The sequence below is a fragment of the Myotis yumanensis genome, unplaced genomic scaffold (assembly GCF_028538775.1).
Source record: "Myotis yumanensis isolate MYYU_CA2020_CCGP unplaced genomic scaffold, mMyoYum1.0.hap1 SCAF_16, whole genome shotgun sequence".
NCBI lineage: Eukaryota > Metazoa > Chordata > Mammalia > Chiroptera > Vespertilionidae > Myotis > Myotis yumanensis.
Genome location: NW_027223767.1, coordinates 8,772,452 through 9,016,244, shown reverse-complemented (window position 1 = coordinate 9,016,244; position 243,793 = coordinate 8,772,452). Strand labels below are relative to the sequence as shown.

The 243,793-nt window shown below is 42.9% G+C and overlaps 1 protein-coding gene across 7 annotated transcripts; it reads left to right on the top strand.

The window, feature by feature from the left end:
• Positions 1-1,234: 1,234 nt before the first annotated feature.
• MAP2K4 (mitogen-activated protein kinase kinase 4) lies at positions 1,235-120,989 on the top strand. Of its 7 annotated transcripts, XM_070395105.1 has the most exons (13): positions 1,235-1,369; positions 13,629-13,661; positions 36,302-36,404; positions 61,464-61,638; positions 75,721-75,840; positions 81,040-81,081; positions 93,962-94,081; positions 97,980-98,031; positions 100,453-100,580; positions 113,024-113,101; positions 115,493-115,641; positions 116,605-116,650; positions 118,357-120,989. In XM_070395105.1, the coding sequence occupies exons 1-13, from the start codon at positions 1,258-1,260 to the stop codon at positions 118,468-118,470; spliced, it is 1,272 nt and encodes a 423-aa protein (XP_070251206.1). In that variant the 5' UTR covers positions 1,235-1,257; the 3' UTR covers positions 118,471-120,989. The 7 variants fall into 7 exon arrangements, with proteins under 7 accessions (XP_070251206.1, XP_070251207.1, XP_070251208.1 ...); XM_070395106.1 differs by lacking the exon at positions 13,629-13,661; XM_070395107.1 differs by lacking the exon at positions 81,040-81,081.
• Positions 120,990-243,793: the final 122,804 nt, after the last annotated feature.

The following is a 243,793-nucleotide window of genomic DNA, read 5'->3' as shown; positions in this document are numbered from 1 at the left end:
ATTGATGGTAGCTCCTCCAGGCACTAAAAAGTAAATCCCACAGAAAAGAAAGCCATCTACCAATCTTTACTTTAAGAGGGGAGACTAGTAGGGAGCCAGGGTGCCTCCTTTTCTTTTGTCATGTGTTAAGTCTCTTCTATCAGCACTAGGCAGATGATGTAGATAGCAAATTTAGTCTGTACTCTGTGCTGCCAGTCTGAATGGGAAACATCCCTTTCTGGTTCTAGTAAAATTTCCCCTTGAAGGAGCCCACATTTAGGATTTCCCAGGACCAATAAGAGAAAGGTGGGCTACTGACTCCATAGATGGGGATTTGGCCATTTTTATAATAACTTGGATTTGGACATATTGTTCAGTCAGCCAAACCCTCTGAGGGGAGTGACAGATGGGAAGGTAAAGGCTCTCCACTTAAGGACACCTACCTGCTCTCACCTTCAATTTGTCTTTATTGCTCCTATCTGTAGCCACTGCCAGCATCTGAGCAATGAAGTTGATGGCTGAGGTTGGGTTTGGAAAAAGAAAGCGGACTCTTTTGATTGAGGACACATTTCCAACATGCTATGAGGAAGTCCGAGCACAGGTAATGTCTGGGTGGAAGGAGGTTGGAGAAGGAGATCATGGTATATATGTATATTACTTGGGGATATTATTAAATTGTAGATTCTGATTCAGTAGTTTTGGGATGCAGGAGTTTGGGACCGCCCAACTCCCACCAAAAAAGGCAAAGAGAGGATGGGGTGCTAGGTGGGGCTTCACAGGAGTTTCAGATGGAACCAGAGCTAGAGGCAACTACCCCCTGAAAGGTCCCTGTAATCGCTTAGACAAGCAGCATGACCCCGGGGGTACCCCTTGGGGTCCCTTTCAGCTTCACCATTCTGATTTTGGGTTCTGAAATCTAACAAGTGGGTTCTTACACTTCTAGGGTCACAGACCTCTGTGGGAACGATGCAAGCTAGGTACCCTCTTGTTCCCCCAAATGCACACACACTCTCCTAATTCTGCAAACCGCTTTAGGCCCCGCGGGCGGCCCCGCAGCCCGGGTGCAGAACTTCTGCCCGCCCCCCTTTCGGGTTGCACCCGCGACCTGGGCGGGTCCAGGGCTCAGCATCTGGCGCGGCTCCGCGTCAGCCCGGGCGTGGGCGTGGCCACAGCGGGCGGGGGCGGGGCCACGGGCGGAGGCCGCGCCCCTCGCCGAGGAAAGGCCGAGCTTGCTGCATTGCAGCCGCCGCGGCGCCGCTCGGCTCCTCACTCCCAACAATGGCGGCTCCGAGCCCGAGCGGCGGCGGCTCCGGGGGTGGCAGCGGCAGCGGCTCCCCGGGCCCCGTGGGGTCCCCGTCGCCGGGCCACCCGGCCGTCAGCAGCATGCAGGGTAAGGAGCGCGGCAGCGCCGAGACCCCGGCTCCCCGTCGCGGCCGTCGGCGGCGTCGCGGCCTGTCGCCCCGCGCGGACGCCCCCCGACCCGCCGGGGCAGCCCCCGGAGCCGCCGCGCCGGCCCCCGCCCACCCCCGCGGCTTCCCGCGCCGGGCCTGCCGCGGCGGCTCGGCCCGGATCCGGCTGGGGCTCGCGCAGGCCCCGGCCGCGGCCTCCGCCCGCGCTCGGCCCTGGGCCTGCCCGACGCCCCCGCGGTCCCCGGCCCACCTGGCGGGAGCGCCCCGCCGCGGCGGCTTACCTGGCGCGCCCCGCCCGCCGGCCCCGGACGCGGGCTCGGGCTGCGGCGGCGGGGGCGGCGGGGGCGGCGGGGCCTGGCTCTGCTCCCGGGGCGCCCAGGTAGGCGGCGGCGGCGGCGGCGGCGTCCCTGCCCGCGCCCTCGGCCCTCGGCCCTCGGCCCGCTCCCTCGCTTGGGTCCCGCCGCCGCCCGGCCTCGCGCAGGGCCATCTTGGTTCCCTTCGGCCACCGCTGCAGCCGGACCCGGGTTGACCTCCGGGCTCCGCGGTCCTGTGGGACCTGCGTTTCCAAACTTGTGCGGGGTCTCCGCGAGCGGGGAGGGGTAAGGGTTGCTCGGGCCTGTGCCACCTGGAAGGTAGTGAGACAGCCACTGGCCTGGTAGCAGCCATTTATTCCGGCCCGGGGATCCCAGTGTGAGCATTGCATGCAGAAAGGAATAGATGAGGAGTGGATTCGGGTGTTGGAGAGACGCAGGAAAGAGGAAGGCAGGGGTCAAGGTGCTCTGTGCAGTGTCTGGACCTCGGAGGCAGCCTCCTAATGGATGGCCTTCCCCCCCTGGAAATGCTTATTAGCCGCGTGTGGCCCTTGACAGCGGTCCTGTGAAAACACCAGGCCCCAGCCCATCAGGGACCGTTTCCTTGACTTTACTGGGGAATTTCGAGGAGCAATGCTATTTTTAAAAAAGGGAATCTCAGAAATGTCTTGACAGCTTTAGCAAACTGCTTAGCTCAGTTATTAGCAGAATCAGGTGGAGTGCTCCTGGTCGTGTGGCCACAGTTATTCTTTGATTAAAATCTTCCTGAAGGGCTCCTCCTGGGTCCCTCTGAACTGGGTGTCCAGTTAAGTTCAGCATTTACTGATTGTTTCATGAGTGAGAACGTGTGTGATTCAGGAAGCAGAGACAGGGTTATATTCATTTTTATAATCCTGTCACCCTCCCCAGGAGGTGATTTTAATATACATAAAGAACAGCGATAGATACAGAGAGAGGATGATGTCAGAGCTGAGGACACTTTCTGTGCAGGCCCTCAGGTAATTAATTCAGATTGAATCAGTTATTGGATGCCACTGTGTTGCAAATCACAGCATACAGTCGAAGTGCAATTTGGGTTTCCTGATCTTACAGCTTTACAGTCTAGTTGTTGGTGGGAGATGAAACAGCAAAACGACAATTTAGGATTGTATTGCTTATCCAAAATGGATGACATAAAAATAATGTGATTTTGGGGGGGGGGGGTGTGTGGTTTTTTTTGGGGCGGGGCGAGAGAAGGAGTTGACCTGTCTCTTGTGTTGGAGAAGAGACTTCCAATTCTCAGCAGAAAGAACCATTTGTGTGAAGTTTCCAAAGTGGGAAAGAGCTTGGAATAGTCTAGGAATTCAAAGGAAGTCATTGCATTGAGGAATTATTCTGATGCTCTCCATTCTTCCTTCCCCAACCCTGTGTTTGTATCCTAGTAAGCTAAACTTTTTAATAAGCTGAACTCACTTTAAAAGGGAGGAGGCTTCAAACTTTTCCTTTAATTATCGATGAATTTTCTTTCATCAGTACTGTGTGTAGGCTTGATTGATTCAGGAACCTGTTATGTCAGTTCTTAACCTCTTGATTATTCAGAATGAAGAGAAGTGTTTGAAATTCTCAGGATGTTGTCTAGCTGAGTTCAGGTTATAAAACATGAGCTTAAGCAGCAATTTAGGATCTCTCTTTTTTGTTTGTTTTGTAATATTAAAGCCTACCCTCCAATACTTCATCTACCAAAGACCTTTAGCTTTAGATCAGACTTCACAGAGATGGTCCCTAAAAGATGTTTGTTGTATTTACACCCCCTTCCCACCGTTTCCTTCTATTTGCCACCCAAACATTGCTTTTCGGGGAGTTGTTAATGACCATGCTCTTTCAAACAGCAGGACTCAGTTTTGGGACGTAATGGAAAGCATTTCATATAATAGATAGTGGAGGTCCTTTTGTGTGATAAGCACTGCATGGGGCACTGGGTAACCCTGCACACCTTTTCCCAACTTGGACCATTCTTGATGTTTGTGACTCAGGAGTGGTCCAAGTTAGGAAGCATTGTTTGCTTTTTTAATATATATTTTTTAAATTGATTTCAGAGAGAGAAAAGATGAGGGAGAAATAGAAATATCAATGATGAGAGAAAATCACCAACTGGCGGCTGCCTCTTACGTGCCCCTGCTGGGGATTGAGCCCCCAACCCAAGCATATGCCCTAACTGGGAATCATGAGCTCCTAGTTTATGGTCAACGCTCAACCACTTGAGCACACCAGCCAGGCTGGGAAGTATTGTTTTCTTAATATCATAATGCTTAAGAGCCAGAGCTCCGGAGTCCTGGATTTGAATCCCATATCAGGACTTAAGATATTTGTGACCATGGACAAGATATTTAACCTCTTCAAGCCACAGTTTCTCAATTGGAAAGTAGGATTAATGCTTACCTCACTGGTACTCTGAGAATACATATAAATATAAGCATGGGACTGGCATATACTAAGGGTGCTATACATGTTAGCCATCATCATTGGTAAAAACAACAATACTTTTATTTATAATGGTCTCATTAATGGTCTCTTTCATTATTAATAGACGAGTCCCTAACCGCTCATGATCCACTCAGTTTCTTCAGCTTCATTATTAATGGGTCCTATCTTTCTCTCTAACCTGTTGATTTCCATTTTTTCATTATTGAGCATTCCCCCTCAGAATATGCTTGGTGAATCTTTATTCTACCTGGGTTCAGGTAACTGTTCTGCCCTATACAAGCTCTGTGACCTTGGGGAAATTGCCCACCTTTTCTGAACTGAGTATTTCATCTGTTAAAATAGGGATAATACCTACCTTATAGGGCTATCATGAGAATCACATTAGAGTAATGAATGTGGAAGTGCTTTGAAAATAATAAGTATATAAGAATTGTTATCAGAGATGATAACCTGCTTTAGTTACTAGTCACTTAAAATGTAATAGATGTAAAAGATCTCATAAACACAAGAAGTTAAATTTATTATAGAAGAAAAAGCAGGGAAATATAAAACTAAGAAATGTCAGTTTTTTAAAACTTAAAAAATTGCTTAGAATCAATAATTGATTCTGAAAAACATGGAAGCATTTGTAAAGTACTTGTTATAGGAAATACAGAATATGTTGTAGGTGCCTCTGATTCTCTTGATATGCTGGTTTAAACAGTTATTCTTTTTTTCTTGGTAGGTTTCAAATATAGATGTATAACAAAACTTAGGGACATTTTATAAATATCAATTGAAGTAACTATGATAGTGAGATTCTACTTTTAAAAAACATTCAAAACTTTCAAGTATAATGAAGCATATCTGTTAAGAAAAAGTGAATATTTAAAATCAATATGCTTTTTCTTTTTTTTTAAAATATATTTTATTGATTTCTTACAGAGAGGAAGGAAGAGAGACAGAGAGCTAGAAACATTGATGAGAGAGAAACATCGATCAGCTGCCTCCCGCACATCCCCCACTGGGGATGCGCCCGCAACCCAGGTATATGCCCCTGACCGGAATCGAACCTGGGACCCCTCAGTCCGAAGGCCGATGCTCTATCCACTGAGCCAAACCGGTTTCGGCTCAATATGCTTTTTCTTACAATAATATTGGAATATATACGATATGTATGAGATGCCCTATGTGTGATTCTATTGGACTATCTATTCACCATTTAGTCTGTGGTTTTCAAGAACCACAGGAGGGTGCCTTTATCTTAATTTTAAAGAATTGAATTGTGTGGACATTGGTTATACATAGTTCTAAATCCTAGAATTGCTTGCCTTTCTCTGTATTGCATACTATTTCTTTTACCATTTATTTGCTATAACCTGATACCATTCCAGCTCAGAAAATTAGTTCCTTCTGAAAGCACATATTGCATTACTCTATGTTCCCTTAAAAATGAGAGCAACCCTAGTGTTTAGTTTTTTTTTCTCACTTGAGGATGTTTATTGATTTTTAGAGAGAGAAGAGTGGGTGGGAGGGAGAGAGAAAGAGAGGGAAAAACATTAATGTGAGAGTGAAACATTGATCAGTTGCTTCTTGTACTTGCTCCAAGTAGGGATTGAACCAGAAACCTAGGTATGTGCCCTAACAGGGAATTGAATTCACCATCGTTTGGTGTATGCGACAGCACTCCAACCAACTGAGCCACCTGGCCAGGGTCCTAATGTTAAAAATTAAAATGTAGAAAAACATTGCTTTTAGTATACTTCTTTTATAACACTTCCTTTTAATGTATCTTACCACAGTGAATGTATACTGAAAGTTGTTGAAGGTGGGATATTAGTTAATCCTGTATTTTGAGTCATGTGTTCTTTTTTTGTGAATTTCTTTCTTTTTTAAAAATATTTTTATTGATTTCAGAGAGGAAGGAAGAGGGAGAGATAGAAAAATCAATGATGAGAGAGAATCATTGATCGGCTGCCGCCTGCACGGATCAAGCCCGCAATTTGGTCATGTGCCCTTGACCGGAATTGAACCCTGGACCCTTAAGTACGCAGGCTGACGCTCTATCCACTGAGCCAAACCGCTGGGCATCATGAAGTTCTTTTTAAAATTATGTTTCTTACCTAATTTGAGAAGCTGGATTGATTTGGGCCCATAGAATTTTCCTTATTTTTCGGGGTCTGGAGATCATATTTAACTTCATCATGCATAATCCAGGTCAATCTCTTTTGCAGTCTCCCTCTCTGGAAGATAGAGCTGGCCCAAATGATAGAACCTGTGAAATTTTAATTCAGACTTATAATGGGAAACTAATAGTTAAGAAAGCTCTTTTTCTCTATCCTTACCTAATTTGATGCTCATATGCACCTGTTAAAGGGTAGGTGGGCATAGCCTTTCATAGATCAGGGAACTGACTTTTAAGTAATTTGCTCTAGTAGAGGTGGGTTTAGCCCACCTGTATGACTGATAGCTATTGTTCTTTTTTCTGCTCTACTACACAGGTTCACGTGGTTCTCTGAGCTCTTTTTAAGTCATTTTATTTTTTTAAAATATATTTTTATTGATTTCAGAGAGGAAGGGAGAGGGAGAGAGAGAGATGGAAACATCAATGATGAGAGAGAATCATTGGTTGGCTGCCTCTTGCACACTCCCCACTGGGGATCAAGTCTGCAACCTGGGCATGTGCCCTTGACTGAAATCGAACCCAGGACCCTTCAATCTGCAGGCCGACGCTCCGTCCACTGAGCCGAACCAGCTAGGGCTCATTTTAACTGTTCAGAGCTGAGAGAAGAATCTTTGCGAGAAGTGAGGCAGATTCCGGAATAGAAGGGAAAGATCACTTTAGGTTTCAGTTAGGGGTGGAACGCTAAGCATTCAACCACACTTGGGTTGATTTTGGAGCTGTGGTGCTTATTGATGCGCCTGTATGAAATAGACGTGAACTTGTTGGAAGGTTTCCAGTTGCATTTTGAATTATGAGGCATTTTGACTGGGAATTTACAAGTAAGTAGAAAACTTTAATTAGGCCTTGAGGCCCAAGAGGTCAGTGTAAAAATGAAAGGTAATAGAACTCTTTGAGCACTATATATAATATATAAAAGAAATTCATTTAGCATAAAGTTAATACCATGCGTTGCCATCCTGGATAAGTCTGCCATCTGCTTATGGGCATGGGTTAACTTCTAGCCCTTCACCCAGAACTCCAGAAAGTCTTCATGTATCTCTTCATACTTTTAGGTTTGGGACCTAATGGATACTTATAGACAGGATTCAAGGGCAAGGAGTGATAAGATTGGCCTAACTTTGCTATACAGTGAAAAGGAGCATTGGCCAGTAGTTAAACAGAACTCAAGTTGGACCTTTTGAAAGAAGATGGCAGTCACAGCTTGATTCTTGAGGATCAATACATCATTCTCACCACAGGGAAAGATGATTGATGTGGATACCACAGTAGTTTTCCACACCATATTTTATCTTACCAAAAATCACTCCAAATTTTAAAAAGGGAAAACAAGGTAAGTGTTGCCAGAGATAGCTCTGCTATGTATTTGACATGCCTGTGTCTGTTCATTGCCTGGCTTTTCAGACAAAGATATTAAGTAGTTCCCCTAATATGTTTTGTTTGCCAGTATCCCTGATATCTGGTTTAGGTTCCTGTCCGGGAACCTGGGGAAGTATCTCCTTATTGGAGTTGTTAGAGTCCTCAGGACACCAGACAGTGTCTAGGAAGGGCCGTAGCAGGAATGTAGAGAGCCCTGGCTGAATGGTTCAGTTGGTTGGAATGTTGTTAAACCAAAAGGTTGGGGTTTGATTCTAGGTTATGGCACATAACCAGGTTTCATCCTGGTTGTGGCTCGTACAGGAGGCAACTAATGATGTTTCACTCTCACATAGATGTCCCCCCCCTCAAAAAAAATCCTCGAGTGAGGATAAAAAAAAGATTATTAAAAAAAAGAAAAAGAAGTGTAGAGAGTGGTTCGGGGATCCCCATGCTCTCCAGAGTTCTTCCTTTTTAACTGTCTTAAGTTGACTGGGAATGTAAGGAAAGGGAGGGACTGGCTTTGTGTAGGTTAAGCTGGTCTGGTAGGGAAGGTGCCACAATCATTGCTCACCTGAGGGAGAGGCCAGGAATTATAATGATGGTGATAATACTAACCTGCTTTATTCCAGGCTCTGTGTTGGGCATTTTAGATATATTGCCTTACTTAATCATCACAAAACACATTTGTGTAGTACTATTCTATTTTACAGACGAGAGAATTGAGGCTTAAAGAGGTTAGATACTCTCCCTGGGTGTCCTAGGCTTCATTGAAAAGGCTTGAGGTCCTCACTGGGTAGCTCATTTGGTTAGAGCATTGTCCTGAGACGCTAAGGTTCCGGGTTCGATCCAAGGTCAGGAGGGCACATACAAGAATCAGCCAGTAAGTGCATAAAAAAGTGAAACAACAAATTGATGTTTCTCTTTCCCTCCTTCTCTCTAAAAAAATCAATTAAAAAGAAAAGAAAAGAAAAGGCTTGAGATGATAATATAGCATTAAAGTTACATAACCAGAGTCAGTCTTTGGCTACAGGGAGGAAAAAGAACTGGCATATTTGACTAATATTTATAAAGTCATGAATGGTTCTGGATGATGCAGACAATCTGGAGTTACTAAATTAAGGTGACTCGCTTTTAAGTTTGAGAGAGGTGCAAGGAAAGTTAAAGAAATAACACAGCAGGAAATCGTGTGGGGCTCATTCTAAGTACAACGGAAGTAGACATTTTGGATAAGCTTAGATAAATTCTTAGCTGAATGATATACTGTGAGTGATTTTGCCAGCATTTTGAGGTTGAAGCTTTAAGGCAGCAAACAACTGGACTTTTCATGTTTGTGTCAGAAGGAAGACTTGGTGGATTGGTCTCTGAGCATGACCCAATAAGGCAGCTCTGAATTTCTAACATTAGTGTGGCTTATTCTGTGTTCACAATCCATTTTCAGTAGTGCCAAAATCCAGGATGTCCAGGGAACCATAAGGAACTACTGAGAAGGTGGGAAACCACTTATGCCCGTGCTTTGCACCTTCCTGGATTATGCCATCAACCCAGAAGAAGGGGAATGGGCAACTGCAACACCCCATGAGGGCAATTACTCAAGCAAAATTAGGTGTTCGCACACTGTTTTCAAATTCTGAGATAAGATGATGATTTAAGTTCACACTGTAACTAGAACCCTGGTCTCCTGGAATTTATTTCATTTTCTGCTTTATCAAACACTGTTTACCTTTATTTTTGTATATGCTTACACCCACCCTAAACAGCCTTGTAAGCCAGTATGGGCATGCTCACTTTACTTGGTAAATACAGTCGATGGTAGGTTTCAAGGTATGGCCAAGTTAAGCGCTCTCAAGATAGGTAAGAGGGTGAGAATGAGGGGAAAACGTGGCAAAGAGGCTGGGAGAGGCCTAATGACAAAAAAAGGGGGGAAAAGCCCCACATAGCTTTATTTCTTTTATAGGCATTCTAGCTAGCACTCTGCCCAATGCGTCATTGTTTTTAAAATCCTCACCTGAGGATTTTTTTTTTTTTTGGCGTGTGTGTGGTTTTTCTTTGATTCTAGAAAGAGAAAAAGGGAGCGGGGGTCGGGGGGTGGGGGCGGTGGGGGAGAGAAAGAAACATTAATTGGTTGTCTCCTGCGCACACCCGGACCAGGGATCAAACCTACAACCTGGATATAGAGCCCTGACTGGGAATCAAACCTGAGACTCTTCAGTGCATGGGATGATGCTCTAACCAACTGAGCCCACCGGGTTACCCAATACATCTTGATTTAATGAAAATAAACTTGCCTGGAGCCAGATAAAATGAGACTCAAATTTGAAGGAGAAGATTGTGTGAAGTCCCAGGGTACTGGTAACAACAGAATAAAAAAGAGTAAGGCATCTAAGATTTCAGGAAATAACTGCTTATTAGCAACAGATGCAGCTGATATTTAGTACTTCCAGAGATGTGGGACTTGAAGGATGTGAATGGAAAGACGTCATTTAGACAGAATTTTTGATACAAGGAGACCTAAAAAATCGAACATCTGTGAATGAGTGTTAATGGACTAATTGTAGCATAGCCACAAAGTTGATTTTTATAAAATTGAGGCTAGTGGAAGGCTTCCTCAGCATTACTTTCCCACCCCATCTTTCTCTTTATAAGAGGGCTGTCCCCTACAACCCTCCCTGTCCTTTGGGTGTGATGAGGTAGGAGAGCTGTTTGGTACTTTCCAAATCTGTACTACAAGCACCAACTTTGTGATCTCTGCAGGTGCTTTTTCATATGTACATAAAATTTCTTTATGCATATAGTCATATAGAGAGTCTATTATACATAGTCTTTTAGAGGTCTAGAAAGATTTAGCTAAATAGCTTTTTATTTGATTTAATTGATAAAATTAAACGGAATTCCAAGGAAAAGGTGAGCTATTATGTTCCATTTAGTTTAGCCCTTGCTAGCCTGGTGGACTCTGGGTCAGTTAGCAGTTTAGGAAGTTTTTTCTGAGTGAGAAATAATGCAGACATGGATGTTGGGATGAGGCTTAGAGTCCATTTACCTGGTTACTTCATCCATAATTAAGTAAAAAGAGCAAGTCTGTAGTTATGCTTTGAGAATTTCACCCCCTTCCTTTTTAGCTACTTGCATTGTTTCTGTACTGGCAGGACTTAAAGTTTTGAGAATTTTTAAGACTTAAAAAAGTGGGCTTAGTGAGTCAGTGGTTGAGCATTGACCCATGAACCAGGAGCTCAGTTTGATTCTCAGTCAGGGCACATGCCCAGGTTGTGGGTTCAGTCCCCAGTAGGGGGGTTGTAGGGGATAGCCGATTGATAGTTCTGTCTTATCATTGATGTTTCTAGCTCTCTCTCTTCCTTCCCCTCTCTCTAAAATCAATAAAAGCATATTTATAAAAAAAGAAAATGAGCATGGATTTCTCTTATTCCCAATTCATAATAAAAAAAAAGTGGGCTTAACTTCTAAGTGTTAGAGCAGTAATTGGTGACATTTTAACATCCTCAGTTACATACACCTTTAAAATTTGTTTCTATTTATTTTGCTTTATTCTGTCACTTACTTTTATACAACCATATGTATAGATTCAATTTATTCTTTTTGTTATTGTTGTTAATCCTCATCCGAGGATATTTTTCCATTGATTTTTAGAGAGAGTGGAAGGGAGGGGGAGAGACAGAGAGAGAGAAACATTGATGTGAGAGAGACACATTGATTGGTTGCCTCCTGCAGGTGCCCCCGATCAGGGCTGGGATCGAGCCTGTAGCCAAGGTATGTGCCCCTGACTGGAATGGAATCAAACCTGGGACCCTTCAGTATGTGGGCCAATGCTCTGTCCACTGAGCCAAACCGGCTAGGGTCCAACTCAATCTTTTTCATACTTTTCAAATTCTTGTTCCTTTCCCTATTCATATTGCTGTTTTATTTACCTTTTTTTCCTCACCTTTTGTTTTTGCTACCTAGCAGCAACTATTGACTCTGTTTAGAGCTAAAAAGAGAAGAGGGCAAAGGTTTGCCCCCTATTGTCTTAAAATTGTTTGTGTTTCATCAGTTGCCTCTCCAGGAAAACAGGTGCAGTGTCTCTTCCTTCTATTTGGAGAAGGTGGGCAATCCGCTTCTGCACTGTGGCTCAGGCTCCTCTGCGCTTGATCCCACTGCTGCTTCCAGAAAGCCAGCTCCCTTTCCTCCTGCCTTGTTTGTGCTCTGCTCGTTTATTCAGGAGGCTGGCTGACTTTTAGCTTCTTAGGTTTATAAGACCCATGCATGGGTCTTTGATTTTTTTCCTTTCTGAAGTCTTGCTGCTGCTCATCTGGTAAGGTGTCAGTACCAAGCTTCAGTGGTAGTGTCTGTGCCCTGCCTCCACGTTTGCCCCCAGTACTTCTGTCCCATGAAGTCTGCATTCCCACTTCCTCCTATGTTGCCATTTGTGCCGTTAGGCAGTAAGCAGTGGGTTACTTTTGTCAAAGTAGCTGCACTAGCATCTTTCAGGTTTTCTACATTATCTTTTTGGAATCCCAAGCACTTTCATAACTAGATGGGAAAGACTACTTATACATATTCCTTTAGTCCTGGTTCTTTTTCCTACAAGTTTTGGCTGAGTTCGTATAAATACAAGCTTGAGTGATACTCATTCTAAATTTACTTTCCCTGTTTTGTTCCCCAAAGCAGTAATAAACACATGCATAGGTAGACTACTGAAACGAGCTGTTCACCCAATGAACTAGGCAGGTGAAAGAATATTTTGAAATGGCTATTTTTTAACTTTTAATTTTAAAAAAAAATATATTTTATTGATTTTTTACAGAGAGGAAAGGAGAGAGATAGAAACATCGATGAGAGAGAAACATCGATCCGCCGCCTCCTGCACATCTACTGGGGATGTGCCCGCAGCCCAGGTACATGCCCTTGACCGGAATCGAACCTGGGACCTTTCAGTCCACAGGCTGAAGCTCTATCCACTGAGCCAAACCGGTTTTGGCAACTTTTAATTTTTAAAAAGTGTTTTAATATTGATTTTTAGAGAGGGACGCAGGGAGAGGGGGAGAAAGACAGAAACACCAATGAGAGAGAAACATCAATTGGCCGCCTCCCGCAAGCCCCCAGTGGGATTGAGCCCACAACCTGGGCATGTGCCCTGACCAGGAATTGAACCAGCAACCTTTTGGTGCATGGACGCTGCTCACCCAACTGAGCCACACCGCTAGGCAGAGAGGCATTTATTTTAAACAGCTTATTTTAACTGGGTGTAGTTTACAAAACAATTTTATCTGTATATACTGTATGCATAAGGTACAACTAGATTCAATTGGTTTTTGAAAATGTGTTCATGTTTCTAAGGAGAAGTTACAGGGTTTTTTTCTTATAACTAACTTTCTACTCTGTCTTATTATTCCTAGGGACGTGGTCTCTTTTTAAATCAGGCCTATTCTAGAGAATTTCAGCACCTCTGAAATAGTTCATTGTCTTGTCATTTAAAGGTAGCTAATTGGCTAGAAAATGTTTAGGTTTCACAATTTATGAACCACAAAAGTTTTTGAATCATAGGTAGTTAATCATGAGCAGTTCTAAGTCAATAATTTGAATTAATAAAATTGTAATATTTTGAATTTACAGAATGAAAGAATTGACAGATATATCTTAAAAAATACTCTTAGCTTCCAAGGGTTAATAGCTATTCTTTTTATTGAATAGATCTGAAAAATAAAGGTAAAGACAATGTAACTCTTATAATTTAAATTTGATTTCAGTTCTATAATAAAGTACACCTACATCAGAAAAAGCTGAATTATTAAAGAATCGTGTTATACTTGTATCTGTGATGGTGGGGGTTATGTGATTTGAACTGTTCTTAAATTACTTTAATTCAAAATGTAATATAAAAATGCAATGTCATATTCTAATTTTGGTTTGTTTGATTTACAGTAAATGAACTGGAACTTATCTCTTTTACTTTAGGCTTTCAGATAAACTTCTGTGAAAAGGCACAAAGTAAGCTATACATTTTATGATACTATGCTACTTATTTCTTTCATATCCATCTTGGTATTGGGAATGTGTCTACTATTGTTTTAACTAACCAACCATGGCAATTTTACATTAAAAGAGCTTCCATTTTTCATTCTTTTTCCAAATGTAAAAAAAATTTGTTCTTATTTTCATTTGAAATTGAAATAGAAGACATACATATTAGGAATTCAAATGTATATGGGTATAGAAAGATTTTTAAATATACTGTGTGTGTGTGTATATATATATATATATGTGTGTGTGTGTGTATATATATATATATATATATATAGTCCCGAAAATGTATACACACACTTTGAATAATTATAAAGGCAGTGTTTATTAACACACATTTCATTTTCAAAATTGAGCTATCAGTTGTTAAAAGTGTGTATACATTTTTTGGGGACACCCTGTATATTCAGATGTATATAGGTATAGAAAGATATGCTAACTTTAGAAACATGTGTGTGGGTATAGAAAGGTATATATATAGGTGTTCATGTGTAGATAGTTTTAGAAGGATGTACACAGGTATTTGGACTTAACTATAATTTATGTTATATTAATTAGGTCACAAGTTGAGAAAAGTTCACTTTTAAATTTGCATTGCAAAAAGTATATAACTGTATCAAAGGTCTCATGCTTTAAAATTAATTTATTTAAACCATACATTTAATGCATTTTATTTTTTCTTTAAAACAAAGCTGTTCTTCCTCCTGCCTCTCCCATCCTCCCAAATAGGCTAGTGTTTTATATTCTTACACTAGTTTTCATAGAATACAGAATATGGTTTCTATTAAAAAGCAGCATTTATAAATCTAAAGCAAATGCATTTTAAGCTTAAATATCACTGTATAAAATGCAGTTTAAAAAATCCCAACTCAAGGAGACTATTCTCCAGTTAACATAAAAATATCAAAATAAATGTAACTAGTTTCATCTGCTTATTTATTCATAGATTGGGGAAGACTGACTACTTTTTTTTAAAGTGTCGTTCCTTTACTCCCCCCCAACCCCCTCCCCCCAATATATTTTTATTGATTTCAGAGAGGGTGGGAGAGGGAGAGGGAGAGGGAGGGAGGGAGGGAGAGAGAGATAGAGAAACATCAATGATGAGAGAGAATCATTGATCGGCTGCCTTCTGCATGCCTCCACTGGGGATCGAGCACGCGACCCGGGCATGTGCCCTGACTGGGAATTGAACCCGTGACCTCCTGGTTCATACATAGGTCGATGCTCAACCACTGAGTCACGCTGGCCGGGCGACCATTTTTCTATATGTATTATTCCTTTCCCCTCCTAGCCTATCTATACTAATAAAAGGGTAATATGCTAATTAGACCAGGTCAACCAGACATCTTCCGGTCATCCTGCCTTCTTTCCAGACAAAGCCACGGTGGCAGGGGCTGAGGTAGAGGCGGTTAGGGGCGATGAGGCCCGCAGGGGAGGGCAGTTAGGGATGATGTGGCTGGCAGGGGAGGGCAGTTAGGGGCGATCAGGCCAGCAGGGGGGGCAGTTAGGGGCGATCAGACAGGCAGGCAAGTGGTTAGGAGCCAGCAGTCCCAGATTGTGAGAGGGTGCAGGCTGGGACGAGGGGACACCCCTCCTCCCCCTGCCCATGCATGAATTTCGTGCACCTGGCCTCTAGTTGAAATATAATTGACAGTTAACATTGTGTAAGCTTAATGTGTACAGTGTGTTGATTTGACACACATATATTATGAAATGATCATAACAGTAGGGTTAGTCAACACTTTCATCACCTCACATAATTAAGTTTTGTATGAACATTTAAGATTATTCTTTTAAGTAGAATATATATATATACATATATATACATATATATACACATATATGTGTGTGTGTGTGTGTGTGTATATATATATATATATATATATATATATATATAAATGTTTTTATTGCTTTCAGAGAGGAAAGGGAGAGGGAGAGAGAGAGATAGAAACATCAATGATGAGAGTCATTGATTGGCTTCCTCCTGCAAGTCCCCCACCAGGGACCTAGCCTGCAACCCAGGCATGTGCCCTTGACCGGAATTGAACCTGGGACTCCTCAGTCCACTGGCTGATGCTCTGTCCACTGAACCAAACTGGCCAGGGCTGTTTTATGCTATCTTTTAATTTTAACATGATAATTTTTAGCTTTTATTTACCTTTTAATATAAAATATTTCTGTTTAATATTTAATACAATTTTTAGTTTTTATATATTGACATAAAATCTATACAAATGTGCCAACAATTTTAAAATTTAAAACTGCATTCACATTGTTGCTCTTTTTTTCTTAGTTCCTATTGTGGGAATAAAACAAGAGAAACATATTGATTTTATTAAGTTTAAAGTATGTACACATTGTGTATAAATAGCTTTGTAGGTAGATTAAAAATGCCATTAGGTTGTTTAAATGGTCCTGTCTCTTTCCCATTGTTATAGGAATGATACGTTTGTGTCATTGCCTACTTTAATACACAGGAAGAATCTAACACAGGAGCATGTATATTTCCACTTTGGATTGCCTTCACTACCATGTCATACTGTCACTACTTTCTCACATGTCTCTCTTTATTTCTACCTCTCTGGGAGGTCCTCTTCTTTATTTTTCAGCTTTTGGGATTCAACACAGTTTTATACATTCATTCACAAAGCACATATTGGACACCTTGGTACCATAAAGTGAGGAAGATTATTGGCACAGAAATGAATAGAATTGGTGCCTGCCCTTAGTGGGCTCACTTGAGTTGATCCTGGTTGGTTGTTCAGTGCTTCACTACTGATGCTGCATTGATAGTACCTAGGCCCTGAGTGAGGCGGTGCAGGAGCAGCTATGTACTGGGCACCTTGGCTGCTGCTCTTCTCTCATGAGAGAGGACAAGTCTGAGGGCGATTGGAGACCATGGCTCAGGGCATTGGGCCTGCCCTGCTGTGGAGTTAGCAGAGCTGCCTGCGCTGGCTGGGACTTGAGAGGAAGACTCTAGAAAAGGGAGCACACATATGAGGAAGGTTTGGAGCTGTTTTATTGGTGGGGATAGCTAGCTCTAAGTTGACAGCATTTGTGTTTGCACTGTTGGTACCTATATTTTAGGATAAGTTTTCAGTTGTTTACATATATTAACACTTGCCCCCCAAAACTGGTCTTGTGATTGATATGACTTAAAAGTTAAAAACTGCGATTTTGTAATGTTTGCAGACATTCAGTCTTCCAGTTTGCTCTGGAATATAGACATTAACTTTACCTTAAAAGTAGTCACTCATTTCTATAAAAATAGAGGGCTTGAAATGACCAAAGCAGTGTTTTCTCACCTGTTAGGGCATACTGTAGTGTCAGAATCTCCAGTTTTATTTTCAGGGTGTTTTAAAATTATCAGAAAAACTTATATTTACTTAATTAAAAATAATTACACAGGGTGGGCAAAAGTAGGTTTACAGTTGTTCATATGGAAGATAATAAACTGTTTTGCGTACTCACAACTATAAACCTACTGTTGCCCCTACCCTTATATCATACAGCAGTTGTAGGAGGGAATGGGGCAAAAGAGTTCAAAATTAGATATTGTTAAAAGTCCAGTAAGTTTGACTACTACTGCTTCAAATGCTCAGTTCTCCATCACAAATCAAAGAGACTTGTAAGATAATTCTGATGACTAATGGAAGCTCTGAAGGTTTAATTTTTTCCATTGTTTGACTTTCACATAGTTATTGTTTTTTATATTGCTACATCACTATTGCCTGTTATAAGTTAGTGGAGTTTTATTGGAGATGTGTGTGTAGGTATTTACACACACAAGCAAATAGTGTGAGATTACATATTTAATTTTGGAACCAGATTTTTATAGAAATTCAATAAAAATCCACTTTGTACCTCATGTTCTTCTTTATCAATTATAGTTTGCATTTACTTGCTTTATATATATATTTAAGAATATATTTAAGATAATAAGTAATAGAGTTATAATTATTATTATTTTAAAATCTTCATTGTAGAAAGTATTACATATGTCCCCTTTACCCCCATTGACCCCTTCTAGCCCTCCCCCACCCTTCACCCCAGGCCTTCACCACCCTATTGCCTGTGCCCATGGGTTATGCGCCTATGCTAAGTTCTTTTGTTGCTCTCTCATCCACCCACCCACCCCCTCTTTTCCTCTGTGGTTCAATAGTCTGATCCATGCTTCTATTACTCTGGATCTATTTTGTTCATCAGTTAAAGTTATAATTATTTAAAAAACATTATATTTCTTTTAACAACTTAAAACAACCTAAGGGAAAACATTCTTTATGATAAGAGCTACATTTAGAAGGTTGATTAAGTAATCATTTATCATTTAAAGTTGATGATTTTGTATTTTTAAAGATGTTTATGTGATTTATGGCCAAGTTTGAATGATTATATCTCAGTGGCTTTAATGAGCTAACTTGTAAATATTGTTGTTTTGAATATGATTTAATTTGCTTTATAAAACCAATTTTTTGAAGGGGGTTATAGATTTGCCTAGAAACAAAGTTTTTGAGGAATAATTTTATAAATGTCAAATTTACCTGAGTTGTATCAGCATTCTGATTTTTTTATTCAGGCGGAAATTGTGACCCATTAATCTTCCAGGGGCATAGGGCTTCTCCTCAGAAAATGCCTGACAGTCCTGTGCTGATGCAAGTGAGTGCAGGTAGCAGTTTGGCAGCCTCTGTTGATAGTTCAGTTTTCACACAAGCGCTCTCGTAGCCCTTTCCCTTCTGTACTGCAGTATTTTTAGCTCTCAGCTGAAGAGTTCTTGAGTGCTAAAGACAAGTTTGGATAGTGTTGACTTTCTGTAGCTTTGCCTTTTACACTTTTGGTAGCTTTAAAAACTTTTAGTGGCTTTAAACAATTGTTTTACTTGGAGATGTTTGCATAGCAGTGGGGTCTTTATTTAGAAAGTTATATGCTCTAGAGCAGTGGTCCTCAACCTTCTGGCCCTTTAAGTACAGTTCCTCATGTTGTGACCCAACCATAAAATTATTTTCATTGCTACTTCATAACTGTAATGTTGCTACTGTTATGAATCATAATGTAAATATCTGATATGCAGGATGGTCTTAGGTGACCCTTGTGAAAGGGTCGTTCGACCGCCAAAGGGGTCGCGACCCACAGGTTGAGAACCGCTGCTCTAGAGGAAATTTGATTGCAGATAGTGACTGCTTTTGCACACTGCACATCAGAATATTTGGAGAAAAAATGGAGGTATCCTAATGACAGGTTCTCATTTCATTGTGAAACTGTTCTTTCAGGTTGAGTATCCCTAATTGTTTTTAAATTGGTAATAATAAAAAAGAAACAATAAAGAGGAGGAAGGATGTTTCTTGGATCTTTATAGAAATTCGAGTATGTCACTAATAAGTTTACTGACTTGATAAGAAATGTCTATAACAGATAATATTGGGGGTTGGGGGAGAAAGGGATCCTCATGTAAGGTGACAGTAAGGTGGTGGGCACACAGTGCAATATACAGATCTTGTAACATAGAAACCCGCACCTGAAATCTATGTATATGTCCATGTTGACCAGTTGTCACCCCAATCAATTTAATAAATAAATATTAAAAAGCAAAACATACTAGACATGCATTAAAACAAAGATAATATTTTGCTCAAGGAAGTATTTGCCTTTTTTGGAGGTGGCATGTAAAAAACTAGGGAAGGTAAGGAGTAGAGGACAGGGACAAACCACCCTGCATTTAAAATGAAGAGCTTAGCCCTAACTGGTTTGGCTTAGTGGATAGAGCGTCGGCCTGCGGACTCAAGGGTCCCAGGTTTGATTCCGGTCAAGGGCATGTACCTGGGTTGCGGGCATATCCCCAGTGGGGAGTGTGCAGGAGGCAGCTGATCGATGTTTCTCTCTCATCGATGTTTCTAACTCTCTATCCTTCTCCCTTCCTCTCTGTAAAAAATCAATAAAATATATTTTAAAAAATAAGAGAAAATAAAAAAAATAAAATGAAGAGCTTAGCCCTAGCCGGTTTTGCTCAGGGGGTAGAGCATCGGCCTGCAGACTGAAGGGTCCCAGGTTCGATTCCAGTCAAGGGTAGATACCTTGGTTGCAGGCTCCCAGCCCTGTCAGGGGCATGCAGGAGGCAACTAATTGATATGTCTCTCTCACATCGGTGTTTCTCTCTGTCTTTCCCTCTCCCTCCCACTCTCTCTAAAAATCAATGGAAAAATATCCTTGGGTGAGGATTAAAAAAAAAACAAACAATAAAGAGCTTAGAAAATTCAGCTGGTTAAATCTCCAATTTCCCAGAAAAAGAATGACCACATTTGCTACTGCTGGAGTGTTAACAAGGCTTATCTAAATTAATACAGATGCTGAAGTAAGTTGAAAATGAGACTTTTGTGGGACTTGCCATAAGCCCAGCTAGCATCCAGCGTAGTCATCACTGTCTTTGTGGACCATGATGAACTGCCAGAGGAAGGTCCATCTGCTTGGAAACAGCTTTTATAACAATTAAAACCCAAGGATGGTAGTATCGGAATAGGCAGAGCAGAGATTTACTAGTCCCTTTGTACATTATGCCATTCCAAGGGGAATGTTGCCTAATTATCTCTTATCTTGAGGTGGTAGAAAAATGGGTTTGGTGCTAGAAGAAGGAAAGTTTCATTTCAAACAGCTATTGAACCTTTAAAATAATTTGGAGAAGCTTAATGTGTGATGTATTGAGCGATAAAAAAATTAGTAATGCACCCACATTGCAGAAAGTTTCCTTTCAGCTGCCAGTTGAACTTGACTCTTAACAATGAAGGGATATATGACAGAACTTTCTAGGTTGAACAGATATAGGGCAGAAATGGTGTGGAAAGTTTCTAGAGAGTTTCCCAATTAATCAAAGTGGATTTTAATTTAGCTTATAAATTTAGGGTGATAGTTTTCAAATAAGGTGTAGTAAATGCTTGAATTCTCACTAAATGATTTTGAGTGCTTTCAAAATCCTGTCACAAGTGTCTAGATGAAAAGATTAATACTAGCCATGTTGGTGTTTATCTTCTCATTAGGTAGAATTAAGTGCACATTAATCAGAAATGAAAATCAGGTGTGTTCAAGCATATTCACTCCTTTTTAGAGAACCTTTTGTAACATTAAATAGAGGCATAAATGTAACACTTAACAAATATCTGTGCATCACTAATGGTCAGAGGTACTGGGTTTTTTATGATGAGTTAAATCTAGAGCCTGCTCTGAAGCAGCTTATGTTTGAGAGATTGAACATGAGACAGACTATTTGGTGGTGGTAATAAATAACTTATTAACTGCATGCCAAATCCTATTCTAAACACTTTATATTAACTCCTTTAATTCTCATAACAACCTTAGGAAGTGAGTATAATAATTATTTAAATTGAAACACAAAAAGATTAAGTAAATTTTCCAAAGTCATACAGTTAATGAATGACAGAATTGTGTGACCTTAGTCTAGTCCAGTGATGGCGAACCTATGACACGTGTGTCAGAGGTGACACGCGAAGCCATTTTTTTGGTTGATTTTTCTTTGTTAAATGGCATTTAAATATATAAAATAAATATCAAAAATATAAATCTTTGTTTTACTATGGTTGCAAATATCAAAAAATTTCTATATGTGACACGGCACAAGAGTTAAGTTAGGGTTTTTCAAAATGCTGACACGCCGAGCTCAAAAGGTTCGCCATCACTGGTCTAGTCACAGGTTACATGCTATAAACCATAGTGTTTTATGGATTCTTGAAAGAAAGCACTGGGCTCTCATCGGAATGGTTTTTGAGGGGTGTTCACTCGCAAAGGCTTATGGGAACAGGACTTATGATTGATAATAATTTTTTTATTTTCTGGCTCTGGAGAGTGACATTGCTATCTAATAAGCCTGACAGGACATTAAATGGAAAGATTTCTTCTTGTTGCTCTAAAGCTAAGGGACATAGGGGATCTATCAATAGGGAAAAAAGTTTAATCAAAAACTCCAGATTATTCTGGCCTAGACAGATGTAGAAAATGAATTGCTTTGGGATCCTCCGATAACTTAGGTGTGTCTAGAAAACAGCTGATCAAGATAAGTGATCAGGAGACTTGGTAGTGAACAAGATGGCCTAGCCATGCATTGCATGGGGATGGACTTATATATATATATATAGAGAGAGAGAGAGACCCTCTTAACAATGAGTTGATGCTTTTAGCAAAAATATTTGTCCCTCCTACTTTCTTTTACTTAGAGGTGGAAGAGAGCATTATTTAATTTTTAAAAACTTTTAATTATGGAAGTTTTCAAACATATAAAAATAGAATAGTATAATGAACCCCTATGTGCCCATTACATAGCAACAGTTATCAATATATGGCCAATCTTATTTCATTTGTTCCTTCTCCTGCCATCTATCTCTCCTGAAATATCTTTTTTTAAAAAAGTAAATAAATATATTTTTATTGATTTCAGAGAGAGGAAGGGAGAGGGAGAAAGAGATAGAAACATCAATGATGAGAGAGAATCATTGACCGACTGCCTCCTGCATGCTCCCCACTGGGGATCAAGCCCGCAACCCAGGCATGTGTCCTGACCGGGAATTGAACTGTGATCTTCTGGTTCATAGGTTGATACTCAACCACTGAGCCATGCCAGCTGAGCTCTCCTAAAATATCTTAAAGCTGATTCTGTTTATCATTATTTCATCCACATATCTGTCAGTCACAAAACTTCTAAATGATAGAAACTCTTAAATACAAAACCTAAATACCATTATTCCATCATTAGAAAACCCCAAAATATTTCAGATAGCCACTCATGTTCCGATTTCCTTCGGTGCCTTACAAATGCTGTTTATAGTTGATTTGTTCAAGTCGAGATCACTTACTGCACTTGGTTGATATATCTATCTCTTAAGTTTCTTTAGATCTAGAGCAGTTTCCTCTTTTCTTTTTTCTTGCCATTTATCCATTGAAAAAATTGGGTCATGTGTTTTGTAGCATTTTGCACATTTTAGATTTGGCTGATTATATCCTTTTAGAAATTAGTGTTTCACATGTTCCTCTTTGTCCTGTATTCCCTGTTAATTGGTAGCTAGATTGAGACTTGATCACATAGAAGTTAAAATAGATAGAGCTGGGTGTTTTTGTTGTGTAATATCAAGAAGCAAATGATTTCTAGTTGTCGGTCATGTTAAGATTGGTCAGTGGGTTTAAGAGCTGTCAGTGTGATTCATATAGGCTAACTTTCCCCATTACCTTCAACCTGGTTGTTTGGCCACCATCAGGGATTTTTGTCTAAATTAAAAATGGTTAATTTGTGTTTCCAAACATTTGTGGACTCTGCAAATAGTAGCTGTAGTCAGCCAAAAAAAAAAAAAAGTTTGTGTTTGGGACATACCATCGAATGCAAATTTTAGAGGTAAGCATTGACCATCTGAGACTTAAATGTGAAATTATGTGTATATATGCACACAAATATAAAAACATTTATCGTGATTTTCTGTACTTTGAGATGTGGACAAAAGGGGCCACATGCTAACCTGACAAGCTCAGGGAAGGCCTGCATGCATTCTTGCAAACTCAAAGACCTAAAGTAACCACAAAGGATGCTGAAATTAAACTTTAACTAAAAGCAGTTATGATGGATAGTCAAGTCCTAGGCCAGTATCTTTCCTGACAAGGCCAATCTTTACCTTGAGACTATTTTTTTTTGCATCTATGATAACATATTCTTGAAATGTCAGGGTAACTTGTAACTTCCCTTTTTGCTGGACCCCTCAGGGCACAACCAAATGCCCTGGGCGCCAGGACACAACCATATATTCCTTCATTGTTATTGTTACCATGTTAATTGTTGACTGTTAACTATTCTGTACCCACCTAAGTAAAAGAAGTGTCTATCATTTTATCTTTTATCCAATCCCAGAGGTCCCCCCCCCACTTTGCTTTCTCCTGCCTCCCTAATCTATCACCAATGGATTTCATGTAACCCACTTAGTCTCCTCCTTTGATGCAATGTATAAAAATAGGTGAAAAACCACCATTCTTCAGAGCATTATCCCAGAGCATTATCCCAATCCATTGAGATTCTACTTCCTGGCAATTGTCGACAGTTTGGCTCAAATAAACTCAAAAATTCTTTACAGGTTTGAATGTTTTTATGTTAATAGAGAGAATTAAAACTGCACATTTATCCTTCATACCCTGGAATACGAGTTGACATGTTCATTAATCAGGGTTCTTTTTAACTTATAAAAATCTTCTAATCTCTGAAGATAATGAAAAAACATGTCAAATAATAATTCTTGATATTTTTGATGAAGTTGTAGAACCAGTGGGTATGTTAGACCAGATCTATTAAATTAAGATCAATCTTAAACTGGTATAAGCTTTGTTTACTAATTTATATTCAGTGCTCAGAATGCTCAGGTCCTTCAGGCATTACCTTCCCCAGTACTTGGGATCCAGAATTAGTCACCGAAGAGCAGGCACTTTGGTTATAGTAGAAGTAAGAGTTCTCATTCATGAGCAATCACCTTTTCAGTGACTGGTATATTCTTGTCCAACAGGTGTAATTATTCACCCTTCCGTAGTAACAATTTCTTAACCAGTTCTCCTTGTTCACTATTCTGTTTAGTCACCCATCTTGTAACTAAATTATTGAAGTCTCTCTTTCATAGTATTCTAAAACGGACTTGCTCTTGCACAATTTGTAAATAACAAATTAGAGAAATTTCAGTCTCATGTACTTATACATTCAGGAAGTAGATAGAATACAACAGACCCTCCTTGAGTGCAATTTACTCTTGATTAATATAAGTTTAGCCTAACTTTTAAAAAGCTTCAAATTATAGAATATATTTATGGGCAACAAATAGTACTTGTGTTCACTAAGAAAAGAAAGTGTTATTCACATCTTAATGATTTTTAAATTGGGAGGTGGTATTCATTGGAATCCAAAGAAGCTATTCAGATGCTGGTGAGAGGAGTATAATAGTGCTGTAGTTATTGCTTGTATATATACAATATGAGCTTTGTGTAGAAGATGCTTATTCGTTTTCCACCTCTGTTATTTGCTTTGGTAGTGACACAGTGGATCTGAATTTAAATTGTAAATCATGAAATTTCTTAAAAAGATATATAGTATAATGTAGCAGCGAAATGGAAAAAGTTGAGTGTACAAAAGATTGTCACATGCCGTGCAATTTGAGACAGTTAAAAATGGCAAATTATCTTTTTAAAGGCCAGAAGATGGCTGACTAACACATGTGTCATGAGGTTCTATCAGTAAGTAGCATTTTTTCAGTCAAAGCTTCTGGCTAACTTTTTCAAAGAACCTACATAACTTCTATTTGTGCATATTCTGATTGAGAAAAAAATGAAGCAACAAATTAGATATACCAAGAAAAACAGATAAAACCCCCAATTGAGATATCTGTGTGAAAACTATTTGTTCTGAAGTTGTTAAGTCAAAAACTTAAGCTTGGATTATTAATTAATTCTAGAATGTTTGAGTTGCTGTGATACTCCAGGTGCTGTTATGTAAAGTACTGAGTCACTGGGCTGCTGTATCTAATTTCCAGTGGACAGAGGCATGCAGTGAATGTCAGGTTCTGCATGTGAAGAACGCATATGCTCTAATTCTGACTGTGTGCCTGAAAAAGAAAGGGCTTATTATATAGATACTAGGGTCCCTCGGCCTGGCCTGCACCCTCTCACAATCCAGACCCCTCGGGGGATGTTGGATAGCCAGTTTTGGCCTGATCCCTGAAGGCCCGATCCAAGACAGGAGGGAGCCCGATCCTGTGCGTTGAGCATCTTTCCCCTGGTGGTTAGTGTGTGTCATAGCGACCGGTCATTCTGGTTGTTCCAGTCATTCCACTGTAAAGGTCACTTCAGCTTTTATAAATATAGATAGTTAAAAATTACAGGGTGTGATTTTCTGCGTGCCCCTCCTCCGCAGTTGTTAAATTATTGCTAAACTATTGATGTGCTTTAGAATTGGGAAGTCATCTTTGAAATAAAGCTTTACTTCTGCTTTAGGTGGGACAAGCTACCGGAACAAAGCTTATGTCTTATTGCTTCACAGCAGTGACTAGCTCTCCTGTTTGAGTGCAGATTGTCTCCAGCCACAAATGGTCGGGAAAATTGAGCCTTATTGTCATTTAAAGGTGCCATTTAGTGGTAAAAGTTTACAGGAAGGCTTTCCAGTTTACCATAATTGTATTAAAATATATGCAAATTGTTGTGTATGAACAAAATTGATTCCTTTTGTCTTTCTGAATTCCTAAGGACATATGCTATAAAGCAGGGTTATTATAGGAAAAGTTTTATATGGTGATGGTATTTGCTTTGGGGATACAGTAATTGGGTAGTAGGATGAGGGAGTCAAATGTTCCCTGGATAGTAGAGAGAGGTCAAAGTTAACTGTGAACCATTATAGAGCCAAGTAGAAAGGAAAAAAAGTAAATAAGGCCCTCTTTGATTTTCCTGAGTCAGCATTATGTGGTCATGTATGTTCATGCTTTGCTTTAAAAAGACCTTTATGAAATCAGGAGTTTGAAGGATTTTTGACTTGATAATTCTTGATAATGTGTTATATTTGTTTATAAATCCACTATTGATATATGAGAGAGAAAAACATATTTATGAATAATACCTTTCCACTTTATCTCTAATTGGCTTGGAATATTTTTTACTTGTTTTTAGGCTTACTTATAGATTTTGATAGTATAAAATGTCAAATACAAATATTAATGGAAATAAAAAGATTTCTTGAAACTGACTTCTGTTGCTTTTAGAAAATCTTAATATTCTTTACTTCTCAGTATTCCAGATGTTAGCACTCAGGTGTTTTCTGACACCAACTGAGTGTCCAATAGTTCACTTCAGTTCTGACACTATCTACCTGGAGTTAGCATAACATCTCACCAGTTAAAGGGTTTTGCCTCACAAAACTGCCCCTGCTTCAGATCCATCTGTTACTTGCTTTGCTAGCAAATGTGGTGCTCCAGTTACCCACATTTCTGCTTGGTTCTCTACAAATCAGAGGGTTCCCTTGATACCCCTCATCTGCCTCTTGCACCCACATTCAGTTATTTTCTAGACCAGCTCACAGAACTCATGTTTACTCTTTATTAGAAAAGATACAACCAAATGGAAGAGATACATAGATCAAGGTGTGGAGGGAGAGATGGTGCAGCGCTTCTTTGCCTGCTTTGGGTGCAGCATTCCCCTAGCACTTTGATGTGTTCACCAACCAGAAAGCTCCCCAAACCCATTGCTTAGGGGTTTCAATGGAAGCTTCATTACCTACTCAGGATTGATTAAATCATTGGTCATTGGTGATTGAACTCCATCGCCAGCCCTTTTCCCCTCTGTGGAGTTTAGGAGGCGGGGCTAAAAATTATAACTCTCTAATCACTTAATTGATTTCTCTGCAGATCTGCCCCTTCCGGAAGTTTTGTAGGGTCTCTTCTAAACCTCATCTCTTATTAGCATAAAGTCTGGTTTGGTTGAAAGGGGCTTGTTATGAATAACAGAAGACATTCCTTCACTTAGGAAATTCCTTGGGTTGCTGCAACCTGGGACTCATACCAAATATGGGGTTCCCTGTGAACATATATGCTTTTACTAAAATGATAATTTATTAGATACATTTCTTATTGTCTGATTTAAAAAGACCCTTACTATTTATTAACATTTTCTGGTGTCAATAGGGATCTACCTGTATTTTTTTTGTGTGTGTAGTATTCCAGTTTCTTTTGTGTGTGTAGTATTCCATAATTTGTATAACTAATCTAGTGTAAATACATATAACTAATATCATAGTAGTTATTTTTTCATAACTACTCTTTTTTTAAAAAATATATATTTTATTGATTTTTTTACAGAGAGGAAGGGAGAGGGATAGAGAGTTAGAAACATCGATGAGAGAGAAACATTGATTAGCTGCCTCCTGCATACTCCCTACTGAGTATGTGCTCATAACTAAGGTGCATGCCCTTGACCAGAATCGAACCTGGGACCCTTGAGTCCGCAGGCCGATGCTCTATCCATTGAGCCAAACCAGTTAGGGCTCATAACTACTCTTTACTAGCCATTGTATTTTTAAGGTATAGTGATCCTCACCACAGCAGTACTGCCAAGTAAGGAATTGTTTTTATCTTGGGTTTACAGATGTGTAAATGACTATACTGTAGAAATATCCCTGTTTTTATCCTTACCAGTATTTCAGTGGTGATCATTTAGCATCTAGCAGAAATAAAATTTCCCTCTATTCCTATCCTTTAGCCTCCTCCTACCACATTTCTTTATAATTTTGGCAGGATGCCAAGTAAAAACTGTGGATAGGTCATTTTGTTTCCACTGCCTGGCACACTACGATTGTGTATAATTGTGATATTTCTGCATGTATGGCTATGTAAATTATTATATTGCACTTCTCCAAAACCCATCTTATACTAAAGTGTTAAAATGTGTTAAAAGGGTAGCTGTTGGCATATTTACTTGGTTTCTTAAACTCAGAACAGTTCAGTTTTCAAAATGCATAGCTGCATGGATCATTAACAGTGTTTTATTTTATTGATGGATTTCAGAGTTCCAAGGGAGAGTTATGAATTTTTGCTCACTGTTAGGTATCAAAGATGGAAGAGGAGCGGGGTAATATAATATTAGCTGATAGTTGCTCATTTAATATTTGGAATGCCTGAGATTGCAAGTCTAAGATAGAACTGACAGTTTTCCATTTCTTATATTCCAAGCCCAACCTACTTCCTCTCTTATTCTCTGGAACTTATGAAATAAATTAGGGCACTCATTACTGTAGTAATTTAGGCAGAAGAGGAAATGAAATTAAGTTCTTGTCTACTGTTCTATTTCCTCATTTCTGAAATTGTTTGAATATACCTGGTAATGTAGTGAGACTTGTGTATTCCTCATTTCATAACCAGTGATTACAAATAATTATTTACATAAAGTTATTCTGGATTCTTGTTCTGTTTTGAAAATAAGGTACTAAGAATGAAAGCCAAGGGAGAAATGAGAATTTGAGAATTTAAGGTCCCCCCCCCCCCCCCCACATACACACACACACACACACACACACACACACATACACACCTTAGCTGGGATGCTCTGAATACTTGCAGGTCAGTCACCAGTATTCTTGAAGGTATTATATGAGTGACTCATTCATTGTACTGCAAGTTCTCAGTTTCTGCTGTGCTGGGTTCCATGGAATTCCCGTGGGGGTAGTGGGGGTACTTAAGAGGGACTGACTATTCCTACCTAGTTCCTTTGGCCTGTGAGTAGTGGTGTAAAAGAGCAACTATTTAATTTTTAGGATTCTGTTAGCTGAGTGGCAGTTCTGCTGGTCTCCCTTGAGCTCACTCACATGTCTGCATTCAGGTAGTAGGTCTGTTGGGGCTGACGAAGCTCAGCTGGGATGGCTGGTATTTCTGGACCTCTTGCTCCCTGTGGTCTTTCATTACCAAGGAAGCCGGACTGAACTGCTTTGTGTTTAGATTCTGTCACTTTCCAAGAAACTAAAAGTGGAAGCCACAGGCCTCAAAGGCTTAGTTTTGGAAGTCATTAAACGTTCCTTCTGCTTGCTATATTTTTCTGATCAAAGCAAATCCCAAGGCCAACCCAGATACAAGAGGTAGGAAAATAGACTTTACCTCTTAATGGAAGGAACAGTAAAGTCACATTACAAAGAAGTATGGACACAGGGAGCTTTGAATCATTGATGACTAGTTTTATAACAATCTACCACATAACCCCCAGTTATATAAAAAAAAACACATTCCTTTAGAGGCAGCTATTACACAGTACAGGTCCTTCAGTGATCTTTATTGCCATCCTATATAATAAAAGCCCGGCAACTGAATGGCAGAACGGCCATAATGACTGGTCAACCAGTCACTATGACGCACACTGACCACCAGGGGGCAGATGCTCAATGCAGGAGCTGCCCCCTGGTGGTCAGTGCACTTGCACAGATCAGCCTGCAGCAGGAGCAGCCACTCAGAGGGCGGGTCCACAGCCGCTCGGCTGACCAGGATGAGCAACGCTCCCACAGCGGGCTGATTCCTGCAGGCCACGCCCCCCCAATAGTGCACAAATCCCGTGTACTGGGCCTCTAGTCAATAATAAGAACTTTGCTATTTACTATTTCAAATTTGGTGAGATCATCGGTGTTGAAAATATGTAGATTGACTAAAATATTTTACAGATGGTCTCCATTCTTACGGGTTGGGTGGGAGCATTCTGATCATAATGGTAACAGAATCTTGCTTCACTATCTATATACATAAAAGCCTAAGTGACCAGCCGACCATTCGACTGGCCAACCGGTACCTATGAAGCACACTGATCACCAGGGGGCAGATGCTCAACGCAGGAGTGGTAACCACAGGCATGGAAACATGGAACAGACTGATGAATCTCAGAGTGAAGGGGGGAGGGTGGAGGGTGGAAAGAGATTAACCAAAGATCTTATATGCATACTAGAGGCCCGGTGAATGGATTTGTGCACCGGTGGGGTTCCTTGGCCTGGCCTGCTCCCTCTCCCAATCCAGGACCCCTTGGGGGATGTCAGAGAGCCAGTTTTGGCCCGATCCCTGCGGGCCAGGCCGAGGGACCCCACTGGTGCACAAAGCTGTGTACCGGTCCTCTAATGGTACAATAAAAGAAAAGAAGCCCACTAGCTTGTATGAGAGGGTAGTGCAATGTTTATTAAAAAAACAACCTAATAATTCTAATTCAATAAATACCGGGTGTCCACAAAAAATGTATACACACTTTAACAGCTGACAGCTCAATTTTGAAAATGAAATTTACTTTAATGAACACTGCCTTTATAATTATTCAGTGTTTGTATATTTTTATGGGACACCCTATATTTGTTGAACTGCTGTTTTGTTCTAGTTACCTATTACAGATGATTTTCAGAGCTTAAAGATAAATCAAAATAGTTAAACATTTAGAACAGAAAATAGTTCACAATTTGATGATGGGAACAGCTTTGAGGAGGATGGGAGAGGTTTACTGCTGGGGTCCAATCCCAGCGGGTCCAGGGGTCCCCAAAGGTGTGGACGGAGTCGGCGAAGAAGGAATGACACGAAGACAGCCTTCAGTTGATCAGCAGCCTAGTCAGGACCTATAGCCAGGATTTCCAGCCAAAGTTCTGGTCGGAGCTCTGGTTAGGAACTGATGAGGTTCTGATGTTTATTGTCTTGTTACATCCATATTTATACCAGCCGATTTTAATCCTGTCAATTTCTATTACAAAGGTTAGGGCGTTTCTTATCTCCATTCCAGGGAGTAAAGATTATGTAGCTTAACTACCCGCCTGGCACTTAATTAAGGGGTTGTATCCCCTCCCTAACCTCAGGGAAAGATCCCCACCTGGGGAAACAACCTTTCTCGGAGAGGTGACCTTGGTTAAAACACATGGCGCTAAAGGGAGCAAACATATAAGAACAATATGCTATATATGCCAGGTCCCTTGAAACATATGCTGTGCAGATGTTTCTTTCCTGCAGCGACTGTGTCAAGCAGCAAGGATGGACCGGCTCCCGGCAGTTTACAAGCTGGACCCAGTGTAAACATAGTATCTCTCTGAGGATGGACTGGTTTTGGTGGTTTTGGAAACTATACATAATGCTGCTGCTTAATAAATAACAGGGAAATGACACCTTTTTCTTATCTATGGAAGGTGGGGGAGAGATGCTTTTGGAAATCTAGATTGCAGAGAATGGTCATCTTCCATTTTTGAGTGGTAGACTCTCTACTGCCCTTCATGATATCTTTGACCAAGGTTGAACTCAGCTGTTGGCTCAGCTTAGAATATTATGAAAGTGATGTTAAAGGCTTGTATTACTTGAGAAGATAAATGGAGGGATAATATTCAGGGCTCTTTATCTTGCTTAAGGCCAAATACAGCTGAAAGATACCTTCCTTCTAACTTTAATATTGTGTGACCCTGTGAGATGCTCTGTAGTCAAAATTACAGAAAAAAGATATTCTTAGGCTTTAGTGAATATAGATATGCTTGGACAAATTCTTGTTCTTCAATCATAGTTCTGAATATTCTTAAAGATCCCATGCTTGGGAATGCTTCTCTCATGAGAACTGTTGAAGAAGAAATTGTCTTAGATGATGATGTGAGCAAGGTTGTTTAAATTGTACTGGGTGTTCTCTTAAGGGAGAGCTTTGAAACCAGAATTTCAAGGGTGGTGCAGAGATTGGTACCCTCAGATCTTGGAATGGCTGAGTGGGGCTTGAGGCTGCTGATCTATTAGGCCAGCCTCTGGACTAGCTATGATTCTAATTTTCCCAGTGTGTTGAACAAACGTCCTCATTTTCTCTATAAGCCAGAACATGAGACAGTTGGGCAGTGCTGCCCTAAAGGATATAGCCATGCTTTGGAAACATTTTGGGTTGAGGACAGATACTGTTTTTCTTATCAGTCGGGGTTCTCGGTTGCAAACAATAGAAACTTATTCTAGCTAATTTAACCCACACTGAGTTGTCTGGGGCTGTCCATGTCAAATTTACTTTCAGATCAATAAACATTTGAGAGCATTTTCTACATAAGGCACAGAAATTAGGCTTTAAATATATAAAGACAATCTTTTCTTATAGGAGAGAAGATATTTTCTCCTGCCACATAAATAATTTAAGATGTTTGATCATACCTGGTTTCTAGCCTGTTGCAGATAAAGGGGAGGATCTGTTTATCTCTGCTGACTGGTTAGGAATTGATTATTTGGTGACAATCTCACCAAAGGGGTAATTATAATCACAAGTTTATAATCTTTCTTAATCAAGTACTTTAAACCCTGTTGTACAAATATTTTAATTCCTCTTAGTTTCTAACAATCTCCACAGCCCAGTTATAGTATTGCTTCTTTCCCTGTACCCTTTTCTTCCTATGGAAGTTGTTGCAGGCTTTTAGAAAAAATTCATTGTAGTCTAATGTCTTATTTATAGTTTTGCCATTAAAAATATCTGAATACATGGTGACAGGTTGCAATACATTGATACCTTCCTCCTTCCCAAAGAAATTGCTCCTAATTATTTGGCATACCTTTATTATTAATTTGAAGTTGACCCTACCTTGATATTTTTTAGCTCATTGTGCTAAAGATGAGAAAGACCAGTACTTAAGAGGTTCTTAGAGAAAGTTAATGAGAGGAAAGATGTTTTAAACAAACAAACATAAAAGGCTCTTGCCTACAGATCTACAGATAGCCAGGAAATTCCTCTCCAGAGTATTGTAAAGTTGTCTCTTACTGTCCTTCCCTGAAGCTCACCTTTGATTGACTTTCTGGGCTGTTGTTCCTTTTCCTCCTTAACACTGCCTTGTGAGTTCATCTTAACTGATCATTTAGAGCAGGGATCCTCAAACTACAGCCTGCGGGCCACATGTGGCCTGCCGAAAACATTTGTTTTTTTACTTCAAAATAAGGTATGTGCAGTGTGCATAGGAATTTGTTCATAGTTTTTTTTTTAAACTATAGTCCGGCCCTCCAACGGTCTGAGGGACAGTGAACTGGCCCCCTGTTTAAAAAGTTTGAGGACCCCTGATTTAGAGAGTTGGGGGCACTATGGAGAACAGGTTATGTAACTTGATCTTATCCTAAACGCCCTGGCACCAGCTTTAGGCTCTCAGTCACCTCTGCTTAAAGGAGCTTTAAAGTTTATAGAATTATTTAATGTATTTTGCTAGTGAAAGATCAGAATATATACTGGGTAATTTTCAAGATAGCTGCAGATGTTTCTGAAGTATAGAGTGTGTTTACATCTAATTTATGCAAGTTAAGTCATATTCCATTACACATGTGCTTATTCATTTTTGCAATAAATGTCCTTTGAAGACCCCAATTAATTTTTGCTTAAATGTGATTGCAATGCTGAAAAAGAATCTCTGTGTTGTGCATCATATATAAATATTTATTTTCAATAAAACAGTTTGAGTAAGTTTTAATTGTAGTAATATATTTTGTTTGCCTGCAGAGGTGAGCCACTGTCCTCTAAAATTGGGTGTTTGAAGGAAGGACCAATTTTGGTTTTTTTCTTTGGGTAGTTTTCACAATGATTCTTTGTTGTGTCATTGTCCTACATTTGATCTTAGTGTTTTATCAGTTTTCACCATATAGAGGTGATGGACCATGTACCGGGTGGTTTCAGATGTACTTCACATGATACGTGGTGTTCAGCTTTGATTTGGGGTGTTTGTGGACTTTGAGCTTATTCAAATTTATGATTGCAAAAGCCCTTATATTAATTTTATCTTCAGAAACTTTACTATATAAAGTAACATTCATAGGTTCCAAAGATTAGGACCTGTTATCTTTGGGGTCCACCATTCAGTTTGCTACAGTCTGCCTTCTGGCTCCCAAATATTCACATCTGCCCCAAGTGCAAAGTACATTCACCCTACAGGTCCAATCCAGATCTCACCTGGACGTTATCAGCTCCAGCATTTAAATCTGACCACCAGAATCCTCTACATCAGGTATGGGTGAGACTGAATGCGACCCATTTTTATATATAAACAAGAAGGCCAGTTATCTGCTTCCAAGATACAGTGGTGGGTCAGGCATTGGATAAAATTGAAGGGAGAACAGGAGACAATTGAAGGAAGAGAGGAGGCAGCAGTCCCAAGCAATTTCAAAATCCAGCAGGACAAATTCCGCCAGGTTTCAGGGCCTGAGAATAATCTGCCTTTAAATATTTCCTAAAGACAGATTTCCAAGAAGTAGAAGAGCACATTTATTTAAAAATCTTTCTTGTATATTGCTGAACCTCTCAACAGAAAAGTTATATCAATTTACTTTTCCACCAGCAATGCATTATACTAGTGATTATTTGACCTAGTCACTTTGATTATATGTTATCATTAAAAATATATATGCATATGTGTAAAATAAAACCTCTAAACTTGGCCAATTTCACATGAATAAAATTTTTAACTGTTTTTGGTGTTAGTGAGTGCCTTTAATAATTCTTTTATAATTTTTCTTTATTGTTTATACCCTTGCCAATTTTTAAATTTTTATTGATTTGTGTGATGTTTTTGTATATTTAGAGTTTCTGATTTTGTATTGCAAGGATTTTCCCAAGATTTTATTTTCATTTTTAAAAAAATATATTTTTATTGATTTCACAGAGGTAGGGAGAGGGAGAGAGAGAGATAGAAACATCAATGATGAGAGAGAATCATTGATCAGCTGCCTCCTGCACACCCCCCACTGGGGCCTGAGCCCACAACCCGGGCATGTACCCTTGACCAGAATCGAACTCAGGACCCTTCAGTCCACAGGCTGACGCTCTATCCACTGAGCCAAACCAGCTATTTGGTAGATATTTGGTAACTGAAAGGCAAATTATGTGGAAAATTCATGTCGTACTGTGCTTATCTCTGAAATGATGTGTCTGGTCTTCGGAATTCACGTCCTGTAGAAGGCCCAGCCCTGAGAGCTGATTGGAACTCTGCCAAGAGCTCTGTGCATTCTGCGGTCTTGTCCAGCTAGTGTGCACACTCAAACTTCCAAATCCCATCCAAGTACCGGGATACACAGGTTGAGCTCTCTAATTCATCTTTTGAATCCACAGAGGTGGGAAAGTGTTTGGATTGCAGAGATGTTTGGGTAGGGACATATATGTATAATAAAGTGTGAAGAGTGAATGCCCGAACAAGTATCCTTAAAATGTAATGAAACCAAGATGGGCTTAAAAATGCTTAAAATCCCAACTTAGTTACAGTTTCCATATACTAGAATCCTAAAGAAATGGTTTATAAGATTTATTGAAATAGAAAGAAACATAGTCAGTGGGTGAAACATGCTACAAAACGGTATTACGGTCTGATTTTAATTGTAGAGAAAGAAATATGTCTATGTATAGGAAATAGTCAGAAACAGACAATGATTAGTTTGGGGTAATTGGACTTTTAAGTGTATATAAATATTTCAAATCTGTATTTTATAGATGTATATATTATATTTTATATATTTTTTGTTTTATCTTTTCTGATATTTCTGGCTTTTTATAATAGACATGTTTTGTTAGTTTGATATAAAACATTGATACCTTCCTCCTTCCCAAAGAAATTGCTCCAAATAAATTATTATTTGGCATACCTTTATTATTAATTTGAAGTTGACCCTACCATGATATTTTTTAGCCCATTGTGCTTGCGAATGCTTCAGATTCTACTCTAAGTTGTTTATAGCGTATTTGAGGGAAAATGATTTTTATTAAACTAAGGCGTTAAAGTATAACACTGGAAAGGTTTAGCATTTTTCAGTGTTACTGCTGAGGTAAATGATTTTCATTTTGGTATTTTTATTTGCAAAAGTGTTAGCATCTCTGAACAATATAAAGGATGCACTGAGCATTGTTTTCCGTTTTACTGGAGCATATTGAGTGATTTATGGATAGTAACAACTTTAGATCATTTTGATTTACTTTTCCTTAATTCTGAAAATTCTTGGTTGCATTTTAGAACATTATGTTAACTATATGTTAAAGCAAATTTTTCTGCCTTTTGATATGAATTTCTTTTGCCCTCAGAATAGTACCTGTTTTATAGTACTTGAAACTTTTACTTTTTATTTGTTATTTCTTAGGTAAACGCAAAGCACTGAAGTTGAATTTTGCAAATCCACCTTTCAAATCTACAGCAAGGTTTACTCTGAATCCCAATCCTACAGGAGTTCAAAACCCACACATGTGAGTATTTCTGTAATAAATAAAAGACTCAACTCAAGCAAAGGTTTTAAAAGTTACTGCATTTTATGGATTATTTCAAGTTGAGGGATTGGTATTTCCATTATTTTTATGGGCCATTAGAAATATTACTATTTGAACTTCAATAGAAAGCTATTGGTGCTGTAGTTTGAAGTAGGTAAACACAATTTTTCTTTTTTAAAGTTTACTTGAAAGGAAAAAATAACTAAAGATTTTGATATATTTATATTTTTTAATTTCTTTCTTACTGAACTGAGAATATTGTTTATACCTTTCTTTCTGGATTTCCATTTAAATTGTAAGTGATTTTTAGAAAATGTTATTTTTTCCTGTATATCTGCATTAGTCATCCCCACTGACTAGGTGACAAAATAGATTCCTACTCCTAATAAACTGACTTTCTGTGAGATTTCTATGTCACAGTAAATCGAAACGGTGTGTACAGGTGTCAGTGATTATTTTTAAAATTTGTTCCTTAAATATTTTTTATTTAAGAATAGATAGGATGTTGTAACATGTCACTGAAATTATTAGAAACATCTGTTAATTTAAAATAATACCTTCAGAATAATACTTCACAGAAACCTTTGATTGAGTCGAAGTGATGTATTAATAGATAATGTCTTTATCTAACAAAAGTAGTGGCTTTGCATTTATATTTATGTCCATAAAAATAATTTTCATCCAGTTCTGGTATTGAGAACTCTAAGGCAAGTGGTGAAAGATATGGTTAAAAAAACCTGTCAGAATAAATTATTTTATAGTTTTTAATAATTTCTTAATAATTTGTATTCATACCTTATTAGACTACAAGTATATTTATTTTTCCTAAAGAGGCACATTTATTGCTATTTTCTTGTCTTTTGATGTTAGGTATGCATTGTATTTACAAACACTAACAAATTGGTAGAAGGAAGAGTATATTGCAGTAGAAATGCTGAAAATATTTTATTTTTAAAACAGCAGTCTAGAAGGGAATAATGTGTGCCTGTATATCTGCTCTTATGCTTTCACCTATAAGTTTAAAGGGAGTGAAAAATATTTTAAATGAAAACTGGAGTAACAGTTTATTTGACTGGGAATAGTGTCTGTCAATTTAATTAGACTGATGTTCATAATGGAATTTCTTGTTAGAGCTCAGCCTGAAAAGTGGGGGCTATAGCATTGAGGAAGGAAACTCTTACTACTGCTTGATTAGTCAGAGCTCAGCGCAAGGAAACACTCAGAAGAACCTCCTTCCTCCTTTCCTAGAAATTTTAGTGAAAGCTGGTTCTTGAACATAGTCTATTAACTTTGGTTGCTAGATGAACCATATGTTTGAAGTCTAAGAAAGAAAGGCTATGCAGTAATTGCCAAACTTAAGAGATAGTCTTCGTCCTTTTTTTTTTAAACCACTTTGGACAAAGACAACCTGATTTGTATTAGAACTGGAAAACATTCACATATATTGGAACTTTCTTCCTTCAAGAGTTTCTTCATGTATAGGGATTCATAGACAAAAGTCTTTTTTTTTTTTTAAGTTAACAGTAAACAATAAAGAGGGTTAAAAAAAAACCTTTCTTGCAAAATTTGAGTCCATCAGGTGTTTTCTGTTGTTGTTGTTAAATCTACTTCATCATAATCCTGTAACCAGTAGGTTTCTTATCCTTTGTTGCTTCCCAGCAGGTATTAAAAGTTTGAGAGGGCAAGGTTATAGGCATTTTTACTGTTTGATAGAAGCTCTAGAATTTGATTTTGGTGTATAAAATTTTAGACCCAGACTTTGTTTGAATTTTCTTACTGCACTGGCTTATTATCTGGGTTGGAATAGCAACTGCCTCTTAGATATTGGTCCAAGACAGTTGTTTCACTACTCAGGGCAGCATATCTCCTCTATGCTCCCACCCCTTCCATAGAGGAATCCTTCTTTGTTCTTCCTCTGAATTTTGTGCTGTCAGCACTGAAACTACTGTTGGTCCCTATTTAGGGTAAGTAGTTGCAATTAGGAAATATAACTTAAAGTTTGTGGGGGTTTCAAAAAAGATTACCTCTGTGCTATTTATATGTGTTTCCTCCTAAAAGTTCCTTCAACTTTACCTACATATATATACTAGAGGCCTGGTGCACAAAATTCGTGCACTGGTGTGGGAGGGTTGTCCCTCAGCCTGGCCTTCGCTCTCTCGCAGTTTGGGACCCTTCGCTCCTTACCGCCTGCCTACTCACTGCTCCTTACCGCTTGGCTCGCTGCTCCTAGCACTGCCGCAGAGGCAGGAAAGGCTCCCACCACCACTAATGCGCTCACGAGCCGTGAGCTCGGCTTCTGTCTGAGCGGTGCTCCCCATGTGGGAGCACACTGACCACCAGGGGCAGCTCCTGCATTGTCTGCTCGCTGGTGGTCAGTGTGCATCATAGCAACTAGTTGTTCTGGTTGTTCTGCTGTAATGGTCGCGTGGGCTTTTATTATATAGGTAATACTTTTTTATGAATTTAGGAAAAGATAAGATGAACTATAAGCCATTGATGAAGTTAAGATTATGTCCCGAGAAGAAGTTTCAGGTCTCCTGGCTGCAGGATTCTGTAAAAGATTTTAAAAAGAAATTAAGACTGTTCTTACTTCCTGTGAACCAATAGTTTAAATAAATTCCAAGAAGTGATAGCTGGCTACAGCAATTCAGAAGTAAGTAGTAATACAGATTGAATTTCAAATGAATGAGTGGTGCAGCAAGGTTAAGATCACAGTAGATAAACAACTTGATGAAAAGTTTAACAAAGGGAACAGGATTTGAATGGGATTTTGAAAGACAAATAGAGAATAGATAGAAGGGAGAATGGCTTTCTGGTGAATGTAAGTACAAGTTAAGTTTGGATACGTATCATGTATAGGTTTATGTAATTGTAGCAGCGATGTTATTTATATATTACCAATTTCTATCATTGGAAACTTTTAGCATTTTTTCTTTATTTTTGGTATTCTATAATTATATGAGGATATGCTTAGGTTTGGATCATCTTACTCTGTGTACTGGAAGAACTGTTTCAGTTTTAAGATTCATGTATCTGTTTCTGAAAAAATTTCTGCTTTTTTTTTTTTTTAAAAAAATAGATTCCTTCATGTTTTTCCTATTCTTTCTTCCTGAAATGTGTGTTTTTTGGATGTCGGACCTCTTGAATTCCCTGGTTCTCTGACTTTTCTTTCATATTTCCCATCTCTGTATTTTTTACTGTATAACCTAGGAGATTTCCTTTATATTCTGACTCTAATATAGAAAATTTTATTTTAATTTCTATGAGTGATTGTGGCTTTTTCTTAATATCTTATTCATGGTTTATGGGTGTCAAATCTGGAATGTTAAAGTCTTTTCTATATCATTTCCTAAAGGGTCAGTTTTTCTTTTATCTTTGTCTTTCTCCTTTGTGTTAGTTTTTTTGCCACCACTGCCTTAAAATTCTCTATTGTCCATAGATGGTTGAGGATGAGGAAATTAGAAGGCTGATTGGAAGTTTTGGTTATTGAAGGTCAACTGGTGAGCTTGACTTTATTTAGTTTTCTGCAAATGGTTTGAGAACTGCCTGTCAGGCCGTGAGTATTCTAGATGCCAGAGTAATAAGTAGGACCAACAGTCACCCTAGGAGGCCTAGTTCTTTCCATATAGTATGTTTATTTTCTTTAGAGACATGCTTTTTTTTTATTATTATTTTGAGGTGAGGTTAGAGAGGAAAGGAGGAACTGACTAGACCTTTCTTCTAGAAAGACTTTTAATGAACTCATCTGTTTCTAGGCCTCCATACCTTCCTACTGTGGATGCCCTCTGAGGTTCTGCTGGGACCATTGCTTATCTCTCATCTCTGCCGTATGCTCCCTTCCACCTTGTGTTATGGGCAGTAGTTTTCTTTATTACTATTTTTTTTTTAAAAAAAACCTTTTATTATGAAAAGTTGCAAGTCATACATACAAAACTAGAGAGTGGTAGGCGAATCTGTCTGTATTTATCAATCAGTGTTAGCAGTGTCCGCAGCTAATGTGGCCAATATTGTTTTTATCTATTCCTCAATTCCCCTCTCCCCACCCATCCAGCCCCTTAGTTTTAATCAAATTTCAGACATACTTTTCAGCTACATTTCAGGATGTATTTCTATAAGACAAGGACTCCTTTAAAAAAACATAGTAACAATACCATTGTTATATCTGGTAAAATAAATAAATCTTGAATGTCATCAAATAAGTATATTTGATGTATTTTTGATACAAATAAGTATATTTTTCAGCTTTATTTTTGAGTAGTTTGAAGCAGGATCAGAACAAGGTCCTGCCTGCAGCTGGCTGATAAGTCTGAAACCATTGAGTCCCTTTCTCATGGAATTAATCAGTTTTGCTTTGTTTAGACATTTTGTCTGCTTTCAGGCATTCAGAAAATTTGTTTAAATCTCTTAGTTTTTCCATTACTTTCTTTAAAAAAAAATATTATTTTTATGCAAGTCCTTAGAGAGTGAGGAGAGAACCTGAACAGGAAATCTTTGTTTTTAATTATCATTGGTTAAAATTATTATAAATGTTTCCAACATGTAAAGCATGAGTTTATTATAGAGACTCTTGTACCTACTACCTAGATCAAGCATGTCAAACTCGTGGCTGGCAGGTGGCATGTCTTGTTTAAATAAACGAGTTTGACATGCTTGACTCAGATGTAACAAATGTTAACATGCTCCTGGGCTCTTTAAGTGAAAGATTAAGCTGTAAAACTAAAGAGTGAAAGGAAAAACTAAAGGAAAATGTGTGGCTACCTTTTAAATTTCCATCAGGATTGGATTATCTAGGCACTATAAGTCTTTAAAATAGCCCAGGGGTATTTTTGTAAATGTGTCAGGCTTGTTCTAAAATCATGTTCTGTATATAAACTTGACATGAACAGTAGCAGGTATTCTGTTATGGTCTGTGTTTTCGTCATGCTGAGTAGGGAGTGAATGCTCTCAGTGTACTGCATCATTTAGAATGCACCAAATACAATTGTGACTCTGAACGAACAGTCCCTTTATCTTCACAGCATATCGGAATGGTACAAGAAGAAACACTAGCTTAAAAGCTAACATTGGAAATGAATAATGATGCATACAAATACATTTTGGGCCTTAAGCTAAACATTTTGGAACCATATGTTCTAAGTTTGTTGAGACCAAGAGAATCTCTACTAGCTCATTTATCTTTATTAATTTGAGCAGAAAATGGCTTAATTGTGCCACAGAACATCTAGGAACTTTTAAAGTCCCCCAGTTAATCATTACTATTCTTCATCCTGTGATGTGCCTACTCAGGAGAGCTTCATCTTAAAACTAGAACACTAATTATAAATTATCTAGGCACTTATTGCTGGTTAAACTGTGGAAGCTTTATCTTTTATACTTTACTAGAGGCCCAGTGCATGAAATTTGTGCATGGTGGCCGGGGGGGGGGGGGGGGGGGGGGGGGGGGATGGAGGGAGATTGTTCCTCATCCCAGCATCCCAGCATGCACTCTCTCCAATCTGGGACCCCTCAGGGAATGTCCGACTGTCCATGGGGATCGGGCCTATACCGGCAGTTGGGACATCCCTCTCATGATCCAGGTTTGCTGGCTCCCAACCGCTCACCTGCCTGCCTGCCTGATTGCCCCTAACCGCTTCTGCCTATCAGCCTGATCACTCCCTAACTGCTCCCCTGCCGCCCGATTGCCCCCAACTGTCCTCCCCTGCCGGCCCCCTTGCTGGCCTGGTCACCCCTAACTGCCCTCCCTTGCTGGCCTGATCGCCCACAACTGCCCTCCTCTGCTGGCCATCTTGTGGCTGAGGCACCGCCATCTTTGAGGGCGGGGCAGCAATTAGCATATTCCCTCTTAATTAGCTAGGACTAGAGGCCCGGTGCACAAAAATTTGTGCACTCGTGGGGGGGGGTCCCTTAGCTTGGCCTATGCCCTCTTGCAGTCTGGGACCCCTTGGGGGATGTCCACCTGCGGGCTTAGGCCCGCTCCTTGGGGGATCGGGCCCAAGCTGGCAGTCAGACATCCCTCTGGCAGCCCGGGAGCCCTCAGGGGATGTCCACTTGCCAGTGGGGAGCAGGCCTAAGCTGCAGTCGGACATCCTTAGCGCTGCTGAGGAGGCGGGAGAGGCTCCCGCCACCACCGCTGTACTGGCAGCCATAGCCTGGCTTGTGGCTGAGCAGAGCTCCCCCTGTGGGAGCGCACTGACCACCAGGGGGCAGCTCCTGCATTGAGCGTCTGCCCCCTGGTGGTCAGTGTGTGTCATAGTGACCAGTCATTCCCAGTCGTTCTGTTAGGGTCAATTTGCATATTACCCTTTTATTATATAGGATAGAGGCCTGGTGCATGGGTGGGGGCCGGCTGGTTTGCCCTGAAGGGTGTCCTGGATCAGGGTGGGGGTCCCGCTGGGGTGCCTGGCCAGCCTGGGTGAGGGGCTGATGGGTGTTTGCAGCTGGTCACACCCCCTTCAGGGTGGGGGTCCCCACTGGGGTGCCTGGCCAGCCTGGGTGAGGGGCTGATGGTTGTTTGCAGGCTGGTCAAGCCCCCCCCCCCCCCCCCCCCCCCCACAGTGGGGACCCTCACCCCATGGAGTTTTGGCCAGCCTGGGTGAGGGGCTGATGGCTGTTTTCAGGCTGGCCACACCCTCTTTAGGGTTGGGGGTCCCCACTGGGATGCCTGGCCAGTCTGGGTGAGGGGCTGAGGGCCGTTTTCAGGCTGGCCAAGCCCCTCCCCCTGGCAACAGAAGCTTTCAGCCTCTCCTTTTTTTCTTTTTTTTTTTTTATTCTGGGATTTATTTACTTTCTATAATTGAAACTTTGTAGCCTTGAGAGGAGCTCAGAGCCGGCCAGGGTGGCCGGGAGGGAAGCCTCCTGGTCGCTCCAGCTCCGTGGCCACGGCTGGCTGAAAGCAGGTATCTGGGGTTTATTTACCTTCTATAATTGAAATTTTGTTGCTTTGAGTGGAGCTCAGAGGCCGCCGCGGCAAGCGGGAAGCTTGGCTTCCTCCATCATTGGGGCAACCAAGCCTCCTGCTTGCTCCAGCTCTGTGGCTGTCGGCCGCCATCTTGGTTGGGTTAATTTGCATATAGTAGCTCTGATTGGCTGATGGGCGTGGCTTAAGGCATAGCGAAGGTACAGTCAATTTGCATGTTTGTCTTTTATCAGTGTAGATTATCATGGATTAATCATTGTAGTTAATTTTGGAGTTCTGGCTTCTATTCCAGCCACTTAACTCTTATTTTATTTAAAAAAAAATAATATATATATATTTTTATTGATTTCAGAGAGGAAGTGAAAGGGAGAGACAGAAACATCAATGATGAGAGAGAACCGCTGATTGGCTGCCTCCTGCACACCCCCCACTGGGGATTGAGCCCCCAACCTGGGCATGTGCCCCGACCTGGAATTGAACTGCGACCTCCTGGTTCATAGGTTGACATTCAAGTACTGAGCCACACTGGCTGGTCATGACTTTCATTATTTTATACGATGAGTTAGAAGAGAGGGATTTGGTGTGTGTGTGTGTGTGTGTGTGTGTGTGTGTGAGAGAGAGAGAGAGAGAGAGGGAGAAGAGAGAAGAGAGGAAGGGAAGGGAGGGGGGTATTGATCGGCTGCCTCCAGCATACCCCATACTGGGGATCATGTAAAATCTCATACTTAAGCTTCATAGGCTAAGTGTTTGTAAGGAGGGAGAGGGCTCTGTAGTCTTGTGTGTTCTCATTCCCAGAGATGTGCCTAGGACATCTCTGGTTAATTCCTAAGTGAGAAAGCCACCAGTATACATCACTTTAAAAGGTGCTGTTTTTTGTTTTTTATTTTCCATCTCTGAAAATTGTTGACACAATCTCAGTAATTTGGAATTTCTATAGTGGAGCACTTTCAAAAAATGATAGTAATGGAAGAAATATTTATAGGTATAGCCCTAGATGGTTTGGATCAGTGGATAGAGTGTTGGCCTGTGGACTGAAGGGTCCCAGGTTCGATTCTAGCCAGGAACACATGCCTGGATTGCGGGCTCTATCCCCAGTGGGGGGCATACAGGAGGCGGCTGATCAATGATTCTCTCTCATCATTAATGTTTCTGTCTCTCTCTCCCTCTCCCTTCCTCTCTGAAATCAATAAAGAAATATTATTTTTTAATTTAAAACACCAATTTAAATACTATTAGATTTTCCCTTCACCCCCCTCCCCCCAAGCTGGTTTAGATTTACTGCTGCATACCTTTTCTTTTTCTTTCTTTTTTAAAAAATAAAATATGTTTTTATTGATTTCAGAGAGAGGAAGGGAGAGGGAGAGAGAGATGATGAGAGAATCATCGATCGGCTGCCTCCAGCATACCCCATACTGGGGATCAAGGCCACAACCAGGGCATATGCCTTGACCTGGAATTGAACCGTGAATTCCTGGTTCATGGGTCAATGCTCAACCACTGAGCAACACTGGCCAGCCCAAACTTTTTCTTATTGTGGCAAAGCATACATAATATAAACCTAACCATTTCTCAGTGTACTGCTCAGTGGTATTAAACACGTTCACATTGTTGTGCATCTGTCACTACCATCTATCTTTAGAACTCTGTCATTTCTCAAACTGAAACTCTGTAGCCATTAAGCACTAACTCCTCATTCCTTCTCCCTACCCCTGCCAGCCCCTGTTCTCTTTCTGTTCTATGAATATGATTACTTTAGGTATCTCTTGTAAGTGGAATTACACAATATTTTGTTTTTGACTTACTTTACTTAACATGATGTTTTTATACTCCATGTATGTTGTAATACATGTCAGAATTTTCTTTATAAGCCTGAATAATATTTTATTGCATGTGTATATGACCTTTGTTTATCATTCGTCTGTGGTGGATATTTGGGTGTGTCTACCTTTTGAGTATAGTGAGTAATGCTGCTGTGTGAGATAATGTTTTAAAGCTTTCATATGGTACTTCTTCAAGTTAAGAGCTATTTAATATTTCCTTCAGCCCCACATTCTGCCTCCGTGTACCTGCCAGCTTGGCACATTCCCTGAGTGAGAGATTCATGGAGAAGTGATTCCTAGCAGAAGGTGTGGATGACCTAACTGTCTGTGTGGCCCCTCACCCCTGGAGATTCATGGTATCATCTCTTTAACCTGGATGTTTCTAGGCGAGGGATCGAGCGTTAATTCTGGAACGTTTATTGAAAAATTAATGATAAATAATGTTGAGTTGCTTGTCTGCTAAAAATGAATTTACTTTTGGTATTTTAAATCAGTGGTTGCCAGCTGGTGGTTCGCGGACCACTGATGGTCAGTGAGGTCTGAAAGGTTGGTGACTGCTGTTTTAATTCATCTATGTTCTTGAATCAGAGACTTAGGCAGACATTTAAAAGATTTCCCTGTTCTTTAACCTATAGTCCAGCAAAGTTCTGCTTTTTAAAGGAATGTCTGCTTTCCTTGCTTTTGTTGAGGTTTCCAACCATTTCTAAACAGGCAGCAAGTTAAATAAATAAATAAATAAATATACACACATATATTAATATATAAAATATGTTTATTTATTTTAGAGAGGAAAGGAGAGGGAGAGAGATATAGAAACATCAATGATGAGAGAGAATCACTGATGGGCTGCCTCCTGTATGCCCCCTACTGGGGATAGAGCCCACAACAGTCATGTGCCCTGACTGGGAATCCAACCATGACCTCCTGGTTCATATATAGATACTTTAGTCACTGAGCCACGCCGGCGGGACCCCATCCCCACTTTAGGTGCTGGTCAAAAGTCTGTACTTCTGACCAGCAGACTATAGGTTCCTACTACCTCCTCAGGTTTTATTAATTTGCTAGAGTGGCTCACATAGCTCAGGGAAACACGTTTACCAGTTTATTAAAAGAAATGATAAAGGATACAGATGAACAGTCAGATGAAGAGAAACATAGGGTGAGATCTGGGAGAGTCCAGAGCAGTAGCTTCTCTCCCGTGGAGTTGGGTGGGCTACCAGCACCTCCTTGTGTGGATGTGTTCCCCGCCCTGAAAGCTCTCGGAACACCCTTTGGAGTTTTATGGAGGCTTCATCACACAGGCACGATCAGTTATTAGCTCCATTTTCAGCCTCTCTGCACTTTGGAGGCCTGGGGCTGAAAATTCCAAGTTTCTAATCATGTCTTGGTCTTTCTGGTGATCGGCCCCCATCCAGGAGTCCCCAGTCACCTCATTAGAACAAAAGATACTCCTAGTGCTGTTATCACTTAGGAATTTACAAGGGTTTTGGGAGCTCTGTGCCAGGAAGGGGGGAGTAGGTATATATAGGGTGCCCCCCCAAAATGTATACAGACTTTGAATATTTATTAATTCCAATGAATTAAATCTGAAAAAAAAAAAAAAAAGAAACTCAATTGAGGTATTAGAAAAGTGTCTATACATTTTTTGGGGGACACAGTATATATACAAATGTATGTGTGTGTGTGTGTGTGTGTGTGTATGTATATGTATATTTTTTCTATTCACACCATTACATACCCACTGGAATGGATAAAATTTAAAAGACTACATAGTATTTTGGCAAGTATATGGTGTAATTGGACTTTTTATATATTGTTAGGGGAGTAGAAAATGGTACAACCATGTAAGAAAACTCTGATAAGTTTCTTACAGAATTCAACTTACATCTATCTCATTACTCAATAATTCTACTCCTTATTTACAGAAGATGAAACCGTCCTCAGAAAGATTTGCATATAAATGTTTATAAACACTTTATTTGTAATAGCCCCCAAACAAGAAACAACCCAGATGTCCAATGATGGGAGAATGGATCAACAAGTTTTGGTGTATTCATCCCTCGGTTTTGGTGTGGATTGATCTAGGACCCCTCATAGATGTCAAAATCTGTGGATGCTTATATATATTTACCTTATATAAAATGTAGTATTTGCATATAATCTACACACATCTCCCATATATTTTAAATCATCTTTTGATTAATGATAGTAGGTAATACAATGTAAATGCTGTGTAAGTAGTTATACTGTATTGTTTAGTGTGGGCATGTTTAGTGCAGATCCCACCATCACAGGCCTAACTACTTAGCACATGTCAGCAACAACATAGCTTTTTTTCAATTTTTGATGTGTGGTTGGATCCATCGATGAGGAACTCTTAGGTATGGATGGCCAGCTAAATATTCAGTGAAATAACCCTCAACAAATAAAAAAGACCAAAGTACTGATGCCCACAATCACATTGATGAATCTCCAAAAATGCTGAGCAAAAGCCAGACACAGAGAACACACTGCTTGATTCTATCTACATGATATTCTAAAGTAGGTGAAACTTATATCTGATTTTATCACAATCAGAGCTGTGTTTGTTTGAGGAGGAACTGACACGAATGGCACAAGAGAATTTTCTGGGGTGACGGAAGGTTCTGCATCTTGTTAAGTGATGATGTATAAGGTGTGTGCATTTCTTTACTCATCCTCCTATATACTCATGATCTGTGCATTTCACTGTATGAAAATGATACTTCAATTTTAAAAAGCCAGGAATCTAACAGTAAAAATTATGAATACATCGTTTACTCTCCCTGAACAGCCTTGTTCTCAAAGTACTGTGTGCTTCAACAGTCAAGTGATAAGCATGTGAACATTGTGTGTGTGTTTTAAAATATTTTTATTGGTTTCAGAGAGGGAGAGGGAGAGAAAGAGATAGAAACATCAATGATGAGAGAATCATTGATCGCTGCCTCCTGCACGCCCCCTACTGGGGATTGAGCCTGCAACCCGGGCATGTGCCCTTGACCGGAATCGCACCTGGGACCCTTCAGTCCACAGGCCAACGCTCTATCCACTGAGCAAGACCAGCCAGGGTGAACATTGTTTTTTTTATTGAATTCAGCACTTATGCCTGTAGAGCAGTGTTGTGACATATTTGGTTTCTGTCCATTTGGTTTCCCTTGAAAGCATCCTAGAGTAAAATTCTTACAAAGTTTATCAAGTATCTTTTTAGAGTTAATATAGAACACCAGTCAAGTTACATAAGCTATGGTGTACTCCTCAGTAGTCAGATTCTCCTAGGAAATGTGTAGGAACATGCTGTCTTTTTAAAAATTTAATAATATATTTTTATTGATTTCAGAGAGGAAGGGAGAGGGAGAGAGAGATAGAAACATTGATGATGAGAGAGAATCATTGATCGGCTACCTCCTGCATGCCCTGAACTGGGAATCGAGCCAGCAAGTTGGGCAGGTGCTCTGACCAGGAATCGAACCGTGACCTCCCGGTTCATAGGTTGATGCTCAACCACTGAGCCATGCTAGCCGGGCAGGACATGCTATCTCTATTGTGCTTTTATTGTAAAAGAACATTTACTAGTCTTTCTAGCTCCCTACCACCCCCCCCCCCCCAACCCCTCTGATACAGAAAAATATAAAGAAAGCCCAAATGGTCCATAATTTTTCCATTCAAATAGTTCATGTTACCCTTTAAACCAGCGGTTCTCAACCTGTGGGTCGCCAGCCTGTGGGTCGAGACCCCTTTGGGGGTCGAACGACCCTTTCACAGGGGTCGCCTAAGACCATCGGAAAACACATGTATTAATTACATATTGTTTTTGTGATTAATCACTATGCTTTCATTATGTTCAATTTGTAACAATGAAAATACATCCTGCATATCAGATATTTATATTACGATTCATAACAGTAGCATAATTACAGTTTTGAAGTAGCAACGAAAATAATTTTATGGTTGGGGGTCACCACAACATGAGGAACTGTATTAAAGGGTCACGGCATTAGGAAGGTTGAGAACCACTGTAATAGAGGTTAGGTATTCAACAAAAACTTGCTAAATGCATGAAAGAACATGTGTTGGGTTGCTTTGGTTTCTGACAGCTACCAGTTGCTCAGAAAGCTTTGATGCACTCCCTGACTCTGAGATATCCTTATTCCATTTCCCAAGCTCCCCTTTTTTGTCATCCACTCAAACCCCAAGATAGGAGGAACACACCTTTTATTCCTGAGGACTTTGGCAGTTCCTCAGTTAGGAGAGAGGTAATAGTAACCACCTGTGTGAAGCTACAGTGTTCTCTGTGCCAGTGGTCCTGGATCATTCAACCAGGGGAGGAGGGTGCTCCTGCCATCTAGTGGGCAGAGTCCAGAGATGCTGCTCAGCATCCTACACAAGACTTAAAAGAATTATCCACCCTAAAATGTCCAATAGTGCCAAGGTTGAGAAGACACAGCCACTTTCACAGTCTCCTAAGATAGAAGGGTCAAAAACTGGCACTGTGAAGGATTAAACAATTTTTTAATTAAAAAAAAATACATTTCACCAAAAGTTGCTCTTTAAAACACTGTTTTCAATTTAAAAATGAAAATGATCTAATGGCTGTCAGTAAACTAGATAAATATATAATACATCTATACAATGTAATAACAGAGATATAACTGATTGAAAAAGAATAATGTGCTAATTCAGAAGTATCCTCAAGATGTACAAAGTGAGTCCTAGCTGGTTTGGCTCAGTGGGTAGAGCATCAACTAGACTGAAGGGTCCTGGGTTTGATTATGGTCAAGGGCACATGCCCAGGTTGCAGGCTTGACCCCCAGTAGGGGGCGTGCAGGAGGTGGCAGATCAATGATTCTCATCATTGATGTTTCAATCTATCTCTCCCTCTCCCTTCCTCTATGAAATCAATAAAAATATATTTTAAAAAATAAAAATAAAGATGTACTAAGTGAAAAACAAGCTACAAAGCAGCGTACAATAAGACTGCTTTTTATATAAATATTTTCACGGATTTATACAAATTATTATATATTTCGATATTTGAACAAGTTTTTCTGCAAGGACCTATTACACTTATAGGGTTTAATCTTCAGAGAGAAACATTAATGGCATGAAGCTTACTATTTTATAACTTTCTGCACCAAATGAATTCTCTTACCAGAAGCACGCATTACTCATTTTTAAATTTTTGTTGTTGTTACTCCTGACCTGAGGATATTTTTCACCTGAGGATATTTTTTCATTGATTTTTAGAGATGGGCTCAAAGGGGGAGAGACAGAGAGAAAGAAACATTGATGTGAGAGAGACACATTGATTGTTTGCCTCCTGCACACACTCCAACCAGGGCCTGGGATTGAACCTGCAACCAAGGCATGTGCCCTTGATCAGAATCAAGCCTGGGACCCTTTAATCTGAGAGCCAATGCTCTAGCCACTGAGCAAAACTGGCTAAGGCCATGGCGCATTTTTAATTTTTTTAAATATATCTTTATTGTTGAAAGTATCCATTACTCCAGCGGTTCTCAACCTGTGGGTCGCGACCCCTTTCACAGGGGTCGCCTAAGACCATCGGAAAACACATGTATAATTACATATTGTTTTTGTGATTAATTACTATGCTTTAATTATGTTCAATTTGTAACAATGAAAATACATCCTGCATATCAGATATTTACATGACGATTCATAACAGTAGCAAAATTACAGTTATGAAGTAGCAACGAAAATAATTTTATGGTTGGGGGTCACCACAACATGAGGAACTGTATTAAAGGGTCACGGCATTAGGAAGGGTGGGTCTCTGCTCTACCAGGTACTATGGTGGACACAGGGTGTGTCATGTTAAAATAAAGAAGTGTGATTGCTACTTCATAAAGATTAAAGTATAGCGGTAGACACAGGCATTCAGCAAAATATACAGGGGTGGGCAAAAGTAGGCTTACAGTTCTGAGTACGGGGGTCAGTTTATTCTTGTATTATTTGTTAATTATTGTATTTTCCATACAAATAACTGCAAACCTACATTTGCCCACCCCTGTATATTTTTTAAAAATTATATTTTATGTATGATTATAACTAGTATATGTATTATTGAAAGAAAAGAACCAGATACTCTGAGAGAATGGAAGAGGAGCCTGCTTTAGAGTGGAGATGTTGAAGTCATTAAAGATTTCTGAGCTTGTGTAGTTTTTAGTAGATTTGAGGAAGGGACTGACTGATAAAGAGGGTCCCAAATGCAGGGAATAGCTTGTCTTTGAAGTTGCAAGATGTCAAGGTGGGAAAGATTCAGCTTTTCATGGAATTGAACGAATGGCAGTTTGATTAGGATTGAATGAGAAGGGAAAGTGGATTTAAAATAAGTGTGGAGAGGTAGTCATGGGCCAGATAATGTATGGCCTTATTGGTAAGGCTTGGGATGACATCTAAAGTGCTGAGGGAAGGTCTGCAGGGTTATGAGATGAATGACATGATTTGATCGATATTCTAAAGTGATTATTCTGGTTGCTGTGCAGTATGTTTTGGAAGGAGGCAAAAATGGACTTAGGGAGTCCTAGTAAGGTTGTGGTCATGTAGCTGAAACATAATGGGCGACAATGAATGATAAATGTTGATGACAGTGGAGATAGAGGGAAATGGACAGATTCCAAGAAATTGTGAAGGTAGCATTAACAAATATTGATACTATTTTGAATGTGGGTGGTGAAAGAGGGGAAAGTGTTCTTAGTGACTTCGAGAATTCTGGGTCAGATGATGGGTTCAGTTGCCATTACTGAGATGGGGCCCCTGGGTATGGGTATCTGTGGATGAGGGAGTGTAGAAAAACAAGAATTTAGCTACCCAAAGGAGAGTGTATATCGGGAATTACAGGTTGAGAGTCCTCAGCATATAGATGATATTATTGTCTAGGGAGACAGAGTGTCTTGATGAGAATTGGATCCAGGGCTTAGTCCCGAGGAAATCTAATATTTAGAGGTGGATAGAAGAGGAACAGCAGGCAGAGATGGGAAAGACACTTGAGAGGGTAGGAAGCAGGTTAGTAGGGTGTGATGTCATAGAAACCAAGCACTGTTTCAAAGGGCAGGTGGACGGGGTGGTGGTCAGCTGTGTCTAAGGACGGGATGACTCCTGGGACGCACTTTAGCTATTCTGACTTATGTACCTGGGGGAAGGAGTTTTAGCTACCAGTTGAGACTGGCTTCAAACAGGGAAAGATCTTAAGAAAACTTGTTACCTGTTGGTTTGGGCAGCTTTCTTGACTTTGTTTTGTAAGAAACACATTCTAGAAATACTATTTATTGTAATGGTAAGTTCTGAGTACAGCTGACCCTCCGTCAGCTCTTAGTGAATGTGCCGTCTATAGCAGCGGCATGCAAACACTAATGTTTACCCTATTCTCTCTAATATACCCTTTTCCTCAGTGATAAAAATACTTTCTATTCCATAAATCTGTACTGCTTCAAAATACTGCAGATTTGTATGGTTAATACAAATTATTCTGTTCACTGAATATGGACATCAGAATTTGAAAATTTATATTTGGAGTGTCTTGAGCAATTTTTTTAGACATTTTTTTCCAGTTTTCTTCCTTTTGCTTTACCTTAGATCTTAGCAGAGATACTCATTTTGTTAGTAATGCCAGGAAGCAGGCAGTTTCCATGGCAACTAGCAGACTGAGTTTGCTGTGGAAATTTCCGGAATTAATAGAGCTGCATTGCAGAAGGATGCATAAAGCAGTATTCATCTAGACATCCTAACAGTATGGACACAGAAGAACAGTTGCAGTGGTGTGCAGGGTATGTGTTCCATTTATTTTCCTGTCTAAAGAGTCTTGCTAGTTATATATACATATGGTGAAAAGAGTAAGAGCTTCAGGCATTTCAGTATATGTTGGCTCAATAAAATCAAGGATGCTTAGGGGAAAAAAAGGAAGAAATTGGGAAGCATTTCTAGGAAATCAAGATCAAGATAAATGAAGTAGGAGAATGTGATAATGAAACAGGAGGAGAAAATGCACTTCAGATTGATTAAATAAAGATTCTTATGGATGGTGGCTCTAGAATATATATTAAAGGAAAATCAGTAGGTATTGGAAAGTTTCAGGAATCAAGTTTTCATGCCTAGGAAGAAGACAAAGATAGGAGAGGTATTAAGGAGGTTGGTTGCTGACTTAATTACATAATTATATGTATATTATGCTATATGTATATCGTAATGTGATAGAATCAGGGGAGGGATATCAGACCCTTAATTTCATTCCCTGTTGATTTGTGGGGGATTTTTAAGAAAAAGCTTGAAATGTATCTTGAGTTTAAATTCTGGAAATACAGGGTTTGGGTGGATAAGTGAAGTTTCTTATCTTTCAGAGCTGATTATAAATTTGAAAGAGAAGGTGAAAAATGAGTAGATATAATTTAGATCATTTAAAAGATACATAATTTAGATGACAGTTATTTAGATCATGTGATCAGCAAACTATAACTCAGGAACCAAATGTAGCCAGCTGCTAGTTCTTTTCTCTCTCTCTTTTTATTGTTAATCCTCGCTCGAGGATATTTTTCCATTGATTTTAGGGAGAGTAGAGGAGAAAGGGAAAGACAGAGAAACATCAATGTGAGAGAAACATTGATTGCTTGCCTCCTGCATGAGCCCGGACCAGGGCCCGGAGCAGGGAGGAGCCTGCAACCAAGGTACGTGCCCTTGACTGGAATTGAACCCGGGACTCTTTGATCTGTAGGCCAACGCTCTATCCACTGAGCCAAACTGGCTAGGGCCAGCTGCTAGTTCTTGTAAATGAAGTTTTATTGAAACATAGTCACACCCATTTGTTACATAGTTGCAACAAAGATTGTATGGCTGGCAAAGCCTAAAATATTTACTGTCTGTCCCATTACAGAAAAATTTTGGTGACTCTTGGTTTGTATGTTGTATTTGATTCCTGGGGCTGTCAACAAACTACAGATTTGATGGCTTAAACAGAGATTTATTCTCTTGTAGTTCTGGGGGCCAGAAATCCGAAATTGGGGTGTTGGCAGGGCCTTGCTTCTTCTGAAGGCTCTAGAGGACCCTAACCTTTCTTCTTTCAGCTCTGGTAGCTCCTGATGTTCCATAGGCTGTGGTGGCAGAATTCCAGTTGCTGCCTCCAACCTCTTTTGGCCTTTTTCCTGTATCTTTCTGTGTGTTCTGTCTTCTCCAGTTCTGTCACTTACAAGGGTATTAGAGGCCTGGTGCACAACGTTTGTGCACTGGGGGCTGGGGATCCCTCAGCCTGGCCTGTATCCTCTCGCAGTCTGGGACCCCTGAGGGGTCCTTAGCACTGCTGTGGAGGTGGGAGAGGCTCCCACCACCGCCACTGCCACTGCGCTCACCAGCCGTGAGCCTGGCTTCTGGCTGAGCGGCACTCCCCCTGTGGGAGTGCACTGACCACCAGGGGGCAGCTCCTGCATTGAACATCTGCCCCCTGGTGGTCAATGCACGTCATAGCGACCTGTCGTTCTGCTGTTCGGTTGATTTGCATATTAGGGTTTTATTATATAGGATTTGTCATTGTATTTAGAGCCTACCCTAATCTGCAATGATCTTTTCTTGAGACCCTTCTGAGGTTCCAGATGATCTATCTTTTGGGGGAGGAGGGCCTACTGCATATGGTTTTGAAGACTTGGTTTTGGCTTTTTAGATCACATTCTATATTAAGAATAGCTAGCTACTGGCAAGTTTCCTTTGGAAACCTATGAAGAATGTATTCTCAGCAATAGGTTTGTTGACTTGCTAGGGAGGGTATTCAATTTACTTTTCAAGGACAGGATGATATAGGCATAGTTAAAAATCATAGAAGACAGCTTCTATGATGCAAATATAGGCAACAGGGTGGGAATAGTACTAGAATATCACAGGAAAAACAACAACACTAAAATACTCACAGGAAAGTGATGAGGAGTAGTGTCTAACACTTCCTGTTTTCATCAGTATCACCTCAACTCCCACTTGCCCAAAATAGTAAAGTGAATTTGGAATTTGAATGAAAGATAATTGGCACCAAAATAAGATTCAGAGTTTTGAGGGGTTGGACTCATGACTAGATTATGACAGTGGTAAGTTTTGACAAATGGTGAATGATTCAAAATTAGTAGATTTCCTAAATGAATGGAGGAGTGGCAATGTAGAATGTGTACAGTGGTGTGTGAAGCTATGAGTCTGAGACTTGACTCTGGGGAGAACCTTTGTGTCACTATGGGAATGAACACACAGGCCCATGCAGGAAGGGTCTGTGCTGTGTTCTTCATATGTGAGCTCATGTGTAAGCCATAGTAACCGTAGTAGATATCTATCCTTCCATCCCTTGGAAGGTTCATTTAGCATGTTGGTATATTTGGAAATGTTTAAGAAGTGATATATGCCCATGGCAAAGAGTCAAATAGTAGACATAGGATTCCATTGTGGGTGCTAGAGTTGCAGGGAGAACCTCTTCATTATGTAATTTGAGGGATCGTAGCCTAATGCCTATATCCTCACCTGTGCATCTTAAAATGAAACCTCTGATTTAGATTTATGGAGATAATCATTAGAATAATTAAGCAAGAATGGTTAGAAGTGGATTCAACTTAGGGTATAAGCAGTACAAACTAGTGTAATATACTTTTAAAAAAGTTATTGGGACTGTAGATCAGGGATTTGCTGAGGACTGGGTGTTTCTTGATTTCAGTATATGTGGATGCAGAGCAGTAACACTGAGCCCAGGCCAGGACTTTCAGGCAGCTTCCTGGAGGACAAGACTGGATGGTCTGTTTGCTTTCTAATCAGATTCTCTTGTCTGTAACTATGCATGTCCTGAACACCAAACTGGGAAGTCGGGAAGCCTGGGGGTGAAAGTTTTCTCTAACAAAGGATTGTGTGCATTAAGTGCCACCCAGGTTGTCATGTACGCTTAAGCTTAAATAGTTTCACAGAAGGAGTAAAATCCAACTACAATTAGACTTTAATGTTCTATATTTTTATTGGCAGCTATCAAGAATATACATAAGGAAATAAAATGGGATAAAGTTTAAAACATTTAACATCATTAGCCTCTAGCCACTAAATGCGCATAGCAATGCCCAGTCCTCATGATGACTGAACTGCTACCAATGCCTGCCCTCCTCCCCACTTAGATATTCAGGGTGTGGGGTAGCACCCCCTCCTGTGAGGATCACTGGGAAATGAAATATTGTTAGGGGCTGTATTAGAAGTGTATTTGCATGTAAACAATAATTGCAGTAGAAGTTAGGCATGACCACAATAGGAATGTCACCAGGGCAGAAAGCCCCTGGTACGTAGCAGTGGACAAAACTAGGAAAATAAGGACCTGGCTCCCAGAGTGACCTTTCCTCCCCTAGCATGTCCTTAGTCATTTGGTAGCCCCCCTTCGGGGAGGAACAAGGAGGTCAGAGAACAGCCTCTTATAAGTCCCATACAAGCCCTTGCACGAGCACACCCTTAAGCCACATCAAAGTCAAGTCAGTGAGGTTCTGGTCACATCAAATAATCTTAGGAATAAAGCCTAGGGCCTGTTGGCAGAGTTGTGGTCAAAGCAGAGAGAACATCTAGGCCTCAGTTGTGGTTCAGTTTCAGGCCCAGAAAAGCACTAAGGCAGGTGGGGTGATGCCATGGCTGACATCAGGACCAGCTGTGATGACTAATGCCCTGCCCTGGCACTGACCAATCAGTAGTGAACAGGACTCTGAAAGGACATACCAGGAAAGCTGATGAATATTCTATTGAGAACCTCCCCTCAGATCCCACCTTTAGAGAGTGGATAAAACGCCTCAGGACAGAGGACCCAGCAGGCTCATTCTCTCATCCCCCCATGTTATTGAAGACTACAGACAAGCCCCAATGCCTTTCCCCAGGGGCCCACACCTAGCATAGCTCTGCCTTTCCCTCTCTTTTCCCAGGTGCATTCTCTCTACTTTGCTTTTTCTTAAACTCCTAGGGCCCTTCTTTTGCCTCTGTAACTTGTTTCCTGAGTCCAAACAGAGCTCAGATGAGAGGCCAGGTTCCTCTGCACAGAAAGAAGAGATTTGGGGGAATAAGTGTTCCCTTAAACAATTGGGAGAGGTAACCCTTAAAATATTTGATATTTTCCAGTCATTCTTATGGCATCCCTCTATACCAGTAAAGCTAGGGAATGTAGTCTTTTGGGGGAAAAAAAAAGTGAAGATATTAACCCATGGGACATACACCTAGTCTATTTATATTAATTAGTGAATATGGTGGTAAGATACAATATGTCCATGAATTGACTTTCAAATTTGATTCAAATCCAATAAGGTTGATTGATATATACTAGTATATTTTAAAATATATTTTTATTTGATTTCAGAGAAGAAGGGAGAGGAAGAGAGAAATAGAAACTCAAATGATGAGAGGAAATCATTGATTGGCTGCCTACTGCACGCAACCCCCCCCCCCCCCCAAGCCCAACCCAGGCATGTGCCCTTGATCAGAATTGAACCTGTGACCCTTCAGTCCATAGGCTGATACTCTATCCACTGAGCCAAACCAGCTAGAGCTGATATATTTTTTTAGATTTTAATCCTTAGTGTCAGTGTCTTTAGATTTCAAGTTCATATTGCCACTGAAATTCTGTTTAGCTTCATGTAGGAGGAAATATTTTAACAGGACATCAGTCTATATCTAAACAGTGTCCCTGATGTTAATATGTATCCAAAAATGCATGCTGTTCGAAATACTGTATTCCAGAGATACACTATTTAATTTAGATTTGTGATGTCCCTGATGTTAATATGTATCCAAAAATGCATGCTGTTCGAAATACTGTATTCCAGAGATACACTATTTAATTCAGATTTGTGATCTTAGGCATTAAAAAAATGTTAGTATAGCTGAGTTTTAACTGGAATGTGTGTCATTTGATAGTCCAATTACAAGTTCTGTTATAACAAGAACTACTGAAACTTGTTTTCATATTTAAGACCTCCAAATCCAAAGGAGAATGTTGCTCATTTTTCTATGAACTTTTTTTTCCTCCTGGACTATTTTATGGAGAGGGTTCGCTGGGGGGTTAATTTAAAACTTAGAACATCAATTCCTTGTTTGTTTCCTGAGTGGGCAAAAAAAGAGAATGGTGGGATGTCTTAGTTAAGAATTACCCATGTAGAGACAACATATATTTTAGGAGGAATATGAGTAAATATAAGTTTGTAGGCAGAACTTATTTACTGATAGGGCAATGGCCCTGTGGATAACTTCTAGGTTTATGGAGTCATTGAATTTTCAGGTAAGAAATTAATAATGAAATGATTAGGAATTCCTGATACTGTCTAGTAGAAGTAACACTTAAATCTTCTTGGACAAATTTTCCTCAGATGAAAAACTGCAGCTAAGGTTTTGGCCACTTGGTACAGTTGCCTCATTGATGCACTGCTAGAGTTCAGTGGTGACGGCTCAGGTCGGCTTCTGGGCTAGTCTCTAGAGCACTGTGTCTGTTCTACGCACAGTCCTTTGGAAGCCATTGTAGTTGGAAACACTTAAAACAGTAGCTGTGAAATTGGTTCAGGATCACTGAAAAGATGGCCAGCCCATATTATTGAAGACTACGGACATGCCCTGGTGACATTCCAGAGCATAGTTTTCTGTGGTTTTTATGACTCTTTTCCTGTCTAAATGAGAAAATGGAGCTCTGGGTAGTAATCACATCTTCCTGTTTATCTAACTTTTCGCAGCTTTATTGGCATATGTAATTCCTATACCACACAATTCACCCATTTAAACTCTCCAACCTGTAGCTTTTAGTTAATCAGAGTTGTTCATCTGTTACCTTAATCAATTTTTGAACATTTTCATTAGCCTAAGACGGTAACTTGCATAGTTCAGCTATCAATCTGTTCACTTTCCAAAAGAAAAAAAAAGGACTTTTTCTGGAAATCACATAGCAGCCTATATATGTAAGCTAAACTATTAGCAAAGATAGTATAGCTGTTGTGTGATTTTTATGTAGTAATGAAATATCATTCATTTTGTATCTGAGGAATACTAGCAATAAATGTTCTATAAAACAGTGTGATCATGAGCATGATATCTGTTGCCATATTTTACTGGTTAGAAGCAAGTTACAGGTCCCATCTGTGCTCAGAGAGGAGCTTACACAGACATGTGAGCACCAGGAACGTGGAGCTTAGGGACCACCGCAGAGCCTCTCTGCCATCGCCCTGAATTAGTGAATACTAATTAGTGAATACTTCAAAATGCCGCTTCCAATTTACACACAATTTTAATTACCTTTCTTCAGCTCCCTCAGCAGTAGGCTGGTGCTGTATATTTCACCAGTGGTTAAACTGTACCATACAGATGGTGTTTACTCGCCATTGATCATAGAACAATAATCACTATACATGGAACTTTTTGATGCTAGAATATTTCCTGGCTTAATTTGTATACTTCATGGAAGAGATTACTGAGGAAATTAGTCTTTGGGCTTGATGTACTTGCCTGGATCTGATTTCCATCTTAAAAACTTCGTTCAGGCTTCACGACTGTTCCTGCCTGCTCACTTAGGCCACTGATTTCCGGGCTCCTGTGACTCTAGATTCTAGAGTCTGAGGAACACCGGTGAAAGTATTTGGAAACTGGATGAGTGAAGGCTGGTGTTATGACATGTTAGTATTGTGATTTGAGAATCTGGTTTTTGGTATGCTAGTTCACTAAGTTGTTATTTTGACAGTGTATTAATCTTTGAACTGTAATCTTGAATCTTGGCTATTGTTATTTTTTCACCTTGAAGAGGTTTTATTTTTATTGTGGTATAATTGGCATTATATTCATTTCAGGTACATGATTTAATGATTAAATGTTTGTGTATAGTGTGAAATGATCACCACAGTAAGTCTATTTAACATCGATCACCAACTACAGTTACAAATTTGTGTATGATAGGAACTTTAAAGATCTATACTCTTAGCAACTCTCAGATATATAATACTCTATTAACTATAGTCACCATGCTGTACATTACATCCCCAGAACTTATTTATTTTATAACTGGAAGGTTTTACCTTTTCACCAAATCTTGGTTATTATTAATATTAGCGTACCTGGTTATTCTGGAGCACTTTTAAAATTCTAAATATTTTGAGAACCTTAAAAATAGCTACAAAAAACAAAAAATCTGAGAAATGTTCATAAATGTTGGAAGAAGAAAAATAAAAAAACCCCAAGCATATAAACTTTTGTTTGTATCTCCAGATGAGATTTAAAAAGAGATTCTGATCATTTAATATGAAATTAAAAAAATGTAGATGATTACTTAGTGGAATGTTTTTCTTTTATGTATGTTTCACTCTAGTTGATGCAGTTTATTCCTACACATTGCAGTGTATGTGTATGTGATAAAAGAGAGAGACACACACACACAGACAGAGGGAGTGAGAAATGAGATTGATTTTTTAGTTTTAATTGGATTTTTTTTTTTACGAAGCATGGTTAGAAGTTAATATGTTCTCTAGGTTGGAATTTTGGAGGTGAAGTTTTTATTTAATGGAAATCTGTAATGAGTAAGCGCTCTTGTCTATGAATTATTTATGTTCACTCCATTGTTTTATCTAATGAACAAAGGCTAAAAGTTTCAGATTTGAATAGCATGTGGCAGTTTCATCTTAGAGCCAGCGGAATACTCATTTAACTATCCCCCTCCCTGAGCATGGCATTATCATGAACACGGCAGTGCACTGAGGTGCTAGTTCCTAAACTCTGCCAGAATCACCTGGGGATCTTTAAAAATATGGTTTCCTGCCTCTTGTCCCTAGATTTTCTGATTTAATTGCTGTAGGGTCTAAAAAATTCTCCCCAAATGATTCGAATGTGCAGCAGAGTTTGTGAACAGCTGCACCAGGATTGTGAACCTGGAATAAATCATATTGTGTGAGGTAGGATGAGAACTTTTTGGAAATGGGGCTTATAGCTCTTCAGATTCCACATTTGATAATACAGTTTGCAAAGTTTGGAAAAGTTCTATATTTGGAAATAAAAACTGGTGTGCAGAATTAGTTTCTTCAATAAATGGAAATTAGTTTTATAAATCCCATTAAAGCTGTGTTTATGGATTACCTAAATTTCAGCCTTTCTTAATTCAGTGTGTAAAAAACCAAGATAATACAAACAAAAAACTCCCAAAATCTGGAGGTCAGACTGTTTTAGTAAATTATGAGAAAACAAATTTCCCACACATTAATCGCTGCTAGCTAAAATAAATAAGTCAAACCATATTTAAAATGTGGAAATTGCTTTTCAATATTTTAACAGAGAGAGACTGAGAACACACAGCATTGAATCGTCAGGAAAACTGAAGATCTCCCCTGAACAGCACTGGGATTTCACCGCAGAGGACTTGAAAGACCTGGGAGAAATCGGACGAGGAGCGTATGGTTCTGTCAACAAAATGGTCCACAAACCAAGTGGACAAATAATGGCAGTTAAAGTAGGTGAAGCACATAATTATTTTTGGAACTTTAATCTGTGAGGTGCAGTTTCTCGATGTAGTAATACTACTATTCTGTTCTTTGTGGTAAATGTGGGTGTCCGTAAAATTGTTTCTTCGAATTCTTTGAGGGTGTTTTGTACAGAGGTTGTCTTATTGGTGGCACGTTTTCTATCTCTCTGAAACCATGAGTGTATGAAGTATGCATGTTCGCTGCACTTTTGGCATGATGCATTAACATGTTTTAAACTTCAGGCCCTTCCACGGCCCAGGTGAGTTCAGGCCGGGCGGCTGCACCCCTGGGAGCAGGGCAGTGCTGCACTGAGCCAGGCGGGGAGCTGGAAGAAGAGGCAGCGCACTGGGTTGGGCAAGGTGCGGGGCTAGGGCTAACAGCAGTCTTACTGAAGGTTTCCTGGAAACCACGCACATGCTGTTGCCACTAACCTCAACCTTACTCGGTCCTGACCGGCTCGGCTTCTGTTTGTTTATTTCATCTCCACTCAGTACTGCCCTGTTCCCTGGTTTGGAAGATGTATTAAAATGTATACCTTGTGATAATGCTGTCACATTCTGTCCTTATTGTGAGTGTCATGCCACTTAATATGTTCATTAAAAAAAAAAAAAAAATCAAAGAGTGGCCAGAAATGGAGATTGGCCCATAGATTGTACCTGGCAGGCTTATGTTGGCACCTGTAATGAACTGATGGTTTCCATCCCACTCTTAGTTGGCCCATGTAATTGTAATTTGTTCACTTGTTTGTTCCGATGTTTAATGAATATTTGCTCTGTGTAAGATATTTTAGGAAAATTGACAGTTGGGGTGGAGGGCAATTTAAAGAAAAGTAAGAAAATAAGATATGGATATATTGTCATTGAATTTAAATTCTTAGAGTGATAAATAATGTTCGAGTCTGTAAGAATTTAGAATGGGTTTGCAGACTAAGCTGTCTTCCTGTTAATTCCCTATTTTGAGAGTTTATCGAAGTAGTTTGATGAGAGGAGGAGCCTCAGTTTCTTGCTTGATTTGGGGGAGTGGATTTATATTACATTAATATAAAAGGCTGCCTGTGTTGAAGTTTATTGTGAGCAAAATGTTACTATTTTAGCCTCTTTGCTGGGTCATTAAAACTAGTGAGAAATTAATGATGGAAAACTGATTTCTCTCTGTGGGTTCTTATCTTGGTCATATTTTCCTATGTGATGAGATCTATAGACTTTTTCTCAGAAAGGTGCAGACATGTATGAAATTTTGCATATAACCTATAGACCTCTAAAGATGAAGATGATAAGACCTTTGCTCTGGATTATCTGTTGAAATAAAATGTTGTTTTTCTTAGAATGATTTGTTTCTCTTTTGATTTTGTGCCACTGCAGAGTAAATGGAAGGAAAGTCATTTTATTTAGACTCTTCTGCATGAATATTGCATTGCCCCATGTTGTCTGTTCATAACATCCACTTTTACTTAGCTTGGCCTTAAGGGAAATCTGCCCTCTGTAACCAAGTTCTAACCCCTCCCCCCGACCTCTCCACCCCCAACACTAGAGAAAGCACTTTTAAGTAATCGTGTCCTGCTGTTTTCAGTGTGTGCTGTGTGTGTTCCCTGTGCCAATTCACATTGGGATCTGTTGTAGTAATCCGGACTGGCTTAGTCACAGTTAATCGGTCTTAAAGGTAAATAAAGAAGGTACTTCATTTTGACATTAAAAACGTTTTTCTTAATTTGATAACCTTTGGAACTGTATAATGCTGACTCAAGTTTTGAAGGAATTTAAAAGTGAGAATAGGAAATTGTCGCCATTTGTAATTTGACCTTATTTTGAGCCTCTCTTGGGATGCTATTATGCATATATGCATAACCCATGGACACAGATAGTAGTGCTGTAGGCGAAGGGGGTGTGTAGGGGAAGTGGGGGGGATTAAAGGGGAGAGAAAAAGGGACATATGTAATACTTTGAACAATAAAGATAAAATTTAAAAATCCCAACTCTTGCCCTGGCCAGGGTGGCTCAATTGGTTGGGTATCATTCCATGCACCAAAAGGTTGCTGGTTTGATTCCTGGTCAGGACACATGCCCGGACTGTGGGCTCAATCCCTGGTGAGAGGCAGCCCATTGATGTGTCTCTCTTCACATCAATGTTTCTCTTTCTCTCTCCCTCTCCCTTCCTCTCTCTCTAAAAATCAGTAAAAATATATATTAAAAAACAACAACAACCCAACTCTTTTTTTTTTTTTTTTTTTTTTTTTTTTTTTTTAACAACCCAACTCTTAAGAAATACTTTTAAGGCAGTCTTGGGACCTACAGACTGGTAATGGTCACATTTATGACCACTGTTTGATACCCTGGATTCTTGAGCATGTGTGATAGTTTAGCATGAAGAGGGTGGTAATATACATATTAACCAATGTATTGATAAGGTGTACTTGATGACTGATATATGCCATCTATTATTATATAATACAATATATAAATACATATATTGTTGGTCTCTTTGAAAAAGCTTAACCTTTCATCACACCTAAGACAGTTTGTTCCCTCATTCCTTAGGCACACAAGCCAGATTAACAAGTACGAATACATAGAAGCAACGTATGAGTAAGGAGTTAGATTTGACCTTGTACATGTAGAAAGTGAGTTACTGAGCACCCACTGTATTTAGCTCTGAAAGTGGGACTGTAGAGATATATAAGTGAACTATGAGACCATGGTCCAAAGTGCTGTAAGTTCTCCATTGCAGCGGGTGAAATGAGAAATACACTTGAAGTAGTCCTGTACTAGTGTTTTAATGTGCACTTTGGGACTTTAGAAGAATTACTTTGTTAGATATTAAGCTTATCCTGGAAATCATCCTTAAGATTTCCTTGCAGTATCTATACAACGATGAATTGTGATATTAACCTGATAGTTAAATAATTATTATCTCTCACTTTTAATTTTGAGGGAGGGAGCCCTTCCCCAAGTTTATTTTGCCAAATATAAGAAATGTTTGAAAAGATGACTTAATTACCAGAAATAATTACCTCCAAGACTTAATCTAAAAATCAGTTCAGATATAATAAATCAGATTCAATAAGATAACACTGTAAAAGTTATACTTAAAATAATGTTTTGACCTTTGACCTGAGGACAGTCCCTGAAGAATTGGAAAATTTTAACCCTTTAGTTGTAACTGCACACACCTGAGGAAATGGCCTTCTTTTTCCGCATGGTGGTGACAGGCCTGGTTTACATCTGCCTGAATGACAGCGTCACAGGGCAGCCGTGGGCAGAGCCCTTGTCACCAGAGGGTCTTCTAGAGCTCAGCAAGGACAAACTTCCACTGGCTGGGTACTCCAGACTTTGATCAGCATCCTCTGCAGATAGCATTTTATGCCCATTTTGCATGATCGTGGGATAGCCACTGAAAGAAGACATTAGACATGTTCATCGCTGTCCTGTAACAGTAAAGCAGGTGCCTGGCTAGCTCTCTGGCAGGATTAATCATAGAAAAAGCCCAGCATTCAGAGCAGACGTTGGAAGAAGCACTCGGGATTAGCTTTCTGAGCCAGGATTAGAGACACCCAGGAGAGTTAGGTCCACGGGTGATCAGAATCAGGACACAGGAGTGAACAGTTGGAGAGAGTAGCTGAAGTGCTGTGGTTCAGGCCTGTGGGCTGGACTTGAGTAGAGTGACACACACATTGCTGACAGGGAGGCATGATCTTCGGGCCTTGACAGGGAGCCCCCACCTGGCCCTGCCTGCAGTGTAAATCCTGCTTGAATAGACTACCAGCTTTCCTAATGTTTCCTAACAGACTCGTGTCCAGGTTGATTTCCTGAAGGCATGCATGCCCTGTTCCTATTTGTAGGCTATGAGAGAAGAAACAGAGGAGAGTAGAAAAGAATGAAAGTGAGAGGGAACATAAGGGAATGAAATTGCTAAGACTAAAAACGGAAGGCAATGGGATTGTTATTTGGAGGGTTAATGCTGAAATAAAGCTGTGATCTCCTTGGAGATTGGAACTAATATTGGACAGGTAGGTAGGGCTAGGAAGTTATGTTAAGGCTGTCACCATTGATCATTATGAGGACCTTTTAGTCTTTTACTTGTGAAGTTACCTGGGTTAATCAGAAAGTCAGATTGGCTGTTTGAGGTTAGATCAGACTGCGTAGGCTAGACTGAATTTGTGATGTGACCTTGTATTTAAGGATTCAGATGTGTTCTGTTTCTTGGTGATCTAACTTTTCTTATTTCTTCAACACTCAGTGTGTTTTCTCTACTCTTCCATCTCTCCTGTTGCTTTGATTTAAGTCAGTGGTTCTCAACCTTCCTAAACCGCAACCCTTTAATACAGTTCCTCATGTTGTGGTGACCCCCAATTTCATTGTTACAAATTGAACATAATTAAAGTATAGTGATTAATCACATAGGCGACCCCTGTGAAAGGGTCGTTCGACCCCTAAAGGGGTCGAGACCCACAGGTCGAGAACCGCTGATTTAAATAAGTGTTCCTGATCCTGGGCTGGTAACCTGACCTCGATTCCTGCATTCCTGTTTCTCTTTGGTGTTTGGATCTTGAATTCAGTGTCCTTGACCTGGAATTGAGACCTGTGTTAACCCCTAGGACTGCTGGGAAGGATCAGAGCCCTGCATCTGACAGTATCAGCATCCCACCGCTCAGCCCTCCCCTGAGCAGTGTGGGGTTTCATCTGCTCATTAGGAAGGGCTCCTTGGTGCAGGTGGTACTGCCAGTATGGGACGGCAGGGGCCAGCAAAGTATAGCTTGGCTTGTTTTCCCCACCACTGCAGGGGCCCTGCCATTTCTGTTGGAAGTTCCATTACTGAATAATTTAGGTGGGGAGTGTGAGCATTATTGGAGAAGGTTCATTTTAGTCTTTAAACATTGGTGTTGCACATTGTTTTGAAAGTGCTAGAATGATATTGGAAAAGCTTTTTTTCTGATAGTATGGAGTGCTTTGTTAGGAAATTTGGTTGAGTTTTGAAGGCCACAGTGCTGGTGTTTGATTATCCAGATCATTTGTGGGATACACAAGTCATGACCATCTTGTTTTGAATTCAGACTGACTCCAGTGTCTTAGGCTCTCATTTGATTGGCTAGATCATGTGGCTTAATTTAAAAATACATGATTGATTGAGCCGTATTATTTTATGCTTCCTAATGTTGCTTAAAGTTGTGGTGTTGCAAATGAAAAGTGTAAGTGGATCACCGCCAGCACTGGGCTACCCTCTGGTCAGCCTTGGTTTTGAACTCAGGTCCCTTGTGTATTTGGGATTGGAACTCCTAGTATACATGTGTTTTTTTGCTGTTGCTCTTAGTGGTTTTTAGAGTTGTGGTTTCAGAATTATATATTCACCCCAACAAATTAAATAGACAAAATCAGTACGATTCTGGTTGATGTAAGGGGGCAAGAGGCGGGAAATCTGCCTACCCCTATTGAAAGTCCTTTTGGCATGACCTCTGAGAAAACCTTTGGGGTCCAAGTAGGACAGTTTGGAAATGGTGGCTCTAGGGGAACTTCAGTTTACCATGATGTGTTTCTGAACATTCTGGATATCTAGTTTCTGAAACTCTACTATCACTGATTGATTTGACTGAATTGTGACACAGTACCACATAGTACCATAATATCCCAGCTTATATAGTTACTTGGAGAAAAACATGTCTTATCACACTTCATTCTAAATGAGGGTCCTCTAACCAATATTTGATAATCTTGCACATTTTTCTGTCATTCTTTGTTGTCTTATGGCCATGCCTCTAAAATTGGTTATACATCACATTTTTACTCTTATCTCACTTTTTTGTTGTCGGTACTGAAGTAATGACCTGTAATTTATGATCTGTATGTAAGCCCTTAATTTTAATGCTAAGATTAACATTGTGTCCTTTACATGTGGGTGATGTAATAGGAAAGAGGAAGAAGATGATACCACCCTTATCACCATATATCAAGCCTGTCCTATTAACTTTGTCCTCAGGGCAACTTTTCCCATGATGTAATATTGCATATGTGTTTGGAACTGCTCTCCAAAGTTCTCCGATGATACATAACAGAAGATATATAAAAGCAATCAGTTGGGCCCTGACCAGTGTGGCTCGGTTGGGTGTCGTTCCGTGCACCGAAGGATTTCCAGTTCTATTCCTGGTCAGCGTACATGCCCAAGTGGCAGGCTCAATCCCTGGTAGGGTGTATGCAGGAGGCAGCTAATTGATGTTTTACTCTCATATTGATGTTTCTCTCTCTGTCCCTCTCCCTTCCTCTTTCTCTAAAAAAAAAGCTCAATAAAAATATTTTTTTCCCCCAAAAAGCAATTAATTAGGCCTCAGTATAGTCAGAAGAATGGGAGGTACCATTATTAATTAATTAATTATTTAGACTAAGATACCATTGAGAGTTCAGTAAATTGATTCTAAAGACTTGGATGGTTTTGTAGTTAAGATTTAGTATCCAGCCGAAACCGGTTTGGCTCAGTGGATAGAGCGTCGGCCTGCGGACTGAGGGGTCCCGGGTTCGATTCCAGTCAAGGGCATGTACCTTGGTTGCGGGCACATCCCCAGTAGGAGATGTGCAGGAGGCAGCTGATCGATGTTTCTCACTCATCGATGTTTCTAACTCTCTATCTCTCTCCCTTCCTCTCTGTAAAAAATCAATAAAATATATTTAAAAAAAAAAAAAGATTTAGTATCCTTTCTGCCTTAGTGAAAGCATGTATTGTCATAAATTCATACAATTGATTTAACAGACACTCTTTGACATGAAAACCATTTTTGTGCCTATGATCAGCATTCCAAATACTTTTTTGTTCATTTGTTTGTTTTGGCTGATGTTGGCTCTGGTTGGACCTTATTAGTGATGGCATGTGAGCTGTCATGGGCATCTTTGTTTGTGGCCTATTTAGAAGACTCTTTAGCAGCGAAGAATGAACCTGAGCAGCAGGGATAAGAGCCTTGCTGAACCTGTGGGATATAGAATCTTAGTCTGGAAATAGGGAAAGTGAGGATGCCGAGGACTTTCTGAAGCCCAGAAGAAGGTGATCACAAAGTGATGTGCTGTGGTGGTTTCTGGGGTTTCCCAACTTTGTATTAGAATGGAATTCCAGGCATTTCTGGGGGGAAAGCAGCCTCGTTGTAAGGATCAGAATGTTTGTTAGGATCCAAGGGGACACTTAGGGATCTGGGTGTAATCCTTGCTCTTTTACCCCCTACATCACTGATGGAAGTTGATCTGAAGTCAGCCACTGACTGGCGATGGACTCCCCTTCATTTTATTCACAGACACTAACCTTAGGAGGGTTCTTTAACAAGGAATGCCTAACGGCCAAGGGTGCGTTTACGGCAGGAAAGAACCAGTGTTTGTAGATCCCAGAAAGAGGACACATTTTCAAAATACCATTATTATAACTGTATCAGTTAACATATGGTACTTTTTGTTCTTTTCATCTTTTGATTTTAAAGCAAAGACTGTTGCACCTTCACTATCTCACTTTTATTTTCTGTGGTGAGGAGTTCCACCTCAGCTCTAATGTGATATGGTCACTCATGTCCTTGTTCTAGGATTTACACATGGATGATATTTATCAGTGTCCCCTTGGCACAAACTCAACACAGGGAGCTTCTGATTCATTCTGTCCTGTGAGTGGTTGCTCTGACATCATACCCTTTGACAAGACGTTTGGACATTACTTGGAATATGGAATACAAATACCTTTGGAACCTTAGATGGTGAGAGGTGCATATGTAAAGGAAGGAGCCACAGCCACTGAGAGATGAGTTTTAGCTACCTGCAAGTGATAGCAGATCCCACACAGCTTTGCTGGAAAGTAAATACCTTCTGGTATTATATAATAATAATGTATAATTATTATTATACATCTAAGGTTCCAAAGGTACCTTTGTGCAGGTACTTTAACATGTTTTTAACATGTTATTAACTGATATGTTAAGTGTGCATTTTGTAAGTATATTTGACTATACTTACAAAATGCTATGCTCAAGTCTGTCTTTCTCAGAACTCCTCAGTTCTTGATTCTTGATATGTTTGCAGGTGACTTGTATCTTTTTTTTTACCTGGAATGCTCAGGTCCTAGGAATTAACATCTGTTATACACTCTGGAATTACTGTTTTTTAAAAAAATGTATTTTTATTAATTTCAGAGAGGAAGGAAGAGGGAGAGAGAGAGAGAAACATCAATGATGAAAGAGAATTATTGATTGGCTGCCTCCTGCACGCTCCCCACTGGGGATCGAGCCTGCAACCTGGGCATGTGCCCTTGACCGGAATCGAACCTGGGACCCATTAGTCTGCAGGTTGACTCTCTATTCACTGAGCCAAACAGGCTAGGGCTGGAATTACTGTTTTGTTTTGTTTTTTAAACAGAATCCAACAACTTTTATTGTTTAAAGCAGCGGTTCTCAACCTGGGGGTCCAACGACCCTTTCACAGGGGTCGCCTAAGATAATTGGAAAACACGTATATAATTACATATTGGTTTTGTGATTAATCACTATGCTTTAATTATGTTCAATTTGTAACAATGAAAATACATCCTGCATATCAAATATTTACATTACGATTCATAACAGTAGCAAAATTACAGTTATGAAGTAGCAACAAAAATAATTTTATGGTTGGGGGTCACCACAACATGAGGAACTATATTAAAGGGTCGCAGCATTAGGAAGGTTGAGAACCACTGCTTTAAAGTATTATGTCTCTTTATTTCCCCGATTAACCTCCCCTCCTGCCATGCCCACCCCTCCCACCCCCAAGGGCAAGCCCCCACCGCCCCAGTGTCTTTGTCCATTGGTCATGCTAATATGCATGCATACAAGTCCTTTGGTTGATCTCTAACCTCCCCTTCCCCGCCTTCTCCCCAAGGTTGGACGGTCTGCTCAGTGCCACCTTGTCTCTGGATCCATTTTTGTTCATCAGTTTATGTTGATTATTATATCCCACATATGAGTGAGATCATGTGATATTTGTCTATCTCCAATTGGCTTATTTCGCTTAGCATAATGCTCTCCAGTTCCATCCATGCCGTTGCAAATGGTAAAAGTTCCTTCTTTTTTATAGCAGCATAGTATTCCATTGTGTAGATGTACCATGATTTTTTAATCCACTCATCTGCTGATGGGCACTTAGGCTGTTTCCAAATCTTAGCTATGAACATAAGGATGCATATATCCTTTCTGATGGGTGTTTCTAGTTTCTTGGGATATATTCCTAGAAGTGGGATCACTGGGTCAAATAGGAGTTCCATTTTTAACTTTTTGAGGAAACTCCATACTGTCTTCCATAGTGGCTACACCAATCTGCATTCCCACCAGCAGTGCAGGAGGGTTCCTTTTTCTCCGCATCCTCGCCGGCACTTGTCATTTGTTGATGATAGCCATTCTGACAGGTGTGAGGTGGTACCACATTGTCATTTTGATTTGCATCTCTTGGATGATTGGAATTACTGTTTTTAATCAAGGACATACATGACTTGTCATCAGTCCTTCTCACTCTGAGTCTTTCAAGTCTGTGACGACCTGATTTTCTCCTCGAAGCAGGAATGGGAGCAGGTGACTCAGCGGGCCTCTCCATGAACACACTGTTCAAGAGAGAGAGCTTGCCACCTGCCTGACCTTTCCTTAGAGCTTGAGTTGGTGGGAAGAAAAGCTCTAGGTTGGCGAGAGGCAGGAGTTCGCACAGCAGGACACAGACAGACACAGATGGGTCATTTCAGGACAAGCCCTTGCCCAGTGCTTTCTGTTTATATATGGGACGCTCTTTGGAACCACGTATAACTCTCACAGCCTTAAAACCAGAGAACGGGGAATTCAGTTGATCCTTTTCCTTGTATCTCTAAGTGACATTTAATTGAAGTCATTTTGGCATTGCTGGTCTGTAGCTACATGCTGTTTTTATTGGCATTTACCTGTTTTGAAGCTTTTTTAGGAGTATAAGACCACCTTGAATACAGATTTGGACAATAATTAGAAAAATGTTTTTAGCTTTAAGCGTATAAGTTTCTTCACTGTGGAAAACCACTTATTTATGTAGGGTAGTAAGTCTCGTTTTGATTTTAAATATTTTCTCTACATTTTCTTCCAAATAAAATAAAACTTATAATAATACTTTGAAAATACTGTGTTGTCAAAAAAGCAATATGGATTGATTTTCAAAAAAGATAGTTTAATTTATGAGAGCATGCACATAATTACTTAAGCTAGGTTAATAAAATAGTGCTAAATAAAAGAGCTCAATATCCTCATAGTACAGAAACAAGTGATTTTAATGAATTCTAACAGTTGGGTGAAAATGAAACTTTTTTTGAGATGATTTTAAAAAATATTTGTGTTCTTGGGTGAGATTTTCATCCTTACTCTTTATGAGAAGATAGTTTGTTGAACACAAATAAATATCAGCCTTATTGAACTTTTAAATTTATTATATAAATAAAAAAATTTCCTGTGATTCAAGTCATTTATCAATACATTTGACTTCTGAACATTATAATTACAAGAGAATTTCCAGTAGTATAATTGGCTTCACCTTTGCACTTTCATTTTCCAGTGCCCTCAGTTAAGGACAGCTTTCTAGAAGGAAGAGAAGTTTTCTTCTTGATGTGTTCCATTTTAGGTGGTTTTGCTTCCTTAATATTAGAGAACTCGGGCCTTATTTATTTCAAATCTTTTTCATACACATTTATTTCAAATCTTTTTCATACACATTGTTTTGATGTTCCATTAGAAGAACTTTCCTGATAGTGACTTCTGTTACTAAGTATTCTCTCATTTGAATAATTATCATTAAGCAGTCTCCACCACAGTGTACAAATGATGGGTCGTAGAACTGTACACATTGAAATCTGTATAATTTTGTTGACCAGTGACAACCCAATAAAATCACTACAAAGGAAAAAAATAAACAAAGTTTTAGAATTAAAAACAAAATCTAGTGTAAATTTTGCCCTGAAAAAAAGTTCTCTCTGACTAATCATTTATTAAAATATTGACTTAATTTCAATTTGAAGCTATTGTAGGTGTATGTGTAGTTAATCTCCTTTTGAGTACTTTAAGCCTTTTAAATTATTTTATTAAGTGCTCACATATAACAAATGTTGCAATACAACCCTAAAACTTTAGTATAATTGAGAGTCAGCTATACTTGCTTAATCCCAGATGATTCAGATATAATAGCAACAGCATGAGGAGGTCTTAGTCTGTTGATAAGCATCCGGGAGCAAAATCAGTTTCATGCTAGGCCCTCCAGTGGCCCCATGTCCTGTGTGTACTAGTAGTGGTATTAAATAATATATTAAAGATGAATAGATTTTCCTGCTATGCTGATAATCTCAAAGGTTAGAGCTGCACCAGGAGTTATCTCTACATTCTGGTTAATAATAATCCTGACAGGGATTGAGTATAGATATTAATCAGATGCTGGCACTTAAGTTCCACCTCCAATTCACATAGTAACAGGTATCCTTTCTGTAGCTACAACAGTATTTTTAGAAATAGTTCCCAGTAGCCCAGCTGGCCTGGCTCAGTGGTTTAGCGTTGAGCTATAAACCAGGAGGTCAGAGGACATGCCCATGTTGCAGGCTTGATCCCCAGGGTGGGGCGTGCAGGAGACAGCCAATCAATGATTCTCTCTCATCATTGATGCTTCTCTCTCTCCCTTTCCCTTCCTCTCTGAAATCAATACAAATATATTTTAAAAAAAGGAATAGTCCCCAATATTCAGGTATTGTTAATAGCTATTAAGCTTTTGACTGTAATATGCTTTCTAGTAGTTGAAATATAAGCATTTGTACAAATGTTAAATATAGAAAACCATAAAACCAGTTTAGGGAAACAAAAAATAAACTAGCAAAGAGGGTATCTTTTAAGATAGTATCTCATAAGTGTGTATGCTAGTATATTTACACTTGCCAATATAAACATACAAATAAAATAGCAAAAAAATATGTTTTTAAAACTTTTAATAGTGAGAATTCATTAATAGAGGGCCATTTGCTTTTTCTTCCCTGTTTGTTTCTAATTATCAGGTCTCTGTCTTTTAAATTTAGATTAAAAAAATAATTGTCTTCCCAACTTAGTATTTTTACAGCTGTACTTTTAAAGTTATATATTTAAAGCAGGAATACATGTAGTTGAAATGTTTATAAGAATTATCAATGTCAAATTTTGAACAAATGCACATTGCACCAGTAGGCTATTTTGACTTTTTAATAGCATCATTTTTGAGTGCACATGTTGATTTACAAGCAAGATTGTTTATTCCAGAACTATGAAAAGATAGACAGGAGAGAGAGAGAGAAGGGACATATTTTAATTTTGAAAGTACTACTCTTATTTTGTTTATATATTTTTTTTATTATGTCTTCTTGTTTATGCAGTGAAATTTCATGTCAAAGTTTTAAATAAATCAGCATATATGGATGGATGCCAGTTAGTAAATTTTATTTGGTGTGAAGTACTATAGCTAGGAGGCTCTACATTTTAAATAGCAAAATTAAATTTGTTTGTATTTGAAATGCATGGAATTCCTATTTAGTGTGGAAAAATGAAAATGAGAGAACCTGCTTCTAGTCCTTACGTACCTGCTTATTGTCATGTCCCATGGAATACACCTCTTGTATTCTCTCTGTGCCTCTGGTTTCTCTTCTGTAAAATGGGCTCAAGAACTTATTGACGCCTTCATCCCTTTCAAGAACATTGAGGACAGATACCTTGAAATCTTTGGAAGACAAAATGCCACCTTATGTATTTTTTGATACTAATTTGCCTTGTAAGTATGTGCTATGTATTATACACAGTGGCGCGGTGTGACATTTTGAATTATTTTTATGAGAACAAAAGTTGTTTGTATGCCTTAATGTTAAACCATAACTTCGTTCTTAATGTTTTATAATTTCTGAACTTCTATCTCTGTAGTGCAGTGAGATCTCTCCCTTTGGCCATCTCCATGCCCTATACTGTTCGTGGGTAGAACACGGGGATACTAATTTTTTGTGGCAGTATTTTAGGATTGTGCACAGAAGTTGTTCTGTAGATGGGTTAGGAATATACCCCAGGTCTGCAGTGTACAGAGCAGGGCCTCGTCAGCTTAGGAAAAGACAAAGAGCCCTCTATTCCTCAGTTTTAGGTTATTTTTCAACATGTTTATGTTGTCCTGCATTCTGACTCACGGTTTGGAAAGTCAGGGAGAACTTTTTGAGTTTACCATTCAGGAAGTGGTGAAGGGGAGAATTCCAGGTCAGGATTTTGGAGACATGGATAGTAGGCTGTGTGCTGCCCCTACAGTAGTTCTCGCTTTTACCTGTTCTGAACTGTGTTCTATCTCTAATGAATGAGGATGCTATGGAACAAGGATCCCAGGAGGGAAGAGGGTTGTTCTTGCATTGAATGCCTTGATTTCATACAATTCTGAAATGGTCATTAAAGCATCTATGAAGCTATCTCTAATTATTCACATGAAAACTGTTTAAAGTATAGTCCATTATGATTTAAAGTATAGTTCCTTATGATTTTCTTTTGCACATGGTTAATTTTCATTACCCAAGAACTTTGTTGCATAATTTCTAACATCATCAGTGAATGCTTGTGTTTAGAGAGCCTGGGTCCTTTTAAGAGTTATTGAGTACTATTGTATTAAAATGTAATAAATGTCCTATGTCCTATTTTGTTTTTCTGTGGTAAAAATTGTTCTTGTAAAGTATAACAAAGATAATCACTTTCATGTTGGGTTAGTATTTGCAAAGTTTGCTTAGAAATTTTTTTAAAAAATATATTTTATTGATTTTTTACAGAGAGGAAGGGAGAGGGATAGAGAGTTAGAAACATCGATGAGAGAGAAACATCGATCAGCTGCCTCCTGCACATGCCCCACTGGGGATGTGCCCACAACCAAGGTACATGCCCTTGACTGGAATCGAACCTGGGACCCTTGCATCCGCAGGCTGACGCTCTATCCACTGAGCCAAACCGGTTAGGGCTGCTTAGAAATTTTTGATCTTTCTGTGGTAGTGGTTTTCTCAAGCTTCTGTCGTTGTTTTATGTTATTATGACATCTTTTGTCATTCTTTTCCAGAGAATTCGGTCAACAGTGGATGAAAAAGAACAAAAGCAACTTCTTATGGATTTGGATGTAGTAATGCGGAGTAGTGATTGCCCATACATTGTTCAGTTTTATGGTGCACTCTTCAGAGAGGTAGGAATGAACTATCTGGGTTTTTAGCTGGCAAATGAATATCTAATTGGGATAAATCAAGGAGTGGCAGGCTTCAATCTTAATGTACAGTTAAATGCCATACATTAGTAATAAGTTAATTTCTCAGTAGTTTAGTATATAGCCTTGATAATCTATACCAGTGATGGCAAACCTTTTGAGCTTGGCGTGTCAGCATTTTGAAAAACCCTAACTTAACTCTGGTGCCGTGTCACATATAGAAATTTTTTTATATTTGCAACCATAGTAAAACAAAGATTTATATTTTTGATGTTTATTTTATATATTTAAATGCCATTTAACAAAGAAAAATTAACCAAAAAAATGAGTTCGCGTGTGACCTCTGACACGTGTGTCATAGGTTCGCCATCACTGATCTATACATAAATTTCTACCACTTATTTTTCCTTTTGTTAAGGTGTGAATCTTACACTTTAAAAAAATGGCTGTCATTTGTGAATCCCCTATTTCCTTGCTTCATTTATAAATACTTTCTCTTCTTTAAGAGGATCTAACCCACAACCTTGGTGCATTGGGACGATGCTCTAACCAACTGAGCTACCTGACCAGGGCTTGATGTACCTTTATTTATTTATCTATCTATCTATCTATCTATCTATCTATCTATCTATCTATTTATTTAGTTTCCATTGCCCAACAAATTGCTTCAAAAAGAAACCCGCTAAGACAAATGTCAGAGATTTTACTGCCTTTGTTTTCTTCTAGGAGTGTTATGGTTTTGAGTCTTACATTTAAGTCTTTAATCCACTTGGAGTTTATGTATGGTGTAAGAAAGTGATATACCAGGTGTACCGGTTAATAATGCGGATTTTGTAATCAAAGAAAACATGATAATTTCAAGAGAAACATCAAAAGTGCTTTATTCTAAGTAATGTCCATCGCTAGCTACACATTTCCCCATCTTATGGATACCGTCCCAATAGAACTTTTCTTGTTTTGAGGCAAACCATTCAGAGACCCAATTTTCCACTTCTTCATATGTTTTGAAGTGCTGCTTAGAAAGTGCGTGTGCCATCGATCAGAACAAGTAGTAATCTGAAGGAGCAAGGTCTGGTGAATACAGCGGGTGGGTTAATACTTCCCAGGCAAGATCTTTTAACGTGTCTTTAACTGGTTTTGAAGTGTGTGATGGTGCGTCATCATGAGGCAAAATTACTTTGCTGTGTCTTCTGGCACATTCTGGTTGTTTCACAATCAAAGCGTGGTTCAAAGTGATTATTTGTTGTCAGTAGTGATCAGGTTAACGGTTTCACCTGGTTTTAGAAGCTCATAATATAGCACACCTTTCTGATCTCACCAAACACAGAGCATTGTCTTCTTTCCGAAGTGATTTGGCCTTGCAATCAATGTTGATGGTTGACCTGGATCAACCCATGATTTGTGCATTTGGGATTCTCAAAATAAATCCACTTTTCATCACCAGTTACAATTCAATGCAAAAAAGACTTTCTTTCGTGCTGTTGAAGCAACATTTTACTGATGACTTTTCGGTTTTCCATTTGTCTTTCGTTCAGTTGATGTGGCACCCATTTTCCTTCCTTTAAAATCTTTCCCATTGCTTGTAAATGATTGGAAATTGCTGAGCAATGTTTTAATCTTTCTGCAAGTTGTTTTTGAGTTTGACACGCATCTTCATCCAATAATGCTTGTAATTGTTGGTTTTTAAACTTTTTCGGTTGACCTGGACGTTCTTTGTCTTTCACATCAAAATCATCACTTTTAAAGCGTTTAAACCAGTGTTCGCAAATATCTTGAGATGGAGCATGTTCACCATAAGCTTCCTGAAGTATTCAGAAGCACTTTTCTTCAAAATAAAGTAATGAGTTATAATTTCCTGCAAATGCTCTTTTTTTGGCATGAAATTCGATATTTTTAAGTGTAAAAATATCTATGATGTTAACACCTTCAGCAAATTTGACATATGAAGTTTTGAAGGTCGTTGTCAATACAACAAAATAGCATACATATCAAATTGTATATATATCAACATATGTGTAACTCCCATCTATTGAAAAAAATCCGCATTATTAACCGGTACACCTAGTAGTTTTATTTTTTCGCATGCACCTGTTCAGTTTTTCCAGTATCATTTATTGACTAGACTGTCTTTACTCATTGTATCTTCTTGCCTCCTTTGTCAAATATTAATTGACCATATAGACATGGGTTTATTTCTGGACTCTCTATTCTGTTCCATTGACTTATGTGTCTGTTTCTATTCTAGTATCATGCTGTTTTGATTACAATAGCCTTGTAATATAATTTCATATAAAGTAGTGTGATACCTTCAACTTTGAACTCTTAAGCATTTTAAATGCTCATTAGAAATACCATTCTCATTTTGAAAATGTTCAGATGTGCTGAAACTGTATCACAAAGCCTTGGGTTTTTATTGTAGTTATTGAAACTTAAAATAAACTGTGTTTTAAGACAGAACTAAATGTATACTGACTAGAAGTATGAAACCTTGTGATTGGAGAAGACCTTAGAGGTTAATCAATTAATTCTCCACCCAACCCTAAAATTTACTTATTTATGTATTTGTGTGTGTGTGTGTGTGTGTGTGTGTGTTCTTAATTGGTAACTCTAGTAACTGGAAGAATACTACTTCATGATAAAGCCTATTTCTTTGTTCAATTACTAATTAACCACTGTTAATTCTATACTTGTAGTTTCTTCTTCCTCCTGTCCTTATACTTTTTAATGAGTTGAATATTCATATATTTTTTTACTCAATACATTGAATTTCTTAGCTTACTTCACTATTTCACATCAGTATGACATTGTATCTATATATAGTCATGCATTCAGGTACATAACTGTATCCTGGGCCTAAATATTACATCAAGTTATTTTGTTAGTAAGGTCATGAGTCTGGAACTTGTTTAGGTTGCACAGGAATCTTGGTATCTCCTCTCCCCTTCTTTTACCAAACCATAACTTTATTCTTCATAATCACTAAATCCTTTTTCAATCTTATGCAAAAGAGTTGTTATTTAGGATTGGACTAGATCTTCTCTCCTAACTGGATTCATTAGTCAGCTTTTCCAGTGCTGTGTTCACTAAAGTCTCCCACTGGCTCTACCTTCACTGGAATTCACCTCCCTATGCTTGAACATGCCAATTTAGTGCTCCTGTTCATTTATTTAGTCCTTCATTTAAGCAACATTTAAATATCTAGCCCCAGGCTAAGTAGTGTGGAAGTTTGATTTCATGAAAAGAAGGCAGGGTAAGTGATATCTACAATTGAGAACTTACTGATAATAAAACAAAATCTTTTTATAAACAAAAAGAATAGGATCTGAATGGTATCCTTATGGTTTCTCACAAATAGCTGGGTAAAATTCAATTTTACATCTCAGGAAGGTCGAAGGGAGTTGAGATAAGCAGTTATAAGCACTAGCACCTATTGAATGCTCTATCGTTTTCACATATATTATCATCACAACAGTCTCAGGGAGTTTGGTGGTATTATGCCCTTTTTACAGAGCGGAAACTGAGATTTGAGTACTAATTTGAAAAATGTCGCACAGCCACTAAGTGTCACAGTTGGGAATTCAGAGACAAAGTTCTCACTGTTCATTCATTATATACCACAGGTGGTCTAGGGATGAAGAATTTTTAGCTTAATTTAAAATATAGCCTTTTTAAACATTACAACTTTTAACTATGATAACATGAAATCTTAAGAACTATACAGTTAAGCTGTATATAGTCATAAAATGCCTAGAGTGAACTTGAACTTCTCCCCCAAATCTTAGAATAGAAGAAATAATAGGTACTTTCTCAATAATAAAAAAATGAAGTTTTAGAAGCAGAAAGTTCATTTAAAGAGTGCATAGTCAGCCTATCTGGTTTGACTCAGTGGATAGAGCATCGGCCTGCAGACTGAAGGGTCAAGGGCACATACCTCAGTTGCAGGCTCAGGCCCTGGTCGGGCCTGTGCGGGAGGCAGCTATCAGGTGTCTCTCTCACACCAGTGTTTCTCTCTCTCTGTCCCTCCCCTTCCCTTCTACTCTCTCTAAACAAACAAACAAACAATAAATAAATGGAAAAATATCCTCTGGTAAGGATTAACAACAAAAAAGTGAGTAGTCAAAGTTTGTTTTCTCAAGTTACAAAGGGTAAAAATGTCAAACAGATTTAATAAGGGTTTAGAGAAACACTTTTCTTTCAAGATTGATTACTTAAAAATAAAGATCTTTTTTGGCTACATGACCTTCAGTTTTAGTAATAGACCCAAAATTCTGGGTTTATGACAGGAAAGAATGGAAGTGTTTGTGCAGTCAGGACTTTTTGCCTTACATCACTGTGTGAGAGACACGTGCTTTTAATTCTGTCACTGTGAGAAACCCTCCAGAATATTTCACATAATTTAGTGTCCATAAGACATCAGGTTTTGGTCTGGTTCAGTCACCATCAATCAAGGGGCTTGTGAAAAGGTATTTTTCTTCTTGTAGCTACTATGTAGAGATTAATCTTGCTATTGGGTAATTTTGAGCCTTTGTAAGTTCTATAGCTTTATTTAGAGCAGTGAATAAATAATACTTATTACTGAAGTTGGTAACTTATATGTTGCCATTGTTTCCAACCATGTATACTTCTTTCTAGGATGGACCTAAACTCAAATAAAAAGCCCCAAGTTCAACTTGGATTCGATTAAGTAAGTTATTAAGACATCCAATTGCACAGGTTTCTAAATTCGTTTTCAGACTTTGTAGACTGGGAAAAGAAGAGCTTGGTAGTACTGAAAAATTAAAGTAACTTTTAGCCTATAGTTTACTTAAAGGCTTTTAATATATAAATTGTCAGAATTTAATAGCAAGGAAATCCTTAGGTTGAGGTTGGAGAAATTCTAGTGTAGGAAATACTGTTCTGAGTAAGTTCTGATTGTAGAAGTTCATCAGATTATATAAAAGTGATATTAGCTGAATTTAGTCACCTTCTCTTTCTACTCCCTCTTCTCACGTTCTTCTTTCTCTTTCCTTCCCCCTTGCAAGTTATAAATACAGCTTATGGAGCTAATGTTGACACATGATAAACCACACATATTTAAAGTATACAATTTGATATGTTTGGACAAATGTATGCACCTGTACAGTTATGACCATACTCAAGATAATGAACTTCATCACTCACAAGTTTCCTTGTGTCCCACAGGTAATACACACTTCCTTTCTGCTGTCAGCATCCTCAGCAACCGTAGGTCTGCTTTCTGCCACTATAGATAAATTTGCATTTTCTAGAATTTTGTGTAAATGGAATCAAACAGTATGTACTCTTTTTTAAAGAAATTTTCTTTTACTCAGCATAATTATTTTGCAATTCATGTTGTGGCATGTCTAAATAGTTTGTTCCTTTTGATTGTGGAGTAGTATTAGTTTTCCATTGCGTGGGTATACCACAGTTTGTTTATTCATTTGGGTTGTTTCCAGTTTTTATCTATTATAGTAAAACTGCTGTGAGTATTTGTGTACAAGGATTTGAGTGGACGTATGATTTTATTTCCCTTGGGTTAAATACCTGGAAGTGGGATGGCTGGATCATATGTTTCAGTTTTTTTAAAAATGGGCAAACTACTTTTAAAAGTGCAATTGACTTTTGAACAACTTGAGGGTTGGGGTGCTGACCATTGAGAATTTGCATTTAACTTTTAACTCCCCACAAACTTAACGAGAGTTGTCCCTCAGTATCTGCAGAGGATGGTTCTAGGCACTTCACCAGTACCCAAATCCAGAGATGCTCAAGTTCCCTATGTACAATAGCATAGAACAATGCATGCAGTCGGCGCCCTGCATTCTGATTCCTCACTGCAGATCCAAAATAACTGTTTTCAATCCACAGTTGGTTGACGAGGAGGATGTGAAACCAGGGATATGGAGGGGTGACTGTATATTGAAAAAAAATCTGCATTTAAATGAACCTTCAAAGTTCAAACCCATGTTGTTCAAGGGTCAACTGTAGTTGCATTTGCAGCTTCCAGTGGTGGTGGATGAGTGTTTATTTCTTCCACATCTCAACAGTTGGGGTGTCTGTCTTTTTAATTTTTAGCCACTCTAATAGATTTAGAGTGGAATCTCATTGCATTTTTAATTTTCATTTTTCTAATGACAAATGCTGTTAAACAGCTTTTCCTGTGCTTACTTGCCAGCTGTCTTCTTCAATGCAGTTTCTATTCAAATCTTTTTGTCATTTTCTTAATTGTTTTGCTTATTTTCTTACTATTGAGTTTTGGGAGTTTTTAAAAAAATGTCATTCCGGATACAGGTTTATTATCTATCTATCTATATAAAAAGCCTGTGGTCGTGACGCCCTCATGCCATAACGACCAATCACCAGGAGGCTGCCTACACGGCAGGCATGGGCGGGTGGGCGGGGCTGCGTGCACAGTGAGGTGCGCAGGTGGGCGGGGACTTAACACTGCGTCCCGCGGGTGCCAGCAGGGGCTTGATCCTGTGTCCCTGTGGGCGCTGGCGGGTCTGGGTCTCACCTGATTTAGAGGCGTGGGTGGGCGGGGCTGCGTGCATGGCGAGGCCCGTGCAGGTGGGTGGGGACTTGACTCTGGGTCTTGCGGCGCTGGTGGGACTTGACGCTGCATTCCCGTGGGCGCCGGCCCAGACTCTGACAGGAGAGAGGAGGGAGTCAGATACCCACACCCAGGACTTGACTCTGGGTCTCGTGGCGCCAGTGGGACTTGATGCTGGGTCTCTGCGGGCGCCGGCAGGGACTTGACACTGCGTCCCCATGGGTGCCGGCCAGACTCTGACAGGAGGGAGGAAGGAGCTGGATACCCGCAATATTAAAATATTTCCTCTAATTAATCCCCTTTTAATGTGCATGAATTTCGTGCACTGGGTCACTAGTCAGATATATGATTGCAAATGTTTGTCCCCCTATGTCTGTGTCTTATCTGTTATACATTTTAAGTGTTTTTAAAAATATATATATTTTTATTGATTTCAGAGAGGAAGGGAGAGGGAAGGAGAGATACAAACATAAATGATGAGAGAAAATCATTGATTGGCTGCCTCCTGCACGCCCCCTACTGGGGATGAAACCCGCAACCCAGGTATGTGCCCTTGACCGGAATTGAACATGGGACCCTTCAGTCCGCAGGCTGACGCTTTATCCACTGAGCTAAACCAGCTAGGGCTTAAATATTTATTTTAGAAAGTGAAAGTTTTTAATATTAATGTAGGACAACTTGTCTGTTTTTTTCTTTTATGCATTGTGCTTTTGGTGTATCTAAGGAATTTTTGCTGAACTCAAATTTTCTCTTATGTTTTTCTCTTATACTTTTATAGTTTTAGACACCACAATTATATTATCCATTTAGAATTAGTTTTTATGTGGTGAGAGGTGTGGATTGATGTTTGCTTTTTTTGCATTTGGATATCCTTTGTAGCTTTGCCAGAAATCAGTGTGTGGGTCTATTTCTGGACTATCTAGTCTGTTCCATTCATCTGTTTTGTCTCTCTTTGCACCAGTTTCACACCGTCTTGATTATTCTAGCTTTATAGAAAGTCTTGAGATCATGTAGTACTTAATGGTCTTTAAAATTCATTTTTCTTAAAAAATAAGTTTTAGGTAGTTGAGGCCCTTTTCGTTTCCATATAGATTTTGGTATCTGCTTGTCAGTTTTTATAAAAACAAATCCCCAGAATTGTTGATTGGGATTATTTTGAATCTATACATCTGTTGGGAGAGTATCAATATTTTAACAGTATTAAGTCTAATGACCCATTAAGATGGTATTTTATTTCATTTATTTACATCTTTAAAACATTTATCAGCAATATTTTATAGTTTTTACCATATAAGTCTTTCACATTATTTGTTAAAGTAAGTACGTGATATATTTTGATGCTTTAATAAATGAGATTTTAAAAAATTATTTCCTCTTATGTTGTGACTAATACGTAGAAATACAATTGATTCTTGTTTTTTTTTTGTTTTGTTTTTTTGTTTATTCCCGAATTTATATCTCCAACCCTGACTTCTCCCCTGAAATCTAGACTTCTACAACTGCCTAACCAATATCTCCATTTGGATATTTGATAAGCAACTCAAAATTAAGATGAGCACAAATTGAGATCTCTCAACTTACTACCTCACTTCCCAAACCCTCATCACCCCCAGGATTTATCTCCACAATTGGTCCTATCAGCCTAGGTACATAGGCCAAAAAGTCAGGAGTTATCTTGATTCCTCTTATTTCCTTACATTCCAATCAGTAAGTTCTACTGGTTCTACCTCCAAAATATATCCTAATACCTATGGTGGCCTTCCTTGCCATCTCACAGCTATAATCCTGGCCCAAGCCACAGTCTAACCAGTCTTTCCATATCCAGTCCTGCCCCTGTAGGTTCATTCCCCATGCAGCAGAGTGATTTTAAATGGTAAATCAGGTAACCTTACCCCAGAGAATTGCACTGAGAATAAACTTTGCATTTTACTTGCAAAGCTTCACACTATCTGATTGCTACTTACCTCTCCTTTATGGCTCTGCTCTTTGCCTACTGTGTTCCAGCAACAGCAGACAGCAACCTTCTTTCCATTCCTAAACAGATAGGAACAGGTAAACTAAGCTCAGTCAGGTTCTTATGACTTTATACTAGCTATTACCTTTGCATGGGATGCTGTTCCCTTGGACAAAAAAAAAAAAAAGAGAGAGAGAGAAAGAGAAAAGGAAAAGAAAGACAGAAAAAGAGAAGGAAAGAAAAAGGAAAGGAAAGAGAAAAGGAAAAAGAAAAAAAAAAAGCTGGCACCTTGGCTGGTGTGCTCAGTGATTAGAGCATCGCCCCACACACTGAAGAGTCTGGGGTTCAATTCCCAGTCAAGGGCACCGTACTTGGGTTGCAGGTTCCATTCCCACTTGGGTTGAGGTGCCTGTGGGAGGCAATCAATCAATGTGTCTCTCTCACATGGATCTCTCTCTCTCTGTCTCTATTCTTGTGTGTTGTTGTTGGTTTTTTTTTTTTTTTTTTTTTTTTATCTTGTGTAGTGCAACCTTATTAAACTCAATGAATTTTGGAAGCTTTTTGTAGATTTTATCACATTTTCTACGTAGATTATCATGTTATCTGTGAATAAAGAGCTTTTATTTCTGTCTTTCCAATTTGGGTCTCTCTCACTCTCGCTCTCGCTCTTTCTCTCTCACACTCTCTTTCTTTTCTTTTTTCTTCCTTCACTCCCTCCCTACCTCCATTTTTGTTGTTGTTTTGTTCTTTTTCTTTCGTTTCTTATTGCACTAGCTAGATCCTCTGGTGCACTGCTATTGGATAGAAATGGTGAGAGTGGACATCCTTGTTATGTTTCTGATCTTAGGAGGGAAGCATTCAGCCTTTCACCATTAATTATGATGTTAGCTGTAGGTTTTTCATAGATGCTCTTTATCTGGCTGAAGAATTTCCCTTCTGTTACTAGTTTGTTTAGAGTTTTTTTCAGGAATGGATATTAGAGTTTTGTCAGATTGTTTTTATACATTCTTGAAATGATTGTATGCTAAATTTTTCTTTTTTTAAATAGATCTTTATTGGTCAGATTATTACAGTTGTTCCCCCCATAACTCCCCTCCACCCAGTTCCCACCCCACCCTCTGCCCTTAACTGCCCCCCACTGTCCTCATCCATAGGTGTACAATTTTTGTCCAGTCTCTTCCCCCCCCCACACCCCCCCCCAGAATTGTCAGTCCACTCCCTTTCTATGCCCCTGATTCTATTATATTCACCAGTTTACTCTGTTCATCAGATTTTTTATTCACTTGATTTTTAGATTCACTTGTTGATAGATATGTAATTGTTGTTCATAATTTTTATCTTTACCTTTTTCTTCTTCTTCCTCTTCTTAAAGAATACCTTCCAGCATTTCATATAATACTGGTTTGGTGGTGATGAACTCCTTTAGCTTTTTCTTATCAGTGAAGCTCTTTATCTGACCTTCAATTCTGAATGATAGCTTTGCTGGATAAAGTAATCTTGGTTGTAGGTTCTTGGTATTCATCACTTTGAATATTTCTTGCCACTCTCTTCTGGCCTGCATGGTTTCTGTTGAGAAATCAGCTGACAGTCGTATGGGTACTCCCTTGTAGGTAACTGACTTTTTTTCTCTTGCTGCTTTTAAGATTCTCTCTTAGTCTTTTGCTCTTGGCATTTTAATTATGATGTGTCTTGGTGTGGTCCTCTTTGGATTCCTTTTGTTTGGGGTTCTCTGCGCTTCCTGGACTTGTAAGTCTATTTCTTTCACCAGGTAAGGGAAGTTTTCTGTCATTATTTCTTCAAATAGGTTTTCAATATCTTGCTGTCTCTCATCTTCTGGCACCCCTATAATTCGGATGTTGGTACGCTTGAAGTTGTCCCAGAGGCTCCTTACACTATCTTCATATTTTTGGATTCTTTTTTCTTTTTGCTTTTCCGGTTGGGTATTTTTTGCTTCTTCATATTTCAAATCTTTGACTTGATTCTTGGGATCCTCTTGTCTGCTGTTGGATCTCTGTATATTATTCTTTATTTCAGTCAGTGTATGCTTAATTTCTAGTTGGTCCTTTTTCATATCCTTGAGGGTCTCACTAAATTTATCAGTGGTTTCTAGAAAATTCTTGAAAAACCTTATAACCGTGGTTTTGAACTCTATATCCAGTAATTTGCTTTCCTCCATTTCTGTCATTTGTGATCTGTTTCTTTGTCTCCGCATTTTGGCTGCTTCCCTGTGTTGATAGAGTGGCTTTCTGTGCTAGGTGTCCTATAGGGCCCAGTGGCTCAGCCTCCCCAATTACCTGAGGTGGACACTCTTGGTGCACCCCTTTGTGGGCTGTGTGCACAGTCTTGTTGTAGTTAAGCCTTGATTGTTGTTGGTATCACTGGGAGGAATTGACTTCCAGGCCAATTGTCTGTGAGAATCAGCTGTGTCTATAGTGGGAGAACTTCTGTGCTGAAGACACCCTTCTGGGGCAAGACTTGCTTCAGTGGGGCTTTGGTGCTCACTGAGTCTGCCCCCTGAGTGTGTCCCTTATGGATCTGAGGAGTTGTAATCTGGATGGTCCCACTCTGACCACTAGTTACACGGGCTCTTGGATCTCTAAGGAGAAGCTAATTTAGCCTCTGCCTGAGGCTACCCAGCAGGAGCTACGGAGAGATCTGCAGATTCCTCTTCCTTGTTTGGGGTTTGGAGGTGCTCAGATGAGGCTCAGCTGTGAAGCAGTGCAAGCTGCTGTGGGGCCTTGAGCCTTCTTTTGGATGTTCTGGTTCTCTATGACCCAGCTGCAGTTTGTTAGGTAATTTTAGATCTCAAAGGGCCAGACCATTCATATGCAAAAGCCTCTGCTCGAAGCTTGGGTGGGGCGGTGTCTCAGGGAATCAACAGGTCGGAGCAAACAGCTATGGCTGCTCCTCAGTCCTGCCCTAAGAGGCCCCCGGGTCTCAGTGTCCCTCGGTAATCGCTGCAAGCACCTCTGAGAAAGCTGCCCTCGAGTTCCGCCCGCTGCCAGACAGTCCAGTTTCTCCCCGTATGAGTCTGGGTCCCCAGAGACTCGCCTGGAACTGGAGTCAGGGCCATTGGGAGCTTGGGACTCCCTCCCGGTTGAAAAAGACACTGGCATCCTCAGTTGCCAGCCCTTTCCGAGCGCGCGCCTCCTTACCTCTGCACTTTACTTCCGCACCTCCTGAGTCTCAGTGTGCTTTTCTCTTTCCTTCTAGTTATAGAATTTCCACTCAGCCAGCCTTCCTGTGGTTCTGGGTGATGTCTGTTTTGTCTTTAGTTGTAGTTTTGAAGTGGTTGTGTGAGGCAGCAATTTCAGGTGTTTACCTATGCCACCATCTTGGTTTCTCCTAAATTTTTCTTTTTAAAATATGGTAAATTACATGGATTGCTTTTCAAATGTTAAACCAGCCTTGTCTTTCTGGCTTAAAACCACATGATTATTATGTATTTTTTTTATATATTGTTAAATTTGCTAAAATTTTATTTAAACTTTGATATATATGCCATAAGAGAAATTAATCTGTAATTTTCTTATAATGGTTTTATTTATTTTTTTGCTTTGTATCAGTGTAATGCTAGCCTTATAGAATGAGTTGGGAAATATTACCCCATTTTCAGTTTTCTGGAAGAATTTATGGAATTGGTATTATTTCTTCTGTAAATATTTGATAGAAATCACCAATGAAGCCATTTGAACATGGAGGTTTTTTTTGTGTGGGAAGATGTTGAACTACAAATTTGATTTCTTTCAAAGATAGAACTCTATTCAAGGTATCTGTTTCTTCTGGAGTGATCTTGGGTGGTAAATTTCCTTGAAGAAATTTGACCCTTTCATCTAAATTGTCACATTAATTGGCATAGAATTATTTATGATATTTATTTATTATCATCTTAATATTTGTAGAATCTATAGTGATGTTTCCTCCCTCTCCCTCTCTCGTTCATGATGTAGGTAATTTGCACCTTCTCTGTTTTTTTCCGATTAGTCTGGCTAGAGCTTTATCAAATTTATTTTATTTTTAAAATTTATTTTTTATTGATTTCAGAGAGGAAGAGAGAGGGAGAGAGAGTTAGAGTTAGAAACATCAATGATGAAAGAGAATTATTGGTCAGCTGCCTCCTGCATAACCCCCACAACCCGGGCATGTGCTCTGATCTGAAATCAGGCGTGACTTCCTGGTTTATAGGTCAGTGTTCAACCACTGAGCCACACCCGCTCAGCTCAAATTTATTAATGTTTAAGTGATTCAACATTCAGTTACATTAATTTTCTGTTTTGTTTTTCTCTTTTCTAATTTAATTTTTTTATTCTGGTCACTCATTTTCTTTTTTTCTATTTGGTTTATTTTGCTCATTTCTTAAGGTAGTTCTTACTTTTTTAAAAAACTATGAAATATTTCAAACATACAGAAAATTGCATGGAATAGCAGTGTAGCCACATCACAGATTAACATTTTGGCATATTTGCTCTTTATTTGTGTTTAAATTATAGATACAATAGAAGTCCCCATCCCATTTCCCCTTTTAATCTCCCAATCTAAACACTACCTTGAAATTAATGCTTCCTTCAATTTGTTTTTATTTAGGCTTTCCATATATGCATTTCCCCCCCTAAGTAATACATAGTATTGCTTTATGTATTTTCCAAGTTTACCTAGGTGGAATCATCCTGTTTGTATCTTCCATAGCATAGTATTCAAAATTTGTCCCTGTAAATAGAGATCTCTAATACAGGGTGGGGCAAAGTAGGTTTGCAGTTGTGAGTACACGAAACTGAGTTTATTCTTGTATTATTTACCCTGTGAACAACTGTAAACCTACTTTTGCGCCATCCTGTATAGATTTGGTTAATTTATTTGAACAGCTCTGTAATATTCTGATGAGTAAATATACCACTTTTTAAATGTTTAATAATTTTAATGTTGGTAGTTTCTAATTTTTTGCAATTATGAAAGTAAAAATGAACTTCCTTTTGCATGTTTCCTTGACAACTTAGGTTACAGATTCTGTAGAATCCATACCTAGAAATCCAGTTGCTAGGTTAAATGGTAATGAATATCTTCAACTTTAGTGGATGTTGTTGTATTTCTATGTTATACTAACTTATATTCCTACTAGTCAGAATGGTAATTTCTCTGTCAGGAATTGAACTCAGTTGTCAACACTGGAGACTGATAGTGGCGTACCTAGTGTGTGGTTTTCATAATTAAGATTGCCTCATGGTCCAAGTTGGCTCCTAGAGTACAGCTGTCATGGCCACAGGTGGGAAGAGAAGAAGGAAGAACTAAAAGGGCTACCCTGGAATCAGCAACCCTTTGTGCTGACATTTCATTGGCCGCCCTACTTTACATGGAAGACTGGGATATGTAGTGTTAGCTAAACACTACCTTGAAATTAATGCTTCCTTCAATTTGTTTTTATTTAGGCTTTCCATATATGCATTTCCCCCCCTAAGTAATACATAGTATTGCTTTATGTATTTTCCAAGTTTTCCCCACCCTGAAGTCTTAGACTTTCAAAACAAAAATGTTTCAAACGTTTGTTTTTCAAAAATTACATTGTACAGTACAAAGGGTGGCACATTGTACAGTACAAAGGGTGGCATGTTGGGTAGGACATGTGCATTTGTTGTCACAGGTCACATTGCTAGTATCTGGTACTATTAAATGTTTCAGTTTGGGCAGTCAGGTGGGTTTGAAGTGGTATCTTACTTTTAAAATTACATTTACCTAATCACTGGTGAAGTACAGAATTTTTTACTTGTGTGTTCAGGTTTTCTTTTCTGTGACTTGCCTCTTCATATACCTTTGCCATTATTCTATTAAGTTTTGTCTATTCATAATTAATTCAGCATATGCTTTATTATCCAGGGTATCCTTTGTTTCTTTACATCCAAAAAGATGTTCTTGTCTTATTTTTGAACTTTTGGTATGGTATCCTTTATCAGACAAAAATATTCATGATAGTGGAGTTAAAGTTGACAGGTCTTACTCTTTGTGATTTATTCTTTTCACATATATACGTGTATGGGAGGAAATTTTTTCCCCACCCTGAAGTCTTAGACTTTCAAAACAAAAATGTTTCAAACGTTTGTTTTTCAAAAATTACATTTGGGAGTTTTTGTATTTTTGTTTGTGCATAACTTGAGGTAATGGCCAAATTTAACATTTTTGTGTATGGAAGGCTACTGGTCTCAGCAGCATTCATGGACTAGTCCATCCTTTTGTCACTGCTTGCTTTGCTACATCTGTCATAAATCCAATTGCCTAGGTGCACGGGTTTTCAGTCTCATTCACTGGCATATTTACCCTGCCCCCATCTTAATACCACCATCTTTTATTGTGAACGCTTTATATAAAGGTCTTTGTCTAGTAGATCAGTCCCCCTTTTAAAAAGTTGTGTGAGCTATGCTTGGCTCTACTTTTCTACATAAGTTTTAGGATAAGCTTGTCCTGGTGCATGATAATTTTGATTAGAATCTAACTAAATCCTTAGGTTACTTTGGGGGGGAATTTGGCATCTTTATGACGTTGAGTCTTCACATTTGTAAGCATGTTTTTCCTCTGTATTTAGTCAGATTGTTATGTCCTTTAGTAACATTTCATACTTGTTTTTGTAAATGTTTTGCTTCTTTTGTAAGATAAATTCTTAGGTGTTTTAATAGGTTTCCTTTTTATTGTTAGTGGTGTCTCTGTAAACATTTTTCTAAGTGGTTACTGGTGATACATAAGGATGTTATTAGTTTTATCTAGATTTTGTCTTTAGGAACCCTTATCTCGATCTTAGTAGTTCAATTTTTCATTGTTCCCCCCGCCCCCCTCTTCTTTCAGTAAATCCACATTCAGTAATTTCTGCTTTTGTATTTTGGTCACCTGGCCATTTTGTCTGTCATGTGAACATAGAGCTATGCTGCTGTCCCTGGTTTTTGAGGCAGCTCAGGCCATTCCTTTTTATTTTTTTTAAATGTTGCCTATTCTCAGTTATGGCCAAAAGGAACTACCGGAAGAAATAAGAAATTTACATTAGGTTATGTGCCTTAGAAACTATAGACATCTTCCTCTCTAATGCTAATTGCTCCTTTGTGCCTGCTCTTCTCATCCTTAGTCCTTCATTTACTTCTTACCTTCACTTCCCTGGTTCCCATATTTTTCTTTCTCTTTTGGTTGCCTTTCTATTTTTCCACCCGTCCCTCTCCTCCCTTTATTTTCTTAGCTATAGTTTTTACCACATACCAGGCACTTTATTTTGTGTTTTGCATATGTTTGCTCCTTTGATCTTTATCACAGTTCATTGAGGATGGTGGAGTGATCCATTTCCTAGATGAGGAATTGAGGAGCCCAATCTTATATAAGCAGAAAGTGGGAGAGTCTGGGTACTAAGTCAGGCCTGCAGACTCTAATATCAGTGGTCTTTCTGCTTCACTACACTACTGATGTTCAATTCCTCCCTTACTGTTTTTCTAAGTAGATGAGTTAAGTATAATAAAAATTCTAGTAATTCTATTGAGATGATGTCTTTAGACTAAATTAATTCAAGTGTGTGTTTTGAGTGAAGGGTGTTACTCAATCTTTTGTGAGAGTCATTCTGTAAAAGCACTCAAAATGAAAAGAGAGAGAGAGAGAAGAGACTTAAAAGAAAGAAATAGAAGTAAAAGTTCATGTCAAGTATGCTTTACCATAAGTATTCTCCGAAGCCCTGGGCTACATGCGTGCTCCAGCAGGTGGTCCTGTTGTGAGAGCGCTGTGCTCACCTGTGTCCTCGAAGCATAGGTCCTCTCTTCTTACAAGGTTGGTGTCCTTGCATTGTAGGTGTTGATAGGAGAAGGGAGTTAAGTACACTGGATTCTATTTATGGCTATATCACTAATAGCAGTGTTGTTCTCGGCAAGCCATTGTCCTTTTAGGGGCATTCATCTCTAATCAATGTAGGTCAGGCATGAGGGGAAGATTAGTGGTGGAAAGTTTCGGAGGGTACAGCTGGATCCATAGATTAGTGACAACATACAAAATAATTTTTATTTATTTTTATTTTTTAAAATATATTTTATTGATTTTTTACAGAGAGGAAGGGAGAGGGATAGAGAGTTAGAAACATCGATGAGAGAGAAACATCGATCAGCTGCCTCCTGCACACTCCCTACTGGGGGTGTGCCCGCAACCAAGGTACATGCCCTTGACTGGAATCGAACCCGGGACTCTTTAGTCCGCAGGCCGACACTCTATTCACTGAGCCAAACTGGTCAGGGCCAAAATAATATTTAGGTAATTTTTTTGTATCATCCTGATAGTTGTTTTCACTCTTACAAGGTACTTTGTAGTACTTGTTCATGTGTGCAAATACTTTTATCTATATATATAAAAGCCTAAGTGACCGTCCAACCGGTAGGGGGCAGGTGCTCAGTGCAGGAGCGAAAACCACAGGCATGGAAACATGGAACAGACTGATGAATCTCAGAGGGGAGGGTGGGAAGAGATTAACCAAAGATCTTATATGCATCTTAGAGGCCCGGCGCACAGCCTGGCCTGCGCCCTCTCGCAATTCGGGACCCCTCGGGGGATGTCAGAGAGCTGGTTTCAGCCCGATCCACGCAGGCCAGGCCTAGGGACCCCACTGGTGCATGGATCCGTGCACCGGGCCTCTAGTGGTGTTATAATCATGGTATTACTTAGCGTCTGCATTTTGCTCATGCATACCTCTCATGAACTGTATCATTTTAAAAAAATTTAATTTTAGATAATTCCTTTAATGATGTACCATTTCCTCTTGTGGGATAGTTCAGTGGTTTCTAGTTTGTTTTTGTTTTTGTAATTTCTGGACTGTTTCTTTAAGTTAGATCCCAGTCATAATTCTGTCAAAGGGTATAAATACTTTTATTTCTCTTGCTTTATTGTCCAGTTGCCTTCAGACTGTTTTAAAAACCTCTATAATGCTGCCATCAGTTTTTGAACGATTCAGTTTAATTATAGCCAGCATTCATTCATTTAAGGAATGTTCATTGAGCCCCTGTCCTGGTGGAGTGTAGGGAATGTAGATGAAAAACATAATAAAATAAATGTTATATTTTATATTAAAAGATGATACGGGTCATTCAAAGAACAACACGTCAAGGCAGGGGGTTGCTGAGAGTGGGATGACTTGTAAACTGCTCCAGAGAAGGTGCATTTGAGCAATAACTTTTGAGGCATTGGGTTTGCTTTATGTATTTTCTTCTGTCTCTCTTTTATTTTATTTACTTATTAAGAAGTTTTTATAGTATATCAAGATAACTGTAATCTATTTTCTTTGTTAGTGAGAATGAACAGTTTTCCACGTTTTCTATTTGTATATTTAATTATGGCAATATTTGAAATTCGTATAAAGCTCAAAAGTTTTCTATGTAAGACTGTTCCTGTCTTTACAATTAAGAGTGGGGAAAATTGGGCAAATCAGTTTGTGTTTAGCATGAGGAGAATGTTCTGTCCAGAGCTTTAATAAGGAACCAAAAATTTCTACAAGATTTTTTTTAAAATGAAGTTTTCTTTTTGTTAATTGTATTTCTGTTTTAAGTGAAGGAAAAATGGTACATAATATGATGTATAAGAGTAACATATTTGTTATTTTATAGGGTGACTGTTGGATCTGTATGGAACTCATGTCTACCTCGTTTGATAAGTTTTACAAATATGTATATAGTGTATTAGATGATGTTATTCCAGAAGAAATTTTAGGCAAAATCACTTTAGCAGTAAGTACCTGGTTTTCAAATTGTTCATTCTCTATGTGCTCATGTAAAGATGCTGCTGGCATTTGAATGCACATGCCCAGATATCCTTCACAGAATTTTACTGACTTTCCTGGAGGATCACTGGTAAAGGGACAGAGACTGAACCACTTCTGTGGGGTAATTGACACAATCATAAGGAACTATTTTCAAAATGTGGTCTGTAGTACAGAATCACAAGCAACCACAATAGATTGTGCTGTCAGTAAGATTAGAACAAGCAATTTTCTGTTCCCTTTCCACTGTTGGTTTAACTATTTTTAAATATGTTCCCTTTTCCACTGTTGGTTTAACTATTTTTAATATGTTTTAAATATGTATTATCATGCTTATGCCTAAATTAATCAGAATCACAGTAGTATCCTTGAAGTCTCTTAAATTAAAACTCTTCGTGGTTTAAGAGTTGGGCTATGCAGACTAAACTATTTAAATTTTTGACCAGCAATTTCAGTAACCACCATTATTGCTTATTTGGTCAATTCACTTTTACCTGAATACCAAAACGAAAAGAGGTACTTTTTTACTTATGTTTTTATAGTCTTGAAAGTGGGGTCATGATTATTTCCTTTCTTGCTTTGAATCTTTTAACTAAGATTAAAATTATGAACAAAGGTTGTTCATAATTATTTTTTCTGGAAATAATTTTCTGTGATAGCATAAAATTAATAAGATTCTTAGAAACCCCTGAGACTCTGATCACAATCTGGCTTAGTGGATATGTCAACTAAATTTTATAGGAAGCTGTAAGATACCTAGTTGCATTTAATTTCCCTACTCTCCCTTTCCTGCATCCTCAATATCCAGCATAGGTTGTCTGTCCATTGCATTTTATCCTACTTAATCATTAATGTTTAATGTTAGTTTAAACATTAGTTTAAAAATTACAGGTCTCTTGTTAATGTTTTAAGTTATTTAGCTTATTTAATGCTTAAAATTAAACTTTTAATTAGCTAAATGTTAAGATATATACCCTTACATATATTTTATAAAAAGAAGCAGAGTTTTACTAGAAACTTGTTAATTATTCTGACTGGTCTAGGAAATTTTATATTGATCAATTTAGTCATCTGTCTCCAGTATACCATAGCCAATATTATCTTGGCATTTGTTAGTATTCATAGAAACAATAGTAGCATAATGAAAACAGCTAGTGATTATTGAATGTTTATTTATATCAGGCCAAGATCTTATGACATTTTATCTTCATAGCAACTCTCTATGGTAAATAGTGTAACTTGTTTACAGATGACAGATCTGAAATATGGAGAGATTGAGCAATTAATTTGCTTTGAAGTTTATATAATTTTAACTGGTAAATGCTTTAAGCCCAGGCAGCCTAATCCCAGAATCTTGTTTTTAACCACTGTACAAGGTGATTATGAAGTTAGAAAACATAGATAAAATTATTTTATTGTATAATGAAATATGTGTAGTGTATGTATACTAATAAATAATCTACACTAATAAAAGAGAAACATGGTAATTAGCGTACGACCGCTACCCTTCCCATTGGCTAATCAGCATATCCTTATGCAAATTAACTGTCAGCCAAGATGGCGGCCGGCAGCCAGGCAGCTGGAAGCGAACATGAGGCTTGCTTGCTCCAGGGACTGCAGACTGCAACGATCCCCGCCTGAATTGCCGGCCTCTGAGCTGCAACTCTAAGCAACTATGTACTATGTTGCAAATAAGAAGCTGAAACCAGCTTTCAGCCAGCCGGGATCTCAGAGCTGAAGTTATACATTGTTTCGATTATAGAACGGCAACAAACCAGATACGAAGCCTCAGAGCTAGAGCCAGAGCTAAAGCTGGCCCAGAATAAAATAAAAAAAGAGAAAAAAAAGGAGCGGTTGGGAGCTTCAGTCAACAACCGCCAGCCTGAAAGCAGCCCTCAGCCCCTCACCCAAACTGGCCAGGCACCCCAGTGGGAACCCCCACCCTGAAGGGTGTGTGACCAGCTGCAAACAGCCATCATCCCCTCATCCAGGCTGGTCAGGCACCCCAGTGGGGACCCCCACCCTGAAGGGTGTGTGACCAGCTGCAAACAGCCATCATCCCCTCATCCAGGCTGGCCAGGCACCCCAGTGGGGACCCCCACCCTGATCCAGGACACCCTTCAGGGCAAACCAGCCTGCCCCCAGGCCTCTATCCTATATAGTAAAAGGGTAATATGCCTCCCAGCACCGGGATCAGCGTGACAGGGGGCAGCGCCCAAACCCCCTGATCACCTTGCAGCTCTGTGTGTGACAGGGGGCGGGGCCACAACCTCCCTATCCGCCCTGCTCTGTTCTTGACAGGGGAAGGCGCCCCAACCCCCTGATGGGCCCTGCTCTGTGTGGGACAGGATGCGGCGCCCCAACCCCCCCCCCCCCCCCCCCCCCCCCCACACACACACACACAGGCCCTGCTCTGTGTGTGACGGGGTAGAGCCATAACCTCCCCATCGGCCCTGCCCTAACCCCCTGATCGGCCCTGCTCTGTGGGTGATAGAGGGTGGCGCCCCAGCCCCCTGCTCCGCCCTGCTCTGTGTGTGACAGGGGGTAGTGCCCTAACTCCTCTATCAGCCCTACTCTGTGTGTGACAGGGGGGAGCTCGCCAAACCCCTGATGGGCCCTGCTCTGTGCGTGATGGGGGAGCTCCCCGACCCCCTGATGGGCCCTGCTCTGTGTGTGACAGGAGGCAGTGCCCCAACACCCTGATTGGCCCTGCTCTGTGCATAACGGGGTGGCGCCGCAACCTCCCCATCGACTCTGCCTTGAGTGTGACAGGGGGCGGTGCCCCAACCCCCCAATCGGCCCCACCCTGAGCATGACTGAGGGTGGCATTGCAACCTCCTGATCCGCCCTGCTCTGTGCATGATGGGGCGGCGCCCCAACTCCCCAATCAGCCCTGCTCTGAGTCCGACCAGGGGCTGCACCTAGGGATTGGGCCTGCCCTCTGCCACCCAGGAGCAGGCCTAAGCTAGCAGGTCGTTATCTCCTGAGGGGTCCCAGACTGCAAGAGGGCACAGGCCGGGCTGAGGGACCCCCCCCCCCCCCGAGTGCACAAATTTTTGTGCACCGGGCCTCTAGTGTATTATATATTTGCCTATGTTTCTAGTCTTGGTGATCACCTTGTATATTAAGCACAACATTTAAAATTACTTTAATTTAAATCTCTCTTTTTAAATTCTTACCTGAGGATATGCTCATTGATTTTTAGAATGAGAGAGAGAGAAACTTTGATGTGAGAGAAACATTGGTCAGTTGCCTTCCTGTTTGCTACCAGACTGGAGATTGAACTCCCAACCTAGGCATGTGCCCTGAATGGGAATCAAACTCGCAACCTTTGGGATGGCGCTCCAACCAATTGAGCCACCCAGCCAGGTCGATTAATCTCTTCTTGCTAATTAATAACTCCATGAACTCGCAAGCCTGACTGTTGGAGACATTAGAGACACATGGCTCTGCAAAAGTTACTTTGAAGGCTCAGCACCCAATGAGGGTGAATGATTGTGAGAAACTGAGACTTTGGAAGAACTTAACTAAGTCAGGGTTGATAATGGATCCAGCCTGTTGGACTTTTCTTATACTACATATTTCTGTTCTTGAAGAGTTTGAAGATATAAGAAATATAATACAACTTGTTAATGACTTACTAAAAAATTGTAAGTTACAGGGTTTTCTTTTTAGCTGTCAGGGCAACTAAGTTTTTAAATTTAAAATCAACATTCAGCATCTTCAGTTAACAAAAATTGCACAGGATGTTGAAACATTAAGCTTACAAGAATGCAATGGGCTTTGTGGGCTGTTACTTAAGGTAAACTATTGTGCTGTCTGATTAAAAGGAAATTGTTTATCCCATCTCTGCTTTTTCTCCACAGACTGTGAAAGCACTAAACCACTTAAAGGAAAACTTGAAAATCATTCACAGAGGTGGGTACAGAATTATTTTTTTATAGAACAACTATTCCTTAATAGGGAAAAAATATTGAAAATTACAGTGCCACTTTCAAGCAAAACCTACTATATGTATCCTAAAACTTCACTATTAGGGTTTTTTCCCTTTGGGGGTCTATAAATTTTAGTCTACCTTATTAATATGTTGGGCTTATAATTGAAGGAGATTTTGCTGTAAATTCTTATTATTCTTAGTTGAAAAGTTATTATTCATTTGCCGATAGATAATTAGTGTTTCTCTTGTATACTACTAAGGCGTGAAGGTGGTCCTGTGGGCAGTCAAAGGAGAATCAGAGGGTAACTGCCTTGTGTGTTGCAGGCACACTACTGTCCCTGTGAAGTGCTGCAATCAGAGATTCCTTTAATTGGAATTGCTGTAAAGCATTTGTATTTGTGAGAATAGTGATCTTGTCCTTATTAAACACACATTCAAAAATTTTAAACATTTGATGTAGATCTATTGCATGACAGTGGCAATCCCAAGTTTAATTCAGCACATAGACTAAATAGTTGCTCTGGTATCCTGACAGACCTAAGACAATATGTGACAGTATGTGATTCATCCTGATAGTAAATAAGTAGGAAAGTCAAAGGTCATATTCAGAGAAGTGCAAAACCCTGAATTCTAAGTATCATAGTTTCTAGTGGTTAGAGAAATTAGTAATTGGGACATTTATTTAAGTAATTTTAGTTTGGGGTTGACCCTGGTCCAGAAATTAGTTAACCTTGAACATCAAAACAATTCATTTATTTTTGCCTACCTGATATTTTTAACATAAAATAATGAACTTTTCTTCATTATTTTATGTTAAAATAATATTAGGTAGGCTCCTAATTTCCTTTTTGGCCTAAAATCATGTAGGATTAGGTCCCTAAACAAAATTATTTTGTTCCTCTCATAGTTCATCTTATTCTTGTTTTGGGGTTTTTCTCTCCCTTTTTGCTGTGTTCTGCAATTATGAGAGTATTAGAGGCCTGGTGCATGAATTCATGCACGGGTGGGGTCCCTCGGCCTGGCCGGTGATGGGGGCTGATTGGGGCCGGCTGGCCTGGGGGAGGGACTGCGGGAGGTTGGCCGGCTGGGGGAGGTTGGCTGTGGGAGCGCACTGACCACCACGGGGCAGACCCTGTGTTGAGTGTCTGCCACCTGGTGGTCAGTGCACGTTATAGCCACCGGCCAGTCATAATGGTTGCAATAGTTGCAACGGTTGCTTAGGCTTTTATATATATAGACTAGAGGTCTGATGCACGAAATTCGTGCAAGAGTAGGCCTTCCTTCCTCCGGCTGGCGGCACTGGCTTCCCTCTGGCACCCGGGACCCGGGCTTCCCTCACAGCCCCAGCTTTGTCTGGAAAGTCATCCAGTCTAATTAGCATATTATACTTTTATTATTATGGATTGCTTTTACTGTAGAGCGATTCAAATACCTTAGGAATACTCAAGGTATCACAGAAAAGCACTAAGGCAGTACCTGAGGAGGAGTAAGATAAAAGGGAAAGTCTTCAGAAATAACTTTTGTTTTCCTATTAGTAAATAAAATGATGAGTTTATAGCAGTCTTTTTATCACTTCAAATTAGTTAGCTTTTTTTTTTGCTACAGGTAGAGTGCTTTGATTACAGGTTACAGAAAATTCTGATAACTGGCTTAAACTCCAAGGAAATGCATTCTCTGTGGTAATAAAGTCCTGGCACAATTTGGTTAGAGTTCAAGCTCCTTCTTTAGGCTGTGCCCTCCTTAATCTGTTGGGTCCATCCTCAGGGTAGTAACAGCTAAAGCGGTCCCTAGTGTCACATAGTCTTTGACACATATTGTACAGTAGCTTAGTATACTCTTATAGGTTAAATTCATTCTTTATAGTTTGACTGTTAAGTAATGAATTTGAAGCAAGTAAATGAATATGTCCCTTGATGAGAACAAAACAACATAATAGAATGCCTAAATGTATTGTATAGTATTTTTTAAATACACTTGTAGTTTTTAAAAAATATATAATTTTATTGATTTCAGAGAGGAAGGAAGAGGGAGAGAGAGCTAGAAATATCCATGATGAGAGAGAATCATGGATTGGCTGCCTCCTGCAAGTCTCCCACTGGGGATCTAGCCCACAACCTAGGCATGTGCTCTTGACTGGAATCGAACCTGGGAACTTTCATTTCACAGGCTGATGCTCTATCCACTGAGCCAAACCGGGTAGGGCTGTAGTATTTTTTGATACTGAGTTTTTAAGCATCGGTCTTCAGAGAAATTTCATATTTCTCATCTTCTCATACATCTGAATATTAAGGACTTGATCACTTATGTTGTCTAAGGTTTTTCAGTATTTTTACTTAAAGTACTTTAGAATGTAGCTCATTTGATTGATTACTTTTACACTGAATGGTACCTGTCTCTTTCAGATATCAAACCTTCCAATATCCTTCTGGACAGAAGTGGAAATATTAAACTCTGTGACTTCGGCATCAGCGGACAGCTTGTGGACTCCATTGCCAAGACCAGAGATGCTGGGTGTAGGCCGTACATGGCAGTAAGTGAAAGGCCCAGCCCTTTTAGAGGCCTGACGGTCATTGCAGTGGGAGACCGCCTTTGGTGCTGTACCTGAGGACTCTGCCATTGGTCGGTCATGCAGTCTCACCAGGCTACAATCCTTTTCTCTTCCCTAAAGACCAAATTCAGGTTCTAGCTGCTCCATGAAATGTTGCAAAATTGTCCCAGTGAACTCCTGTTTGATTGTCTTACTCTGTTCGTCTTTGGTACTTAGCTTGTGGTCTTCTCTGACTCTACTAATCACCTAGATCGTTAGTGCTCAGCAGGCCGCTTGGTGTTTTTAGCACTCCATATGTTATCTTGACTGTAATAGGATTGGCTGCTTCCTGCAAGTCCCCCACTGGACATGTTGATAATGTGTCCTGGCCATTAAGTGATACTATTTCCAGCTAGAGAAGAATGGAAGACTCAAGTTCATGGTAGAACTCAGTATATCTATAAATCTGAGGCTTTGTTTTGTATACTGTTGATCTCTTTAGAGGGAGACGAAGCACACTAACAAATGCAAGAAAGATGCCGTAGGTATTTGCCAACCTGGAGTCTCGTTCCCTTCAGGGAGACAGAGCTCCACTATCCTTCTGCATACGTCATCCTCATCTTTTTTTTTTTTTTTTTAATTCTTTATTGTTGAAAGTATTACATGTCTCCTTTCCCCCCCATTGACCTCTCCAAGCATGCCCCCGCCCGTCATCCTCATCTTATCCCAGTGCTGCATACACTGCAAATTTAGTGTCTGTATTGTAAACATTCTCCTAGTGTGTTGGTGTCTTCCTTACCGTGGCTATGGTTCTTTGGGGACTGGTTTTGCGTCGTTATTAAAGCAGTCCTTCTCATCAGTAGTTTCTGTTTCCGTCTTTAGGACTTTTAAACTTTAGATTAGCTATGAGCTGAATACAGTTTTTCTCTCCTTTTAATTGTTAGCTTCTTTCTTGTTTTACACATTTCCAAACCCAGTGCTGTAAGCAATAGAAAAGTAAGTAACATCATAAGCTACATGTTACAACTTTTTATCTTGTTTGTGGATAGGCAGGCTCAGTGCTACACTTATGTACACTTATTTTAAAAACCTGAATACATTGTATTTTCAGTGTTATTTAAAAGTAAATTTTTTTCTTTTCACTTTTCTCTCAGCCTATAAATATTTGAATGCACAGGATTACATGCATTTTTTATGTATGTTTTGTTGCCTGTACTTTGGTCATTGCATTTGAAAATGATTGTATTTGAAAGTTTTCCATTATTAACCCTATTTTAGAATTTTTGCTTTCAATACCTTGTTTTTATTTTGTTACATCTTTTTATGTCACCTTTTCCACAAATGAAAATGTCAGAGGGGTGTGTGTGTGTGTGTGTGTGTGTGTGTGTGTATATGTTAATATGTACAAAAAGATACCTTCATTTAGACTTTGGACTTTGTGGATGGTGACTGTCTAGGCAGAGTCTTGGGGAGATTTGGATGATCTTGCATTCATCATGATAATTAGGGATAAATGGAACAACCAGATCAAAAGCAAGACAATAAATTAAAATATGGAGTATTTGGGAATTCATATAATTTACACATTTAGCAATCATGCCCTGAGAATTAAGTGTACACTGTTTGTACTTTTAGGGCTTGTCTCAGTACTAAGGTTGACTAAGTGTTTTTGCTGTGTAACATTGGTTAAGAATTATATTTGATTTATGTGGATGTTAAAGGTGCAGTTGCAGCCCTGATATAGCTGATACTTGCATTCAGGTAACTTTTAGAAAGAAGTAGACTTTCGGTTTCTGTGTAGAAGTAAGTAAGGTTCAAGGCCTGGGAGGGACAAACTTTTCTCTTCCTGCCGACCTGCTTCAGCTTTGAAGGAAGCAGGCTGATGGTAAACTCTGCCTCTGATCTTGACTGGACTGAATGAAGCATTTCTGTCCATTCCAGTCTTCTGAGGCTTGTATGAATGGACAAGAATATAATCAGCATTCATCCTACAAGCCTCTGAGTAACTTGACTTTCTTAATGTATCTTGACAGAAGATATCAGCAATGCACCTTGTCTAGTCTATAGGAATTGTGATTTCTTAGATTATATTTATCATAGAAAGTGTACAAAGTGTAGAGTTTAAACTTAAGTTTTCTCATAAACCAGTTGTTAACATCTTGTCACTTCCCTACCTCCTCATCTAGGGAAGTCTGTATTTATTCACATACACATAAACATAGACAGAGGTGGGCAAAAGGACATTTACAGTTTTGAGTGCATGAAATGCAGAGTTTATTCTTGTATTATTATTTATTCTTGTATTACATATTTTCCATATGAACAACTGCTAACCTACTTTTGCCTACCCCTGTATATGTACATTTAGGTGTGTGTGTGTGTGTGTGTGTGTTCTGGACCATTTGAAAGGAAGTCACAGATATGATGAATTTCATTCTAGACACTTCAGCACATCCTCCCAAGAAAAGGGCATTCATCTGTGTAACCACAATATCATTACCATACCTAAAACATAAGCCTAAAAAGTTAACAAGAATTTCATAGTATCACCTAATAAACAGTTTATAGGTCAAAATTCCCAATTGTCCAAAATAAATGTATGTTATAGCTGTTAGTAAGGATCACATCAAGATACATAATACATTACTTTTAGTTGTTACATTTTTGCATTTTAATCTAAACTGGTCTAGACCATTCTTTTTTTTTTCTTCCTCATGATTTTGACATTTCTGGGAGTGTTTTTTTAAAATGTCTACATACTGGATTTGTCTGATTGTTCTCATGATTAGTTTCAGACTACATTTTTTTGGTATGGATGCTTCATAGATGAGGTGTACTTTATGTTGCATCACATTGCAAGAACATAATGCTAGGTTATTTCACTAATTGCTTTTTTTTTTTTTTAAGCACTTGAAACATTTGTAAAATAGAAACTCATATTCTCAAAATGTTTCCTGTTTTTCTTCCCCAAAGGAGTAATTGATAATCTTTATTTTCGAAGGATTCCTTCACCCAGGATCCTCTCACCCTTCCCTCTGGTATCCTCCAACTTGAAGAGGCTTCTAAAAAGTAACTTCAGTTTCTCTATCTTTACCTCTTCTTCTTACAGGATAGAAGCCTGTCCGTGTTAGTTTGTAAGATAGTCTTTCTTTCTTTCTTTCTTTTTTTTTTTGCAAGGCCAATATCTTTACTTCTACATAGAAGGATGTGCACACACCCAGCAGGTGCTCTGCTCAGCTTTATAATCCCTGAGCACGTGACCTGCTTCTCACTCTTGATTGGAGCTCAGGCGCACGGTCTTTCCCGATTGGCTAATTCAACGGGAGGGGTTGGCCTTTGCCGTTTCAAGATGGCGGCCCCGGGGGAGCTGCAAGCCATGCGGCCAACATGGTGGCTGCCAAGTCACGCAGTCCAAAATGACGGCTGTCTACACTGCTTTTTGACAGAAAAGATGACTTGTTCAATCAAAAAAAAAAAAAGAAAAAAAGAAAAGAAAAGATGACTTGTTTCTTCTCATAGTTCTCCCCTTTTCTTTATTTAAACTCTTTTCTTAAAACTCAGCTGACATTCATTGACTTTCATGCTCTATAGCAGCAGTTCTCAACCTGTGGGTCGCGACCCCTTTGGCGGTCGAACAACCCTTTCACAGGGGTCGCTTAAGGCCATCCTGCATATCAGATATTTACATTACGATTCATAACAGTAGCAACATTACAGTTATGAAGTAGCAACGAAAATAATTTTATGGGTCACAACATGAGGAACTGTATTTAAAGGGCCAGAAGGTTGAGAACCACTGCTCTAGAAGGAGACTAATTTGCTGTTTGGTCAATGTGGTTTCAATTAGTCTTTGAAAAAGACCCCCCCCCCCCCCCACACACATGGGATGATGTGACATCCCATCTCTGTAACTTCTAATCAAAGGGGTGAGTGTGGACACCGTCGCTCTAGTGCATCAGAGAAAGGACCCTCGATCGCAGGCTCCAGCTCACCCGTCACTAAAGCTGCCAATGCCTTAGGCTCAGTGACGGTCCTTGTGCTGTCTTGTCAGGGATGAATGTGCAGCACTGACCCCAACATTACACATCTTCCTCTTTTTTCTGCCAGAATCAGACCAAGGCCAACCTGCTCTCCCAGGTCATCCTGCTGCTGGCATCTAGCTGTTCAGCTATCCCTTTAGCTGTGTCTCGAGCATAGTTAACCAGCCTTTGCTGGTTCTAGTAAATATAATTAATCCACCGCATTCTTGTTCACAGTGGCCACCAACACAGGACAGACTCAAACCTGGCAGCAATCTGATTTCTAGCCTTAGACTCCTTGGGACTCCTCCTGGAACCCCAGTGGGATCTGTGTGCATATGGGGATCAAAGGAGCCCCCTGGACTCTCTCCTCTTCCTGGTCTGTCTGTCCATTGAAAAAGGTTTACCATGTGCCAACGTGAAAGGGATAGCCAATTGTATCAGAGCACAAGGTCCACTCCAAATGCTGGGCAAGGCCCAAGTCAGGGTCCCCATGACACCACCAGACATCAGCACGGGTACCGACAGTGCAGCACGATGGGCTTCTGAGGATACTCGGCCGTTTACGCATCTGGATACATTTCTCTGAACTCCAAGCACTGTCCCCGCCCCTTGAGAGGCAGGAGGCATAGTTTATGTCGGAGGACGGGGCCGGATCGTTTTGGGCGGGTCCTTGCTCTTTACCTCTGTTGGATGGGAACAACAGGGAGAGTCTTACAGGAAGCGTATCCCCAGGCTGTTTCCTCCTGGTACAAGGCAAGCACACCTTCCATCCTGTTACTGTGTGAGGTCCATTCGAATGGGAATGGGACCACTTGGGCCTGTAGCCTTCCTGCCGCGCAAGCGTAACAGTAGCTTTTATTTAGGGTGTGAACAGAATATCTAATCCATTCCACCCAGGCATTCGTACCCTGATATCCTACTTCTATTTGCATGGTGGTGGCAGTGACCTAGGGGATCTTGTCCTGTGACATCTACTCCTATATCTAGTCCTAGCCAATCTTTTGACTTAAAGGCTGAAATATCCAAGTCATTCAAGTTATCTGTAATCAGTAACTTAACTGGGTAAGCATGATCCAGATTGTACACATTTCTCCAGCCCACATTGTAAGCCCCTGCAATTTGCCAGATTCCTAAAGCAAATAGAGCCCAGTACATGATGGTTATTAAGACAGCTCACAGTTTTTAGTGTCAATTTCAAGGGGATATGTCCTGGTATGGCCGATCAAGTTGAGGTGTGTCTGCCCTTAACCCATGTGTGATAGGTCCAGCCTCGCTCTCCAGTCTGAACAGCAGTCTCTGTGGTAAGCAAGACAGGTAGGGTCCTCTCCAGTAGGGTTCCAACTTGCTTCGCTTCCAAATCTTGATTAGAACAAACATAGTTTTCTGGTCGATGGCAATGAACCGGAAACTCAAGAGGGCTTTGGGTCAGGAGGCCTTCTAACCTGATTGCCGCGGGTCTTGCTTGGGCCCTTCCTGCTTTGCTGACTGACTCTCGATCTTGAGCTCATAGTCGGCCCAGGTGTGATGGCTGTCCCTCCTCACCGAGGCCGCCACAACTAGGCAGTGGGGCGCACCTCCTTAGGGGAGGGGTCCAATTTCCCTGTGACGACAAACGGTGTCCCAGACAAGCCCCCAAATTGTAAGAAATAAGGCGAGCCCCCCAAATTCAGGGGTCCTGGTAGAACACAAAACATACTCGGGAGCCAGGCAGCAAGGCAGATATCTTTACTTCTACGTAGAAGGGTGCACACACATGCTCTTGAAACGCGCACACCTGTAAGATAGTCTTAATCAGTAATAGAAATAATGCATTTCATAGCAGTACTTCATGAACTTTGTCCATCTATTTACCTGGGTCATTTGTCAAACCCTGACATAACCTTTGTTTAAAATATGTGCAAGCCTATCAGGCATGAAAATCTAATCAAGTTATTATATCTAATCAATAGTGAGAAATTGTTGATGTGTGTACTTCCTTTGATCTTTGTTCAACAAATTTAAAAGCATTTATTCATTCATTCATTCATTCATATTCTGCTTTCTCTTTCCCTTCGGTTTCAAAAGAACTTAGTTCTTCAGGATATAATTTTCATTTTCCACTTGTATACAGGCTGAAAAAATGGTATTCACTTTTCCCCCTTTGTTTGACAATTTAGATTTTCAAAATGTCTAGTAAAGAAATTATTTAGCAGCCCAGCCAGTGTGGCTCAGTGGATTGAGTGTTGTCCTGTGCACCAAGAGGTTGCCAGTTTAACACCTAACCCCTGGGCAATGCTGGCCAGGACTCAGCTAGTGTTTTGACAGATTTCTTTTGGGGTGCAGGGTGGGGGAGGGCACGATACCAGGATCCAAAATATTTTTTTCACAAAGAAAACAAAGGGGGAAAAAAACCAAAACAGCTATTCCAGTTTTTGCAGATTGGCTTTGTGTTGAAACTCTCCTTCAGTCCTTAACCAGGTCACTTACAAACCTGCCTTAACTTTCGCTTCCTACTTGCCCTAAGCCAATGATGGCGAACCTTTTGAGCTCGGCGTGTCAGCATTTTGAAAAACCCTAACTTAACTCTGGTGCCGTGTCACATATAGAAATTTTTTGATATTTGCAACCATAGTAAAACAAAGACTTATATTTTTGATATTTATTTTATATATTTAAATGCCATTTAACAAAGAAAAATCAACCAAAAAAATGAGTTCGCGTGTCACCTCTGATACACGTGTCATAGGTTCGCCATCACTGTCCTAAGCCAATAGATCAGCTAGAAGTTAAAATTTTGGGTCTTTTCGGTCTTTTGTGTCCTGCCCTGGGTATATACTAGTACATGGCTTTCTAAATTTCTCAATATATACAGGTAATTTTGAATAGCCAAATTTCCCAAAGAATCTCTACCCTTCAATTCTTCAATTTTTCTCCCATGCTTTCTTTTGTATCTTGTTTTTGTTTTTTGGCTAATCCTGACCTAAGGATATATTTTCCAATGATTTTTAGAGAGAATGGAAGGGAGGGAGAGAGTGAGAGAGAAACATTGATGTGAGAGAGACACATGGGTTGGTTGCCTCCCACAATAGCCCTGATCGGGGCTGGGAATTGAACCTGCAACCCAGGTATGTGCCCTTGACCCTTTGGAGTATGGGCCAATGCTCTATTCACTGAGCCCATACCGGCAAGGCTCTCCTAGCGTTTGATACTCTAATGCAGTGGTTCTCAACCTTCTGGCCCTCAAATACAGTTCCTCATGTTGTGACCCAACCATAAAATTATTTTCGTTGCTGCTTCATAACTGTAATGTTGCTACTGTTATGAATCGTAATGTAAATATCTGATATGCAGGATGGTCTTAGGCGACCCCTGTGAAAGGGTCGTTCAACGGCCAAAGGGGTCTTGACCCACAGGTTGAGAACTGCTGCTCTAATGTATGCCTCAATCCCAGTTTCTTGCACCAGGCATATATATATATATATATATATATATATATATATATATATATATATATGTTATTCATTTGCCTTAAATTGTTTTCAAGGAATGTCCATTGCTTTTCTGCCTTGAGTGAGTTCCAGTTTAGGCAAAATGAAGGCAGGCACCTTGCATCTTTCCCAGACAGGATAGAACAGGATAGGTGCTGGGTGAGGAAATATTTTAAAATAGACTCTGGTCATGGATACAAATATCTGTCACTATATAAAAGCCATTGCCTTGTATACTTTAAGTGGGTGAATTGTATGGTATGTGCATTACATCTCAGTAAAGTTGTTTAAAAACCACTGAAGGCCACCATTCTCTATGAGTTATACTGAGATGGCTGAAGGTATAAAGATACAATCCCTGAGAATTTTGACTTCACAGAAGTCAAATTTAATAAGCAACTATTGTTAAAAGTGCTGTCATCTTTGGAAATGTAGATTTGCACTTGAGTAACCAGTACTTTTTCTTTAGCAGTTTGAATTGCTTATTTTTGAATGTTAAAAAACAACTACCCCATATAATCTTGGGTATAAATTCATGATTTTTTTTTTAAATGCTTTTTAAACACATTTTTATTGATTTCAGAGAGCAAGGGAGAGGGAGAGAGAGAGAGAGAACGAGAAAGAAACATCAATGATGAGAGAGAATCATTGATTGGCTGCCTCCTGTACTGGGGATCAAGCCCACAACCCAGGCATGTGCCCTTGACCGGAACTGAACCCAGGACTCTTCAGTCCACAGGCCGATGCTCTATCCACTAAACCAAACCAACTAGGGCTTGCCTTTTTTCCTTATATTTGACCACTTTAATGCATTATCCTTTGTCCATTTTTATTAGAATGTTAATCTTTTATGTTGATACTAGAGGCCCGGTGCACAAAAATTTGTGCACTCGGGGGGGAAGGGGGGGGTCCCTCAGCCTGGCCTGTGCCCTCTCACAGTCTGGGACCCCTCGGGAGATAACGACCTGCTGGCTTAGGCCTGCCCCCGGGTGGCAGAGGGCAGGCCCAATCCCTAGGTGCAGCCCCTGGTCACGCTGAGGGTAGGGCCAATTGGGAGTTGGGGCACCACCCCCTGTCACACTCAAGGCAGGGTTGATGGGGAGGTTGCGGTGCCACCCACTGTCACGGACAGAGCAGGGCCAATCAGGGGGTTGGGGCGCTGCCCCCTGTCACGCACAGAGCAGGGCCCATCAGGGGGGTGGGGCTCCATACCCTGTCACGCACAGAGCAGGGCCCATCAGGGGGGTTGGGGCTCCGTACCCTGTCATGCACAGAGCAGGGCCCATCAGGGGGTTGGGGAGCTCCCCACTGTTATGCACAGAGCAGGGCCCATTAGGAGGTTGGGGAGCTCCCCCCTGTCACGCACAGAGTAGGGCCGATCAGGGGGTTGAGGAGCTCCCCCCTGTTACTCACAGAGTAGGGCCGATAGGGGAGTTAGGGCACTGCCCCCTGTCACACACAGAGCAGGGCGGATCAGGGGGTTGGGACGCCGCCCCCTGTCACACACAGAGCCGCAGGGTGATCAGGGGGTTTGGGCGCTGCCCCCTGTCACGCTGATCCGGTGCCAGGAGGCCTCCCGGCTCCGCTGATCCCGGTGCTGGGAGGCATATTACCCTTTTACTATATAGGATAGAGGCCTGGGGGCCGGCTGGTTTGCCCTGAAGGGTGTCCTGGATCAGGGTGGGGGTCCCCACTGGGGTGCCTGGCCAGTCTGGGTGAGGGGCTGAGGGCTGCCTTCAGGCTGGCGATTGACCGAATCTCCCAACCGCTCCTTTTTTTCTTTTTTTATTCTGGGCCAGCTTTAGCTCTGGCTCTAGCTCTGATCGAAACAATGTATAACTTCAGCTCTGAGATCCCGGCTGGCTATATTTGTTACAAAGTTTCAAACTGTCGGCTGAGAGTTGGAGTCTGCAGTCCCTGCAGCAAGCAAGCCTCATGTTCGCTTCCAGCTGCCTGGCTGCCGGCTGCCATCTTGGCTGACAGTTAATTTGCATAAGGATACGCTGATTAGCCAATGGGAAGGGTAGCGGTCGTACGCCAATTACCATGTTTCTCTTTTATTAGTGTAGATAAAATATAAGGAGAATTATATTACACTAGAGGCCTGGTGCATGACATTTGTGCGTGGGGTGCGGGGGGAACGGGGCGTGCCCCTCAGCCCGGCCTGTGCCCTCTCGCAGTCCAGACCCTCAGGGGCCTAAGCTGGCAGTCAGACATTCCTCTTGCAATCTAGGACCCCTTGCTCCTTACTGCCCACCTGCTCGCTGCTCCTTACTGCTCAGCTTGCTGTTCCTTAGTGCTGCTGCGGAGGTGGGAGAGGCTCCCACCACTGCTGCTGTGCTTGCCAGCCTTATGGCTGAGTGGCGCTCCCCCTATGGGAGCGTACTGACCACCAGGAAGCAGTTCCTGCATTGAGCGTCTGCCCCTGGTGGTCAGTGCACGTCATAGCGACCGGTCATTCCGCTGTTTGGTTGATTTGCATATTAGCCTTTTATTATATAGGATAGTTTTCTCAAAAGTTGTCATTTGTCTTTAAATTTTACATATTTTTGGCTCAATTACAGAAATATAAAATTTTATTGTGATGAGCTTATCAATTGCTAACTTTGAGGTTTCTAGCTCTTGTCATATCTTCAAAGATTTTCGTCATGCCAAGATTGGAAATAGCTTTTGGGGTTATTAGGCAAAAATCATTTGCATCCCTAATGTACAAATTTCTGTAAGTTATCATGTAACTTAAGTGTCTGGGCTCATGAATAATAAGTAGCTTACAATGAAAATTTATGCAGCCACAGTACTCATGTTTAAAACAAACTATGTAGGTGTCCAAACTAGTCGTTGCCAACAGTGATCCTAGCTAATAAAATAGTAATATGCAAATTAACCATCACTTCGTCACAAAGATGGCAGCGGCCACGGAGCTGGAGCGAGCAGGAGGCTTGAGTTGCCCGGCGATGGAGGAAGCCAAGCTTCCCGCCTGCCCTGCCGGCCCTGAGCTCTGCTCAAGGCTACAAAGTTTCAATTATAGAAGATAAATAAATCCCAGATACCTGCTTCCAGCCACCGTGGTTTCTGCTCAAGGAGGGGCTTCAAGCCGGACCAAGGCAACAAAGTGTCAGTTATAGAAGTTAAATAGATCCGAGATATCTGCTTCCAGCCCACGGCCGTGGCCAGCCTGAAAAAGGCCATCAGCCCCTCACCCAGGCTTGCCAGGCACCACAGTAGGGCCCCCCACCCTGAAGGGGGTGTGGCCAGCCTGAAAACAGCCCTCAGCCCCTCACCCAGGCTGGCCACACCCCCATGGGGTGAGGGTCCCCACTGGGGGCCTTGACCATCCTGCAAACAGCCATCCACCCCTCACCCAGGCTGGCCAGGCACCCCAGTGGGACCCCCACCCTGATCCGGGACACCCTTCAGGGCCAACCAGCTGGCCCCCACCCGTGCACCAGGCCTCTATCCTATATAATAAAAGGGTAATATGCAAATTGACCCTAACAGCAGAACGACTGGGAATGACTGGTCACTATGACACACACTGACCACCAGGGGGCAGACGCTTAATGCAGGAGATTCCCCCCTGGTGGTCAGTGCACTCCCAAGGGGGAGCTCTGCTCAGCCACAAGCCAGGCTGATGGCTGCCAGCACAGCGGTGGTGGCGGGAACCTCTCCTGCCTCCTCAGCAGTGCTAAGGATGTCCGACTGCAGCTTAGGCCTGCTCCCTGCTGGCAAGTGGACATCCCCCGAGGGCTCCCGGACTGCCAGAGGGATGTCTAAATGCCAGCTTAGGCTCAATCCCCCGGAGAGCGGGCCTAAGCCAGCAGGTGGACATCCCCCAAGGGGTCCCAGACTGCAAGAGGGCACAGGCCGGGCTGAGGGACCCCCCCCCCTCCCCCCGAGTGCACAGATTTCTGTGCACCGGGCCTCTAGTAGAGTATAATTCAGCCAACTGGTATGCTTCTCTGGGCACGCCTTTCAACAGCAGTTACTCAGTTTTAGGATCCATGGTCTGCTCTGCCACCGATGTGCGCGCGCTCTCTCTATCTCTGTCTCTGTCTCTTGTGTTCTCATCCCTGACACATTGTGTAGATATTCGTCTCTAATTTCACAGAAGTTACTAAAAATGATGTTAGCTATTTAAATGATAGGGTGATATATTACTATATTGACAATGTTTAATTTGATTAAAATGACTAATAGAAATAATGGTAAATTTAGCTTTATGATGAAGAATGGGTAAAATAATTATAATTTGGCTCATATTTGCTTTTGTATCTCAATATATAGCAGTAGGGCCTTATTCACGGAAACAAACTTAGTCTTTTTTCCCCCATTTGCCACTACTTGCTGCTAAGCTGACCCTGCACTTCTTTATTTTTTACATTTTTCCAGTTTTCTTCCTATTTCTCCCTTTGGCTGTTCTCAGCTTCAGGATTGTAAGTGCTTGTGAGTACTTAGGGGGAAAATTAGGAGAGTTGCTTTGTATTCCCTTTAGGGAGGAAACTATTGAGGTTTTCTTTTTTTTTTCTGTTGGTTGTTTTTAATGTTGGCTTTCTACTACTTTTTGTTTGTTTGTTTGTTTTGTTGTTGTTAATCCTCACCTGAGTTTTAGGGAGAATGGAAGAGAGAGGGAAAGACATAAGGAAACACTGATGTGAGAGAAACACATTGAGTGGTTGCCTCCTGCATGAGCCCTGATCAGGGCCAGGGACAGGAAGGAACCTGCAATTGAGGTACGTTGCACTTGACCAGAATCAAACCCAGGACCCTTTGGTCTGCAGGCCAGTGTTCTGTCCACTGAACCAATCCGGCTAGAGCCATGACTCTTAATCTGACCCCAGACATGGGTTCCTGTAAGGATTATGCTGGCATTTGGGCCACCTGCCCAGCTGTTGCTTCCCTTTCCCTGCTTCTTAATCATGTGACTAATTACTGACTGTGACTTCCCTTTGTGTTCCAGCCGGAAAGAATAGACCCAAGTGCATCACGACAAGGCTATGATGTCCGCTCTGATGTCTGGAGTTTGGGGATCACGTTGGTATGTTGATGTCCACCCAGCCTTGTCCTAGTAGTGTACCAAGAAATTTAGAAGTGAAAGTAAATTTCATCAGTTTTCCACCTCTAATAAGAACTGCTTCTTGTCTCTTCTAGTCTTTGATTTTATTTACCTATTTTTTTCCCTCATGGCTATGATCACAGGGACTGTATCTTCTAGTTGTTGAATAAATGTATGTTTTATACTTTAAAAATCAAACCGTAATTGATTATTTCTCTCAAGGTTCTCTGAGGTGCCTAGGGCTCTGTAACATTGCAGCTGTGGATGTCTTGGTCACACACACAGGAGTCTCGTGCACTGAGAATGGAACCGGGTGGGGCAGCTCCTGTGCAGTCAGAGTCCTGGGAAGGCACAGGCTCCTCCACTCAGCCTGAGTAGTGTGTCCAGTAACACTATGCAGAGTGTGTGTTAGAGGAATATGTTCATGTCACTGGAGTCTTCCAGTCAAGGAATAGAAAAGTCACAGAGAAACTGAAAGTAATTCAGTTGTTGAGAAACAAGAACTGCTTAGGTGACAGTTCTAAAGGAGAGTTCTACCTTAGAACAACACAGAAAAAATAGTAAGAAAGCTGCTTACTTTGCAACCAAGCACAATTAAATCAACTCTTCTTTCTTGGCTGTGTTGAAATTTTGGTTCTATTTAAAAAGCATCTTTATTTGCTTATTTCTTTAACTAGAGGCCTGGTGCACGAATTCGTGCACATTGAAAGGAAATTAGAAGAAATATTTTAGAGGCCGGGGAGGGACCGTGGGAGGTTGGCTCCAGGGTGTGTCCAGCCCATCTCGCCCAGTCCCAATCGGCTGAACCCCAGCAGCAAGCTGACCTACCAGTCAGAGCATCTGACTGGTGGTCAGTACATGTCATAGGGACTGGTCAAGCAGTCGACTGAATGGTCGACCAATCGGTCGGACACTTAGCATATTAGGCTTTTATATATAAAGATACCAAATTTTGTTTTGAAGTTTTAGGTTCATTTTCTTGTGCTTGCTGTTTTACCAGGCTTGATGGCATTTTTCTGATTTTTGAAAGCTTTGCCAACATGGGTGTGAATCTTCCGCCACTAAATGGGGCTGTGTTAGTTATCCTTGTAGTTATCTTGTTAGTTAGTTATCTTTGTAGTTACCCTTTAGTTATTCTTGCAGTTGTCCTCGTTATTTATCCTGTAGCTGTCCTTGTTGTTATCCTTGTAATTTCCTTGTAGTTGTCCCTGTTAGTTACCCTTTAGTTATCCATGTAGTTATTCTTGGTGAGTCATGTTGCCAGCCTGGTGAAGTCACTGAGTAGAGAGTTGAGGCTAACAACTCAGCTCTGCTAAAGACTCCTTCTAGTTTCTCTTGTGGCCAGATCTGGGAGGCACCTTCTGAATCTTTTCCCATTGTGAAGCCAACTGAGCAAAGGAGAAAGAATCTTTTTTTCAGTTAGGAGAGAGCATGGAACTTGAGTATCTTTTAGGTCTGGTGGCTGGTGGCAAAGACTGCAGCAAGACTCTAGCCTCTAGCTGAGGCTACTGCTCGCATATTAACGGTTCAGAAATACCTATTTGTGTCCAAACCAGTTATGTTAAAAAATAAGTATTTACTTCATTATACTAGTAAAAACAAATGTTTGTTCTGTGAACGGTTCTAACATAGAAAAATTTTTTTAGCAAGTTTCTTTAGTACTATGTCTTTGTTTAAAGCAAGGTATTCAGTACTTATAATTGCTTCATAATTTGTTTTTTTTTTATGTGGATAATCTCATAAAATTATGAAATGTGTGAAATTAATTTCTAGGGTCCTAGATCCTTCACCTTATTCCTTCTCTTAAGCATCATTTTTGGGCTTCAGGGTGAAGGCTTTGACCCTGACTTTTTCTTCAGTGATGGTAACATCTGGTTGTGGTTGGAATTGTAGTAACTGCAGAATGGCAATCGAACTTTGTTTCCTGGGAGCTCATTGGACGTTTTGTATGTTTAATGTTATTTTACCTTAAAAATGAATTTGGCAACAGTTCTGGACATGGCTTTCCACTCAGGTGACTATAAATAGTGAAGATATTGTACTAAAATAGTTCTAAAGCCAGCCTTGCAGAATCCTGTATACAAAGGAGTCAGACTTGAAGCATGCACTGTGGGACTTGGGGCTTAAATTCATTGTTTCCTTGTAGTCCAAGTTCTTGGATTTGGTTGATACAGAATTCTTTATATTATCTTGATTCTAATATCATTCCACTTAGCCTTAATACTTCTGAAGATTCCACCTTAACCTGATACGGATTTAATGCCAAGCTTTTAAGAGTTTTGCTTAGAGTTTAGATTTTCAACATGGCCATTTCCGTGAGGAGAAGTAAGCATTGCCTTAGTGTATTTTGCTTTTTCCTCTGGGTTCTTTCAGTACGAGTTGGCCACAGGCCGATTTCCTTATCCAAAGTGGAATAGTGTATTTGATCAACTAACTCAAGTCGTGAAAGGAGACCCCCCGCAGCTGAGTAATTCGGAGGAAAGGGAATTCTCCCCGAGTTTCATCAACTTTGTCAACTTGTGGTGAGTACTTGAATTATGGATGTTCAAAAACACGCAGTGAGAACAGTGAGGTTGATTTAACCTTAGCAACACTGGGGCAGGGGAGCCTTCTCCTGTCCCTCTGTCTCCTGAGCTGGGACTCCGGATCATTGCAGCTACATGGGAGGTTCCAGCAGCCTGGAGGGCCCTGCTCTCTTGTTCTGCTCAGGCACTGATGAAAACAGCTGGGGGTGGTAGAGAAGCGCTGCCTCCCGGTTTCTAGTTCTCTGTACAAGAAATACAGCCCAGGTGAGACTGGCCATCTCATTCTGATGTGGTTTTTATCGTGAAATTGTACCAAATCACTTGGAAGCTTTTACCAAGTGAAGATCCTACCAGGCCATACTTTCAGGGGTTGATCTCTGCTCTGACATAACATAAAACATGGTTGGGTGTGTGGAGTCAAGTTAGGCCTAAAGTTCAATTGGTAGAACCCTAGATTAGCTCTCTGAAACCTATTCCAAGGAAGGTGAACTCCACACCTCATGTCTGTCCACCTTTTAAAGGTGCACGTATGCGTGTGTACGTGTGCGTGCCTGTGTGAGCAGCTCCTGAGAATAAACTTATGCAGAGATGGTGATATATAATCTTGCTTCATGCTGTTTCAATCTGTATTTTAAATACAACAGGCTTTGTTATTATTTGACTATTTTTAATAATTATTGTTTATCCAACATAGTTTAAAAATTTATATTTATAAGCAAAAAGCCAGAGTGTTTAGTATATCTTCTTTACTATACATTCCTGAAACTGCTTTGCTTTTCTCTTGTTCATAGATTGCCTAATTTTTCCTGTTTTCTGAGATTGGCAGGTTGTCTGCTATGTCACCTTTGCATCTGAAGGAAAAAACTACTCGATTCTTTATAATATTTCTTTTGTGAAAAAAAATCCTTGGGGTAAATGTGTCTTCATATTAATAATGTTTGTTTTGTTTTGTTATTTTAGCCTTACAAAGGACGAATCCAAAAGGCCAAAGTATAAAGAACTTCTGGTGAGTATGAGACCTTGGCAATGTCAGCTGTCTCCTCAGCCTTGGTCCGCTCAGCGTGCTGGCTCACTGAGCAGGCAGTGGCCTCTCATAGACAGACAGACAGACAGACAGCTCCACCTCACTGACCAGGCAGTGACCTCTCAAAGACAAACAGACAGATAGACAGACAGCTTCACCTCACTGGGCTTTTGTAAAAGGCTCTGAAACAAGTGTTTGGAAAGAGAAAATTTGAAGTTATAACTTCCCTACTGATTTACTCAGTATGTTCTCATGGAAAGTTTTGACCTTGACATGTTATAAATATTAACCTGGAAAATTTGTTAAAAAATATGTTTTTATTGATGTTTTAGAGAGAGAGGAAGGGAGAGGGATAGAGAGATAGAAACATTGATGAGAGAGAGAGAAACATCATCGATAGGCTGCCTCCTGCACACCCCCTACTGGGGATCGATCCCGCAACCCGGGCATGTGCTCTGACTGGGAATTGAACTGGTGACCTCTTGGTTCATAGGTTGATGCTCAACCACTGGGTAACACTGGCTGGGCTCCCTGGAGAATTTTAAGATTCACTTTAAGGAGCCATTTTTATTTTATCATGTGGTTTATGTATGTGTAACACATCCGTAAGAATTTATTGTGCTTTCTCTGCCTTTATAAAATGTTCTCATGCAAATAAATCTAGACTCATACAGCCAATTCCCATTTCTTTTAAAACTTCTCACCCACCCCATGGAACCTGGGCCTTTTAAGTAGTCTCCTGGATGTGTCTTTGGTCTTAGTGGTGAACAGAGTACTGTGATCTGATAATGTGGGAATATTTTAAGAAAAAAACCACCTACTTGTCACACTTAGCTTCTGTCTCTCAGACTTATGGTCAACCCCAGGTGTGACTAAAGATATCCAGTCAGGCCTGGCTGGTGTGGCTCAGTGGTTGACATCGACCTATGAACCAGGAGGTCACTGATTCAATTCCCGATCAGGGCACATGCTCAGGTTGCGGGCTCGATCCCCAGTTGGGGGAGTGCAGGAGGCAGCCAATCCATGATTCTCTCTCATCATTGATGTTTCTATTTCTCTCTCCCCCTCTCTCTTCTTCTCTGAAATCAATAAAAATATATGTTAAAAAAATAGCTATCCCCAGTCATTGTGCTTAGAGAAACTGTTAAAGAAAAATACTGCTGGAGATGGAGTATGAAACGGTGGGTTGTGAGGCAGATATGGGCTCCAGGCTTTGGAGAGTGTGGTGCAGGAGTTCATAGGGTAAGTTTCTATTGAGTTTCCTTGGGAGCGGGGGTGAGAAGGTTTGAAACAGTTCTTTTTGTTCAGGATTCACTTTGTGCCTGGGGGAACGGGCAGTTGAGTTGGTGTCTGTCCTAAGACTAGCACCTGGTGGTCATGTAGTTCTTGGTTCTCACATGTTCTGTGCAGAGGAACAGCAGTGCTGTCTGCCTTAGCAAATGCTCCCTGGTCCACAGATTAGTAACCAGGCGGCTCCATATCCCAGCCTGAGCATCACGCCTGGCAGACCACACCCACTGACACGCCTCCTGGGAATGCAGGCTGTGCTGGCAGCACTGAGCCCGTGCTGGAGTTTCATAGCCCTGCGTGGTTGAGCCTCTGGTTCTGTGCTGTTCCAAAATTGGGAAAAGCCCAACGTGGGCTCTGATACAAATTTTGATTTGTTTTTTTCTTCCATTTTCTTGCAGAAACATCCCTTTATTTTAATGTATGAAGAACGTACTGTAGAGGTCGCAAGCTATGTTTGTAAAATCTTGGATCAAATGCCAGCAACTCCCAGCTCTCCCATGTATGTCGATTGATGCCGCTGCTACGTCAGACTCTAGAAAAAAGGGCTGAGAGGAAGCAAGACGTAAAGAATTTTCACCCGTATCACAGTGTTTTTATTGCTCGCCCAGACACCATGTGCAATAAGATTGGTGTTTGTTTCCATCATGTCTGTATACTCCCGTCACCTAGGACGTGCATCCCCGAAGTATCCGACTGATCCCAGTGTTCGTGCTGGTCAGAGACCTCATCCTGCTCTTTCCCGATGACATACTCATGAAACGTGGAGGTCAGTACGATCAATTTGTTGACTGTGATTAGATCACATCTTTAATTCATTTCTAGACTCAAAACCTGGAGACGCAGCTACTGGAGTGGTATTTGTCAGACTTCCGGTCCTGGAAAAACGCAGTGATGGATGTACTGTGTCTGAACGTAGGGACTCGGCACGAGTGAGAAGAGCTTGCACAGCCAGCGAGACGCATTGCCTTCTGGAGCCGGGAGACAGGAGGGTTTCTGTTCTTCACCAAGTGCAATAGACTTACTGATCTGAGGTCCTGTTGCTTTATGGTCACAGTCGATGTTCGGGGATCGATGTGCTCGGCCAAATTCCCGTTTGAAATATCATTTTAAATTAGAATGAATTTATCTTTACCAAAAACCATGTTGTGTTCAAAGAGGCGAACAGTAAAATATCGAGACAGGACAGAATGTGCTCTTTTCTCCTTGACCAATCCTTCTGCTCTTCACTGGGAGACTTGGGAGTCTGCCCCTTGTCAAAGAAGGTGCTGATCCTAAGAATTGTCACTCAGCATTTGGTGTGCTGCCAACCCGAGGTTCCACCTGCCACCAACCACCGGGACTGAACGAAGAAAAATTACGGAGGGCAACGTTTACAGACGTTTTCATGCGAGCATCTTCTCTGGGACAACTCCTAGCAGCTCTCTTCCCCCTTTGTCCCGAGCCTGATACTTTAGCCATCGTAACTCACTACCAGGGAGGAGTAGCGAGGAGCAATGTGCCTTGATTGATTAGATAGATAGAGATTTCTCGTAGGCAGCAAAAGACCAAATTGCAGCTGTTTGCCGTCACTGGTCCAGGTCTTCGGTTTCTGAACCTCTTCCCCTCCCCTGTAGTCTCTTGTCACTATGTGTCTTTTGCTTAATCCAGTACTTTGCCTCCCCCCATCCCCTCTATTAAAAACCTTTATAATACCAGGGATGTTCCTTACCAAGGATTTCTAGCCCCAAATCTCTCAGATGCGCCAATGTTTAAGAGGCTGAACATCATGGGGCTCAGTAACGTGGTAGGTGATGAGGCAGCATCTCTCTAGAAACACGAGTGATCCAGGGAGGACCTGAAACGGCAGTCTTAGGTGAGCTCAGCGCCTGCGAGAGCCTCTAACAGGTCATCATTTCTTGGAATTGGAGTTCTACAGAATCAACCCCACAACCCAAACAACCCCCGAACAGTGATAAGCCCACTCTAACCTGCTCTCTGCTGTGCTTCCTCACTCCCCCGCCAGCCAGCTTCCCCTGGGGTTTGCTCTGCCTCCCTGGCACTGAGCGTTCGGCTCTGTGAGCAGCACTGAGTGGTCCCAGCACGCGGGAATATAAAACAGCCGTGGTCCCAGACCAGGTGAGGCCGTTCCAGAACCCCCGGGGCAGGTACTGCTGTGTCTCCTCCCAGAGTGACAGTCATCAACACTATACAACAATAAAGGGAGAATGGTGCTGTTTTAAAGTCACTTCCCTGTCAATTTCAGAATTCAAAAATGATTTATCGCTTTGGTCCATTTGCCTAATTTTCCCATTTTCTCCCCTATGGCATCATAAACCTTAGACTTCCCAGTGTTCTCAAAGGAAGCGTTGTTATGTGTCTTCCTTCAACCACACCAAGCCATCATTCTCCGTATCTCCCGGGGATTCAACTTCCTGTCTGCTGTCAACTTCCCGTCGGGCTCGGCGCAGGGTCACTTTGCCATTCTACAGTGGAGATCAAAGCAGTTCTGACTGTCCAGGAGCTAAGCTGATCTGACTGTTCTGTTGTGTGGATGACCACATCAAAGCAATTTTAGTGTATTAATCATAGATTATTATAAACTATAAACTTAAGGGCAAGGAGTTTATTACAATGTATCTTTATTAAAACAAAAGGGTGTATAGTGTTCACAGACTGTGAAAATAGTGTAAGAACTGTACATTGTGAGCTCTGGTTATTTTTCTCTTGTATCATAGAAAAATGTATAAAAATTATCAAAAAGCTAATGTGCAGGGATATTGCCTTATTTGTCTGTAAAAATGGAGCTCAGTAACATAACTGCTTCTTGGAGCTTTGGAATATTTTATCCTGTATTCTTGTTTGAAATCCTCCTCTATTTAAGATATATACATGGAATCGAAGTGTTTATGTAATAGTTCTATCCTTTTGCCTGCAGGTCAGTTGTAATAAATCTAGGATGTGATGATGACTTTGTAATTTGATTTTCTGAAGTCAGACCCTGAGAGGGGAAGATTAAGTAAATTCCATTAAATTATCTGTGAGTTTCACCTTGGGAGAGAGTCTCTTCTGGACGTGTTTATGGCTTTTCTTTCTCTGCTCTCCTGTGGTTGCTGTATGGCTTTGCCTTCTCTTTGAGCAGGTGGGAGGCAGAGTCCCCTAAATTGTGTTCTTTGCTGGTTTCCCTGCCCTGCCCGGTGTTCTTACTGCTGGAGGGAGAGGGCACAGTTCCCCCTGCGATGGGGTGGAGTCTAGTCTGCTGGGCTTGGTGCTTGGTCACCAGCCACGCTCTCTGCTCCTGGTTCTGTGGCTGCTGGTGAGTCTCCATGTCAGCCCAGTCACTCTCGGCTCCCTGGGCTAACGGGGGGGAGGGAGGGGATTTTTGCCTCTCAGACCTGAGAGGTTTATGAATGGGAGGACTTGTATGTGAGCGAAAGCCTTGGGACCCTGGGAACTATTGGAGAGGACACTGAAGCCTGGGCACTGGATGTGTCTGTGATACTCCCACCTCTCGGTCAGTGAGCAAATCCTCACTCCTGGCCATATGTTAACTTGGCACCTTAGCATTCTGTGCCTGCTTCTGATCTGACCTGAGATGCAGGAGGAACCCTATAGCACCAGGTGTGGTAAGGAGCAGGCATCCTCCAGGGAAGGGTGTGGCTGTAGGAATCCTGGCCTCTCCCCTTGAGCCTTAGCTGCCCCCAGAGAGGTACCCCATGGAGCTTCCAGATCCCCGCTGAGCACCGACCTGGTGCCATGAGAGCCAGGCAGGCTGCACTCCATGTGGTGTGGACAGTGCAGTATTTGTTCATCTTGTTTGATTCTGACTGTAGCCTTCAAAGTCAGGTTGTGGTGTCCCATTGGGCAGATGAAAACACACAGGGAACCGCAAAGTAAGGCTGAGGGAACTGAAGTGCTGACCCTGACAGCTGTGGGGAGGAGAGCGAGATGCAAATCCAGGCTGTGACACTGGTTTCTCATGGAATTAGAGATGAGAAATTACACTGATTTAAAATACCTGACAGCAGAGAAGTGTGGAGTTGAGAAGAGTGAACTGTAGTTGGGGGTAACCTGAGTTCATAGCCCTAACCAAGGCCTGGTTCGTTATCTTGGAGATGAGTTTAAGCCCGAGGTCCCGGAGGCTCAGTGGTCAACATAAAGGGTAGGAGATGGTTACCTTAGAACCAACCAGAGTAGCTCCTAATTCTTAAGTGGGACACCTGAGCATCAGTGCAGAGGCCGCTGTGTCCTGTTAGCATGATGGCGTTATGTTTCAATCACTGAGAGGGGTGTTAGGCAGGAAAGAAATTTGAGGTGGCTCTAGTTTTAGTATTCAAGTGCCCTCTGCTCATTTGTTTCTCACACCTGCTTCAGCTGCAGGAGGGTCAGGTGTCCTGGGCCCTGGCTGCCCTCCTCCCAGGCCCGAGGTGGGTCTCTGTCCTGGGCCCTGGCTGCCCTGCCTCAGGTCCAAGGTGGGCCCATGTCCCGCTCTGGCCTGGGCTGTGCTTCAGTCACATCGCAACACCTGTGCTTAGTACTCGGAATGTGAAGATAGACCTAAAAACTTGATTTTGAACTTGTTGGTTTCCTTAAATACCTCATTAAGTGGTTTGAGGGGAGACCCCGATGAGTGACTCTCCGGGTACACCATGGGAACCACGTGGAGTGGACAGTTGGTATTAGACCACCTGGTGTGAGGATCACCTTTAGTACGTGAAGCATCAGCTTCCATATACCTTCTGGGAGTTTGCTATAGACAGAAGCAATGTATTTCCTGGTCTTCCCCACCTTTCAGATAAATGAACATCCAGGAATTCTCATCTCAAACCTCGGAATCAAGGGTTAGTAGTTCAATATCCACGGTAACATTTTTTGTTGTTTTCCTGATGATATGCCAAAGTATATTTATACTTAAGTGTAAAATGTGATTCTGCTGTTTAAAATTGTCAGTCCCTACAGCACAGTGTAAAGTCACAACTGAGTAATCATAATGTATAATGAATCAAATTTTTATCTGCATTTGAAGTTCCCATCTACATCTATGTTTTACTGAAGAACTGCGAAATAGAACTACCTTTTTATAACACTTGTGAACCCAACTTTGTGAGGCTGGCAGACTATTGCTGCCTCAGTCCTACACACAGGGCACCCTCTTAACTAATTAGGCAATTTGCTTAAGACAGAGCATGGTTCGAGGCAAGCATCGGCCGAGCGCCAGGTCTCGCTGCTTTCTTGAGATCTTTCTCCTGAAACCATTTGACAGTTACATGGATTGCAAGGGTTTATTATAAAAATGCTAGATTTTTTTTCCCAAGCAAATGCTTTCTACATACACACGATTCCTGCTTGTTTCGTGGGCTCTACACTTAATCCATGCCACATGGCATTTCGTAGTTTAATTTCTTTTTTTGCAAAACTGGGCCCCAACCCAATTTTGCCTGTTTTTAGAAAGTAAATCCATTTTCAAAGGATGAAGAAGTGCTTCAACTGAGGGCAGAGAAAGTGTAAGAACTCGTTAGAAGGGGCTTTGAGACCTGCCTTCTTCGAACACCCTTCTTCACCTCTGCTCCCAGTTAGAAACCAAGTCCTTTCGATTATATCCCTGCATGTGCTCCTTCATTCTCTCCTCCCGTTGCCTCTGCCACTCACATCTCCCTTGTGTCTCTGCCTCTCTGGTCTCCCTCCCTCTGCTCCCCCCCCCCCCCCCCCCCCCCCGCCCCGCAGCCCTTTACCACTGTTGCTCATCTTTCTAACGTGCTGATCTAATCACATCGTTCTGGTTCAAAGTCTGAGTCCTTGGGACAGACATGCAAGGAAAAGGCCACCACCTGCTTATGGCCCTAAGTGCATGGTTTGAATCCTCGGCTCATGGGTAGGAGCTGTTATCCCCGTTTTAAATGGGTGGAAGTGGGCCCACTGCCTCTGGTAACCTGTGCACCATCCCAGAGCCGGGAGGAATCTGCCAGGGCCAGAGCCGGGCAGAGTCTGGAGAGGGGGGGTCATAATTATACAGGGAATCCTACATCATCCCGAGGGTGAGCTTTATCGTGGAAGTGCTGGCAAACCAAGTGGGATTTTAAGCAAGAAAATGGTTTGATCTGATGCATACTTTAGAAAGATCGTTTCACTGACTGCAGGCTGCAGTGGAAGTGGGGGGATTTGAAGATGAATGGAGAAACCTGCAATATCCCGGGCAGACGCTGGGGAGCTACAGGAATGGAATCGGGATGGAGAAGAGAGACCTTAGGTGATAACTTAGGGTGTGGAGCGAGCTAGATTGATTCCTGACCACGTGTGTGGGGTAAAGAGCGGGTGGAGGTCTGGAAAAAATCTTTTCTGACTTGGTGGCTCAGGTGGCTCTGCAGAGCCTGTCCCTCCTTTCACAACCTTCTCGGTTTACCACACCAGTGCCCTCGCAGGCCTGTTCTTCTAGCCTAACCTGGTTCCTTCTGTCTGAAATGCTTTTCTTGTCCTTTGAAAGCACCTACTTATTTAAGACCTGGCTTAAATGTCACGCCCTCCAGGAAGCCTTTCCCAATTCTGCCTTCTGGGCTCAGATCACTTCTCTCCCCCCCCTACTCCCCACCCTTTTAAACCTTTAATAAGAAGTTAAACTAAGGACTAAAATGCAAGTATGCAAATCCAGCAGAAACTGACCTCATTTGCCTATATCAACAAGGGAAATTTTAAAGAAAGGAAGATTATGTAGTTTCCATAAAAGATAATTTAAATAGATCACTTCTTTTGAAACATAAATCTATGCAGCATTTAATCACATTTAGTTACATTTACGTGTCTCTTTCTCGACTTGATTGTGAGTTACTTGAGGTCAGTCTTCTATGTCATCTCTGTGACCCAGTGGAATGGTCAGCTGGCTGTCATACAATGACAGTGCTTTTCTCTTAGAAGGCCTGCTTTTTCACACTTGGTGAAGACCGCATGGCATCCTATTGATTCTACAGGATTTTCCCTAAAACAATGCACAATACCAGTAAATTGGAATTCTATGTCAATGGCATATCTCTGCTAAAAGAAAGGAAATGACTAGAGGTCATAGTTGGGACTGTTCTACTAGTCAACAGCAACTAAACAGTAGGTGCTTAGAAAACAGAATCCATTGCAAAGACTGTACTAGTGACTTACCCCTGACAGGATGTTAGATTGGGTGCCAGTAATGAAACCCCTAGTTGCAGTAACTACATTTGTAGTTACAAAAGAAAACTATTTATTTTTAAATGCTTTCCTGAATTGGCCCAAAAGGAGTCAAGGAAGTCCTGCCACTCCCTGAGGGAAGCAGGAGCTCTTGATCCCAACTAGCTCTTGTCTGTTTCTGGAAAGTAGATCCATTTTCGAAGCATGAGGAGTTGTACCAACTGAGGACAGAAAAAAGAACTTGCCAGGAGCAACTTTTGTTCCCAAAGGTGTCAGGGCCTTTGAAAGTTGCTTAACAAATGCTGGGAAAAAAAAAGTCTTTTGTGCCTGGAGTTTCTTTGGAATCCTGGAAACCTTACGCTGTTGTATTTGAAATGACGCAGTGTTTAGGGCTCAGGAGGTGTTTGCTGTGGAGCCTGTCCATGTGGGATAGCCATCTTGTCCCACACGGTCACCAGGGTTCCGACCCGGACGAGACTGCCTGGGTTTGAGTCCTGGATCAGCATTTATCACACAAACTTGAATCTGTGCCTCGGTTTCCTCACCTATAAGATGGGGATAAGAAAACATCTGCCGCCAAGTGTTTTAGTGAGGATTTAACAAGAAAATGTACCCACATGCTTACCAGAATGTCTGACCCATGGTGGGTAACCTGTACAGGAGCCCATGATCAATAATCACTGCCTAACACGCAGGTTGCATTCATTCTATTGACCACTTGGGGGAGCCATGTAGCTGGAAAACACCGAGTTCCGGGGAAAGCCACGTACATTTTTGTCTCTGCCTGCCTGTTAGGGAGAATCATGTTTGCATTGGGAGAAACAGGCTCAAAGAGGAGAAATGATTCGCTCATAGTCATGCAAGTAACTGGTAATCTGAAGAGTAGAGTCTTTTTATTTCATTAACAATCACTTGACAAACCAAGATCAACTTGAGCCACAAGCCTCCAAGTTTTCAAGCATGGCTAAGTTTACTGCTCTCTGTGGCATGTCTGCGTAGAGTTAAAAATAATCCTGCCCTTCTCAAGTCCTCTGCTAAGTTTGTGTCGTATTTTACTCTATTTTATAGAGGCCTATGTTTAAATGGCAGTAGTATAACAGAGATTGTTTAATATATACGGTGCTCTGGCATATACATAGATTTTATAAAGCACAGGCAACAGGCATTGCTTTCAAGAAATGTACTTATATGCAGGAGTAAGGACACATACACTTCCCTTGGTGATGGCATTGAATTTCAAAGCTTCAAGTACCCCCAAAAGCAGGTAATTCTCAAATTTATATTCCCAACCTCGATCTTCCCCTGGACTCCAGGCTCAATGAATCTAACTTCTTACACGAAGTTCCCACTTGGAAGCCTGGGAGACAGCTCATGTTCTCATTATGTAACGCTGAGCTCCTTATCGTCCGTACTTATTCTTCCCACAGACCTTCATACTAGTGTTTCAGTCAGTGCTACTCCATCCTTCCGGGTGCTCAGCCAAAACCTCTGAGTGGCCCTGAAACCCTCTCTCTCATTCTCCACATTGAATTCATCAGCAACCATGCTGGCCCTATCTTCAAGATAAATCCAGAACCCAGTCACTCCTTCCCACCTCCAGAGCTCCCATCGTGGGCTGAGCCACCACCTCATCTCGGGCTGTTGCCATGGCCTCCACACTGACCCCCTGCTTCCGCCCTTCTGTGGCTGCTCTGTGGAGAGGCAGACGGAGCTGGTAACTCTCAGCAGTGTGGCATCCCATCTCACTCAAGTCCTTATAGCTGCGCTTCCCTGTAGTGTCTCCAACCATCCCCAGCATCTTCTGCTTTTCCCTGCCTTCCTGACCCCAAATGCCTGCAGAGCTCCCTCCCTCGCCCCCTTCCTGTCAGCACGCATGTCACCTTCCCTCTCACCTTTCAGCACTGCATGTCACCTTTCCCCTTGAAAGCTTGGAGGAAATATGAAAGGGCCAGCGATACTTCCCTGAGAAGAAGGAGGCACAGTTATTGGGAGAGTAGGAGAGGCAGTGGGATTGGGGCTCGAGAGAGGAAGGAACTGTCACAGACAGTAATGGCAGAGCAGGGCCTGTGGCTCAGAGGTCTCTCCTGACCGACATGTGTTAAATGACCTCATCTCTGTGTGGCTCTCTGTGCCCTAGCTCTGCTTGCTTACTTACTTGCATTTGTCACCATGTGAAATCATTTAATTTATTTATTTGATTTATTTATGACTCACTTATGTCTTCCTCTTCACAATGGACAGAGGGGAATCTAATGTGTGAAGGCAACAGTGAGGATATTGGCAGGAGCGAAGCTTGGGTGCCAACAACATCGGGGACCTTTAATCTATTGCTCTTACCGTCTCTTCACTGTCCCTCATCCCGCTCATGTTCTTGCTTCCTTCGCATTTTGCTTAAGTCCATGGTCAATCATTTCAATCACTCCCTTGCCCCTCTTCATTGTATTCTGTTGTTGCAAGACAATAACTCGGATGTAATTGGACTCATCACCTTGATTTTGCTTGTTAGGCCTTTCAACTGATTGGATGAAACCCACCCACATTACCAAGGACAATCTCCTTGACTTGGAGCCAGTTGACTTTGGACATTAATCACATCTCTAACATACCTCACAACAGAGTCTCGATCAATGTTAGACTGCGTAACTGGGGGCCTACCCAGCACGATCCACCTCTTATCAACATGACACCCATATTCATCTCCTTAATCATACTTAATATCCAAATAAAAAAAGTAGTAAAGCCATTCTTTTGCCTAACATAGTACCACTATTCTGATACAACCCAAGATGTGCTTACCCTCTCTACAGAAGAGTAGGCAGTCTTCAATCTTCTTCATATCCTGAAATTTAAGTAATGTGATTAAGGTTAACTATAATTAATATATCTATGTTATAGGGGACAAGAGAGAGTGGAACATAAAAATATTTGGTACATACACAAAGACATATTCATCTTTATATATAAAAAGCCAGCGACCGTAATGCTGTAACGACCAGTTGCTATGACGCCCACTGTGGCCAGTGAATCGGCTGATCAGGAGGTGGAGCCAGCTGGCCAACCTCCCGTGGCCCCTCCCCCAAGCCGCCCTGCCCCTAATTGCTCCCCCAAACCCAATAGGGGGTGGGGCTGGCCAGCCAACCTCATACAGCCCCTTCCTCCAGCTGGTCCCACCCTCAATGGGCCCCCACCACCCCGATTGGCCCGAAGCCCTTCCCCCAGTTGGCCCGCCCCTGATCGGCCAACCGCCCGCAGTCTCCTCCTCCCGACAGGCCCAGCCCCAATCTGCCCCAATTGTTGCCCGGCTGGCCAGGATCCCACCTGTACATGAATTTGTGCACTGGGCTTCTAGTAATAAAATAAGGAAGAAACACTTATAACAATTGTAGTCCTCATATCTGCAATTAGTCATGTGATTGTAGCTGGTATTTGTAACTTCCTGCTTTTATTATTCATTTCAGCTAGCACCTGAGCTGGTCATGGCCCTCTGCCTAGTGAGGGGATTGGAACCTTCAATTCTGGAAGGACTAGGCCAAACATGTCAAACTGAAAGGCTAACACGGGCCAAATAAACAAGGCATGCGGCCCATAGGCTGTGAGTTTGACATGCATGGACTAGGCCATTAGTGGTCCTGCCTAAATTGGATTGTTATTTTCCATGAATATCCCTGAGCCTTCCTTTGTATGGGCCTATTCATATTAATATTTACTATTTCTTGTGTCAGTTTTCATAGTTTGTATCTTTCTAGGAATTTGCCTATTTCATCTAAATTACCTAATTTGTTGGCATATAGTTGCTCATAGTATTCACGTATAATTCTTTTTATTTTGGTAATGTCATTAGTGATGTTGCTACTTTTACTTCTGACTTAAGTAAATCAAGTTTTTTCTCCTTTATGTTTAGTCTGTCTAGCTAAAGATTTTTTTCATCAATTTTCTTGAACTTTCAAAGGACTAAGTTTTGCTTTCATTGATTTTCTCCATTGTTTTTTTTTCCCTACTCTCTTCTATTTATTTCTACTCTAGTCCTTAAATATGTTCTTTGTTCTGTTTGCTTTCAGTTTAGTTTGATCTTCTTTTTCCATTTTTTTTTTAAGGTGGAGAATTAGGTTTTTGATTTGAGGAATTCTTTAAAATTTAATTTTATTTGAATATATTCTTTTTTAAAATTTAAATTCTTTATTGTTTAAAGTATTATATATGTCTCCTTTCCCCCCATTGATCTCTCCCTGGCTGCTCCCACCCCCCAGCACATGACCTCACCCCCCTACTGTGTCCATGGGTTATGCTTACATGAATGCATACAAGTCCTTTGGTTGATCTCTTACCGCCCCTACATGGCCCCCACACCCCGCCATCCCTCTGAAGTTTTACGTTCTATTCGATGTTTCTCTGTCTCTGGATCTATTTTTGTTCATCAGTTTACGTTGTTCATTATATTCCACAAATGAGTGAGATCATGTGATACTTATCCTTCTGACTGGCTTATTTCACTTAGCATAGTGCTCTCCAGGCCCATCCACGCTGTTGGGGATGGTAAGACTTCTTTCTTTTTTATAGCAGCATAGTATTCCATTGTGTAGATATACCACACTTCTTTTATTCACTCATCTGCTGATGGGCACTTAGGCTGTTTCCTATTTTAATATATTATTATTGATTGCAGAGAGGAAGGGAGAGGGAGACAGAGATAGAAACATCAGTGATGAGAAAGACTCATCAATTGACGGTCTCCTGAACACCCCACACTGGGGATCCATCCTGCACCTCAGGCATGTGCCCTGGCTGGGAATCTAACCAAAACCTCCTGGTTCATAGGTCAGCGCTCAACCACTGAGCCACACCAGCCAGATGATTTGAGGAAATTTTTAAATTAACATAGGCATTTACAGTTATAACTTTATTCTAAGCTTTGCTTTGCTATATCCCATAAGTGTTGGTATGTTGTAGTTTTCATCAATCTCAAAATATTTTCTAATTTCTTTTATGATTTCTTCTTTGACCCATTAATCATTGAAGAGTGTGTCATTTAATTTCCAGTAATTTGTGAATTTTCCAAGTTTCTTTCTGTTCTTGATTTCTAATTTAATTCCCTTGTACTCAGATGTGCTTTATATTATTTCAATGATTTTTAATTGAATGTAGCTTGCTTTATGACCTACCCTCTGGTCTATCCTACAGAATGTTCCATGTATATTTCAGAAGAATATGTATTCTGCTGCTCTACAGATGTCTATTAGGTCTGTTTGGCTTATAATGTTTTCCAAGTCTTTTATATCCTTGTGAATCTTCTCATTTTTTTCTTTTATTGAGAGAGAGAGAGGGAGAGAGAGAGAGAGAGAGAGAGAGAGAGAGAGAGAGAAAGAGATATTGAAGTCTCCAACAATTTTTGTTGACTAATTTTTTTAGTCTTGTCAGTTTGTGTTTCATGTACCATGAGGTTCTGTTAAGTTCATATATAATTATAACATTTATATATTCCTGTTGGATTGACCTTCTATTATAATATGTTTCATTATGATATATAGCATTATGATATATAGCATTTTTGTTTAAAGTATTATATATGTCTGTTGCAAGTAAAGTCAGTCTTTTTAGGGAGATCTATGGAGCTGAGCTCTCTGTTCTTACAGCCTGCCTCCCCCATGGACAAGACTTTTGCATGACTGCTCTGGAGCTGGGGCAGGAGACAAGGCTCCTATCAACAACTGCCTATCAAGGCTCCCCAGTTGTTGAAACTGGGTTTAAAGTATTTGTTATTAGTGTAGCTCTCTTGTGGTTGCTATTTGCATGGTATATGTTCTTTCCGTTTTTCCCCCTTTAAACCTATTTGTACCTTTGAATCTAAAGTGTATCTCCTTTAGTCAGTGTATAGTTACATCTTGTCTTTAATTGGACTGTTTAATCCATTCACATATAGAACTCTTACTGATATAATTTGCTTTATGTCTAATACTTTGTTTTCTATGTCTCTTGTCTTTTTTCTTCCTTTGTTTTCTCTTTACTGCTTTCTTTTTCTTTTTAAAAAATATATATTTTTATTGGTTTCAGAGAGGAAGGGAGAGGGAGAGAGAGATAGAAACATCAATGATGATAGAAAACCATTGATCAGCTGCTTCCTCCAAACCCCCCACTGGGGATCGAGCCTGCACCCCAGGCATGTGCCCTTAGCCAGAATGGAACTTGGGACCTTTCAGTCTGCAGGCCCACACTCTATCCACTGAACCAAAATGGCTAGGGCAACATTTTGAATATGGCCACCCCCACTGCTTTGTGATCACCATTGTTTCTGATGGAAAGTCAGTTGTTAATATTATTGGGGTTCCCTTGTATGCAAGGAATTATTTTTCTTTTGCTGCTTTCAAAATTTTCTCTTTGTCTTTTAACATTTTGATTATGATATGTCCGTATGTGAATTTCTCTGTGTTTGTTTGGAGTTTGGTAAGATTCTTGAATGTATAGATTAATGTTTTAAAAATATTTTTGGGAAATGTATTTTGAGGTTTTATTCAGTTCATTATATGTTTATAATGGTTATATATTCCTATAGGATTGACCTTTTAATTATAATACTAGTGGCCCAGTGCACATATACAGATGGGGGTGGTGGTCATTATTTCTTCAAATACATTTTCTTGCCTTTTCTCTTTTCTGCATCTGATGTTAACATTATGCACATATTATCACACATAATGGTGTCTCATATTTCTCAGGAGCTCCACTTATTTTTTTCTCTTCCTCTTTTTTCCTGTTGACTGATTCTTGTACCAGCTGAAATCTACTATTGAACCCCTTTAGTGAATTTTTCATTGTGTTTATTTTACTTTTCAATTCTAAAATTTTTCATTTGGTCCTTTTTAATAATTTCTATCTCTATTGATATTTTCTGTTTAATGAAACATTATCATCATATCTTCCTTTGATCCTTTAAACATTATATTCTTTCGTTAGTTTAACATATTTATAATAATTGTTTTGAAGTCTTTGTCCAGTCAACATCTGGTTGTTCTCAAAGGCAGGTTCTTTTAGTTGCTTTTATTTCTGTGTATGGATCACACGTTCACATTTCTTTGTATATCTTGTAATTTTTTGTTGTTGAAACTGGGAATTTGCTTTTGTGCATATATTGCTCTACAATTTATCAAATTAAAGTCAAGCCCTTTGCAGAGGTGAATTTTTGAGGCCAGTCTTTGAGATTTGTTTCAAGTCCATGGTAGCTCTTCTTAGCCGTCTCTCTGTCTTCCCTGATTCTCTTTACCAAACTTCCTGCTGATCTTCCATTTTGCTGATTGCTATCTTGAAACTACACATCTTCTCTAATGGCTTAACCACAAAATCTTTACTGCCTATCAAAGTGCCTTTTGGCTTGAACTTCTCCACCCTCTGTTGCAAGTAAAGTCCGTCTTTTTAGGGAGATCTATGGAGCTGAGCTCTCTGTTCTTACAGCCTGCCTCCCCCACGGACAAGACTTTTGCATGACTGCTCTGGAGCTGGGGCAGGAGACAAGGCTCCCCATGAGCACAGCTGTGAGCATGGCGGTAATCCCTGGTTTTCTCGTCTTGCTTCTCCAACTCAGAGCCTCCACCCTACTAGTGAGCCAGGGGTAGGGTGATCAGGGCCAAGTAGCATTAGCCTGCCGTACCTAGGGTAGAGTTTCCACTTAAGTGTGGGCTGGGTGGAGGAGGGGGGCCCCAGACCTCCAGGTTTTATTCTTCTTCAGTAGAGCTTCTGAAACAAGGAGCCGGGGGAAAAGAACTGTTGTCAATCTGCTCCTCCCGAGGGGAAACTGTAACCCTAGGCTGAAAGTGGGGTGAGAGGGAACCCTGTTTTCCTAGCAGTGGTAGAGCTTCTTTCACACAGTGCTGGTGAGGAGACGGGGTGTGGAGAGCCAGGTAAGGCGTGAGTCATGACTCAGACATCACAGACTCTCACTGTCTTGCTGAGATTGCGTAGAGTTTCTTGAATAAATGTTTCTCCACTTGATGTATGCCTTTAGAACAATTTCCAAACAGAGACTTTAGACCATTTTTTAAAGTAATTTTTACCAGTTATGGTTATTTCACTGGGGAGAGTGCTATGGTCTGAATATGTCTCCCCAAATCCATGTTGGATCCTAGCTCCCAAATGTGATGTCATTAGTAGAGGGGGCCTTGGGAGGGGATTAGATGGAGCCTGTGTGGATGGGATTCGTGCTTTATGAGAGAGGCTCCAGAGAGATCCTTTAGCTCCTTTCATGATTTGAGGATACAACGGGAAGTCGGTGACCTGGTAAAGGATCCTCACGACTGCTGGCACCATAATCTTGGACTTCCAGCCTTCACACTATGAGCGGTAAATTTCTTCTGTTTAAAAGCTACCCAGTCAGAACAGACTGACAGAGAGGGCATGTGGAGCTTGTAAATCTGCTATTCCAGAAGTGCTTCTTGAATACTATTGTGTTTATGTATTGAATTGTGTCTAGAAATCTTGCTGGACCATCTCATCATTCATTTATTCATTCAATCATCAATTTAATACAGATTTATTAGTTTAATTACTTTGAGCTTTCTAGGTAAATGAGCATTACTTTTCCAAAGAATAGCAACTCTTTCTATTTTTTTTCAATCTTCTGCTTTAAAAATTTCTTAGTGAATTAGATAAGATCTTCCCAACCATGGCCAACATGGTAGTGATTAAAGCAGGTGTATTTGCTTTGTTCTCTACCTGGTAAAGTATCTCCATTATGTATTTTGTTTGCTATAGGTTTTTAAAAATATATATTTTGTTGATTTTTCACAGAGAGGAAGGGAGAGGGATAGAGAGCCAGAAACATCGATGAGAGAGAAATATTGGTCAGCTGCCTCCTGCACACTCCCCACTGGGGATGTGCCCGCAACCAAGGTACATGCCCTTGACTGGAATCGAATCTGGGACCCCTGAGTCTGCAGGCTGACGCTCTATCCACTGAGCTAAACTGGTCAAGGCTGATATAGGTTTTTGAAAGATAAACTTTATGTCCCTGTCTTGTGAAGGTTTTAATAAGAATGTGTTGACATATGTAAAATGCTTTTTCATTATCTATTGAGATAATCATGAGTGTTCTGCTTTAAATTTTGGATCAGATTGATAGATGTTATATTGTGGAATAATCCTCCAATATCTGGGGTAAATTCCGATTATGATGAATTATTTAAAAATACATGTTGGATTCTGTTAGTCAATATTTAATGTAGGACTTTTATTTATATTTCTAATTGAAATTGGCCTATAATTTTCTTTCCTTATATTGGCCCTATTTGGTTTTGGTATATAGGTTATAATTTTTCCTTCTTAAATTTTTTTTTAACTTTTTAATTGATTTTATTGGGATGACATTAGTTAATAAAATTAAATAGGTTTCAGGTGTAGAATTCTATAATCATCTGTATATTATATTGGGTGTTTACCACCCCAAGTCAAGTAAAAATTTTTTTGCTTTTTGCGAGGCAACTTGTATATTATAAGGATTATTTGTTGCCTGAAGTTTTGATAGCACTCACTTGCAAGGCCTCAGTGCCCAGTTTTTGTATCTGGGTGTGAATTTGGACAAAAGGCTTTTTATTACTTTCTCACCTTAAAATATTATTTGTCTAGATAAGTTTTTCATTCTTTCATATTAAAACTTTTGCATTTTATACTATTAAAACAACTCATCCATTGCTTCTGGAATTTGAAATGTGCTGGTGTTTTCTTGTTTATAATATTTCTTTAAAGTTATACTTTAATTATAACTTTAATAACTTTAAAGTTATTAAAACAGCCCGGCCGGCATGGCTCAGTGGTTGAGTGTCCACCTATGAACCAGGAGGTCACGATTCAATTCCTGGTCAGGGCACATGCTCAGGTAGTGGGCTCGATCCTTATTAGGGGGCATTCAAGAGACAGCTGATCAATGACTCTCTCCCATCATTGATGTTTCTATCTCTCTCTCTCTCCCTTCCTCTCTGAAATCAATAAAAACATATTTAAAAAATTTATTAAAATATCCTCTATGTCTGTAGTTATTTCTCCTGTTCTGTTTTCTATAGTGTTTATTTATGTCTTCTCTTTTTTCATGAACACTCTTTCCAAAGTGCTATCTTCATTTTTTTTTTAACCACCGTATTTTTTTTATTTATTTTTTATTGCTTAAAGTATTACAAAGGGTATTACATATGTCTCTTTTCCTCCGCCCTTGACAATCCCCTGGCCTCCCCTACCCACCAGTGTCTTATGTCCATTGGTTATGCTTATATGCATGCATACAAGTCCTTTGGTTGATCTCATTTTTATAAGTACCGCGCGCTAACCGATTGCGCGACTGGAGCCCCTGGTTGATCTCATTTTTAAAAAAATATATTTTGTTGATTTTTTACAGAGAGGAAGGGAGAGGGATAGAGAGTTAGAAACATTGATGAGAGAGAAACATCGATCAGCTGCCTCCTGCACACTCCCTACTGGGTATGTGCCCGCAACCAAGGCACATGCCCTTGACCAGAACCGAACCTGGGACCCTTGAGTCCGCAGGCCGATACTCTATTCACTGAGCCAAACTGGTTAGGGCCTGCATTTTTTTTTTTTTAAATTTCAGAGAGGGAGGTGAGAGACAGAGAGAGAGAGAGAGAGAAACATCAATGATGAGAGAGAATCATTGATTGGCTGCCTCCTGCATGCTCCCTACTGAGGGTTGAGCCTGCAACCTGGGCCTGGGCCTTGGCTGGGAATTGAACCATGACCTTCTGGTTCATAGGTCAATACTCAACCACTGAGGCATGCCAGCTGGGCCAAAGTGCTATCTTAATAGGCTTTTCTATGAACCAACTTATGTTTTGTTAACCATCTATAATGTTTTGATTGCTTTGTAGACTCTTCCTGTTATGATTTCCATTCTCCTTATTTCTTTAAAAATGGCCTCCATTATTCATCCTCAACACTGATGAGTTAATTAGACTCTTTTTTAAAATTTTGGGTAGAAAATGAAATCAGGGTTTATTTGGGGGTGGGGTGGGGAGGAGCAGGCAGGGTCTGAAGACACTTGGGAATCTGAACAAAATGTAGGCTGACCGCGGGCAGGGGCTGGGTTTGTAGGCAGCCTGAATGAGACTAATTAGACCAGTGGTTCTCAACCTTGGCTTCACAACATTAGTAACAAAGAAACAGAATTTCCGGAGGATGAGGCCCGGAAATCAGGATTTTAAAAAGATTCCCAGGTGATTCTAATGTGCAGCCAAGGTTGAGAACCACTGAATTAGACTCTTTCATACATGAATATGCTCCCTATTGAAGAGAACCACAGGTGTCTTGAACCACTGATTTATTGAATTGTAATAGTCTCTAGAGAGCATCTATTCCCTTGAAGGCAAATATCTGATGTACTTATTTTGAAAGCGGTTTACCACGCTCACCTTCCCCCACTGAGGCTGAATGACCCGCAGAACTTGCACACAGCTCTCTGAGCAGCTTCACCAACAGAGCAGGAGTGTAAGGACAGGTAGCCCCTAGGGGAGGAGTATTTGTCATCCTCAGGTTCTGGGATGAACAGTGTTGAAATCACCTGGAGTCTGTTAGAAATGCAGGATCATGGGCCCCACCCCTATATTCTGATTCTAAATCAGATTCTGTGTTTTAACAGCATCCTCAGGGGGATCATTTGCACACTCAAGTTTGAGAAGCACCTGGTCTTCCACCTTTACTTGGCAGGTGAGAAAATAAAGGGCCTGAGAGGTCAGCTAATTGACTCCAGATTGTGCACAAGAAGGGGATTTTCATAGGAAAATTAGAGGAGGAGGGGAAGAGCAAGAGGGGGAAAGCGGGACGGGGGAGAAAGAGGAGGAAGAAGACAAGGTTGTGGAAAAGGAGAAAAAAATAAGCAAGAAAAGATGGGAAGGCGATCTTCACCCACACACAGTTCCTCTAAGGCCACCGCTGGGCAGATCATCAGAGTAGATGGTTGTCTAGTGTTCTTCTATCAGATTTGAATGCCAGTAAGAGAACACACCCAGATTTCACTGAACCTCAAGTTCTTTCTCTGGCAGTAGGAGTAGCAGCAAGAAAGCTAGAAAATGGCAACATGTCCTGTGGCCCCTCAGGTGCCTGGTGTGGCAGCCCGAGGACCAGCTGTCCTTTTGTGGTTGCTGCCTTGGACCTCCCACAGCCTCAGGGCCCTGCCGGGGGCTTCAGAGCCTGCTGACTGGGAGACGCACTCATAAATCTGCAGTGACCCTGCCCTGTCTGCACACGCAGCTCCTTTCCAGGAATACCGGGATTATTTATTGCGGCCCATGGAGTCCTCTGTAAGGCTTCAGCCCGATGCAGGAGATGCATGTTCTATTTCTGTTTGACATCCCGTGTCAGGAGCGAGCCCTGGAAGAGGCGTGAGTAACTCGGCGTTGTACACGGAGGGTGAAGTTATGTGGTTATATATCAACACCAGGCACTGGAAGTCCTTGGAAACCAGGAGGGTATAATTTTAGAATGAACGTAATGAAAATGTTAAAAAGCGATCCATTTTTCTCCTCTGCTTCTAAGATGTGCTAAAAAGTAATTGGGAGAATGTTTCACGGGTGGATGAATGCCTTATGCTGCAGTTACCTCCTGGCGGAAAACGCCGAGGTGGGACAAATACCTCCATCTCGCCAGCCGGGACCTCTGGGCAGTTCCAAGACCAGATTTCTAGCTGCTTCTCAGACGCCTTTCCCCAAGGGTCCTGCCAATAGCCCCTCCAATTCGCCATGTTTGAAACTGAACTCATGGTTTCCTTCCAACTCCCTCCTCCTTCTCTACTTGGCACCCAGCTCACTGGCACCAGGCAGCCACCTGTGGCTCAGGCTCTGCCGTTAGCTGTCCTCCTTGACTCCTCTCGTCCCTCCACCCCTGCCTCCAAGGACAGCTGGTTCCCGTCCATGCTGCCCCCACAGGCTCTCAGATCCATCCTCCTTCCATTCCAACCACAGCTCTCGTAACCCTGGCCTCCCTCTGTCACGTGAGTGATTGTAAAGGCCTCAGAAGGTCTCTAGTCTCTGCCCACACGGTCCAGGTTTACCCCTGAAAGTACCCAGCGGGCCACGTCGCTGCCTCCTCAGGGAGCGCCCCTCTCGCCAGTAGGGTCAAGGGTCAAGGACACCGTCAGAGCACTGCAGACAGCCGCCCTGGGGGCTCGCACGGCCTGCCTTTGTCACTTTCTTTGCTTGGGCCACATCAGCCCACCTGCCTTTGCTCCTATGCTCACTCCTTTAATGCCACTGGGCATCCTATCCCCCAGGTCTGACTGCCCTTGCCTCTGCCTACATATTAAAAAGCTATCATTTTAACAATTTTATTCTCCCCTCCTTGACACTCACACGTTGATACAGTCCCGGGAGCCAGCCGTTGCTAGGTCTTTCTTAAGAATGAAATAGTTCTCGGGTCAGCTTTAGCTTTGAGAAGAGTCATTTTAGAGAGGAATATACCCAGTCCACGCACATGAATATATCGGCACACACACTGGGTGGGGAGCGAGGGGGAGGCTTCTCTCCTCTTTCTCTCCCTCCAGCCCTGGCCCCCGCTCACCTGATGAGGTTTCGGACCCTCCAGGTCTGAACCGAGGAGGGAGGAGAGGTGAGGGACAGGCAAGGTCTGGCGTGGCTGGCATTCACGTCATCAAGTGTTGAGCACTTCGGACCAGGACACGTTGGCAGATGAGCAGAGCCGACTTTGTTTCTTGTGGGTCGCTTTGGGTGTGTGCTGGGGATATGTAATTAGCCTTCCTGTAGCATATATGGCATATCTCCTTCCAGCGCCAATTAGGTTTCCCCCCTCTGCTCGTAGGAACCTAGGTTTAACCACTCGCCTCTGGTTGTCGTCGTCATGCCTCCGGGAAGATCTCTTGGGCAGTATTTCGTGGCTCCACGAAGGACCTCTCTCCTATGGTCACGTCTGATCCATCAGACACACTCGCGTAGCTTTGCCCCAACAGAGCTGGGCCTCACTACCCCTCTGGCTGCCAACCGTGCCTTCTCTTGTGCAGGAAGAGGCGCCGGGCAAGGGAGGCTGCAGGTCCTGAGCACAGTCCCTGGTCTGCTCGCACTCCAGGGGGTGTAAGGGTGGCACTCCAGATGGTTCCTTCCGTCCCTGTCACTGGGCTTCGGTGAAGGGCAAACCCCTCTCCAGCATGGGGCCTGGTGCGGGGAGGGGTGTTCTTACTGCCACTGAATACTCTACAAAGACAATTGCCCCCTCACTTCCAACTTCCACTGTTTTGAGCTTCTGGGTAGGCCAAGGTAAGCTGTGGGTCGGAGAACCATGCGGGTGTTCCTGAGCGAGTCCTGCGGTGTTGGTGGAACCCTCACGGGAAGTGTGGGAGAACTCGCTTTCAGTGCCCTGGGCACCTGCTGATGCACAGCGGCTGACATCCACCTGCGCTGTCATGACCGTCCCCCGCAGGTCCTTCCTTAGCGCAGTGAGTCTGCCTGCGTTCCTCAGTGTAAGTGATGGTGGTGGGGGCTCCCGGGCACGAACCAGAAGTTTCTTGTACCTTTAAGAGACCTGGGAACAGCAGAGCATGGCTTCTGACTGCCTTCAGTAGAGCCTGCCTTTTCAGGTTATTCACCAGGGCCCAGATGTGCCAGGTGTGCCTCCCACAGGGCTGCCACCTGGAATATCAGACCAGAAGTGGGGCTGGTCCCAGGTCCCAGGCCCCAGGCTCACTCGGTGCAGCAGAGAGCCGAGTGAAGACCACCCAGCCGGCCATGAGACAGAAGTTTGGGCACGAATGTGCCAGGCTCTGGGCGAAGTGCCGAGGATGCAGTGATGAACATCAGATAGAAAGACAGAACTAGCGCCGGCCTCCACGAAAGGTATGAATCCCCAGCCCAATGATGAGAAGCTACTGTTGTTTCTGGTGTTTTCCAGACCAGAGCTAGTTAGTGACCTAGAGGCAAATCCAGGTGCTCAGGCACTCTTTGGTCCACGTGGTATTATAAAATGGACGGGGTTAGCTGATGACATGTAATAATTGAGGGATTTTATGTAAAAATCTGTTTCCCTGGTTTTTCCTGAGAATCAGCAGATCAGGCAACTCTGGGATCTCCAGCGACCCCAGCCACAGCTGGAGCAGCTGCCCTGGAGGGTGCCAGGTCCCCAACCCGCCTTTTATAAGCTCTTGGGCCTGCTTCCCCATTTATATTCCTCTGCTTCTGTAGGGATTTCATTTTTGAGTAGCTCTGAACTAGTTATTTTCAAATTGTTTTTAGTAAGAAAATGCTGTGTTTTTTAAAAATAATTCTTTATTGTTGAAAGTATTACACATGCCCCCCCCCCCCCCCCCAACCTCCTCCAGCCCGCCCCTGCGCCCTGCCCCAGGCCCTCACTGCCTGCTCTGTTGCCATTGGCTATGGGCCTTGCATATGTGCATGCAGGGTTCTTGGTTGATTACTCCACCCCCCCCACCCCCCAACTCGCCCTTTCCCTCCGAGATTCTGCACTCTGTAGAAAATGCTTTCTTAAAATTAAAAACGAACAATGAAATCTTGTACGAAGTACATATATAAAATATATAAAAGCAGAGCTGCTCTGTTGAAGCCCACACCCTCTCATGTCCCTGTGGGAGCCTCGAAGCTCCACTGGACGGAGAGGGAAAGCCCTACCCCAGACCCCGGAAGCCTGTCTGAACTCTGACCCCAGTCACCTGTGGATTCTGGTCAACACTGTAACCATGAGCAGCAGCCACCAGCCCTTCTGATCCGCCCGCGTCCCTTCTCCCACCCCAGCCCCTCTCCCATCCCAGCCCCTCTCCCACCCCAGCCCCTCTCCCACCCCAGCCCCTCTCTCACCCCAGCCCCGACCAGCACATACTGCTTTCCCCGTTCTACCACTGTGATGAGCAGCCCTGTGGGCCTGGGTCTGTGGCCTCCGGCTGCCGTGAACAGGGAAGGACTTGCAGGGAGAGGTTTTGACAGAACACCCGCTGCTCTTTGGGTTTCCTCCAGCTTTTCATAGAACTATTTGGTTTCATTGGGACCTCCGTCACTGTCTAATGAATTTAAACAGACGAGGCAAATGCGAATCAAATACTCACATGAAATGGAAACAATTCGAGAGGAGGGCCTCGGTCTGCACACAACACAGGCCCATCCTCTCATCTCCTAAATATTTGCCATTCTGCACACCAAGGGGTGAGCAGGGGATAGAGAATTCGAGCTCGAGAGTAAAAAAGTCTTCTCTCTTGTTTTTAAGCCGCCTTGAGGCTTTGCCAGCAGGAGGCCCTGCCTTTCATTGGGCTCAGGTGGTGGGTAAGCACTGGTTTGCCCTGTGCCTCAGATCTGCCTCTGCCTCCCTAGGGTCTGTCTTGGGAGGAAACATTGCTTTTCTGTTCGTCTGACACCCTGGGTGCCTCCCCAGAAGGCCCGAGTCCAGCTCAGTGATCCTGCCTGTCCTCCTCGTCCTCCCCATGTGGCTGAGAAGCTGTGGGGATGCAGAACTGTATGAGCTTTGGAAAACAGCCTGGCAGTTTCTTACAAACATTCACCTGCCCTATGAACAGGCGTTTCCCCAAGTGAAGGAAGACGTAAGTCTATCCAAGGACCTGCACTCAATGCTCACAGCAGCCTTAGTCACCATAGCCCAGACTACAGCTGGTCCAAGGGCTCACATACAACCGATGAACAAGGTGTGGTATATACACACCACGGAGTACACTCAGCTAGAGAAACGGACTCACTTCAGAAATGTGCAAGGGCCTGGGTGAGTCACAACTGTTAGTCTCAGGCTTAGACTCTAAGCAAAGAAGCCAGACACAAAAGACTAATCACTGTGTGATTCCACTTCATGTGCATTATTTCTTTTTAAAAGCAAAACTACAGGGACTGAAAGCAAGCAGAGGGTTGTCATGGGTAGACTACATAGGGGTTTGAGGGAGCATTTTGGGATGAAGTTATTTAGTTTTAGCTTTTATATTTAGGTCTGTGGTCCACTAACAGTGAAATTGTGTGTGCAGTGTGAGGTAAGGCTTGAAATGTGAGTTTTTCCTCCCATATCCAGTTGTGCCAGAATCACCTATTGAAAGTTCTCATTTCCCCATCAAATTCATTTTGCACTTTAATAAAATAAAATCAATTGACCATATGTATCTTTCTATGGGTTTTAGTTATTTTGTAAAATCATAGATTTGATTTTAAATTTGTAATTCTAAAAATCTGAGTTTTCTCCCATTGCAGACTCTGCCCTTTACATCACTGCTTCATCACAGTAATAAAGAGTAATAATTATAACAATTATTGAGCAATCATCATTGAAACTTTTACATCTAGTAACTAATAATCCTCACTTCTGCCCTGTCACGGATGTTTTATTATCTCCACTCATAGAGGAGGAAGCTGCAGCTCCATAACATTAAATAATTTGCCCAAGTTCTAAACCGAAGGAGCAGGGCTGAGGGTGGCTCCCAGCAGCCCCCTGGCTACACGTGGTTACACGCGGTTACATGTGGCTCCATTTCACACCACAGTGGCCCGTCTCCTCCAGCTCCTAGCGTACAGCGAGTACTAACAAAATTAGGAATCAATGAACATAGTTATAGTTAAAACACTGCCTTTTGATTGTTTACCTGTTTATCATTATAACCTGATCATATGCTCCCCCCCCCCCCCCCCCCCCCCCTTTTAGGAAAGAAAACGTGCCATTTGTTAATTGTAAAACATTCGGTAAGGCTTGCTACTGCTTTAAACTCTGTGCCGGATGGAGGAATACAAAGGTTAGCAAACAGATAGATGATTAAATGGATGAACAAGCACATTGACTTCAACTGGTAGATTTCACCCCCCAAATTGGTTGACTTAACTCAAAAATGTTCCCGTGATTTAGAGTCCAAGTGGGAACCCCATTGCTTGCTGCCTTTTCAACTTTCTGAGCATTCGTGTGATCATCCACAGCACGGGGCTAACAAGACCTGCCCTGTATACCTCTCAGGTTATTGGGAGGCCAACGTAATCCTGCCCAGGAAAGAACTGAGCAAAATGTGCAGAGCTAAGCAGATGTCAGAAGCTACGACCTTGACTTTAGACTTGTTCCAGGTGTGAGGCCCAGTGTGTGACCCGCCCCTATGTGTGGTTAGTAGGTTTGGTCTGGAGGTGGAGGTGGCAGGGGGTTGGAGGGCAAATCTAGGGATGGTGCACAAGGAACCACAGGGTAGAAGAGGAATCTGGCCTGGAAAGTGACCAATTGATGGTGTGCTGGCAACTGGGGGAGGGACAGTTCGTCGGGCCACCTTGGTTTGTGGTCCGCATATAATTCCGGCGGTTGCAGTCCTAGATGGAGGAGCGCACCAGGTGCCTGGGTGCTGGTACTGCAATGGGCAGAGCGGCGCAAGGGGAACCTCCGAAGGAGAGTGACAGGAGGAGACGGACAGACACTGTAAGTCCTTTGGGCGTTGGGGATGAGCACCAACTCGGTCAATATCAGCAAGCTTTGACTCCTCTCTTGATTGAGAATAATGTAAAAAGTGTTCATCTAAAGCCAAGGAAACTCAATGGGGAAAGATGGTTTCTTCAACAGCTGGTGTTGGGAAAACTGGACAGCCACATGCAGAAAAAGGAAATTGTACCCTTGTCTTACACCATTCCCCAAAATTAACTCGTAACAAATCAAAGACTTAAACATAAGACCTGATACCATAAAACTCCCAGAAGAAAACAGGAAACAGTCTCTTGGATACCGATGCTGGCAATGAGAGTTTTGGATATGATGACAAAAACATGAGCAACTAAAGCAAAAATGAACGAGTGAGTCTACATCAAGCTAAAAAGCTTCCGCATAGCAAAAGAAACAATACAAAATGAAAAGGCAACCTATGGAATAGGAGAAAACCATATATTGCACAATATCCAAAATATATGAAGAACGTATACCACACAATATAAAAAACACCAACAACTTAATTAGAAAATGGGCAGAGGATCTGAATAGACATTTTTCCAAAGAAGACATCCAAATGGCTAACAGGAGCATGAAAAGATGCTCACCATCCCTAATTATCAGGACACTGCAAATCAAAGCCACAATAAGGTATCACCTCACACCTGTTAGAGTGGCTCTCATCAAGAAGACTAGAAATAACAAGTGTCGGTGAGGATGTGGAGAAAAGGGAACACTTATTCACTGTTGATGAAAGTTTAAACTTATGTAGTCACTGTTAAAAACACTATTAAAGCAGCTCAAAAATTCAAAATAGAACCATATGATCTAGCAATCCCACTTCTGGGTACATGTTTGAAGAAAATGAAATCACTACCTTGAAGGGATAACTGCACCCCGTGTTCATTGCAGCATCCTTTGGAAACAACCTCAGTGTCCCCCGAAGGATAAATGGATGAGTAAGATGTAGTGTACATATGTGCGATGGAATATCATTCAGCCATGAGAAAGAAGAAAATCCTGACATTTGCAACTACATGGATAAACCTTAAGGACATTATGCTAAGTGAGAGAAGCCAGACAGAGAAAGACAAATACTACAGGGCATCACTAATATGTGAACTCTGAAAGCCAACAGAGAGTAAAACAATGGTTACCAGGACTGGGGGATGGGCAAATTGGGGAGATGTTGGTCAAAGGAAAATTTGCATGTAGAAGAGGAATAGGTCCTGAAGACCTAATGCATAGCATTAGTGATGGCAACCGACAATACTGCATTATGTACTCAATGTTGCTAGGAGACCAGATCTTAAATGTTCTTATCACAAGAAAGAAACAATAATTATGTGATGAGATGGAAGTGTTAGCTAACGCTATAGTGGCAATCATATTGCAATATAGAAATATATCAAATCAACAGGTACACCTTAAACGCACACAATGTTGTATATCAATTACATCTCAATATAAAAATCCATCTTAATACAGTTCAATTCCATAAATGTGTATTGAACACCTACTATGTGCTTGGCATTGTATTAAGCACTGCAGGGACCATACAGATGGACCAGACTCCAGCGTGTCCTTTTGGAACAGGTGTGCCCCCCCATTACCTGAGGCACAGAGGGACATGACTTCTAAGGAAGCATCGCCCACCGAAGGTTGTCCTCCAGGCCTCCATGGGCTCACTCAGCTGTTAGCTTCCTCTTGATCTTGACTTAAACCTTATCCTCTCCCTTGACTTGCACAAGAGAACTAGACACACTAAGCATGAGTCAGCTCAGCGTTAGTAGGCATGCTTGGGCTTTACTGAGGGTTTATAACGTCATGGTGGAGAGGTTCTGTTCTTCAACGCTTAGAATTTCCCCGAAACATTCCTGCTTGACGGGTTCCTCCCTAACTCTCCTCCCAGCCCCAGCCAGGAAGCTGCCCCTTCACCCTTCACCCCACCGTCCTCCTTCCTCCTCCTACCTTCCCCCTCAGAGAGATTTCTTTCCTTCCACCTGAACCCTGGATTCCAGGAGGCCCTGGGAGGCTCACTTCTCCTCCCACAGCACACTCATAAATAGCAGGTGTCCTCCTGAGCGAGCACTGAAAACCCACACATCCACAGGACTTGTTATTTTTATTGAGGTAAATGCATGTAGCATTCACCACCTTAACCATTTAAATATGTACAACGCAGGGACTCTGAGTTCATTCACAGTGCAGTGCTACCATCACCCCGATCTAATTCCAGATTTTCATCACCTCCAAAGGCGGCCCATTAATCAGCCCCCCATTTCCCCTCTATGACTTACTTTTCTCACTTAACAAGACACCAGGGACACCCTTCCAGTCCAAAGGACTCTTCTTTTGATGGAACTGCAGTGTGATTTCATAGTGTGCCTGTACCACAGTTAACCCACGCATTTCCCCCATGCCCCCTTAAACAGAGCGACCGAGGGTTCCTGCTCCCATGGTCCTCATGCATCACTGCCCTTAGTGTTCAAAGGTTGAGTCCTAGGCGCTCTCTCTCTCTCTCTCTCTCTCTCTCCCACACCTCTTCCCCTCTTTCTTTTCTAACTCAGTTACCTTTGTTTTCCTTCTCAAGGGCCTCCTGTTGCCTCTGTGACTTGTTTCCCGACCCATGCAGCCCAGCTGGCTCACCTCTCTGCCTCTGTGACTTTCTTCCCAAGAGGCCCCGGCAGCTCTCTGAGAAGCCCACTGGACTCTTCTCTTCAGTGAACTCGTGCCTTGCTTGCTAAATACACTCACTCTTAGAGGTTGGGGCCTAGAGTGAAACTGCTTTGACAAAGGGTGCATGTCTCCTTTAGTTTAGTAGAGAGCAGCATATGACTTTCCGAACAGGGATGTACATTTTTTGGGGTATCAGATGATATTTTATTTCTTGTTCAAACCACTGCATGCCACTGGTATATGGCACACATCTTGTAGGTCTCTGTCTCTGTGCCAAAGCGTCACACTTGCGTATCTGAGCAGACCTGGTCTTGGGAAGGAAGCGGATAGGGAGGGTTTGCCCGCCGGGAGCAGGCTCTGGGCCCGCTGAACTCTCTCCTGAGGCAGACATGGCCGGCAGCGACCACCTGTTAATCTCATTTCATCAGCTTTAACTGTGAGGTCCTTCCTGTTCTTGTGTTTTCAATAAAGCTTGTATTTTTAGATTTACAGAAAAATGGTAAAGATAGTACAGAGAGTCCTCGTGTACCTTGCACCTAGGATCCCCTCCTAATACCATCTGTGATATTACCATCTGAAGCCTGTGATTATACCATCTGAACTCTGCCTGGGATCCAGGGTTCAGGTGCGGAGCGTTTGATACAGTTAATGAACCGACACTGATGGGGCCCAGTCGGTGAAATCCACCCTGTGCTCCCAATGCCCTCCCTCTCTCTGCTCAGGACCCACCCAGGGCAGTGCCTGGCATTTAGTCGTCGTGTCTCCATAGTTTCCTCTTGGCTGTGACGGTCTCAGACTTTCCGAGCCTTGGGCGACCTTCGTAAACATTTTAAGAGAATATTTTTTTATCTTGACAGAAATAACATGAAGACCAGAGGTAGAGGAGGCCTGCCCGGGACCATGCGAGGAGGCTTTTGGAGAAGGCAGTGCTGAGCGTGAAGGAGGTTTGGTGCAGCGATGGGTCGAGCATCGAGCAGGAGAGATTGTGCGAGGGGGCGCAGAGGGGAGGATGTGGGGGCGCGCTAGGCTGGGCATGGGCCTCACAGTGTGTGGGCCCAGGAAGGCTCCTCTGCAGGACCGGGTCGTTCGAGGCCTTTTAGAAGGACGCCACCCACTCTCCCGGGGCTTGCTCACCGTTTTTCCTGGCACAGCAAAGGACATGGCTTGTGAGGGAGAGAGGGGACCCTGCTCCCCACGCCTGAGTGTGGTGTTCTGTGGGGGGACCTCCTACGCGGACATGCCGGTCTTGCCTCTCTCCGCATCAAGAACCCCTCCTATTTCTTTCTTGTTGGCAGAGTCTGCGGCCCTGATGGAGTTAATAAGCGACAACTTTGAAACTGTATTAAAGATGACTTTAAAAAGTCATAAAAATGCACAATTTTACTAACATTATATTACAGCTGCTAAAAATAGCCCATGGCCATTGGTTAGCTCAGCGCAATAGATATCCCACAGCCTAATTTAATCTCTGGCGGAGGGCCACGCAGTCCCAGACAGGATCGGGATCAAACTGGGGGCTGCTAAATATAGAAATATAAATTTGGGTTTGTTTAGAATCATTTGAAAACCGAAAGGACACATAAGCCCGCACGCAGCATGGCAGAGTAGTCCAGAGGCCCGCTCTGTGCTCTCCCCTCCTCACCTTGCACCGGGGTCTGCTCCCCACCCAGCCCGGCTTTCAGCGTCTCGGTGGAAATGTCGCACGAGCCCGGGGCTTGACAGTCACAGTAGACCTTTGAAGCCGTCTGGGCTGGAAATAGATCCCTCTTCCAGATGCACTACATTCCCAGGGGCCCGCGTGACCCGGTGGTTTCAAAGATGACTGCGCAACCTCGTGGCCCTCACGCTCTCTGACACGTTTTTGCACCTTTTCCATCCAGGTGTGAGAATGAGTGTCTACAGCTTTGCCTTGAAGATTCATCCGGAGTCAGGGGAGTAGGGTCCTATAGGGCACGGTGCATGGGAAAAAAGGAAAAAGGAAATGCTTCTTTGCAGCCATTGCACCCTGCACATCCCTCTTGTTCGATATTTACGGCCAGAAGGTACCTCAGTGTGCAAGCACACCTACCAGAGGAGCTTTGCTTACTTAGGTCAGATTCAAGGGCGTGCCGACCAGGTGTGGAAAGGAGACGGGGCGGCTCACTCATCTGACTGTTTGGGCCGTTGCCCCTAAAACACCGAGGACATCAGGGAGAGTTAAGGGCTCTTGAAGACACAGTGTCACCAGCCCAGCGTGCGTTCAAGTGGCTTTCAGGGCCTTGCAATCGGCCCTTTGCTGCCTCTCACGTCCTGTATGACTGCTCTCCTCCTTGCCCACAGTGCACCTAGCACGCCAGCCCCTTAGCTGTCTCTCAGACACGCCGGATCCTCCTGGCTAGGCCTTTGCCTTCTTACCTGCCCAGGATGCTCTTCCATCAGATGCTCTCATGGTCTGAACGTCACCTGTGCCGAAAAGTCTCCCTGAAGCCATCGCCACTACTGTTATATTCCACCCCCTCCCTGCTGGACCTCTTTGATAGAACTCATTACTACCTGCTATAGATCATATATCAATCATATTTCATATCATGTCATATCATATCATATCATAATCTTCATTCATGATCTACCTCCCCCACTCCAATGCTCAAGACATAAAGGGGCTAGAACTATTTGTTGAATGCACAATGAGTTACACTTATGTTCAGTCCTTATGCTCTGACTACATTTGCATGCAGATTCCATGAGGAATTCACACACAAATATTTTCAGTACATTACCTACTCCTCCCATTGGACTGTAGCCACACCTGGAAAGTGAATCTGGGCTGAGGCGCAGGCTCTGAAAGAGGCAGGCTACACCTGGAGAGGAAGGCTGTCTGGAGGAGGAAACCCTTGAGCTGGCGACTCCAGCGCAAGAAGCGTGAACTCGGGAAAGCAAAGGGAGAGAGCGCTCAGAGGAAACAGCACATTCCCATCGCTTCTGACTACGATGGCACATCTTCCCATTCCCAAATCTGGGATAAGTCTTCGCATCTCACACCACTTTGGGGCAGGTGGCCGTCCTGCTATATTGTCATTGCTGTGCACTTGAGAATTCCGTTGTTACGTATGATGGCGTAACTGGACCATGATTTAAGAGCCACTTGAGCAAAGAATGTAAGTCTTGATTGTCACCTGACAACCTTCACTGACACCTTCTGATGAGACCAAGAAAGTGCCGACATCAAAAATCGCAGTATGCATGTCCGAGGCTGGAAGAAAATATTGGAGACAACAGGTAGCCATCGTAAGAAACCCAGAGTGGCCGGGACTCCTGGAGGTTGTGGCAGATGCAGCCGCGTGGAGGACGTGATGAGTCCGAGCGCTCCACACGGAGAGGCGTAGGGGGGCCGTGACCAGTCAACCTAGCAGGTGGTTCCAGTCTTACGCAGGCACAAGGGCAAGGCACAGTTCAGTCCCACGTCTACAAAGCCGAAGGAACTCTTTTCATGAGGATAAAGTAACAATTGTGAATGGTAAGAAAGCCTCATGTCCACACTCACTGGCAGGGATATTTATTTCAAAAAGTTATAAAATAGTGGTTTGTTTTAGAATCAGCGAGATCTTGGATTTGAGGCAACACAGTAACGTGAGTTTGAAGATCTGAGAGAATAGCACCAGGTGACAGGGACAGGTGGTGAGGGCCATCCAGGTTCAGGGGGGCTGGGTAGGGGAGCGTGAGGCACTCTGGGAAGGGCCAGCTTCTCCGAGATTGAACTAATGGGCTGTTTTCTGCAGCATCAGTGCACTGTCATCTTGATAGCCCTCCCTACAGTGTAAGCGTAAGAATTACTTTACCACTGACACTGAGAAAAAACACATGGCCGATAGACACAACGCTGGCTCTCCAAATTACCCCAAATAAATAAATACCAGGATGTTAAAGGCACCCCCGGGGAAATATAGGGAAGAGACAAGGCCGGGTGAGTTAACATCTGTGGGCCGGGAGAGGAGGGGAGCCGTCTGCCCGAATACGTTTGGCTGTCCAGGTCATTCAGCATTTGAGAGCAGTAAATGGAATCGTCCAAATTTGTTTTCTCATGAAAATGTCAGCTTGAGCGCTTCAAGTGAGTAATTCTTTTCTTACAGCCTGAAAAAGAAGCCCGTTTTAGGTTGTTGCCCTCGGGACGAAAGCGGCTTTTTGCTCCTGTTCCATGTTTTGCTGGAAGCCTTCAGATCTGCTTGAGCAGAGGGCTGACATGCCTTTCCAGGGCGAGGAATGAGAGGCTGACGTGCTTGGTGGAAGCCGGAGCCGTCCCCCACCTGCATGGCCTCCGGGGGGGTGGGGTGGGGTGGGTGCTGGTTTTCCCTCCGCCTGTTCCCAGGTGAGACCTGTGGCCCACAAATGGCTCTTGCTTTGCGAGACATTTTAATAGGACGGCGCCCGAAGGGGATATGGCTGCATAATTCTTGTTAACAAATGCCTTGTCTGGTTACCTCATGTTAATTATTCACTAAGCGAAGACAGTGGTCAGATCTTGTTTGGGCTCAAGCCTGAAATGACTTGTGGCTTTTGTTTAAATGCTCGGTTTGCTTCTTCTTTCATCCTTCCCTCCCCTTTCCCTTCCTCTCTCCCCTCTCCTTCCCCTCCTCCCCATCCTCCTCCACCTGCTCTACTCTTCTTACTTCTCTTCCAAGACTAGAACAGAGACCAACATTTACTTGTCTGGCTCCCAAAAGAATGACCAGTCGTTGCAGCTGGAAAAGATGTCGGAAATCACAGAAGTGGGTGACTTTCTAGGAGTCTGAGTTCGCCTGGTGCCCAGTCTGCAGGGCGGATGGGAAGGCCTGGGGGTGGGCTTTGCCCCTCCCTCTCCGATTCAGCCACAGGGGCTGGGTTTCCTTTCCTTTCCACATGCGATTTCTGTCTCTGGTTTTGTAAGGAGAAAAGGATTTGAGCCTGAAAACTGCTCATGCCAAGCAGGCTTCTCATTTGCAGATGAGGACCCTGGAGTCCAGAGAGGCAGAGTGACTTGCCTGAGATACACAGCTTCTAGGTGAGGGAGTGGGACCAGGAGAACTCCCCCCCCGCCCCCCCCCCCCCTCCCCGTCCCCCGCGTGGCATGGCCCTGGGTGGAGAGGAACTGTCTTTGAGAAGCAGAGGTGGGGCGGGGGGAGGAAGGAAGGGGAGCAGATGGATCTCTTGAAATACCTCGTGGGCCATGGGAGATGGTATTGCCGAGTGGTCCCTGAAGATAACAGCACAACTGCTGCCGGCCTGAGGTCTCTCTTGTAATTGGATGACAACAGGTGGAGCCTGTTACAGAGGCTGCAGGGCATGTAATTTCCCACTTTTACTGTAAACAAAGTTTTCTTCTCTATACTTTTGGTTTTTGGGTGAGTTTCAGGGAGGGATTTATGGAAATGCACACTGATTTTACCATATTTCCCAGGGGTGTGAATTTAATATTTAGGGTGGAGTCATACTTAGGTCTATTAACCTAGAGAAAGTTAAGTGAATCATTAGAGGTAGATAAAAATGGCCAATATATTAATTTTTTAAAGCACTGCCTCTGTTGTTTTATTAAAACAGTACAAATTGCTTGAGAGTTAATATGGTCTTGTGGTAAGGGTCTCTGAAAAGTTACTCCTGCTCCTTGCGAGCTGTGTGACATTGGGCAAGTCTCTTAACCTCTCTGAGTCTCTAATTTCCTCCTCTGTATAACGGTGATGATAACAATACCTTCCATATAGGGTTGCTGTGTGGATTAAATGTGTTTATGTGAAACCTTTACAACAGTGTCCAGCATGGGATTCATTGTGCTTCACGGATCTGAACATTGGTATCTCTCAACAATGCCAGACAATTATTGGTCTGTATTGTTTAAGTTTGTCTCTTTGCCATTCTGTTGGGCCTTTTTTAAGACTTAAAAGCATGCCTTTTATGTTTCCACTAGAGGCCCGCTGCACGAAATTTGTGCAAGAGTAGGCCTTCCTTCCCCTGGCTGCCGGCACCGGCTTCCCTCTGGCACCTGGGACCCAGGCTTCCCTTGCAGCCCCAGGGAAGGTCGTCCGGAAGGACATCTGGTCTAATTAGCATATTACGCTTTTATTATTATAGATGTCTTTGTCTCTGGAGGGTCTTCAGGATAATTTCTTTGGTTCTATTCTTCAATTCACTGACATTCTGACACGCGCAGTCCAGGATGTTTTATAGTCCATTTGTGATGGAGACAACTCTTGTACACGATAATGTATCCTCTTATTCTCTGTGTCAATAGTTTTGTAGTTGGACGCATGGATGCTCAGCTCTATGGAATTTCCCAGAATTCTGCAGTTGGATGTGGACATGTGACAAGGTGAAGTGATATGTGTGTGTGTACCACGTTAGCACACACATCACTTTGGCTGTGTCTCTGCCACACTTTTTCTCCTTGTGAGCTGATCAAACACAGCAGGTTCATAAACTGTCACTGGCATGTGCCGGGAACCAATGCCAGCATGTCATAATTTCAAGAGTTTCATCAAAAGGTTGATGAGACTTGGGGACTCAACAGGGTTGAGTCACAGATGTAGTCACCATCTGGGAATGGCTGAAGGCATTTCCCCAAACCTGAATAGGAAACTGATTGTGGCTGCCAGACAGTTAAGGGGCATCTTAATCTACATGTTATTGCCTCCCACTGGCCAAACACCTGAACAGCCGTAGGCTATTCCCCAAACTGACAATGCTTCTGTATCCTTTGAAGTGTATTATCCCCACCTTGCCTTAGGACAAATTGTGTTAATAAAAACAAGGGTCCCAGACAAGGAGGGAGTCTTCAGTTCCTTTAGCTGAAGGTCCTCTGACCCCCAATGCCTTTCAAAATTATATCTCGTCTCCGGACTCTTTATTAGTCTCTGGATTCCTTTTTTTTTTTTTTTTAAATATATCTTATTGAATTTTTACAGAGAAGAAGGGAGAGGGATAGAGAGCCAGAAACATCGATGAGAGAGATCGATCAGCTGCCTCCTGCACAGCCCCCAGTAGGGATGTGCCCGCAACCAAGGTACATGCCCCCGACCGGAATCGAACCTGGAACCCTTGAGTCTGCAGGCCGACGCTCTATCCACTGAGCCAAACCGGTTCGGCGCTGTCTCTGGATTCTTATGTCATCTACACACAGCGCCTTTTCCAGATTCCTGAACCCTTCTTGATGCTGGGATAAGAACCCCGGCAGGCATGCAATGGGATTTATTAAAAAATATAGAGAAAAGCATTTAGACACTTTGTAGCAATTCAGCATTGTCACAATATCCAAACATGGAAACATTTTTCTGGTAATTTATTTTTTTGTATTTTACAAAAGCAATGTTTCAAAAAGGATTAGAGGAAAATTTTTTTGTCACCTGTTCCTGTGACCAGATGAGGTTAATGTCCGGAGGGATGGCTGAAAAATAAGATGGAAAAAACCAGTATTCCTGAATGATCGCCTGGAGCAGAGTTGCCTGCCCACCTGGGATGCTCACCTCAGTCATTACATAAGAGGGTGTAAAACCACTCTCTACTTTAACTATTGAATTGTTGTTAGATCTCTTCCCGTGGTAGTCAAGCCTCACCCCATTGCACGTCCATCACGTTTTTAATTCCAATTATTACACACTTTACTTCTAGAAATTGTGATTGGTTCTTTTTCAGATATCTCTGTTTTGTTATTTTTAAAATAGATTCTCATTCTTTGATCATATATTTGCAAGCCTCGGTTGTTTTTCAACTATTTCAACATTTGTGAAAATAAAGTCTTGCTTCAGAACCAAGATCCAACAGATAGGAACTTTCATTTTTTTTAAAAAAATATGTTTTATTGATTTTTTTTTTACAGAGAGGAAGGGAGAGGGATAGAGAGTTAGAAACATCAATCAGCTGCCTCCTGCACACCCTCTACTGGGGATGTGCCTGCAACCAAGGTACATGCCCTTGACTGGAATCGAACCTGGAACCCTTGAGTCTGCAGGCCGATGCTCTATCCACTGAGCCAAACCAGCTAGGGCCAGAGAGGAACTTTCAAACAGAGGTGACAAATCCCCACATGCAGCTATTTATCAGGGATTTCTGAGAATTTGTTCTTAACATGTAGATTCTTTCAACCACTTGGAGGATGTAACAGGACTAAGAGGGCAAATAGGAAAAGGTCTTAGTGAGAACGGTCTCTCTCTTTTTTTTATGTTTCTTTTTTTTTTTATTATTGCTTAAAGTATTACAAAGGGTATTACATATGTGTCCTTTTTTCCCCCCCGCCCTTGACAATCCCCTGGCCTCCCCTACCCCGCAGTGTCTTATGTCCATTGGTTATGCTTATATGCATGCATACAAGTCTTTCGGTTGATCTCTTACCCTCCTCCCTCCTGCCCCCCGGCTCTGCCTCTGTATCTATTATTGGAGAACGGCCTCTTTAGGAAAGTCAACATTGAGAGCACCATCCTCTCTCCACCCCCAAGAGATGTACCAGTGTTGACCCGTCTGTCTCTGGGATGGTGAGTGTCCGGGAGATTTGGGCTAATTCATTTACACACTGGTTGAGAATATATTTTGTTTCTCTCTCCTTTTATTGGCTGTGATTGAAAATCATAAAAGTAGTGTTGACTGGTTTTCTAGGGCTTCTGTAACCAAGCCCTACCACTGGGAGCCTTGACAACAGAAACGGGCTGTCTTGGTTCCGGGGGCCGGAAACCAGAATTCAAGGCGATGGCGGTGCAGGTTCTTCAGGGGCTCCTGGGTGCCCAGGCGTTTCCTGGCCGTGGCTGCACCACTCCACGCTCTGCTCTGTCTTCACATGGCTGTCTTCCCCCTGAGTCTTCATACATGGCTCTTCTCTGTGTGTGCCTGTGTCCACATTCCCCTCTTCTTCTGAGGACCCTGGTCCAGGATGGCCTCATCTAATTACATCTGCAACAACCCTCTTTCCAAACATGCAAGGTCAGTTTCTGTGATGCTGGGTCAAAATTTCAACCCATCATTGGGGAGGGGGGAGGGGCACCATTGAATCCATAACTTAGGGAGAGAAAGTAAAGGGGGTGGAGTCACCAAAGGGTGAGAAACCTGCCTCCAGGTCCTGTGTCTGGCACCTGCTCCTGCCTCCACAGCTGCTCTGGGTCTTACCGACTCAACACAGTCCTGGTAAAAACTTCCTTCTTCAAAGATCCTGACCTCAAACCTCCTACCTGCTCTGTGCCCCGCTGTTGAAGGCTCCCTCCCACTCCCTCACCCCCACGTCATGCCCTGGTGGACGCCCTGCTCACCTGCTCACCTTCACCTTCCATCCCAGCCCCCACCTTCCCCACTGGGTGTGCAGACAGTCACAGTCTGACCCCTCTCTCCCTCCACTCCCAACAGCACACGTATCTTGCCTCTCCGGCTTCGTTCCCAGCACACACTGAGCCTCACGTGGCCAGAAGGCTCGCCCCGGCATTCCCTTCCTCCTGACCTCCCTGGTCACACCATCTGCTGGATGCTGAGCCCGGGCCAGCTGCTTGAGGACCTGCTTCCGGGCTGGGAGCTGGGATCCCGGAGCCAGTGCTGGAGAGAGAAAGCTCTGCCGAGGACCTGGGCCGCCCACGGTTTCCTTCAGGGCTACGTGGCAATGCTATATGTTCTGTTCGCCAGAGCGCAGGGGTTGGTGCTGGGAGGGGAAGGAAGCTGTGGGAGACTTTGGATGGTAGGAGAGCTCTGGGAGGAGTGTACGAGAATCAGATGAGGACCAGCATTCAGACCTCCTGTCTGATTAATCCTTTGTGTTTCTGCAAAGTCATTGGCAAAATGCAGGCCTAGTATGTTAGAGAAAACACACCAAGCTTTCAGCCCAGGGTAAGCCAGGAGCACTGACTGGCCTGCTTCAGACGGCCTTTCCCCACGGAGATGCCCCCACAAGAGGAAGGCCATGCCCTGCAGGATGGTGAGGGCTGTGGGCTGAGTGCGGGGAGTCCGGGACATCCACCTCACTTGGTTCATTTCGGTTTGCTTATCGGCAAAACAAAAAGGCGAGCCAGCCAACGAAAAGCTCTCTCAGCCTCAACATTCTGATGATAAAAATTAACCATAATCTCCTAAAGTGCATTCATGCATTGGTCCTATTGGATATCTATATCCTAATTCAATATTTATGTATTTCTGTGGCCGGAGAAAAGTCCGGGGTCTTCTGATTTCTATAATAACACTCACTCTACCCCAATCCAGGAGAGAAACAGACCTACAAGTTAGTTCCAGAAAATTAAAAAACTGTAGGAATCTGGAGATGAAAACATCAAACTTTATAAAATTCACATCTTTATTTTTCCCCCCTAAATACACGAGCCAGTCTGATTTTTTTTTTTTTTTTTCATCTGAACATGTTGTCCAGATATATCCTGATCCATCCTCTCCTGGGGAGTGCAGCCAAAAGCTGCTTCCTCCCGGAAAGCAATTCTCAAGATCAAACCAACTTTTTTTAATGATTCTATGTTGGACGAAGCATTTTGTTTGCTTGTTTTTGTTTTTAAATATATTTTTAATTTCAGAGAGGAAGTGAGAGGGAAGGAGAGATAGAAATATCAGTGATGAGAGAGAATCATTGGTTGCCTCCTGCAACGCCCTACTGGGGATCGAGCCCGCAACCCGGGCATGTGCCCTTGATAGAATTGAACCCGGGACCCTTCAGTCCAAAGGCCGACGCTCTATCCACTGAGCCAGACTGACTAGGGCCGATGAAGCATTTGGATGCTGTGAAAAACCCTTCAGGCGTGAGATGGTTCTTCTCATTTGCCTGACTTAGTGGGTTAAAATTTGGAATCAGTTTTTTGAAGATTCTGTACAGCTGTACATGTGGGCAGGGCCATTCAGAGTAGGGTTTTGTACAGTATATTCAATACGTTACAGAGTCTCTTATAAAAGAAATTACTTGCTCTAAAAAGTTATTGTATCTTGTTTAAGATACAGTATAGGTGTGTAGCCACTAATTATTAGGCCAGACACTTGTGTGGCCAGTTTGGGACCTGGGGATCTAGTGGTGGCTGGGAAGCCGACGGGGTTGGCTGGTTGCTGTGGACATTCACTGGTGGTGCACTTGGCTTCCATTTCTTTTCCTCTCCCTTCCAAATAGAGCCTGAGGTTCTTTTGGGAAACCTTCCACGGGCAGTGTGTGGCTGCCCTGGGTTGTTTTTGGAGCTCCAGGGCTGAGTGCTGCTTGGAGCCAGCCAGTCCGGGAAACCCCATCGCCTTTGCCTCAGCCCACAGCTCTCCTCTGCCCACGGGACTGGTGTTTCCGTGGGACGTGGCTCTCTGTGAATGTGAATGAGGAAGCTCAAAGGCCCAGCTTCTGCAGCTGTGAGGGAAGCACATCTGTGGGTGAACTCCATCTGGGGAAAAGGAAAAAATGAGTGAATGCAGAGGAATCTCGCAGGGGAAGTGGGGGCAGGGAGGAACAGAAGTAAACATACACAAATAAACATGGTTTGTATGCAAGGAAGTTAAAAAGCGTCTTGGGAGGGATAGTAGAGGGGTAAGAACCTACCTGTGATCGGAGAGGCTGGGAAGCCTGTGCCGCAGACCCACCGTGGATGCTGGGAATGAAGCCAAAGGGATTTCACACTGATGTGGGAGTTTCCCATGTATCTTTGCTGCAGACTTTGGCTTGCATCAAATATGCACATGCCAGTATCTTGTGTTGTGACCCCATGGCCTGATCCCCTCACTGCCTTCCTGGCCTCAGGTACCACAGGCCTCGTGTGTGTCCTGCTCACCTCCGTGGGCCCGAGCTGGCTTGACCACAGAGGGGGATATGAACAAAAGAGAAAGATGCCTCCCGACGCACCCTAGACCAGCCGTGGGCAAACTACGGCCCGCGAGCCGGATCTGGCCCATTTGAAATGAATAAAAAAAAAAAAAGACCATACCCTTTTATGTAATGATATTTACTTTGAATTTATATTAGTTCACACAAACATTCCATACATGCTTTTGTTCTGGCCCTCCGGTCCAGTTTAAGAACCCATTGTGGCCCTCGAGTCAAAAAGTTTGCCCACCCCTGCTCTAGACGGTGTCTGCTGGGAGAGAGGGAGAGGCACGCTCCCCTCGCCACCTCCCCTCCTGCCAAGGAATGTGTCTGGGACGGAGGACCAGCTGTGTGCAGGGTGCTCTGGGGCCGGGCCTCCGCTGGTGCTGCTGGGGTGGAAGACTTGGCCGCTGCTGGAGGTCAAGGGAAGCTGGAAAAACGATGGAATGAGGTGGGATGGTGGGGAAGTATGAAAAGAATTGGGACTATTCCTCCTTGAGAGGAGGTGGAGGCGGACCATGGCACAGTAGTTTGATTTTGAGGAAGACCCTCTCCTTTCTGGGCCTCCATTGGCTCATCTGGAAAATGAAGCAGATGAAGTCTATGAGCCATACCATCACTCTCAGCCCTACATGCTGTGATTCTAAGAATAATTCTCACACGTATGAAAAATATTTACACATAAAATGGTGGCTGTTTCCGACTTCATTGCAAGAAAAGAAAATATGAGCTCCGAAGTGAAGTTTCTAGACCTTGGAGTTGCTTTGGCCATAGGAGAAAACAATGGCATTTATAATAGAACTGGAGGCCCAGTGCTCGAATTTGTGCACAGGTGGGGTCCCTCAGCCTGTCTGGCGATCAGGGGCTGATTGGGGTGACCAGGGCTGGCCAGGGGGAGGGAGGGTCTGCGGGAGGTTGGCTGGCCGGGGAAGGTTGGCTGTGGGAGTGCATTACCACCAGAGGGCAGCTCCTGCATTGAGCGTCTGCCCCGTGGTAGTCAGTGAACATCATAGCGATCAGTTGACCAGTCGTTTGGTTGTCCAGTCATTCGGTCGCTTAGGCTTTTATATATATAGATAATCGCAAGAACCCACTCCCTAAGAATGTGAACTTGAATTGCATGGAGATGAGTATGTTAGCAGGTAAATACCCTGACCCAAGGTCTTAAGCATAGCTTCTTTAACATGCTCACTGTGCATTGTTAACATTGTAGTCATGAAGACCCTTAAAAGAGGAGGTGACTTTCAAGCTGAGCAAATGGGGTTCATGATGCTGAGAAGAGCAAAGAGCCGAATTTGGGAGGGTATGTTTCCATTGCTTTTTAGAGAGAGTGGAAGGGAAGGGGAGAGACAGAGAGAGAGAAAAACATCAATATGAGAGAGACACATAGATTGGTTGCCTTCTGCATGGCCCGACCAGGGTCAGGGATCAAGCCTGCAACCGAGGTACATGCCCTTGACCAGAATCAAATCCAGGACCCTTCAGTCCACAGTCCAACACTCTAGCCACTGAGCCAAGCCGAGTAGGGCTGGGTAACTTTGTGTGTGTGTGTGTGTTTATTAAGACAATGCTCTAAGTTGTAGGAGTGTGGTAGAAAGTGTAATGGCTTCCCAAGATGTTCAGGTCCTAACCCCAGGTGCCTGCGAATCTTACTGAACGCGGCTAAAGAGATTGTGCGGACGGATCACATCACGGCCTCTGTGATGAGGAGTTTAACGAATGACTCAGGTGAGCCCAGTGCAATGACCAGGGCCCTTAAAAGACGGCTGTCAGAGGTGCTCGGACATGATCTGAGAGCCAGGTTTTGAGGCCTCAGATCACAGATGTGGAGCCTCCGGGGTCTGCACCCTGGGGAGAGTTGAGCATGGCAGCCACATGGGTCTCTGTGGGGCGACACCGAAGGTTTTTAGATAAATTTGTTACCACAGCACAACGCCACTTGTCCAGATGAATGCCGTGTATACCTCCCGTGGTGTTTTTGAGGTTCTAATAATTCTTTTTTTTTAATTGAAATTTTCTACACTTTATTTTCTTTCCTTTCAAACACATTTAAGTGCTTATCCTATGAAGAGAATTGTAACAAGAGTGGAGACACACTCCCTGAACGAAAAACACCCCTACAGAGGTCCCATGGGGTCCCCTGTCTGGTAGCCTGGGGAGGGTGGGTGGAGACTGACAGGTTTCGGGGGACAGGGCCCTAGGGAGTGATGTCAGGCAGCATGCATTCTCCCTGAAGGGCGGCACTCCTGGGCAGTGGCCCTCTTCCTTTTAGCAGCGCGTGCTCTGCTCTGTGCAAACAGGAGGGACCCCTGACACCCACCTGGTCTCGCAGCCAGAGCTGCAGGTCCTTTGGGGGGGCAGGGGGAGAAGGGGCAGGCCGTGGCAGCATGCATCTGGATCTGGCTTACAAGTGCCATGTGAGGAAAGCCCCTTCCCCTCACCACTACCCTTCGCACCCCTCCCTTCACCTCCCTGTGCTCAGGGCGGCGGCTTGGTCCACGGGGGCAGCTTCCTTCCTGTCCCTCAGAGCTCTCCGAGTGTCTCTGTCTGTTGCAATGGCTCTAACTCCTTCAATTCAATTCCAGACCTTCCAGGACAGCCCCTCCATGCTCCAAGCAGCCCGCGCTCCTCTGGCCCAGTTGCTATTTGGCATGCCTGATGGTGAAAGGCTGCTCTCTGAGTTCCAGAAGGACAGCGAGCTAATCAGTGTAGCTCACCTTTGTCATCGCGGGTGCTTGCTGATAGGGGCAGGGGTTCTCAGCGCGGCTGAGGGCAGAATCCCTGAGAGACTTAGCAACAACACCAAAACCAAATCCACAGCTCCGTCTCAATACAAAGAAATCAGTTCCTTCCTTCCTTCCTTCCTTCCTTACCCGCTTCCTCCCTTCCTCCCTTCCTCCCTCTCTTCCTTTCATTTTTCCTTCTTTATTTATTCATGTTTGGACCTGGGTATTTGCAGTCAGTGAATCATGGATAGATCAACATTGAATTAACAATTATTTATTGAGCACCACCATTGTACATGCACTGTTCTGAAGCTGGGCACATGGCCATGACAGGGACAGAGCAAGCCCCCATGGCGGAGGTGCATTCTGGGTGAGGGTGAGGGGCGACAAGGACAGAGCAAACCCTTGCGGCGGAGGTGCATTCTGGGTGAGGGTGAGGGGCGACAAGGACAGAGCAAGCCCCTGCGGTGGAGATGCATTCTGGGTGAGGGTGAGGGCAGACAGCAGGTGAGCCAGGAAGAAGCAGAGCCATTTCCGAGAGTGAAACGTGCTGTGCGTGTTGGAGAGAGACTGAGGGGTGTTGCTAACTTAGTACAGAAGCTTCTGGAAGGCTCACTGGTCCTCAGAGGGCCTGCAGTAACCATCAGGAACTGTCTGGGGCAGAGAGGTCAAGGCCGAGGGAGCAGGGAGTCAGCCGTCCCCAGACAACAATCTATTTGACACATTTCAGGAGCAGAAAATAAGGCCACTGAGGCTGGAGGAGTCAGCTGAGTGCCGAAAACCAAGCTGGAGAAGGAAACCTTGGGTGTATTGTTAGGGGCAGGCTCGCTGGGAGAAGTCATTTGCTTTGATGGCAGTGGTTCTCCTCTCTGGCATTGGAAGCAGACCTCCTGCTCCCCTGCGCTGGCCTGTCTGCAGCCAGAGCAGAGGGGTCTGCTCCCGGGCTCCTCCAGGGCCCCACGCTTCCCCGGGTCTGCAGGGCTCAGCCCAGGGGGGCCTGGAGCGCGCTCTCCACCCTGCTCCTCCAGCCCGGAGAAGCGGGGAGTCTCCTCCAGAGAAGCCTGGGCCTTGGGGCAGGTTGATGCTGCGACAGCGGGGTGGGAAGGATGAAGTGGGATAATGCGGGTGAGCTGGGAGCTGCGGCCCTGCAGCTGGCACCTACAACGCGCTAGTGAAGGCTCCTTCCACCCTCCCCCCTTCCCCCCAAGCGAAGGGCAGAGAAAAGACACTTCCCATCCCCAACCAGGGTTCCAGTGAAAGCGATGAAATTGAATCGAGCAATGAGCAACGTGTAACTATGATGACTTTCAAACCTGAGGACTGGCTTCTTCCCACCAAAGAGCACGGAAAACACTGTCCTTATCTGACTCCCAGAATGGCTGGCTCCCAGCTTCTCTCTCACGGTAATCTCTTCCCAGATGTGGGCCAGGCCACCAGCGGGCCCTGCGCCTCCTTAGCAGCGCCCAGCGCCTCCAGCTCTGCCAACCGGCCGGATCCTGTCCCAGGGAGGGTGCCCTTTCTTGGAAGTTCTCCGGAGGTGACACCGGGCTCGTTTTTTTTGTTGTTTTGTTTTTTGGAAGAGGCACACATGGGATCTCTGCTGGATTCTGCATGTTGCCCCTTGGAGTGAATACTTCTTCTCCCCAATTGAGTATTTTCCTGCTTCCAGTTAAAATTATTTTTAGAAGCACGTTGCCCGGAGCGAGTGGAATTCCAACAGCGTCTCCACTCAGTTTGTTGCTCTGGGTCTCACTTTGCCAAACCACAGTCCCCTCCCCTCGAGCTGTGAAACATCCGGGCAGCACCCTCCCCAGCTGCTGAGCCGAACTGGGTGGTGGCCGTTCGTGTCTGCTGCTCTGTTTGACGCCTTCTTGCTGCGTGTGGTCATTGGCCTGCGCAGACATCAGCCACTGCTTGTCACGCAGGCGAGTGAGCTGAGCCGCCGTGAGGTGGGCAAGCCCTGGGCGTGGGGTCTGACACCCGGCTGGGAGTGTGGCTTTGCCACTCACCACATCCCTCCCGCATCTTGGGAATGGAGAGAGGACCCAGCCAACCTCGGCTGAATCAAGACCATGTGAGAATCAAAATCTGAGCTGTGGAAACTCGAAGCGCTCTCGGAATAGTAGGTGTTCCTGGCCACAGGGAAGTCAGTGTGAGAAGGTTCTTAGCACTTGGTTGTAGCAGCTCCAAGGAGCCAGAAACAGAAAAGGGGAAGCTTGGAGAGGCCCAGGCTGGAGTTGGTGAAAGGGGACGGAGAGGAGGCAGCAGAGACTTTGAAATCCCTCCAACATCTCGTCGGGGGAGGGAAGTGGGGGGGTGGGTAGGGGGGGCCTGTCATGTGGGCTGGCCTGGAGCACTTTCCCCTCCTTCCCCCTCCTCTCTCGGAAACTGCTTCTGCCCTGCCCAGGGCCAGGTGGCCTGGGAGTCCGAAGGGTCTCAGACAGGGGAACTGGCCTCCTCCCGAATGCCTCCATCCTTCCGTGTCCAGGTAGGAAATGATTGACAGTGAAATGGAGTTTAGACCATCTTAGCTGAGTGCATCTAGATTTCTGTGTTCAGAGAAAACAAGGGCAAATGACCATAGCATCACTGTGAAGAGTGGCCGGACCCTGAGACGTCATGAGCCTTTCCAGCTCCTCATCTGACAAAGACGTGGCCCGCGCTGGGCTGTTCCGAAAAGGGAGCGTGGCCTGGTGAGAAGGTAGTGGGCCTGGACTGTGGGCTGGAGAAACGTGGTAGAAGAATCGCATCCGTCAGAATTTCAGCCTCCAGTTTGCAAATCAGGCAGCGGAAGCCATCTGTCCAAGGTCATGTAAATGGTCAGTGACAAAGGTCCTGGGCCCCTGACAGCCTCGCACAGTGCTCATGGGAAATGAGAGGAAGGGAAGGAGCGCCTCTGTCCCCCTCACAGCCGGGGCTGGGACAGTGACAGAAACACAGCTGGGTCTGCGGGCCTCAGGAGGTCGGACTGGCAGGTAAGATGCAGGACACCGAGTGCACTTTGGATGGCAGATAAACGTGAAGAAATGCTTAGTATAAGTATATTCCACACCTGTGTTTTGGGACATACTTATGCCAGACATATACTCACCGTTGATCTGAAATTCTCCATTGACATTTGCTAAGCCTGACAACCCCACAAAGGAAGACCTGCACGCTGACGGTGTTTATCAGGCTGAACTGGGCCGCATGGGCTTGTCCCGGCCTCCGCTCAGACGCAGGCCCGAGAGCTTGCTGGGAGTTCCTAGGACGCAGCTACATCAGCGGCAGGGCCAAGTCTCACCACGACACCAGCACAGTCCCATGGCTTCTTCACCGCCAGATGCTCGCTCGCCCCGGTAGACACAATACGGAGAGGTTTGGCAGATCTGCTCGCCGTCCTCTGGAAGTCTGGCATCTGGCATCCGTCGCTCTCGAGTTCATCGTGTACTGGGGCCGGATCTCCAACTCAGTTCTCGGATCTACGCTGACCCCGTGCCCCTCTCCCCTTATTCCCCAAGGGGGCCCAGCACTTGCTACCAGCATTTTCAAGGATTCGGCCGCAGTCGGGACGTGCTTCGCATTTTGTTCATTTTTTGGCCCGAGACGCTCGTGTACATACAGTTGTTTTACTTCAGTCTGCTGATAAAGCTCAGACTCGGCAGACTTCTTTTTCCTGCTCTCTGTTATACAGGAAGCCCAGCAAGAGAATCGGGTTTTTTTGTTCCCTCTCAGAGCACAGTGAACGGACATAAATCCTGTCCGTGGAGTAACACTCTGACCCCGTTAAGGAGATGGATGGAGAACAGTGCTTTCAAGCCGCACTGGAGGCCCCGAGCAGGTTAGGGCTTCTTCGGAGAAAAGGCGCATTCACTGATTCTATTATTCATTCATTCAACCCACTTCACTGGCCCCGGGGGGCTCGGGGACAGGTGAGCAGCCGAGGGACGCAGTAGCGAGAGACTTCGCCACTCTGGTCAGCCTGCCTGGGTCTTGGCTCTGCTGCCCATTCGTTGAGCAGGTTTGGAAAAGTTGTTTTGTTTCTCTGCCACTCCATTCCCTCCTCTGCAAAACAGGATTCATACCAGCACTGACTTCATAGCTGTTGTGACAATGTAATGAGCGTTCCTGTAACTGCCTGAGAACAATGCCTGACGTGTAGTAAGTCCTTCATAAATGTGAGCTCTCACAGTGGATGTGCTTTGATTCTGGAAAGGGCAGGTCCCGTCTCTGGAAGTAAAATGCAGAGTTATTGTTTGGCAGAAGGGCTTCTGAGTCACGGCTGGGGAGCCTTGTCCTGTGCCTCAAAGCCGTCATGATCATCTCGCTCCCTTGGCCAGCACTGGGTCTAGCAATTGGCCACGGTTCAGCATCCTGGCTAATGAGGTACAAATAAATACCTTCTTGCTGAGACTTCTGGAAAATCTCGTCTTCCTGATTAAAAACAAGAGAGAGGATGCCCTTTTGGCCTGGAACATGATTACGATGCTTGGAGGTGCAGCAGCCATTTTGTGACCCTGAGGTCACAGCACAGGGACAAAGGACAACACGCTAAGGGTAATAAAAAAGGAAGAACCAAGGTCTCTAAGGGTATATTCAAGTAACTCTATCACATCACCTACCTCTAGACTTTTGGTAAGTGAGGAAAATGAACAGTTTTTAAGCCACAGTAATCACATTTTCCATCACTGGCAGCTAAATGGACTTTTTCAATGATACAGCCATATTAACAAAAATGCAGTCTCTGTTTTCAAGTAAATCATAGCCAGATGCAGAAAAAAAAAATACAGTGTATCCTGGTACAATAAGAATAACAAGCAAAGAAGATGAGCTGCCTGTGCACACAGGACAGGAACAACCAGTGGGGGCTGGGGTATCTTATCTATATATATAAAAGCCTAATATGCAAAGTGTCCTCTTGGGAGTTTGACAGACCGGGAGTTCAATTGCTCAGTATGACGCGGGCTGACCACCAGGGAGCGGCACAGAATGAAGGGACGCCCTGGCTGGCAGCTGGCAGCCACTGGGGACCCTACCCATGCCCTCTAGTTCAGTGATGGCGAACCTTTTGAGCTTGGCGTGTCAGCATTTTGAAAAACCCTAACTTAACTCTGGTGCCGTGTCACATATAGAAATTTTTTGATATTTGCAACCATAGTAAAACAAAGACTTATATTTTTGATATTTATTTTATATATTTAAATGCCATTTAACAAAGAAAAATCAACCAAAAAAATGAGTTTGCGTGTCAGAGGTGACACATCCATGTGTCATAGGTTCGCCATCACTGCTCTAGTTGGATTATAAAAACAGCTCTGTGCTCTATGGCAGACTCTTGACCCCCATGCACAGACCTGTTGTGCATCCCCTGGTTCTCAGGCAGAACACCCTTCTGTAGAAAGGAGGACAGTCCCCCTCATAATGACAGATGATAGTCACACAACCTTTGTGCTTCCCAGGCGGAGGCTGAGGCAGCCCGGTCTTCCTCCTGTCCCGCTCTCAGGATGCTGACCTTTATGTGTGGCCTGGATCTTGCCTCTTCACTCCTTTGTCACTTGCACTGAAGCCGGCCTATCTGCTGACCATCCCTGACATAACAAGAAATAGATATCTGGTCTCTGCCCCCCGTTCAGGACACAGAGCTCCTAAATCCCTTGGAATTTTCTGGGGGTATCTTTTCTTCCAATGAGGTGACTCCTAGTGAGCTCCTGAATATCTTCAGGATGGTGACTGGTCCCCAGGGAGACCAAGCCACGGTTTCAGGCCACCTCCTGTCCTCCGGGGAGGGAAGAGGATGGAGAGTCAGCTAATAACTGATCATGCTTTCATGCTGAAACCTCCATAAAATCCCTAAACAGGGGCCCCGAGAGCTTTCGGGCTGTGGACACACCCATGTGCTGTGGCCCAACCTTATGGGGCAGAAACACCTGCACCTGGACCCTCCCAGACCTCACCCTGGGCACCTTTTCACCTCACTGTTCATCTGGTTAACTGGGAGTGTCTCCCTGAGTTCTCTGAGCCATTCTAGTAAATTATCAAGCCTGCGGAGGGGGTCCTGGGAACCCTGACTTACAGCCGGATGGTTGGAAGTTGAAGTGGTACCCTGGGCCTCGAAGCAAGGGCAGTCTCCTGGGACTGAGCCCTGAAACTTTGGGGTCCGCTCAGACTCTGGGTAGTGTCAGAATTGAGTTGATTGGCTGGGCACCCAGTGGTGTCTGGGGAGAACTGGTCAGTGAGGGGAAGTCCCTCACTCATTCGGTGTCGGGTGTTATGAGTAGAGAAGAGACAAGACATAGGTTTCTCAGTTTTCCATTTTGATTTATTTGTAACCTGCTAACTGCAGCCCACTGCCTTGCTGGGGAGCCGTCTGTGTTTGGTTGACCACGGAGGACAAAAGGATCGTAGACAGGAAAAGATAGACTGGAGGCTGAGCCATCACACAAAGCCTGCTGGTGGCAGGGCTGGGAGAGGAGGTGCTGGAGAGGACACGCCCAGGAGAGGAGGAGCCAAGGAGAGGGCACAGGGAGGAGAGGAGGAATGGGCTGCATCTGGTGAGGGTGGAGTGACCTAGGGGGCAGCAGCTTCTAGTGCCAGAGAGGAGCTCAGCATGGGGGTGAGGGGCACCTGGCCCAGAGAGCCACCTGGGTTCCTGAAACAAGAATGTGGGATTGAGGGAGATCCTTTTGGCAGACGTGGGCAGGCGAGGTGGAAATAGTACTGAGAAAAGGTTTGCAGTCCGGGAAAGAAGAATCTTCAAAACCAGTTTAGAGGGTTAATTGGCTCCTTAAAGTCTGAAGTGGACACGGGGCATCTGAGTCACTCTGGGCTCCACTTTGCTGGCCTCAACCTAAGTCTTGCTGACAGAATTCATCAGTGAGTTTCTGCTCAAACAGCAGATTGAAAAGTGTAACCATCAGCCAGGTAATGTCTTTGTGGCACAATTTATTTTCTCCCCTCAACCTGGAAGTGGTTTCTGTATCTTAGAGGACACAGTCTGGGAGAGGGTTTCTCTCGGCTAAGTTGCCCTGTCTCTATTAAGAGAAAATCAATTCAAATAAAAAGTTAGAGCCCTGCCAGGTAGCACAGCTGGTTGGAATGTCATCTCTACACCAAAAGGTTGAGGGGTGAATCCAGGTCAGGGCACATATCCAGGTTTCGGGTTGGATCCCTGGTTGGGTAGGTACAGGTGACAACTGTCCGATCTCTCTCTCTCTCTCTCTCTCTCTCTCTCTCTCTCTCTCTCTCTTCAAATCAATAAAAACATGTCCTCAGGTGAGGATACAAAACAGTTAGAGATGTTAAGTAGTATGACAATTTGTATGAGAATTTTTAAACTGATTTAGAGCTTTACATGCATTAATTCTGGGAGGTTGGTACTATTGTGAGCCCCAGTTTGCAGATGAGACAGCCGAGGCTCAACGGGATTAGGATCACAGGTTAGGGAAGTATCAAGCAGGTGCTGAGTGGGGGGCAGCATCTGGACCCCAGCTATAGCACCTGGGGTCTTAGCAATACAAGCATATCAACCTCAAAGGCTAACACGGGCCAAATAAACGAGGCATGTGGCCCGCGGGCCGTGAGTTTGTCATGCTTGCACTATCCTGTGCTGCTTCTCATTGTTTAGGTCAAATGGCTGGAATTGTAGCACCAAGTCCCCAGGGCATATGACAGCCACTTCATAGTCTGGATGTTGCGCAGAGATGAAATGGAACATTCAGTGGGAAATGTCTGTCCTCTTCACCTGCGGTTACTGGAGCAGTGCTGGATTTCAGCTCCGAGTTCCTACTGTGGGAGTCTGCTCCTGAGAAGTGAGCTGGAGCCCGAGGGCAGCTGCGTCCCTGGGGGTGGGGGGGGGGGGGTGGGGGGGGGTGGGGGGGGGGAGGTTGCCTGCTAGGAGCACCTGGAGCCTAGAGGGAGGAGCTGTACAACTCCCTTACCAACAAGTATGGGGAGAGGTAAAGCCCCAGAAGGGACATCATAAAATTGATGAGAATTTTCTAAAACAGAGTGTGTGCACAAGGGTGTGATATAGAGGGAATCTTATCAGGGGAGCCTTCGGGGGCAGTAGAGGTGGTAAGAAAGCTGCAGTCCTTCACCTGGGGGCAAGTAAGATGTCAATTTCGATGTGAGAGGGTCAGGAATCCTACACTTTTCATGGAACGATTTCAGATTTGCCTTGATAAGAACTTGCCAAGGAAGAAAAGCAAAAAACTACACTCGGTAGAGTAGTTAGATGGTGGGTTCCCAAATGGGGGCTGATTTCTGTCTGATTTCCTTAAATTTTCATTCTTTAATGCTGCTTGCATTCCTTTATCCCTCCTGGTGTCCTGCCTTCTTCCCACCACCCTTATCCCTCCCAATGTCTAGTGCTCTCACCTCCACCCTCATCCCTCCTGGTATCCCGCTCCCTTCCTGTGCCTATTTGCTCCCATAGATCAGTTTCTTAGAGAACAGTCACACCTCTCGGATCTCATGAGCAACTAAGTCATGGCTTGTAAAAAAGTGCTCGAAATCTCCCCATGTCCATAGAAATAATGGTAAGCATTTCCCCTTGAACATTTTATTTACACTTTTAATTTTCAAATAGTTTTAGATTTGCCAGATGTTTGTGAAAATAGTACCGCTAGTTCCTGTGTACAGCTCACCCAGTTTCTTGCATTTATCTGATATATTTGTCAAAACTAAGAAACATTACTATCAGCTGAACTCCAGACTTTATTTAGATTTCAGCTATTTTCCCACTAATGTTCTCTTTCTATTCCAGGATCCGATTTGGGTTCCACACTGCAGTCGGTTTCCACGTCTCCACAGGCTCCTGTGGTCCATAATTTCTCAGTCATTCCTTGTTTTATTGGCTGTGACAGTTTGAAGAGTACTGACTATCTTGTTGAGTTTCCCCCCATTGGGGATTGTCTGATGGCTTCCCATGATTTGATTGTGTTTATGGGATTTTGGAAAGAAAACCATGGATATGAAGCAGCCTCCCCATCACATCACATGGAGGGAACATGACGTCACTGGTGGGGCCAGGGGGACCTTCATCACCTGGCTCAGGTGTTTTACCAGGTTCCTCCACTGTACAGTTGCTGTCTTCCCTTTTCTTCTTTATTTTTTTTTGTAATTAAATCATAATGTGATTTGTAATTTCCACCTCCACTCTCTGGAATGGGTTAGAGTCTAACCGTTAGACAATGGATTTTTTCTTTTTTTTCCATGAAAAGTTCTAAAGACTCCACTGATAAAAGCATCTGAGCCTAAAGTCTTTCTGGAAATAATTAAATAAAATTTCCCCCCAAATTTCTCTGCTTATTTATTGAAGTCATCTACATTGTCTAATGTCCGAATTTTTGGTAATTAAAAAAAGTAAAATGATCAATTTCATTGAGATTTTGAGATTGATTAGACAGTGTTTCTATTCTTTTTTTTTTTAAATTAAATCTTTATTGGTCAGATTATTACATTTGTTCCTCTTTTCCCCCCCCATAACTCCCCTCCTTCCAGCTCCCACCCCACCTTCCGCCCTCACTCCCCACCCACTGTGTTCATCCATAGGTGCACGATTTTTGTCCAGTCTCTTCCCGCATCTCCCACACCCCTTTTCCCCCCAAGAATAGTCAGTCCACTCCCTTTCCATGTCCCTGATTCTATTATAATCACCAGTTCATTCTGTACATCAGATTATTTATTCACTTGATTCTTAGATTCATTTGTTGATAGATGCATATTTGTTGTTCATAATTTGCATCTTTACCTTTTTCTTCTTCTTCCTCTTCTTAAAGGATACCTTTCAGCATTTCATATAATACTGGTTTGGTGGTGATGAACTCCTTTAGCTTTTCCTTATCTGTGAAGCTCTTTATCTGACCTTCAATTCTGAATGATAGCTTTGCTGGATAAAGTAATCTTGGTTGTAGGTTCTTGCTATTCATCACTTTGAATATTTCTTGCCACTCCCTTCTGGCCTGCAAAGTTTCTGTTGAGAAATCAGCTGACAGTCGTATGGGTATTCCCTTGTAGGTAATTGAGTCTCTTTCTCTTGCTGCTTTTAAGATTCTCTCTTTGTCTTTTGCTCTTGGCATTTTAATTATGACGTGTCTTGGTGTGGTCCTCTTTGGATTCCTTTTGTTTGGGGTTCTCTGCGCTTCCTGGACTTGGAAGTCTATTTCTTTCACCAGGTGGGGGAAGTTTTCTGTCACTATTTCTTCAAATAGGTTTTCAATATCTTGCTCTCTTTCATCTTCTGGTACCCCTATAATTCTGATGTTGTTACGTTTGAAGCTGTCCCAGAGGCTCCTTACACTATCTTCATATTTTTGGGTTCTTTTTTCATTTTGCTTTTCCGGTTGGGTGTTTCTTGCTTCTTCGCATTTCAAATCTTTGACTTGATTCTTGCACTCCTCTGGTTTGCTGTTGGGAGTCTGTATAATATTCTTTATTTCAGTCAGTGTATGCTTACTTTCTAGATGGTCCTTTATCACACCATCGAGGGTCTCATTAGATTTCCTGTACATCTCATAAAGTTTATCGACAGAATCTAGAAGCCTCTTGAGAGACCTCAAAAGTGTGGTTCTGAACTCAATATCCTCCCTTGATAGTTTTGTCCTGTTTCTTTGTCTCCGAATTTTTTACACTTTCTTGGTACACCCCCTAGTGGTCTTTGTGCGCAGTCTTGTTGTAGTTAAGCCTTGATTGTTGTAGTTAATACTAGAGGGATTTGACCTCCAGGCCGACTGGCTGTGGTAATCAGCTGTGTCTGCAGTAGAAGAACTTGTGTCCTCTAGGGAGGTGCTAATCTAGCCTTTGCCTGAGGCTATCCGGCAAATGCCTCTGTGCAGGGCTTGGGCGGGGCGGGTCCCACAGGATCAACAGGGCAGAGGAGGGAGCAGTTATGGCTGCTCTCAGTCCATCCCCAGGGGCTCTGCCTCTCTGTCCCAGCAACAAACCTCGGAGGGACCATAGCCAGACAGTCCCGCTTCTCCCGTTTGAGTCTGGGTCCCTAGAGACTCACCCGGATCTGGAGCTCTGAGTCTGAGGCTCCCTTCAGATTAAAACAGACAACCGCGCCCTCAGCCACCAGCCCGCGCTGCGCGCACTCCGCACCTTAGTATTTTACTTCAGCACTGCGCCTCCTCTGATTCTCGGTTCCCCCTAGTTGTAGAACTTCCACTCAGCCAGCCTTCCTGTGGTTCTGGATGATGTCCGTTCCGTCTTTTAGTTGTATTTTTGAAGTGGTTGTTCGAGGCAGCAAACTCCGGTGTTAACCTATGCCGCCATCTTGGTTTCCCCTGTTTCTATTCTTGTATATTTGAAACTTTTTTTCTGATTTTTAATACAGATGTGCATTTTCTTTACATGAGCAGAACAGAAAGGCTCCATTTTTTGTTTCAGGTTGTTTCACGTGCGGAGGAAGTGGGAGGGCACTCCACATTCGCCGAGCCTCACGTGTAAAGGCCCAGACCTGGGAATGAATGAGGTGCACATTGAAACAGCGAGGTAGAGACTTCCCAGAGCAAAGCACACTGGTGCCCAGGGGCCGATCCCGGCACTTGAATCAGGTCAAGGAGATGGTGAGCCGTTGACTCGTCAAGACTAGTTTATCCTTAGGGCAGCGTTTCTCAACCTGTGGGTTGCGACCTCTTTGGGGGTTGAACGACCCTTTCACAGGGGTTGCCTAAGACCATCGGAAAACACATATATAATTACATATTGTTTTTGTGATAATCACTATGCTTTAATTATGTTCAATTTGTAACAATGAAATTGGGGGTCACCACAACATGAGGAACTGTATTAAAGGGTCGCGGCATTAGGAAGGTTGAGAACCACTGCCTTAGAGTAAGTATATCAAACTCCTGGCCCGCGGGCCACATGTGGCCCACAACAATATTTTTGCGGCCCAGCCAATATAACAGTATGTAAAAAACGTTTTCATAAAAATTTCGTAACTTAATTTTTACAATATCCTGTTATACATAATTATTACTAACGAACTACTATGTTTGTTAATGACTGATGACTATAATCATGTTGCATTCATTTCCCTTACTCGCCTTACGCGCAGGCGCACCATTTCTCTCCACTAATACTAGCAGTGAATATTTTAGCAGCCAATGGCTGCATCCTTAGTCTTGGACTGGCTTGTTTGGTGTGCACAACAGGAAATACTTTGCTTTCGGAGAACAAGAAAAATAGGCTTATTTGTGTTACGCTTATTAATTTGTGCAGTTATTCAGTGTCTGGTAAGTTAATGTTCAAGAAAAGATATTAATTTTTATTAAAACGTTCTATTATTTTATGTTAACGATGACTCATGTATTCCAGCCCTTTGTATTCAGCATGTCTCTATCGAAATAAACCTACGTTTCTATGACATTGAAGCTTTTGTCTTTTTGTGGCCACATAAACTTACACCTTGTTTATTTGGCCCGTGTTAGCCTTTGAGTTTGACATACTTGGCCAGAGGCTCTTTTTGTCAGGTGTTTGGCTTGAGAGAGGACAGGGAACGTCACACCCTGGAGAGAGCGCAGAATAGGCCTCCCCCCACCCTCTCTCACCCAAACTATTTTCTGCTACATCGCACAAGGCCTGGTTATGCCAGCCACTCAGGACTTCCCACCAGTGTGAGAACTAGTGCCCTTTTGCATCATATACTAATGGGAGGAAGTAGTTTTGGAAGTTTGGGGCAGGAAAAGTCATGGAATGTCATCCCCTGTGTGGGACCTCTGGCTCAAAGCTCTCTCCCACGCCCCTCACTTTAGGAATATGAAAACCGTGGTTAGTTAAGCAAGACAAAAGAAATCTTCCAAGAGCACAGAAAATCAGTGGGGACTCCTGGATTGGAGTCCAGATTTCTTTCCTCCTGCAGAAGCGCTCGTTCCCGACGCCCCACGGCCTTCTTTTGGCCCAAACAGACCTGGAGGCCATATAGAGAGTCAGAGACAAGTTTGAAGGCACTAAATCCGGGGAGATTTTCACAGCCCAGTGTCTCTGCTGTGGCTGTGGTGGGCGGGTGCTCAGGGCCTGTCCTGGTCAGGCTGCTCATGCCCGGAGGAACCCAAGAAGCCCCCAGCAGCACTGGACCAGCCCCGGGCAAACAGCGCACCTCGGAGGAGGGGCTGTATCTCCTCTGTCTACTTCTGAGAAGCCGGGAAGTTCAGTTGGAGGCCAAGGCTGGGACGCTTGCCAGTCCGTATACACACTGTCTATCCTCAGGGATGAGCTTGAATCCAGGCTAAAAGGAGATTCCCTCTTTTGGTCCCTGTGTGTGTATCTTGAGAAGGATCCACATTCTTGGCAGGTCAGCTGTGCGATGTGTTTGGCGTTGGTGGAAAGGGCCGCTCTGGGATCCTGCAGGCTTGCTGCTCGCATCTGTCCCTGCTCCTGAGGGGCAGGCTTGGACGTGGCCCTGCGGCCAAAGCCAAGTGTGTGCAGCCTGTTGGCTCTCTCTCAGACACTGATGGAGGAGAGGCTGACACTGATGGAGGAGAGGCTGACACTGATGGAGGAGAGGCTGATACTGATGGAGGAGAGGCTGACACTGATGGAGAGGCTGACACTGAGGAGGAGAGGCTGACACTGATGGAGGAGAGGCTGACACTGATGGAGGAGAGGCTGACACTGATGGAGGAGAGGCTGACATTGATGGAGGAGAGGCTGACACTGATGGAGAGGCTGACACTGATGGAGAGGCTGACACTGAGGAGGAGAGGCTGACACTCATGGAGGAGAGGCTGACACTGAGGAGGAGAGGCTGACACTGAGGAGGAGAGGCTGACACTGATGGAGGAGAGGCTGACACTGAGGAGGAGAGGCTGACACTGATGGAGGAGAGGCTGACACTGAGGAGGAGAGGCTGACATTGATGGAGGAGAGGCTGACACTGATGGAGGAAAGGCTGACACTGATGGAGGAGAGGCTGACACTGATGGAGGAGAGGCTGACACTGATGGAGAGGCTGACACTGATGGAGAGGCTGACACTGAGGAGGAGAGGCTGACACTGATGGAGGAGAGGCTGACACTGAGGAGGAGAGGCTGACACTGATGGAGAGGCTGACACTGAGGAGGAGAGGCTGACACTGATGGAGGAGAGGCTGACACTGATGGAGGAGAGGCTGACACTGATGGAGAGGCTGACACTGATGGAGAGGCTGACACTGATGGAGGAGAGGCTGACACTGATGGAGAGGCTGACACTGATGGAGGAGAGGCTGACACTGATGGAGAGGCTGACACTGATGGAGAGGCTGACACTGATGGAGGAGAGGCTGACACTGATGGAGAGGCTGACACTGATGGAGGAGAGGCTGACACTGATGGAGAGGCTGACACTGATGGAGAGGCTGACACTGATGGAGGAGAGGCTGACACTGATGGAGAGGCTGACACTGAGGAGGAGAGGCTGACACTGAGGAGGAGAGGCTGACACTGATGGAGGAGAGGCTGACACTGAGGAGGAGAGGCTGACACTGATGGAGGAGAGGCTGACACTGATGGAGAGGCTGACACTGATGGAGAGGCTGACACTGAGGAGGAGAGGCTGACACTGATGGAGGAGAGGCTGACATTGATGGAGGAGAGGCTGACACTGAGGAGGAGAGGCTGACACTGAGGAGGAGAGGCTGACACTGATGGAGGAGAGGCTGACACTGATGGAGAGGCTGACACTGAGAAGGAGAAGCTGACACTGATGGACGAGAGGCTGACACTGATGGAGGAGAGGGTGACACTGATGGAGGAGAGGCTGACACTGAGGAGGAGAGGCTGACACTGAGGAGGAGAGGCTGACACTGATGGAGAGGCTGACACTGAGGAGGAGAGGCTGACACTGAGGGAGGAGAGGCTGACATTGATGGAGGAGAGGCTGACACTGATGGAGGAGAGGCTGACACTGAGGAGGAGAGGCTGACACTGATGGAGGAGAGGCTGACACTGAGGAGGAGAGGCTGACATTGATGGAGGAGAGGCTGACACTGATGGAGGAGAGGCTGACACTGATGGAGGAGAGGCTGACACTGATGGAGGAGAAGCTGACACTGATGGACAAGAGGCTGACACTGAGGAGGAGAGGCTGACACTGATGGAGGAGAAGCTGACACTGAGGAGGAGAGGCTGACACTGATGGAGGAGAGGCTGACACTGAGGAGGAGAGGCCGACACTGAGGAGGAGAGGCTGACACTGATGGAGGAGAGGCTGACATTGATGGAGGAGAGGCTGACACTGATGGAGGAGAGGCTGACACTGAGGAGGAGAGGCTGACACTGAGGAGGAGAGGCTGACACTGATGGAGGAGAGGCTGACACTGAGTAGGAGAGGCTGACATTGATGGAGGAGAGGCTGACACTGATGGAGGAGAGGCTGACACTGAGGAGGAGAGGCTGACACTGATGGAGAGGCTGACACTGAGGAGGAGAGGCTGACACTGATGGAGGAGAGGCTGACATTGATGGAGGAGAGGCTGACACTGATGGAGGAGAGGCTGACACTGAGGAGGAGAGGCTGACACTGATGGAGGAGAGGCTGACACTGATGGAGGAGAGGCTGACACTGAGGAGGAGAGGCTGACACTGATGGAGGAGAGGCTGACACTGATGGAGGAGAGGCTGACACTGATGGAGAGGCTGACACTGATGGAGAGGCTGACACTGAGGAGGAGAGGCTGACACTGATGGAGGAGAGGCTGACATTGATGGAGGAGAGGCTGACACTGATGGAGGAGAGGCTGACACTGATGGAGGAGAGGCTGACACTGATGGAGAGGCTGACACTGAGAAGGAGAAGCTGACACTGATGGACGAGAGGCTGACACTGATGGAGGAGAGGGTGACACTGATGGAGGAGAGGCTGACACTGAGGAGGAGAGGCTGACACTGAGGAGGAGAGGCTGACACTGATGGAGAGGCTGACACTGAGGAGGAGAGGCTGACACTGATGGAGGAGAGGCTGACATTGATGGAGGAGAGGCTGACACTGATGGAGGAGAGGCTGACACTGAGGAGGAGAGGCTGACACTGATGGAGGAGAGGCTGACACTGAGGAGGAGAGGCTGACACTGATGGAGGAGAGGCTGACACTGAGGAGGAGAGGCTGACATTGATGGAGGAGAGGCTGACACTGATGGAGGAGAGGCTGACACTGATGGAGGAGAGGCTGACACTGATGGAGGAGAAGCTGACACTGATGGACAAGAGGCTGACACTGAGGAGGAGAGGCTGACACTGATGGAGGAGAAGCTGACACTGAGGAGGAGAGGCTGACACTGATGGAGGAGAGGCTGACACTGAGGAGGAGAGGCCGACACTGAGGAGGAGAGGCTGACACTGATGGAGGAGAGGCTGACATTGATGGAGGAGAGGCTGACACTGATGGAGGAGAGGCTGACACTGAGGAGGAGAGGCTGACACTGAGGAGGAGAGGCTGACACTGATGGAGGAGAGGCTGACACTGAGTAGGAGAGGCTGACATTGATGGAGGAGAGGCTGACACTGATGGAGGAGAGGCTGACACTGAGGAGGAGAGGCTGACACTGATGGAGAGGCTGACACTGAGGAGGAGAGGCTGACACTGATGGAGGAGAGGCTGACATTGATGGAGGAGAGGCTGACACTGATGGAGGAGAGGCTGACACTGAGGAGGAGAGGCTGACACTGATGGACGAGAGGCTGACACTGAGGAGGAGAGGCTGACACTGATGGAGAGGCTGACACTGATGGAGAGGCTGACACTGATGGAGAGGCTGACACTGAGGAGGAGAGGCTGACACTGATGGAGGAGAGGCTGACATTGATGGAGGAGAGGCTGACACTGATGGAGGAGAGGCTGACATTGATGGAGGAGAGGCTGACACTGATGGAGGAGAGGCTGACACTGAGGAGGAGAGGCTGACATTGATGGAGGAGAGGCTGACACTGAGGAGGAGAGGCTGACACTGATGGACGATAGGCTGACACTGATGGAGAGGCTGACACTGATGGAGAGGCTGACACTGAGGAGGAGAGGCTGACACTGATGGACGAGAGGCTGACACTGAGGAGGAGAGGCTGACACTGATGGAGAGGCTGACACTGATGGAGAGGCTGACACTGATGGAGAGGCTGACACTGAGGAGGAGAGGCTGACACTGATGGAGGAGAGGCTGACATTGATGGAGGAGAGGCTGACACTGATGGAGGAGAGGCTGACATTGATGGAGGAGAGGCTGACACTGATGGAGGAGAGGCTGACACTGATGGAGAGGCTGACACTGAGAAGGAGAAGCTGACACTGATGGACGAGAGGCTGACACTGATGGAGGAGAGGCTGACACTGATGGAGGAGAGGCTGACACTGATGGAGGAGAGGCTGACACTGAGGAGGAGAGGCTGACACTGATGGAGGAGAGGCTGACATTGATGGAGGAGAGGCTGACACTGATGGAGGAGAGGCTGACATTGATGGAGGAGAGGCTGACACTGATGGAGAGGCTGACACTGAGGAGGAGAGGCTGACACTGATGGAGGAGAGGCTGACATTGATGGAGGAGAGGCTGACACTGATGGAGGAGAGGCTGACACTGAGGAGGAGAGGCTGACACTGATGGAGGAGAGGCTGACACTGATGGAGAGGCTGACACTGAGAAGGAGAAGCTGACACTGATGGAGGAGAGGCTGACACTGATGGACGAGAGGCTGACACTGATGGAGGAGAGGCTGACACTGAGGAGGAGAGGCTGACACTGAGGAGGAGAGGCTGACACTGATGGAGAGGCTGACACTGAGGAGGAGAGGCTGACACTGATGGAGGAGAGGCTGACATTGATGGAGGAGAGGCTGACACTGATGGAGGAGAGGCTGACACTGAGGAGGAGAGGCTGACATTGATGGAGGAGAGGCTGACACTGATGGACGAGAGGCTGACACTGAGGAGGAGAGGCTGACACTGATGGAGAGGCTGACACTGAGGAGGAGAGGCTGACACTGATGGAGGAGAGGCTGACATTGATGGAGGAGAGGCTGACACTGATGGACGAGAGGGTGACACTGATGGAGGAGAGGCTAACACTGAGGAGGAGAGGCTGACACTGATGGAGGAGAGGCTGACACTGATGGAGGAGAGGCTGACACTGATGGACGAGAGGCTGACACTGATGGAGGAGAGGCTGACATTGATGGAGGAGAGGCTGACACTGATGGAGGAGAGGCTGACACTGAGGAGGAGAGGCTGACATTGATGGAGGAGAGGCTGACACTGATGGAGGAGAGGCTGACACTGAGGAGGAGAGGCTGACACTGATGGAGAGGCTGACACTGAGGAGGAGAGGCTGACACTGATGGAGGAGAGGCTGACATTGATGGAGGAGAGGCTGACACTGATGGACGAGAGGCTGACACTGATGGACGAGAGGCTGACACTGAGGAGGAGAGGCTGACACTGAGGAGGAGAGGCTGACACTGATGGAGGAGAGGCTGACATTGATGGAGGAGAGGCTGACACTGATGGACGAGAGGGTGACACTGATGGAGGAGAGGCTAACACTGAGGAGGAGAGGCTGACACTGATGGAGGAGAGGCTGACACTGATGGAGGAGAGGCTGACACTGATGGACGAGAGGCTGACACTGATGGAGGAGAGGCTGACATTGATGGAGGAGAGGCTGACACTGATGGAGGAGAGGCTGACACTGAGGAGGAGAGGCTGACATTGATGGAGGAGAGGCTGACACTGATGGAGGAGAGGCTGACACTGAGGAGGAGAGGCTGACACTGATGGAGAGGCTGACACTGAGGAGGAGAGGCTGACACTGATGGAGGAGAGGCTGACATTGATGGAGGAGAGGCTGACACTGATGGACGAGAGGCTGACACTGATGGACGAGAGGCTGACACTGAGGAGGAGAGGCTGACACTGAGGAGGAGAGGCTGACACTGATGGAGGAGAGGCTGACACTGATGGAGGAGAGGCTGACACTGATGGACGAGAGGGTGACACTGATGGAGGAGAGGCTGACACTGATGGAGGAGAGGCCGACACTGATGGAGGAGAGGCTGACACTGATGGAGGAGAGGCCGACACTGATGGAGGAGAGGCTGACACTGATGGAGAGGCTGACACTGATGGAGGAGAGGCTGACACTGAGGAGGAGAGGCTGACACTGAGGAGGAGAGGCTGATGGCTGCTCGGAATGGCTCCTCCCCTCCGCTTTGTGCAGAGCCACAGGAACCTGCCTGCAGGCCTAGTGGTATGTTCAGTGCCCACTGGAATTCACTGTTCACAAGCTTTACTGTGGGAAATGCAGAAGCAAAGCCAGGCCATCTGTGCTGCTATGGGATGACAAGAACTTGGGGGGAGACCATTTGTTCTGTTTTCAACCCCTAGGACTCGAGGGCGTGCTGGGTTGTGTGTCCCACACTCCGCCTGTCTGTGGGATTCCACTGTGGTGTATCTGATTTTGAACCCAGGATTCTGGGCTCCTGGCATGAAGCCCTGACTAGATCTGGATTTCCCTGCAGCACCAAGTGCTGTAATGACTTCCAAAGGCCCACCTGGAGTCACCTTACACTTCTGCTCACAGGCAAAGAAACGACCCACCTTTGAGGGGGGCGTCTGCCAATGCAGGGGCCACCCCAGAGGACGCACACCAAGAGAGCTGTGCCCAGTGTCCCGGGGCGGCTTTCTGAAGCATGCACCATGCCCTCTCCAGCCTGGCCAGGCAACTTCACCTGGGGGTGCTTCTGCGCCCCAGGAATGCAACAGGTGGGCAGAGGCCGCATTGCACAAGGAAAACCCACGTCCTTTAGCAACATAGGTACAAACTGCAACGGGAAAGGAAAAGGCATGCGATTAAGCAAACGCTCCCTCTGATGGTGTGATTCTGAGCAGCTATACCAACAAGTTGACTCTAAACAACCCGTCCCCCCCTCCCCCCATGCCCAGCAGCTATGTGTACGAGATAAGATAATCTAGTTTCTGTGGCTTCAGGAAAAAAATGAGGGTAAGGATGGGGCAGGGTGGGAAGAGAACACAGGAAAAATGGGGAGAAATGGGTGTTTTCCCAGGCCTAGACTGAGTCGAGCTCTGTGAGAGTTTTCCTCTGCTATATAAGTCCAGGAAATGTCCCTGCTCAGAGCCTTAGCTAGCAGCTTACTCAGTCAACCAATATGTAAACAGAAAAAAAATCAACAAGGTTTCCAAGTTCTCTTCTTCTGACTCCAATAACCTCTTATCTACAGTCATATTTTTTGTGCTTCTCATAAGCCTAAAGTTCAAATCTGCACAGACATGTACACTTTCATGCTGTCATCTTTGGAGCCCTTTATCTCTTCATGAGCCTGCACGTATAAAATTCAAACGTGTGCAGAGCCCTTTAAATTAGAGTTCGACGAGATCCTTGTTCTGTGTTCATATTTCTGCCACATCCGAATCCCAACATACAAATGCAACTATGAGACTTCAGGGAGAAGTATTGAAATAGGTAAAAAAATAAAAAAACAACCCCAAAGTTACTTAATGTTAATGTTAGAACTTGTAGAGAACACAAAAGAGAGACGTTACAAAATGGAAAGTCACCTGTGATTCCATCAAGGTTTATCTATAGCTATCAATCTCTCCTGGTGACACAATTCCAAGAGAGATAGATAGTTATAGATAAAGATCTATGGAGATATCTCTATATCTTTATCTCTGCATATATGATGGAATCATCTAAAGTAGTCTTTTAAAAGTCATTTTTACATACTTTATTACAAACTTTTTCTTTTATTATTTTTTCTCTACCACATCTTAGTGTGTTAATGTTATTTCATCTTATAGAAGTAACATGCCTTATTTAAGGGATGCCCCCTACTGTTATAAAATTTAGGCCTTTTCAAATAATTCACTATTATTTTTTAAAAATTTTATATTTATTGTTGAAAGTATCACAGGTGTTCCCCCTTCCCCACCATTGGATACTTCACTGTTATTGCTAGTGCCACGATACCATGATGACAGTCATTGTAGCTGCATATTTGTTCATGATCATGATTATTTCCTTAAGATAAATTCCTTGAAGTAGTGTTGCTAGATCAAATGTATGCAAAAATTCTAAACACACATAAACATATTGCCTAAGTACCTACACGTTGCAAAGATTCCTTTTCTCACCACTAATCTGTGAGAAGGCCGATTCCCTTCTATAGTTGGTGAGAACTGATAAATTATTTATTTTTTGCTAATATCCTGGGTCATAAATATTATATTATTGTTTTAATGAGCACTTACTTGGTAAATATTGACGATAACATTTTTATGTTTACTGTTAATTTAATGTTTGTGGATTTTAAATGGCCTTTTCATGTTTTTCCATTTCTTAAACCACTTTGTAAATAGTCAACTTATTGAATCATCTTATTGGCTGAGTCATTTTTTAGTTTTTCTAGGAAGACAATTATGTAATCTTCAAATTATGGTAATTTTTTCTTCTCCTTTCCAATATTTATGCCCTTTCCCCTTAGTACATTAAGACTGTTCCTTTGTCCTTTGCTTTAAATCCTAGGATTTTGTTGAACTGGTTTTAATTCTCTGATTAGTTTTCTTCTGCATGTAATATGTTACTCATGACCTCCATCATGTTTTAAAGTTTAATGTTTATATTTTTTATCTTCAACTATTTTTTTCCTGGTTTCAGATTTTTTTCTGTTTTTTTTTTTCCCTTATAGTTTTAAACATGCAATGTGCTCTTCAATCTCACTGAGAAGACAAACTAGATTTCTCGAATTTTCTCTTATTTCCTGGAATAACTCATGCTTTTCACTTATCAGTTCCCTTTTTTTGAATTGTTAGGTATTTTCATTATACTTAGTGATTTTTCTTTGTTCATTCTTCTGGTGGGAATTTTATGCTTGTCCAAAATGAAGAGTGAAGATGATCTTTATCAAACAGAGAGAGAGTGGTCCTACCTGGTTTGGCTCAGTGGATAGAGCGTCGGCCTGGGAACTGAAGGGTCCCAGGTTCAATTCCAGTCTCTGAAATCAATTAAAATATATTAAAACACACACACACACACACACACACACACACCACAGAGAAGGTATTTGTCTAAATACATTTGTCCTGATGGTGGGAGCACCCCCCTCTTAGGAACGCGCCTTTTGTGTTGACTGTAAGTTGTGGGGTCAGAGAAGCTGATTAACACTGACTTTAGTGGCTTGCCCACCTCCTAGATGCTGTAACTGAGACTTGGGGACATAGGTAGTGATTCTTTTGCTTCTGATGTCTCTTTTTTGTCTGTGTTCATGTCAAGGCTCCATGGACTTCCTTAGTTACATACTTTCCTCTTTCTCCACACTCTCCACCGTCTCTGCTGCCTCATCCTCACTGTCTCCTGTATGCGTAGACTTCCCCAGCCAATGAGTCCAGCCCAGACATGCCTCCTGCAGGGACAGCTAGGCATCTCCAGTGGGAGTTCCTCAGGTGATTTCACAGAACAGGAGCAAGAACGATCTCATTACAGGAGGCTCCTGGGTAAACCAATACTCTGTTCTCTGGATGTCTCGGAGACAACACTGCAGAGCCCTGCTGAGCTCCGCACCCTGCATGCCTCTGCCCTGGTGTGAGCTCCCGGGCGCCCACTGTGCCGACACTCACACTTGCCTGGGTCACTTCTTATTATGCGAAATAATGAAACTGGAGCAGGGATTTTTGATGCTACGAAAATGACATTAGAGCTTTGTAAAGAATTTTATAAAGTCAATTCAATTAAAAAATGCCATTGAATTAGATACGGGTTGGTTAACCATCAATCCCAGGACTTTTGCTTTGACCGCGATGGAGTAATGAGTACCGGGTTTAACCTTCCACCAGAAAAGTAAAAATCAAAACAAAATGTATACAATAATGGTTTTCAGACATTGGAAATCAGGGGCAGGACACGGGTCATGGCTGGGGAAACAAAGGAGGCGGAGTGAGCCCTGTGATTGGCCAGCTTACTGCCTGGAGAGGGTTTGCAGTGGGAGGGGCCCAGGTGAAGGCCAGTGTCCCAGGTGGGACTGCAGGACACAGGCAGGCGGCATCACAGGGCACATGCAGGGGGCAGGGCTGCGCAGAGAGGAAGCGGCAGAGGTGTGCACAGGGTGCCCCTCGAGTCTCAGGTGAGCAGCTCGTGCACATGAAGAAACACCCCCAAAGGTGGAGAGAGAACCACCCGAGGAGCAGGGGAAACACTGCCCGTCAGAGGGTATAGACGAGGGGAGAAGCCACAAGTGTGGATGAGACAGCGGCTGTGGGCTCTCGCTTGGGCAGAGTGGCGATTGGGTGTCCTGTGTCCTCTTCGGAAGTAGATTTCGGAAGAGGGTGACACACCTGCAGTGAGTGCACAGATCATCATGTGCTGGTTGAGTTATTACTGCCACACGTGGGTAAACCAGATCCAGACATAGACAGCTCCCAGAGGCCTGGTTGTGCTGCCCCCACCCCACTGCACTAAACTCCTCCCTCCCCTTTCTCCCCTCCCTCCCCCGCCACCCCAGCACCCCCCTCCCATCACTTTCCCGCAGGGGCCCGCTTGCAGCCCTCCTTATAGGCTGCTGCTGCGCTGGGGCTGACACTGACCAGCTAGTGACAAGCCCCGGGTGGCGTGGCCGGTGTCCAAGCTCGGCTCTCCTGGGGGTGCTGCTCGGATTCTTTGGATCACCCTGTGGGGCCTTCCCATTGCCCGGTTCCCTGACAGAGGCCTCTGGCTCAGGCGTCTTTCCTTCTTCAGCTCCATTATTAAAGTCCGCAGGCCTGGCAGGCAGCCCTCCTCGTGGGGTACCGGAAAGATGGCTCCCGCCCAGCATTCCAGTGTCCCTCCAGCATGGGAAACGGCTGCACCCTGGCCCTGCGGCTGGGACTGCAGGCTGCCCGGGACCCCCACCTCCACCCCCCCAACACATTTCCCTCCGTGCTCTGCTCCTCGACAGACACACCTGCAGCTTAGGATGGGGATGCCGCTGGACGGTGGAGTGCCAGCGTCCTTATGGAGAGATTTCCCTGGCCCTCGCCCCTGACTTTGGATAAACAAGGGCCACTGTGTATCCTGAGGCTGACGACAGCCCATACCCACAGCTCTCCTCTGTCTTCTCATCTCCTTTTAGAAGGGAGAGGGGAGGGAAGTGTCCCCGGCCAGGGCTTAAAGGGCATTTGGGATTTGTTCTACTCAGGAATGGTAAGGTCTGCAGAGATGGAAATGATTGCCGTGAAAGAAGGTGTTTATTAAACTCACAGATCCCTGGAGTCAGGAGGCAGTGCTTATGGGGCCACACAGGGACGGCAGGGGGCCACAGCAGGGTCAGTCGGGGGCCGAGGGGGAAGGGGCTGGGGGCAAGAGCCTTCACTGTGGGTGTGGGAGGGAACAGCCAAGGCAGGGGCAGGTTTGGGATTGGCTACTGGAGTAATCTCTGCAGGCTCTGGGGTACAGGGGCTGTCCCTGGTACCCCACCCACCCGGGGTGAGGAGGGCAGGTGGCTAGAGTGTCACATCCTGAAACAGAAACAGCCGGGAGGATGGCCTCTGGGTTTGTTTGCATTTGAGTGACATTCGGAGGGGCGATTGTTTACTGTCTGTAGGAAGTAAGCCCCTTCCTGGCCAGGAAGCCCCAGATAGTGGACGGGATGGTGGAGCACCAGCACACAGAAGATACAGGCTCGGCCCAGGTCCACGTGGCCAGTTTCACCATCTCAGATGTCATGCATTCTGAGGGAGGCTTCTGGTTGGTTCCGGTTCTTTTTAGCATGTCTGATACTTCATAACTCTTTGACCCCAGTTTTGGGTCCTGGCTGTCCATTCTGAGACAACTGAAACCTCCCGCCTAACATCCTGCTACAGAATTATCAGCCAAAACCACACCATAGTTCATACTATCTCACCTCCACATCAGAAATGAAGGAATTAGAAGCAGAGGTGCCTGGGCTGAAGTGGACTCTACCTTTCACTGGGGCTCACGTTTGGGTGGTTTGGTTGCCAGCAGCAGTGCCAGTGGTTAACGTAAACAAACAGAAAGGACCAGCCCGGTGGCTCTGGAGTAGCTCATGTGGAAGGAGAAACTGCCGCCAGGCTTCTGAAAGGGGGGCTGCTGTGCTTGGCATAGACGGGCTTCCCCCTGTTTTACGTCCAGGACTCAGAATCCCACGAGGGGAGCCCTTGGCCCGAGGTTGGGGTAGGGGCCTTCTTCAAGACTGCGCCCAAAGAAAGGGTGGTCCCCCCAGGAAAGCCAGGTGCTGGGACTGAAAGAGGAGGGCGTGGGTTCTGGGCGGTGGGGGGGGGGGGGGGGAGGGGGGGGGCAAGGGAGGTGGGGGTGGGGACAGGAACAGAATGTGTTTGCTGCCGGTAGACTGGTGAACATGGAGCCGTTTTTGAATTCCATCTCTGCCGCGTATTATTTCTGTCCCAGTTCCCCTGGGCTCCTGTGTTCTCACCTGTAACATAGAGGAAGACAAGAGCTACCTCCCATATTGCCCAAACAAGGAACTGAAAGTGCTAGAAAAACGACAAACCACCACATGGTTCAGCCATTCCTACCAACTAGGCCATTCCTGTCTCCATACCCGCCTTACCCTGCAGAGGGCGAGTGTCTTCTCACTGCACGAGGCCTCCGTCTGAACATACACACTCACAATCAAGCGCTAGACACTGACACTGGGTGGGAAGGCCTACATACACTGACACTGGGTGGGAAGGCCTACATACACTGACACTGGGTGGGAAGGCCTACATACACTGACACTGGGTGGGAAGGCCTACATACACTGACACTGGGTGGGAAGGCCTACATACACTGACACTGGGTGGGAAGGCCTACATACACTGACACTGGGTGGGAAGGCCTACATACACTGACACTGGGTGGGAAGGCCTACATACACTGACACTGGGTGGGAAGGCCTACATGCACTGACACTGGGTGGGAAGGCCTACATACACTGACACTGGGTGGGAAGGCCTACATGCTCTGAGAGGACGGACATCCAGGCCCGGGCCCCCACGTGGAGTGAAGCTGGTGAGCGATTGTCAGCATCCGCACCACTGGCTGTGAGTTACTGTGAGGGACGCACTCACCCAGGCCCCCTGGTCTCGCCGGGACTCGCTGAATGGACGGGCTGCTGCTTCCCCCGTGGGCTGCGGGCCAGGCAGATCTTATCTGACCTGCCGCCGCCCCTGCACAGCCCTGGGCGGTTCCAGAGTCTGTGTTGACAATATTCCAACGTGTTCGGCTGATGTGCCAACACCTATGGAAACCCTCGGCCTGGGCAGTGCTAGCAGCACCCTTTAGCATCCTTGGCATCAGGGCCCCTCCTGGCAGGAAGGGGCCTCTGCAGAGGCTCATTGCTCTCCGAGATGCCAGGCTGTCACCCTTGCTCATGGCAGACAAGTACATGCAGTGAGGCCCCAGCTTCACCCTGAGCTGCATCCTCTGCTGGGGAGCAGGCCTCATCCCAGGGAGCCCCTGCAGGAGGCGCTAGGAGTTGTGGGGAGAATTACCCAGAGGGGGTGCAAGGCCGGGCAGGCGCTATGGCCTTCAATAGACCCGCGGTGCTGGAGGGATGGGGCCATCCTGAGAACAGCCTGTGAACAGCCTGTTACTCTATCATTTCCTAGCCCAGCCCCTGTGGGTGGGATGTGGGGAGGTGTGGCTTTCTAATGAGGGCTGTGGTCCTGCAGGAAACCCCACTGCCCCGAGAGCTGGAGTCAGCTCACATAGGGCACTGCTTTGCTGCTGGTGTGACACAGACCAAGCGGCAGGCAGAAGTTGGCTCGGTGATCTGTTGTCACCGGACAGTCTATTCCACAACCTAGTGGCTTCCACAAGCACCATTTTGTTGGCTGTCATGGTTCTGTGGGTGAGGAAGGGGGCAGGGCCTGGCTGGGTGACTCCCGTGCTCCGAGTGGGGTGCCTCTATGGAGCCACTCGGGGATGTTGACCTCACGCTTGTCTGGTCCCAGATGGCGTCACCCACGTCCCTGGCACATCGGAAGGGATGGTTGGGTCTGGGGCAAAGCAGTCCTAGGCCAGCCCGGACCCAAGGGGGCAGCAGTGCTGGGCAGCTTTGGCCCACCAGGCCCCAGGCTGACTCCAGGTGCCACCGCTTAGAAGAAGGGAATCCTGGTGAACACCACACCCCCTTTACTGAGGCTCAGGTATCATGCATGCTGACTTCGTGTTCCCTCTTCCCAGCTCCATGAATTGTAGCCTGGACACGCTCCCTTTTATAGACCAGGAAACTGTGTGCTCAGGGTTTGGCATCTTTCAGAAATCGATTTTGAGGAATTCTGCTCAGGCAGGTTGAGCTCAAAGGATTGGCTGGCTTCATGGAATCAATGTGACTAGACGTTAACCAGGCAATTAACAGCTGGGGGCAGAGAGGGCCCGTGTCCTTCCCTCTCATTAAACTTTCCTCCCTCCCTCTCTCCCTCCCTCCCTCCCTCCCTCCCTCCCTCCCTCCCTCCCTCCCTCCCTCCTTCCTTCCCTTCCTCCCTTCCTCTCTTCCTGGTCTTCTCTTCTTCCTTCCCACACAACTTACCACACCTAGAAAAGTAAAAATGCAAGTCTTGGGTAGTCTTATAAAGTCAGAGCGCCTTCCTTTCCCATGTCCTCTAAGCAGCCAGACCTGATCCCTCTCCCCCACAACCTTCAGGTGGTTGTGTTCGCACACCGTGAGCCTCCACCCATGGCAGATGGCGGCAGTCACGTATCTCCACGGGCGCTCAAGGCCTCCACATGCCGCTACAGCCCTCCTTCCCACGTCACCTCTGCCACACCAGCGAAAACCAGACTCTTCACCTTCTCCAAGACTCCTGCCCCTGCGTCACTAGTGCTATTCCTCGTCCAGAAGGCCCCTCGCTGCCATTTTTAGTCTTCAAACCATCACCCATTGCTCGAAGCCGCACACACACTTCTGTCTTTCCAGGGATCTGTTTTGAATCTGGCAGCCGGCCTGCCTCAGTCTCACCCTGCTCTGTGCCTCACAGCGTTTCCTAAGTGCTGCTCTTACAGCCCTGCCCTCCTCACCCCTGCCTGGCACGTGGCAGGTGCTGATGACGTGTGTAGAGTGGCGAGTCATTTATTGGTGGGCACATCTCATTAATTACGGAAGTTCAGAGACTAGGGTTTTCTCACCTCTGGGGCCTTTCCTTAAAACCAGTGGCGCTCAATAATTGTGTGGCATTAAATGACAGTGGTGAACACACATTTCTTTCTTTCTGAAATTGCTTTATATCATCCTGAAAACATTTTTACAATTTTCAACTATTTTGTTAAAGAGTCGTATTTGTGCTGTTCAAAAGTAGACAGTTCTTGGTGTAGAAGTTTGTTGAACAGTCGCCCCATTGATCTCAGGCACAGATTAGCTTGAATTGAATGCGAGTGTGGCAGCTCCTACCACTTGGTGGCAGTGCGCCCCAATTACAAGACCCTGCTAAGGAGCTGGCCGGATCCTGGTAAGTGTTAAAATTACAAACCAGAACTTGTGAAGTGGCAGTCAGGAACAGCCCATATCTAGATTCTATTTTAGGGACAGAGATTCTATTACGGTACCATACATTTAAATACTATCTAAAGTCAAACTCTTTGGATATGCCACCATGTCCCTGACGAACGGGGCTTAATTTTCTTTCACTAATGGGTGAAGGCTGGAGAAGGAAAGGCCTCGTGAAGAAAAGCCAAAAAACGAATCACCACCAGCAGATTAAGCACCACCACCAGGCTTTTCATTTTTAGGACTTAGTTTTCATTGCAAAAGTGAGAAAGTTTTGTTAAGAATGTTTTGGATGTGTAAGATAAGGTGTTCACACATGACTGGACAGGTTTAACCCCTCAATGTGATTTGTAAAGTCAGTACAGAAGGAAAAATTCTGTGTAAAGTGATTGAGCTACAATTCTGAAAGGAACAGGGCACTTCCATGTCTGCCAAAGTCTACACACAGGCCCAGGAAGCATAAACTGGGAGCGTCAGCTGCAGGGGCAGGTGAGTGGAAGAGGGAAGGGAAAAGGGTGATTTTGGGAACAGGGGTTTGGATACAAAACACATTTTCTAAGCAAATGCGTTTGTCTTTGTATGGGCCCCGTAGTCATGTCACTAAGATTGCAACCAGACAAGATGGAGCTGTGTTTGACATTTGAAGGGGGTGTTGGAGATACCAAGACAGAAGCCGCAGCGAGACCCGAGAACCGGAGAAAGGAAGGCCTGGGTGAGGCGCTGGCTTGTGGGCGGAGTGCAGACGCTGGTGTCCCCTTTATGGGAGACCCTCGCTGTTGCAGAGGGAGGAAGGGCTGCTTCATGGCACCTTTATTTGCAAACTGAATTTCTGAGCCAGGGTTGGTGGGAAGTCAGGGTTACTGGGGACACTGGGAATGGTGGTCTTTAAGTTTTGCAAGGTTGCTAAGGACCTTGCTTCTTTGCACAGCAGGAGGAGGACATGGCTACGTGTTTGTTACTTGGAGGAACTTGATTGCAGGAAACACTCGATGACTTTATTTATAATTAAGATTTATTTGTTTATAATTTTAATACATATGTTATATGTGATATATTTTATTTTTTTGAAAAGAATGTATGATTATTTTTTAAAAAATATTTTAAAAATTGATTTCAGAGAGGAAGGAGAGGGAGGGAGAGACAGAAACATCAATGATGAGAGAAGAATCATTGGTCGGCTGCCTCCTGCAACCCGAGCATGTGTCCTGACCAGGAATTGAACCGTGACCTCCTGGCTCATGAGTTCAACCACTGAGCCACACCAGCCGGGCATATGTGATCTATTTTATAATTTTACTTTAATCATTTATAACTTATTGGTAAGTAAGAGGGCACCTTCATGTAGGGAAAGATGGGATCTTGCAAGGATAACATCACTAAGACCATGGAGTCCCAGTACAAGGCCTGCTCTGAGCTTACAATCATTTAAAGTTAGACTCCTTCTGCTTAATGGATGTTGCATTGAAAATTAGAATTTTTATGACAGAATTTCCTTCCCTTTAAGGCTGAATAATAGTCCGTTGCTCGTATAGACTTCATTGTGCTGATCCATTCATCTGCTGATGGCATTTGAGTTGCTTCTACCTTCTGGCTCCTGTGAACAATCCTGCTAGTGAGCCCGACTTCTTCCTGCCTTGTTTGGTAGATATGTTTTCTCCCAAAAGAAACATTACTGGACCAGGGAAACAGGATTGAACTTCAGGCGGGAGGAGGGAGGGACATCGACTGTCCCTGACCAGCGGCAGGTTCTCTCCTGCGTGTTGGCCTCCCCTTCACCCCCTCACACAGCAGTGCAGAAGCCATGAGTGTTCTCATTCGTCAGCCATAGTTGTTCTTGCTTCAGGGGAGCTGGACTCAGTGGGTCCCTTTGTGGAGGCTGCTTGTTGTAGCACTTGAGTGATGTAGGCATTTGCAACAAAATCATAGTCCAGGAGATGAACTGGAGAGTCCTCTGGGATCTGTGGTGGTGAAGTCTAACCTCGGCCATGAAGGGCTCCAAGCAGATGTGCAACGCGTCTGAGAGAGGCGCAGGCGGCAGAGCAGTGGAAGAGGATCCCCTCTCAGGAAACCCCAAATTCAGAATATGATTTGGCTTTTCTGAGATGGTCAGGCAATCTGTCTCCTCCAGTTACACCTTTGCTGTTCCCGTGTTCACTTATCAAATCTTTATCGGGGTCTATTGTGTCCTCTAAGAGGCATTGTGAAGAATATTCAAAAGACCTGTGACTTCACCTTTCAAAGCTTTTATTAAAGTGCAATATGAATGTGATTGAGTGCCAAGTGTTCAAACTTGGCGACTTGGGTATACTGCAGACAAAGAAGTCTATTGCAGATGCAATCTGTGAAAGCTGCTTGGAGGAGGGGACAGTTTTTGGTTGGATTCCTAGGAATGCCTCTTTGAGTCTGTACTGGAATATTTCTTTATAAAAGACACTTTGATGATTTTTCAGATAGGAAAAAAAAAGATAACTTTTGACACAATGAACTAACTGCTAGTACAACTGGATATGGCAGTTGGCATTCATTATCTTGTCTTTTAGGTTTAAGATTTGATTTTCCCAGAATGTTCAGAGGGCAGGGACCAAGTTGCAAACTCACAGTACAGTTGAGAAGAAACAGTTATGGAAAAAGCTTGCAAAGTGTCTCTTTTTTTTCCATCAAGTTTATATCAGAGTATTTTCTTTTCACCAGATTCTCATCTTTGAATCTTAATCCAGTAATCTTCAGGGAATTTAAGAAACTAAAGGGCTAGTGCTTCAGCAAAGATGTGACTGGAAGATTTTCAGGCAAAACGAATTTTATAGAAAGGAGAGAAAACCACTTTAAATACATAAGGCATGGGTGGGAAGGGGGCAGTATGGGTGGGGAATGGTCAGTTAAAGATTCAACAGAAATGAAAAGAAGGTTAATTGAGATTAATTGGTTCACAGGATGCCCTGGGACATAATCTAAAATAAAAGTGAGAGAACTCTTGGGTTGTATTTCCTTTTATACAACAAGGAAATGGTTGGTCTAGTCTGGAAGCCAAAAACAATCAGGGCATGACTGCAGGGGAGGAATCCTCAGGTTAAGTGTCAAGGAGTTTAGAAGAATTCCGAGGCTGGTGGATCCTAGAGTGTGAGACAGTGTCTGTCTCTAAGGGCACGTCTCTTGTCTTCCTCAACCAAAGTCAGTGTTGAACTCAGCTCCTCACATATGCTGTCAAAGGAATTCATCCAGTCCCTTACATATTTGTTCAACAAATATTTATTGAGAATGTCCCAGCTAGTAGGCAATTTTTGAAGCTCTGGAAACATAACATTATATATATGTAACAAAATATTTATTTTTGGTTGCAAAGTGTTCCTAAAGAAAACAAATAAATCTGGGAAGGGGGTTGTATCAGTTTCCTTCAGGACTGCTGTAACAAAGTGCTAACCACTGAGTGACTTAAGCAAGAACAATGTGTTGCCTCACAGATCTGGAGGCTAGAAGGCCAAGATCGAGAAGTTGGCAGTGCCATGCTCCCCAAGGGCATGAGGGAGGGATCTGCTCCAAGCTCTCTCCCAGCTTCTCTGCCAGTTCCTTGGTGGTGGCAACAGAACTCCAGTCTCACATGCATTCTTTCTGTGTCTCTCCCTGAATCTCAGTTTCTCCTCCTTATGAAGACACCAGTCATATTAGGGCCCACCCCAATGGCCTTATCTTAATTTAATCATCTGCAAAATATTCCCTGGGGTTTAGGACTTTAACATCTTGGGGAGGCACAATTCAACCCATAACCAGGGTTAGGTAGTTGGGGAGCTGCTGTTTTATATGGGTGGTCAGGTGAGGCCTGCTAAGGTGACATTTGACTATGAACTTGAAGGAACCAAGGGAGGAAGCCATGCAGACATCTGCTTTCCAGGCAGTGGCCTGAAATGGAGAGTGCTCTTCATGTTCCGGGATCAACAGGAGACCACCAGGTGGGGAAGCCAGAAGAGAGAGAGGAGAGAGAAAAGCGAGAGAGAGAGAGAGAGAGAGAGAGAGAGAGAAAGAGATGGGGCCCAAGTGGGATTTCCATGTAAGTAAAATGAAGAGCCATTATGGATTTGAGTAGCCATGTGTCATAACTGGATGCACATTTTGAAAACTCTGCCATGAATAGATCAAAGAGGGCAGGAATGGAAGCAGGGAGGCCATTGCAAATGGAATTGACAGTGGCTGGGCCAGAGCTGGAGTGACGGAAGTGGAATGAGGTGGTTGGATCAGGATGTGTCTTCAAGGAGCAGGCGATAGACATGTGAACAGATTGGAAACAGAGTGTGAGAGCAAGAGGGGACTGAAGGATGATGCTTAGGCTTTTGGCTTCTGCAATGGGAAAAACAGATTTGCCATTTGCTGAAGTGGAGAGAATAGGTTTTGCTGAGATAGAAACAGAATTTAATTTAACAGGTGTTAGGTTTGAGATGATTTTTTTTGCATGCAAGTGAGTAGGCATTTGGAGACATGAAGCTAGAGTTAGGAAGTTGTCAATATAGATGATCTATAAAGCTATGGTTTGGGTTTAAGTCAGCTAGGGAATGAATAGAGCTAGAGAAGGGAAAAGGCTTAAGACTGATTCTTGGGTGGTCCAGCAGCTGGGGACTGGGAGAGCAGTAGAACAAGAAGAGAGCAAATGCGTGGAGGAGACAGGAAGAATGGACTCCATGACATTAAGCGAAGGAGTGTGGACTGGGTAGGGCAATCTGTGTTGAGTATAACAAGCACTAGGAATTGACCACAGCATTTGGAATGTGGAAGTCAGTAGTGACCGCCATATGAACTTTTTTGGGGAGTAAATTGGCTGTAAACCAGACTATAGTGAGTTCAAGAGAGCCTGGGAGAGTGATTATCCATACTCAGTGTCTACAACTCTCTCAAGAATTTACCTTCAAGAGAAGCAGAGAAATTACTGTAACTAAAGGTGAATGTAGGGTCCAGGAAGGGATTTTTTAAAAAAAATTCAACATAATATAGCATTTTATATTCTGACAGAGATGATGTAGTAGAGAGGGAAAAAATTAATGATGGGGAGAGATGCAGAATACTTGATGTGAAAGCTTTAAAAGGTGAGAAGTTGTGGGGTCCAGTATCAACTAGAAGGATTAGCTTTATCCAGGAGCACTGGCAATTAATTTATGTAGACAGGAAGGCAGGCAGGTTTTAATAGATATAGACATAGTATCTTGGTAGATGGGGTAGTAAGAGCTTATGGAAGAGTTTTTTTGGTTGTTTCTTCTCTTTTGTCTCAAAAATGAGAAGCAAAGGCACAAACAGAGCATGAAGGGGGATGCTAAAGATTTGAAGACAAAGGTGATGATATGAAAGAGTCCCCTGGAAGCATGGGAGAATGACTGGACTAAGGAAATGGGGTGCGATGGATGAGCAGCACCAGATACCCACTTGCAGTGGGTGGCCACCAGTTTATTTACTTATTTATTTATTTTTAATCTTCACCTGAGGATATTTTTTCATTGATTTTTAGAGAGAGTGGAAGTGAGAGGGATAGACAGAGAAAAATATCAACGTAGGAGAAACATAGCGATTGGTTGCCTCCTGCAGGAGCCCCAACGCTCTATCCACTGTGCAAAACAGGCTGGGGGGTGGCCATCAATTTAAAGTGACCCTGGTCATCACGTTGGGTGTTTTTCCCCAGCCATGTTCATGTTCAGACGCTCAGGGTCACCTCAGTGGAGGGGAAGAGGGCAGCAATAAAGAGAGGAGAAGGAACGGAGTTGGGGTAACATGCAAGCAAGTGATTATAATGATGGACCAAGCTAGATGAGATGGGAAGTGAGGATGAAGAAGAATAAGGGACAAAGAAAGCATGTTGGACGAATGGACAGAGCTTGGTGAGGTTGCAGGTTTATTGGTGTTGGAACAATTCAAAACAATGCACTAGGGCCCTGGCCGGTGTGTCTCAGGCTCAAAACTTTGGAGTCATCTTTGAATGATGATCTTCTCTGTTTCTCACATCTCACACCCAATCTTTTCCAGCAGCCTCTGTTGGCTCTATCTTTAAAAATATATTCACAACCTGACTACTTCTTATCACCTGGTCTAAGGCACTATCATCTCTTGACTCAATTATTGCAATAGCTCCTATTGTTCTCCCCAATTCTGACCTTGTCCAACTTCAGTCTATTCACAACAAAGCAGCCAGAGTTGTCTTTTCACAATACAAATCAGATCACACCACTCCTCAGATCAAATCCCTATGAATTCCAGTATCACTTAAGATAGAAGCCAAAGTCTTTACAGAAACTCTGGTGCCCTTTGTTACTTGTTCTTCACCTTCTAACATCCACCTCGCTCCCTTTTCTCCATCTACCCTGTTATCATTATTTTTACTCCAACAGGCAGCGAATGATCTTGTCTTAGGACATTTACAATCATGGTCCCCTCTGCCAGGAATGTTCTCTCTGATAATTGCTGGTTTATTTGTTCCCTCTATATATAGATCTCTTTCATGACAACCCTAATCCCTCCTTCCCTCCACCTTTTTAGCTTTGTTTTCTCCTTAGCTTAATCATCATCTGACATACTATACATTTTACCTAGTTTATATATTGTCTTCTCCCTCCACTAGAATGAAATTCCCATGAAGACAGAGAACTTTGTCTTTTCTGTTACTGCTGCATTCTGAGTCTCAAGAGCAATGCCAAGTGCTTAGTAAGCACTTAAAAATATTTTTGAATAAAGCCAATAATCTAAATAGGAGAAGTAATATTGTAATATTTGGAAATGATAGGAGAATATAAAGGAGACTATAAAATAAATGCTAAAAATTATTAAGCGTGAAAGGAGTGAGAAGCATGAAAAAAAATCAAAGTATGCTTAAAAGGGTCAGATCTGAAAAACAACTACCAGGTCAAGAAATAAAAACACACACACACATAGCAATTAGAAACAAAAACAAGACAGAAAACCCATAAGGTATAAATTAGATTTAGAAGACAGATATGAGGAAATCAATCAGAATGGGGATATGAGATTAAAATTATATAAAAGCAATTAAAATTTGCAATAAGAAGGCCTGGTATGTATTTAATAGGAGCTCCAAGGGGAGAAAATAGTGACAATGGAGAAGAGGTAGTATTTTAAAAGACAATGGAAGAGAATTTTCTAGATTAAAAAAAAATTAGATTAAAATGACATACAGAGTCCCAAGCAGAATTCAAAAAATAATCTATACTTAGACATATTGGGGTAAAACTGTAAAACAGTGAGGAGAATAAAATCCTAAACATAGTAATAGGATAAATGACAGAATATTCTTAAAAGAACAACTATGAGACTGACAGCAGACTTTTAATATGTAATTTGTCAAAATATAATTATGCCTTCAGTTTGCTAATGAAAAGAACCATCATCCTAGAGCACTATACTCAGCTAAAAGTATCATCCAAGAGTGAGGGCCAAATAGCATTTTTAAATAAACCCTTATGTGACCCTTGCTGAATAAAAACCACTAAAAATGTGTTCATCAGGAAGGAAACAATTGAACATAGAGATTAGGAGAAGGATTAGAGTTATGGTGGTGTGAAACAAACTGGCAAATATTTTAACAACTCTAAATAAGCATCCTATATAATAAAAGCTAATATGCAAATCGACCAAATGGTGGAATGACCAGTTGCTATGATGTGCACTGACCACCTAGGGACAGATGCTCAACACAGGGGCTGCCCCGGGTGATCAGTGCACTCCCACAGGAGGAGCACTGCTCAGCCAGAAGCAGGGTGCGGGCTTAAGCTGTCAGTCAGACATCCCCTGAGGGCTCCCGGACTGCAAGAGGGCACAGACTGGGCCGAGGGACCCCCGCCCTGAGTGCACAAATTTTGTGCACTGGGCCTCTAGTTAATTAATAAACAAGGGACTCATTTGGAGAAGAGGGTTAAAATAAAGATAAATTAAAATACTAAACAATAAGCTAGCAGGTAGGAGGAGAGAGATCAGAATTGAGCTGTTTTCAGACCTAAAGAATAGAGATTTTTAAAAAAAATGTCAAGTATGCATTTTAAGTATCTAAAAGAATAAAATACAATATATAATTTTCAAGCTGGTGAAGTGAAATGAAGATAATTTAATAATATAACAACAATCAGCAAAGAAGAAAAAAGTGTTGAAAATTAAATAGAGAGAATGAAGATGGCAATGTAGGCAAACTCTGGTACTCAGTGTCTCCCACAACCACATCAAAATTACAAATAAAATACAAAACAACCATCATTCAGAACCACCTGAAATCTGGCTGAATGGAAATCCTACAACTAGAGAAGTAAAGAAGAGAGTACATTAGGTTGGTAGGAGAGGTGGAGACGTGGAATGGGCTGGTCTGACACCCATGTGTAGATGTTATTTATTTATTTATTTTTAATTGGGAGGGATATCTCTGCTGCAGAGGCCTCCCATGAGAAGCAAGGGTTCCTAACCCCACACCAAATTCCCGGCTCAGGGTTCAAGAGCTGGGAAGAGAAGTCCCCATAACTTTGGGCTGTAAAAACCAGAGGGAATTGTGGCTGACATGGAGGCTGCTGGAGACTCAGCAGCTCCTCTTAAAGGGCTGGCACACAGACTTACAGGGTTCTGCCTTTTCTGAGTTCCAGTGCCGGGCAGTAACTTTGGGGGATCCAGGGACATATGGGGAGAAACTGAACTGTCTGGCATCAGGGAAGGAACTGGGGGATGGCTTTCTTCCAGATGGGGGTGCTTGCAGACATTATTGTTCCTGTGCTAGGATCTCCCTCAATATAGAACTGACTGGCAACCATATCTGAGTTTCCATCAACCTGGGTCATATTGTTCTCTCTGCCCTGGTTATTCCCTGAGACCCTGACCCATCCAATTTGCAGTCCCACCCAAGCTGTTTGCAGTGGCTTTTCCATATGAATAGCCTGTCCTGACGCAGGATTCAGATTTTGCTAAAATCTCTCAAACAAGCAGCAGCTGGAGTCAGCATGCCCCAGACCTATCATTAAAAGGCCCAAGACCCACACTAGCACCAGCCTGCCTTGCTCCACAGCAGGCCTTGCCTGGGTACTTCTAAGCCTAATACAAGTAGTAGCCATCTGCAGACCTCTCAAAGGCAATGACTGACTTTGCACCTCCCAGGAGGCCCCAGAGTTAGTGTACCAATAGACAGCTTCAGGTAAAACCAGATTACAACTCTACACATCCATAAGCAGCACAACCAGGGACAGACTCAGTGAGCACCAAAGCCCCACTGAAGTAAGTCCTGCTCAATAGGGGTGTCTCCTGCACAGCAGCTCTTCCACTGTAGTCACAGATGGTCCTCACAGCCAGTTGGATTTGAAGTCAATCCTCCCAGTGATGCCATCAGCAACCAGGACTCAATTATAATAAGACTGTGCACACAGCCCACACAGGGGTGCACCTAGAGTGTCCAGCTCGGGTGACTGGGGAGGCTGAGCCACTGGGCCCTACAGGACACCTACTACACAAGGCCACTCTACCAATTCCAGGAGACATAGCAGCTCTACCTAATACATAGAAACAAACACAGGGAAGCAGCCAAAATGTGGAGACAAAAAAAAAAAAAAAAACACATGTCATAGATGAAAGAATATGAAAGAGAAATAAATGAAATGGAAGGAAACAAACTACTGGATACAGAGTTAAAAACAATAATTATAAGCTTGCTAAAAAATCTTAATGAGAGCTTTAAGGGACCCTGAGAGAGTTTCAAGGGCCTTAGTGAGAATTTCAAAGACATGAAAAAGGACCAAGCAGAGATTAAGTATATACTAACTAAAATAAAGAATAATTTACAGGGATTCAACAGTAAATAAGAGTATACAGAGAATCAAATCAATGACTTGAAATATGAGGAAGCAAAATCATCCAATCAGAAGAGCAAAAAGGAAAAAAGAATCCAAAAATATGAAGACAGTGTAGAGAGCCTCTGGGACAACTTCAAGCATGCCAACATTCACATTATGGGGGTGCCTAAAGAAGAAGAAGAGAGAGAACAAGATATTGAAAACCCATTTGAAGAAATAATGACAAAAACTTTCTTTCCCTAGCTGGTGAGAAAAATAGACTTACAAGTCCAGGAAGCCCAGAGAGTCCCAAACAAGAGGAATCCCAAGAGGTCCAACCAAGACACATCATAATTAAAATGCCAAGGGTTAAAGACAAAGAGAATCTTAAAGCCAGCAAGAGAAAAGGAGTTAATTACCTACAAGGGAGCACCCATAAGACTGTCAGCTGATTTCTCAACAGAAACTTTGCAGGCCAGAAGGGAGTGGCAAGAAATATTCAGTGATGAACAGCAAGGACCGTCAACCAAGATTACTTTACCCAGCAAAGCTATAATTTAGAATTTAAGGTCAGATAAAGAGCTTCAGAGCAAGGAAAAGCTATTCATCACCACCAAATCAGTATTACATGAAATGTTGAAGGGTATTCTTTTAAGAAGAGGAGGAAGAAGAGGAGAAAGGAGAAGGAAAAGGAGGAGAAAAGATAAAAACGATGAACAATAAAATGGCAATAAATACATTTCTATCAACAATTGAATCTAAAAATAAAATAAATGAACAAGAAATCTAATGAACAAAATAAACAAATGAATAAAATAGAATCAGAGGCATGGAAACATGGAACAGACTGATGAATCTCAGATGGAAGGGGGGTTGGGGGGTGGGTAGAGATTAACCAAAGAACTTGTATGTGTTTATGCATTACCTATGGACACAGAAAATAGGATGGTGAAGGCCTGGGGCAGAACTGAGTGGGGGGGAGCAATGGGGAGAAAAGTGGGAACTTTTGTAATACTCTCAATAATAAAAATTTTTTAAAAAGTTTAAACTTAAGAGAAAAAATAGGTATCAGGAAAACACTAAACAAAAGGAATTCAGTTGATGAAATTCTTATCAGATAAAATTAATTTTAAGGCAAAATGCATTGATGCAGATAAAAAAGATTATATTGACTGATAAGTGAAAATATTCACAAGCAAGATCTAGTAATTCTAGTCTAATAATCTAGATTCAATATATAAGGAAAAAATGTACAGAAAGACAAAGAAAAATTAACAAATTTCAATTATGGTAAGAGATGTTAACATGTTACTATCAGAAACTAATGAAAAAGAAGACAAAAATAGTACCAGATATGAAAGATATAATTTAACAAAGATGACTTAATGTCAAAAGATATATTCCTGGACACAACCTCCCCCATTTTTTAAAGCACATGAAGCCTTTATGTTTATTGACTACAAACACCACATACTTGATATCATACAGAATATATTCCTTGACCACTACACACAGTTTTTAAAAAGTAAAAATAAAAATCCCCTATTATTTGGAAACTAAATAAATATACTTACAAGAAGTGGTTAAAGAAGGAATTGTATTGGAAATTGTGAAATAATAGAATCACATAATAATTATTGCAATATGTGCCCAAACATGTGACATTCAGATTTATATAATAGAAAACAATCATGAAAGATTGAAAAATGAATTAATTACTTAATTAAGTAATAAATTTAGCAAAAGAGAAAACAAAAAAAGAAATTCTATGCAAAAGAAATTAATTGATAAAAAAGAGAAATCATAAAAGTGGACAAAAGCAATGTAGTTCAGAAAAGCAGAACAATACACAGAAGAAAATAAAACCGCCCATATATCTCATTAGGCACAAATGCTCCTTGTGACTATTATGGTGCCAGTCCTTTATGTTTTATTTTCTTACTAGAGGTCCGGTGCACGAATTCGTGCGCTAGTGGGGTCCCTCAGCCTGGCCTGCGGGATTGGGCTGAAACCAGCTCTCTGACATCCCCTGAGGGATCCCAGATTGTGAGAGGGTGCAGGCCAGGCCGAGGGACCCCACCGGTGCATGATCGGGGCTGAGGAGAGACATGGGAGGTTGGCCAGCCAGGGAGGGACCACAGGAGGGCTCCAGGACATGTCCGGCCTGTCTTGCTCAGTTCTGATCAGCCGGACGCCAGCCGCAAGCTAACCTACGGGTTGGAGAGTCTGCCCTCTGGTGATCATAGCACATCATAACAACTGGTCGACCAGTTGACTGTCTGCCCCCTGGTGATCAGTGCATGTATTAATGAGTGATTGAGTAGCCTTAGCATATCCTATATAATAAAGAGGTAATATGCAAATTAACCCTCACACCCTCAAAAGATGGCTGCCTACGACCAGGAGGGCAGGGGGGTTAGTGAGGGATGACCAAATGACTGAACAAGCAGGCTGCATGGGGTGACCAGGCCAGCAGGGGGGTTAGTGAGGGACGGCCAAATGAATGAACAAGCAGGCTGTGTATGGCTACCAGGCTGGCAGTGGGGGCAGTTGGGGGCAACCAGACCAGCGGGGGGGGGGGGGGCAGTTGGGGGCGACCAGGCCAGTAGGGGGGGCAGTTGGGGGCAACCAGGCCAGTAGGGGGGCAGTTGGGGGCAACCAGGCCAGTAGGGGGGGCAGTTGGGGGCGATTAAGCTGGCAGGGGGGCAGTGGTGGCAACTAGGCTGGCGGGGGGGGGGGGGGCATTTAGGGGCAACCAGGCAGGCAAGCAGGTGAGTGATTAGGAGCTAGTAGTCCAGGTTTGTGAGAAGGATGTCTGAATGCCGGTTTAGGCTTGATCTCCAGGATCAGTTGACCGGACACTTAGCATATTAGGCTTTTATTATATAAAATTATTATTATTTTAGCCCTCACCCAAGGATATTTTTCTATTGATTTTTAGAGAGAGTGGAAGAGAGAGGGAAAGACATAGTGAAATATCGATGTGAGATATTGGTTGCTTCTTGCACGTGCCCTGACCAGGGCCCCGGTCGGGGAGGAGTCTGCAACTGAGGTACGTGCCCTTGACTGAAATCGAAGCCAGGACCCTTTGGCCTGCAGGTAGATGCTCTATCCACTAGCCAAACCGGCAAGGGTTGTCCTTCCTGTTTTGTACAGAGAGATGGAACTGGTGCTGGGACTGTGACAAAGCTGGTAGAAGAGAGTTGCATACATAAAGTCTGGATTCTTGAATCAGGAAAACTGATTTGAAAGCAGCAATGGGAGAACGGAAGATTTTTTCTTGTTGTTTTGGTCTTGGTGACTATGGATTTAGGAGGAAAACATTGACTTGAAAGGATGCAGAAATAGCAGCATCACCAGGGGACACCAAGGTTTCAGTTGGGCAAGGAAGAGGCCTGGGCTTCAGAGAAGAGGTTGAGGGTGTGGGAGAACTTTTGGATAACAAATCAGGAGTTTCAGAGATAATGTTGAGAGGGTTAGAGAATGGTGGTGGGGTGGGAGTGAGGGGTGGTGTTGTCTTGGATCAGACTGGATAGAATACAACATGAAGGGAAGAGATTCCCATTGATAATGGATTGTTTTAGCTTTGACACCTGGAAGAGACTGATCCACAGGGAGGCAGGGCATGGCATGATTATTCCTGGAGGGGTCTTGCAAGAACTGGTGAGTAATCAGCTTGAGCTATGGTCTTAAACTTGAACAAGATGGGGAGGGTTGGGGAGGGTAGTGATGGGGGCAGTGGGAGGCCATACCTGTCCTCTTCTGCCATCTAATTATCCTTGTCTTCTCTTTTGCAGTATTTTCTACTCATTTCTGGTCCTCTAAGGGCACCTTTGTTTTTTAGTGTACGAATGAGCTATTTGATTTTCTCCTGTTGATTTCAGGGTTGGGGGTGGGAGGAAAAGGTTGCAGAGTGAGCACAGTGTGCCATCTAGATCTGCAGGCAGAACTTCCGTTTTCACCCCATTTTCCACTATGGGTTGCAAGGTCTTCTCTCTGCTTAGCTACTTCAAAACTAGTCTTTCCAGGGTACACAGTTACTGACTAACGCTTTCTCAAATGAACAACAAAGCAGGCCAGAATATAAGGAAGAAAATCTCTAAATGAAAGGAGTTCAAGTACATTACATTTGTCATTCCATCAATTTCATTTCTCCTAGCTTCCCATCCTAAATGTCCTCTGGGCTTGACCCCCACAGAGACCAGCAGGAACAGGGTTATTTCTTCTCAAGACCCGAATGTGTGCACTGTGGCCTCATTGGGTATGAGTCCTATACCTACCACAGCCAGCATCTTTGATCCAAAGCCCCTTCTTATAACTCACGACTCAGGCAGGACATGCCTGAGCAGCTTCACAGGTGCCATTTTCCCCAGGGCTCACAAGCTCAATGTTTTACAAGTGCATCTGCTCCTTGCAGACTTTTGGCTGCACTATCAGCCTTGGGCTGAGAAAGAATAGTTGACGCTGGCTATCAAAGCTTTGTCTAAATAAACTGGGACCTCACTATATCTCTCTTGGCTATAGAGCTGGGTATATGGACAATCCATCTTGGATGCTCTCCAAAGTGGGGATAGTTCTTGAAGTAGAAAAAAAGACCTCCTTATAAGGAAGTTTCACCTACAAGGAAGGCCCCCAGCGTTGGCTTCCCAAACAGCATTACGGTGGAGCTCCAGGGTATTGGAGCCAAATGCGATTCTCCCTGCCCTCAGCTGAAGTCCCTGCCTCGTTTTTATGGGCCAGACATAAATCTGAGCAAGTGTTTATAAAATAGACTGGGTCTATCTGGAAAGCTTAAAAAACAACTTTTATAGGTTAGTTCTTAGGAAATCAATTTGAGGCTATTTAGAGAAATTGCTTTTGTGCAGAATGGGACTCTTCTCACCTTATCTTGCCCTGTCCAACTGGGGTGTGTGGTTCATTCAACAAAACAGCGCTATTGATTTTAGGCTCCGCACGTTCTTAGCTGCAGGGAGGCCTGCTTGATGATGCTACTACGGAAGGACAGGGGGAACCTTTATGAAATATTTATTAGTGGCCTTCAAATCTCAATGCTTTTCTTTCTACCTAGTTACACCGTTTCAAGTTTGCATTCCCACTTGGTATTCTGGCTCCCAGTGGAAGCAGGGATGGCAGGAGTGACTCTGACCCACACAACTCTTGTGCTGGTAGTGCCTGTAAAGCAGTCTGCTAAACCTGCCAGTTTTGTAGGTGAGAAGGCTGATGCCCTAAAAAAAGGACTTTTGGCCTGGCTGGTTTGGCCCAGTGGATAGAACGTCGGCCTGCGGACTGAAGAGTCCCAGGTTTGATTCCAGTCAAGGGCATATGCCTAGGTTGCGGACTTGATCCCCAGTGGGGGGCGTGCAGGAGGCAGCCAATCAATGATTCTCTCTCATCATTGATGTTTCTATCTCTCTCTCCCTCTCGCTTCCTCTCTGAAATATATGTGTGTGTGTATATATATATATATATATGTATATATATATATATATATATATATATTAAAAAAAGGGCTCTTTTTTTAAACAAATATCACTATGTGCACAACAGGATGCTTGGCCGTTGGTGGGATACAAAAATTCAGGGACAATGTTCTTGTCTTCAGGGAGCATTATTTATGACAAAGGAGTCAGAACAAATAACTGCAACATGTGGTATTATGATAAGAGCTGTAAATGAGGGGACAAAACAAAATGCACTGTGCTGGGGTTTGGGTATTTAGGAGGAAATGGACACTTTATTGGGGGAGTGCAAACTGGTGATTATCAGGAAGTACTTGGCATTTAAGGGCAATCTGGGTGAATTGGTAGGATTTTTGTCCAGTGTGGATGAGAGATAAAAGTCAACCCACTATAATGGAAAACGCTGTGGCATAAGGAGGAAACAGCAGGAAGTCCAGTTTAGACAGAGAATAAATGACAGTAGGGGAAGAGTAATAAGTAACCTTGGAGAGTTGGATGGGGCCAAGATGACAGAGGTCCTTGAAGGTTGGAGTGAACCATGTGACCTATTGGCAGGCAGTGCTGGCCACTCAGGAAGTGAAGTGGATGGGATAGGACAGCAGCAAGAACTGCAGGAACAGAAACAACAAAACAAGAGGAGGACCAGGAATGTGTTCTGTTCCAGAAACAAGGACTAAAAGCGGTTCAAAGAGCAGGTCGTGGTTCAATGTGTCCAATGCTCCCAAGAGTAAAGACAAGGGTGGAGAAATATTGGGTAAGGAGCCTGATTTCAGGGGTTTGGCAGGGAGTGGTTGATGAGAATCTAGAGACAGACTATGGAAAATTCCTTTTTTTTAAAAAAAAATATATTTTATTGATTTTTTACAGAGAGGAAGGGAGAGAGATAGAGAGTTAGAAACATCGATGGTAGAGAAACATCGATCAGCTGCCTCCTGCACATCTCCTACTGGGGATGTGTCCGCAAACCAGGTACATGCCCTTGACCGGAATCGAACCTGGGACCCTTCAGTCCGCAAGCTGACGCTCTATCCACTGAGCCAAACTGGTTTCGGCGAAAATTCCTTTTTTGAAAAATAAATTTTTATTTATTTTAGAAAGGAAGGGAATGGGAAAGATAGAAACAATGAGAGAGAATCATTGATCAGCTGCCTCCTGCACACCCCCCACTGGGGATCGAGCCCACAACCTGGGCATGTGCCCTTGACCAAAATCAAACCTGGGACCCTTCAGTCCGCAGGCCGATGCTCTACCTACTGAGCCAAACTGGCTAGGGCCTATGGAAAATTCTTATGAATACTTTGCTAGTAAAGAAAAATCAAAGGTGGCTGGAACCCCGGTGAGGATGGTGCTAAGTTTCTGAATGCGTTCCTTTTTGTCCACTGGATCACTAAGGCAAGCATTTCCTAAACTCTGAAAACCTAATGGTGCTCTTTCATTTCCTTAGGTCACCATTAACAACCTTGGATTTAGAAATCTAGACCCGATCTGACCATTATGGAGCTGAGAATTGTCCCAAGCTGAGAGGGGTTCTTGGGTTGATGAGCAGATTGGGGGACTATGCAGCAGGGCGGGCTCACAGCTCTGTGCTCTCACGTCATCTCAGGACCCCGAGGTTGTGTCTCATGATAGCAGGAGTTCACAGGGATCTGCAAAATATAACAAATAGCCATTTGGATGATCCCGACTCTGAAGATCAGATCAAAGGAGATTAAATTGACGTGTTGCCCCTTTACTCAAGCATTTGGCAAATGTCTCATTCTTTTAGAGATGATTTTGAGTTTTGTAGAATTAATACTTTTTTTCTCCCCAAGCATATTTCTCTCAGTTTTCAAAAGGTTGGGTACTTGTGGGAAATTTAATCCACATGTTTATGATTCATTTTGACTCCATTCCTTTCAAATTTATCTTTGGAGCATGAGTTGGTACTTGAGAAGCCTTTTAAAGTTCAGGGCTTTTAGAACCAGATAGTTATTTTGCGAGTTGTGTCTTGAAAACACGTATCAAAAATTTTAATAAGATCAAAACTAAGAGTTTGGAGGGTCCTTTGAATGTAGCAAACTCCCAACTCTCAGCAGTGTATTTTTAACAGTAAGTCTGTAGGCAAAGAACGGTAAAAGTACACAGGGAGTAACTTCACTGAGTGGCATGAAGGGGTATCTGTGTTTATAGGAGTGTCATCTGGTTGCTTCAAGTATTCCCCAAGACAGCAGGCCTGGGAAGCATCGTGGTAGCCGTGTCCTCCCTGGTAGGCCCTACTTATTTTTTATAGCTACTTATGCACAGATCCTTGAGCTGCTGGAAAATTCCGGGTCACCTCACAACAAGTTTAACCCCTTAATTATAGATGAAGTGGAAGCACACAAAGGTTAAATGTCTTACTCAAGATCTCACATACCTTAGTTTTAGAACCCCTTTAAGCTTCAAACACATCTATTTCATCCCAAAGAGAAGACTATTTGATGGGAGTCCAGGTTACCCCACAGGGACTTGGGGTTGAGTCTGGGGAGAGCAGTGGTTGCAGTTTTGGAAAGTGGAGAAAGAGGTTGAACACTTATTTTCACACGGAGAGCCCTCCTTGAGTTTCTCTCTCTTTTAGACTGTCTGTCTGGGGTTGCTTCACCTCTTTGGAAGAGTGGGGTGAAAAAGGACTCTGAGGAAATGGGTTTTAAAGCCAGACACCAGGAGGGGGTCACATGGGAAGAGTGGAATAGTCAGATGGGTAGCAGCCCTGTTTCTACAACCTTGTCTAAAAAAGATTCTTACAGCAAGCTGGCTGCTCTGTAAACAGATGCCCTCAGTACTCCAATGGATACATATTTCCTGTTCCAGAACACGAATGCTTATTGAATGAGTCAGTGGGTGACCATTCTAAGTATGTTGGATTCACTCAGTCACTGCAGGGGAAATCTATTGACCTTGGATACAAACTTTGGCTCAGAACAACTACACTTGGTTATTTAGTTTAGTTGTAAAAAATGTGGGAAATAGATGCATATCAGCAAAGGTCTTGGTCTTTGTTTAGCAAGGAAACTAGTGATGAAATTTATGAAGGCTTTTTATCAGAATGAGGTCAATAGAACATATTCACACACATGCCATTTAAAATAGCATCTATTTGTTTTATAAATGATTATCGAAGTACTATATGTTCAGGGTGGAAAACTTTAAAAATGCCATAAGTATAAAAAAGAAAAAATATAATTGCACTACTTAGAGATAACAAATGTTAGTTAACATTAACATTTGAGAGTTTCCTGTCTTTTAGTGGGCTTATGTATTCTTTTATTTTACTTTTTTGTACAAAACATACTATTTTTATATGTTGTAAACTGTTTTGATTTTTTTAATTGTAAAGGTCAAAAGGAGAAAAAGAGGTTTCATAAGCACCTAAAACCAATGGCTGTGGTGTTACTGGGTCTCTGGCACCGCTATGAGAGCCAAAGCATTTGTAAGACCCGAAGTGCTGAAGGTCACGGATCGTGATTCTTCACATGTTGTTTCCCTTTCTGTCTGTCTGCTTTACTTCCCACAACTAATTACCAAGCTCAGTTTTTCTCTACTCGCTCGCTAGCTTCTTTTCACATGTACTTTCTCATTTCTTATATTTTGGCTCGATATGACTCACACACAGCCCTTTTCTACCTTATGGCTCCCCATTCCACATACTATTTGTGTGACATTTTCCAATTCAAACTATTCAGCAAAAGAATCTGATTTATTCAGCTAATAACTCATCTCTATTTGAGCACCACTTTGCACACGGGCTCTACTATAAAGTTCTGGTCAGTTGGGTCAGATTTCTCTAATCTATTCAGGTGTGGCCAGATGATGAGGAAATTCAGACAGCATTTAGAAAATAATATAAAGACAGTAAAAATCACCTTCAATCCTGGTAATCAGTAATAAACACTGTTAATGTTTTCATGGTTTTCAGTCATTCTTAAATATGTGCATATACATGTGTGTGTATGCATGTGTGAGTATGTATTATAAAAAATTGATCACATCTCATTTTTTTAGCCAAACATTATATTTTGAACATTTTTTACGGACTTAGCTATTTTTCCAAAAGCTGATTTGTAGTGGGGTATACAACTTTATGGGCATACCAGCACTTTATTTTACAATTCAGTGTTATTGGGCACATTTTGGGTCTTGCAGTGGGAAGAGGAACTCTGTTCCTATAAGTGGCACATAGTGACAAAGAGATGTTCACTCACTAGGCGGCTAAAAAAAATGCCTAATATCTTCTACAGGCTCTTCAGATAAATAATTTAGTTTCATGAAAATAAGGACACTTGTATTTTGTCTGTCTTTTTTGGGACCATATAGGATTTATTTTGATGTATGACATATGGAAGAAATATAACCTTTTCCCTAAAAGTTTAACTTATTGCCCCCAAACCATTTGTTCAATATTTAGCATTTTTCAACTGATTTGGAATGTCATGTAATTTATTTCCTTGATTCTCAGATGCAATTGACTGTGAGATTCACCTCTGATTTAAAACCATCATAATTTGATGGCAGTGTATGTAAATGCAGCACTTGCATCATCCCACAACCACATCAAAATTACAACTAAACCATGGAATAACCATCATTCAGAACGGCCTGAAGTCTTGCTGAATAGAAGTCCTACAACTAAATATTTAAAGAAGAAGCTACATCAAGACTGGCAGGAGGGATTGAGAGGCAGAATGAGCTGGTGCCATACCCATGTGTGGCAGATAAAAATAGGGAGGGATCTCTCAGCTACCAAAGTCCCCCCCACCCTAGCCCCCCATGGAACCAGGGATCCCAGACCCACACCAGGCCTCCCAGGCCAGGGTTCCAATGCCAGGAAGAAAAGTTCCCATACTTTATGGCTGTAAAAACCAGCAAGGATTGTGACTGAGTGAGATGGAGGCTGCTGGAGTCCCAGGCAGTTCCTCTTAAATGGTCTGCATACAGACTTACTTGGACTCACTAGGACATTAAACATTATGAGAACAAATGAATGGAGAGAGATTAAAAATCATAACAGTTTAAAATTCTTGAGTCACATTCTGATAACAGAATTATTAAAATAAAGAATAGAATCATAGCTCTGGGCGGTGTGACTCAATGGTTAGGGGTTGCGGGTTTGATTCCTGGTCAAGAGCACGTACCTGGGTTGCAGGTTCAATCCCTGGCCCTGGTTGGGACGCATGCTGGAGACAACCAGTTGATGCATCTCTCTCATATCGATGTTTCTCTTTCTCTCTCTCCCCCTCCCTCCCTCCCACTCACTGTAAAAATCAATGGAAAAAGTATCCTCAGGTGAAGATTAACAATAACAACAAAAAACAACAGACCCATAGATAGACAGTAGGCAGAAAGCTCTTGTTGGGGTGTGTGTGCTGGGGTTTTGGGGGAATTGGGCAAAAAGAAAAAAAAGAGAGAACTCATGGACATGGACAACAGTGGTGATTGTGGGTGGGGAAGGGGTGGGTGCAGGTGGAAGAGGGCATAGAGGGGATGAATGGTGATGAAAAAAATTTATACTAATAAAAGCCTAGGTGACCCTTGCGCATGACGTCATCACAAGATGGCCTCCACAAGCTGGCACATGCACAGCAGAGGTGGGGCCCAGCAGCCGCTCTTTGTGGTGAGGCCTGGGGGTCCTGTTGTTCCATGCAGTGTGGAGGAGGCCAGTCCCGGCATCTCTGCCACCTTGCACAGAGAAGGCGGGTCCCAGCGGAGGAGGTGGGTCACGGCAGGGGAGGGCACTTGGGGGCGATCAGGCTGGCAGGAAAGCGGTTGGGGGTGATCAGGTTGGCAGGCAGAAGCAGTTAGGGGCAATCAGGCAGGCAGACAGGCGAATGGTTAGGAGCCAGCGGTCCCAGATTATGAGAGGGATGTCCGACTGCCGGTTTAGGCCCGATCCTGCAGTCAACATCCCCAAGGGGTCCCAGATTGGAGAAGGTGCAGGCTGGGCTGAGGGACACCCCCTTGCATGAATTTCATGCACCGGGCCACTAGTAGTAAAATAAAATAAAAATAACCATGGTACTAAATTGTCTTGTTTCTATCTTCGTGCACTAACCTATTTTGGAGAGTATTATTTTAATGGTTATGAGTGAAACGTTGTTTTGGTATATGGTACTTTATTTTATTTATTTAAAAATTTTTTTTATTGATTTGAGAGAGGAAAGGAGAGGGAGAGAGAGAGATAGAAACACCAGTGATGAGAGAGAATCACTGTTTGGCTGCCTCTCACGTGCCCCTCACTGCGGATGGAGCCCACAACCCAGGCATGTGACCTGACTGGGAATCTAACTGTGACTTCTTGGTTCATAGGTTGATGCTCAACCACTGAGCCATGCAGGCTGGGCTATGGTACTTTATTATATATATATATTATACATATATATATATATATATATATATATATATATATAATATACTTATTATATATATATAAATATATTTATATATATTATGTAATATATAATGTATCTTTGTCTGATCTTGTCCATTTGGACTTCTTTGTAATCGTCAAAATGAGTCCCCTATTCCATTTTATTCTTCAAAGAATTGCATTAAATTTGCAGTTAAAATTGCAATAAATTTGAAAGAACTTACATGTTTACAATATCAAATACTTTAATGATTTGATTTTTGATATTACTTATTATTAATTCTTGTAGATTTTCATCTGGTTCACTTTAATTTTCCACATATGCACTAATTTGCTATTGATTTTAATGGTAAAATTGTTTAGTGTTCATTTGCATCTATCAAGGACATACTATGCTTTTTTCTTTTTAACTGGATAAATCATTTTTAAAATACTTATCCATACTTTAATTTCTACATAAACTCTACTTGACTTTTTAAAAAAATATATTTTATTGATTTTTTACAAAGAGGAAGGGAGAGCGATAGAGAGTTAGAAACATCGATGAGCGAGAAACATCAACCAGCCGCCTCCTGCACACCCCTCACTGGGGATGTGCCCGCAACCCAGGTACATGCCCTTGACCAGAATCGAACCTGGGACCCTTCAGTCTGCAGGCCGACGCTCTATCCACTGAGCCAAACCGGTTAGGGCTCTACTTGACTTTTGTGTATTATATTTATTGATGTTTAGCATTCTTCATCTATATTCATAAAAGAGAGTCTACAGTTTTCTCAGATTTTTTCTTTAAAAAATTATTTTAGATAATCTCTGGTGTAGAGAATTATTTCCATTTCCTATTCTCTTTTCCTTCTCTCCCCCATCCCAAAATAACTATTTTAACATTTTAAATGTGCATTTGATGATTTGTCCTTTGAAAATGTGACTTATTGTCATGTGGTACATGTTGTTCATATATCGCGTTATAGACCTCATTCTGTTTTTACCTTGAAGCTAAGCCCCCTGAGTTTAGGACCCTCCACATGGCGGGGTCTCTGATGCGGCACAGCACTCCGTAGGTGTGCTCACACGTTCAGCTTCGTTAACTCTTCAGCTTTTGTATCGCAGTTATGTCAGCTCTGTTAAGTAAAACTTGAGATACATGCCTTCTTAGGCTTTTCAAAATATTTTGCATGTTCTGTTATTGTGAATACAACCTTTTTCATTATGTTATCTCAGCACATGTGGCTGGTATATGGGAAAGCTGCAGATTTTTGTATCCATATATATTATCTGGGCACTTCACTAAGTTTTCACATTCAAGTAGTTATTGTATTTTCTAGGTATATAATTATATTTCTAATAATAATTTTGATTTTCTAGAATGATTATAATTTACATCTTACAGCTTATTTAATCAGCCAGATTTCCATAACAATTTAAATAATAACGGTGATAGCCAACATTTCTTTTTCCTGATTCTAATAGGAAAGTGTTCAGTGTTTGATTCTTAAGATAAGACTTGTCAAATCATTTTCTGCTTCTACTTTTCTCTGAGTTTTTATTCTATGTGTTGCATTTTGTTTTATTTTTTAAATTTATTTTTATTGATTTCAGAGAGAAAGGGAGAGGGAGAAAAAGATAGAAGCATCAATGATGAGAAAGAATCATCGATTGGCTGCCTCCTGCACACCCCACAGGTTGAGCCGGCAACCTGGGCATGTGCCCTGATTGGGAATCGAGCTGTGACCTCCTGGTTCATAGGGTGATACTCAACCACTGAGCTACACTGGCTGGACTATGTATTGCATTTTAATAAGTGCCTTTTTAGTGTCTACTGAGATTATTCCACACTATCCAGGAGCTATCTTGTGAATTGGTTTCCTAGTATTAAAATATTTTAGCATTCCTTGATAACCCAAGGTAATTATGGTGAATGACCTTTTAATATATGATTTCATTCAATTGGCTGATGTTTGATTTAGTATTTAGGAATTTGTGCTCATGGTGGTTTGGTTTATAGTTCTTTTTTGGGGTGCTATCTTTGTGAGGTTTTGGTATTTAGATTACCCTTAGCTGTCGTGGACATTTAACATGTTATTTTATTTTTTTACTATTCAGGAACAGTTTATATTGCATGTGGATTATCTGTTCCTTGAAAGTTTGACTTGACTTGACAATAAAACTGTCTATATGAACTTCTTTTTAGGACATAATGCTTTAGTAACTTCCTCAGTTTCTTTGATGGGCTTATTTTTCAGACCAGGTCTACTTCTTGAGCCAACTCTGCAGTGCCTCCCTTCAGATTAGGACTTGATTCAGATCTGGGTACATCACTTGATGGAGTGTTTCATCATCTGATCAGACTAGATTTTTAGCTAAATTCTGCCTCTAGAATCATGGTATTTGCTTGGAGTGAAAATTTCATGCTAAGTCACGTGCCTAAAAGACAGGGGGCTGGGACTTCACCCAGTTGTATATCTGTTTTTGTTCTTGGTCATTTAATGTGTGCTAGGATTTGACTTGAGACTTTTGATTTCACTGTAACATACATCAGGAAATAAGGTGGGGGCAGATCTAGAGTCCCCATGGACCTCTAATTATTGGAACTTGGTGGAAGTCACCCAAAAGAACCTAGAAATTGTGAGCGTCCATATTAGCTTAGGTTGATGTGTTCTCAACAACCTCTTGGTTTATGTGAATGGAGTTAGGAAAAGAGCCCTCTACTGACTATAAAAGGTATTTCTTACTCAGTGGAGAGAGACCTGCCATTGTTACAAGTGTTCTTTAAAAATAAAAATTTTAATTTTTCAGTTACAGTTGACATACAATATTGTATTAGATTCAGGTGTACAACCCAGTGATTAGACATTTATGTAACTTACAAAGTGACCACCCCAATAAATCTAGTACCCATCTGACAGCATACATAGGTATCACAATATTATTGACTATATTTCCTATGCTGTACTTTACATCCTTATGACTATTTTATAATTACCAATTTGTGTTTCTTAATTTCTTCACCTTTTTCACTCAAACTTCTTACCACCAACGTCAACAACTGTCAAAAATGTTCTCTGTTTCTATTAGTCTATTTCTGATTTGTTTGTTTATTTTGTTCTTTAGATTCTGCATGTAAGTGAAATCATATGGTATTTTTCTTCTCTGACTGACCTGTTTCACTCAGCACAACACCTGCTAGGTCCATCCGTGTCACAGTTATATTCCATTGTACATATGTTCTTTGTTTATCTTCTCTATCCATGCATCTATTGTTGAGTACTTAGGTTGTTTCCATATCTTGGCTATTAAAACTAATGCTGCAATGAGCATATTGATGCATATATCTTTCCAGATTACTGTTTTGGGTTTCTTCAGATACCCCAAAGTGGAATTTGTGGGTCCCTTTTTGTCTCTTTGTATAGCTTTTGTTTTAACTTGTATGTTGTCTGGTATAACTTGTTACCCCAACTTTTAAAAAAATTTTCATGAAATATCTTTTTTCATTCCTTTTCTTTTAGTCTCTGTGTGCCTTTCAATCTAAAGTGACTCTCTTGTAGACAACATATGTAAAGGTCTTGTTTTCTTATCCATTCAGCCACCCTGTATCTTTTGGTTGGAGTATTTAATACATTTGTATTTAAAATAATTGTTGATAAATATATATATTTATTGCCATTTCATTATTTCTCCTCCTCCTTCTCCTCCTCCTCCTCCTCGCTCTTGTTCTTCTTCTTATTATTATTCTTTTATTCTTATTCTTTCTTATTCTTGAAGACCCTTTAACATTTCTTGTAATACTGGTTTGGTGTGATTAACTCCTTTAGCTTTTTCTTGTCTTGTCTCCTGAAGCTCTTCCTATGCTCTTTGATTCTAAATGACAGTTTTGCTGGGTAGAGTAATCTTGGTTGTAGATCCTTACTTTTCATCACTGAATATTTTATATCAATCCATTCTGGCCTGCAAAATATCTGTTGAGAAATCAGTTGACAGTCTGATGGCAGCTCTTTTGTAAGTAACTTTTTTTTTCTTGCTGCTTTTAAGATTCTCTCTTTGTCTTAACCTTTGGCATTTTAATTATGATGTGTCTTGGTGTGGGCCTCTTTGGATTTATCTTTTTTGGGACTCTCTGTGCTTCCTGAACTTGTGTGTCTATTTCCTTCACCAAGTTAGGGAAGTTTTCTGTCATTTTATCAAATATGTTTTCAATTCCTTGCTCTCTCTCTCTCTTCTCCTTCCATCACCCCCATGATGTGAAATTTGGTACATTTAATGTACCAGAAGCCCCTTAAACTATCCTCTTTTTTTGGATTCTTTTTTCTTTTTGCTGTTCTGATTGGGTGTTTTCTGATACTTTATCTTCTAAATTGCTGACTTGCTTCTCTATTTAATCTAGTCTACTGTTGATTCTTCTAGTGTATTCTTTATTTCAGTTAATGTATTCTTCATTTCTGACTGGTCCTTGTTTATTTGTTTTTAATATTTATTTTTATGTTTCCTATATCATTGTTGAAGTTATCACCAACTTGATCCCCTAAATTGAACATTCTTATGACCAGTGTTTTGAACTCTGTATCTGGTAGATTGCTTGTCTCCATTATGTTTAGTTCTTTTTGGGTGGAGCAGAGTCTCAGGGAATCACCAGGGTGGGGCCAATAGTGTTAGCTAGGTTGGTGGAGACTTGTTATAACACCTGCCTGTGCCTGCAGGGAGAGGGCTCATCAAATGAACAGTGGCCTCTGCTAGCACTTCTGTCTGGGAGAAAGCTGCCTGCCCAGTCCTTGCCCTGAAGCCAGACATTTCAGTTCCTCCTGTATGTCCCTGGTGCCTTCCAAGCTGGCACCTAGTGCTGGAGCTCAGAGCCAGTAAGTCTATGGGCAGTCTGTTAAGAGAAATAGCTGGAACTCAGGAATCTCTCTATCTTAGCTACAATTTCTACTGGTTTTTACATAGAAACTTATGGGGACTTCTCTTCCCAGCACTGGAACCCTTGGATGGGATCCTGGTGTGGGTCTGGGACTCCTTGACCCTCATGGACCTCTACAGCTGAGATATCCTTTCTGATATTTAGCTGTCACATGTGGGTGTGGGACCAGTCTATTCCAAGTCTCCACTCTTCCTTCTTCTGTGTACCCTCAGTTATAGGATATACCTGTTCAGCTAGAATTCAGTTGGTCCTCAATGATGGTTGTTCTGTAATTTAGTTGTCATTTTCTTGTGGTCATGGGAGGATGTCAGTTTTGCATTTACTTATTCTGCCATCTTGACTGGCTCATTGTTTCAAGCCTTAAGTATCTGACATTGGTCTTTGGAGGTTAACATACAAAGTACCACAAACTGAGTGGTTGGAAGAACAGAAATGCATTGTCTCACAGCTCTGGAGGCTAGAAGTCTAAAATTAAGGTGTCAGTTGCTTGGTCCTCTCTGAGGGCTGCAAGGGAGAATCTGTTCTCTGTCCCTCTCCTAGCTTTTGGTTGATTTACTGGCCATCTTTGGCTTGTAGTTGCTTCAGTTCATCATGTAATCTTCACATGACATTGACCTTCTGTCTCTTCACTTTGTCTTCCTTCTGCTCTTGTCTGCCTCAGTGTCCACATTTACTCTTTCTCGATGGACACCAGTCAGACTGGATTAGGGCCTATCCTAATGGCTATTTTAACTTGATTACCTCTATAAAGGCCCCATTTCCAAGGCAACATTCTAAGGTACCAGGAGTTTCCTAACATATCCTTTTGAGGGGACACAATTCAACCCATAACACCGAGTAAGACTGTCAACAGAAGGAAAGTAAAAAGGTCTTCCTTACTGTCATTTGGACTGATGGCACTGTGTCACGCAATGCAAGTGGGCATGCCACCAACTGTCTTCCTTTATGTATGCCGTCAGCCTTCTTAGTTAGTAGATAGTTTTTAAAAATTCCATGCACAGACTGTTTCAATCTTCCCAATATTAAGGCTCTGGGGGAACTTGGGGCTTTTTGTTTTTGTCTTTTACAGTGTTTTTCTGGGAAGAGGAGAGGGGCTATATCAGGCCCTGCTAGTTAAAAGCCAAAAGTTGTAAACCAAAAGCTGTTCTGTCTCCAGGATCTTTTTTGGGGACTTTACATTTTCCTTGTCTGAAGGTGAGCAGGTTTCCTCTGCTTGCGGTGCTGGATGAGAGGAGACTACCTCCAGGGGGTCCTGCACCCAGACGGTGAAGGCAGCCTTTGGGGGAGACCCTGTGAAGGTTGAGAGCTTCTCCACACACTCGTGGCGTCATACCAATGGGCTCTGTGTATCCTCTTCAGGGATCCCCAGCTGTCTTTCCTGCTCACAACTCTATTATCTTCTGAAGGCTTGCAGCTTATAAAATAGATATTTTGGCCAAGGCCATACAATAAAGAATCATATTTGACTCTCACATTTCGTCTCCTCTCTTGCTGGCTAAATAATGTGACATTTCGAATTTGGAATCTTCAAGTTTAGCTTACATTTTTGGCGTTTACTAATTTTATCAAGGTCTTACTGGGATGCGTGTCAGTTTCCAAAGTGCTCTGATATGATCTCATCTTATTCTCACAATAAGTTGCTTTTCTGCTCGTTTTTCATGGCGATAACTCACAGAAGTTACTGGAGGCACGGGGGCGACTTGGCCAAAGCCACACAGACGGCCCTCGAGCCAGGACTCCGATTCAGGTCTGTTGACTCTCAGCCCAGCTCCTTTCCATTAGGTCATTCTGCTCCCTTGCTACCTTGCGGTCAAGCCAAGGCTCGGCTCTCACTCAAGGTCTCAAAATACCACCGCCTCCTCCCCAGAGCCTTCCCAGATTAAACAGATGGGAATGATTGACAGCTCTCTGTTGTACTGTTCTGTCTGTGGAGAACAGAGACTCAGCAAATTGCTGGCTCCATGGCTTGCCTTTGCTGGTCTAAGAATGGTTTTTATATGTTTAAGGTTTATAAAATAAGAAGGAGAAAGAGAAGGAAAAGAAGGAGGAGCAGGAGAAGAAGGGTGATAGAGACTTACGTGTGGCCGATACAGTCTCAACTCTGGTCTAGATAACTGTATCTACCGTCATCTACTTAAAATTTTTATTCACCCTCAATCTGTATTTATGAAACCAGTTTTTGTTGTCTACTGAATTATTTAACATGGATTTAGGATTTTTGCTTTTGAATATTCAAAGCTTCTGCTTGCTATTTCCTGATATTTTTCCTTTCTCTTTTATCAGGCCCTGAGGAATAAGTACGTGGAATAAACTATTCCTTATGGTTTAGTTGGAGAGAGGGCCTTGGCATCAAATACATGTTAGTTTATTCTGTATGCACAACACCTGGTATGCACGGAGTGGCCAGATTATTATAACCACCTGATGTTTGTAGGCAAATTAGCCGTACACTGCATCATATGGGATATGGAAGCCGAAGTCCTGTTCGAACACCTTTGCTGTCTGCAGTTACCAAGATAAAACGTCTCCAATTCTCACAGGAACACAAGGATTGGACAGTCGAGCATTGGGAAAAAGTCATGTGGTCTGATGAATCACATTTCCAGTTGCATTATGCGGATGGCAGAGTGAGAATCTGGTGGAAACAGCATGAAAGCATGCACCCCACATGCATGTGTACAACCCCTCAAGCTGGTGGGCACAGTGTTATGATTTGGGGCATGTTTTCCTGGCATGATTTGGGCCCTTTAATTCGTGTGGAACAACGTCTGATTAGCACAACATACCTAAGTATCATTGCTGATCAAGTTTATCCTATCATGTTGATGGGGTATCCCAATGGAGATGGCTTCTTCCAACAAGACAATGTGCCATGCCATGGTGCTTGTATTGTGCAGGAGTGGTTTCAAGAACATGAGGGAGACTTTACCTTGCTTAGGTGGCCCCCACAATCACCAGATCTCAATCCAATTGAGCATTTGTGGGACGAAGCTAAAACAACTATCAGGCAGCTGGTTCCACAAGCATCAAATCTCACAGAACTGGACAGTGCTATTCATCAGGCATGCTGTCAGATTCCTCGCATCACCATTCAACATCTCGTGGAGTCAATGCCAAGAAGAATTGCCTCAGTATTGAAGGCAAAAGGTGGCCCAACGAAATACTGATGGGGTGGTCATAATAATCTGGCCACTAACGCTCAAACATATCCCATGTTCAAAGGCTGTTAAATTGCATTGTTTACCCATATCTTCAGGGGAAAAAAATCACTTCTACTGTCGTGGTAAACAACCTGCTTCCCTATTTGTAATGGTCTGGCCCTCTAGCAACTTCAGTGCGAAATTATAGCTAATTTGCCTACAAACACCAGGTGGTCATAATAAGCTGGCCACTCAGTGTGTATAGTAAGTACTAATGCAGGTCAAGGGAGACTTCTTGAGGACCAGATAATAGGCCCTATGAGGACAGGGAATGTGTCTTTCTTGTTTACTCTAACCCCAGCATTATCACAGGTGCTGAACAATATTTGTTGACCAACAAATGAGGCTTAAATTAACTGAGGAAGATTTTGGGTAAGGAATGGGACTTTTGCTGAGATTTTCAGAAGGGGTAGGAATTGAACAAATAGGAGTGAAATTGTACTTTGGGCAGGTAGACTGCTTTAAGAAGAAATAGCCCAGTGTATGTCTTCTTCATGGCATTCATTACTATTGAAATAAATTAATAATTGGGATACTTAATTTTTTAATAGAGTTTTTTAAATTGCCATTTTAGCATCACAGAAAAATGGAGTGGAAAGTACAGAGGTTTCCCATATGCCCCCTGCCCCTACCCATGCACCACCTCCCCCATTATCAGCATCCCCGACAAGAGTGGTACATTTGTTACAATTGACGAAGCCACGTTGACACATTATCATCCAGAGTCTGTAGTTACGTTAGGGCTCACTCTTGGTGTTGCACATTCTATGAGTTTGGACAAATGTGTAATGACAAGTGTCCAACATTATGTGCCATGCAAATGTGTGTAACTTTTGATCCAGCAGGACATGGCAAGCCCTGAATGCAGGGAGTTTGTCACATTCCTGCGAGTCCCCACTGCTCCGCAGAGCACCTGAAACACCTCAGGGACCCGTTGAAAGACATGGTGGTCAATAGATTATGAAAGCAGATAAGGGCCGGGGAGGGGAGAGTCTGTATTGTCAAGCTAAATACCTTGAAATTTATCATGTCTATAGACCAGGGTCCACAAGGTATAGGCCACAGGCCAAATCCACATACTGTCTGACTGTTCACACACTCCAATGGCAGAGTTGAGTGGCTGCGACATAGTGGTGTGTGATCTCTTGGCCCACAGAGCCTAAACCATTTACTCTCTGGCCCCTGTAAAGATAAAGCTTGCCGAACTGTGCTGACTGGCATGGGGAAGTCTAATGGTTTCCTGGAGGTGTCCAGTGGCTGGCAGGTCTGGTGCCGTAAAGCACAACACATCCACCAATGCCCCAAAGCCCAAACCCCCCCCCCCCCGCCCCCCCCCCCCCCCGCCCGCCCCCCGCTGCTCCCACCCACCCAGAGCCTTCTCCTCTGTGGGGAATTTTCATGGGCACATCAGGGAGGCATTCCCTTCTCAGGAAACATTGTGAGCTTTGCTCATGTCTAAATAGCTCCTTCCCAACCTGTGCATCAGCTAATATATAATTTCCTGAGAGATATCAATTCCTCTGGGATTCCCTAGGCTTCTTTATTGCTCATAACTCTCTTATCTTCTGAAGGCTGACAGTTTATAAAATGGATACTTTGGCCAAAGTTGCATAACAAAGAACTCTATTGGCCTCTCTGCTTCCCTCCTCCCTTGGTAGCTGAGGAGGAATATGGCATTTCAAAATCTGAATGGTCACACTCAGTGTACCTTTTGGCTTTTTCCAATTTTATCAATAAATTACTACACAGGCAGTTTCTCAGGGAGCTTTCTCATTGTCCATTAGGCACGTTTTAAGCTCGGAGAGTTTTAGCCTATCAGGTGCAGTTCAGAAGATGCTCCAAAGAGTAGAGCTTCCAAAAAGAAGCAGGTCAGACCCACAGAAACAGTCCTGGCTGTGATGTTTTGTATGACTCCCCTTGCTCAGCTGTGCCTGATACTCTAGAAATATTTTTTATTTATGTTCATTTTACTATATTTCTATTATATAGTGCTCTTTTAAAACATATAAATAACTTTGAGATCCTAGATTGCTCAGTTTTAACCTGTTTGAACAGTTTTTCTCTTCCTACATAAGATGACTTCAGGGCCTTTGTGAACAATAGGGTCCTAATATTTGGGGTAAAAGGTACAAGTATGTGATGACTCAGGAGGCCAAGTGTTGGAGCCTGGAATTTCAGGGGGTTCTAAGAGCTTCCAAGTTGGTGAACAGTTGGAGATTCCGGGGGAGTGGTAGGCTCAGAGAGGGCATGGCAGCTCGGTTCTCTTTTCTCATCCCTTGTTCTACAAATCTCTTCCGTCTGGCTGTTCCTGAGCTATCTCCTTTTATAGTAAACCACTTCACGGGGGCGGTCAGGGAGAGCCAGGACTGACATTCAGAGCGGGCAGGTAAAGCGGGGCAGCCTTGACGATCTTTTGGAAGGACATTTCACAGAAAAGACTGAGTTTCCAAACACTGTGGGCCTGGAGCCCTGAGGTTTAGGAGAGTAAATGAAATGAGACCTCGGTTCTCCTCACAGGCCGGGGGAGAGAGGGGTGTTTCAGTGACGTGAGGATTCTGAGGCATCACGAAGGAAACGTAGAGAGAGTGGAGACTGGGAAGAAGAAAAATAGACAGGGAAGCCAATTATGGGACAGAGTAAAGGTTTCTGCACTGCAGCCTTGGGGAGGCTGGAGGAGGGTGAGTCAAGATAAAGGCCAGGCTGCAAACTGTACCTGGTAAGTGGGGGAGGGGCTGTGAGTGGGGACCGGCCGGCACATGTTTGAGTCTGAGCTCTGCCATGGGGTCTGTCTGAAGTGCACTGACATGACAACATCACAGGTGGAACTCGCTGTGCGATTCCACAGTGAACTAAACAAACATTAAATGAAGTATTTTCTTTTTCAAGCAACTAGGATATTCCTCATTCTACTATGTACCTAACACTTTTAGGAACAACAGAAGATACAAAAGAGCTGTCTTTCTATACCTATGTCTATATCTGTATCTATATCTGTATATATCTCTATCTCTATCTCTATCTAAATCTATATCTATATCTAATCTATATCTATATCTATCTATATCATCTATATCTATATCTATCTATCTGTCTATCTATCTATCTATCTATCTATCTATATCTGAAGGGGATTATAATATAATTGAGAAGCAAGCCATATGTGTAGGAATAGCTGTTTAATAGTCGGAGCTGGCAAAAGATTGGACTGAGACACAGGACACTAACCAGGCTGTTTGTTCTGCTTTTCTTGCTTCCTGCTCGTTCTAGGACTGTGAGGAGGTCAGCTCACCTCTCTAGACCTCAGTTTTCTCATTTGCAAAATGGCCAGCGGACCTAGATCATAACTGAACCATCAGAGTATCTGCAGGCAAAACCCATCCCGTCGCCATATTTTCTGGTATCTCACGGTTAAAAATCTCCCCCCCCCCAACATTTAAAAACCAGTATATTTCTCCTAAAGTCAGTTTCCTTTAAAAAAACAATTAAAAGATTTGTTAGAACTGTGTCTATAAGCCAGTCCCATGAAACAAAGATTAGCTAAAGCTGGGTGGTAGTTGACCACTTCAGACAGGAAACTCCCTCTCTAGTACACCAGTCTCCACCATTCCCTAAACTCACCCTCCTAGTTGAGCTGTCAGTGGCCAATTGCACTGCGCTAGCATGGCTGAGTTTTCTTCCAGTAGAAAAACACACTGCTTGCAGCTATGTCAACGTGGGGGTGCAAGAGATGGACTGAGAGGGCTGCATGTTGCAAGAAAAATGGCAGAGATCATACAGCGAGACAAAGTGAGGAGACTCCTAGGAGTTCCACTGCAAACAGACACATGAAGTCCACATGCTGGGGTCGGGTCCTCCAGGCCGCCGCCTGCCCTTCCCTCACTCCTGGGAGCCTGTGTGACTGCAGTCAGGCACAGCATGTCACGTTGCACCAGGGGAGAGCAAGTTAGGAGCCAGCTCTGCCAAGGGTTGGGGGGAAGACGGAGGGAGAGCAGGCCCTGCTAGTCAGAGGAACGCCTTTGCCCCTGCAAAGATGGTGTCTTGAAAGACTTACGGGCTGTGATTTCTGTATGGTTTTTAGCACATCGTTTTAATCAAAAGAAGAAAAGGAAACACGGCAAAGCCTCAAACCCTAAACAGCAGAGTTAAGTCACTCCAATACTATGCCAGGCTCAGAATAACAACATCTGGTGCTGCGGGGCAGTTAGCGGAGGATTAAAAACAAGAAGGAAACCTTAGATTTTAATGCAAATAGATTTACTGACTGGTGACGGGGAACTTCTATCCGTGGTGCAGTTCTCGCTAAGAGCAAGCCTGCCTAGTTGCAGGCCGCACGGGGTTAGGCACAGTAGTGGGCGAGTTGGAGAGAAACAGCCCTGCTCTCCATGATTTATAACCCGAGCACAGAAAGGCTTTAGTGCATTCAAAAGCGCCATGGCTCTCCTGGCAGGAGCAGCCAGCCACGGACTGTCCCCCTGCTCTACCCAGGAGAGGTTCACATACCCCTGCACAGGGCAAGCTCTGCCCAGGATCAATGCAGCAGACAGCGCCGAAGCTCTTCCCTTCTGATAGGACAGCCGTTCCTCCTCCAGAGTCCATCCAGAGAGTCCTCAGTGGGTGTTCACTTTTAACACCTAATTTCTCTCAAACTATAGGGCCAGCCTCTTTACTTCCAAGCAATCTAGGCTTGCAGAAGTGGTAAATTTGCAGCATCAGATATTTTAGGGACCAGCTCGGCAAACCACCCTTCCCCACTCCCATAGTTTACTTGAGAGTTCAAACTCCCTAGATTTGAACCCAAAATATGTCAGCATCTCGTCCAGGCTATTTGGCCATCATCTCCTCACCAAACCCTGCAGTATATTTCATTCACAGGTAGTCTCCTCTACCTGGACCACCCTCCCCCTTAGCCTGTATAACTCCTGCATATTTGTCAAGGGTCGCTCAAGAGTCACGTTTCCCAGCATACTTGCCCCATCCTATGTCCTTCCATCTGCTGGGTGCTCTGTCCATGCACTTAATACACTGCAGTGCAGAATGTAAATTCCTCCACCATCTCACCACAGTAGATGTTACTTAGCGCTTCATTGAATAAATACCATCATTCCTTCAGCATTTATTGTTTTGTTGGTTCCTAATATTTGTCTTATGGAGCATATAACAAAGAATCAAGCTTCACCTCCATCCTCCATGGATAGGGGAGGAAACTTTGTCCCCCGAGGATTACACTGCCATTCTATTGCCAGACACGGCTGGAAGCACGAAACTACAAGCTTGTTTACCTGGTTGGTCACGAAGGTTGGCCAATTTCCTCAGTTAATGTTTCCCTTCCATTTCTACAGTTTCCTAAATAGGGAGTTTTCAACTCTCCAAACCTGAATTTTTGAATCACTTTTAATTGTCCTCAACTTTTCCAATATATTGGAGTAGATTTCTGCACATTTCTCTAGTTATGCTGGAAAAAAATGGTTTCTTCTGTAGACAATTTGATTAAGGGTTTTAATTCAAACTACTCAGTTTAGCATTAAGAATTCCTTTCCTGCCCTAGCCGGTTTGGCTCAGTGGATAGAGCATTGGCCTGAGAACTGAAAGGTCCCAGGTTCAATTCTGGTCAAGGGCACATGCTCAGGTTGTGGGCTCAATCCACAGTGGGGGACTTGCAGAAGGCAGCCTATCCATGATTCTCTCTCATCATGGATGTTTCTGTCTCTCTTTCTTCCTTCCTCTCTGAAATCAATAAAAATATATTTAAACACCCCCCCCCCCCCAAAAAAACCCCCCCACAAATGTATTATTAAAAAAAAAATTCCTTTCCTGCCCTAGCTGGCTTGGCTCAGTGGATAGAGAGTCGGCTTGTGGACCAAAGGGTCCCCGTTCGATTCCGGTCAAGGGCATGTGCCTTGGTTGCAGGCTCCTCCTAGGTGTGGGCCGTGGCTGAGGCACGTGCAGGAGACAACCAATTGATGTGTTTCTCTCTGTCTTTCCCTCTCTCTTCCACTCTCTCTAAAAATCAGTGGGAATATATCCTCTGGTGAGGATTAAAAAAAAAAAAAAAAAAAAGAATTCCTTTCCTTTCCTTAAGAGTGTGTGTTCAGTGTTAAGCAAGCTTAGATTTAAATTCTGGCACTAATACTAGTTAACTAGGTGACCTTGAGCGAGTTACTTAATCTCTCTAAGCCTCAGTTTCCTCATTTATAAAATGCGCATAATCCAAACAATTCACAGGGTTGTTGTGATTATTAAGTAAGATAGAACAGATCTGTAGCATTATACGTGGCACATGGGTAGTGTTTAATAAATGTTAACTTTTAATTATTGTTGTGACCCCTGACCCCTCTGTTTGATCTAAAACAATGGCTTTATTATTAGTATTATCATATTAAAATACTTCAGCATGAGTAGCTTGTTGTGTAAGAGCAACTTATGTCTATTCCACCCTCTAGGGCAGCGGTTCTCAACTTGTGGGTCGAAATCCCTTTGGGGGTCGAACGACCCTTTCACAGGGGTCACCTAAGACCATCCTGCATATCAGATATTTACGTTATGATTCATAACAGTAGCAAAATTACAGTTATGAAGTAGCAACGAAAATAATTTTATGGTTGGGTCACAGCATGAGAAACTGTTTTAAAGGGCCAGAAGGTTGAAAACCACTGCTCTAGGGTGATCAATTATCCTGTAAAGTGTTGTAATCAGAATTGATACTAGCTTTGTCTAATTAGTAAAAAGAATGGCTAGGAATAATTTTAGATTGATGACATTTTTGGTGTTTAAGGTATACAGTTAATGAGAAATAGCATGACATTCTACCAACCTTACATGAATAAGGTACAAGAAAGCAACCAACCCCGAAATCTTTGCAGATTGTGGAGCATTTAGGGCCTACCAGCTCCACCTCTACATTTCAGAATGGGTTCTGCTATCCCTTTTGCCAAAGAACCCTGGACAGCTGTCCTCTGGGAAGGGAGCTTGGGGGATAGTGGAGGGCCTGAGGCCGCCTCCCCCAAGCTGGAGCTGATGCCTGCTTGCTGGTGGACTTCTGGAATTTGGTCTAAGACTTGACTAGGAGGGTATCCCGGCTCCAGGGAGTGGGAAGAATATCACACCTGTCTCCCACCACCTGACTTTATAACACTGATCTGACTTCACCTGGATGCCACACTGGCTTAGGTTGAGTTTCTTTTCTAATCTCCTCTATTCCTTACCTTTGGTTTGCTATTTCACTTAACCAGTTCTTTTGTCCCTCAGCTTCCTTAAGCCTTGGGTTAAAACTTAGCCCATATAAGAAGCTTTCTTTTTGTGCTCCATAAAATCTCATTCTGATGGAAGGAACCTATGTGAACATAATGATTTATGAAAGATATTACAGGTGATTTACTGACTTTAAAATAAATAGGAATAACATTTACACCACATATTTGTTGAGAAAAATACCAAGATTCTGCATTGTGTTTAAAGATACTTCCCTTGTAATTGAAAGAGGAAGAAAACATTGTTTTCAACCTCAAGAGGATCTGACCAGTTCTTTTATACTGTTGGAATTAATTGTAACTCAACGATTTAATGTAATTTTCTATCTCAAACAAGTAAATGAATATTATGGACTTAGGGATAATATGAACTTAACAAGAAACCACTGCAGTTAAATTAAAATTTCACAGGACAGCTTTTCATAAACCAACTACTGAATTTTATGATGACAAGACACAGAATAAAGAACTTTCAAAGGAACTGGCTTAATGTTTAAATTCTCCATAAATTCAAAGTAAATGTCAGGCAGATATTTTCTAGCCACTCCCGTTATCTCTGTAACAAAACCACAGCGACTTGGTGATCGTATTTTCAGTCTTGTGCCAATAGCTCAACCTTCCTGAGTCTTTTGGCATTACAAACCTGGTGGCCTTTGGCATCAATTTTAAGTTAAAAGAATTTGCTAAGTTAAAGAATTTGCATCTCACGATTTCATACTCTATATTTTATAGTCACAAAGTGCATTTAAAAATATATTTTATTGACTTCAGAGAGGAAGGGAGAGGGAGAGAGAAACATCAATGATGAGAGAGAATCATTGATTGGCTGCCTCCTGCACAACCCTTACTGGGGATCAAACCTGCACCCCAGGAATGTGCCCTGACCAGGAATCTAACCATGACCTCCTGGTTCATAGGTCAACACTAACCATTGAGCCAGGCCGGCAGGACACAAAGTGCATTTTACAAAGCTGCTCCCTTCCCCCTCAGGAAGGCTCCTGGAGTAGCCTCTTCTGGAAGTCAAGATTGGAAACACTGACTCTTTCTGGCCCTCATTTACATATCAATGCCGCCCCCCTCCCCCTGGTTGACTGCTGAGGGCAACAGGAGTGTGGGGAGAGGGCGGCATGAAGATGAATATTTCAAGATATTCTCTTACTGAGCACATGGGCTCCTCAGAGCCGCGCAGCAGGTGTGTGTGTGTGGGGGGGCGGTCATCTGGTGTTTCCACATGTCTAAGCTGGGGATGCTCAGGTTCAGAGAAGCTGGATGCCCTCCCAGGTATAACAGGGCCCAAAATTAGCTGTGCTCTGATCTCCCCCATACAAAGTGCACTGTAGGGACTGCAGGGGACATGAACCTCTGCCTTCTGTCTGCCTCAGCGAGGGAGTGAAACAGAGAAGGGTGCATGGTGAACGGAAACCTTCCCCAGGAGCTACGATCTACTGAGACCCTCTCCCGGGAGAGCCACATAGGTGCTGGAAAGCATGCACGTTACAAATACGGACAACTATTGCAGCAGTCGCCTGAAACAAGGCAGCTAGGCAAAGACTAGAACTTTCCTTCAAGTGCACCCCGAGAGCTACTATCACGGTGATGCTGTAAGACCCCAGGAGCCGAGTTTTCCAGGCTGCTGTCTGATGCCTGCCCACTCTCCGGATCCTGCCAGAGCCTCTCCGTTCTGAGGCGTCCCCTGCGCGTTCTCTCTGTTTCTCCGGCTGCTGTTCCAACTCCGCTGCCTTTGATCGCTAGTGAGCTGAACACGTTGTTTTCCAAGTGTCTAGTATTTTTGATCTTCATCACAAATTCTTCCAGCGCGCTTAATACAATGTTTTAAAATAGCCTCCCGGATTCCTGGGAGTTATTAACTTACAGTGTGACGATTAACTTACCCCCGAACCCTCATGCCTATGTATTTTTTCAAAGTTCTATTTTCAAACATTAAATAACTATGTGATGAGCATCTTTCCTATAGTATCCTGTTCCACAGAGAGGCTGTAGACAGGCCTGTCTCCTGGGCAAGTGGGGAAGGGAGTGGGCTGGGGTAAACAAGTTTAAAGTGAGGAAATACGTTAGCTTTTAAAAATTGTAGTAAAACAATATGTAAAATAAAATTGCCATTTAACCAGATTAAGCGTATAGTTTAGAAGTCCATTGCATTTGTCAGCTCAGGCTGTTAACACATTAGTTTAGACTGGGCGGCTTCAACAGAAATCTGTTTCTCACCTCTGGGGTCTGGGAAGTCCAAGGTCCGGGTCCCTGAAGGTAAGTCTCATTCTGAAGGCTTTTCTCCTGCCTTGTAGGCGGCGGCCTTCTTGCTGTGTGATCACAGGGCCTTTCTGTGGGTGTGATGGAGAGAGAGCAAGCTTTCTGGGGTTTCTTCTTATAAGGCCAATAACCTCAATCATGAGGGCTCTACCCCCAGGACCTCATCTAACCCTAATTACCTCCTGAAGGTCTCATATTAATATACCACCATTTGGGGCCAGAGCTGCAATGTATGAATTTGGAGGGGGGCACACACATTCAGTCCATAATAGTTATTTACCTGATGGTTATAAAGGACACATTAGAAATAGCTGGGACCAACAGAGACCTAACAACATTGATAAAAGGATTAGAGTACTAGGCAGGGGCTGGTATGGGGGGAAGACGACAAGTCAGCTGGTTTGGGAAATAGCTGAGGAACCAGGCAGCCCCTCTGTTCACCCTGGTGACTCAGAGTCATGGACAATGAAGAGCCCGGTGCTTACAGTCCCACCAGGCCTCTGTGGTGACAATGACGTGGCCGCGTGCAAGCTGTCATTCATTTCATTGCCTGGATACTGGAGATAAATAGACCCAAGGAAGGAAGAACCAGGAATCACCTTGTTTATGCTTGTAGGTTTGCATTCTTTTCTCTTTATACTTTTAAAATTTGCAATTATTTAATATAATAGCAAACTCAGATTAAACTATTGTTTGAGCATGTATCCACCTAATCATTTCCATTTATTGATATTTCTGGTAGCAATTTTCATGCATTATTTTGTATTTAATGCATGCACATGGCACATAATTCCAAAGATACACAAAGCCATACAGCAAAATGTCCTTCCCATCCTAATTCCCTAGACACCCACAAAGAGCTACTCTTTTCTAGCTTCTTGCGTGACCTTTCGTGTGTGTGTGTGTGTGTGTGTTTACACAAATAGCAATATACTGTGCATATGCTTCTGCACCTTGCTTGTTTCCTTTCACTTGGTGTGCTGTGGAACTCCTTTCATAATATTCCACTGTGTGTGTGAACCAGAATTTCTTTTATTGGTCCCTTTTGTTTATTATCTGCCCTCACCAAGGATGATTTCCTTCCCTGAGGAAGGGTTTTGTTGTGTGCCCTGCTGTATCTTTAGCACTTAGGACAGTGCCTGATACATAGTAGGCGCCTAATAAGCATGCATTCTATGGAATGCTGATTGATTGCTTCATTTCATACTCGAGCACACTGAATTGCTGGGACAAGGGGGATGGGCAGTTGGAATTTTGTTGGCTAGTGTCACATTGCCCTCCATGGAGGTCGTAACAACTTATTCTTACACCAAAGTTGAAGCACACTTCTTTCCTCACACCTGCAGTACCCATGGCCACCCACACAGAGTACAGCCTAAGTTTATTTTTGCTTTTCGTATTCAGGGAAGATGTATCTTGGTTTCATATTTTCGCATTTTTATTATTATGAGTGAGGTCACACATGTTTTACCTATGGTTTATGTGTACTTTTTTTCTTTAATCCCTCACCTTGGGACATGTTCATTGATTTTTAGAGAGAGAGTAAGGGGGAGGGGGAAGGGAGAAAGAGGAAGAGAGAGAAACATTGATGAGTTGCCTCCTAAACACACCCGACTAGGGGTTGAACTGCAACATTTTGGTGTTCAGGACAATGCTCCAACTAACTGAGCCACTTGGCCAGGGCTCTGTACTATTTAGAGAGAAAGGGAATGAGTCCTTTGTCTGTGATAAATGTGAACAAGTTTTTCCCTCAATATGTCACATGTCTTTTGAGTTGGTTTGGGGTGTTTTTTGATTCAGAACCTCTGTTTTTTTTTTGTTGTTTTGTTTTTTCCCCTGGAATGTTTCATTTTGATGGAGTTAATCATATATCTCTTCTTTAGGGCTTCTTGATTTTGGGGAGGGAGTAGTCATAATTGGAAAGGTCTTTCTCACTGTAGGGTTATTTTAAATTATTTCTCATATTCTCTCAGTTTCTAGATTTTTAGTTTTTTAACCTTTAAATCTGTGATCATGTAAAATTCATTTTGGTATTCGAAGTGAAGTAGGGATTCCTCTTTTATTTCTATAATTGGCCGTGAGTATCATTAGATAAATGGCTCATTTTCTTCTTCACGGATTTGCGGTGAAACCTTTAGCATTTATGAAACTCAAAAGTGTTTTGGGGGTTTATTTATGTTCTTCCCAGTCTTGTCCATTGACCTGCCTGTCTGCTCATACATGAGTGCCACAGATTGCGATTCCTGCAGTTTTATATGTTTCCTTAGGGTGTTGGTCCTGGTTCCTGTTCTTTATTTTAGAAATGCCCCAACCATCACCACATGCTTACTTTTCTATTTACATATTAGAATATATTTTTTCTAGCGTTATTAAAATCCTATTTGTACCATTTGTTGCATTTATTATAGATTAATTTAGGAACATTTGAAGTCTTTATACTATTGAGTGTTCTTAATCAAGAACTTTCCATTTATTCAGTTTTTAAAAACGTTATCAGTTTCACTTTAGATTTTTCTTGATATAGATTTTGCATCTTTTAAGTTACATCTATTTCTAGGTATTTTATCCTTTGTGTTGCTGCTACAAGTAAAATAAGTTTTCCATTATGTTTTCTAATTTCTAGTTTATATGTCAAAATTATTATTTATGTTTTTTTTTACCTAAGTAATTTACTCTTTAAAGTGGTTATGAATAGCATTATATTTTATTCTTTTGTGTTCATTTATAATACAATCATGTCATTTGCAAATAGTGACAAAGGTACTTCCTTTCCCCTCTAAGTTTTATGCTGTATTTTTCTTTTTGGTATTTAATTGTTTTAGTATCTTCAGATCAAAATGAAATAATGACAGCAATAGCGGACCCAATAAAAACATGTGGTTTGGCGGTAGTTTTATTGTGTGGTTTCTTTCGCTGCACTGAGACCCAAGAATGTAGATACTATGTCAGGACACTTAGGAATTGGATGAGAATTTCAGTGTGGGCTATTCTCTGACAAGTTCAGTGAGCACTTTCAAATATCTATTTTGTTTCTGGATTATGAATTGAATATTCTACTTCAGCTTTTTATTGTTATATTTTCCATCATTTTGGTAACTTAATATCTCCTGAACTGAGAGAGGTGGATTGAAATCTCTCTTTGCTACTGCATTTTTCCTTCGCTTCTTAGTAGTTTCCCTTTGTGATTTTCATGCTCTCTTACTTGGTGCTGTTATTAATTATTGGAGGAGCTTACTGTGTAGTCATTCTTTACAAATATGAAGTGGCCTTCTTTGCCTTGTGTGATGCTTTTTGTCCTAAATTCAAACTTGCCTGGTTGAAAAATTATTTTGTGTATCATATGTTGCATTTGCCCATTTTAAAAATATTCAACTAGACTTAATCACTTTGTTTTAGAGCTTTTATATATAGTAAAGAATATAACTGAGTTTTGCTCTTTGCTGTAATATGAGAGTTTTTTTCTTGACATGGAATCTTTATTTACATTTATTTATATGATAGGTATATTTGGTTTTAGTTTCTCATACTATATCTTTTTTATTTTTTTCTCTTTCTCTTATTTAATTGAACAATTAGAGCAAAAATATTGTTCCCTTCAAACTATTTTTAAATATAATTCTGGATAACTCTTCCAAATCTCTATTGTATTTTGACTACTGAGTATCTATCATTTAAGGCTATTTTGAACACAAGTTGTGAAGGAGCATACACACATAGCATATTTGAATGCACAGATATGTAGCCTATGTAGTTGGCTACAGATTTTAAAGGAAATTTTGTTTACTTGATTAATTTCCCTTAATTTAATCTCGAACTTTCCTCTTCAGTTTCAGAGACAGAAGATCACAATTCGCACAATAAAGCTTTTTGCACGTGAACAATACTTCGTGATATAAATGAGACCTTCCACAGCTTTCTTTACAGACCTAACTTAAAGGCAGCCGGAACCATTTCTTGCATTAACTGAAAGTTTTGATTCCGGTGTGAAGATTTCAAATTGACTGCTGGTCTGTGTCTCACAGTGGATATTGTGGTTATGAAGTGGAAGGACAGGAGCCCACTTTATTATTCTAGCTGATAGATAGCCACAGGAAGGTGTAAAAGGGGAAAGACATGGTGATGAAAGTTTCAACAACAGAGAGAGAGAGAGAGGGAGAGAGAGAAAGAGAGAGAAAACACTCCTTGGGGGAGTTTGCTTCTCTTTTAAAACCTTTTCTCATCATTAAAATTATTTTGCATGTGTTTCTTTATATGTGAGTATTTGCGTTCCTTCTGATAATTCAAATTCATTTATTTGTTGTTGATTTCCTAGTACTTGTTTTTAGAAGTCTAACTTTACATTATATATTTATTATTTCTTTAGACAGTAGCTTTTGAATCTTATTTATAACAGTGATAATTAATATCTTTCCACTTTACCCTGTCTTTCCTGCTTTTCCTCTAATACTCTGTTGCAGTCAACTATATTATTTTTCTCAGTTCTTCCAATAGTTTCCTATATAATTCAAATACACTTCTACCTTGATTGCTTTTTTAATCATTTGTAAGTGGTGGAGCTCTATGTTCACTGCTCTATCCCGATATTTGGCATTTGTTAAATAAATGCTTGTGGGTTACATGTACTTCTTCTCAGCTGAAATTCACACTCATGGCCTTGCCCAGTTCTTCCTATTGTTTATAACATAATATCATGTTTTTCTCAATCTATTGTATTTGTTACAAATTATTTTCCTAATTTGTTGTTATTACATAATTTTGGGTAATTTACACAGAAGTTTAAATATTTTTATAATACAGTCATATTTGCTCATTTCTTTGTAACTTTCTTCTTTTAACTTTATGCTTAGTCTCTCTCCACTTGACATCAGATGATTAGTCTGACATTATTTCTGATTGTTTTAAGGTTTGCATATGACCCTACCTTTTCTGAAACATATTTAAGAGAATTCTTTGTCATTAGAACTCTAAATTTTCTAATTTGCTTTATTAGTTGAAAAATTATTCCTTGGTGATAGCACTAATGGGAGTGTGGGTATAACCTTGATTTTCTTCATTTTATGTTTTCCAATTATCTATGACTAAACAATTTACTTTCTGCATTAATAAAATAAAGAACCACCAGGTTTGGACAACACCATAGGACAAATTAAAGAGAAAGTCAAACTAGCTTCATCTAGTTAAATTTTAAAATCCACTGCTGAAAACTGAAAACTGCAAACAGGGGTTATGTTTTGGAAATTAACCCAAAACAAGACTTTCAACATTTGCTGTGAGAGAATGAAAATAAACCAGAGTCCAAACTCAGCCCTACAACTCTCACACATGGTTTTGAGCTAATTAAATATTTTTCTTGACAGCTGACCTAAAACTAAGAAGCTAATTTACGATTTGACTCATAGATCTTCTTACTATGGCTTAACTGGCATTTGGTTTTAGTTATAACATATATGACATGAGATGCAAAACAGAACCTATTATAACCAAATGAGTGCTGTTCCATTTAATGCTGCCACTCATTGTCATGAGACTGCCACACTGGACAACATCCCTCAAAGTTGTCATGTCCAATTGCCTTCAGGGCTGGGCTGATAATCCATTCCTTTTGCTAATCTCGGTGTACTTTAAGGAGGATATAAGTTATGGCAACAATCTAAATATTTTTGGATTAAACTTTGGGGAATAGGTTTGCCAGATCCTCCTGATAACTAAAAAAATGAGATGATAATGTTGTGTCACTTACATTAATGCATTTAGCTTCAAGTAATATAAAAATTGTCTGTGACAGATAAAACAAATGAATCCATTTTTTCTGACATACTAAGTAGTTTGAGGCTGCTGGCATGCGTCTTAGTTGCTCCGTGATGTCAGGGCTGGCATTGCTACAGTTGGTTTGGTCTTTCACTCATGACTGCTGCCCAGGGTCACAAGATGACTGGCATGTCTTCAGGCCTCACTTCTATGGGCAAGGCTGGAAGGAAGGGCAAGGGGCTATGCCAACGTCTTCCTCATTTATCAGGAAAACCAATGATTGCCCCCAGGTCATCGCTCAGAACTGGGTCACACTGCCATCCCTTCAGCAAGAGCACTGGGAAGGCTGGGTGGGGGGTGGGGGGTGGGGGTGGGGTGGGCAGAGAGTTCTGTCATGATTGGCTTGGACCCTCCAGAGCCACAGCCTGGGCAGGAGCACATTGCTTTTCCAAACAAAATAGGGTCTGGGATGAAATGCAAATGGGGTAGGCCACCCACTGCATGGGCCACAAAGAGGAGCCATGGGAGGCTGGCTAAGCAGACAGTTCCCCCAAAGAGTCACAAGGTACACAGTGGCAGCCCCTAGATTTCAAGATGCATTGGTTTGGTCATCTGCATTGATTTGGTGATCTGTACTCTGGCTCTTCATTTAAAAAATCACAGTAGTGTCTTTATTCACATTTCTAATCGTTTACTTAATGCTTTATCTCCTCTTTCTTACTAGATTGTATTTTCCTTAAGGCAGGGGTGCTATGCTTTATGCCACTGTGTTTAGAAGTGCTTGTATTTTACGGGCACTAAGGACATGCCTATTTAAATCCCTGCTGTTTCACATGGATTAAGTCTGCCTCGGATATAGCATGCCGTGCTTGGCATCTTAACATTCATGGGTACCTCCTCACGTGACATGATTGCGAGGATAATCACCCCAACCCCAGAAGGCATTGGGATGTTCTTAGGAGGAGGGTTTGGCTAAAGAGTCTCTGGATCAATCACAAAACCCTGCAATTATAGAATCCTGAGAAACATTCAAGAGCTCACTCTATTGGTGCTTTTGACTAAGTAGATTGAATCAAGGAAGTGAAGTATAGTAGAATAAGGTGATGTTCAGTGTTCCTGTTTTGGACAAGTATTTGCATGGTGTTGTTTGCAGAGTGTTATGTTTCAGAGCATGAGTGACCCAGGGAGTGAAGAACATAAGTGTAGAAACATGCCTGTTCATAAAGCCAGAAAAATGGAGTTCAAGGTTCCTGAGTTGGGGTAAGTGATAGATGTGAGAGCACGAATTACTAAAGATGGATGCTAGGCGATTGCTCCAGGTCCTCTTTGGCAACAATGAGTGATAGGAGGATAAAGCAAAGGGACCCTTTGCTATAAACATACAGGAAACAGGTTACTGCTCCAGGATCATTTTCTTGCAAGTTGCTGATAGCCCAGCCCAAGTGGCTTTAGCAGAAAAGGTAATTCATTGGCTCACATATTGGTAAGACTGGGATTGGCTTGATAGGCAGGTGCCAATGCTGCCCACAGAATCGGACTTTCGTCCTCTCTCACTTGGTTCTGGTTTCCATGCTGCATTGGGTTCATTTTCTCTGTGTTTGTTGTTTCACGGGCACAAGATAGTTGTCTTCAGTCCTGTGACCACACTCTTGGAGCTTCACATTGGGAGGAAAGAAACAGCTTTCTCTCCCAGCCGTGGAGCAAAATCTCAGAGCCTGGCTTATTAATCACAAGACCTTTTCACACCAGGCCAGGGGGCAGGAGGTGGGACAACTAGTGAGTTTAGCTCCATCAGTGCTTGCTTACCCAGGCTCAGGACGCTCTGATAGCTTTCTCACTCCCTTCTCTCTGAACCATCTCAGCGCATCCTCATCTACACATCTGCATTGTGTTCAGACCAGAGGGTCTCAGAGTCGGGTCCGGGCATCCTCACCACCAGTATCACCTGGACCTTTAAGAAAGAATGTACTGGGCCCAGCCAGACCTACCAAAGCAGAAAGTCTAGGAATGGGACCTGATGGGCACCTTCACGAACCCCCCTGGCGCTGCTGGTGCACATTAAAGCTTGCGAGCCACTGGCTGAGAAGAACTGCCTCCTTGTGAGAAAGGCCTGGTTTGAGGGAGAATATATTTTCATAGCAATAATGGCAGTTTAGCCAAAGGTCAACTTAGATGAACTTCTAGAATCTATCAAATGCCAGAAAAAGAGAGAGAAGGAAAATAACTGTAAGAGAGATTGCTGTGTGCCGTCTGGACATGGCTATTTTGACCCTGAAAAAATGCAAATGCATTTTTGTTGCCTTAGCACACGGCCCGCAGTCCGGCAGCGATGCATTGTAAACAGACCCTGTTAAAACAAACAGTTCTCTCCAGCCCTTTTTTTCAATATTTTCTCTAAATAGTTATTTGGTAATACACATTTTTCTGTTTTGTAGAGTCCCTAAATAGCAGAGGTCTCCGCTTGGAGGAGCCAGCTCATGCCTCCTGGTGCCAGAGTATTCACGGCGTTTTCGTTCTGCTAAATAAAGAACTGGAGCTAATGTCAAGCCCGCGGTGGTGCTGGGCCCTCCATCCAGGAGGGAAAACGAGGAACTAGCCGTTCCAGTCCCCCCTCCAACCCGAGCTGCTCTTACATGAAATGGCGCCGAGGAGTCCCACCCCGGGCACCGTGTCTCCCTCTCCAGCCAGCTCTCTGCAGAACGCCCCAATCGATGCCTCTTGTGCCCAGATCGGACCCATGCTTTTCAAATCAGGTGACGCCGTACATGCTTATGTCACCCACTCAACAACATCTTCTAAGATAAGAAGTTTATCAGCATAACACTCACCTGGGAAGGTTAACATTGAAAAACTGGTCAGAGATAACGGAAACGGACACTTTCCTGATACTTGACATCATAGTGGGGTTGGGAGTTTCAGATGTTTGTTCTTCAAATCCATCCATACAGCAGCGTTCCCCAGCCACCGTCCGGTGTCCCCCGGGACTCACTCTCTTCGTCCTGGGAAAGGGACCACAGGCTCCCTCCCGGCCCGCTGGCTTTGCATTCTAGGTTGTATAGATTCGTGGCCTTGGAGAGAGAATGGGCTTTGGAAATGGATTGTTCATCTCTGGGTTTTCTCGAAGGCAGACTGCGTGTTTGAATGCCACATGATCATTCAGAATCCCAGGTGTAGAGGGGATTCACTCCCTCTTCACGATTTGGGGGACCCGTATTGCTACTTTGGTCTCAAAGTGCCTCTCAGAGGATGTTCTTGGCCAGTGGGTGTGATCCTGACTCCACCCGCCAGTGAGAAGCAATGCTCTGCTCAGTGTTTATAGCACGTGGGCTCCAGAGACAGAGTACAGATGTTCAAATCTCTGCTGGCTGTGCTTTTTGGGCAGGTAACTTAACCTCTCTGGTCTCAGTTGTAAAATGAGGATCATAATAGAATGAGAGGGCTGTGGTGATCATAAAAGTAATTAATAGACATAAACTGCTTAAGCCTTTGCCTGGTACACGGAGTGTTTGCTGCTGCCTGTGCCTCTGGAGAGCGGCTTTTCTCCCTCTGCCTCATATTGAGGTAGAAACATGACTCATGCTCCCCTACAACATGCAGAGGTCACACCCAGGGCAGGGGCTGTGTCTGCTCATCCTTTAGTATCTAACCTCATAGTCTCTTGGGCTTCGTAGGAGCTCGAGAAATGTGTTTGCAGTTAAAGTAAAGCCCCTTTGCCCCCACCCTGAGCCTATTTGGCAAATTCCAGAAAAACAGGACTTACTGCTTCTACCTAAACGTGAAGTTCTCCTACTTAATCTGCTGCAAGATCCCTGCTGGGATTTGATTCTTTAAATTCCTTTAGCAAAGTCGTGCTTTTCACTACCAAAGCTGTCACTGCTCCTATGCTCTCTCCCATCTCCACCAGCTACCTTCCTGGCGGCCCCCTGGCCAAGGCTGCCTGTAGGAGTCCCACCTCACTAACAGAAAGGAAAAAACTGACCGATCTTTCCCTTGGGTCACCTGATAAAATGCTTTCCTCCCTGTTGTACCAGGGCCTGCTTTTTTTTTTTTTAAAAAATTTTGTTAAAATATGTTTTTATTGATTTTAGAATGAGAGGAAGGGAAAAGGATAGAGAGATAGAAACAATGATGAGAGAGAAACATCAATTGACTGCCTCCTGCAGGGCCCCTACTAGGAATTAAGCCCATAAACCTGGGCGTGTGCTCTGACCGGGAATTGAACCAGTGACCTCCTGGTTCATGGGACGATGCTCAACCACTGAGCAGCACCAGCTGGGCAGGACCTATTTTGCTAATTTAGAGGAGTGGCTGATGGTGGCAAATCAGGCCAGAGATGGAAGGGTGGAGGGTTGGATGAAGAGCTTTTGAGTTTTTCATTTCTTGCTCTGTAGGCAGTGCAGTCACCTGCTTTGTCTCTTTTATGACCCTCTGGAATCTATACTATGGAACTCACCTCAATCAGTAGCACAGAGCCATTGAGAGAATGAAGAAACTACACAACCACTCTTTACCCGACATCCACCGAGGTCTGTCCGGTACCGGGATTCTGGTCCAGGTCACCAGCAACGCCGGATCTCCCTGGTGGGGTGACCGGCCTGCTGGAGTGGGGAGTCAGGAGTACATCCGGGACAAATGCGTGTACTCCGAAAAGACTCATGGCAAGCTTGGAGATTTAAGGTCACCACTTTCATTTCCAAATTCCATTCCTCCTCCATGCTCTTGGTCCTAGGAACCATGGAATAGGCCTCAGCAGTGGGGAGGCGATTCGTTTCCTAATAATCACCGCAAAGAAAGTACCACAGACCGGGCTGCTTAATACGACAACAATTTATGCTCTCCTCATTCTGGAGGTCAGAAGTCTGAACTGAAGATGCCGGCAGGGACGCTCTCCAAGGCCCCGGGGAGAACCTGTTCCGTGCCTTTGTCTTAGCTTCTGTGTTGCCAGCAATGCTTGGCATTCCTTGGCTTGGGTCCATCCCTTCATCCCTGCCTCCTCATCACACGCTGTTCTCTCTGTGTCTTCACATAGTCTTCTTATAAGGTCAGCAGGCACATTGAGTTAAGGGCTACCCTAGCATGACCTCATCTTCAGATTCCATCGACACAACCTCACTTCCAAGTAACGTCACATTCTGAGATATCGGGGTTAGAGCTTCACCATATATCTTCTTGGGAAACACAATTCCACCCTTATGTAGGGGAGATGCTTTGATGTAGCTGCGTGACAGACATGTTGGTGTTAGTTTGGATTGGACTTTTAAATGTCTACAGCTGGGACTGTTCTCTAAACCTGAAAGAGACTAGGAGTTATTGTTTCTGCCTGAGGGTGTTATTCAAGGGAAGAGAAGGGAGATACGATGGAGCAGGTTCTGAAGTGTCGATGGAGAAGCGTTAACTCACAGCAACCACACTGAACCCTGTCCCCTTACACCACACCCACCCCTTCTAATCTCCCGCTTTCACAGGCAAGGAAAGCAAGGCCTGGAGAGGCGTAGGCCTTCACTCTTCAGCTGGGCTTAAAACACCTCGGTGCCAGTAATGTGTATAGTTCACCTTTTCTCTCCTTGACAAATGGAGAGAAATCACCTTTTCAGGTTTCAGTCTCCAGTAGGAGGTGGCTTCTAGCCAGAGGTCAAGACTCTGGTGCAAATGGCAGAAACGCATTTGAAACTAAAATCTCATGGAACTGAGAAGTTCAGGGAGAGAGAAGCAGATTCGGGGGGCTTGATCGAAGGGCTCCAACAGCATCAGCAGGAGCCAGCCTTTCTCGGTCAGCTGGTCATGCTCCCTCTCTGGCGGTTTCATTTCCAGTCACTCTGACCCCTTCCTTTCCCAAGATAACCAACAATTATCCTGACTCTGTCACTTTGATTTAGCTGGGTTTAAATTTTATATTAATGGAGTTATACAGTGTCTGTTTAATATCTACTTCTTTTACCTACATTATGTTGTAGGAGTCATTTATTTTGTTATACATGTTTGTAGTTCATTTATTTTCAATGCTATTTGTCAGTTGTATGAATACACCATGATATACAATTTATTTCTTTTACTATACATGAACCTTTTACTCTTAGTTCCTATTACTAATGGTGTTGCTATGAAACATTTTATAATTTTTTTTTGCACATAAGTATAGATATACGAAGAGTAGAATTGTTGCATAAGAGGATTTGGAAGTGTTTAAGTTTAGAAGATAATGCAATAACAGTTTTCCCTAGTGATCACATAAATTTATACCATACCAGCAGTTTATGAAAGTTCCATTTGTTTCACAATGCCAGCCTTTTTCAATTTCACTACTCTGATGGTGTGCTGTAGTTCCTCATTGTGATATATTTAGATTTTTTTTGATGATTAGTGAAATGAGGGCATATATATATGTATATATAATATTTTCATGGATTTCAAAGAGGAAGGGAGAGGGAGAGAGAGAGACAGAAACATCAGTGATGAGAGAGAATATCATTGATCAGCTAACTCCTGCATGGCCCCCATTGTGGATCAAGATATATTTAAAAAAAATCAACCAATGAATGCATAAATAAGCGGAACAACAAATCGGTGTTCCTCTTTCTCAAATCAATTTAAAAAACCCCTGTCTCTCCCTCTCAAATCAATTAAAAAAAATCTTTCAACTTTATTTGATTGTCCATTTCTTTTCAATTTCATCAATTTTTCCTCTTCTCATAGTTTTTATTCCTACTTTCTTGGGAGTAATGTCTTTTATACCCCTGCTCTTGAGAAATGGATACTTACTGGTTTTCAGCCGTTTTCTTTTTGAGTGTATGTACCTAGGGCTACGATCTCCCTGCAAGTTTTACTTTAGTAGTAGCCTACAGTTTTGATATCCACATTTTCCTAGCCATTCTATTAAACATATGTTCTAACTTCCATTCTTATTTCCTCTTTCACCCATTCGTTATTTATTAGAGTATTTCCTAATTTCCAGGCATTTGGGGATATTCTGTTCTCTTAGGAATTGATTTCTCTTGTAATTCAGCTGAACTCAGAGGTATATTCTGCATGACTTCAGGTTTTCAGAACTCATTGAAACTTTGTGGGCTAGCATACAGTGTATGGGATACTTTTATTTATTTATTTAAAAAAAATATTTTTATTGATTTCAGAGAGGAAGGGAGAGGGAGAGAGAGAGATAGAAACATCAATGATGAGAGAGAATCATTGATCAGCAGCCTCCTGCATACCTCCAACTAGGGATTGAGCCCGCAACTCAGGCATGTGCCCTTGACAGGAATTGAACCTGAGGCCCTTCAGGCCAATGCTTTATTCACTGAGCCAAACCAGCAAGAGCTATGGGTTACTTTTATAATACTCCATGTGAACTTGAAAAAAAGCATATTCTGCATATTCACATTGTTGAGTTTGTTGTTTGTAAATGTCATTAAGGTCAAATTGGTTCAAATTGTTTGTATTTTAACTAACTTTTTGTCTCCTTGTTTATCAGTTACTGAATGAAGTGTATTTAATCTCCCCTTTTGTTTGTGGATTTGTTAATTTTTTTCTTTATATTCTTGCTTTTTGTTGTATGTCAGAACTTTTTATTATTCAATTTTTTCTCCTTCATCATATGTTAATTATACATCCTTTTACTCTTTCTTTAGAATTTATTCAGTGACAAAAGCATACTTCCTGATTTATAAACGTATACAAAATGGCCACTTTTATTGCTTTCTTCACAAAGATTCTCCCCTCTTTTATGTTATTGTACACAGATTTTAAACTACATGAGACACTATTATTATTATATTTACAGCAAATATTCATTTAGATCTACCCACATACATATTCTTTCTGTTGGCCTTATTCCCCCCTGCACTATGGCCTTTCCTCAGACTATTTCCTGAAGAGCTTCCTTTAGTATTGCTTTCAGAGCAGTTTTATTGGTCATGGATTATTTCAGTATTTGTCATCTCACCTTTTTCTTTTAAAGGAATATTTTCACAGAATACTCAATTGGTTTGATAATTATTTTCTTTCAGGGTTTTAAAGGATGATATTTGTTGAGAAAAGCAGTCTTTGGCCCAGTGATTCCATTCTAGGAATATATCCTAAGAAACCCGAAACACCAATCAGAAGGAATATAGGCATCCCTATCTTCATAGCAGCACAATTTGTAATAGCTAAGATCTAGAAACAACCCAGGTTCCCATCAGTCAATGAGTAGACAAAAATACTGTGGTACATTTATACAATGAAACACTATGCAGCAGTATAAAAGAAGGCTCTTGTACCCTTTGAGACAGCATGGAGGGACATGGAGAGCATCATGTTAAATGAAAAAAGTCAGTCAGAGAAAGACAAGTATCCCATGATCTCACCCATATGTGGACTCTAATGAGCACAATAAACAGATGAACAAAATAGATCCAAAGACATAAAAATATGGAACAGACTGATGAATCTCAGAGGGAAAGTGGGGGTAGGTGGGTGGGTGGGAAGAGATGAGCCAAAGAACTTATATGCATATAAGCATAACCCATGGACACAGAGAATAGTGCAGTGATGGCGAACCTATGACACGTGTGTCAGAGGTGACACGCGAACTCATTTTTTTGGTTGATTTTTCTTTGTTAAATGGCATTTAAATATATAAAATAAATATCAAAAATATAAGTCTTTGTTTTACTATGGTTGCAAATATCAAAAAATTTCTATATGTGACACGGCACCAGAGTTAAGTTAGGGTTTTTCAAAATGCTGACACGCCGAGCTCAAAAGGTTCGCCATCACTGCAGTAGTGTGATGAAGGCCTGGGGTGGGAAAGGGAGCAGGCTAGAAGGAGTCAATGGGGAAAAAATGGGTACATCTGCATAACTCTCAGCAATAAAGATAAAATAAGTTTTAAAAAGAAAGAGGCAGTCTTGAGCATGCAGTCTTTCAGCCCCCACTCAGCTGTATGAGAACGGGCCTGGGGCATGTAGCTTTCCTAACTAACAGATAAGGAGGCCGCCCAGCCTAAGCCACACTTACCTCCCTGGGGAATAGCCTCCCCTGTTCCATGCTCTTTGTCTCTGATTGGAGCATCAAATGGCACTTGGCAAACCCACTGCTTTGTCTGTCCTCCCCAGGAAGGGGGAAGGTTCCTTCTACTGTGGCATCCATCAGAGGGGTGCATGTAGGCAAATTGCTTGTGTCAGCTGACAGGAGAGACCACTGGCCATGGGACGGATGCCCATTACTGAGGCTGATCTTGCTGTCTCTTCTCCATGTAAACACAGTGCTGTTCTATCCAGTGCTTGACTGCACTGTGTTTCTCCTGGTGACTCCAACTCAAAGATGCGTGGGCAGCAGTATGTGGAGTCCTCCTCCGGTGCACAATATTCCATTGTCTTCTGACTTCTATTTATTTTTCTGTTAAAAGTCATCTGTAAGTCTTATCACTGATCCTTTGAAGAAAAGGTACTTACTTTTTCCTCTGCTGCTGGTTTTCGGCGGTGCAGTGATATGACAAGGTATGATTTTTCTTGTTACAATTCTACTTGGTTATGATAATATTTCTTGAATCTGTGGCTTAATGTTTTCCTTCAGTTTTGGAAAATATTCTTTTATTAACTTTCTAAATAAAATTTCAGCTCCAGTTTCTTTCTTGGATTTCAATTACTCACTTACACTTTTTACCATGACCCAAATGCCTCTCATACTCTTCTCTGTACTTTCTATTTTTTCTTGTTATGTTTCAGTGTGGGAACATAGCTGTGTCCTTTCATCCAC

Bases quoted from the DNA above. Each gene is read 5' to 3' on its own strand.
- MAP2K4 (XM_070395105.1), top strand. From the start codon at position 1,258: ATGGCGGCTCCGAGCCCGAGCGGCGGCGGCTCCGGGGGTGGCAGCGGC. The intron at 36,405-61,463 runs GTGAGTATTTCT...ATATTTTAACAG, and splicing joins GGAGTTCAAAACCCACACAT to AGAGAGACTGAGAACACACA. The intron at 98,032-100,452 runs GTGGGTACAGAA...TGTCTCTTTCAG, and splicing joins CTTGAAAATCATTCACAGAG to ATATCAAACCTTCCAATATC.